This window comes from Cimex lectularius, unplaced genomic scaffold (assembly GCF_000648675.2).
Source record: "Cimex lectularius strain Harlan isolate CLEC.00 unplaced genomic scaffold, Clec_2.1 scaffold11, whole genome shotgun sequence".
NCBI classification, from domain to species: Eukaryota; Metazoa; Arthropoda; class Insecta; order Hemiptera; family Cimicidae; genus Cimex; species Cimex lectularius.
The window spans coordinates 1660547-1943128 of NW_019392673.1; the positions used below are offsets into that span (position 1 = coordinate 1660547).

Consider the following 282582-nt stretch of genomic DNA (forward strand, 5'->3'; position numbering starts at 1 on the left):
TCTCTCTATTTCCGAATAATCATCGTCTAACGGTCACTAATCACCGCACATTATTATTATTATTTTTACGTTTGAAATAAACCTTTCGTTTATTTACATGATGGTCTGTGAAAAGAGGAGGCAATAAATAAACACAATTTCAAAAACAGATTTTAATGTTAAAATCTGACGTCCTAATACTTTAATAATAATACGATTTTTGCCTTCACGGACTAGTGGAAGGGTCGAAAGTAGGGTTCGTATTTCGGAAGGAGTCGGCTAAATCACTAGGTGTGGTATATGGACAAGCGGGGACAACGGCAGCCGAGGATCCCGGTGACTATGTGGGGCAGAGAACGGCATTCCGATTCCCGACACCCGCACCTCGCCCTTTCCCGGGTAATCGAGAATGAGAGAGATGAGAAAGAGACGGAGAGAGGCTGTGAAGCGAGAGGCGCATTAGCGATCGTGGGAACCGCCTATCTTTCGTACACCTCTCGTCTTCCTTTTCCCCGACGTTCGAGCCTCTCGTGATCCGCCTGTAAAACCGGCGATAAATACGGGCTGAATGTCCATCGATGAAGGTGATTTGATTCAAAACCGTTTACAGACGCGATGACTGGCTGGACAGTTTGATACGATAATCTTCGTGTACAAAGGCCGACTGTTTCAATAAATTCGACGAGGAAATGGACAAGTTACCTCAGCCACTCTCTCCCAAATTAATCTCACAATTAGATTAAATTTTATAAAAATGAAAAATCAACTGAATCCTTTGACCAAAATAAGGTAAAAACATCGACCTTCTTTTCTAATTTATTTATTTTTTCCATAGTTTAATCAAAAGAAGAGAATTGTTTAATATTTTAAAATAACAATTTTTCTCTGAATGAAACTTGACCCACGAACCTTTGAAATTACTTCAAAGTTTTTGAAAGTTACGAATCACTCTTGAGTAACCTGCAACTCGTCACCCCTTATGCAATTTTTAAGCATTTTATGTATATCCTTTGACAAAAACTAATTTTCCCCCTACGATGAGTATTTAAAAGGGGTTTATGGTATAAATGAGATGCGGCAGCGGAAGAAATTTCAAGCTCGAACAAAAAATGGCTACTACTGAAAAGTTTAATTTTTTAAACTTTTCCGTACACACACACACACACACACATCAACAACAACAACAAATCTAGTAGTCAAACAATTGTAGTGAAAACTTTTATTTTAAAAACCGCCAAGGAACAGAAATATATTTGATTTGTATAAAAAAGGCTGTAAAATTTTGTCTCAATTTCTAATCGATGCTAAAAATTAACGATTCACTATTTTTATAAACCTGCAGTTCAGAATTCGTGTTATGTTAAGAAAACGAAAACAAAAGAAAGATTGGTTGTATTAGACCTAATAGATTTTGAGAAATTAGTACCGAAAAATTGTTGGTCAAAAACCTTTTTGACTTTCTCTTCGGACGACTAATGATCTTGAACTTGCATGAAAATACTTAATACGGTAAGATTTGTATGATTTTTAAAAAAGAACGGACAATTGAAAACGGAAGACAAATTCTAGTTTGACATGAAAATGGCTTCTCCGATTTTTTTCACCTTTCGGTACACTTTTCTTCAAACCCCTTAAAGATATTAAAAGGATTTTTTTTTTTCATTTTGTATAATTACAATAGTGAGACAGTCACAGCGAGCAGTACATAAGAAAATACACCAGAAGCGTATAATTACTTTTTTGTCTAAAATAGGGGTAAAGTTGTCACGTTTGTTGCCAAAAACTTACGATTTGTTATTTTTGTAAAAATCCTAGCTACGCGTTCATATATCCTAGGAAAATATCCCAAAGAAAGATTGGATGTAATAGACCTTACAAACTTTGAGAAATTTGTACCAAAAAATGGCACTTGTTGATTTTTCTTTGAACAACTAAATGATCTTGAGCGTAAATGAAATTACTTAAACACGATGTGATGTAAAAAATAAATAAACGTACAATTAAAAACAAAGGAAAATTTCAGTTTGACCGGAAAATTGCATTTCCAATTTTTTCCAAATTTCTGACTAATTTCTCCAAATCTCTTCATCACATTAAAAGAATTCCATTTTTTAATTTTATTTTGCAGAACTACGATAGAAAAACAGTCGTAGAGAGCAATGTTTAAAAAGCACCCTGCGAATAAATATATTTTACTTTTTGTAAATTTGTTGATTATTTTATTGGTTTATTACTTCTATAAAGACTTTTTTTGTTGTAAAAACTACTGTAAATTTTTCCAATGATGTTGCAAGTTTTTTTTTACAAATTTTAAATTAAGCATTTGTTGAAAGAGTTAGTGTTTCTTTTAAATTAAATTGGATGTCTTTTCAATGTTTATTTTGGATTTCCCAAAAAAGGAATAGTTCAAGAGCTACGAATAGATTTATGACGACAATTGTAGATAGTTGAAAAAAAAGTTGAATATCTGCGAAAGGGCTCTGGGGAATAGGACGATGGTTTATACGAACTATTTTGATGGATTTGTGGTTAGAAGCACCTGACGAACTTTGTCGTTCGAATCAGCCTGTATATCGCCTGAACATCACGGGCGAAAACAATCTTTGAAAATCCCTTTGCGATTTTGTCGTTTTTTGTTAATTTCTGACTTTAATCGCACCGAATTTGTGCTTAATACACTAGAATTTACGGTTTATCTGTTGTTTAAATATATATGAGTACTTGGTAGTTTTGACATATTTGATTCCATCACAAAACGAGGTCTACTCTATTGAATGGATATAAAATGTTAAAATTTGATATCGGTTCCATTCAATTTTTCTGCATAGAAAAGGCGTTTGGTTATTTATAGGTAATGGGCAATTTGTGTGTTTTCCCCACAAGTCAAACCTTGTGTCCGTTTACAAAGATCCCTACAACTGGGGGGTCTTCAACAATGTCGGCTCCATTTCAAAACCACCTTGTTTGCATTGTTGTCGAATGATTGTTGTCTCTTTGAAAGCGGAAAAAGCGCCGCCGAGGCCTTTTGACAGTCGCCGTGAAAAGCCACAAAGCCAAAGAGGGATAGGTAGAAGAAGAGTTTGTGCGGCCCATTCTTCAAAACCACTTAGACCCATGTCCTCCACCATCCCCCTATGAGGAATGGTAACAATGAACGCGGGGTTTCGAGGTAGGGAGAAATGCGAGGCGGGAGTTTTGTTAAGTTAACAAGGAATCTCATCCACAATGGAAGCAAATTGCCGTGATACCGTCCTCTTTCGCCCATTTTACCCTGGCCATCCATCCGTTCATACACGAACACAAACACGCTGAAACACAATGGACGTCCCATCCATTTCGCCATATCTTCGACCGTTGTAAATACAAATGCAATAACCTCCTTTCCAGCATCTTCTAATCCCCTTAGAGGCGCTGAAAACTGATCAAGGGATTTGTTCCAAGTTTTTCTAGGAAGAGGGATTCCAAGCTAAAAAGAATCCATAGAAATTATCGTAGGCACCATGTTAAACGATAAGAAAAACCTGCATTTTTTAAATTTTTATTTATAATTACTGTGGTTGGTGATAATATAATATACATAAAGTATAAAATAGGGGCTCCATGCAACAGCAAATAAATTCAAATAAAGTCAAACTTGCTCGTTTTGGAAAAAATGCAAACAATTCGATAAAATTGACGGACTGTAGTCTGCGGACTTCAGCAAATGCTAAAATATCAGATTTTAAAAAGGATGGGAATAAAAATACTCCCTTGTGGGACGCCGTCTTGTATTGATCCGATATCCCAGTACTCGTTACTGCTCATTACTCTGAAGCAACGGTTAGTTAAATAAGATTCCAGGGCAAGGTAATAAGGGGTGGGCAGAAAGCGTTTAAGTTTATAAATGATACCTGGGTACCTTACCAATCTAACACTGTTTGCATTGACCTGTAAACCTTGATCGACTATTCGTTTTTTGCCATATAGTGCATGAGTTGTAGGCCACGGAAGCAATATTGATAATTTTGTCCTGCAGACTACACGTATTTAACCATTCCTGTATGCGTTTTCGACAAAAGTTTTGGTTGTAACGTGGGAGTATTGCGAACATCTGTTACGCATTGTGTGTGTCATGACCAAGTCCTGTTTTATGTGTCATTGATTGTGTTAGGCATCATTGCGTTACTCTACAATGTAGGTCTACGACATCTTCTGTTCCGACACGTTTATTACATATAAATAAATAATAATAATAATAATAATTATTATTATTATTACAAAGGACCCAATGTGCTGTCTTTTTATATCCCAGGTATCAGTTTTTGTCAGATGTGTGGAGAGTAAAAGGCTTGATATTGAAATAAAATCACCTTTGAAAATAATAGGAGATGGTTCAGATAAAATTAAAAAAGCTAATGACAAATCTTAAATCTAAGAAGAAACGGAAGTGTAGGAGGGTGTGATAAAATGAAACACCTGTGTCCACAGTCAACTAGACGCCTCGCCTATCTACCCATGTATGTTTGTCCAACAAAGGGAATATATAATCAAGTCAACACTCGGAACAGTTAAGTGGTTTTCCGACGTTTGTGTTTGCCCCGGGCTTTAGGGGTGAAAGGCTTCTTTTTTTTCTCTCCATCGGTTTTGTTTTTGACCGAAAGAGAGAGGCCCTATTGTCCCTCGGCCTGCGATTCATGAGGGCTGTCGAAAGCCTGGGAAAAGTCACAGTGTCCGTGGCATCTCGCTGCACTACGGCTAATTTATGAGCCAACAAACGTTAAATAACGATATTGCCTCGACGAATTTACAGAACCGAATCAATTCATATGGCCCTTTCTCTTACATTCTATATTTATTATATATATAAAATATAATGTAATTAAATAGCCACTTAATTTTATTATATATATAATAGCAACTTACAATTTGTCACTTAGGTTTTTGGGTTCCGTGGGGTGGCTACAAACAAAAAACAGAGAAGACATGTATACCAAAAATGATGAAAAACAACCAAACTGCACGTTCATCACCCCATGACCCCAAGAGAAGGTCCCATTAATTTAATAAATAATAATAATAATAATGATACTTTATTTATTCAATATGAGCACCGTACATGGTATATCCCTCGCATGCTTCATTTAATACAACCACAAAACGATAGTAGAAAGAAAATTACATAAAGAACAAAAAAATATTTTTGGGTTTATTTTCTTTACTGGTTCCTATGCATGAACATTGGTATTTTATTGAAGAACTGCTGTATTTTAATACCTTTTCCTTTATTAAATAAATGTATCCGCCAACCTATCTCGAGGTAAAGATTTTTAGACCTGGATTCATTAATTAGTCCGGATGTAAGGTTTTGGGCGAGGGTTTTATGGAAGCGTCTGTATTGACAAATTGAATTTGTGAAAGGTTGGATATCAAGTAATGAGTAATGGCTTGAAGGATTTTGAACTGGAGTGGCTGGATTTTTTTTTTTAAGTTTGGTTGAACTCCGATTTGACTCCGTCCCAATTGGTTGTAGTACTTTTTATGTAGAAGAGGAGTTTGCTTTGCCGTGAGCTCTACAAGTAACCGTTTGAGTATTCATATGTTCAGTTCTCATCTTTCCAGTGTACTGGTTCCAAATAATCATTAACTAACCGTCACTAAACACCGCATATTTCTATTGTCAATGTGAAGTCCCCAATCGCGGATGGTATTGGTTTCTGGGAGAAGAACAGTAGTAGATTGGAGGAGAGGTGATAGGGGAGAAGCGTTAAGGTTATTTGGTTGAGTTTCATGCTCTAGAGGCTTGTCTCTGAAAACTCTTTGCCTCATACTTAGATGCGAACTCCCTGGTGCCAGACCCGGTCAAAAGCATACTATCGCGTATGGTACCAGGGTCTATTGTTGAAACTCAAATCCTCCCTTTAAACAACTAGTGAAGCTTTAAATCTGTTTACTCTGGTTTAAAATAGGCGGCATATAGACTCATCGCCGGTTCGAACTCGAGTGTCCACGGAAAAATCAACTGACTTACTCTTCTTCGTAGTTTATACTCCTGGCCTTCTGACCTTCTATAGACCTGTCCTCTATAGACGTCCAAAAGCGGCTACAGTGATGACAGTGACGTAGTCATATGTGCGTCGCCGTTAACACTATCTCATCCTAAAAACTATTTGATCGTTTCTACCATGATACCCTCAACCTGTTCGATCCATTCTATCCCCCTTTGGTGTTTGTCAAGGGAGGGTCCTAGCTTTTCCGCAAATATACGGCAGACTCCAGTCCCTCAGCCAGAACTTTATTAAACTTTTATTATCACAGGGGTATATTTGGAAGATAGGGAGCTTTAGGACTTTAAGAACATATTTAAAGTGGAGCTTCAATGGAACCTGTCTGGCATTTACTTTGGACAGGATAGACAAGCATAGCGATATCCTTTATCTATACTGGTCCCCAAGGGAGCGTTCTTAGACCTCTCCTTTGCATGATAATATGTACTGCTGGATTTCTATCCTTCCAGAAACAATTCTCTCCACTTTTTCTAATCTGCCAATCCTTTACCCGAATAAAGATCCAGTCACCCTATACAAAAACCTTCAAAAACATTTGCAATGTCTCGACGTATGGACGAATAAATGGAGAATTAAAACAAATACTACGAAGAGCAATACATTAACTTCACACTCAGACGTATTAGAGTACGACCTATTTACTTTAACGGGATTTCACCACCCCTGTAGAACAAGTACGTTACTTGGGACACCTTGTCAAATGACTTACTTAGAACTGGCTCACAAGATTAAAACGAAACAAATTAAACATACGTTACAAAATTTTAATTACCACTACTCGACAGAAGATCCAAACTTCTACTTAACTACAAAAGGTTGATGTACACCACAACGTATTGTATCGGACTCAGGGATTCAACCAAGCATTACAACGCCCAATACATCCGAAGATTCCAATCAAAAGTACTAAGAAAAATTGTTAACCCTACTTTTATATCAACCTCACCCTATCTTCAACCCCTTTCGACACATCCCATCGCTTTGGTCCATCGGTTCCACTACCATAGCAGATCCCCTTTTAATGAAACGGCAATGGCCACGTTTAATTGATTCCCTACATAATGAAGAAAATTGAGAAAGCGAAGTCATTATTTATTCCTGCTGTAGGAGGCTCACCAGGTTCACCACAGGGTGAGTTCTCTTTACATGTTTTTCATGTCAATGGTTTTGGTCTTACAGCAATTTTATTGTTGTAATTGTTTTACAGATGTAAAGATCCTCTGAAACATACATTAATAACTAATAAATTTTAAAACGGTTTTATTTATTTTTCGCGGAGATGTCTTTCTTCCTTGTCATTTCATTATTGGATGTATAAAAATTAAACATATTACGGTGACGGTGCAGTAGGAATGAAAATCCTGGATGTGCATTGCTGACGACGTTAGTCATAAATCGTGCTTGTTCTTGCATCAGCACGTTTCCGTTGGGCAGGAAGTTTTATAAACCAATCCCGCCTGAGGTTGCTGCGCCACTGGATTGTAGAATGATCCTTCTTCAATAATCCATCCAATTTTTATGAAAACTTTCAAACGGTTTAGTAAATTTCAACGATCGGTGGAATATGTAGGTCCTGGAGACCCAAGGGTAAACAAACACCTAAGGCCAGTTTACAAAGAACAAGGGGATGCGAACTTTGCCGCAGTTTACCTTTCTCATAGTACAGTCCCCGACCTGTTATCTAGGCGGCGGGTACCGAACACATCATGAAAGATTCTCAGCTATCCGTTGCCAGGAAATCACCGTAAAACAATCATCCCTCAGGTTTCTTGCGTTTGTTTTTCTAAGTCGGCGTTTGACCTCTCACGGCTAGTATGATCTCTCGTATTTATCTACCCTATATGAAAATATTATTTCTACTTTATTCATGCATATGGACTGTGTTTGAAGCCTGAGTTCTGCGAAATAATGACATAATTTTGTCCATACGGTGATATAGATAATTAGACATGTATAAATTACAATCACCACTCAAGAAGTTCCGTTTTTAAAAATCAACTTTTTTCTAAATAGTACAAATTTAATAATATATAAAATAATACGGCTGAGATGTTGACAGTGTTTGTCATTGTCAGAATAAAAAGTGTGTGGGTATAGGATTCTTTCTCAGAGCTCAGCTCCGCTTTATCTGTCTTTTTGATTTAATCTTATTGACATAAAAAATTGTAGGCTCAGCTAAACTGAGTCTTTACAACGTTATCTTATTATGATTAAAAATATTTATAACATATTATTACTAATTTAACATATAGAACTTATATGCCTCAACATTCTGCACCCATTATAAAAATAAGCATTAAAAATTGGGCCAGTATAAAACACTAATTGTAATAAAGATTTCAGAATGTACAGTATATGTGTCATTGCAAGATAATTTTGTATGTGTGTGTATGTCAACTATGGGTAAATCTTAAGGTCTAGTTACTGCCAGAAAAAGCCTGGTTTCAAACCGGTGACGCTCTCTATCGGCGTGGATGTCTCATGTTCATCAGTTCTTAAACCTCGTGTACATACATATTTTTTCGAACACCTTGGCTCAATTGCAAACAAACAACAATTATTAAACCTGATAAAAAAAAGAATGGTGAAAATCCATTTCAGGTTATATGCAGAGTATGCACATCACGTTTTTTGCGCTTGTAGTTACCTCTAACAGAATTGTACCTTTTGTAGTTCTATTTACTAAACTGCTCAATAGAATTATGAGATATCAGTCTTTATTAGAATTAAACTGTCACAAGAACATGGTAAATCATGAGAACCACCAATTTCAGGGGTGTTGATAGTACAGGCTGTTGTCTGGCCTGCTCATTGAATTAGATACCCAATTGTTCATTTTAGTTGATATGGCATGCTATACACTAAATATATAGTGCGCTGATGTCTCTTATCATATCTGCCATATATAGCCAAAATAAATCTATTCTTATGATATTAGATGGGTTCTAATATTCTTCCATCAATAACAAGGGGCGACCAAGTTGGTGTGTCACGAATTTAGACCTAACTTTTTTTGGTGAGTCTACCGTCCAAAATATTGGTACCTATCCGCCACATCTTGTGAACAGGCCTTGGTTTCGCCAAAAAATTTAAAGTAGAAATTTTCCATTTTTTAATCTTTTTATTTCACCGTTCTACTCGCTCAAATCAGCTATGTAAATATATCATTTTATAGCATTTTTTATGTAGATCACATTAAAAATATAGTAAAAACAATCAAAGTTTATCAATAACCAAAAAAACACAGTTAAAAACCATACATTTTTCAAGTAAACTAGGTCATATTTTTTTTGTGAAACTAATATGAAATTTTGTTTTGGCACCCCTAAATATAAATTTTTCATTGAATTTAAATTTATAGATTTTTTACCCCTAAAATATTCCCGATTTTTAAGAAGTCGTTTTCGGACTATTTGATTGAAACGGCTATTATTCAAAAACCGCTAAAAAGCGCTAAAATTTTAATGTAAAACAGACCATTTGAAGAAGAGGAACGCAGCTTTTCGGCGACGTATGTACTGTTAAAATATAAAAATAGCAAAATTATTTGTCAGAAATTAACCTCGTTTTTAGAAGAAAATAATAGTCCATTTTTGATGTTGATACAGTTATAAAATGCACTTGAAAAGTTCTTTAAAACATTACCAACCATGAAAACGTTCGGATGTAACGCATGACGTTGAAATTATCAGTCAAAAAAATTAATTTACACCGATTTCCGCAGAAGTCGGTATCTAAAGGTTTTATAACGTTACAATCACGACAAAGAGGTCAAACCCAAGTTTTGACCTTTTTCTAAACTACTTTGCTTCCAGAATGTTTGTGAAAATATGCAAAAAAACAATATTTTGTAGATTTATCTTTTTAAATCATACCAAATTAGACTAAATAACGATTTCGTTCATTTAATTATGTTTACTTTATATTTGTAGTATTTATTGATATTTTGATTTTATTTAGGATGAAATTTCGTCTATAGCAGGAAAAAGCAATATCTAAGGGTTTAATAACGCTTAAATCATGAGTATTGTCCATTTTCTGAAGAATTCCGCTTAAATATTTTTTCACTATTGGATATATGCAATATTACTGAATTGCACTAATCATCGTCAAACTAACTTCTAGCCTTTGCTAGCTGACACACCTAACGAGTCTTTGGTGATAAGTGAAAATAGGTAATTCCACAAATAGCACCACTTTTACATTAACGTGTTCATTGTAAATGGACTGAAGAAAATACAAGAAGTAACCATAAATTTTCAGTCCGTTTTTCATTTACATATCTTCTCCTAATTAACCTATTCCTAAGATTCTTTTACTGTATTGACCTGATTAGTTATTTATTTACTTTTAATTTTTTAACATTCTTAATTTTATATTTTTAATTTTAATTATAACATTTTACATTTTGTTCATTTGCTTTTTACCCTTATTAATTCATTATTTTAAATTTTCTAAATTTATTTTAAATTTCAAAATTAATGAATGTGAATGTTGTTGAGAATGTGGAGTTTTGCTGATTAACATCCATTAACATCAGTTTAGAATAATGAATATATGGAATAATAAATATTAATAAAAATCATAAGTATAAAGTAAATTTTATTAAATGAGCATAAATTAGAAAGCAGAGATTTAAAAAAATATTATTTTTGTTGTTAATTAGAATAATCTCATTTGGTATGATTTAAAAAGATAAATCAAGAAAAATACTGCTTTTTTTCATATTTTAACAAAGATTCTGTAAGCAAAGTAGGTCAGAAAATGGTTAAAACTTGGATTTGACCTCATTGTCGTGATTCTAGTATTATAAAACCATTAGATACGGACCAGAAATCGGTGTAAGTTAATTTGTTGACTTGATAACTTCGACGATCTAGAAGAAGCGTAAGTGACATTCCTAGTGCAAACTCTAACATCATTTTTCTCAAAAGCTAGTGGGCCAACAATTCATTTTAAAGAAATTGTCAAGTGCATTGTATAACTGTATCAAACATTAAAATCGGACTATTATTTATTTTTCTGTTTAAAAAAAAGGTTAATTTATGACAAATAATTTTCCTATTTTGTGGATTTCTTATAGAAATATTTGATATATTTTATTGGTACATACGTCCTTACAAAGCTATGTTCCTTTTCTTTCAAATGGTCTATCGCGCGTGAAAATCATTTTAGCCCTTTTTGAATTATAGCCGTTTCAATTAGATATTCCAACAACGACTTATTCAAAATCGGAAAAATTTATGGGTAAAAAATCGATAACTTTAAATGCCAAGAAAATTTTATATTTAGGGATCTCTTGAGGTTCTAAAACGAAATTTCACATTAGTTTCACGAATTTTTTTTGGTTTTTATACATTTTTTGGTTATTGATTAACTTTGATAGATTTTACTATATTTTTGTTGCAATCTACATAAAAAATGCTGTAAAATGATATATTCACATAGTTGATTTGAGTAAGTAGAACGGCGAAATAAAAATATTAAAAAACGGAACATTTCAACTTGCAATTTATTTTTTGCGAAACCAGGGCATATTCACAAGAAGTGGCGGTTACATGTCCGATATTTTGGCGTGTAGAATCACCAAAAAATTGGGGTCCAAATCCGTGGCATATCAACGCCCCTTGTTAGATTTTTTAAAACTTGAAATACATGCACAATGAAGGCAGAACAACATATTTTTAAAAGTACTTAAAACACTTGGACCCAGAGGTAATTGGCAAAAATGTCAGACACGTGTCTAACAGTTTTCAATATATCACGAAAAAGGTCATCTCATGTCCTTATTGAGGGAGGATTATGATCGGATCAGGTGATGATGAAATGACCAACCAACAGTATTTCCAGTTTGGTCGTTCCTGATCATTTTAGTCTGCCTATCCTTTCGCGTTTCGGCTTCGAGCCATGCTAAGTTTTTAGAAACAATTTGTCGTCAAAACCTACATCTGAAAATGGAGTGAAGCTCAAACCCGTCTGATAGACCAAAAAATTCATAAATTGCCAAACTGCAGGTTCGTCACCAGGTAGGTTTCAAAAGAAAATCTCACAATACAACGGTGAATGTGCGATGAAATCACTAGTACAGTTTTTATTGGGCAAGGCAATTCACCAACTATTTAAATTTATTTGTATTTTTTGGAGAATTTTTTTTCTGACAACCGAAACTGTTCGGATTAGCAGGACTCGACTGGAAGGTGAACATCAATATTTTTAGTTGCTTAAAATATTGAGCTTGTATTATAACAGGTCATTTTAAAATTTGATGCGTTTTACTTTTCCCTGGCTATCGTCTCCATACTCATCAGTCTAAAAATTAAATTATCAATTGTAATATTTATTTAAGGATGAATTTTTTTATTTTGTACTTTTTCTCTGTGTGGACCAAAAATTTAATCGACCTCCGGCAGTCGGACCCTCCATGCCGTAATTTTCCTTTAAATTATATATTATGTAATGTTTCTAACTTTTCTTTTCTTGCAATAAAGTATTATTATTATTATTATTCAAAAATCGTGAGATGCGTCTGATGTGATGTAGATTTCATTAAAACATTTTCTTTATCGTGCCAACGTTTCAATCTTTATTGAGATCATCTTCAGGGCTCAAAGAGTTCTGTGTAATTGTGCCATTCTTGCATGTCGTGTTGAGAGTGTGTGAAGTTGATTATTATTATTACTCATCAGTCGCAAGCCGAAAGACAAGAAGGTCTTTCGATCAAATCAAAACCGAGGGGTGGAAAAAACGCTTTTCACCCCCAAAGCCCGGGGCAAATACAAACGTCTGAAAACCACTTAACTGTTCCAAGTATTGACTCGATTATGTATTCCCTATTGGATGGACAAACATATGTGGGAAGATAAACGAGGTCTAGTTGACTGTGGACACAGGTGTTTCGTTTTATCACACCGTGTCTCACATTCGTTTCTTCTTAGATATAAGATGTAAACATTATTACTTTTAAGTCACATACTACTTTTATGTACTATAATTTATTCAGCACCTGAATTGATTCTACTTCAAACTCTGTATTACCTTGACACGAGCTTGATTATGTGTTATCCGTTTAAAAAAAAAATACGAAAACTGATCCAGACAGATAGATATACAATACTTTATTTACAATTCTCCTTCTCATTCTTTCAAACCAGAATATAACAACATGGAAGAGATTCCGTTTGTCGGTGAGCGTTGCAAGGATAATAAAAATCACATAGGAAAGAAAACTAAACAAAAATTACTTTCTGACCTTAGAAAATTAACCGTTTTAACTATATCTAAATATACATCCATTGTGAAAAATTATAAATTTAATCAACCTACATAAATTAAAAGCGAGTCTCTAGGAAACAGGGCCTATTTTCAAGTAAATATATATGTCCAACAAATGTATACTTAGCAGCTTTTATATGCAATAATGAGGCTTATTCAATAAGCTAGGCCCTGTACAGTCATACCTATAGTTGCAGGCGTGTCGGGCGTACCATATAAGCGTCCTAACATCAGAACCATCGAAAAATTGTATTAACCTTTCCTTCTTTAGAGTGAAACTTCTGAAATATAACTTCCTGATTTCTTCCAGAATAGTACATTCGGCCATAAAATGGAATATATCCTTTATCGCTCGCCAGTTGCCTAGTCGACTTGAACCATCTCCATCCCTTCCCCTTATAACAGTTTAAATATAAAATATTACATCTACTATTAAAGAACGGCCTAAGTTCTTTTAATGATAAGCATTCAAAATTATCCTTTTTCAAATTGAATAGGCTTGAGTTGTGAGAGAGAAGCCTACATGACTAGAGCAGTGGGCCGGGTTTAGTATTCTATGTATTGCTGCTGGGAAATTTTGGATGGATGGACTGAAAACTATTCTGACCATCTAGAAATACCATGACCGCCGTGTAGGAAAGGTCGTACTTTTCGAAAATTCTACGCCATTGTTCGAACCAGGACGTAATGGCTTTTATAATCTCGTGAGGTGTAATTCTAGTCACCAAACTCCTCCAAACAAATGAGGAATGGTTCTGCCGAAATTTCTTAGTAGGCATATAGTTAGGCGTATAATTCGGCAACGAAAATAGTTTGCATATAAAAAAAAATCTTTGCAATTTTTCTATGATGTCATAATGATGGAAACCCCATATTTGACCAGCATGGAAGAGGATGGATTAAAATCCGCAAATTGGGATTTGAGTGGGACAACATTTTGAGCAATCAAAGGCACCCATGTCCTTCAAAGGGCTAATTTCACTCCTGATACGCTCTACTTCAATGTATAGACATTGCGAGCTAAAGCGTGAGTACGACACCTAAGTGTTTGTATTCGTTAACCACTTCAGACCTCTCTCCTATGACAAACCACCTGTCAGAAGATTTCAGACGTCCTCCCTTTACGAATTTAGATACCATTATTTTGGGCCTTTGAACGTTTAACGTTAGATTCCATTCCTGGCTGTAAGCTTCCAACAGTTTTATATTATTTTTCCACCAGAAGCATTCTCAGCCATAATAACAATATCTACCGCGTATAATATTCTCTATTTTGAAAAACAAAACTAGTACACATTCTATACAACAACGTAGTGTAACGAAACGCCATCCCCTCCGGGATGGACAAAGCCTTTTGGGTTGGGGCTTTTAATTTAACTAGTTTGAATGAATTTTGTAGTGACCAATTTTGTAAATGGATAAAACTATGCTGGACACTTTACCCCTGGTAGTGGTGCGGTTACGAATGAGGTGATAAAACTAATCAAAGAACCATTAAAATAATTATGAGCTAAATTATTCAAATCCTGTAGTATTTGAAGAACAGGTGCATCTTTGAAACGTGCCGACACAATTTTGCAGCAAAAGTACAGGATTGCAAGTGATATAAGAAATCATAAATCTTTTTTCCTTCTCCATATGAAGTCGTAGGGATTTCTCTTTCTAGCACATAAATTCGTCTATTGTGCCGCTCTCTTCTGATGAAGTTTCTGGAAGACTTTCGATTTTTGTAAGAATTTTATTCAGAGGTATAGTATCATAGTCTTTATAGCTCAAGATCGGTTTGCTCGGGTACATCTTTTCCTAGTTGTCGCAGGCCAGCTGTTGCGTAGGATATATACAGTTATCACTGTCTTATCAGGTATAATGATTCTCTTTTAATGTGACTGTAGTTTATGCTTAGTTTTTGTAGAACTTCTAGTTTGACCCACATTAGTATTAGGCTATTTGATGATCCCAGCTTTAAAAGTTATTTAGGCAGTTCTAGACAGGTTTGGAGGTGAACCCAAAGGCTCCAAAAGCCGGTCTCAAGCTTTGCCACTACTGGGTACGTAGTGGTGGTGGACAGTTTCAAGGGCTGCAGAAACAAACCATTGTCGATGTTTCCTTTTGATTCGTTCTGAGTAGTGTATATATTTTGTATTCTGAACTTGTACATGCTTTTGCAAACCGTTCTGGTCCTTGCACATCTACAATACTGGAAGTTGTACAGTTCCACATTTTGTCACTAATGAGGATCAGTCCAAGTAGTCAGGATTAGTCAGTTCCAAGTAGCTGCTGATACAAACATATTATTATCGTTGTTTCCTTTTGATTCGTTCTGAGTAGTGCATATAATCCGAGTTCTGAATTAGTTCAGGCTATCCTGGAACTCCAAAATGTTTGCAACTTTCCCTCAGACTCACAAGAGCTAAGTGACGTGTTCTATTGAAGTTTGGCTTCGGTTTTTATCCTTACTATATTATCGTAGTTCCCTTTTAATTGTTTCGTTTTGAGCGGTACAGATATTTGTACAAACTTGTACTAGTGCTGCAGTAACTCCATATTGTTCTGGTTCTGCGCTGTTGGAACGCCAGTTCTATACTTTGTCACTACTGACCCTGTGGGGGTCAGTACCAAGTAGCTGTCGAAACCATTACCGTTGTTTACTTTTGGTTCGTTCTGAACAGTGCATATATTTATATATTATTAGTGGTATAAGTCTGAGACGCCGGTTTCACACTTTGTCACTAGTTAGGAAATGAGGGTCAATTCTAAGTAGCTGTTGAAACAAACCTACTATTATCGTTGTATCGTTTGATTTGATTAGTTATGAGCAGTGCATAAATTTCGTGTTCTGAACTTGTACAGAACCTGCTGTTACCCCAAACTGTATACACCCTGTCTTGATCCCTGCACTGATTGAAGTGAGTCGCCGGTTGCACACTTTGCCTACGAAGGAGGCAGTGAGGAAGTGAGGGTCAGCTCTAAGTAACTGTTGAAACAAACCTACTATCGTTTCCTTTTATTTGATTCGTTTTTCCTTTTGATAAAGGGCGTGATAATAAAATTCACCATGTGGGGAAACTGTTGGGCCGGAGGGATATTTCGTCGGCTGTTGGCCAGCTAGTTGGATAACAGTGGCAATGGTCTGAAATTTCCATCCTGTTCCATTTATCAAAACTGAACGGACGGTGTTTGTTTACGACCGGCGTTTGGCAGCGAAATGGAAGACTACGAGTCGGAAGAGGTTGACGCCGTCGGCCTCGGCTGCTCCCTCGACAGGTTCATCGAATGGAAAGAAATCCTCGACATGGTCTCCGTACTCAAACGGGTCAAGGAGGTCGATATCCGTGAGGCCGAGCGCACCTACGAGCGGTTCAGGTTCGTCATCAACCAGTACAAAGAGCAGCCTCATCTTCTGGATTCGCACATAGCTGAAATCCTGGACGAGATCGTATCCGTGGCCATGGACGAGGCCGTCTCGCTCGACTCGAAGCACAGGGCTTTCAAATACATGCACCTCGTCGTCAACGTGAGGGGGTTCAAGGCGGTTTTGCAACACCTTCCACATGCGGTATTTTATTAAAACCATCTTTTATTGAGTAATCAATTAAAGTTTAAACCCTTTCCTTCTTAAATTTAAACATGGACATCCCATTTCGATAGTTTAATGACAGGTGGTCTCCATGAGTAACTGAAACTGCAGACCATACTCATAATTTTGCAACCTCTGCCTCCGATCAGGGTTGCCACTATTCACAAGCATATCAACAATATTTTCTTAATCCATATATGTTTAGAAGTCATAATTGACCTATTACTTATTTCAATTAATTTTACTTATTATCTATCATGATCTTCGGCTTTCGTCGGTTCGAATCCCACTCATGACACTAACTTTTTCATCTCGACCAAGACCATAGATAAAAAGTATATTTATTCGAAATCTTTATTTATTTTAATTTCGGTATTAAACTTTTATTTTATTAACGCATTTTAACCCTTATAATCATCATTGCTAAATTGCCCACAAATTGTTCTCTCTAAGATATCCATATATCCATTGGCAGTCAATCAGGAATTCAGAGCGGAAGTGGCTGGTTTCTTACCAAGTAATGCATATTGGCAGCATATGGATGGCTCGAAAATTGAGGGTAGTTCGGAATGTGCCTATTATGACCCACAGGTCAAATCCGGTCTAATGTTTAAGCTTCCGAATGAGGCATCAATTTTCACTTGCAAATTAGTCTCCAAAAGAGAAACAGAGAAATGATACCTTCTAGACTCTTCAAAGCCAAAACTGGTATGTGCTATTTTGTCAGATAGCAGAAGTGCACTGGATGCTTTTGTAACCCACACAAGAGAGTGGAATTTATGTGGATTCCGGCACACTGCGAATCTTAGGTAATGAGAAGGTGGACCTGCTTACGAAGGAGGCTACATCAAGCAGAGGAAGTTTATATAATAGGCTCCCATATTCAGATTTGTACTGTGTATTGAAAAAAGGAATGGCCATGTTGGTATGAGGAAATATGAAACGGTTTGGTCTACAAAGGGATGTTCCCCAGCGTATTATTGCAAGCTTGGTTTTCAGAATGTAGAGTTAATAAAAAAAATGTACAGGATAGCCAGTAGGTTAAAATCTAACCAAGGAATATGTAAAGCATATCTAAAGAAAATTAATTTGGAGGAAGACAAGTGGTGTGAATATGGCGAGGAGGAAACTTTGGAACACATCATAATGGCATGTCCAAAGTATACTCAACAACGGGAGGATATATATGTTTCAGGAAGTAAAGTCAAATATTAATAATAAGCCGGTAGATTATGTCAGTACATTGAAGTCTCATTCATTGGAGGTGTATGGCACAATCATACAATTTTTAGAAAAATTAAATAAAAGGATATAAAAATTATTTAAAAAAAAAATTGAATTGAATGTGGCTGGGATATAAAACTGATGGAAAAAAAACTATTGCTATTGCTAAATTTTCTATGGTAAGTATATAAGTACAATAGATATTTATAGTAGTGGATGCACTATTGTGCCTTATTTTTATACTGGCTACACTGAGGTTAACATTATTGAAGATGGTTTATGTAATGATTTTTATGCATACCTGTCAATTACTGCGCTCACATTTGATGTTAATGATAGTCCATTTTCTTCATAACCTTAAACACAAAAAACTAGTATTAAAAATAAAATTGATAGGTGGTTTTTGCTGAAAGTGCAGATGATACTTTCAGTTTTGCAACCTCTGCCTTCAATCAGGGTTGCCACCTCTTACAAGCATATCAGCAATCTTTACTTATTTTAATTTGTGTTTTAACTTTTCTTTTATTAACCGAAATTTTCTTCGATAAGTAATGTAATAATAATAAAAGTCTTTATTAGAAGAGAAAAATAAAATAAAATACATTCTTAATTATAAAATAATTTGACCAACATACTCATCGCCCTCAGGCCGTCGGAAGGGTTAATAACTCAACATTCAAATATGTACAAATATATATGCATGTATATATAAAACTGAATGATTTATGTAAATACTGGGACACATAAGAATTATGATATAGTGTGAATTAAAAAAGAAAATTTTTTACAAGTTGTGTAATAGGATTAACATAAATAATTTCATCTTAAAAATTTAATTCCATAATCATATTACATCTATAATTCCTCGCTACTTGCAATATTTCCCTAAAGAGTCAATAACATTTCCGTTCTAACAAAATTCTTGAAACGTTTATATAACCCTATTAAAATACAATAAATGATATTCTAGCAGTGGAGGGCATAAAGCGAGTAAATCATACCACTCCTTGTCCACACCGCTTCTACGATAAGTACACAAGTACAATAGACATTTTTGGTGGTTGGTACACCATTGTGTCTTACTTTTAACCATCTACCCTCAAAGTTGTCATATTTGAAAAGGATTTATCTAATGATATTTATAAATACCAACCTAATCACTACACTCCTATTTGATGTTATTTATTCAGCAATGACACTTTTCTTCATAAACTTAAAAAACATGCTAAACCCATTTTAAAAGTAAAACAGGCTGTTTGCCTTTGATATTATCTATTTGTAACCTCTACTCAGGGTTACCAACACTGACAAGCATATCAACATTGTTCTATTTATTTTTTTGGTCTTTAATTTGACCATTATGTACTCAGCAATGACTTTTCTTCATAAATTTAACATGAGAAACCAATTTTAAAAATAAAACCTAGGGTTTTTATTGATATTTACAATTTTGCTTCTTCTCCCTCTAATCAGGGATTCCACTACTGACAAGCATTTATTTATTTCAATTAATCTAAGGTCTTGGTTGAGATGAAAAAGCATGAGCGAGATTTGAACCCACGACCTTCGGCTCAATACACCTATGCTCTAACCACTTGAGCTATTGTAACTTCGATCCTCCTGGACACCAAACCTTCGAATTTTTCCCACTTTTTGTCTTATTTTAAAATATTGTATTTTGTTTTATTATTTGTCACTTTTTTGTAAATTGTAATTACCACTGCTGCAATTGATAATCTTTTAGAATAAGTACAATATGTTCATATTTCTAGTGGCTTATTTTTACTCAGTACACTCAAGATTGTCATAGTTGAGAAAATGGTTTATCTAATGAATTTATGCATACCTGCTAATTATTGAACTCGCTATTTACAGCAATAACTCTTTTCTTGATAAACTTAAATATGAGTAATCAACTTTAAAAGCTAAATTGACAGGTGGTTTTTAATGATAGTCACTCTCACAATTTGTAACCTCTACCCCTAATCAAGATTGCCACCACGGATAAAAATATCAACAATTTTTACTTATTTTAATTTTGATTTTTAATTAATTATCGCTACTACTTATCACCATTTGCATTAATAAGCATGATCAAAATATTTTCATGTAAATATAAATATGGTTTGTGATTAAGGTTTCTAATTTGATTTTCCATGCTAGAAGTTCTAGGTTTTAATTGTGGCATAGCCCTTGGGCTTGTATTCCAGATTAAATTGGAAAAATGTGTTCTAATGTGGTTCTAACTCCTCATCCGGACGGGTAGTTAAATTATAACTGTTGTAAAATTGAAATCTTAATTAGTTCAACATTAAATTTTGCTAATGCTCTATAATGCATTTTCCAACCCACATACAGGTTTACTAACCATGATGATATGTATATAAACGTTGATTCATAAAAACACAATTTATTATAATATTAATTAATATTAAAAATTTTACATGTACAAATCTAAGCAATTAATTATACCTAAATATTGTATAAACTGTAGGTTTAATAGCCGAAGGTTGTGGGTTCGAATCCTGCTCATGACACTAACTTTTTCATCTCAGCCAAGACCTTACATAAAAAGAATAATTAATTAAAATAATTAATATGGTCAATTAGACCACTAACCATAAATGGATTAATATATGTAATTTTAATGTTAGGTCACAGATTTAGAACCAGTATTGTTGATGTTGGAAGCGCAAGACGAAAAAGATATAGACACGTGGCAGACGAGATATTGCCTTCTTTTATGGCTGTCAATTATAATCAAAATTCCATTCCACATGTCACGTCTAGACCCACCTGACACCGAGGAAAGTTTCACTGTCATGAGCAGGTATTTCATGGTTATAAAAATCCACCTTTTTTGTACTCCAATAATATCTTTGTTAGGCTTGTGAAGATCTGCAAGAAATACATATTAGTTCCTGATTCATCGAAGGACGCATGTGCGTATCTGACAGCACAGTATTTAACAAGGTTGGACACTAAAGACAAATACTTACCTGAGTATTTGGAATGGGCTTATGAAGTATGGAGTTTGTGAAATACAAACATTTCAAGTTTATTAGTACTCATTTATTTATTTATTTTAGTGGATTACACAGAAGGAAATGAGCTGGAATCGGCTAGGACCATTAGCAGCGATAGCTGCCATCCTTAAATATGGGAAACGCCAGGATCTTCTACCTCATGTTGGACCTCTTTTAAAAACCATTGCAGCTATGGAATGGAGAAATGAAAAGTACAGGCTCTGCAGAAAATATGCAATAAAAATAATTCAAAGGATAGGTACATAATCGTGTTTTTCCTGTAAAATTCAATTGTTATAACTTTAATTTCAGGTCTGACATACTTGAAGGCTCGTGCGGTATCTTGGAGATATCAAAGAGGATCAAGGATTCTTCCTGACTTGAGGAGCATGATAAGCAGAATGGGAGATGGCACGAAAGAAAAGCCCAAAGAGAAGAAGGTGGAGAGTGAAGAGGGTGGACTCATTGGAAAAGAAGGTGATGATGAGGATGATCAAGAGGTGCCTCAGGAAATTGATGAAGTGATAGATGAACTGATGCAAGGGCTTAGAGATGAAGACATAACTGTAAGGTAGTGTAACCAGTATTTATTTTGCTGTAATATAAAACTATTGGGAGGTGCTAGTAATTTTTAAAGGATTTACAAGAGAGGGTGTTACTAGTATTAAAGCTCAACGGACTATAGCCTAACCACTTTCGTGTTAAAGCATCATCATTAGGCTTTAGTTTACTTACATCTCTTTTTGTTGAAGTAAAAACAACATAGTTTTTTTTTAAATCCAAATATGTCAACTTTTGTGCCCACAAAACATAATTTGCATTAAGCTTTACCTTTCTGCTTCCATTTGAAGAAAAAAGTAGCTGAAAGTGAGAACCATGCTCCATTAATTTCAAGTTTACTGGTTCAGATGGTTCAAAAGAGGGGATTTAGACACGGAAAATAAGGAATGTGAAGGAAGGCCGGAATCGCAAGAAGAATTTGCAGAATGTGAAGTATTAAATGATATTAATTAATGATTATTTAGAGATCGTGAGATGCACTTTGATGTGATGTAGGTTTAGAAAAACATTTTCTTTGTTGTGCCAGTTGAATCTTTATTGAGATTATCTTCAGGGCTTGGATGTATAAACATTGTTTAAATTATACAAATGAATTTGTACAATGTTGTACACAATATAGAAATTTTAGGTTTAATCAAAGTATTTGTACTCACTCAAAGTGTGTGTTTTCTGTTTAGTTGTGTCAGGTTGAGAGTGTTAGTGAGACTTTAATGTTTTTTGTTTACATGTTTGATTTGAAGGAGTGGGGAAGGAAGTAGAGATAGAAATTTATTTTTCTAGGAGGGGTCTTCTTGTCAGCTCCTTTCACCTCAAAGAAGTTGCCTCCCTCAATTGGAGAAATTTTAGATTTGTGGTACCACCCCAAACTAAGATCCTGTATGATATCAACGATTGTGCTAATGCAAAATACACAGACCTCATTAAATCCAGCTGAAGAATATTTCTTAAAATTTTAAATTTATAAAATAATTTTTTAAACTTTTCTACGAAGGCATCAATTTGAAATTAAAGTTTAATTTACTATCAAAACTTATCCCCTAATATTTAACTTGTTTAGAAAAAATTTGCGTAAACAAATAAAAACATTAGTATCTTTCTAACACTCAACACGACACACAACAGTGACACATCTGCATTTGAATAAGTAAAAATACTTTGATTAAACTTAAAATTTGTGTTCTATTTTGTAAATATTGGGTACATCATCGTATAAATTCATTTGTATAATTTAAACAGTGTTTATAAATCCCAGGCCCTGAGGATGAACTCAATAAAGATCGAAAGGTTGGACGATAAAGAAAATGTTTTTCTAAACCTAGGTCACACCAAACTGCATCTCACTATCTCTAAATAATAATATGCAGAATCTTTGGATTGACTCAATTTCATTACACCTCAAAGTCATGGAATGGTCGAAAAGCAAGGAATTGGATGTACAAATTTAAGTCATGAGACATGGAAACGAGATTTTTCACCTGCGAATAACTGCTCCAAATGCCAAAACAGAAGGGTTGTTAGCATCAAATCGTAACTCATGGTGAAAAGTGGATTCATTATGACAATCCAAAGCATAAGAAATCATGGGGTAAGCCCAGCCTCAATATTCACGCTCTGTATTTGGTGGGACCAGCTAGGTTAGTATATTATGACCTACCATAAACATATAAAGCCAACTATGACAATGTGTTTGAGCCGAGCAAGAAAAAAATGGCTGGAATTTGAGCAGAGGCGTGATTTTTTAGCACAACAGTACCCACCATATGTTGCAGTACAAGTCAAAAACAACTTGAAAACACTCAAATCAAATTTCCTACCCTACCCGCTTTCTCCAGACATTGCTCCTTTTGACTACTATTGTTTCGTTCAATCAATTATGAATCTTGATATTACAGAACACTGTAAATTATCTTTCAATTAATTAAGGTTTTTAGTTGTAATAAAAAAGTCAGTGTCATGAGAAGGATTCGAACCCTCGATCTTCGGCTAGATACGCCGCTGCTCTACCACTTGAGCTATCGTGACCTCGATCCACTCGGACACTAACTTCCCATCTCGGCTAAAAACCTTAATTAATTGAAAGATATTAATTGGTCAAGCAGACCACGAAAACTAGTGAATGGACTGTAAATTATGTTTAAGTTATTGAGATGGGCTCGTAAATTACATGTATTATTATTTTGATATTGATGTAACATTTCTTTTAACAACCTTTTTTAACTTTTTTATATATTATTTACTTATTTATTATTATTAGTGAATATTTTAATACGAGGATATTTCAATTATGATGTTATATAAACCCTCGGGTGCTGACGTTTTTGTAAAAAAAAAACACATTTGTATGTTAGGTTCAAATGCAGGCCCGCTGGATTTGATCCTGGGACTGGACTTGAAACCAACACCCCTCTAACCTAAACCCTAACGACGAATGTTTGCTTGTCTGAGCAGCATTTCTGTTCTTTATGAGAAATGAAAATGGGTCAATTCTTTCATTGCCTCTAAAAACTGACCTTTCAATGTGGAATTCAAATAATAGTGGCTAGTGATGGTCAGTACTTTGAGAAATAAATTTATGTACCATTTTTACACTTTTTTGGCATATGTTAGGAGCCTTTCCGTCTTCACCGACGTATCTCGAACCACAAACCAACGTTTGTCCATCCTGGAGCCCTGTATATGAGATCCTTAAGGCTTCCTTTGGCGTTGTATGGTATGACAAGTACTATGTAAAGCGGCCCATAGACGGTCAATATTATTGTACAATATAGATTACACAGTAATTTGACAGTTGCCCCTTAACATTCAGTAATATTGTACAAAATTTTGTTTGTGCAATGAACTTGAATAGTTTGAAGGCGATATTGAAGTTTGTGCAATATTTTGTGCACTTGTTGATACTACACAAACTGACTGATATCGCGCAATAATGCCAACAGACAGTGCAATATTTTCCAGGTTGTACAATATTTTACAATTAATTAAGGTTTTTAGTTGAGATGAAAAAAAGCCAATGGCACGAGAAGGATTCGAACCCACGACCTTCGGCTAGATACACCGCTGCTCTACCACCTGTGCTATTGTGACTTCGATCCACTTGGACATCAACTCCCCATCTCAACCCCACCTTATGAGTTTTTGAGATGGGGAGTTGATGTCCGAGTGGATCGAGGTCACGATAGCTCAGGTGGGAGAGCAGCGGCGTATCTAGCCGAAGGTCGTGGTTCGAATCCCTCTCATGCCATTGGCTTTTTTTCATCTCAACTAAAAACCTTAATTAATTGTAAAGTATTAATTGGTCAAGCGGACAACGAATTTAGTGAATTTAAGTTGTACAATATATTTTCAACTTTTCGTCAATCATGCAACGTATTGCACAAACTTTCAATATCGTCTACACACGATCAATTAAATTGCACAACCCAAAATATTGTGCAATAATATTGATCGTCTATGGGCCGCTTAAGTCTCTTGGGTTGACGGTGAACCTAGGAATTCCAGGTCAAGAACCGGGTAAATGTAAGGGTGTTGTAGGTGTAGAAAGAGGTCCAGCACTGTCGCTCTGGTCGAGGAGTCGCATTTGAGAATGCACCCCGGCCCTTTTCATTTTTACACAGAAAAGTCCCAATTTTCACAACAAAAAAAAATCCTTTAAAACTTACTAGTACCCCTAATACCAAAACATATTACAATTTCAGATGGTCTGCAGCTAAAGGAATCGGACGAGTAATGGGAAGAATGAACAAACAGTTTGGTGATGAAGTTATAGGATGTGTTCTTGAATTGCTAAGTCCTAGAGAGAATGATAGTGCTTGGCACGGAGGATGCTTAGCATTGGCAGAATTCAGTAAATTGATTTAATTTCTCTCCCTCCCATTTTTCAAAATATTCTATACAATGAAATTTTAGGTAAACGGGGATTATTGTTGCCTTCTAGACTCCCAGAAGTTATACCGTTGGTTCAAAAAGCACTAGTTTATGATGAGCCGCTTGGACACTGCTCAGTCGGAACACACATAAGGGATGCTGCGTGCTATGTAGCTTGGACTTTCGCAAGAGCATACGAAGCGTCTGTTTTCAAGATGTATGTATCAGATATCGCCACTTCTTTGGTGGTCGCATTCTGCTTAGATAGGGAAGTGAATATAAGGAGGGCAGCATCAGCTGCATTTCAGGAGCATATCGGCAGGCAAGGCCAGTTCCCTCATGGTATCGACATACTAACAGCCGCTGACTATTATGCTGTTGGCGTAAGGACCAATTCTTATCTGAACATAAGGTATTTTTGTTTGTTCAAAATCTTCACCAAGAACGCTATATGTTTGGTTTATTGCAGTGTGTATATCGCACAATTTGAAGAGTACACAACATCTATTATTGACCACCTGGTAGAAAGAAAACTGGAGCATTGGGACATCGCAATACGAGATCTTTCAGCCAAAGTAAAACATTCATAATAATATGTTTTTAACTGGTTTTAATGTAATGTTTTTCAGGCTTTGCATAATTTGACAAAATATGCATCTGATTACATGTTGGAAATAGTTTTACCCACTTTGGTGCTCAAGACTAGATCTTTAGATTCTAACATTCGCCACGGTGCTATCATTGCGATAGGAGAAGTAGTTCATGCCTTGTCTCTTCTAGACAATTTAGCTCCAAGTAAGTATTATTAATTTAAAAATTGAAACTTATTATTTATTTTTATTTATATCTACATATTTCTTTTTAAAGATGAGGACATCACAAAAGCAATAGGGGATTTGGTCAGAGATTTAAGGGAGAAGCACATGTTCAAAGGCATCAGTGGTGAACTGATGAAGATCGCATGCTGCCAGTTTATAAACAAGTGTTCACTGGCTAAAATGCCATTTAAAAACACCAAAACCATAGGTACAAATTTATCTTTAATACAAAATATCTATATACTGGCTTTTTTGCTGGCAAAAAAGATTTCTACACATTTTAAACCATTCTGTAAAGGAACCCCTCTATACTAGTAGCAGATACTGCCGTCACTCCCCATCAGAGTAATTCACCCTTATTACTTATTATTACTTTATTACCATTCACATAAACATAAAAATATATTAAATGTCCATATCAAAAATTTTGATAACGATCATTTTAATTTTTTTTTTAATGTCAAAAACATTTCTGGAAGGGTAGGCTAGGCATCAGGTATGGCATCCTTTACTTAGAAATACTAAAAATTGTTTTGTTTAAATATTAATGTTTGATACTGCTGTAGGAAATTCTGCGTTTCTTCGTCCTTTTCTAAGTACTTCTGTTTTTGTTGAAGTTCCCTTCCTCCATTTAAACATGTTTTGGTATTCCATTTTTGGGGTTTAAAAGCTTGTCTTTCACGGATGAATTCGACAATTCCTTTTTTTTTTTTAATTAATTTTTCTAGAATTTATTTTGTCATTTTTACATTATGTTTCTTCTTCAGAAGTTTCTCTTTTGGAGAAACTAAAAATTCTTCCCTCTCGACTGTGTTTGAGTGTACAATGGAAACCCAGCTTTAAACTAATTATTTCATTGTTCTGTTTCCTTGTTTTAATTTATTAATTAATTTATTTGTTATGTGACATGTGTTACCGGTTCCTTGCCGGACCATTGGCAATTCACCCGGTCGCCGGGTACCTGGGGCTCAATAGAGATTTTTTTCCGTGGCTGCTTCGTCTCCAAAAGTGAAACTGTTTTTATTTTTTTCCGCTTCTTTTAGGAAAACAGTGAAACCCTCGGGGTGAAATAACAAGATAACAAATAAAAAAAATTAAAAACACAACAAGAAAGTAAAATATCAATGTCCTCTGTATTCCGAATGAAATGTAAAACAAACAAACAAAAAATAAAACAAGTCTCTTCAAAATTAAAACAAAAAACTGACCAGAAACCAATCTTATAATATAACTTAAAAGATTCTTCCAATTAATTTAAGGTTTTAAGGTGAGATAAAAAAGTCAGTGTCACGAGCGGGATTCAAACCCACAAACTTCGGCTTGATACGCTGCTGCTCTACCACTTGAGCTATCGTGACTTCGATCCGCTCAGATATTAACTTCCCATCTCAACCCCACCTTTTTGAATTTTCCCTCCTTTTTGCCATTTTTCAAATGTGTAATCTATTTGATTCTCGGCGACAAATGAAATGGCCACGGAGAGCTTTAATGAAGGTATACTTCATTTTTACTTATTAAATTCACTAGTTTTCGTGGTCTGCTTGACCAAGTAATATCTTTCAATTAATTTAAGGTTTTAAGTTGAGATAAAAAAGTCAGTGTCACGAGCGGGATTCGAACCCACGACCTTCGGCTTGTTACGCCGCTACTCTACCACTTGAGCTATCGTGACCCTTGTCTTGTAAATTAAAAGTTTATTGTCTAGCCGAAGGTCGTGGGCTCAAATCCCGCTCATGTCACTGACTTTTTTATCTTAACTAAAAACCTTAATTATTTGAAAATTATTTTAATGTCTAAACTGAAAATATATTTATTTTGGGCGAAAAATTCCTGAAAGATTGACAAAGAAGCAGTTGTTGTTCTTAAAAAGACCCTCCCCCCACAGATGATTCATTAAACATAAATAATGTAACCTAAAATTAATTAAATATAGCGTAATAAATTCAGATCCATAAGCTCAGCTTTGTACAATATGAATTTTAGTATATTTTACTTTCTTTTTTTTACTTTAAATTTTATAGTTTTATTTATTTTTATGCCATTTTTTCATGACAGTGCAAAAATTTGTCAACAAATTTACTTTGTTAACAAACTTTGAACTCTGGAGGAACAAATTGGTAGATCAAGAAAATAAAATTATCTGTTAAACATTGAAATGTTTTATCAATTGTGTTAGAGAACTTTACTTACAATAGAGGTTTAATCGAAATTTTATCTTGAGCTATCGTGACTTCGAAAGCTCTCCGTTGCCATTTCACTTGTCGCCGAGAATTAAATAGATTACATGACATTTGAAAAATGGCAAAAAGGAGGGAAAATTCAAAAGGTGCGGTTGAGATGGGAAGTTAGTGCCCGATGGGATCGAAGTCACGATAGCTCAAGTGGTACAGTGTATAAGGTCGTGGGTTCGAATCCCGCTCATGACACTGACTTTTTTATCTCAACTTAAAACCTTAATTAACTGAATTATATTTAATAGTATTAACCATTATTGAATTAAAATTGAATAATCAAAATGAAGAACGCTTTTTACAGAGCTTACTTAATTCTTAAGAAAGAAGTTTGAAAAAATTAAATAGAAAGTAACCTTTACAATTCATTTTACATCTGACTGAAAAGCACATGAATAATTTTAAAACTTGTTTTGTATGCATACCTTGTTGATTTTTATTTATTTTTTTAAATATCATATCTGTTAAACGTGTTGATTATTATGTTAAATATTTTAAAAAGTCACGGTAAGACTTTTTGTTTAAAATTATATTGGACGGACTGTGAGTAATGTCTGGTTGTCCGTAGATGACTGGCAAGAGGTGGTGAACGAATGCCTCTGTCATGAAGTTGGCAACATCAGAGCCTATGCGGCTTCTGCCTTGCCATCTCTATGCCTGGAGTATTACAGCTGCAACGGAGAGGGCGACGTCGGCAAGTGTGCAGAGATTGTCAGGTCCTACACGGAAAAGTTAGAGGCCAACGATGAAATTCTGAGAGTCGGCCACGCCCTGGCTCTAGGTGATTATGACAATAATAACTATGTTTTTATTGTGCTATTAACAAAATTTATTCTAAAGGTTCACTTCCGAAGTTCATGCTGCATGGACTTGTTGACTATGTCGTCAACAAACTTATGAAATGTTCGCTGATCACTCCCAATACTGAAAAGTGGGTCGAAAGCAGGAAGTTTGCAATAAAAGCTATGACTTCAGTTTGTTCGACTGTCGGGATTGAAGACCCAGGTTTGACATTGATTTTTTAATTAATACTACACATAATTTATTTATTTTTTTCCTATAGATCCCAAAAGGTCTTGCCGTGCCCATGTTCTTGATCTTTTAGAGTGTATGACAGAAGGAATGACTGATTATACTAAAGATGATAGAGGTGATACTGGTGCTTGGGTCAGAGAATCTTCAATGTCTGGAATACAAGTAAAAACTTTCATTACTTATTCCCCCCTAATATTTTTATCACAATACATTTTGGTTTTAGTCTATATTACAACTAGTCTCCAAATGCGCACCAGATTTGTTGACACCAGCAATTATCACAAAATGCATGCAAAGGATAGGACAGCAAGCAGTAGAGAGGATCGACAGGACAAGGGCGCTGGCTGGGACGGTTTTCTCTGCACTACTTCATAAGTTAGACAACATCCTTCATCTTAAAACAAAGACGATTGAATAAATTTACCCTTTACAGTTCAAACCAAGTGCCTCATATACCCGAAAGAGAAAGATTGAAAGAGATTTTCCCAGAGGTGGCCTGTAAAGAAGAGATCAACTGGCTGAGCCATAGTGACACATTTCCCAGGTTCATACGTATGCTGCGATTGCAGACGTACTCTTATCACATTCTTTTAGGTCTTGTCGCGTCAGTAGGTGGAATCGCTGAAAGTCTAGTAAGTTTTTAATTAATATAAATGCAAGCATACTAATAAATTCACTAATTTCGTGGTCTGCTTGACCAATTAATACATTACAATTAATTAAGGTTTTTAGTTGAGATGAAAAAAAGTCAATGGCACAAGCGGGATTCGAACCCACGATCTTCGGCTAGATACGCCGCTGCTCTACCACTTGTGAGCTATCGTGACCTCGATCCACTCGGACATCAACTTCCTATCTCAACCCCACCTTATGAGTTTTCACTTGACGTCGAGAATCCAATCCGATTACACGGCATTTGAAAAATGGCAAAAAGGAGGAAAACTCAAAAGGTGGGGTTGAGATAGGAAGTTGATGTCCGAGTGGATCGAGGTCACGATAGCTCAAGTGGTAGAGCAGCGGCGTATCTAGCCAAAGATCGTGGGTTCGAATCCCGCTCGTGCCATTGACTTTTTTTCATCTCAACTAAAAACCATAATTAATTGTAACATACTAATAAAAAAAATGAATCCTTAGGTAAAAATTTCAAGCGGTTGCCTTTTCGAATATTTGAAAGATGAAGATAGAAAGGAAATCGATAGAATTTGTGACTTAGTGTTGCAAATATTCGAAGAACATTTAAAAGTTGATAGAGTCGTACTTTCGATGTTGAATTTCCTTGAAAAGCTATTGTCATCTGCATTTATGAGGCAGGTGCTCGAAGACTCAAATTCCAAATTTCCCCTTGGCGTATTTAATCTGACAAAGAACGCTGTCGCTGGCAGCACCGACAAGTATAAACTTCTCGGCTCTATCGATATTTACTGTTTATTAATACAGGTATGGTAACGTATTAGTGGTATTTAAAAATATCGAACAAACTTGATAATATTAAACTTTTATTTCAGGTTAAAGGAGAAGTTGGACGGAAAGCAATGGGAAGACTCTTAATTCTTCTATGCCACAGGTTCGGCTGGTTGAGAAAAGCGGCTGCGACCAAATTATATGAATGTCTTGTTGTCTACGGCGATGAGGTTTTTAATAATTCCGAAAGACTGGATTCCGCACTGGCATTGCTTTCGGACACGGAATGGGCAATACAATGTGTTGAAGAGGTTCGGGAAGCGAGAAACTCCCTTGCGGTTGTTCTCGGTTTGCCAAAACCACAGCTGGTCAAACCTAATTTAAGTTAAACTTCTCTTCTTAATCAATTATAATCTTACCGCACAATCTCGTATTCTAAAGTACCTAGAGTGCTAACCGATAATAGCTTTCATAGACAAAAGCATTTTTTATGTTTGTTCATTTTTACTTTAAATTAACCTAGCTGTGGAGATTTTTGATCCAGTCTTAATCTTTATGGTAATTATTACATAGTCGAATGACAAAGAAAATTAGTTTTATTGATATTTGATAAACTGATGGAAAAAGACTGATTATCAAAAGAAAAAAAAACCCTCAAAATAACTGTCACTTCTTTTTTATTTATTTAATATTTAATTTTAAAAGTTTTATTGTGTATGATTTTCGTTATAATGCGAAACAAAAGTTCATGTTTTAATGAAAAATTCATTCGCGTTTCATTTACTTACTGTTTACAGTTTAAAAAGTATACTAATAGCAAAAAGTTAAAGCTATGTGTACAAATAGGAGAGACTTTGCGCCCAAATTGATTAAATGCCTTAATATATTTGTTAATAATTGCTTGTTATATAAGTAAATATCTTTTATTAATACAAATTGTTACAATTTTTTAATAATTTAATGATTTAAAAATACTCTTCGGTTTCTTTTCTTTTTTGTTTATATTGTTTAAGCATTTCGAACAAATATTTTTATAGAGAAGAAGAGTAATTTCTTAACAATTGTGATTCTAAAACTCAGTGTTGTTTATTTTTATATTTCATTTATTGAAGGAAAATAATACATACGACATTCCCATTAAGTTGTCTTAGCCTTTTTAAATTACCTCTTCCTAGCTTATCGACCCAAAAACTAAAATTAGATTACAAATGTAAATAAATTTAGTGTGTGGTCGGTATCCTGAACTTTTTATATATTATTATGTCATAACATTTTTGAGACTGCACTTATCTCATCCTCAGAGAATTTTCACGCAGAGTGCTGATTGGAAAATGATGCTGTACCCAAGTACATAATAAATAAATTACAATTAATTAAGGTTTTTAGTTGAGATAAAAATGTCAATGGCACGAGCAGGATTCGAACCCACGATCTTCGGCTAAATACGCCGCCGCTCTACCACTTGAGCTATAATGACCTCGATCCACTCAGACACTAACTTCCCATCTCAACCCCAGCTTTTGAATTTTCCCTCCTTTTTGCCATTTTTCAAATGTCGTGTAATCGGATTGGATTCTAGACGACAAGTGAAATGGCCACGGAGAGCTTTAGTGAAGTATTCTTCATTTTAAATCATTAAATTCACTAATTTCGTGGTCCGCTTGACCAATTAATATATTTCAATTAATTAAGGTTTTTAGTTGAGATATAAAAAGTCAGTGACACGAGTGGGATTCGAACCCACGATCTTCGGCTAAATATGCAGCTGCCCTACCACTTGAGCTATCATGACCTCGATCCACTCGGACATTTTTTTTTAATCTCAACTAAATACCTTAATTAATTGTAATATATTAATTGGTCAAGCGGACCACGAAATTAGTAAATTTAATAATAAATAAAACAATAGTCTAGTTAGGGTTCACTATCCCAGAATATTCAATATTCCTTGGGGTAATTAGGGATTCACGCTAGTAAATTATTATTCAGAAATCGTGAGATGCGGTCTGGTGTGATGTAGGTTTCGGAAAAACATTTTCTTTATCGTGCCAACATTTCGATCTTTATTCAGATCATCTTCAGGGCCTGGGATTCAACACAATATGCAAGAATGGCACAATTACACAGAAGACAAACACTTTGAGTGAGTAGAAATACTTTGATTGAATATAAAAAATATATTTTGCATTGTATAAATTCACTTTTTTCCATATCCTACATGCATTTGTTAAATGTAAACAATGTTTGTAAATCCCAGGCCCTGAAGATGATCTCAATAAAGATCGAAACGTTGGCACGATAAAGAAAATGTTTTTCTGAAACCTACATCACACCAGACCGCATCTCACGATTTCTAAATAATTATCGATTAACGGTCACTAATCACCACACACTAGTAAATTATGCTCACACATTCATTCACATTACCCCAGATTACTCGATATTCTCGAGGTGATTAAGAATAAGCCCTGCCTTTCATGCTAATAAATTACATTACTCTGCAATTCATTCACACTATCCGAGAGTATTCTATTGTCTTCAGGGTAATTGTCTATAAGCCCCTTTTTCATGTTAATAAATTGCATTCATATTTACCCAGAGTATTTAATATTCCTCAAGGTAATTGGCAGTTGATAAACCCATCCATTCATGTTAATAAATTGCACTCTCATTCATTCACATTACCCCCCCAAAGTTTTCAGTATTTTTGAGGTGTTGGGGATAAGCCGTCATTCTAGCTAATAAATTACATCCACACACCACAATTCATTGATACTATCCCCTAGAGCTCGATATTCCTCGGGGTAATTGACGATAAGCTCCTCCATTCATGCTAATAAATTATGATTATTCAGAGATCGTGAGATGCGGTCTGGTGTGACGTAGTTTTTAGTAAAACATTTTCTTTATCGTGCCAACGTTTCGATCTTTATTGAGATCATCTTCGGGGCTCAAAGTGTTTGTTTGATTATGATCGCAATAAAGATTGAGCGTTGGCACGATAAAGAAAACATTTTTCTAAAACCAACGTCACACCAGTATGTCTTGGTATGATGTCTTTTTTACACGATTTGGATGGTTTCTTTCTTACCAGCAGATTCTCCATTCAAGTTACATTGCATTAGCAATAGTTTTTTTCTATTGTTAAGTTGAAAAATTCCAAGATCTCCGTGGTTGAAAACGTTTATTCAATTTAGTAAATTACAAGGCGTTTCAGGGCTCCTGGCCCATCATCAGCAACTAAACATAGAGAAATCTCATGGTATAAGGGGGGGAATGTCGTCGTAATTGTTTTAAAACTGTAATAGAAACATATATTTTATTTTTGTCACTTCATTGGTATACCACATGGTAATGATATTCTTTATATATATATGTATATACCTTCAGTCGCTATCTGCCCTTCTCCGAGTGGTATACAGGGTGAGTAATTTTTTGACGCACCATTGGAAAATTAACGTGGGTATGTTTAAATCTGACTCGAGGCTTATTTCCTTTGATTAATACATTAATAAAAGAAAGTGAGTCAATTTTCGGTGCACCATAGGAAAATCAATGTTGGTGCGTCTAATTATGACTCGGCACATTTTATTTTGTTAGTCTCGTACCAAAAAATAGGCGAGTCACATTTCGACGCCCATTCGTTACAAATTAGTTTTAGTAGGTTGGAAGGAAAATAAACAAAACCAATATTATTAAAACATTATACAAACACAATGTAAAAATTTGAAAAAAATTCTTCACAAATTAATTTGATTAAGGTTTAAGAGTTTTTTTTTTTTCGTCCAATCGTCGTTTTACGATAGACTAGGCTACTATATTACAGCAAATGGAGGTCTGTTCGAACAATTATTATAATGATTTTGAACCTTTTTGATTTGCTAACAAAGGAGATTGTTACATTTATTTAACTTTTTAATTTACCAGAAAAAAATACTCTTAAACCTTAATCAAATTAATTTGTGAAGAATTTTTTTTTTTAATTTTTACATTGTGTATGAATAATGTTTTAATAATATTGGTTTTGTTTATTTTCCTTCCAACCTACTAAAACTAATTTGTAACGAATGGTGCGTCAAAAAGTGACTAGCCTGTTTTTTGGTATGAGACTAACAAAACAAACTGTGCTGAGTCATAATTAGACGCACCAACGTTGATTTTCCTATGGTGCACCGAAAATTTACTCACTTCCTTTTTTTTAATGTTAAAATCAAAAGAAATATGCCTTAAGTTAGATTTAAACACACCCACGTTGATTTTCCAATGGTGCACTGAAAATTGACTCACTTTCTTTTATTAATCAAAGGAAATAACCCTCGAGTCAGACTTAAACACGTTGATTTTCCAATGGTGCGTCAAAAAATGGCTCACCCTGTATAAGTGTAATATCATTACCATGTGGTATACCAATGAGTAGACTAAAATAAAATGTATGTTTCTATTACAGTTTTAAAACAATTTTGACGACATTCCCCCTCAACAAATAAAGGGGGGGTGGAAAAATAATATATATGTATCATTGGCATAGTCCAGGTATAAATACTTTTATTTAAAAAATTGGAAATTACTGATGGGTGTGCCTTCAAATTGTGAATTATACCATGAGATTTCTCTGTTTAGTTGCTGATGATGGGCCAGGAGCCTGAACGTCCTTGTAATTTACTAAATTGAATAAAAGTTTTCAACCACAGAGATCTTGGAATTTTTCACCCTAACAGTAGAGAATATAGATCCACAGACCAACCATGGAGTTGGTAATATAAAACATGAAATAGTTATTTTGTAAATTTGTTGGACGTAAAAAGTGTTTCAAGCTACATAGCACATATTTAATGCAAAACAATCAAGAAAAAAAGGATAATTAAAGAAAAAAAATTTAATCTTTAGCTAATATTCATATGTGCAGAAGAAAACAAACATAATTAAAAGGGATTAAAAATGAACTCAACAATGTTAACGTCAGTAGGAAATGATGTGTTTTATTATATTAAAAACATACGTGGCATTTTGATATTTCTCTCTAGCTGCATCTAGTTTTTCTTATTTAAAGGAATAACAAAACAAAGTGCTGAAATGCCTGTAAAACAGAAATGATTAAAATTATTACGTTATATTACAAAAATAAGACTAATATAAGTAAACATTTAAAAACATTGACACAATTTGTAAAGCTGAGACTAATTAAATATTATTTTAAATATTAAGGCATTTCCATATGTGCGTTATATTGGATTATGTTTGTTCCTTCCCTAAATTTCTTTTTTTTGTTTGATAGATACTTTGTTATTTTGATAAAATCAATAGTGGTGAACTATTTATTAACTATTATTTAATAAATACATTGAAATTTTCATTTTGTTGTATTATTATGATTATAGATATAGATGAAAGCTATTAAAAAATACAAGATATCCATATTGTTTTTATTTTTTGAACGTTTTGGTCTGTTGGCACATTTACAGCAGCCTAGGCTAATTCCTGCCCAAAGTTTCAAAGTAATTCCAAAGAAACATCGGTTGACTTGTGGAGTACTTTGCAGGAATTAACCCATTTGATATGGTGACGATAGGCCTATAGCGGTCCGAAACACCGACACTAAGCACTCCTCGCAGGAAGTGTGTAAAAGGAAAAATAAAAAAGACCATCCCTAAGAAAGGGTAGTCACTGCAGTGTAGGACAGTTTGTCCTGTTTGGTTGAGTATTAAGAAGCTCATCTACACCCCGTTGTTTGTATTCTAATGGTTTGTTGATGCGTGCATTCTCGGAGTTGGAATTAACTTTTATCATAGGTCCTCGTACGGTTGGTTTCCAGGATTTTTTACCAACTCTGCTACCTGCCTTAAAACCTCATACTCTAGACGTGAAATTGCGTCTTGGAACTTGCATTTTGAAGTGGTAATTCTCCCTTAAGCAAATATGGCATTGCATTGTAAAAACCATAACTCCGGGTCCTGTTTCCAGAAACTTGGGAGACGGTCTGCCACACCAGATCCCTGGTTGATTAGTTTTTGTTCTTCTTCTCTCATTTCCAATTAAGTAAAATTTGTGCAGATGTTACAAAAAATTTTAGAAATAATCAAGAAAAATATACAAACATAATTACATACAGAAAAACAAAAAAAAAATTAAGAAAAATGAAAGAAATATTCTTATACAAAAATTACGAAATAAAAAAATGTTATTAAAGAAAGAAAGGATATGTTTATTAAAATATGAATCAATATGAAAATTAAACAGAAATCACATCGGGGTCACCAATTATTGCGTCTTTATTAAGTCGTTCTAGATTCAAGATCACGATGATTAAGATTAAAAAACTAAATACGCAGTGACATCCTTTATTACATAGTATTTACAAAATTTTATTCAAAAATGATCATGAGGACAATTAATATTAATTTTGGAATGGATGTTGCAACATCGGTACCTTGGGGTGTAGACGAGCTTCTTAATACTCAACCAAACAGGACAAATGACTGTACTACACTGCAGTGACTACCTAGGTCCTATGTAGGGATGGTCTTTTTTATTTGTATTTTTTTTCGTTTCCACCGGACCACTGTAGGCCAATACGTCCAAATGTCCAAAAAATAAAAACATTTCGAATTTTTTTTATTTTTGAACACCCTTTGAAATTTTCAACTATTAACGAAATGTATTTTTAATACTAAATTTTATCAGCTTCTATTAAATATATAAATACTCAATTAATTATACATAATTTTTTCGAAATGAAAACTTTGTGTCACAGGCGGGATTCGAACCCACGAATTTCGGCTAAATACGCCGCTGCTCTACCACTTGAGCTACCGTGACTTCGATCGCCCATGCCACAAACTTCTCATTTCGACTACCCGATTTTATTCTAATTATAAGCAAATCGCGGCTTCATATAGAAACACTTTTTATTAACGATTATACTAGATTAGCATGGGTTCGAATCCCGCCTGTGATACAATTTTTTCGAAATGAAAAATTTGTGTATAGTTAATTGAGGAAATATATTTTGTATATTTAAAATATATTTATTTATGTACTTGTTACCTAGTAAGATTAGAGAAAGACCATAATATGAATATTCGCAGTAGTTTTCTTGTAAAATGCCAAAAAGCTGTCCTCCGAATGAAGAGCCTAACCTTCCAAATATCATACAAATGCATGTTGCCATCGCCCTGAAATTTGAGCGTTAAATATTTAAGCAGCTTTTTTATTGTAGACTGGAAAAAAGCCTGAAGCTGAGGAGGAAGTATTGTCATCTCACACAAATACTACACACCTGAGATGAGTTGGGAAAAAGTCTACGATGATGCTGAGTGCTAAAGGAAGGGCAGCTCCTAGAAGAATCACACCAAGTGCAAGCCCTGCCGTCGTCAAAGCCATGGCATGCATTAACGTTACGACTGTGTAACTTGCAGCTCCAATAATTAGACAGCTGACTAAAATTTTTATCCTTGTAATAAAAAAAATTAGAAAATTAAAAAAAAATTACCTATCAGGCCTCTTCTAGAGAAATGGTTTGACAGGATACTCATCAATCCAAAGAATACAAATTGGCAAACTCCGATTCCCATTGTTGTAAGATAAATTATTTCATCTACTACCATTTTGCAAGGTTCGCCTACTTCATAAGCTGTGTTTGATGTCATAGTTTTATTCACAACTACAATAATTTCATCTTTATAATTAAAAACCTGGCAAATAGTTGCATTGTAAACTTCGTGGTCTGTGGAATAGATTGACATTCTGCTTATTAACTCAGGAAGCCACAGCATAATTACATTATATCTATCAAATATTGAAAATAAATTATTAAACTAAATTTCACTTTTAAAAGCTAATATATTAACTTACGACCCGATAAGTCCTAAATTGAGAAAACAGGATAAAATTGTACTTGATAGCAAAGGTGGCGAGAACAATGTAACGGTTTGCCTCCACATATCTTTAATAAATCCAACTTGTGAGGCTTCGTGCACCATGTCCCCATCATCCAATGAAATATCAACAACCTGTCAAGATTCATCGATGATTATAAATAGTCCTAGAAAAAGTTTTATTAAGACGCACAGGATAGGTGTGCGGTGGGACCCTGAAGTTCACAGAATACATCTTTCTCAGAACATGCAGCGTCTCCTGCTTCTGTCCTCTTGTAAGTAAATATTTCGGAGATTCCAGTAGAAAATGCATGAGAATGTTGCAAAGCAACGACGGTATCGCTAGCAGGGCGATATAGATTCTCCAAGGGGTCAGTTCCACACCATAAAAGGTCTGAATTCGGAAATTCAGAGGCATCACAACCCAAGCCATACCTGAAACATTTAAAGTATTTAATTTTTTGTTTGGGAAATTTTACGATTATTTGTGTTTTGGTTACCTGGTAGGAAAGTAGTGATGAGTGAAGCGATAGCAGAGGCAATAAGAAGGGAAGTGGCTCGTTTATCAAAGGCGCAGAATTCACTTATATACACATAAGCCGGTGTAAGGAGGCCTCCTGCACTGAAAATACAAAAGATCTTTCATGTGACTCTCATTCACCTGGTAATTTCAAACGTTTGAATTGTACATAAATCCGTTGGTAAACCATAGTACTGTCAGGAAGTAAGGGTTGGGCGAGAACATGGCCAGAAACGAAAGCAGGGCACAGCTATAATTGCTGTATATTACTATTTTCCGCCTTCCGTAAGTGTCAGACAGGTAACCATATAAATGCGATGAAAATAGCATTCCTAATACGTAAAACAGAAAATTGACAACTTAGAATGAGGTTTTATAGAATAGTTAGCGATACCTGTATAAGCTATTGACGTCAAAACACCCTTATCTTTAGGTGTTAAATGCATATCACAGTCAGTTGCAGGCAATGTGTAGGACAATATTAAAACTACTCCCAAACCTCCAAAAAGGGACAGACCACCTCCCAATATCGCCAGGTAATTATACAGTCCATATCCTAAACATTTCAAAACAAACTTTATGTTCATCGATATATTTACATTTCATTGATACATTTACACTAACCTATTTACAGATAATATATTTATATTGAATAGGTTAAATTAAATATATTTTTTACCCATAAATATAGGTGTTTTTCTGAAAATCCAACTTACTACAAATGTACTTCTAAAAAATTGTGGACTAGAAATTAATTATTTTATATTACCTGACAAAATCAGAGCTTCTTCAAGTTTCACAGCTTTATCATTTGAATTCCTTTGGTTTGACATATCATTCTCTAAAAAAAATAAGTTATGTGTTACAAAAAATTAAATTAAACCCATGACAAATCTGACAAGTTATAAATACTATAAATTCGAGAAGTGTAATAACTTATTTTGGTGTGGTAAATAAAATTACCAATTTTATTTATTTTTATTTTATTTACAATAATTAATGGCTTAAGCTTTTCACATAAATTAAAACAAAAAAAACAGTCAACTTTCTAATATAAATTCATATATAAAACTAAACATAAGTTAAATACAAATAATAATTGAACAACAGTATAATGAACAAATGTGCAAACAAATTGAATGAGATGGACAACATTGTAAACAAGTTTCAATTATGAAGTTTTTCAGAGAATCTACGGAAGAGGTCAACACAGAGAAAAAAACTTCCTTTCAGTTTTCGCCGAGCTTTCGACAGTTTTTATACTGTCATCGTCATCTTCAGGGCTTTAACCTTAGTGGGGAAATAAAAAGGAACATGGTGTCATGGGCACCGAAGTACATTATGTTTTTTGGTGCTCAGCATCTCATAAAAGTCTAAAAAACTAGTAAACTTCCTTTTGTTTTCAGGTACATGCGATCACAGTGTGTTTCTTTATATATATATNATATATTATTAACTTTTCTTACATTTAAAATATTCTACATTAAGATCACAGATTAAAAACAAACCCTCTTCGACGAGAGGACAAAGGCTCCGAGAAACGACCCCAACAAAATGATCATCATTTGGCTAACCGCAATGGCTAACCTCACCAAATGCTTTCTACCAGTCAAACATATTATTTTATGAAAACTCCTATGGTGTAAAATTAAACAAAAAGTGCAACAAAACTTATTATTAAAATATTTATTATTATTAAACAATGTTTAGAGTGTATTTCTATCATGTTCTGACTAAACCATACATCATCAACAGCATCATAGCAAGAATCTAAGGTTATGTGAGAACACTTTATGATAACTGTCCCATAAGTGGTCATGCCAGCCTAAATTACAATTTCAGACTCTCAGGATCACATTTAAGCATATATTTTTACTTGGTCCTAGTTAACCAAAGTAAATTATTTGAATTGACTCATATTTTTCATCTCAACCGCACTTTATATAAAAATTAATCATTTTTAAGTTTGATCCCGTTAAAAGTTAATCCTTCATCCACCATTGATTGGTACATTGGTGTTACGCATAAAATGACTTGTAGTTGAAATTTTTAGCAAGTAGGTGCACAGATAAACAGTGTAAACAACACAATGAACACAACCTATACAACAACAATGAAAGTATTTAAACTAACGACAACATTTTAAATTATAATAATATTTTAAATATACTGTGTATAAATTATACAAGAAAAACTAAACTTAAAGACACTTGATCAAATACTCAATGAGAAATTAACCAGTTTAGCATTAATTTAATTACATTTTTGACGAGCATGCTCAAATAGCACACAGGGGCACATGAAAAATTATATTAGTATATGTGTGGTGACTAGTGACCGTTAATCGATATTTATTTAGAAATTGTGAGATGCGGTCTGGTGTGATGTAGGTTCAGAAAAACATTTTCTTTATCGTTCCAACGTTTCAATCTTTACTGAGATCATCATCGTCAGGGCTCAATAAAGATCAAAACGTTGGCACAATAAAGAAAATGTTTTTCTGAAACCTACATCAAACCAGACCCCATCTCACGATTTCTAAATATATATTAGTATATTAAAACGGTTTAGAAGTTTAACAATAAGACATATTAGTGCTTTGATTCCTTTGCAATTTATTGATTTATAATTGGCAAAGTTCCTTTAGAAGCAATTCCTATTGAGAAAAGGTTTAAAACCTGACCAAAATACTTTACCACTTTGAAATGATTTAAAGCTTGTGGCCAATTTTACCACCTCTGAAGATGGTGAAATGCCAAGACACAACAGGAATAAACCAAAGCAGTCAGAAGACCAAGATGACCAACATGTTTGTGTTCTGCCTTTGTTTTCAACATATTGATTTCATAACTTGATAATAATTAAATTACAATGATGTTTCCTTTAGATTTTTTTTAATTAATAAAAATAAATTAAAACTAACCTTTGGCTGTGAGCTCCATTTCAAAGTAGTCTGCGCATATGACGAGTTAAAATTCAAAAGGAATTTACTACATTAAGAGCTAGCTATCCTCGTGTATTATGTAATACAAACAAACTACTTGGCACGTTGTACAAAAGGTTGTAAATTAGATAAATAGAACTTATATTTATTCTATGATTATTGTTTTAGAAAAACAATGTGTCATTTCTGAAAAAAAGGTGCAAGGCAATTTTTCTGCATATCACTTTTATAGGGAATTATTCTTTTTATTTCCAAGATAAATACAACTGGTTCAGTCAGCATGATTAATTTTGTTTTCAATTTTTCAAAAGCTTTAATACGGTCTCAAAATGAGGCCAGCGTATTTGCGAATACGTCTGGGTTCTGTTATCACCTCTGCAAATGCTTAGAGCAAAACAATGACAAATATAAATGTATGTTAGATACATAAATGTTCTATATTTGACATGAAATGAAAAACAAACATTCTCGAATAATTATGTACTAAATAATCTTGGATAATTTTATATACCATGACATATTTACAAAAGATTCAAGCATGACAAGGCTATACAAACATGTATATTTAAAAAATATGTATATATACAAAATGTAAATATGTAGGGAGTGGAATGGGATCATCAGATAAATTTGAGCATGAAAGCATGGAAATTATAAAATGGGAGAAAGGAATTATTGTCAAGTTAGTGCACAGGTCAGTCACATGGACTTTATTAGAAACCAAAAAAAATTCATTAGACATAATCATAGTTGGGGAGAATAAGGGAGGAAACGAGGATTTATGCATACTAAAGAGTGGAAGGTGGCTTGCATGACAAATATGATGGAGAAATCTGGAAGATATTGGGCTTCCGGGCAAGGTCTGAGCAACACAAGATTCTTGATGGAGAGACAGAAGGAAATAGGGTTAATCAAAAATTGTTAACGGTTATAACAAAGTCATTTCATAAAGGCTGCCAAAGCGACATAAACAATCAATAAGGCAGAGTTCCAACGATTGAGGAGGCAGATGAGAGGACGGCGGAGGCCTAAGGAGAGCCATGCTGGATTTGGAGTTACTCGGTCGCTTGCAACTTTAGAAAGAAGATAAAGTAAAAATAAAAGTGTGTGATATCAAGACAAAAAAACTGCTAGTGAAAAATTTTTGTGGAGTGGTGTTCATTCATAAAGGTTTGTTACACTATACTATACAACTTGTCCAGAGAAAAGGAAACCAAAAAATAACTTTACACTTAATTATATTCTATCATAAGAAAATATACCCTTTTCCTTACTTAATTAGTTGTAACCATTTATAAGATATATTCGATTCATTAATTTGTTATTAATATAAGGATCTTTCATGTTTAACAGGTACAAACTTATTATTTTATTTTATTTTTTATAACCATCATATTAATCCCACAATGTTATATGGTAAACGGAGAAATGGGAGAAGATGTAGATGTAATATTTCAGGGTATGGTAAACTGCGCCCTTTAAGAGTTATTGTATCCCCTGTGCTCTGCCTAAAGCACATCGGTGAGTCCTATTTCATCAAGAAACTTGATTAATAGGCCCAGTTTCAGTGGTTGTAGTTCTTCTATGGGCACATTGTACATCCCAAAACACTTCCTCCTGCGGGCTAATGTAGCTCCGCAGTTTGTTAGTAAGTGTGTTGGTGTCTCTTCTGCTCCCTTGCAGAATCTACATGTGCCATCTTGGATTATTCCAATTTTCTTTAGATGTTCATTTAATCTACAGTGTCCTGTCAGGAATCCTGTTAGGATTCGCAGTCTATTCCTGCTTCCTTTGACATATTCTGTGATTTCTTTCTTGCCAAATTTGGTTAGATTCTTGGATTGTCTATGTCCAATAAGTGAATTCCAAAGTTCGCTCATTTTCTTTTTGTCCTTCTGTCTGAGATATTCGTTAATAGTGTGGATTCCTATGCTACAGAAGGGTTCGGGTCCTATCAGCGGTGTGGCAGCCCCTTTCCTTGCAAGGGTGTCCGCTTTCTCGTTGCCTTCTACTCCCATATGTCCGGGGACCCAGCAGAGGCTGACTTTATTCTGCATACCTAATATGTTTAATTTGGTTTTGCAGTTCTGCACCATCCTTGAACTAATGGTATTTGAGCTTAGTGCTTTGATGGCTGCTTGGCTATCTGACATGATAGCTATATTCTTGTTTTTGTACCCTCTATTTAGATTGAATTGGATACATCTTTCAATTGCGTGAATCTCAGCTTGGAAGATACTGGTGTGCTTTCCCATGGGTTCTGAGTATTTGGTTCCGGGTCCAAACACTCCTGCCCCCGAACCTACCTGTATTCTAGATCCATCTGTGTACCAAAGGATGATGCCATTTTTGAGGGAGGTATTTCCCTTTCTTTCCCATTCCTTTTTGGTGCCCAGATGTATTCAGAATTTTTGGTTAAATTCAAACCTCCTGTTCATGTCATCTCTTGGAGCCATGAGATGGTTTTTTCACAGTTTGTTTCTGTCTCTCCATTTCAGTTTTATTCCTGTTGGAGGTTTCTCTCTAATAAAGTTGATTATGGTTTTCTGTGCTGTCCTTTCTACCATGTGATGTAGGGGGATTAGTCCCAATATCTTTTCCATGCTAATTGTAGGACATGTTCTCATTGCTCCCGTTATGCAGATGCATGCAAGTCTCTGTATTTTTGTGAGTTCTTTCCTTTTGGTTACTTGTTCCACTTTATCAGCCCAGGCTATAGCTCCATATGTAAGTAAAGGTCTTACTTTTATGGTGTACATCCATAACAGGGTTTCTGGCCTACATCCCCAGTTTCTCCCTGCTATTCTTCTGCACACCATCAAAGCTCGTGTCGCCTTTGTGATAATGGAGCTGAAGTGTTTCTTGAATGTTAGTGTTTTATATAGTGTGATGCCCAGACATTTGACTTCATTTTTGATTTCTATCACAGTGTTGTTGAGTTTGATTTCTTTCATTTGATTTCTTTCATTTGATTTCTTTCATTTGATTTCTTTTCCGTGTAAAAGTGACTATAGTAGTTTTGTTTGGATTAATCCCCAAGCCTGCACTTTTACACCATTCTTCTGTGATTTTCAGTCCCTCTTGGATTATATCGCAGAGGGTTTCCTCCAATTTTCCCCTGGCTGTCAGGACTATGTCATCTGCATATCCCTGACATTTTATTCCTGAGCGGTTCAGGGTTTCAAGCAGTTCATCAACTGTTAGGCTCCATAAGAGAGGTGATAATATCCCTCCTTGAGGACATCCGATGGGAGAAGCTGAATCAGAACACAACATCCTGAGACTTTTACGTTCTGGTTGTCTGTTCTAAGTCCTCTTCTTAGTTTCATACAGTTGCAGCTTGCAAAATGATGGGAAAGAAAAGTGAATTTGAGAGTCATCGACATAAAAGTTATAGAGGCAACTTTATGGATTTAGCAAATTATTAATGAACCAATAACAAACAAAGATGAGTTGCTCGAGCGTAGTTATTTACAAATTTGTATAATTAATGTTTAAGTCGCCAGTTCATCAAGATTGTTATTATTATGTTTAATTTCGTAACTTTATCCAAGTGCATTCTATCATCATATGATTTTTAGTTTTTTAATAAAATTTTTAAAATTGAGAATCTTGCCTAATGGCTTTATTCTTTATTTCATAAATTATTCATAACCAATGGGTCACAAGGGATACCTACTTTCTTCTGAAAAGTGGCCTTTGTAATCAAGCTATACTAGACAAAATAAATTTCCTTTTATGACACGTGTATTATCAAATTTCAATACATAATTGGGTTGAAATTTTAAACTTTTGAAAGAGAAATGTTTATTTTCAATCTAACTAAACTTTGCCCCCATGTTATAATATCAAATAAGGAAGCTATTCAGATTATATTGAACCAAACTGTTTAAGATAAATGGCCAGTTAAAAGAAAAAATTGCAAGAGTTTATTTATTTTTTACATTTTGCTGATATCAAATAAATTTAAAAAAGCTATAACTAAAAGTGTCATTAATTACTATTTTTAATTAAAATAGTAACTGAAATTGTACATTATTTGACACTTTTCTGTTATAATAACATAAAACCCAAGTTCTGTTGCAGTGATACTCGGAACAGAAGCATATTAAAACGGTGATGGTTGTGCCATGAAGGGTCACAAAAAAGGTGGGCTAAAGCCACCATCGTGATACAATCCTCTGAAATTACAAATTCAATAAAAAGTACGATTAAAAGGAAATGTCGGCATCAGTGGGCCAGATCGACAGAGAAATTCCTTTGCATCAAGAGCAACGTCCATAGAAGGCCCTCGGAGGATCTAAATCCAGCCATGTGAGATTGAAACACAAGCTTGTTTATGTAGAAAAAAGCTGTTCAATTACTTAATTAAAGAGGGTCAATCTTTGGTTCCATAGGAAGGAATGCCACCTGACATGAGAATTCCTGAGCATGGCTAAGAGAATTTGGGGCAATGTTCCAATTTTTGGACAAATACGACTGTTTTATTACTTGATAGACATTTTGTTGTTTCTTTTTTGTCAATATTGAGATTGAATGTATTTATTAGAGTGAATGTGTCGTGCAAGAGGGCCAATGGTGGAACAATGAGTACCCCCATAACCCTCAATTAGATTAGGTTTGAATTGCACTATAAAAAAAAATCAAATATTCCACCACCCCACTTAAGTGATCAGTTTAACAGAAAAGAATGAGTGAGAATGTGAGTGTTTAATAATTGCATGCATTGGTGCTGAAATTTCCTAGCTGTTGACAGCCTCAGGAGCCTAACTTCGTTGGTAGGACAGAGAAGGACAAGATCTAAACCCAGATGCTGAAATGACAAATTGGGTGATTGATAAATGTGCAGAATAAGCTTATATAAATCCATGGTAAAGCCAATTTTACCATTTTTTTAGCCCCAACCCATATACATATTTAGAAGTCTTAATAGTGTGTAATTTATGTATATATTTGTGAAAGGAGTGGTGCTATATCAAGTATATATTTTTTCAAATAAATTATAGTTGATATATATTGTAATCATTTGTGGTTAGTTGGAAGTATAAGTGTTTTCTTATGCTGCTTGTGCATCATACATAGATGAATTATAAAGTATCTTACATCTTGCTTTTTTAAATCTTTTAAAAGTTTATTTAATTAAAAATCATATAAACTGTAAATCGACTGGCTGGCAATGTTTATTGGAAAATCACCAAGCTTGGCTTACCTTGAAACGTCCCATAGCGGTCACTGAAATCGGAAAGGCGTCTCATTCCAAAGATAAATAATTTCAACTATTTTCACCCAAGACTGTTGTTTTCTTTCCCATTAAGCTATTTTTTATTATTAAACTACTGCCTGATAATTTTCTCATATCCAGATGTTTTCCCTCTTCGAACGCATTTCCAGGACTGTACAAGCTGCGAAGACAGGAAAAGGTTTTTATTTTATAAAATTGAAAACGTTCAGATAGTCAATCTTCGGGGCAAGATAAAATTTCGATTAAACCTCTATTGTAAGTAAAGTTCTCTAACACAATTGATAAAACATTTCAAAGTTTAACAGATAATTTTATTTTCTTGATCTACCAATTTGTTCCTCCAGAGTTCAAAGTTTGTTAACAAAATAAATTTGTTGACAAATTTTTGCACTGTCATGAAAAAATGGCATAAAAATAAATAAAACTATAAAATTTAAAGTAAAAAAAAGAAAGGAAAATATAGTAAAATTCATATTGTACAAAGCTGTGCTTATGGATCTGAATTTATTACGCTATATTTAATTAATTTTAGGTTAAATTATTTGTTTAATGAATCATCTGTGGGGGGGGGCTTTTTAAGAACAACAACTGCTTCTTTGTCAATCTTTCAGGAATTTTTCGCCCAAAATACAATATACTTTCAGTTTAGATGTTAAAATAATTTTCAATTAATTAAGGTTTTTAGTTGAGATAAAAAAGACAGTGTCACGAGCGGGATTTGAGCCCATGACCTTCGGCTAGACAACAAACTTTTAATTTACAAGACAAGGGTCACAATAGCTCAAGTGGTAGAGCAGCAGCATATCTAGCCGAAGATCGTGGGTTCAAATCCCGTTCGTGACACTGACTTTTTTATCTCAACTAAAAACCTTAATTAATTGAAACCTTAATTAATTGGTCAAGCGGACCACGAAAACTACAGAATTAAATTAACATACAGTTGTATTAGCAATAAAAAGTGCTGACAACTTGGCTAAGTAGCAGTTGATGTTTTTAAAAAGACCCCCCCCCCCAGCTAAAAAAACTCAGCTTAAATACTGAGTTATAAAATGTTGAAGGTTGATCACAAAACACATTTATTTAAGTTTTTAAGTACTTCTCAGTACAATATTCCTGACTCATCTTTATATACATTTTCATAAATCTAATGTTATTTTTTGCATAATTCACATTGAATTGCTGCTTTAACTTGTTTTATTAAGTTTAAATTGACTTAATATTTGTGATTGTATTTTTATAATGAACCGTGGATGGAGTTAACAGAATGGGGCGAAACGTTAACTTGTACAGAATTATTAGAAATTGCAAGTAGTATTGTCCGCTATTTTAATAGACGTTAGATGGCTCTATTTACAACACAGGGCAACAAGCCAAACGGGAAGGATTTGATCGAAAGTCAACTTGATTTCATACATGAGGTAGTTCTATTTGGTCAGATATACAACTAAAAAAAAGCTGGTAGACAGTATGAATGTCAGATTTGGCCAGTTAATTCAGACAGAAAACAACTAAAAAATGAGGTGTTTTGGCCAAGTGTAAGCAAAAAAGAAAAACGGGGGCTAATACAAACAATGTATAAAGTGCAATCCTATTTTTTTTATCTAATTTTTTTGGAAAAATTTCACACTACAAAACAGTTTTTGTTACAATCTAGTTTCAGATTATGATTACTGGTAACCTTTTAAGTAAACTTTATATAATTAATTTTTATATTGTTTTACTTTTATTTGTTTAAATAACTAATTGTTTTTAAGTTTAACAATTGTTTTGTTTTTGTATTTTTTATTTTTTTATTTTTACTATTTTCAGTATTGTGTTAATGTTGCACAGTGTAATTACATTGCATTATAATAAATTGTGTTCCTTGGCATTTTTTATTTAGAGTTAATTTATGCCTGGGAAGCCACTGAATGCTTAGTATGTCTATGTATTACAGCGCAACTCTTTTCTGACTTAATCTCTTAAAGTCCACCTTCACATCATCTAGACACCTCAGTCTTTTTTCAGTTGAGAACTGTCTGGCCCTCCCACTATATCTTCTTCAGTAGTCTTGTTTCTGGCATCCTCTGAACATGGCCTAGCTATCTCAGTCTGCCTTTTTTTTTTTAATATGGGCTACATCTGGCTCACAAAACAGCTCTCTGAATTTTTACCAATTCTCCAAATTTCACAGACTGCGCTGAATATCTTTCTGAGTACCTTATTTTTCCATACACCTAGAGTCATTTCACTTCTCTTTGTTACCTAGCTCTCACATCTATAGGCATATAACAGGACAAGTATTTATGGTATGGTGAAAAAGGATACTAGGAAGGGGGTTTGCACTCCCCAGGCACTGCAGCCTTCTGGCTTACTGTACCTTCCTCGTTCCTTAGTTCAGTGCAATGGACTTGATCCTTCTCCTTGGAAGTAACAGGTCATAGACTGTCGCTGCTGCAATTTGATTCCCTAAGCGTTTTCCGTACGTTAGGTTAAATCTCCATTGAGCTGTTGCTTCGCATTCGAAGATGATACGAGTTGCTTTCCTCCTCCTCATTACATAATCTGCAAATGGGATCATCGATGTATATACCCATGTTGTGCAGATGTTTTCTCAGATACCAGTGACCGGTTAGTAGTCCTACCACTCCTCTGAGTTTGGCCCTCTCCAATTGCAGCAGTGCTTTTGCCAGTCTCGGTGAGGGTTGTTTCATCATAAGTTTACTATGTCTACCACCGGTAGAGTTTATCCACTTATCCTTTTGTTTTGTTTGGATCCATCCTATGATGGAGGATTCTATATTTGTTTTTGTATCCCAAGTATAGGTTCAGGGCCTATGTATGGTCTTGCAGATCCTCCTCTGGCCAGACTGTCTGTTTTCTCGTTACCCAAAATTCCCCTGTGCCTTGGCACCCAAGATATCATCAGGTAGTTATTTGTCCCCAGGTTTTGGAGATTTTGGATGCATTCACTGACTAATTTTGATATGATTCTTATACACGCTAATGCTTTAATGGCTGCTTGGCTAGCAGATCTTATGAGGATTTTTTGCCAGTGTAATCTCTTTTAAGATTTTCCAGGGCACAAGCATTGATGGCATCCATTTCCGCTTGAAAGACCAAAGTGTACTTCCTTAAAGAGTTTGATTGCTCATGTTTTGGGCTTGTACAAAAAACGTCTGATCCGGTTCCTTCGTTTGTTTTGCGGCCATCTGTGTACCATATCATTGTATCTGATGCTCTCCTGTGTTCTTCCTCTCCTTTATAGTCCATTGAGATTTTATAGGAAGTCAAGTATATAACTCTTTGGTAGATTTTTGCTGCCTAACAATTCTTTAAATTTCAGGTATTTAAAACCTTTGCAGCATCCGAATATATTTATCAGTATTCTACTTCCCCGCTTCCTTATATCTTTGTTGTTTTCATATCTTTGTTTTATTCACGTTGATACTTAAGCTGGCATTTGCTGCTGCTATTTCAAACTCCTCCAGGAGGCTTGATAAGGTAGTAAAGTTCATGCTGTTATGACCCCACTGTAGATTGTTCCTCTAGGTTTCATCCGGATCTCTTGTATTGCAGTTTTGAGGGCCAGATTAAATAGAATGGGTGACAATAGGCACCCTTGTCTCAACCCGTCAGTGAGCCACTTGAACTGAATATAATAGATAATACAATTTTTTTAATGTTAAACTGACTTATTTTTATTACATCTCCTTTTTAGGGGTTAGACAAAAATTGTAATTATTTTTATAGCATAGTATAAAATAATATGTAAGGTGAACACAAAATAAGATAATAGAAAAACATTTGTTTTTTTAATCTTTTAATTAGTAGCCAGGTACATCTTAGTATTCTGAAATGTACCAGAACGTAAACACATAAAAATTAAAAATTAATATTTAAATTTTAAATTTTATGTATAAAATTAATTTTACACATCAAAATATACTTTTTGACAATAAAATAAAAAAGTAATTATAAAAATTCACATATTTTTACACATTGTAATACAAAAGTAAAAAAAAAAAAAAAGCTTGTACAATAGACAATTATTGAAACAAAATACATACCTATAGTCAATTAATAAAAAATTAACCAACTTTTGAACAATTTTGTTCTTTTACTTTTTGAGTTGGAGCGTTATTGTCAATTGGGGTTGTCGAAAGTAATGTGGAGGTAACTCCAATCACTGAAGAAAAGAAAAATAAAAGAAAAGTGAGTCATAAAATTCAAATTGACAATTTTCTTAAAAACTCACCCATCAGAGTCGCAAAAATTATGTAAAATATCAAATCGCACTGTGTGTACATAATGCTGGCGATTCCCAGGTTGGCCGACAGGACGCCAATTCTTCCGAACATCATTGTAAGACTTACGCTAGTCGCTCGTATTTTTGTTGGAAAAGTCGCAACGACTAAGCCAATGACAGAGAAGAATGTTATGTTAAGGACAGCGACAAACGTTGATGAAAGTGGTACAACGAATTTGGTCGAGAAAAATGGTATCATGATTACACAAGTCGCACCCAGGATTGTCGTTGCAGCTTAAAATCCAAATTATTATTATTTTAATTTCAACCTTTATTTATAATTTAAACAGGGGAAATAACTTACTGATTATCATTTTCTTTCCAACGTATTTGACGGAAATTATAAAAACTACGTGCGCTAACAATGTGCCAGCGTTGATCCACATCATGTTGAGAAAAACTTCCGGCTTCATGACCAGCTAAAAAAAGGAATTTAATTTAATTTTTAGTTTTCAAAATTGTTCAAAATTGTCCATACATCATTGCAGCTTGTTTCCGGCTTGTTAGCATTTTCTACAAATACTTCACAGAACCCTAGATCTCGCCTTCCATCGGACAATGTGGCATTCGGTTCACTTTGCATTTCCACCAATGTGAACATCTGGGGTAGCCAAAGTCTTAGTACATTCAAACTATTAAAATATATATACATATATACATGGCAATGTAACAGGAAAAATATATTTTATAATAGTTTTTGTCTATTTGTTAACAATGTACAATATAATTTTATACTTAAAATCAAATATTGGAATAGGCAAATACGATATACTTTTAAACAGCTTATAAATATATCTATAAAACTTAGGAAATCTCAGGACAAATTGCATATAGAATAAAATATTTTGTACAAAAGGAAGCTGTGTAAGTCAACTGCAGAAAAAAAAACCCTGCAAACTTCAGCCTGAATCTGAACCACTTTTGAGATATTTGATATTTTATTATGTATATCAATATTTCAAAACCATTCCTTATAAAATTTTAATAATTCCTAAAATATTTTAACAATTCAATTTTCCTAAGGAATTATTTTTTATTAATGAGCAGTACAATAATTTCCTGAAGTATGGTTAGCAAATTTTGATACAACCTGTTTAATGTGTTCTGAATTGATTGGTTTAAAAAGTTAAAAATAAAGTGATTTCTTTACTTTGCTAAAATGTGAATTGTATGTAAAAATAATATGCTAATATGAGCATATAATCAGATAGATTCAGCCTTTGCCTGTACAATAGCAATAAATTACTAGATGTCTCAGTATTCCACCATCTTTAAATTCATTTATTTTTGTCAATATTAGCTTTTAAATTATTAAAGCTGATGGTAAGCTTTCTAATTTAATCATGAGCAAATATAAATTACTGGCATGCAGTTGAAAACGTTTTTCAGAGTTTTTAGTTTTGAGATTTCTTCCTGTCGCCTACAGGGAGATAAACTTGTAATTTGGTCTTTAGACGCATTTCAGCGTTTCACAATCTTCAGTGTGTCTAAAATGTCAAAAATATCTGAAAGACCAACCCGGCGAGGTCATACAGACCAAAATGATCAGTAATGACCAAATTACCTGCACACAATGACAAAATTCATTTAATAAATTGCTGACGTTGCTGGTATAGCTTCAACATCCTTCGTATTGACTTTCTTGGGAAATCGAAAGGATTAAAAAAATATTAAAATTAAAATGGGATATTTTTCTATCACCTAAAATGGCCAGTTTCAAAAATTGCATGTAATCTTTTATATATGTAGGGTTAATACATTTGGTTTTAAAATATATATAAAAGTTGAGCTTTTCACTCGTTTCATTTTTAATCCAGCATCTTTAATTAAAGAGCTTTGCCTAAATTTATAGCTTAATGTTGGGTTTTAAAGATATTTGAACTATTAGAATAGCTTCCAGGGCTGGCTATAAATTAACACGTTTGATTGCACAGCATGAAACCTTGAGTACATTCATGTTTAAAGTACATCAGATTATTTTTTTTTAGATCAAAGAATATTTTATAACTTTTGGTATACTTGTTGAAAGTGTTGGTCTACAATCGGTTAACACTTTAAGATCTAGCACTGAGCCAACTAGTCTTGTTCCTCACTGAAAATGGCCGAAGCTGAATGGCGAGTCAAAAACAAGCTAGGCGGATCCAGTGTTAATTCAACATGTGTCTTAGTTTACTTTAAAATTAAAAAAAAAAAAAAAAAAACAGTTGCTTACCATGCCATGCTGCCAAATTGGATGAAAAAGAAGAAACATACTCTACGTACATATGGTGGTTTTAAAAGCACAAGAGCCTGGTTTACACCATCTTTCAGCAAGGTTAGAAAGTCTTTCTCTTCTTTGCTCCTTTCAATAGCCGACAGCCTTCTTGCATCGTGCAGCTTATGGATCTGAAAATTATTTATTTAGATGATGTCCACGAGGAGAGAAAAAAACGACTTACGGGATACGTATGCTGGGGTAGGCCAGTGTTGATAGTGTAGATTTTCTGAAAAACGTTAAGCGCTTCCTCTTTCCTTCCATGCTCCATTAAGAATTTCGGGCTTTCAACGAAACAGATCGAACAAACTCCACAAATCAGAGAAGGCAGGCCACAGGCCATGAGGAAAATCCGCCAAGATTTTACTTCGAAACCCCCGAATAATTGGATGTGGATGTCAAGAGGGATCAGAACCATTGCCATTACTGTTAAAACAAAATATTTTAATATAATAGGTAAATCGTTTTTAATCGAAATCTTACAAGTGGAACTGCTTACTTGGTTGAAAAATACTTCCTACTGCGCAAAACATCCCTGCCAAGAGGACAGCCATGTCACGTCTTTTGTCCAGAAACACTTCTGACAAGTATGCCATGAATATTGAATAAGGACCACAAACCCTATATATTTTTGAATCATGTTTTCAATACTGTATAATAAAAACAATTACAATTTATCCCTATTTTTTTTATGTACAGGTACCAGAAAAGAAAGTAAAAAAATATATAATACCATTTGGTTTTGTTAAACTTACATGACACCACTAAAAAACTTAAATAAAAACATAATGGCAAAATTAGGGGCCAGGCTTGATAATAGGTTCATGACCGCATCCAGGAGAAACCCGTAGCAAAGCAAGTGTTTTCGTCCGAATGCATCGGAAAGAAAACCCCAAAAAAATGCGGATAAAACCATACCTGAAAATTGTAATTACAATTAAGTCTTAAGCAATAAAACTTAAATTTGATGTCATACCGGCGTAAGGGGCACAGTTGATCAGGCCTTTTTCAAATGAAGACAAACCCAGCTCACATCCGGCAACGGGTAGAATAAACGAAACAGCACCGGTGACATAGGCAGATGAGCACGAAGCAGGAACAGCGATCAATAGCAGAAAATAATTAAACTTTCCATACCCTGAATTTTTTTTCAAATTACAACCATTATCAGTTTTAGTTTTAAGCTAAAGTAAAATGTAATCATGTAAAATGTAAATTTCTACACACCTGCCTTTGATATTGCTGTTTCAAAATCAACCGATTCTTGTCCAATGCTAGAACTTTCTGCAGATATACCAAAAAAACTATTCATTTTTTAAATAAACAATAAATAGACAATATTATCATTTTATTTATTCTTATTTGCTAGAGAATGAAGCCAAGAATTCAGAACCAATCAGTATTTAAGCATATTAAGGTAAATTTTATAGATTTTTTTTTTTTTTGGTAGCTATATACCCCACATTTTTTTGTAACTTTGATCTGTTACTGAATATTAACATTTACGTTCCGTACATAAATATCAGAAAAAATGTATTGGAACATTAACTATAATTTAAATTCAATTGTAAATTTAAAAACTAGTGCGATGTGAAAAATTAAAACAGTTGTTTTATTGGATAAATTGTGTGACGGAGAAGACTGAGGTGGCTCATGGGTTAGGTGCCACGTTAGTGGTTCTGGGTTTAAATCATAGCCCATGGCTTTTTAATTGAAAATATATATTATATTTTTTTAAATGTAAAATGATCCACACCCAATGGACAAGTTGGAAGCCGTTGTTAAAATGTGTGATATAATAGACTGAAGATTTTTAAATTAACGCATGAAACAAACAAGTCAAAAAGTAAATATTTCAAATTAAAATAAAATTGGCAATTTAATAATCAAAATTTTTCATTAAAATGGTTTAACAATTAATGTATTTGATTTTGAATAATTAGAACCCCCTGAATAAATACAAAATTATTTAACTATTACTAAAACAAAAAGGAACTTTTAATTTAATGCTAAATCAGGTAGATTTGTATGTGCTGTATGTTTGATTATTTTTGATGATTGGTAATGAAAAACCATTACGTTTTATTGGCAAGCGTTTATGAAAAATTTTAGAGTAATTATATTAACTAATCAAAGTTTAAACTAATAAAATAATTTTTATTTAGAAATCGTGAGATGCGGTCTGGTGTGATGTAGGTTTCAGAAAAACATTTTCTTTATCGTGCCAATGTTTCGATCTTTATTGAGATCATCTTCAGGGCTCAAAGTGTTTGTCTTCTGTGTAATTGTGTCATTCTTGCGTGTCGTGTCGAGAGTGCCACACACAGAGTGACACGACACGAAAGAATGACACAATTACACAGAGGACAAACACTTTGAGCTCTGAAGATGATCTCAATAAAGATCGAAACGTTGGCACATAAAGAAAATGTTTTTCTGGAACCTACATCACACCAGACCGCATCTCACGATTTCTAAATAAATATCGATTAACGGTCACTAATCACCACATATAATAAAATAATCATGCTATCCAAAAAAAAATTCATGTTGACCAATCAAAGTGTTAAAAAGAAATAGTGTACAATTAAAAATATAAACTCAAAAGTTGATTTATTTTTGAAGAAATTCTCTTGAATATTGCTTGGCATTTGATTGGCTTTTAGTCTGCATTCAAAATATACTTTTTTAATTATTTAGCAACCTTTAGACATTATTTTACACCTTTCACCTTTGCTGCAATGATTTATTTGTTACCGGGATGATTATTTACATGTGAATGTATCAAGTTTGTTCAATCACAAATAGCCATTATTAGAAAGACTCAAAAAGTATTATAATTTGTTAATATAATATAATCAGACTAATTTGATTTTTTTAAATACACTTTTATTGATGTGTTTTATTACAAAATATTGCATAATTGCAAAGGTATAAGCTTGTTTTTTATTGTAATGGTTCTGTACATCGTATGGCTGAAAATCCCTTCTGTCCTTAAAAGACCTGCCATCAATGCAATTTGTCAATTAACGATCAATCAATTGACTGACCTTCTTTCATGCATCTTCTTATATCTTCCACTGCTTTGTTGTAGGCCAGGGCGTTGCCGCTCTTGGCCTCGGGGAGTTCGATATGCGAAATTTCCACCTTTTCCCTCATCGTCCTTTTCACTCATACCCCACCACACTTCTTCCTCGCACTCTACTGAAGGCAGATGCAAATGATTTTTGAGACTTTATAAGTTAAGCGGAGCTATAAAAAAAAAAAAAAGAAAGGAATTAATAGAAAAGAAAATAGTGGCTGAAGGAATCAGGTGAGATAGTAGAATAAAAAGAGAAACAATTGTTTTTACCGTGATTAGATAATTTCAACATTCGCACAAGGACATCGAAAAATGTAATTTTTCCTCGATAATTTAATCTTTTTTAATTCAGGAAATTTCAATATAATCATAGAAATCTCTGAAATAAAAGACACAATTTATTCCTATTATTTACTTAAGTTTTATAAACATTTTCTGTAAAAACCAGACTAATATGTATTTCATTATATATACTTATTATATACTCAATGTCTTATTCCTTAAGGTACGGTTGGGTTAGCCAAGAAACATTTATGATCAAAATTATTTTAAAAAATCATTCTCTTAATGTGTCGTAATGTTACTACATACATTTTATTTATTATAATTCATTTTGTTTGTATATTCGTGTCAATTAGGCTGTGGGTTTTAAGGTAACTGACAATTTCATTTTTTTATCCTGTTGCCAGCCTCTCTATCTCAGAGTCTTGTCAGTCAAGGATAAAAATCTTCATATAATAAACACTAAATCTTCATTTATATGAAAATTATACATAGTTAGCCAAATTGTGGAAGAAGCCCTTCCGTTTATACTAATAAATTTACATTCACAATTTCACTCACTCTACCCCAGAGTACTCGATAACCCTCGGACTCTTTAATTTCACACTAATAAATTATATTCATTTGTTACAATAATAAAAAATAAGAACTGTTTCTCATTCAACGTTATCATTCAAGCCAATAAATGTATAAATGAATCTCTTTCTCAATATTCCTTGTGATCTATCCCCCCTCCATTCTTGCTAATAAATACATTCATTCCAATAAATAAGTTATAGATAAACATAAGCACACAAAGAAGTTAAAAACATGACTGAAGTATTAAAACAGTGATCTGGGCCCCACGATCTGGGTGTGACCCAAACGCAAATAAATACGACCTACCCCTGAACACCTCCACAATCCTGGGATTGATGTCTTTTTTTAACATTAAATTATTATGATATACTTCTTTTGGACAAGCGGATTCTCCATAGATTTTTTATTGTACTGGCAACTGTCCTTTTTATACCCGCAGGACGACAGTGTGATAAGGGTCGTGTGGTATAATCATGCTAAAGTAACTAAAACACCGATTTAATTTAGTTTCAGAAGTCTTGTCTTTTAAAAATTCAACTGTAATAACTATTGTTTTTTTAAATCTTCAATTGTTATGTTAAATAATTTGTCAAATCAACATAAAATGTAGACATTAGATAAAATACGTTTTTTAAACTGATATTTACTAGATTACTAAAGAAATATAAACAACGCTGTTGGCATTAGGATTGAAAATCCTTTTGAAAGAAATGTAAATTTGTCTCTTGTATTTCTATTTGTACACTCTTGTACAACCAGACAGACCTCTCTTAAATTAATAATTCTTTCCTTAAATATGTCACATGTATGGAATAAAAACCCTTTCAGAAAATATTGGACTTCTTTATCTAGTATATACTGGACAGATATGAACAACAATGGAAACAACTCTTATTTAAACATAAGCGTTATATCACTGTTTTAATATTTTATCTAGTAATACAAGCACTTTTTATTAGGATACGGTAAAACTTCGGAAATACAGGTTTGTTGACTAGTATTTTTTCCAAAATGTTTTAAATGCATTAATATTTTTAATATTTCTGCGCTGATTTACATCAGTTTATCATATTTTTCCGTAGAAGCTAAGAATACAATGGAAAAAAAAGAAAGTTGAAAAATTTAAAGAAACAACATATCAACATAGCAGGGCAGAATATTCCTCCATGATCCTTTACTCATACAGTCTACATCAAACTAATCAAATTGAGTAACTAAAGGCTCCCTCACAGTACATATTCCGTCTAATATATACATTCACTCTCAATTTATAAAAAAAAAAAAAAAAGTCCAGGGTAAGACCTTAGTTCTATCCATCCTGCCGCTAGAGTTAGGCTCCATGAACAGCCCAACATTCAGCCCCTCTGACTTACTCTTAATAACAATATTTTCTTTCCTATTTACATTCTCAATTAGTATGGAGTACTTGGTCGTCCATCACTCTTTCATACACTATTTACCCTAATCTAATTAAAGGTCTATTAGATACTAATGCATACATTCACACTAATAAATACACTTACTCTCAATATACTAAGAAAAAACACACAAGGACTGCTTACAATAAAACCCTGTTTTCAGAATATTCCTTCATCAACCCTCTCACACTACACATTATCACTAATATATACATTCACTCGCACCAAAGAAACCCAATACAAGATAATTGTGTATCTCGAGTTTTGGTAGCTAGGTCATTCCGCCCCTCTGCAACTTTACTGAGGAAAAATACGTAGGAAATCGTTTATTACAGAGCTGCTTAGATTGTTTATGATCAGGTTTATACACTGGGATAAATATAAAATTAAAGCAGTAGTAGTTCAAATAAAAATTTCTTATCACTATTTAATAAGTCTTGAAAATAATAGTGATGAATTGACTTTTTTTCTTTTTTTTTTAAACCCACCGATTCTGCCAGGAAAAGGTAGAAACATTAGAACATGTACAATGCGACTGCAAAGCATTAGCCTAAAAACGTTAAGCCTCTTTTGAATGGTGATCATAGAAGGAAATTAGCTAAGAGAAACCCTGGAAAGTGCTCAACTAACTTTAATGTATGAAAAAAAAAAAAAGGCTCAATTCTGAATTATATAGGTATCACCGTTGGATCTTGTACATTGCAGAGAAAGGGAGCCTAAAGTCACCAGTGATCCCAGAAATAATGGGAAAACAAACCAAATTATTTTTTGCTGTTGGACTACTGTTTTGTTCAAACAAATGGATTTGAAGGGAGGTCCTTTGAGATTCAGTACTTGCTTTCTAAGGGACAGCTTTTTATTTAATTTTATAATTTTCTTAATTAATTTTGTTTGATTTTTAAATGAAGTTAAATGAAAATAAATGCAAGACATTTCAAAACATGATTTTTAATTAATTGTATATATAAATCAATAAATAAATAAATATTATTAAAAAATAATCATTTAGGGATCAAATTTAAAATATACTAGGATCAGTGGAAAGAGAAATTTCTGCTGAAGAAATTGTATTGCAGAGTTTCATATTTATTACTTTATTAACATAATGATTTCCCATTTCATTTTATTAATATAATCAGTTAACGAAAAATAGATAAAAAATAATTTTTTATTCGTAAATGAGAACTTTTTTGCCTAACCTTTCGGAATTACCATATATGTACTTTTGAAGAGAGCTTGATTTCTTTTCAGGGTCATGATATGTACCTCATGTACACTCTTACTTCAGCAAAAGCGACCGGGTCAAGATTTCCCATACAATTTGACATGCCTGATGAAGTTCTGGAAAGAATCATCTGGAGAAAGAAGTTACCAAATGGAAATGATGGTTTTTTAAAAATATTTTTTAATTTGTTTTTCTATATAAATGTCCATCAAACAACCCATATTACCGTGAACCTCCTTTTCCCAAACCTATTCCTCCTTTCCCGCGACCGGTCATGTTATAGTTTCACAGTCTATAGTTGATTGACGTCGGTCACGGCCAAAGGGGAAACAGAGAATTTATATTTAATTGAAAGATATTAATTGGTCAAGTGGACAACGAAACTAGTGAAATTATAATATAATGCTGAACTGTCATTGGTCTAACTCTCCTCCCTTCTACGGAGGATTCGCTCACTTCCAACTACTGATCGCTTTGCGCAAAAACATTGAATTAAGCATACAATTTTTGTATACATTGGTTCTATTCACAGATTTAAATTAATATTTTATTAATAATTAATAAAATAATTTAATGAATTTTTAATTTGGCAACAGAATTGCTTAAAAATTTAATGGTTGCACATCATACCTATTCCAGTAACATCAACATGGTTGTAGCATTGTGCAGGTTTGTCGCAAACCTTAGAAAATTGTTCTGTACAACTGCTTCCTGGCGACATTAGTCCCCAGGAGGGGTACGCACACCCTGCAAGAAAATTGACACAACTCAACAATAGAAAATTTTACAGGAGAGGCAGATGGAAGTTTACTTTTTTTATTTATGTTTAAGTCCACGCCATTGTTGGCAATAAAAACTGTCATGATACATCCATACTATCTTTCGTTTCTCCAAGACTAAAGCGAAAACACAAAACTTTAAAATTCCAGCAGTTCTACCACTAAAAAACTACCCCTTTTTGACTTGTGACACTTTTCTTCCATGATATAGGCTCTCAGTACTTTAAGTTTGTTCACTCTAATGATAATTGGGGTCAATGAATGACTTTGAGTATTAATTCCTTTGTGATAATAACAGACAACATACAAACCTAACAAACAAGCATAAGAAAATTATTTGTACAAATGATTTAACAATTGTTTTTCATAATGTGAAATTATTATAGGGCCTGATGATGACCTTTAAATGGCAATTGGCAGTAACAACTGAATTTGCTTTCTTCTTCAAAACCATACCTTGATCCAGAGTGTTCGCAAGTAAAAAAATGGTCAATACTTCTAGCATTGAAAACTAAAATGATTCTAAAATTTGCATTACTTTGCTCTTACAATGAAAAGAAAAATGCAGCATAAGAACTACGAATGCTTTTATATTCAGTTAAGGACATGCAATCTTTTTTTTTCTCATATAATGTAATTGTCGTTATTCAGTATTTACAATATTTTGATTTTCTGTAACATTTTTGACCTGCAACTTTGAAGCTGAACCTTCATGCTTCTGAGATTTGTTAGTGAAATCTGAAGAGTCAGAGCTATCATCATTGTAGGTCATACTTTTCTTCTCATTGCCTGTTATCAAAGTGCAACAAGAAGATCCAATATCCATAACACACTGCTCTAAAGCCAAGAGGTGGAATTTTAAAACTGATAGACTTCATTACCATTATTGATGGGAGTTTCCTTCTTGTTCATTGTCAATGAATTTAGTATCAGTTTGACCAGTCAAAGTCATTTTTACAAACATTTTATATAGATATTGATGTGTGTGTGTGTGTGTGTGTGTGTGTGTGTGTGTGTGTGTGTGTGTGTGTGCGCGCGCGCGCGCGCGCGCGTATGTGTGACCCTGCACTGCTTACATAAACTATTTAGGCTAGACTGTTATGGAAGTTTGCTGTATTTCTTGTGAAGAAACCGTAGAATTTGATTTGGCTTTTTTTTTCTTTTTTTTTAAATTAAAATTGTATTTAGTTGTGGGAACTCAGATCTTAACTAAATTTAACTAAACAGAATTCCAAGACACAACAATTTCAAATAACACCAACATGACACCACAAGAATAGCACCACACTTTACGCCCTGAAGATGACGCGACTAAAGGTCGAAACATCGGCAAAAAAATGAAATAGGTGTTTTTCTAAACTACATCATTCTTGACCACTCCTCCTCACGAATCCAATAAATTAATAAACAGTAGAGTTCCTAGATAATTTTAAGATCATCCAGAGTTCACTAATTTCGTGGTCCGCTTGACTAATTAATAATTTACAATTAATTAAGGTTTTTAGTTGAGATGAAAAAAAGTTAATGGCACGAGAGGGATTCGAACCCACGACCTTCGGCTAGATACGCTGCTGCTCTACCACCTGAGCTATCGTGACCTCGATCCATTCGGACATCAACTCCCCATCTCAATCCCACCTTATGAGTTTTCCCTCCTTTTGCCATTTTTCAAATGTCGTGTAATCGGTTTGGATTCTCGACGACAATTGAAAAATGGCAAAAGGAGGGAAAACTCATAAGGTGGGGTTGAGATGGGGTGTTGATGTCCGAGTGGATCGAGGTCACGATAGCTCAGGTGGTAGAGCAGCGGCGTATCTAGCCGAAGGTCATGGGTTCGAATCTCTCTCGTGCCCTTAACTTTTTTTCATCTCAACTAAAAACCTTAATTAACTGTAAATCATCCAGAGTGCTGAACTTTTTAACAACTTGGCAGTTAAATCCAAAAGGACTTACCATGTTATATAACGAGAAGAATAAATGCTTGAAAACACAATAAAGAATTTGCTTTTCATGAAGTAAATATTATATGCTCAAGTTTAAAAAATATAGTGAATATGTCTTGCCTATAAATTACTAAAAAGAAAAATACTAAAAAATAATGTCTAAAATTTATTTAGAAAATAATCATTTACAACTGTTATAGTTCTTGGAGTTCCAAATCGATAATTTTTCTTATGATATGATCCACATTAATCTCTTTAACAACATCTTTAATTATTTCGTCTGTCAGCCGTGTTGTAATACTATAATTTTTGTTATCATTATTTGTGCCGACAATTATAAGCGTTTGTCTCACCTGTTAACCATATTATTCACATTTTCATCATACCACACACTTTGAGACTTGAAACTCTTGAATGCCGTACGGTAATCACACACCACATCTCTGTTCTCCAATTGGAAAAGTTTGTTTGACTCTGAAATAGGAGAGGAAGGTCTAGAAAGTTTGAACTGCCTCGATGGCTTTATGTCCTCATTCTCACACTTGATGTAGACCAATTTGACATTGGAGGGAAACTCGCTCTTTTGCTCTACTATCTCTTCTTTTCTGAAACAAGTTTGCTCTATAATTAATAATTATGACGGATTTAATTACTACCAGCTGTACTTCTGCTCTTCGGTTTTAGCCGCCAGCATTACAGCATTCCGGCAGTCTATCAACTCTTGGAGCTTGGCTTTAGCAGGCTCAGTATCCTTCCAAAGTGAGATCAGGTATATAATTTTTTGTTAAATAAATTTAAAATTAATACATAGAAACATAAATTGGCAAAAGTCTCTATCAAAAGTTTTTTTTTTCTTGTAATTGGTGTTATTTCTGGGCTCAAAATTATTTTTTTAACATTGAAAACATACTTGTTTCATAGATTCTTCTGTAATCAAATCACACTTCACATTTTTTTTAATTTCCACGTCACTCTAAAAAAAAAATTAAAAATTTCAATGTATTGTTAACATTGTAAAAATATGGAATACCTCTGATTCTTCTGGAATGATTTCCATCATTGTTCGCACTTGTTCCTCTCTCACTGACCTGCTGTGTCTTCTTAGCTCAGACCCTTCCCTCTGCTTGACCTCCATCTTGAGCAGTTTGAGTTCTGACGGTTCTGCCTGGAAACTCAGTCATCAAATAATAACCGAGATGGGCCAAACATTAAAGCTCACAGTTTTCTCACAGAGGAGCTCGTCCCTGGCACCTTTCTTCCTCTTCCGCCTTGCTATTTGAAATTTGGCCAAATCTGCGGCTTTCTCTTTCCAGGTCAGCCTATGGGTTCGGTACATCCAGAGGTTATCCTGCGGCGCATTGCCCGACTTGATCTTCCTGGATGCCCTTTTCTTTAACATCTTCGCCTCCGCCTCTCTTCTATCATTTAGACGGTCTATCTTATCCATCAACTGATGACAAGCTAGATTGACATTCTAAAATATAAATTAAATGAAATTTATTTACCTAGTTTTTAACTTTTATGTTATTACACTGTGGTTATCCATTGTGTCAATATTGATTCCATCGTAGTTCGGTAACATGGAGGTTAACTCAGAAATGGATTCGATAAATTCTTTCAACCAACGGAAAGACTCTTCACTAGAACAAGAAGCAAGTAAATGCTTCTCCAGTGCCTATAGCAAAAATAAAATACGTTTTAATAATGTATTAAATTACTTTAAATATTTTTGGTTATTCACACGCTAATTAGTGCATAATTATACACAATTACAAATGAAGACATTTTGTTATCTCTGTTATAATTAAGGACAAGTATATTTGCCCTCATTTCTGATCGCCTTTTAATATGAAATTTTGTTATATCTGGCTTGACAATTAAATAAAAATCTAAATATATTCAAAAAGATTTTACTTGAAGAGCTTGAAGGACGTTTTGGTGTGCGGACACAAATTTTTGCATGATTATAATAGGTCTTGTCTTCAAGATTGTCTCATTTGACAGTATTTTCTTAATGTCGTTAATCTATAAAATACAATAAAAAATTATAAAAAAATAATAACAATAATGATTCATGATGAAATTAATAAATTTTAACCTGGCAAACCAACTGATAGTGATAATTGCCTTTGAACCTTGATGTGAAAGCTGAGTTTCTCTTTTTGCTTCTCAAAATGTCAACTTCCTCCCGACTGATGTCCAAGGGTTCATCGTTCAAGGCCTGTTCAATTCCGTTAACAGTGAGGACTATCTTCCTTCTCAGGTCGTCAAACTTTTTGATCAAATTCTTCAATTCGGCGTTAGCAAGGGCTTTCTCATCTCTTTCCTGGAAGTACGAATTGAAATGTACTATTGAAGATACGATTTGAACTTTGGACTTTACCTTTTGAATTGGGGAGGATTTGGTTCTCCTCAGAATAACTACTTCTTTTTCTTTAATATCTAGAATATCGTTACTTATAGGCTGTTCCATTCCACTTATTGGCACACTCATTTTCCCATGCAGGCCTTCAGGCTTTTTATGTATATTATGGGATTTCCTTTCAAAGTTTGCAAGTACGTTCTTATCTTTCATCTGAGAATAAGAATTAAAAGAAGTTCACAATTTCATTGTCAATGTTTTTATGTATATGTCTGTGTATGTGTGTGTTAATGCTTGTTTGTATTTATTTATCACACCTGATTATATTCTGTTTGAGTTGATATTTCCAACTTTTCGTCTTGAATCAACACAAGTGATTGACAACACTTGTCATTTTTCAGCTGTGCCTGTTGTTTTTTTGTTAGGAACTTCTCCCAATCCTTAGCCTCCTGCTTGCGCTGCCGCTCACGCTTGACTTGCTTGTAAATCTCATTGAACTCATTGTCAGATATACACTTAAATAAAATTGAAATTAAGATTTGTAGGTAAAAATTAAGACGGTTAAACTTACATCTCTAAAAGTATAACTTTTCAAACCAATACGTACTCAAATGATCGTATACTTTTATAAACTCTGGTTAAATATATTTCTTATATACGACCTTATAGCTAGCTATTCAAATTATTAACACAAAATGAAATGTAAAACCATATGGTTAAGAGTTAACAAAAAAACATTACATTTATTCAATCTGTAAATATTTATTTTTAGTGTGTCTATTCTTTAAAGAGTGACAAAAGCATGAATAGTGTTTTCTAATTTTATGTTAATAAATTTCAAAATTATTTTTCTGTCAGATATGAATGAGAATATGATGAAAAAAATTAAAATCCTTTTTGAACTATATTTGTAAATCCAGTGAAACACGAAGTTCTAAACGAAGCTTCTCTAAAGCTAGAAAAAGATAGTGTTTTATAGTTGTTTTGTATGTATACAATAAAAGTTTTATATAAAAATTGTTTGCTATCTTGAAAGTTAAACAATGAACTGAAAAAATTGAATGGTTGAATGGTTCAAAATTGAAGGAGCACCCCAGCTGTTGATCAATTGAATGAACTGCAACAGGTAATATTAATGCTCTGTCATCTTTTCCCATTTCTTACATTTCTTTACACGGCCAACTTATGAAACCCATTACGGCCAAAAGGCTTATTGTTGCAAATATGATTTAAATAATGTACAGTTTATTAAGAAAGCAGAACATAATTTCCAGGGGAGTTGAAACATTATCTTGGGAATTACTTACTGAAAATCTGAAGTCCTCACCGGAACTGTTTACAGTTGACATGGGGCCCAGAAAGAGAAAAATGGTATATACTCAATATAAAACAAATAGAAACTATATTTATCCATAAAAAAAAACTCAACAAAATAACCTAATAATTATTAAACTCTTGCATGTGTTTTTATTCTAATGTTTCAAATGTCCAGTTGTAAATTAATAGGAAAAATTGTATTTCAAATGATTTTCCCCAAAATTAGTTAGAAAAGTTAAGGTCTTTAGAGTTTAATTGGCTATAAAAGCCAACCCTTATTTATAAATTTAAATTAATGCACCAGAAATTATATTTTTTTGTTGAAGCTACATTTTGACATCTGGAACTAAATTAACATTAACATTCCTTACTTTAAACAGGAAATTCATAAAAATAATGTTCTTTCAATTTTATTGTTTTTCATTTTTAACTAAACATTAATTGTAATTAGTAGTGCCTAAATATGGTTTGCACCGTATGACACCGCTACTGTTTTGTTGTTATTCACTTACTGACAGTTAAATTTGGATGTAAGGCGTGAAATGACCTGAGCCATTAAAACGCCCTTAAAAATTAATAATAATAATGTTTATGTAACAACAAAAAGAAATATATACAAAACAAAGTAAATTAATTATACACTATGATAAATACCGTCTGGCGACTAATTTAATCTTTAGGTATCATTAAAAATGAAAAACTACAATTTGAACAAATAAAAAAATTATTAGTTATAAATTATTGTAATTTACAATATTTTTACAAAAAGATTTAACTTTGAGACAGAAGTTTCGGCTCATTCGAATGAGTGAGTGTTTTCACGCGCTCAGTACCTGGTCTGGTATTGTCTTTTTAACGGTCTGTTAAATTTTTCAAATAATTCTAATTCAGCCATCCGGTCGTTAAAATTATCAATTATATAGATGAGCTCTTGACATGCATTTTTCATTTCCTGAAAATATAATTTTGTGAAAAATGGCGACAAAGTACATTTGAATTATAGTACATTATAATTTTTGAATGTTTTTTCGTAATATGATGGTAGGTTGTATAAATTGCTAATCAACTCGGTGAAATCCCTCAGCCAGCAGAACGTTTCATTAACTGGGTATGTTCCAATCAAATGTTTTTCTACAACCTTAAACAATAACAAAAAATAATTATTATGCAAACTAACACCTTCTAAATGATGGAAACCAATTTTTAAGAAATGAGATTTACAACTCAAAATAATCGTTCCATAAAAAATAAAAAGAATTCAAATGCAGCAATTTACATATAAAATAAAAAAAACAAATCCTTGATACATGTAATAATATTGGATTCTATCATTTTGTCACACTTCTTAGGAAAATATCTAAATTATTACTTGCAATGCCTGGAATATGACTTGGTGAGAAGACAATAATTTTTCAATTACTTTTAAATTTGGTTTTGCTTTCTGTAGAGTTTTGTTTTTGAGAAGTTTTTCAATGCTTTTAATCTACAACAGTTAGACATTATTTTTCAGGCATTTTTATATTTTTTGAATTTGTTACTTGGCAAACAAGATGGTAATGGTAGTTGCTCTTGAACCGTTTTGAGAAGGCAACATTCCTGACTTGGTTTCTCTTGATGTCTATTCCATTTTTTAGGAAACTATCATAAGGATATTTGGAAAGAACATCTCCAATGACTTTTAATGTTGTGATGATCCGGGCCTGGAATCTCTCAATTTTGTCAACTATAAATTTTCCTCCCAATTGTTCTCTAAACTTATATGATTCCTGAGCTTGCTCAATTGTATAGTTTTCATGCATATCTGAAGACACATGTACAAATTGAATAATGTTTTGGCTTGGATTCTTAAGGGCCACCTGTAAGGTTTTTGGTTTTTGTTTTGGTTTAAAGCAATGCACATTTCATACTTACTTCTGCTGTATAAATTTCTTTAACATTGGGATCATAATGTGGGCGAATTAGTTCCACCTGTTCATCATTCTAGGCAAAAATGAATTTATAAAACTGCTGCCTTATTTCAAATAGTGTTAAACAGTTCGTACAAACAAAATTGAATCTCCTTGTGTTGTTGTCTCTGGTTCAGACTTGGGATCATTATGATCAATAACAGTAACATTAGTTATTGTTGAAGCATCTCTCCCCTCAACTTTGTACTCTTGAGCCTGCTGCTTCTGCATAAATATCTCCCATTCCTTTTCTTCACGCTTCCTCTGCCTCTCCCTTTTCACTTGTTTGTGTATAGCATTAAACTCACTATTTGATATATACTGAAAATAATGAAATGTAAAAAATACAGAATTATTCTAAAGGAGTTCATTATATTGAAAATTCTGTGGATGAAAATCCCTTTCTTACTGTAAATTTGAATGATGATTCACTGTTTGTCTTCTTTGGGCAGACAGTGACGTCTTCAAGCATATCATAATCACTGTCAAGCATCAACTCAGTCATTAACTCACTCATATCATTAAATTTTCCCATTCTTCATTTGTTAAATTAATGAGCCGAAATTCTTCATTTGTGTCTTATATCTACCAAAAATAAAATAAATAAATAAAAATTTCTAACCAAATTAAAATGAAATAGCAAGTGTTTTTTTGTCTTTTTAAAAGATTGTCTTTAAAAAAATAAATAAAAAAACACATGCTTTGGAACCAGTTAAATGCAAAAATAATGTTCTGAACAAACTTGTGAGTATAAGTCTTCTTCATATTGGAATGTACACCATTATGTACATTTGAAAAAGTCTAACAAGTTAGGAATTTGAGTAACATTTTGGATTGATAATTTACTTGTTAATTCAATACACATGTTGTTAAACATGTGGTAGAATAAATACACATACTGGTAATAAATATCCGTACATTTTGCTATGGTTTACTACAAAGTTATGTATCTAGTCTCTAGAGAAAAGATTGCAGAACAAGCAGAAGTCATAGTTTTAGGAAAAGAACAGCTAAAACCTAGGTGCAAAAAAATCAACAACTTAGCAATCAATTCTGTTGAGAAAACAAAGCAGCTAAGGCCTAAGAACAAGGCTAAGGCCCCAACTTCCAGGCATGACCACGTGATCCAGCCCTCTGAGGTTAAAAATGTAATAAATAGCATGATTAAAAGAAGCTGGCAGTATTGATGAGCCAGATCGGCAGAGAAGCACTCATGTAACAAGATCCTTGACAACTATCAGCGTGCACACAATAGTAATAAGCTTATCTAAATTAGGGTTGTTAAAGTATTTTCATAAATATTCCATCATCGGCCCTAAACACGCACTGCAGGAGGGGTGATGGTGATGCTATATTATATATTAAATATATCATCCTCTTGCCTCACCACTCACACTAATAAAAGAAAATTGCTACTGTGCCTGAGAACCGGTGGCATGCCTACACACAACCTGTAAGGATCCGCCAAACTTCTATTATACACATTGAGCAATCTTTCTCTGCACAAGGAGCATCTGCTTTTGCTAAAAATTTTAAAAACATTCCATAAAAACAACACTATAACAAAAATTCCATAATAAATAATTACCTGAGCGAGTGCATAATAAATGCAGTTTAATGCTGGCACATTCAAAATATTAAGTATTCTAAATTAAAATGAATTTTACTCTTATAATATTACTATCCGCTCTAATGTTTTAAAATTCAATTAAATATGTATTCACTTTCTTTATAGTCAGGGCAGTGGAAGAATATATATCTGGTCAGGATTAAGATTCTCACATTTGCATAAAGAAGTACAATGCATTGGAGATAATGTAGAGAATGAAAGTTTGTCAATGACATAAACCAAAATAAATTTGTGATATGTTCAAAAATGTGTTAATTTGTCTTTTCTTTTCACGTTCCCCCTAAAAATTTCTGATTGCTATTGGTTGCTAACAGCAACGAGGTGTAAAACGACGTGTAAACAACTTTTACTCTACTTGAAAGTAGAAACTAGTATATTTCAAAGTAGTATCATTTTTTCGGGTTGATTTTGCATCAGTTGAAAAAGACAATACAATCTCTCAACTCCGTTTAAAAAAATACAGTTATAAATACAGAAATTAAGAAAATGACGTCGTGTCTTGTAAGGAAAGTTATAAAGACGCAAGCATAAAATTTGAGCAGGAAAAGGCAGTTTTGCATGTAATATAAGAACTACAAACAAATTTCGAAGACACCGTATTTTTTTGTTCACGGTTGCTGAGCTGAGACGGAAAACTAGGCCCTTCAATGACCCGATCGATTTTCTAAATGAATCTCCCTCTATTGTTGATCCACTCTACTGTCATGTGTACAACTATTCAAATTGTTTTATGATAAAAAAAAACTTCTGGCGCAATATACTGCTATTCTGTCAACGATGGCCACGAGGCCGGTGTGACGGGCATGTGACTTGAGATGATGGTGATGAGCATTCATCAATAACAGCCGACTTCGCTAGAAACTTCAAGTGAGTATTACACAGAACAAAATCCCTTTACATAATATTCAAAAGAAGTATTTTTGCATGTAATCCGCATGAAAGTTTGCGAGAAATTTCGATTAAAACCACAAATAATAAAATAACGCTAATTATTTCATAATATTGTGTTCTTCAATGAAGTGTTTGTCCTTGTCCTCTTGTTACCAGAATTGAAAAATAAACTTAAATATATCTTTCTAACTAAACTTCCAAATCAAACTGATTTTAGACTTTGATATGAAGTTTTTCTAATTTTTAATTGTTTAATTCTGGTCCATATTAACATTAGTTTATGGCATTTTGAGCAATGAACAACGTTAAAAAAACATGCAGACAACAAATAAAAATTCCCTGTAGCTTGATGTGGGGACATAAAGCAAAAAATAAATAAATAAAAACCATAATTCTTAATTTATTGTCATTTTAATTTGCAATTTATTTCCACAAGAAATTTCCATAAATAAGTAAATTTTAAATATAAATTTTATTCAATAAAAAAAATCTTGTCTAAAAAAGAAAAATTGAAAATAAAATGCGCAAAGTTCCAAAGACATATTTTATTCATTCTGTACTGAATAGAATTTTTGGCCTTGTTTGATGTGAATCTATTTTTTTTTTACATCTTCATATTCCTCGGAGGAATTGGAGGTGGCCCCCTTCATTCACGTTAATTAATTACATTCATCCACCAGACTTTGTTCACACTGTGCCAGAGTACTCAATATTACTCAGGGGATTTGGGAATAAACACCTTCATTCAAGCTAATAAATTATATTCACACCTTCAATCACATTGCCCTAGAGTACTCAGTATTCCTAATATATTTCAAATATTCTTTCTATCTATAGTCATGGTTGAGACGAAAAAGTTAGTGTCACGAGCAGGATTCGAACCCATGAATTTCGGCTGGGCTAGCACAGTCAAAGGAAATAATTAACATGGTCAATTATGGTCACTACAGTGACTAATACTAATAACTAATAACTACAGTTTCATAGTAAGTATAAGCTTGACAGGGGAACTTAGTGTTTTCTTTCTAATTGGCCTCATCTCTGGTTGTTTTTAATATAAAATCATAATGTTGACAACTGATCATCATTTATACCAGATATCAAAAATTTCGAAAAGCATAAAACTTTTCTCATCAAAATAGACTAATACATTGACAAGAAATGCATCTAAATCATATATTTTATAATAATAAATAACTTGATTATAATACGTTGTTTTATTGTCAAGAATAATTAATGTTGTAAAATTTAAATGTCCCAAGCAACCTCTAGCATCCAAAAACACCTTGAATTTATCAAAGTTAGTTGCAAAAAGTTAACAAACTAGAAAAAATGTACCCAGCATGCATTTACATTGAAAAACAGCGATGCCCTGAACTGTACATGGACAGCAAGGAGCTTCAAGTCAGAAACTTAGTACTAAACCAAGAAAGCAAACTGATGTTGCAACTTCAAACAAGACTTAAGAAACAACAGCATAACAGAAGACACGGACAACTGTGAGGACTATTAAACTCATCCGATCCTGCTTCCAAAAGTTCAACATCAAGCTCTTGATCCATCTTTTCCAATCCTGAGCCTTAAAGGACAATGGTGTCGAGACCTCATTGCCCCTTAATCCCTCATATTGAGTAACAGCATTGGCTGGTTTCTCTTAACACATGTCTGCCAGGGGAAAAAAATTATAGTAATGTGTATTTTGATATATATAGGCTACAAATAAATTATTTAAAGATTTTAAAAAATTAAAGTAAAAACAACTAACACTTTTAGATTTATGTAAGCATTATGGATGAATAAAAAATTAGATTGTTAAAACTCTTGGTAAATAATGCACAACTATTGGTTCTAGTAAAACATAGCCACTAGTAAAAAATAATAACAAAACTTTAAAAAATATGTTGCCCCTTCCAACTGAACATAATCATTAAAATAGTGGAATAAAAAATTATCTTGTCTATCATTTATTTCACAAAATTAATTTTGTAATACGTTATATTTTGTGTATAAAATTGTGTAATTTTTTTTTACACAATGAACTACATGGCTTTCAGAGATGAGGATAAAGTCAGATATTTTCAAGCAACTGCTTTTGGCTATTAGAGTATGCATGAGACAATTGGATCGACAGCCAGTAAATGTCAAGACAATGTTTCCATGACACGAGAAATGCCATCGCGAAAGCCGGCTGTCATCACGCCTAACAAACCGGTTCTTCCACCTATACCGCACTACACTAAGAGTTCATTCATATCACGAAGCCAAGCATCGCCGGACATAATCGAAAAGCATTTCTTCCTAACTAGACCTCCGTCCAGTCCACGTCTTCAAAAACTTGTGAGTGGTAATGAAATAATTTAATCATAAATTTTTTGTTATATATTTTCCAGTGGATTATTTTCCATAACTGGATACTACTACTATTTAATAAAATAATCATTTTTTAATTTTATTTTAAACCGAACTACATAGTATTAATAGATATTTAATTCATAATATTGTATATGGTATGAATTAAAATGGATCTTCAGTTGGATGAGATTTTAATGTGTTTTACATACAATAAATTAGCTACTTTGATTTTTTCTTCTTTCCTTTTTATTTTCTCACTATTTCCAGAAAATAAAAAGGAAAAAATTGGCTATTTATTTGAAACAAATCAAAGTTGACATTTGGTGAGTCATGAATAACAAATAGGAAATAATCATTGAATCATTGGGAAAAACTGTGGCACAGACACTTTGGAAGACGTCATTCACTTGTGTAACAAGTATTTACACAATTATTACAATAGTTGAAATTTTTCGTTTTAGATTTAAAATGACAGACGATGTAATTAAAAATATGGAATATAAATATATAGAATATAGCAACCAGGTTACCATTATGCCCAGATGTTATAAAAGAGGCTTGTGCAGTTAAAATCAATACTTGTATGCCCTAGTACACCTCAAACTAACTGGAGTCAGCCATAACCACATGTACTCCTATATTGAGTGGCCTTGTTTTCAGTGAAACTGTGCTTTTTAAACGTGGAAAAACGTACTATTTTCTTTTTGTGAATGCCAATAATACCATTGACGGACTTTTGATAATGCACTGTAATGCATTAAAAAATTATTTAACTTAAAAGGGTCAGCTTTCATGTGAAACTGTGATGATAACGTGCTTTTAAATAATGTTTTATGTAAAAATGCCTTTTGTCAGTTAGTTTTTGGAGAAAAAATTAATTTTTTTCATTGTTTGTAAGCAATAAGTTGTAAATTTACAATTAGAAAAATGGCATCTCAAGTTTTGCTTAAAATGCCTGTTACTTACAATTCTGTTACGGTAAATAAAATAATTTAAATGACTAAATTGTCTTCAATAATGAAATATTGTTAAACTATAATTAATTCTTATTATCAGATTGGTAAAAAAGGAGCAGAACCCACAGTCAGAGCAGAGCCGGTTCATCTGTCTTGCATGTCTTCTGAGCCCCTTATGCGAATCAATCAACTTGAACAAAATATAAACTTTTTGCAAGAACAACACCAGTTAATGTTGGCAAGTTTACACCAGGAAATTGAAGCGCTTAGGCTAAGAAACAGAGGTAAATGTATACTTATTTATTTAGTTTTATCTATGTAATTTTTTGTAATTATTATTATATGTATCTGTCCTTGCAGATCTTCAGTTTCAATTGATATTTGGGTCTGCTGGTGTTAAGGTGGTTCAGAGCAGTTCTGAATCTTCACCTGATGATGCAAAGCCTAAAGTAGATTCTCATTGACATTCTGTTGTAAATATTGTATATACAATTTAATCAATGTGCACATTTCTAGATTATTTTGTCCCCTAAAGAAGTAAACAACAGATCACTCCAAGTTGAAATGCTGGAGAAGGAAGTGTCTGAATTGAAAGCGTCTTTGGCCGAAGCAAACAGTAAAAATACCAGACTATTGCAGCTTGTCGACCACCAAAAAAAGTAAGCTATTCTTCAAAACAAGACAAAAATATAATTGTAATGAATGTACTTTAATTTTGTTATGTTTTTTAAAGACAGTTAGAAGCACCAGTAAAAGAAGGCAATGAACAAGAAAGTGTCAACCGGCTAGAAGATGCAGAGAATTTAATCAAAAAATTAGTAAAGGAAAATGAGGAGCAACGCAAAGAAGTAAGTATACCTTGTTTTTCACTTTTGGCAACTTTTTTAAACCATTGGCTTTTAGATTCACTCGATCCGAAGCCAGCTAAATAAAGGAGGTGGAAATGGAAGGTACAGTGGAGGAAGAAGAGGAGGTGGTGGAGGCGGTGAACACCATCGCTTTCCTCCCCTACAAACCCAGAACTTCTGGGGAAATGGCTCACAAAAACATAAAACTAGGTAGGTAACTTTTAGACATTTTGACAGTTTCGGAAAAACTAATATGATCAATACACATTTCAGCCCAGAATATCATGGAGGAAGGAGGCCATTAGACCACGAAGTAGTTGGTCAAGCAGCACCGACTCTCCCTCATTTAAATAGATCGTATAGTCAGTCATCCTCAAATCAAAGGCATAAATACTATAGGTAATTACTTTTTTAATACTGCATATTAATTAATTAAAGAGATTAATATGTGTAACATACTTAACATTATTCTATAAGCTGTATTAAATTATTATAGAAATGTCTAAACTATATTGTACTAGCTTTATAAGCCAGTGTTGCCCAGGGAGATAAAACTCTGTGTTGCCTAGGGAGATAATAAAAAGTGTTATTTCTCTTTTTTGTAAATCCTGACCCTCATTATTTGTTATACACCCATTTTATAGTCTCTAACCCCCCCCCCAGCACTAATAAAAACAAAGTGTGAAAGTTTCACCGAAATCAGTTCAGTAGTTTTTGTTTTTACAATTAACCCAAATTCACTTTTATATATAAGTTCGTTTTGCCTAATGTACTGGACTTTAGAAAACAACTGAAATGTACCAATAGATGCGACACACTAATACTTCGGACCTTCTAACACTTTCTATATATAGAATATTAAGTTTTGTTTCCTTGTCTAATAACTTTTTTTTCATATTTGTTGTAGTAATGGGAACCACTTCTACCGAGGCAACAGCAGTGAAGAGGGCGATGGTAGAAGGCGTTACCGAGGAAGAGGAGGAGGAGGTAGCGGTGGAGGACATCACAAAGAAGAGAATTAATTTGATGATGCTTTGTTGACCTGATTGATTTTGATTCTCAACTTACAGATCCTGATAATCAATTAAGAATAAATATTTAAAATCTAATATTTTCATAGTATTCAATTTGGAGCAAAGATTTCTTTATTATTACATTGATGGCTAGATGTAAATGTTACCACTAAAATTTTAAAAATGACCAATTGGAGTTATAATTTGTTTTCATTCTAAACAAATATTATCGATTTTAGGTTTGCATTAATTTTAAGAAATTTTATTCAAAAGCAGATCCATTCTCTAATATTTTTTTAATAAATTCTAGTGTTCTTGGGCAAAATTTCTCTGGGACAATTTATGGCATATGTAAGAGTTTTAATTGCATTTAACATTTTATATCTTGTTTTTGTTTGATATAAAGAAATTAGTAATATATATTGTAGCCCAATATACTTGCTTTAGCTGTGTCTTCTTACTTATTCTAAGTGGTTAAACTGTTACGAAAATAGTGTTTCATATGTATAACATTTTTCAGATTTTGATGCTGTGCAGACCAAATTGAAATTCACACAAAATTTTTTAATAACTAAAAAATGTGCTTTTGTTTTATGGGGTTTTCCTTTTTAGATAATAAATATTGTCTTGTGGCATTGGTTTTAAAAGTAGTTTTACATTGTTGAGATTAATTAAGGGCTTTAATTATTTGTAAGTCAGCAAATTGAATCGTTGTAAAATTAGTTTATATTGTACAGTTGAGTTAAAGTTAATAGATATCATTTCTCCGCACACGAATATTTTCTAACACATTATAGAAAGTTATTGATATTATTCGTTATGTTAAAATCATTGAAGATGTAGTTATTTCTAATGAGAAATGTTGTTTTGTTTGTATATTATCCAAAGTGTTTTACTCTTGACTAAACGATGCCCTAATATGATGAAAATTAGTAACATTACTCTTGATATGCTATGTACATCAATGTAAGCATTTTGTGATTGAGAAATATAAGAAAACTAGTTCTATTCTATTTCTTTCCTTCAATACCGCATTAATAAAATATATATATTTAAAAAAAATACTAAAAATAGAAAACTTCTTAGCAGTTGCATTTACTCATAGGAGTAGTCACCGGGGATTTTGTATTACCCTAGTGCCCATCTGTACCTTCATACTACAAACATGTATTAACCTAGACTACTTTGGTATGTCTATGAGGTACTTGATATTCCATCTCAGACTCACTCACATTCAACTGATTTCGCCAATAAATACAGTCGCATCCTAATGAAAGCCACATATAAATGGGTTCCTATTGTATTGACTTCATGTATTCAAATAATTTTTGTCTACCTTTACTGTTAGGGCCTAATAATTTTTTGTTGTAGGATATGTTGTACTTTGTAGTAGTTCACAGTCATGAATTACACGTTTTGTGTAATAATTCTAGTCTTTTACCGATAAGGAGGTGCCCATGGGTTAACCGTGTATGGCCAATCCTCAGGCAGGTCAACACTATACTATCCCAAATAATTACACTTTTTAAATAAGGTTTTGTCTGAGATGAACATGACACTAACTGTTTCATCTTAAACAAGACTTTAGATAAAAATATAATTAATTGAAATAATTAATATGGTCAATTATGACTGCTAAACACATATGGACTATTCTTTTTTTTTTCTTTTATTTCTCCATGACCAAAGTTTCACTAAGCATTTTATATCCCTTAATTTTTTAGTCTTATACATCCAGAAAGTTCAAATAATCCCAACGATTCTTTTCATCTCTTTCATCCGTTGGGCAATAATTTCTTAATCTGTACAAATTTTCAAGGCTTAATTATAATATATATTTAATTCATTTTGGATAACGTTCCCACCCGTGACACATATTTCGCCTCAAATTTTAATTTTTAATTAATTGTAATATATTTTACTTACTCTTATATATAGGTATAATTATTGGAGTTATTCCTATATTTTTTATGACAAATATGGTTATTTTTTGTATGAAATGACGAAAATTTACGTAGGGAACCGATTGCGTTGATTCGTTACAACTAAGCCTTCAAGATTTCATCTCAATAAAATAATTTTATTTAAAAGTGGTTCTATTAAAAAACCTAGAATTGATTAATAGGTTCATTTTTCATAAAAAAATATTTTACAATCTCAGATTTAAACGAAAATAGAGAAAAAAATTAAAAATCTTTAAACACTTCATTCCTTTCCCTTTCTGGATCATGTCAGCGATGCCACCATTGAAGTTTGTAACCTAGAGATTTGCGAGCAATTGGCATTTGGGCCAAAATCGACTGGAAAATCTAGAAAGGTCGTTTACATTTTACCTGGAGAACTTTCACGGAGGAGAAAGAAAACACGAAAATACAATTGAAATAAAACTAGTGTTTTTAGATTTGAGTTCGTGATTGTACCCCTAACATAAACAAGTTGGTGTTTGGTCATGGTTCTTCCGTGTTAAACGGACCAGCTTGTAATTTCGCATTCGTTTTAAACAGCTTAAAAGCCCGTTTTTCGACATTTCAAGGCTTAAAAGTACTTTGTATTCCTGAAGAGGACGAGCAACTTTTAGAACAATGGCAGACTTCATTGATTCCGAGGCCGAGGAGAGCGAGGTACTGAAATTGTATTTCTTTTGAAGAACGGGCTCTTCTTTAAAGTGCTAAAATGATGATAAAACTGCGCAAGTTTGAAATCCGGACCCCTTGAGGGTCTCGTACATGTGAAGATGATGCCCTGAACAATATATCTCAGTACCTTTAATTTGCCTTTTCCAAGATTGATTTTTACACATTGACATTGTTTTCAGGATGAGGAGGAATTAGACACTCGTGAGAAGAAGAAGCTCAAAAGACTGAAAGCGATTGACAGTGATGAGGAAGAAGAAGAAGGTAAATAAAACCGAAAAACTCTACGTCTACTTTCACCAACACCTGAGCCTAAACACTTTCCATTTGTAATGAGATTTCTTCTTGTGGACTATGGGGTGATGAATGAGTAGTTTTTCCCATCATTCTGGTCTGCCTATCCTCGTTTTGATTTGTCAGACGAGGCTTCATGCAACCATCACCGTGTCATTTCTGTTTAGTTGAGTTTTTATCATAAGTTCTTGAAAGGTAAGAGTAGGTTGGTGGAACAGCAAGGTTGAGAGATCAAAATGATAAGAAACAACCAAAATTCAGACTTACTTTTTTTACGATTTTCTTCATAGGGGATTTTATAGTGTGCTAGGGTGTCAATCAATGGTTCTTCACAGATCATGGGTTCAATTTTCACTGCTGTCCTTAGAATTTCAATGATCCTAGTGGTTTCCACTGTTGTAAACTAGTTTTTATTTAAAAATTATGTAAGAGGAGAATTAAGTGATACTTTTGCAATGTGTGATGTGCAGATTGTGATTGCTTTTCGCTATAAAAGGATGAGATTTTTAATAAAAACAATTTGCATCAGGGATTGCGCTGGAGGGCTAGTTTGGTTTGGGATACTGGATAAAGTGGTCACTTGATCACATCATTCCTGGACTGTGGCAAATGTGAGCTTTTCCATAGGTCAATATACCGTGTAAATGGTTTTTACCTGCATCACCTAAAGGCAGCCTTCAGAAAGTAAAAGAAGGAACAGACTGTCTGTTTGGGTCCCTGTTATGTTAAGTATAATATACTCTTATATATATCGGTCATCCCTAGTGTATGACTGTGTGTAAAGTCATAAAAATAAAGTTTCCTTTAAATTAATCAACTAAAGGTGGATCCATCAAACGTGTGAGCCAGTTTTTCAGGGTCACATAAAAGCAACCATGTCTGATAGGAAAACTAACAGGCTGAATGTTGCAGAGTTGAGTACATATTCTGTTATTTCTGTTGTTGACACAGTTGAGCCAATGGCCAATTGACATTGCATCAATGTTTTGTTAAGCTACGTTGTTGCATCTAGACCCACTTTCAGATACACGAATGAAATCTGTACAGTTACAGAGAACAAGTATGAAAATTATGATGTGATTATTATTCTTGTAAAAGACGGGTAAAACTGTCTTAAAGCATCTATACACTGTCAGTTTACTTGAATCCAGGTCAGAAAAAAGATAAACAAGCTAGCTGGTTTTCTACCTACTTTCACCATTTTGTCCTTCACTTGTGCCAATTTTCTTTTCTACATGGGTGGCAGAATACTGCCAACAAAAATTTGTTAGAATTTTTCCTTTTGGTTGCACCTTTTGGTAGACTCCATCCAGTCCTGTAACTATCACCTATATGCTGATGACTCCCAAATATACATATCCTTCCGATCTTCACTCAGCCATTCTCAAGATCCAAAACGACCTAAACTTCATCAACGAATTCACATAAAAATTCCCTAGTCCTTAATCCTCTGCCATAATTATCAGGTCCAGGCAACTCCTCAATTCCCTCCCCAGCATCCCACCTCCCATGCTCAATAACCATCCCATTCCTTCTGCTCCTTGGTTAAAAACCTAGGAGTAGTCTTTGACCTGGCATTCTCACATTTCCCAAATTTCCCGCCATTGCATTGCCTCCCTCAGCCTGTTTGTCGGTCCTGGCTTCTCTTACCTTTCTCCACCCGCATACTCCTTGTATCTTCCCTTATACTTCCCTTCTTCGATTATAGCTGGTTGGCATACGGTGGTCTCGGGTGTCAGGGTTGTATTCCCAACTTTCCTGGCTCTTCCCCTCCTTCCGAGCACAGTAGTTCCTAGGTTGCTTTCTTTTCCAGTCCATCCACACTCGTCGTCCTCCTTACATTATCCAATCCCTCCAATTCAATTCCTCACACTCGTAACACCCGCTCATCCCCAATCGACCTTATCCTTCCGGAACATACCTTCGAAAGATCCTTTCTGATCTGAGCCCCTAAACTCTAGAACTCCCTTCTCCTTTCTATTCATCACGCTGCCTCCTTTTCCTCCTTTAAATCCCACCTGTATAATCACCTCCTCTCCCTCCAAGCAGAGACCTCACGTAAACATTTGTTATTTTTGTTTAATATTTTTGTAAATTTCTCTTCTCGCCTGCCTTACTGGTATACATTGTATCAAGATTTCTATCTTTTTTTACTTTTAATTTCATAGAAGGAACTTCCCTTATTTATATAATGTCTTAAGACAAATAAATACAGGGTGTCCTTGTTAGATGGCCCAGTTGAATTTCTCTTGAACCAATGACACTATGAAAAAAACAAAAAATACTTGTTTAATTTTTTTTTAGTATAGTTTAAAATTATCTTTTTTGTAAAAAAATTCCAGCCCCAGTTCAACGTCAAAATTTCAAATATGACCCTGTACATCCTGACACATTGTTTGAAAGGATTTTTTACGCTGAAAACATTGGTGCAGTTGAATTTCAAATTGACCAAAAAATGACAGTTAGAGCAAAAAGTTTGAAAAAACGCATTTTGCATTCATTTGTTTTGTTATTAATTCCAATAATTTGCTTCTTCACTAAAGTAAATAATAATTGCCTTTATTGTTTATATTCTGTCCTTGTTTGTTAAACTCACATTATGAGATCAAATCTTAATTCCTGGAAGTAAATAAATTTTACACTAGTACCTATTTGTTACATTCAGAATGAACATAAGAACACCTTTTTCCGATCAACTGCGAGTTGATATGTAAAACTGCTTTATTGATAGTTGTGGTATTGCATGTCGTGCAGTCGAGTTGTACTCCCAGAAATTTCCTGATTACCCTAGAGTAAACCAAGAAATGTTAATTCGTGTTTTGCAAATTGAGGAGATAGGAATCTGTTGCTGTTCCGTCACCAAGAAACAGGCAGCATAATTTCATTATGGGAGGTTGAAGACTGTGACAAAGTATAGAAAATGCTTGTCGATCCATCTCCCCTGACTCCTTCCTCTGAGTACTGGTGAAAAGTGGTTAAAAAGATCAAATCTTTGTATCTTTACACAAAGAAGGCAGATCGAACATGAAATGTGATCAATAAATAACAAACAGAATAACTTTTTTTGTTTTACTTTTTGCCATAACTTTGCCATTTTTTGATAATTTAAAATCCAATTGCACCATTGTTCTCAGTGTAGAAAATGCTTTAAAATGATATGTCAGGATGTATAGGGTCGGATTTGAAATTTTGAAATTGAACTAGGTGCCTTGTATAATTTTTCTCCAAAAAAAAAGTAAACATTTGAAACTAGACTAAAAAATATTACAAACATATTTTTTGTTTTTTAATAGTCTCATTGGTTCAAGTGAAATACAGCCTGGCCATCTAAAAAGGATACCCTGTACATATAATTTACCAAGTTAATAGTGTGAATGATACATTGTTTCTCTTCATAAGTAAACAAAATTAACTAATTTTTTTCAGATGATGAAGAAAAGATAAGGGAGGAACTGAAAGACTTAATTGATGACAACCCAACAGAAGAAAGTGAGAGTGAGGGTGAGGATTCAGAAGGGAGTGAGGGAGGTGGGGGTGAAAAGCGGAAAAAACATGAGGACTATGACGATCGGCTTGAAGATGAGGATTACGATTTGCTTGAGGAAAATCTGGGGCATAAAATCGAGCGAAGAGTAAGGGTTTTAGGTTTAAATTAATATTAAGGCTTTAACGTGATGGAAAATTTTAATTTGTAGAAAAGATTCAAACGTCTCAGAAGAATCGAAGATGAAGAATCGGAGGATGAGGGTGGGGAAGATGATGGTGAGGAAAGAGATGCTATTGCCAACGAATTATTTGAAGGTTCTGATCATGTAAGTTGAAATACTAAATATTTTCTATTAATACTGAAAAATTTGATTTAATGATTATTCGGAGATCGTGAGATCTGGTCTGGTGTGACGTAGGTTCTAGAAAAACATTTTCTTTATCGTGCCAACATTTCAATCTTTATTGAGATCATCTTCAGGGCCAGGGATTTATAATTAATTGTTTGAATTTTACAAATACATGTAGAATGTGTAAAAAAAATTATGAATTTATACAATGCTAGAAAATTTTAGATTTAAACAAAGTATTCATACTCACTTAAAGTGTTTGCGTTTGTGTCTGTCGGTTTCACCTACTTCTTTATTACCTTTCATACTAAATTCTTGTTTGATATCTGAAATCAATTCTTTCGTTATATCATTATCCTGTGTTATTTGCAATTTATTTAACATAACTTCTATCAAATTATCTATAATTTTTGGCGTCCATTTTTTCTTTTTCTTCTTGTATAATTTTTGTTTGCGACCAAGTATTTATCGGTGATTTTTGTGTAGAACTTTTTTTATTTTTTCCCATTGTTACTTAATTATTTTATAATCAGCAGTAAATCGTAACACTCTGACTAATTGAATGGCCAGACGCTCTGTTACCAATATTTGTTATGTTAGGGCAGTGGTTCCTAAACTTTTTTGACCCATGGACCCTTTTTATAGTCAAAAATTGCCCACGGACCCCCAAGTGAAAAAGCCACATACATGCATAATATAAAAATTACAAATTTAAAAAAACGTTTTGTTGAAGAAGTATTTTTGAAATTATAAATTATAAATATATATACATTATAATATTAATTACTTTTGTTTAAAATAAAATATAAAAAATTAATGACTTGGATTGGACTTGGACTAAAAAGATGAACGCGATGAGATTCTTTGGTGATGAGGTTCATAACGGCACTGAATCCATGATCTACCAAATAGGAAGACGGGAAAGCAGTCAGCAATGTCTGTACAATAACCCATAATGCAGGATATAAAATTTGGACCTGTTTTTGTAACCAGATTTGTGGTATCCTTGTTCAAACATTGGTTTAAGTTCCTCATTTGTGGATATTTCAATTAGCTGCTCCTGTATTAGTATGGATTCATCGATGTTTGGGATCTGTGTTTGTCCACATGCAAAAGGGTTCAACACCCAGTCGGGAATATCTAAGTGAAGAATGTCTTTGGTTCAGGTCTGTATGAAGAGCCGTTAAGTGTTGACAGTAAGCAAGCAAATCTTCATCTCTAATTTGCAATTTCGAAAGATTTGGAAACAGAGCATTCTCCTCTTCCCAAGTTTTGTTTGTAAAGAAAAAGTCTTGCAATAAACGCAGATATTACACTTTTGGTTTTGATTAAATTTAATTGGTCACCTTCTAGTTTCAAATTAGTTTCATTAAATTTGGCAAATAAATCAGACATATAGGCTATGTCATTTTTTGAGTTAATTAAATTGTGTCGCAAATCAGTGTCTTTGGTTTCCAGGCATTCCAACACTGAATCAAAGAGCGCATAAAATCGATTTAAGCATGCACTTTTAGATAACCAACTTACTTCTGTTTTATATTATATTATTTTATATTAAACCTTGTGCGGACCCCCTTATGTTGTTCAGAGACCCCCAAATCAATTTTAATTTTCCACGGACCCTCTCAATGATACTGGGGACCCCTAGGGGTCCATAGGGACCACTTTGGGAACCACTGGGTTAGGGTAAAATTAAATAAAATAAATTCCACTAATAACCCTTTTTCAAACAAATCTTTGTATAATTAAAAAAATTAATATTAACAAAACATTTTCAATCATATAAGTATAATACATAGCTTCTGTATATATAAAGTCAAATAACTTAATTAATATATGTGGTGATTAATGACCGTTAATCGATATTTATTTAAAAATCGTGAGATGCTGTCTGGTGTGATGTAGGTTTCAGAAAAACATTTTCTTTATCGTGCAAACGTTTCAATCTATTGAGATCATCTTCAGGGCCTGGGATTTACAAACATTGTTTACATATTACAATTACATTTTGGATGTGGAAAAGTGAATTTATACAATGCAAAATATATTTTATATATTCAATCAAAGTATTTCTACTCACTCAAAGTGTTTGTCTTCTGTGTAATTGTGCTATTCTTGCGTGTCGCGTCGAGCGTGTCAGTGAGATTTTGCTATTTTGTGTTTAAATATATTGGATTGTGAAGGGGTGAGGAAGGATGTTGGTATAGAAAAAACATTTTTGTATAAGGCGTTGGCTTCTTTGAAGTGAAAGGAGCCGACGAAGGGAAAAAATGTGTCGGCAATGGTTCGGCCAGATTATCCTTTCAGGAATATGTAGAAAGGGATTAATTAATATAAAAATAACAAAAAAGTTTACTTTTGTTTATATATAAAATAAAAATAAAAAAAGAAACAAATGAATAAGGTACCTCTGGCCAAAAGTCTGAGCTCATAAAATATTATTAGAAAGAATTAGACTATGTAGAAATGTTTTATGTGCAGAAGGTGATGATTGTTTTATATGTTATATTGTATGTTTTGTGTGATGTGATGATCATATATGTATGTTATCGATATTGAATTTGATTAATGATATTGACGTTGGCAGATAAAGAAAATCTTTTTCTAAAACCTATGTCACACCAGACTGCATCTTACAATCTCTAAATAATCATTGACTAACGGTCACTAAACAACACACATATTTGATTTAAGTTTAATCTTTCTGTTGTCTTTCTTTTTATATTATTCAAAATTGTTTTTTTTTGCTGCATTACAGGAAATTGAGGAAAGAGTGAGTACTAAATTGAATTGAATGCTCACATGGGATTAAATTGCTTGCTTAAATAAATATAGACATTGTTAAAATACTTTAAATGTTTTAGGATGATGACCGTGCCTCGTCAAGAGGTGCTGCTCAAGACCACTATGGTGATGAGGAGGATGAAGGAGAATATTCAGATGCAGACGACTTTATCGTGGATGACGAAGGCAGGCCCATTGCTGACAAAAGAAAAAAACGAAAACCAATATTCACAGATGCGTAAGTCAGAAATGTATCTTTATAATTTCTTGAGAATATTGTGAGAACTATTTTTTGAGTTCGCATGCTCAAAAAGTTTCAACTTTTTAAGTGGTAATTTCACCAAATATTCTACATTCTTTTGAGCACTCCACAAATATTTTTCTGTAGTAAAGGTGAAAATGCCAGTACTGTGATGTTTGTTTAAGGATGATCATGCTATTATATTATTGTTATTTTATTTATTTTTTTAACAATTTATTATTTTAGGGCTTTACAAGAGGCTCAAGATATTTTTGGTGTAGACTTCGATTATGAATATTTTGAGAAGTATGGTGAGGATGAATATGATGAAGATGAGGAGGATGAAGATGAATATGTTGATGAAGAAAGAGTTGAAGATTCTGGAAGGAGGTAACTGACATATACTGTTTTATCGTTGTACATACTATAACATACTGTTTTTATTTAACAGACGAAAACAAAAAAAAGCAGCTAGGAAAAAGACAACTAAAAAGTCTATATTTGAAATTTATGAGCCTAGCGAGTTGAAGAGGGGTCATTTCACAGACTTTGATAACACAGTGAGAAATACCGACATTCCTGAGAGAATGCAACTTCGAGAAGTCCCGGTCACTCCTGTTCCAGAAGGCTCGGACGAACTGGACGAAGAGGCCGAATGGATTTATAAACAGGCGTTCTGCAAACCAACAACTTCAAACCAAGTAAGCGTTAAAAGTTTGAAATGCTTAATGTTTATGACTAAATAATTCCTTTAATCAGGAATGGGGCTCAACAGTAGACACACAAGGAGGGCCGAAAAAAGACCCCCAGACAATTGGGAAAATAAAGAAAGCTTTAGATTTCATGCGTAACCAAAATTTTGAAGTTCCTTTTATTGCATTCTACAGGAAAGAATATGTCTTTCCAGAACTGAACATCCATGATCTCTGGAGAGTTTTTAAATACGATGCTAAGGTATTTTTTTTATAAGTATGTCATCACACTTGCTAATAAATTTTCAAAGACACAATATTTAAAAGAAATTGTTTTTAAATAGATTTATAATAAGCTCTATTATTTGTCTAGTGGTGCAGAATGAGATCGAGAAAATTAAATTTACTTAGTCTTATGGAGAAAGTTAGAGAGCATCAATCTGAAGTGTTGATGAAAGACATTAATGCCCAAATCCCAGATCATGTCAGGGTGATTACTGACGAAGATATCGACAGGTTTGTTTTAAAATATGACTTTGTATTGTTATTTTTGTTTAATTCATTTGCCCCCAAAGGTTGAAGGCTGTCCAGACACCGGAAGAACTAAAAGACGTACATGCACAATTTCTTATGTATTACGCTGATGACATCAAGGTCATGTTAGAAAAGAAGAGAGCTCAAGAGAGAGAAGCTGCTCGAGCAAAAGCCAAACAGATACAAGTGAGTCAAAATACCAATTTTTGTTCATAGTCCCAAATTCAAATTTGAATACAAATTGAAATGTAATTGTTTATTTTTCAGATAGATGAAAATGGAGAAAAAATTGAAAATGAAGATGCTGTTGCCGAAGAAGAACCACTTCCTGCCGAGCCGATAAAACACAGTATACACTCCGGACCTTACGCCATTTGTCGAAGAGCTAAAATTGGTAAGTTTTAAAATGTTTCTTTAAAAGGGTCTTAAGTGTAATACATAATATCTAAATTTCAGGTGGTATGGCCAAGAGGTTTGGTCTGAAGCCGGAAGAATTCGGCGAGAACCTACGAGATAACTACCAGAGACATGACGTCGAGCAAGAGCCAGAGTTGCCGCTCGTGGTTGCAAAGGAGTACACATCTGCCAAGTTCTCCACTCCTGAAGATGTGCTGAAGGCAGCTAAATTCATGGTCGCCACACAGCTAAGTCGAGACCCACTTGTTAGGAGCTGCATGAGAACTACATTCTTTGAGAGGGCGACCATTAACGTTAAGCCAACCAAAAAAGGCAGCAAGGAAATAGACGAAAACCATCCTTGCTACAGGTATTTCATAAAACAATAAAATCCCCTTTTAAAAATTTTGTATTTATAAAATATTTTCAGCTTGAAATACATCAAAGGGAAACCAGTAAGAGATTTGACCGGTGATCAGTACTTAAAGTTACATCTAGCCCACCAAGACAAGCTCATCAACTTGACGATTAGTGATCATATTGACGGACATTCTACGACTTCTTACATTGAAGAATTGAAACAACTATATTACAGGGTATTGTGTTTTCTAATTATTTTCCTTTATGCAAATTTAAAAAAAATGATTCACAGGATGAATTTATGCAACATGTCCAAGAGTGGAATAATATCCGGACTGAATGTGTTGAGGTTGCTATGAAAAAAATGTTGATACCAGAGTTGATCAAAGATCTCCATGCAAAACTCTTGGAAGAAGCAAAGGAGTTTGTGCTTAGGTCCTGTGCTGGAAAACTTTACAATTGGCTTAAAGTAAGGTTTTAACAAAATATATTCATTTTATACTTCAGAAATTACTTAAACTGTGAAAAACTGTGGTTACAGTAAAACCTCCATTATCCAGACCCCAGGTCATACATAAACTATATATACATGTATAGATTTTGCAACAAGCCACTTCTGATTCAAAGGACACAATCTTTTGTCTTGTTCCTATGAGACTCCCACTGGTCTGTTTAATTGAACATTTACACCAAACCCTTCCCCAATTACGGGCATCGTTCCAGAACGATGCACTTCTAGAAAAACCCCGCTTTCAAAGCTTGTAGGGTGGGAACATTTTTAGAATCAAATCGGGGTCACAGGCCTTCAGTATTGCTATTCGCTTTGTCAACGGTGAAGACCGTTTTTTGATTTCACCTTGTGGAAATTTTTTATTATTTTTGGTTTAAAAAAAATTTAATCAACTTTTTTTCGGACAGTAATACACAGACTAAAAACATTTTCACTCAACCTGAAAACTATAACAAAGAATTGCAATAAAAAAGAATACAAAACAAACACCATCCAGAAACTTCTAAAACACACACACACAGATGGACAACATTCACATACACAAGAAAAGAAACATACAGATTAACGAATTTTTTCAACAAACCTCGGGCCAAAAACGGCACTAAGGATCACCAATAACAGGTAAACTGCTTAAAGGAAACATAGACATAACTGACCCACTAGACAATAATGGTGTTTATAGAATCACATGTTAATGCGGAGACAAATAATAAATCAGACAGGCTGAAAGGAAATTAAGAGATCAATTTAAAGAACATCTCAGACAGACAACAAAGGGAAATAAAATTACGCTGCACTCTTAATACATCACAACCACAAACCAAACACAATAGAAACAAACATGACTTTAATACACAACGGATAAAAAGGACGAAAACTCAACGTACGGAGAATCTTGAGATATACAAACAAATAATACTTAAATACAGGAAACATATAAATGTATGAACAAACATTCACTCACTACGTCACACCATAAAACACTACATAACAAAAAATGAACTCATTCAGAAGAATACAACATCAAAACCGACACAAGAAACAGACAAAAACAAACAACGCACAGATAATAACTGACGACGGAAATAATCGTCATTACAGCTGACCACCAATGATATAAACCCTACTCAAAGTGTCAGACAGTTCCTCACTGAAGATGGCGCAATGCCGAAACGTGTTTGAATAATTCAAAAACACATGAGTGGAGACACACCTAGTGACTCTATTAATTAACACATTAAAACAAATGCCATTATCCAGGGGTTTTTGATTTTTAGTGGACTTTCCTCCCTGTCATTACCATGGATAATGAAGGCTTTTTACTGTATTTGGTATTAAAATATTCAGATTTTATAATAAAAATAAATTACAATTAATTAAGGTTTTTAGTTGAAATAAAAAAGTCCTCCTTTTTGCCATTTTTCAAATGTCGTGTAATCGGATTGGATTCTCGACGACAAATGAAATGGCCTCGGAGAGCTTTAGTGAAGTGTACTTCATTTAATTCATTAAATTCACTAATTCCTTGGTCCGCTTGACCAATTAATATATTACAATTAATTAAGGTTTTTAGTTGAAATAAAAAATGAGGGAAAACTCAAAAGGTGGAGTTGAGATAGGAAGTTGGTGTCCGAGTGGATCGAGGTCACAATAGCTCAAGTGGTAGGGCAGCGGCGTATCTAGCCGAAGATTGTGGGTTCGAATCACGCTTGTGCCATTGACTTTTTTATCTCAACTAAAAACCTTAATTAATTGTAATATATTAATTGGTCAAGCGGACCACGAAAATAGTGGAATTAAATAGTAATAAAGAAGTAAATTTATTGAACTTTATACATTTTCATTTTTACATTTAAATGTACAAAAGACAATGGGCATTAGTCCGTCTGCCAGTATTCAGGTTTTATGTTTTGTAAAATTTATATTTATTATTTATTTTAGATTGCTCCCTATTCAGTTGATTTTGGTGATGATGACGATGAGGATTGGGATACAAGTAAAGGGATTAGAGTGATGGCGATTGCTTTTGTCCCAGATCTCAGTCAAGCTTCATTTGCTTGCTTGATAGCTCCAGATGGTGAATGCACCGACTATTTGCGTTTGCCTCATTTACTGAAGAAAAAGAACTCTTTTCGCGAGGACGAGAGGCTGGTAAAAGAGCACGATTTGAAAGCTTTAAGGAATTTCATCTCAAGCAAGCGCCCCCATGCAATAGTCATTGGAGGCGAGTCGAGGGACGCTCTCATGGTGGCAGCCGACTGCAAGGATATAATCGGCAATCTCGTCGAAGACGACCAGTTTCCTTTGATCCCAGTTGAAATTATGGATAATGAGCTGGCAAAGATCTATGCAAACTCTCTAAAAGGGGAAAGCGACTTTAGGGACTATCCTCTATTGCTTCGTCAGGCAATATCACTCGGAAGGAGGCTTCAAGACCCTCTTGTAGAATTCTCACAGCTTTGCACAGCAGATGATGAAATCTTGTGCCTACGATTTCACCCTTTGCAAGAGCAAATTTCCAGGGATGAACTTTTAGAAACAATAACATTGGAGTTTGTGAATCGAACAAATGAAGTCGGTGTGGATATTAATGAAGTTGTTTCCACTCCTTACTGTGGAAATTTAGTTCAATTTATTTGTGGTCTGGGGCCCAGGAAAGGAGCGACTCTAATCAAGATATTGAAACAGACCAATCAAAGATTAGAGAACAGAACCCAGCTAGTTACAATTTGCCACATGGGCCCGAAAGTTTTTATAAATTGCGCTGGTTTTATTAAAATTGATACAAATGCTTTAGGCGACAGCACAGAAGCTTATGTCGAAGTTTTAGACGGGTCCCGGGTCCATCCAGAAACATATGAATGGGCACGGAAAATGGCAGTGGATGCTCTTGAGTACGACGACGAGGATGCCAACCCAGCCGGTGCTTTAGAAGAAATTTTAGAAAAGCCTGAAAAGTTGAAAGATCTTGATTTAGACGCTTTTGCTGAAGAATTAGAAAGACAGAGTTTCGGCAATAAAAGTATTACTCTGTACGATATTAGGTCTGAGCTCAACCATAGGTACAAAGATTTAAGGGCACCTTACAAATCACCTAGCCCAGAATTATTATTTGGCATGTTAACTAAAGAAACACCAGAAACTTTTTACATAGGAAAATTAGTTACGGCAACAGTTACTGGTATCTCTCAGCGTAAACCGACTAAGGAACAGTTGGATCGTGCCCAGCCTGTGAAGGATGACGAAACCGGCCTTTGGCAGTGTCCATTTTGTTTACAAAATCATTTCCCCGAACTGTCTGAGGTGTGGAGTCATTTTGACACTGGTCCTTGCACCGGTCAAGCTAAAGGTGTCAGGGTCCGGCTAGACAATGGAGTCACAGGATATATTCATATTAAAAATCTTTCTGATAAACACGTAACCGACCCCACACAGAGGGTCACCAAAGGGCAGCTGATACACTGTCGTATTATCAAAGTCGACGTTGAAAGATTTTCCATAGAAGCGTCATGCAAAAGTTCTGTTTTGGCTGACAAAAATCATGAATGGAGACCACAGAAAGATCCATTTTATGACTTGGAAGCCGAGGCAAAAGACATGGAAGCCGAGGACAACCAAAAAAAGAACAAACAGAAGCTCACGTACATAAGGAGGGTTATAGTCCATCCTTCATTTCATAATATTTCCTATGTTGAAGCCGAGAAACTTATGGCCACAATGGAACAAGGTGAGGTTATCGTTCGGCCCTCAAGTAAAGGTGCAGACCATCTTACAGTCACGTGGAAGGTGGCTGACAACATTTATCAACATATTGATGTAAGAGAAGAAGGAAAAGAGAATGCATTTTCTCTAGGGCAGTCTCTCTGGATTGGCAATGAAGAGTTTGAAGATTTAGATGAAATAATAGCAAGACATGTAAATCCAATGGCTTCCTGTGTTAGGGACATATTTAATTTTAAATACTATAAAGACACAGAAGGCGGCTTGAGGGACAAAGCTGAGGCCTATTTGAAGGAAGAAAAACGAAAAAACCCAACGAAGATCCATTACATTATATCTGTAGCGAAGGTATGTTATGACAATAGTATGCATTAGAATTTTAAGTTAAAAAAAAATTATTTATTATTTTTGTATTGAAAGCTCAGTTTATTTTTTTCCTCACAAGGGAGCATTCTTGGTCTAACTTGCCAGTACATCCCAACACCATCCTTAAGGTGGCCATTCACGACCGCTCCTAGCAGTCTACATGGAGCAACACTGTTCCAAAAACCACGTCAGTGGCAAAACTGAACTGGCCTGCTGGGCTGTGTCGAATATTCGACCAGTCCAAACTCCCATCGCGCCACTCCAAAAATCTATTGGGCTACGATGGCATGGCGTGTGTGTGAATGGGTATACATAACGGGTGTGAACAGTGGAATATTGGAGCACTGGCTTGGTCATGAATGGGAAAACCCGCGTTTTTTTTTTTTTTTTTTTTTCGTTTTTTTTTTTTTTTGCGCAGTCTCCGATTTTCTGTCACTGAGCGAACATCTCCGTCGTACATTCTCAAAAGTCAAAAATGTTTATTCTTTATTGGCAATGACATCCAATAGAGATTTTATTGTTGAGGTGATTGAATTGTATGAAAGTGTTTATGGAAAGTGGTGGACAATGATTACCACGATAGAAATAAAAGAAATTTGGTCGACGTTTTCAAAACAAAGGATACAAATGCAACAAGAGATGCGGTATTGATAACCCCTAACGCTGAGCAGAAATCATAGTAGAGAACTTAAGTTCTTCGTAGTTCAACCCTGTAGCTAGAAATCGTAATGTGGCTGCCAATCTTTCATGTAGAGAGATGATTTCTCTCATGACTGTCTTTTGTTTTCTAATCAAGGGGGTAACAAGCTGGAGTAAATATAAATAAGGCGTTAATAATTTTTTTTTTGTAAGGTTTTGGTTGAAATGAAAAAATAATGTCATGAGGGGATTCGAATCCACGACATTCAGCTAAATACGCCACTACTCTAACCACTTGAGCGATCGTGACTTCGATAGTTCGATCCACTCGGACACCAACTTATTTATCTTAATCAATCTCAACCTACAACCTTTCAAATTTTCTCTCTTTTTGCTATTTTTTGGTGTCCGAGAGGATCGAAGTCCACGATAGCTCAAGTGGTAGAGCAGCAGCGTATTTATCCGAAGGTCATGGATTCAGATCCTGCTCGTGGCACTTACTTTTTCATTTCAACCAAAACCTTACAAAAAAAAGATTAATTAATTGAAAGAAGTAATTTGGTCAATAGAACACTGAATATAATGAATAAATAAGACGTTTCATCCATCCTTAAATAGTACCTCCAATCAGCAGGTTCAAGGGAAAGATCTTTCATCAAATTGATATGGGTATTACGGCTTCTGTTCAGGAGCCACTTCTTACACCATTTCCTCTTCGATTTTTCCTTTTAATATATAAATAAACAGAACCTTAGCAAGAGAAGAGATCGTCATCCATTTTGAGAAGGTAATTCACTAGATGACATTCGGAGCGACTGGCTGTGGAGCGGTCGTAAATGCCCCCTCAAATTTCAGTCCCTCCAAATGGAGCTATACAGCTTGGTGCGGTTCCATTTGGAGCGATCGTGAATGGTCACCTTTACAACCAACTACCTATGGTACTGCAATTTTATCACCAACTCCAATCCTACCCAAACCTCCTCTAGTATCCAAACACATCTTGAACTCATTGAAGAATGATGTAAAATGTGGAAATGAAATTGAAAGAGGACAAATGCACCCAAATTACATTCATGCATGTACAAACAGCCTTGCCCATACATTATCAGTAAAAAACTGAAAAGGAAAATACTTTGGGCTATACTTAGACCTTATACTGACATGGAATCCTCACCCATGACGCAAGTGATAACTGGACAACTACGAAGACGTATAAGACTGAAATCAGACATGATAGTGAAGAACAAACTGTCAAAACAAAACATTTATTTGACCTATTTAGTCATACGGAGCGGAACTTGGAAAGCCATTTAACATCCAACAAGCATTCCAGTCAAAAGTCATCAAAAGAATTCTCCAAACTTATTATCTCCAACTTGACTAACACTCCCTTCTTCAAAAAATTGATCCTTTCCTGCTTCGTCGTGTTTCATTCCAATCTTTCAACCCGTCCTAACCCTACAATTCAAGCCCCCTCCATTTCTTCTTATCCCAAGAACCCTGCATATCGCCTCGAACACAACACATTGGCCTTGAGACCTCCTCGCCTAATAACAAACTAAGTGCCATTTTATTGCCTGGCTTATCATAACACGTCTTATGGGTGCAGGACTGGTAATATTAGTGTTTTGCCTGGGATTTTCAGAACCATTTGTAATGTGTATATCAGGATAGAATAAATATTAGTTTTTTTCCATCATGCGTCCAAACTGGCGGGCACAAGCGCAATTCAGTTTTGATGTTTCATTATTCTTCAAACCTAAACTATCAGTTGACAGTTCCATCATGTTTTTAGACCAGGTTTTGGACCATCAAAACAGTCCGAGAATTTTACTAGGGACTGGTGCTTTTGCTCTTGAATCTTACTCTTACAAGGGACCGTACTTAAATGTGAAATAAAATACAAATATGTATTTATTTTTTTGAACAAATACCCTTGTAAAAATGTAAAATAAAAGTATTTAGTTACTCATAAAAAATAATAGATTCTATGCACAAATGTACATTAAGAAAAAGTCCGATGTTTCCCGCTTAAACTGTAGGAGTATGAGATTGAAAATAGCTCCAAGATTCCATCAGAGTTGATGTGTTCAACAATCAATCAGGCATGCACAGTCATAAACCGCAGATTAGTTGGCAATTGTTTTTTGATTGGCTAATGGAAAAAACCTATTATATAAAAAAAATAAAAATTTCTCTAGCTACATACTGTTTTTCTTAGGAATTTGATCTTTAATTTTTAACTTGTAGAAATTTGTCTATCAGAATAAGTTAATAAATTTCCTTTTAAATTTTAAACAAACAATTAAAACTTATAAATTTAAATAAACAGAAATTTCCTACAAAGCGTTTGCCAGACCATTTAGAACAAGGGTGGATATGTACTCACTATTTCTAGTCAATTCGCAGTGGACCGAAGCACTCTATTTTATGGAATACAACACTTTTGAGGATCGCACACTTCTCTTGTCTCTCATCTACATGGAATCTTGTTCACTTATCCGACTCGACTGTCTCTTCCCTATTCTCTTTTATTTTTTTTTACTCTAAGCCTAATCAAGGCATCTAAATCAGAACATTGTCACTTCGAAATGAATTGAAATGTCACTTATATATATTTAAACTTAAATGCATATTTTTGTTTTTTGACTGTATTGGATTTTTTTTCCAGAATTATCCGGGTAAATTTTTACTGTCATATTTGCCACGAGAGAGGTGTAAGCATGAATATATCACAGTGACACCAAATGGGTTCAGGTTCAGGAGCCAAGTATTCGACTCGGTTAACTCACTTTTCAGGTGGTTCAAAGAACATTTCCAGGATCCAGTGCCAGGCACACCAAGCACACCACGGTCCAATGCTTCCATCCGTACTTCATTTTCAAATACACCAGGCAACATAAATATGGGTGATTATTTTTGACTTATTCTTCTAAATATATTGTTATATTTTTAATTAACCGTGATTGATTTATATAGGTATGAATGCTGAAGCGATTCAAAGAGTTGCTCAAAATATGCCGAGCCACATGCTCCACAGTCTTTCACAAGTTGCAAGCCATACGCCTTATGCTCACACCCCTGCTGCGTACTCAATCCACCAATACCCAACGACAGTATGCGAAAAATTATTAAATGTTTTTAGATGCAATATTATTTTTATCTGTGTTATTAGCCGTACACGCCGTCTGGCCAGACGCCTTTTATGACACCGTACACGACCCCAAGATACGGGCAAATGACTCCTGGCCACCATAGTACAATATCGAGTCATTCGTTGGCAAGCCCACAATCGACGTCGAGTTCAAATCAGGTACAGTCCCAGGGCGTTTTTCTGCATCCTGGCTCCGTAACACCCTCGTACAGGACGCCATCGCAAAACATACCGAACAACTACCAAAGGGGACAACCACAACTTGGAGCGGACGATTGGAGGAAAGCTGCTCAAGAATGGATTCAGCAAAAACGGGGAGAAAATACGCCGACCAACCGTACTCCCAGGATGGACAATAGGGGCCCTTCTAGACAAGGGTAATTTTCTTATGATTGAAACAAATTTACTGGTTAAATTATTTGAACTTATGGCTATTATAACCATTTTTTTTTTTCATGTAAAAGTTATATAGGATTATTTACTTAATTTTTACAGAATGAGTAGAGATGATAAAAGGACTACACCACGTTACAATGACACAGATTCTCCTAGGCACATGAACTCTCCTAGGTTTCACCAAAATCCTTGGGGAAAACATGCCATGCAGAATCAAGGTAATGTCTTCTTCAAATCTGTCTTCTTTTTTTCTTTCTTTTTTTTTTCTTTTTTTTTAATTTTACACTGTTTTTAGGCGGTTATGAAGATAGATATGAACGGACTGGGAAATCTCCTAGGCTGCCTCCAAGTCATGGAAAGTATGATCCATTCGATCTTGGCACTAAATCGCCGCGATTTCCTTCCGGCACGCCAAGATCCGGTCGATCTACCCCAAGGACGATAAACAGTCCTCATTCCATGTCACTGGGAGATTCAACTCCTCTTTACGATGAGAACTGACTTTAATTTATCAATATTTTTTAATTTACTTCCTTTTAGATGTTTATAAGAGAGTAATAAAATTATATATATTTTTCTTTCTTAGACGCTTGAGGTTATCTCTATTTAATATTAAAAATATATATATTTATATATATAAGTTTATTTTTTATCATTTATATATTTTACTTTGTTGTTTTCCCTCTCGCAATATTATTTTTTTTTAATGGTGACCTCAGCTCAATATTAATGTAATGGTTTTTATGAACTTTAGTTGTGAATCTATTTATAGTTATTTATAAGAAAAATAAATCTTCCTACATAAAAATAACAATTTTTGTTTTATATCATTTGAACTACCCTGCAATTCATGCTGAGAGAAAAGAAATCTTTCAAATAAACAAGGTCATTTCAAAAATAATTTAATTGTATCAAAATGTAAATAAAAACTGTTAAATACACTGAATATTAAAATATCACATCTGTATTATTATCTAAAATTAAAATAAATAATCAAAAATAGTTAAAATACATCTTAAATCTACTTGTTATGTGAATCGACATAACTACCCCACTGTCATAATTTCAACTCAAATCTTTTGTATAGAGCACAAGTTGGTAAAATTACAATGTTCAATACTGTCAACCAGTATTTCCTTCATGAGCCGAAGTGGGCAAAGACCTTTCGGGCAACCAGGAACTTGCACAATCCTCTCTTGGTGCATCGTCAAGACTTTTAGCTCATCCCCGCACCTGAAAAACCGCTTAGAATTAGAATGCGAAATTCAATCGAATGAACATCGGAGGTGTAAAGTTTAAAACAATCCCTGAAAGAAACAGTACATATAGTGAGTTCTGCTCGTCAGGAAAACTATTTATGTAGCCCATTAGAAAATTTATGAAGCAACCGACCTCTCAAATATATATTTGAAATTGAAATAAAAACACTAGTCCTGAAAAGGAAAAAATTTATTTGTTCTATTTCTTAGAGACCTGTTGTTTCCTATTTGTTGGTCAGGAGTGGTCAAGAACTAATATATTTTTAATTTACTCCTGAGTTGCAAGTTAATGAGACTCAACAATACAAACATCCTTAAAGACAATCTTACTTATTTAAATGCAATTCACTCAAGCTGGTGGAGTACTGGATAAGCGGGGAACACACCCAACGCCACCCGACACAAATCCAATGTCCAATTTTCCATAAGATTGTATTACCCCTGTGCACATCTGCCCGATGCCACACAATGCTACCCTACTCTATGCTACGCAATGCAACTTTCCTCACTGTATAGATTTTCATCGTGTACGTCAAAGACAAAAGAACTGGACACTTGTTTAATTTAACATAAATGAAATTAAGCGAGATCAAAGTTCATGAGTTTTTATTTAAAAAAAAAAAAATAATAATTTTAATGGTTTGGCAGAAAATTGATCAGAACTCCGGAATACGATTTACTGATAGAAAGAATTTAACTAACAATTTATTACATAGTTTTGCTCATAAAATGTAATTGAAATTTATAACACGGTTTTGCTCATAAAATTTAACTAAACAAAATGTATTACACGGTTTTGCTCATAAAATTTAACTAAACAAAATGTATTACACGGTTTTACTCATATAATTTAACTAACAATTTATTTCATAGATTTGGTCATAAAATTACACAATTTTCGTTGATTAGCATCAGAACCAGTCACTTATATTTTTAAAAAGGATTGAACCCGCACTCAATTTATCATTCATCATTTCTAATTATATTTTTTGTAGTTTATTTCGAACTATGAATATGTAATTTTGTTGTTATATTAATTACATGTTTATTTTAATGTAAACCAAATGGCAGAAAATGTATCAAAACTTTATTTATATCTAAAATATATCATAACTTTATTTAAAACAATTTATTTCATGGTTTCGCTCATAAAATAACACCATTTTTGTCAAGTAGCGTCAGAACCAGACACATATTTTTATTTCAAATTATATGGATTGTTGTCGTTATATTAATTACAACATCCTTTTAATTCCTCATTTTAACATAAATTAAGTGAGATCAAACAAAAATTCATGAGTTTTTATTTAAAAAAATTTTTTTTAATGGTTTGGTAGATATTGATCAAAACACCAGAATACCATTTATTGATAGAATGAATTTAACTAATTTATTACAGTTTTCCTCATAAAATTTAATTAAAATTTATTACACAGTTTTGCTCATAAAATGTAATTAAAATTGATTAATTTAGGGTCAATCGGGTATTCTGCTATAACCCTCGCACACTACATTCATAATAAATACATTCACTCTTAAAATACGCTAAAGATACAAAATGATCATTACTAAATATAATAAAACAACAGTTTCTCCATGAAATTAGAAGAAGAGACCCAAGAAAGGACTTACTGTCAAGCACAATACCTGCATGCTCTCTATATGGAGGCAAGGAGTGGCAACCTCATTTATATGGGACACATTTAACAACTTTTCTCAGCATGCAGGACATATATGCCTCAAGTAAGTGTCTGTATGTCAACCTCGCCTTTCTTAATCAGGTGAGGATGACCCTATACGAGTCAAGTAAGCCACCTATCGACAGTGCCTTTGATATGCAAAAGCTTCTCCGCTGATCCAGCCCACTGATGCTGCCACTTTATTTTAATTGTGTTTTTTTATTGCATTTTTAGCATTACGATCATGGTGTTTAAGACTGGAGGTCAGTTTTTGTTACCCTCCTGACATAATATGTGTCTTTCTGTATTCTTAAATTGGAAATTAGGAATATCGGTTCGGTGTAATGTAAACATTATTTTTTAACATACTTACCATTTAATTTCATGATTAATTACAATTATAATCTTACCTATAAAGAACGAAGACAACATTTGCCCCAAAAGTGTCTATAAAAGAAACCCTCCATTTGCGATTGGACCTAATTTTCGATGCAGTGTCATGCATCAACTGGAACTCGTCCTTGTACAGGCCTAAGTGCGACAGAAGTTTCAGTACTGTCCCAGAATGGGTGAAGTAGAAAGTTGCATTGAATCTGTCACTGCTAAAACAAGTCCAAAAATTTAATACTTGTCAAAAATCTGAATTTCAATGACAAACCTTAATTTTGAAAATATATCATGTATCAGCGGGCAGGCCTGTTTGTGGTTGATATCAAAACCGTAACCGTCTTTCCAGTAATATTTCAACTCTTCCCCATACTCAATGACCTAGATAAAGAGAATAAACTATTAACGTAGTTATGCTTAATTGAAGTTAAACTCCCATTTTGTCCAAAATTACTGACTAAACTGTTTTGATCAAATCAAAAATCTCACATATTACAAAGAGTTAAATACCTTGAAATCTTTTTTGTTAAAAACAGAACACCACGGTGATCTTTTGTACTTATTCCACGCTGTCTCGAAGGAACAAGCAAGGTATATATGATATACATCATCTGAAAACCAATTAACCTGTTAATAAATAATTTTGTGGCAATATTTACCATATACCAACTGTACGGGAGGGTGTAGTTGAGCCCTAGCCTCTTTGAAATCCTTTGGCAGCTTTCCAGCGATTCAACGCTGTTTTTTAATTTTTCCATTTCTTCTTTTGAAGCTGGATTCTTTTTAACTGCTGTTCTCCATTTGCTGCACAGCTTATAAAACTACAAAAAGTGTTTATAAGATGTCTTATATAATATATAAATATAAATAGATATAAATTACACATATTGAGGAGGGGATCAATATGGCCGAGTGGGTCCAACTCGTATTTACCATGACAAAGGCTTGGGTTTCAATCCCGACACAGCCCATGGAATTTTAATTGAGAATAACATGAAAAAAAATATATATATATTGAAAAGTGGTTTGACCCCTTGTACGCAAGTTGTCTGCGACAGGGTAGTTGGTTGTTAAGCTGTACTTTTTTTTATACATATTCAGGGTAGATTTACATAGCACACTTTGATTATTTTAAATCCATTACATTAATAAACAATATGTTAATTAATTTAGGAATTGAATAATATATATTACCCTCAGCACAGGGTCAGCATAGATTGGATCTGGATACCAAACACGCTTACTCTCCTTTCTCCCGAATAAGCCCATCGTGAAGTACTTGGCACTCTCCCGAGTCCTTTGCGTGTCAGTAAACCTAAACTACCATTTAGACATATAAAAACATTAATATTAGTATATGTTTTAAAGTGGCAATTACAACTGTACTCACATAAAAAGTGTCATTGTCATAGTGTCTGTCCAAAAGTGATGGAAATCGATTTGAAATTCGCTCGGCCAGTTCGATCATCTCATCTTCGCCCTCATGTGTTAAAAATTTCTCTCCTTCACTCTCAAGGACGAAATTCCATCTTTGAATGTTTTTCAAATCCTCTTCACATAGTATTTCTACAAATGAAGTCGTGTTAGGATCAGGCAATTGTAATTTTATATCAATAAGACTACAAACTTGACGATTTGTTAGATTCCTTGCTGGATGAGTTATCTTGTGTAAAATCATTTCTCAGATGATTTTTAATGTTGTTCAACCTTTCCGTTATTTCATCAGTAGCCTTCTTCCCTGGTGTTCTTGTCCCATGTCTAATAACTCCAAGAATTTTAATTGGTGTGCAACCTTAGAGAACAAATTTAAAATCAAAAAGATGACTAAATATTTATGAGTGAGAAACAACCAAGCTACAGGTTTCAAATCTCTACATTTAATTCAAAAGTGGATAATTAAGAAGAGCCAACTATTCAAGATTGTGATTTTAAGATCATCCATCTTCAACCACCATCCCTAACCATCCCCAAAGTTTAAACATTTGGAACTTACTATACTACTTTACAACAGCAGAGGTCATATCAACCCTCAGAGTATCAGTGTTAATGCAAGGCCACTAGATACGAACCCGGGACCTTTATCTTACAGTGATGAGCACCATGTCGACGCCTTAACCATTGCACCACCGACACCCCTCTATAACTTAGTGTAAGCAAGATAATTCAAATTGAAATAACAAAGTGCGCAGACAGGACAAATTAGTGAAGAAGTCAGGACAGATACTTCTAGATCCTCAAAGAATAAGCAGAGACATTAGAAAATGTCCTATGCATCATGCTATAAACATACGCACTACCTGAACAGGTATGAACAGAAAAAAAATCGAAAATAACAGTAACAGCCACTGAGTTGTTGGAAGGTTTAGCGGTTCCCCACAGTTCTCTTCCGTACGTCCAAATCGGTTGTAGTAGTATTTTGTAAATTGTAAGTTTGTTTTTTGTCGATAGTTTAGACTGTCGTCCTATAAGTCTGTGCAGTAGACCATACCGTCTGTTTAGGTTTTGTCGTGTCAGTCGTGCATGTTCATTCCACGTTAGTCATGAATCTAGGTGGAACCCAAGGTAACAAACGCAGTAGGATTTGGGGATAGGAACGTTGTTGTAGTAATCGTGAGAGGAGGCTTGCTTCGGAGTGTACATGTGACATGATCGCTCTTGCTTTCGTTTATCTTCATTTTCCATTGTCTACACCAATCTGCTATACATGAGATATGTTCCTGCAGATCTTCCGAAGCAACCGCAGGATCGGAATTGGAGGATAGTACAGCTGTATCATCGGCGAAGGATGCAAGTAGGGTGGTAGGTTTAGTGGAAATATCTGCAGTATAAAGGATGTGGAGGATTGGTCCGAGCACACTGCCCTGCAGTACTCCCGTGGCCAGAGAGCAGTATTCGAAGTAATCTGATCCTTGTCGGACCCTAAAGAACCGCTCTGTTAGATAAGAGTGGAGAATTAGGTAAAGAATATTTGGAAGGACACGCTTTAATTTGTACAGGAGTCCCCTGGGCCACACGCGGTCAAACGCTTATGCCGCATCAAGGAAAGCTCCCTTACAATATTCTTTGCGCTCAAGGATGTCAAAATTAAAGCTGTGTAATTCCACGTACTTTGAGTACGTGTACTGTTGTAAAATTGGCTACTTGCCGTTGATTTAATAATAATAATAATAATAATACCAAAGAAAGAAGAGTAATAAAGGAAGCCAAACAAAACTCGCTAAAATATTTAATTTCCAATTTAACACCACGTATGGAATCCTCGGATATATGGAGGAAGATCAGGGCAATTTCGGGCAAAAGAAAGCCCCAATTATGCCAATACTTTGCAGAAGAATGGTCATAACAGAACCATTTCAAATTGCTGAGCGTATAGCTCATCATGTTGAATCCGTTTCTAATTCCAGCTGGTATTCAGAGCGTTTCAGGCAGATAAAGGAGGAGGAAGAAAGAAACAATTTAAATTTTGCAACTGATGAAGAAGAAGTTTGGAACACTCCCTTCACTCTGGCTGAACTGGATCTTGTTCTGAATTCGGTGAAAGAATCTTCTCCGGGAAGTGATGAAATCACGTACTCCATGATTAAAAATCTATCTCCAGAAGGAAAAGTAAAGCTTTTGGAGTTATTTAACGAAATATGGGGTGCGGGATATTATCCTGAAAACTGGAGGGAGTCGGTCGTGATACCCATTGCTAAGCCGGGTAAAGATCCTAGCCTCCTAGAAAATTACAGTGTCACTGCAGCCAACATTCGTCAGCCAGAAATAAATTCTACCAGGATCTGGAGAAAGAAGGAGTAGAACACCCAATTACGGAAAGTAGAGCTCTATTCAAAAATCCCAGTGTGTATAACTTGATAATAAAATTTTTAAATGTGTCTGTGAAAATATAATTTGAACTGTTTAAAAAGTATTCTTTGTAACATGGCTGCTTAATTGTTTGATGAAAAAAAAAACCAAAAAAAACCATCACACGGTCTCTAAATAATCATAATATTAAATAATAAAATCAACCCACTACAATTTTAAAAAAAAAGAGATGGATGCAGACGAGGATCTCATCTAGATCCATTTCTTCTTTATGTAGGTTTAACACCCAATGGATTTCTAAAAAATATCTAACAAACTAAAATATTTGTAGTGTCTTGAATTTATTAAAATTTAAGGTATGACCTTGTAAATCTGTAATAATATTGTCATGCCAATTTTAGTCTTTAATAAATACAAAAAATGCACATCCTAAGATATTGAGAACTGATAGTTCCTAGTGCTTATTATTTATTTTTTTTACCCTTGAATTCCACAGGAGAGTCTTTTTTGTTTGCGATGATCCTGTAAGGGGTCTTGGTCGACAGGTGCCGGAGGCCTTCGTTTTCCAACTTAAGGCAAGTTTCTGGGTCGCCACCGACGCATATTGCGACGAAGAGGACGAGACCGAGAACCGCCCGCGTCATCTGAGAAACTGAAGGCCGGCCAAATTCTCCGAGCGAGAATATGGAATTCGTTCGGCCAAAACCCAAAAAGTCACGATAACCTCCCTGCCAGGTATTACTGGAAGCAGAGGAGCCGTGTACTTTCTAAGTTATATTTGTTTAAATAGAAAAACTTAAATTTTAAACGTTTTCTTTATTAAAAAAAATCAATTTTGTTTAGGTCGGCTTTTTATTCCAACATGTCAGGTAAGAGAATTTTAACGGTCCGCCAACATGCCACAACCCAATTATAACAGAAACAACCTCCTCTATTTTCTGTCAAAATTTAGAAATACAATGATAACGGTACAGGTTACTCCAGGGATTTACCTTCCTCTCTCAGGTACATAAAAAGGAAAGCGATATTTCTTCAGAGTTGGATTGGGCGTTAAGTTGTCGCTTTTGATCCTCGAGGAAATGAGCTTCTAGTGGAAAAAGCTCTTGGTGAAATGGCCAACCAGATTGATATTATAACTACAAGCCTGGAAGCGTTGATACGTGAGTAATTAAATTATCCATTTTGACTCTTTAATTTGGATTTTTATTTCTCGATTGTAGTTTGTAGCGTTGTTCTATTCCCTTTCAAAGTTTCAAATTTGAAAGTAGTGTTTGTCAGTTTCTAAGTAATTTCATCGGCCTTTTTTTTTTTTTATTGACTACAAGCTTCACCTTCCCGCAGGCCTTCAAAAATTGTTAGTATGGAAACAAAAGAATTAGTCGTTTAATTTCTCCATTTATTAAGCCTATTGTCTCAGTCATTACTTAAAAGACTACATAGTTTCTCACTAAAATTGCTTACCAAGAAATTAAAGATAAAAGCTTTGTTTAGTTGTTTATTTATTTTCTTACTATCTCAGCTTAATTGTTTTCCTTTCGGTCTTTTCAACTGAACTGTCTTCATTTCAGTCCACTTAGCTTAATTGTCTTCATCTCTGCTTTCCTCTGGTCAACTGTTTTTTTTTTTATTGTCTTCTTAACTGAAGACAGCTTAACTGTCTTCATTTCAGTCTTCCAAGCTCAGTTGTCATCAGCTCTATCTTAACTATCTGTCTTCATTTCTGTCATTTCAGCCTTCCCAACTCATTTGTCTTCATCTCAGTCCACTTAGCTTAATTGTCTTCAGTTCAACTCACCTCTGGTCAGCTACCTTTGTCAATGTTTTCAGCTCAACTATCTTCATCTCACTGTTCCCAACTCATCCGTCTTTTTCTCAGTCCATTTAGCTTGTCTTCAGCTCTACTTTCCTATGGTCAACTGCTTTTTCATTGTCTTCTCAGCATAACTGTTTTCATCTCAGTCTTCTCAGCTCAATTGTCATCAGCTCAATTCTATTTTAGTAAACTGCCTTCGTAATTCTTTTCAGCTTAACTATCTTCATCTCAGCCTTCCCAACTCATTTGTCTTCATCTCAGTCCACTTAGCTTAATTGTCTTCAGTTCAATTCACCTCTGTTCAGCTACCTTTGTCAATGTTTTCAGCTCAACTATCTTCATCTCACTGTTCCTAACTCATCCGTCTTTTTCTCAGTCCATTTAGCTTAATTGTCTTCAGCTGTACTTTCCTATGGTCAACTGCTTTTTCATTGCCTTCTCAGCATAACTGTTTTCATCTCAGTCTAACTGTCATCTCAGCTCAATTGTCATCAGCTCAATTCTATTTTATTAAGCTGCCTTTATCTGCCATCTCAGCTCAGCTGTCTTCAACTCAGTTTTCCAACCCTGCTGTCTTCATCTCAGTCCACTTAGCTTATTGTCAACAGCTCAACTAACCTCTGGTCAATTGCCTTTGTCAGTCTTTTCATCCAACTGTCTTCACCTCAGCCTTCTTAGCTCAATTTTCCTTATATTAGTATTCATCTATTTATCACCTAAACTACTTTCAAGTTGCTTCTCTTTTCTTTCTCTTAGACTTGACAGTCCTTTTTTGTTCTTGCTTCTAGACTCTCTTAACTTAATTGACTTTTCATCTTTTTTTGCTTACCCCCATTTTGAATTAATCTTGAGGGAGGAGTGCCAAATGCTGAGAGAACCATTCCCATTGCTGTGGGATCGTGATGTCACATTTTTCTTCATTATCATTTCATATTAGTGGCATTTAGACCCAACGATTCTGGACCCTTATTATTTAATTGCTAATATGTATTTATTTAAGGTGTTAAATGTATTGACCACTTTCTTACTCATGAATAATTTGGATTTCCAGATTATTGGATCTCCATAAGATCCAGATTATTCATGAATATGTATTTAGCTGACTTTTTGATTTAATGATTGTTCATTCAATTGAAATGTTGTATATAACAATTTATAAAAATTATAGATGTGATAAAAGTACAAATAGTATTAAAGAGCATATGAAAATAAGACTTCTTCCAAAATTAAAATTCAATCGATCACTTTGTATTTAGTAGGGTGATGAATCATAAAACAGATTTATTGCAGAAAAGGATGATTTAATTTTTTTAATGTTCTTTCATTTTAAATTCAATATTTTCAGTGGAAATAATATTGTACTGTTAAACTAATTCAAATTGAATGGTTAAATTATAATTAATTATAAAATTTGTTTTTTGTTGAAATCATAATGTATTGATTTTTAGAAAGGGCCACTAACGCTGGAAACCAAGGCCCTGACACTGCTGCAATTGACGCTTTCTGCGGCCTAATAAACAAGGAGCCAGAGTGCATCCAGGTAGCAGCCAAGTTCATAACGGCCAAAGTTCATTCACTTCAAGAATGGGAGGCCTTGCAAGCGTTGCTGGTAAGCCTCCAGTTACAGATCAGAAAATTAAGTTACTGCTTACCAACCTCAATAGTCTTGCTTATTGCTTATGTTACCTAGTTGTTTCTAAAGTTAGAACTTCTTGATATTTCCTCTTAAACTGTTAATGATAATTACTATTTTTTAAACTGTGATAAGCAATGAGATGTTTATTCTGTATGCTGAACAAACATTCCTTCATCAAAACTTCTTGTTGTGATAATTTAATTGTAATGTTTTAAGTGTTGTTTAGTGACCAGTTCAATAAGTCGTTTTAATAGTGAGAAACCACCTTTCACTTATAATTGTTGGGGAACCCTCACCTGCAACATACAATAGCAAAAAGTAAAATATCGCTAATGACAACAAGAAGAACCCAAGGCAAATCTTGGGGATTAAAACTGAAAATGGCCATTGGCTATACTCGGCAATAATAAGAATAGCCTATGGATCACTAATCTGGTGGAACAAAGCTCAACAAAATGTAGTTATCGAAACATTAGGCACCATACAAAAACTATCAAACCTATGTATCACAGGGGCAATGAGAACAACCCCTACAAATGCATTAGAAACTCTGCTAAACCTACCTCCACTGGAAATATTTATACAAGGAGAGGCTAGGAAAAGCTCATTTAGGCTCCAGAAACAATTAAATTGGAAAGGAACTAAACAATTCGGGCATACAACCATAATCAACAAAATCAGACACCATTATTAGAAATGGGGACTGACTGATCCCAAAAACATTCTTTACGACTTCCTACAAAGTCACAACGGACTATAAGGAGAGGAAGAACACAGGAGAGCATCAGATACAATGATATGGTATGCAGATGGCTCCAAAACGAAGGAACCGGATCAGGCTTTTTCTGTACAAGCCCAAAACATGAGCAACCAAATTCATTAGGGATCTCTCTCTCTCTCTCTCTCTCTCTCTCTCTCTCTCTCTCTCTCTCTCACTCNCTTCCCCCCCTCTCTCTCTCTCTCTCACTCTCACTCATCTTTTATCTTAATTATCATCAGCTCAACTCTCCTCTAGTCAAGCTTTTTTTCAACATCTTCTTGACTCAACAGCTCAACTCACTCTCTTCATCACAGTACTGTCAGCTCAATTGTTTTTTGGTGGAACTCCACTTCCGCCAAAAAACGTTTAATCAGTCTTCTCAGTTCAACTGTCTTTAACTCAGTACACTTAGCTAAACTTGCCTCTGGTCAACTGCCTCTTCTCAGTTCAATGGTCCTCATCTAAGTCATCTCAAATCTACTGTCTTCATCTCAGTCCTCATAGCTTTCCATCAGCTCGACTCTCCTCTGGTCAAGCCATTTTTACAATATTCTTAACTATCTTCTGTTATCATAGCTTAATTTTCATCAGCTCAACTTTCCTCTGGTCAACTGCCTTTTTCACAACTTCTCAACTCAACTGGCTTCACCTCAGTCTTTTCAGTTCAACGTCTTCATCTCACTCTTCTCAACTCAACTCTCTTCGTCCCAGTCTTCTCAATTCAACTGTCTTCATCTCAGTACATGTAACTTTATTCAACTCTTCTCAGCTGAACTGCCTTCATTTTAGTGCTCTTATTCAGCCCATCTCTGTTTAGTCTTTTCACGTCAATTTCTCTCAAGGCCTGAATGTAATATTTTTATTAAATTAAAATTCATCATTATGTTAACATTTTCATCTATATTTTTCTTGTATGATTTTTGGCAATTCTCAGCCTTGTCAATGGCCCGAATAAAGGTTCATTCATCGGCAATTAAATAAAAAATGTGTTTTTCTGACATACATCTAACCTACCTTTTGTTGTTAACAACCACTTTTTTAATGTTTTATGTTTAAAATAGTAACATAGTTAAGTAGTACTATTTTATGTAAAAATAGTAAAATAGTACGTAGTAATAGTGGTAATTTTAGTAGTTCAGAAAAAAAACATTATGTTAATTTGTAATTACAGTTATTGGAAAATTGCATGAAACGCTGTGGTAGCGCATTTCATGCTGAGATAGGCAAATTCCGTTTTTTGAACGAACTTATAAAACTAGTTTCTCCGAAATATCTTGGTGCTCATACACCAGAACCCGTGAGACGGAGAGTTCTTGAGCTTATGTACACTTGGACGATCCAGTACCCAAAGGAAAGTAAGATCAAAGAAGCTTATGACATGCTTAAGAAACAAGGCGTTATCCAGGTTCGTTTATAAATCAGATAATATATTTATTTTGTTATCGTAAATTACAGAATATTTTTTTATAATGGTGAACTTTCAGGAGGAACCGCCGCCTTGTCAGGTGCTTAAAGAAGTGAGTACACCTAGGCAACAAGCTTCCATTTTGCAGGATAAGCAGTCACAACAACTCTTACAGAAATTACTTCAAAGTAAAAATCCTCAAGACTTACAGGCTGCAAACAAGCTTATAAAATCAATGGTCAAAGAGGTATTATTATTAATAACAATTAAAAAATTGGTTTCTGATTGATTTAAGTAATTTTATTAGGAGGAGAGGAGAGTTGAGGAGAAATGGAGGGATAAACTGGAACTTGAGAAAGTAGGCAATAACTGCAACCTGTTGAATGAAATGTTAGACAGTTACCAAGTAGGGGTGAGCAGTGAGCAAGAACTGGAGCTGATTAAGGAGCTCTACACTTCATGTCAAAATTTAAAAATTGGACTCTTTAAACTCGCAACTACTACAACTGACCCTGCTTTTTGCAGTAAGTTATCCAATTTATTAGCTTTTAACTCTATAAATTAATTAAAACTTTCAGCTGAGGTGTTGACTGTAAATGATGAACTCGATGAGGTTTTTGTCAAGTACAACTCATTAATCGTGGATCAAGGCCCAAGCAGGAAGGTTCAAACACCTGCTAAAAAGCAAGAGAATATTCCTTCACTTCTTGACCTGACTCCAAGCCCAACACAGGAAGCGATTTCTACTGTCCCTGTTGACAATTTTGCCAGCCTTTGTATGTTTTTTTTTTTTTTTGCACAGTTTTGTGTAGCAATTATTTATGTGTATTTGTTGCTTTAGGTTTAAGTTCACCTGCGCCTGCATGCCAGACGAGTCAGCCATCTATCAGTCTAGATGCGTTACGTGATGTGTTTAGTGAGATCGTAGAAAAACCTGCCCCACTTTTGAACAATCAGCCAATGTGTGAGTTCAATTTTTTAATTCAATGGCGTAGACTGTTTTTAAATTGGAGCAGCCATTTTCAAATTATTCGTAAAAAATTATTTCCGAACATTGGTTTTCGGAAAAATGAAGTCTTGTCCAAATTTGTCAACCAAGAACCAATTTATCTATTTATCATTTTAATTGATAGATGATTAATTGCTCATAATACAAAATGGTAAAGAAAATTTTGTCAACGATTTCTTCAAATAACTATTCAGAAATCATGAGATGCGGTCTGGTGTGATGCAAGTTTCAGAAAAACATTTTCTTTATCATGGCAACGTTTCGATCTTTATTGAGATCATCTTCAGGGCCTGGGATTTACAAACATTGTTTACATTTAACAAACACATGTAGGATGTGAAAAAAGAGAATTTATACAATTTTTTATATTCAATCAAAGTATTTCTACTCGCTCAAAGTTTGTCTTCTGTGTAATTGTGCCATTCTTGCATGTCGTGTTGAGAGTGCCAATGAGATATTGCTGTTTTATGTTTAAATACGTTGGATTTTGAAGGGGTGGGGAAGGATGTCGGTATTGAAAAGACATTTTTGTATAAGGCGTTGGCTTCTTAGAGGTGAAAAGAGCCGACAAAGGGAAAAAAATGTGTTGGTAATGGTTCGGTCAGATTATCCTTTCAGGATTATATAGAAAGGGATAAATAGGAAAAGGAAAACTAAATTGTTGAAAAATTAGACTATGTGAAAAATATTTGATGTGTGGAATGTGATGATATATGTATGTTATCTATATTGAGTTTGATTAATGATATTGGCGTAGCTGCGACTGAGTTTATATGTATCCGTTCTGCAATTGATGCTGTGTTTATCTCTGTTGATATAAACCATTTCTAAGAAATTACGTTTAGGTTTGTTTTGTTCTGTAATTAATGCTGTGTTTATCTCTGTTGATATAAACCATTTCTAAGAAATTACATTTATGTTTGTTTTGTTCTGTGTGTAATATTTTTGGATTTTTGAAGTCGAAATTATGTTGGTATTCAAAATGGTGGGTAGCGAGTGCTGTAGGATTTTGCTTGGGTTTTTGCAATCATAGATATGTTGCTTTACTCCCTTGTCCAAATATTGGGTTGTAAGTTGCCAGACAGTTTAAACAGTTGATTTTGTAGATTATGTCAGATTTGTTTGTTATTGGTGAGGGATCTTTAATTTTGGAAAAAAGTGTTTGAATTGTTTTACAATTTTTGAAAGCTATTTTGAAGTTATCGGACGAGAGAAATGTGTTTAATTTATGTTATAGGCCGTGAATAAATAGCATGGAAATTTATGCTGGTTTGTTTGTATTTGATAGACTTAATGTAGTATTATTAGTAATAGTGGATGGTGTTAGTGTTGAGTTGTAGTTGATGATTATGTGCTTAGTGTAGAGATTGTTATGGAGGTCTGTTTGTATATCTTTATGTTCTTGTGGTGAAATGATTCATGGCTCAGGGTAATCATTCTGTGAAGTAACCCTTTAGCCGTGTTTATTATTGTATGAAGAGGATGGTGAGATGTAAAGTTGAGGAAGCGATCTGTGTTTCTTGGTTTTTGATACCAATCTGTGATTAATGTGCCATCTGGTTGTGATGAGTGTATCAAAAAATGGATTTGTTTTGTTGTTTTCGATTTCATGTGTAAATTGTAGGCGTGGGTGATACATATACATATTAAATGTATCTAATGTAGTTTGAATTTGATCTGTGGGAACTGCTGTCAATACATCATCTAGTGTGTAGAGGTGTGTAGAGGCTAATGACCGTTAATCGATAATTATTCAGATATCGTGAGATGAGGTCGGGTGTGATGTAGGTTTCAGAAAAACATTTTCTTCATCGTGCCAACGTTTCGATCTTTTATTGAGATCATCTTCAGGGCTCAAAGTGTTTGTCTTCTGTGTAATTGTGCCATCCTTGCGTGTCGTGTTTGAGAATAAATATCATCTAGTATTTTAGTGAGGAAGGGTAATGTGAAAGGAAGTTGTGGTATGACTGTATTTAATAGACCGCATTTCTGAATAATTACCGATTAACGGTCACTAACCACCACACATTTCTTCAAATAACATTGACCAACAGAATGCTCTAGAGTGGCTCATTACAGTACGATTAAGTCTTGTGCAAATTTTGGTCCACTTTTCCCAACATCAGAATCAGATCTACTTTTTCCTGTAATGTAGACAATAAGTCAGTCAGCATAAAAATCATGGTTTAAGGATTGGTCAGCGAGTCAGACTCTCGAGTTTATAGATCCTGTGGTCATGGGTTTCATTCCCACAATCGCTCCATTCATCCACCCATTTACCCAAAAATACAATGATACAAGCCCATAAAAAAATTGTAATTAAAAACCACTGGAATTGTTGGATTCAGCATAACAAACCTTTAAAAACTGTACATTAATGAGTATGTTGCCATTTGAAATAGTGAAATTAGAGAATAGAAAATAGTGCTCATGAGAAACTAGAGAAAAATAAAAGTTTACGTGTCTCATGGTTTTTCCTAAAATATCCCCAATATACAATAATTAAATAATTTTTTTAAAAAAAAGGACAAACAGAAATTAACTCACCTTATATATAAAATAGATGTTATATAATAATGTGAAATTGTTGGTTTTAGGTACTGTCACAAATTTTATGCCATCGATGAATGACAGTTTAATGTATGTACAAAGTGCAATACAACCAAATAATGCTCAAGGTAGACAAAATAAAATAATTATCTAATGACTCAAATTAAAAGGAAATTTAATTTTTAGTAAATGACATACTACCACCGAAAGAGTCGGTGAAATCAAAAGGTTTCGAAGAGCTGGACGTTTTAAGCGAGGCATTGCTTAAGCAAAGCTTAGCTAACATGAAAAAGTACGTTTATTGCCTTTTTTTTATTTTCATATATATTCACAGGTGGTTATTTTATAGACCGTTGGATGAAGAGGTGAAGGAAAATGGTGAGCGCAACGGCCAGAGCCCGTTGAACTCATATCTGGCAGACGATATGATGCTTATTCTTGGTGATAATCACATTAATCCTAGTGAACCCGTAAAAGTTGAAACAAAAGCCCAGACAGAAAGTGAGATTATTAAAGGAAAGACAAAAGAAGAAAATGGAGTTGTTTTACAGCCATTAGGAGATCTTAAAATAACTTTAGAATCTATTAAACACAGTATGTTCTTTTTCTTAACTTATTTTTTTTTAAATATAGTTGTTAATAATGTTTTGTTCTCTTAAAAGGTAGTGTGCCACCATTCCAAGTGTTGGATCAAAAAAATGGAATCAGCGTGGCACTATATCTAGCAAAAGATTGTCCAAGAGCAGATGTTTCAGTTTTTGTGGTTACAACAAGTAGCAAAAATGAAAGTCCTTTAGAAAACTTCTTATTTCAACCAGTGGTACCAAAGGTATTGAGATATATTTTATTTAACTGTTCAATTTTGATAGAGATGATAAAATAGGAATGCCACTAAAAGGTTGGAAATTTACAGCTCATTTTTACATTAGTTGTGATGCAATTTTAATATTAGCAAAAAAGTAAATGAAATTTGTTGCTTTTGAAATTGGTGGAATTTCAAACATAGATATAGTGTGAAGGATGAATGCTGAGTTGTATATTTTAAATGAATCAACCAGTGTGGGTGAAAATGTGAGAGGCACTTGTGCCTTTAGCCACTTGCCTGGACGAATGAGTTGTCTGTGTGTGAAGGGGTTCAGGTGGTTGATTCCTCCTTCCTCCATGGTTGAACATTGAATCAACTTGCCTGAGGAAGACCTTAAGTGTTTAAATTCCATAAAAATTACAGACTATTGTGTAGATATACTTTCCTAAAGGTAGATTGGGGATGAGGCCAGGAAGACAGAAACAACATTTATTTTCTTGTCGAGCTTTCGGCAGAATATATCGCCTTCATCAGGACCGGCTATCCGTTATCTACACACATGTACCTGTTCATATAATATAACGATTTTTTTCGAAGTCCTGATGAAGACGATATATTCTGCCGAAAGCTCGACAAGAAAATAAATGTTGTTTCTGTCTTCCTGGCCTCATCCCCAATTTATCTTTAGGAAAGTATATTTAAACTGAGAAGGCTGATCAAACACCAAAAAAACTATTGTGTAGACTATTTCAGCCAAAATTTGATTTTATGTTTCTGTATTATTTTAGTTATAATTTTTAAAACTTTATTATTATTATTTTATGTTTTAGTGCTGCCGACTGAGGCTACTGCCACCTTCAAGCACTACCCTACCGGCATATAAACCGTTTCTACCACCATCTGCAATCACACAACTCATGCTTATCGCATCACCAACCAAGGTAATTTTTTCATTGCTTATCCCCCCCCCCCACCTCAATCTATAAATATTTTTTAATTTTTATTTTCCCGATAGGAACCCATAAAACTGAAATATGTCGTTAGCTACACAATGGACGAGGAAACTATTACAGAAATGGGGGAGGTCGAAGAACTTCTTATGAAGGAAAATTAGGTCTGAGTTCTGCTTGTATTCAATCTAATAGTTATTTTTAGAAGAAAACTTTAAAGAAAAGCCGTCAAGAGTTGAGGATTCAACCAACCAGGCGGCAAAACCATGGCTATGTAAATATTTACAAACAAGTGTCATAATAAAGTGGACAGATCATAAATTAGGGATTATGAAAATTGTGTGATGTGATAATTGTTACTGTTATATTTTGAAAATATATTTATTTCAATTTTAATTCACATAACAATTGATGGATACCATAAACTAATGGTAATTATCTATTGAAATTTATCAACAGCACCCGCAGAAAGTAATTATGATTCACATTAAACACTCGATGTAAACTATTTCACCAATGCTTCTTGTGATAGTGCAATGATATTTAAAAAAATATATCAATGCGGAAATAGTGTTAGAACCAATCATAACAGTCGCTTCATTTAGATATTCTATGTAAATTAATAATAAAAATAAAAGCAATAAGACCCAGTAACATACAACTTTACAACTAAAATCTAAATATTATTTTTCAAAAGCCCAAGAAAATATATATACTTATACTTGAAGAATATATGTAAGGGTATTTTAGATTATGTAAACTTTGATATCATAAATTTAAATTAACTAAAGAGTCAATTTGATATATCATTTTTTGTTATAATGAGGCTTGTGGTGTGATTTGTGGTCCCAATCATTCAAACTGTAATTTAAAACTCTTTCTGCATTGGTACTGCGCTTACTTTTCATGATACTTAATACTGTTTATGTTTAAATATTTATTTTTTGTAACCATTCAACAATGATTAAAGTAACAAACTTTTTATTTATTTTTAAAATAATAATGGAAAAATTGGATTTTAAATACAATTTCAACAATAAGTGTCTTTGTGCATTCCTTCCCAAAAGCAGTGGTGAGGGTTGAACCCCCCCCCAAAAAAAAAATACGCAGTGTAACTGAAAATCTTTTCCCAAAAATTTTTTTTTATCTGTTCAACTTTTATACTAGTGCAGGTGGTTAACAGAAGAAGAGCCATCTGCTTGGACAGCCGGGCAGCATTGGGGGCAATTTAGGGATGGTTAGGGGTAAACATATGTAAAAGAAGTGAAAATAAATGATAAAAAAATAATTAAAGAAGAGAAATAATAAACAAATATAAAAGAAGAGCGAAGGAATGATAAAAATTTAATTAAAGTATCAAACAAGACAACAACAACAACAAATGAACTCATCAAAGAAACAAATGTAAAAGAAAGAATGATAAAAATTTAATTAAACCGTCTAGCTGAAGGTCGTGGGTTTGAATCCCGCTTGTGACACTAATTTTTTGATCTCAACCAAGTCCTTAGATAAAAAGATTAATTAATTGTAATAATTAATATGATCAATTATGACAGCTAAACATATATGATTTAATTAAACAATATAAATATATTACTAAATATAAACGAAGTGAGAGGGAATAATAAAATCTAATTAAACAACAAAAATATATAAACAAACAAAGGAAATGAAAAGGAATGACAAAAAATTAATTAAAGAGCAGAAATATATAATCAAATGTAAAAGAAGTGAGAAGGAATGATAAAAAGTTAATTAAAGAAGAGAAATATATAAACAAATATAAAATAAGTGCGAAGGAATGATAAAAATTTAATTAAACAATCAAACAAGAGAATTATATAAACAAATGTAAAAGAAATGAGAAAGAATGGCAAAAATTTAATTAAACAACAGAAATATATAAACAAATATAAAGGAAGTGACAGGAAAAGATAACAATTTAATTAAACAACAGAAACATATGAATAATATAAACAAAGTGAAAAGGAATTATAAAAATTTAATTAAACAAGAGAAATATATAAACAAATATAAAACAAGTGAGAAGAGATCATAAGAATTTAATTAAACAATTAAATTAAATTTTTTTCTTAATTTTTTAAAATATTTTTTCTATCTCCCTCTATCTAGAATTATACATATAATCAATGCTAAATATTTTTTACATAAACTCAGTGCGAGAATTCTTATGTTTATATATGCTTTTATGTTATGTTGCTCAACTATCACCAATATTTATCTATTGTATTCAATAAATATAATAAGTGTTCCTTTTAAATTTTAACTTTACTGCCAATTTTAAAATGTTTGTAGTAAAACTATATACTTTTTGCCGACTCCTGACAAATAAAGTATTTCTTTCTGTCAATAAATAAAAATAATATTAAAAAAAGTGAAAAGGGATGATAAAAATTTAATTAAACAACAGAGATATATAAAAAACATACAGGAAAGTGCAAGGTATGAAACGAATTTAAAGAAAACAACAGAAATATATAAACAAATCAAATGCAATTGCTGTGATCAATATTTAAAAAAATATAATATTTAATTATAATAATTTAATAAAAATATTTAATTAAATTGACTGAAGAAAAGGTAAAAAGTAAGTTTTAAATAATTGTATTATAATTAGTTTTTGCAAATAATATTTGAAATTTGGCGGATTTGACACGGAGCAAGTTACAAGGCGGCCAACTCGGACCCTTGACGAAGGGCCGCTATTGGACGAGGCGGGCGCCATTTTCCCATCGATCCATTCGGCCCTTGCCGTCAAACAAACCCCAGTACGAGTTCGTCTCACGTGGCCTTTTTCATATTTCACCGGAATTAAGTTTTAACGGCGACCCAGGGTCACCGTTGATAAATCGGCTTTTATCCATTCCAACTCTCATACCAAGCAGTCCACGGACGGGACAGAATTTACAGTGAGTTTATTTTCACATTACACTTTCGATTATGGCCGATGCGCAATTAGAATTCGCCTTTTTATTATTATTATGTATTCAATTTTTTCAAGACAGATAAGGGTTGGATTATCTTCTGACGAATAAAATCTAGCTCCACCATTAGAGAAGGTGTCGATTGTTAATTTCATTTTATTTATATTGAAAAATCGTTTCGCCGAACTTTGTTTACGTCCGGGTGGAGTCTCCGCCATGCATGTTTTTTATTGACCACATTCTCTTTTCGACAGGATTGCCTTTCTCTGAGCGGTAAATCAATTTTCGACGTTTTCCACTTTTGAAGAACCTTATTTTGCGATGTCGACGGTTATTTATATGTTTGAAAAATCAGCCGGAAAAACTGAATAACCTTACCCGCCGGTCCGTGTTTATTGCTGTGATATGCGACGTATTTTCTTGTTTTTCATTTGTTTCACTCATATTTTGCTAAAACGTGTTGAAAAAACTTGTTCGGTACAAAAACGTTCATACCACGTTGTCGACTTTTACATTGCATCGGTTCTATTTTCATAATATACTCGTGTGCCAATTTAAATTGAATGGACTATAACTCATGGTTGTTTGAAATTAATTTGGTTAAAAAAAAGTTTAAAAAAATCCATTTTTTTCGGGGGTACGCAGTTGTAAAACCATTGCGCAATAGTTCAATTATCTCCATTTTTTACATCTCCCTCTGTTATAACAGAAAATGTTTCAATAACTTAATATAATCATTGTCTATGCAGTCAGATAATTTATGTACAATATATATTAACATTCTTTAGTGTTACAGTGTTTCTCATGTCTGGAAAACTGATAAAAATCGCTCCAAGACTTGTCGAAGGTTGTACAAGGAAAATTTAATAAATCAAAATTGCAAATTGATGTTGATATTGGTTTTAAGTGGGTTGTATTTGAAGATAGCGATGAAGGTTGAAAACCACGTGGTCGCCTTCCAACAGTCATACACGCTTTAAAAAAACTAAACCAACGAGTTATTTATAATATAAAAAAAAAATCATTTTTTGAAGATTCAAATCGTTTTGGAAAAATAGATTTTTATTATTTTTAAAATCAATTATCCAAGGATCCAATAAGATTTCAATGCGTTCCTGGTCAGTATGGCTATTTGTTGCGATTTGCGGATTGACCTTAAACCAGTTCACTTCCCAGGAATTCATTCTTCTGGGATTTAAAGTTTTTTTCTCCTCTCTAATGACTATACCTGATTTATATATATACCTAATAGGTATAGTTATTACCTAATTTATATATGTACCTAATACGTATATTATTATTATTATATTATTAGTTATATTGTGTGTCTGTTGTGGCTGCGTGGTGATGAACCTGCAGTTTAGTAGCCTCCCGTCTTTGTTGTTTTGGCGTCTTTCAGACTCGTTTTGGCACATCGGTCGGTTTCTTGTCAGTTTTATAAATTACACAAACTCTCACCAATGAAGATGTCAAAATAATGAAAATACCAAAAACACCTTGGAAAGGTAGTCGAGTCTACTTTTCCTAGATACCATTTCGCTGAATTTCTTCTTTAAACCGAACTAGACTTTTGAATGAACTTTTTCATGTTTTATGAGATAGTGTATTACTATGTACAATGGCCAGTGAAGATCCGTACGACTTTTCTTTAAGACCTGTATTCTGGGTGTGAGATAAACTTTCCTGCTACCTATGAAGAATGATACAATTACGCAGAAAACAAACACTGAGCCCTGAAGATGATCTCAATAAAGATCGAAACGTTGGCACGACAAAGAAAATGGTTTTCTAAAACCTACGTCAGACCAGACCGCATCTCACGATCTCCGAATAATCATTGACCAACGGTTACTAAACACCACACATTTCGTGCTACCGTTTTAGACTATTAGTCATAGGTTGTTTCAGTTCAGAGTGAGGTTATGTATTTCTATTCGTCACTTCCACTATCATTTCACTTGTGCTCTATCTTTTTTATAAGTTTATAGGGCTGGTTCATTTCCTGTCGCCCACATTACAGTAGCCTAATAGTGTATTTTCCAAGCTTTTCATATGTGTTTGATCCCAAACCAACTTGTCGAACGCTCCCATAAATTTGCTCTCTAAGTTATCTATGTACTTTCATAATTAAATCGCGTAGACTAGGCTTAACAGACATAAAAACTGTGTTGACCTTCGCTTCTTCCTGGCAGATTCAACAAGTGTCTGAATGCTTTATCCATGCTTTTGAAATGGTATTACAATGATCTCAGTTCCACTATCATCTTACTTGTGATCTACCTTCTTTATTAAGTTTATAAGACTGGTTCGTTTCCTGGCATCCACATTACAGTAGCCTAAAGGCCTGATTTACAGGTTGCAGCTGTTGAAACGTCATGTTGAGGTACTTACTGGCATCGTCAGGGGCGGGCAATAGCTGTTTACACGGTGCTAGTAACTAGCATGCGAATTGACACTTTTTACTAGTGTCGAGCTACTGGCGATTAACTGGTAGTATTTCTTTACATTGTTAATGTAATAGACAAAACGTTGACATCTGTCCTCTTCTCTTGTTGCTTTTTTGCGTTTGCTTTTTATCACAAAAATGTTCTATGCCCATAGACAAGTGCTTCAAAAATCTATACATTTCGTTTCTTTGGTTGTGTGTGAGGAGCTTTTACAGGAATTACTGCGAGAGAAGAGGATGTGGGTACTAGGTTGAATGCACAGTAAAGAGGTGGGAGCATCAGAAAATATTTAAGAGAGCTTCATTCAACAGATCCTCAGAATTTAAACCAGTTATAAAACTTTTACCTTTTACTAGAAAAAGTTACTGTGCTTTAATAAGTCCACAAGATACTGTGATGCGTAATGTACTGCCTGCAAAACTAAAATTATAAACTATTCTGTCTTTTCTACCATCTGGAACCAATTTCTCGATACTATCAGCTTTTCGTATATCATAAGCAACAACAATAAAACAATTCTGTAATTTACAGAATAAAACGGTCGGTTTTTTTGTTAAATGAGGCAATCATCAAACTTCAACAAGGCTGAACCTGTAAATCACACATTAACTGGTGATGTTAGTGACTGGCACACTGGCATTTCCAGCATTGGCAACAAGGTGTTTACACCTCCAGTCGCTACTGGCCAGTGGCTAGCAAGATCAACTGGCACACTTACTAACAATGTGTAAATCAGGCTGTTTTTCCCATCCTTTTCATATGTTTTTGGTATTTCCAGCTTGTAGCAAAAGTTCCATGAATATACTTAACTCGATCTTGCTCTCTTGAGAGTGGATGTACCTTCATAGTTAACAGCTTGGAATAGGCTTAACAAGCACATAAAACTGTTTTGACATCCATTTCTTCCTGGCAGATTGAACATGTATCTGAATGAGTTTCCCCTTGTTGAGGTAGGATTAAAATGAATTTGTTCACATCTGTTATCATCTTACTTCTATCTGTTTCATCAAGTTTATTAGGCTAGACAATTAATTTCCTGGCACCCACACAACAGTATAATTCTATTTTTTCTCACTCCAGACGCGTTTGTTACTCCCAAACCAGTTCGTTCCATGGAACATACTTAACCAAGGCTGGCAATCTTGAGAGCAGCATCTATGCACATTAATAGTTCAGTGGCATGGTCCTTACCTTGGATTAAGTCCATGTGTCTCAGAGTTATGTAGAAGATACCCTTGTTAGTGAATAAAGAGTCTTAAATTGGCAAAAAAAGCAGTAGTTAACTTTAAAAACGGTGAATTAATCACTAATTGGTAACTGGTTATTTCAGCTTTTATAATGTTATTTTGAATTAATGTACAAGCCAAACTGCCTCCATTTAGTGCAGTTTCTGATCCGGTTTGGTGGGTTCTTTTTTGTAAAGATTAAAAAATGTCATAAAACAAAAATCCTTAATAAAAATAGTATTTAATTTATGTAGTAAAAAATTATTCTATAAAGAAAGAAGCATTGTTCAAATTTTTCTCTGTATGGTCTGCATTGGAACCTAACGACTGATCATTTGGAAAGCGATGAAAAGAAATGCTCTATTTGGCACCTTCAACCTTAAATTCTTCAAGGTGAGTGCATTTTCCATGGGGATAAAGTTGGGTCAAGCCCCACAATGTAGATTAGGTCAGATCGCAAGGCAGGAGGGTTTTCAAATCTCTCCGAGAATTATAATTACATGTGTAAAAAAACTTAAAACATATTAACAGTTACTTATAATTTGTACTGCGTATGTCAGAGGTTGGTTGTTGGCCAAAGCATAGCGGCTTAATAGGTTTGTCGTGGCCTTTCAGTCCCTCTTGGTCCATTTTACCAATTTGAGTTCAAATTTTTGAACCCAGTCCAAAAAGTTGTCAACTGGGAATAACGCTTGTATACTATTGGTTAATTCGTGTCTCGATTTAGTGGGTGCTTGGGATAAATAGTGTAAACAGCAGTTCGTAATTAAAACATCGCATTGGTGTTTATATGTCATTTTTGTATTCAGTAAGACCTCAATAAAACCACTAATTTAACTTTTTACCGATCTAGCAAGATTGCTGGAAGATTCCTTTCTGCCATCCCTCGTGCACGACATATGTCATTAATTCCAAGCTCTACCTGCGAATTTAGATTAAATTTGGTTTAAGTTCCAAGGTATAAATGCTGGATGAGGTTTTTCTCGTTACGAATTAATATCCCTCGGACATTTAATAACGTGTATTTCGCCTTGAAAGAGAACGGCCACTTTCCAAGACCTTCCATTGAGAACTAGATTCTAACGGTCTTCGTTACAGTTTGAAAAGCTGTCGGTGTTCATCGTTAATTGGGAAGTCTTTTTAAAAAAATTAACATTTTACAATGATCGATTGTGTACTTTTGAATTATTTCGCTTAATGGAAGACTAACCGTTTTCAGTAACCAAAAATTTATTTTTAAATTCAAATAAAAAAATATATGTAATTATATTGTTGCTAATGATTGTCCACAATGTCATTTAATATCGCACGCCAAGTCATATTGGGAGAAGCTGGATGAGAGTTTTCTTGAATAAGCTGGTGATGGATCTGGACCGATCGATAAAATTACTTGCACAACGGTTGGTCGATACCCTTCTGAGCAATGGGGGACCAAATTTAAGCATATAATTTTCTTTTACGTACGCAAAATCCATTGCAAAAGTTTGAATAGCTATAAAGCGGAGTAAAAGTCAACAAATTGAGATTCTAGAGTCAAAAAGTTATACATACTTCAATATCACCCAGAAAGTTGACTTAAGCACATATTTCAACGCTAAAATTAGTACAGAAATTGGATTTTAAAAGGTTAAAATCGAACTTTTCAACTGTTCACACAGAAAATACATTTTTGTTGAATTCAATATAATTTTTTTAAATCAAAAACTATAGGAGACATCAAAATAAAAATTATTTACGGTCATAACAGCAAAGTCTTACAAATTAATATTTTGATAGTAATGATTGTTCTGAAAATTTCTGCATACTCGAAGGGGAGAGATTCTAACGTGCTGCTCCAATCGGTCAAATTTTGTTGTTTTGTAAAAAATCACTTTTTAAATCCTTGAAAATCTTTAAATAGAATCTGTTTCGCTCAAGTTCTAGTGTACAAATTCTTGGTGTACGAGTTATTCCATGGAATAGACATGAAGAAGGGCTATCCACAATAGATCTGGGGTCGTAGTCCATGTTCATAATATGAAAGCTATATTTTCCAGGAAATTAACATGTGATTTTATTGGTAATTTTATCATTTATGGAGAGCTTTTGTTTAGGACTGTGGAGTGATAAACCTACAGTTTGGCAATTTCCGATCTTCATATCCTGGGTGTTTTTGGGTCTTTCAGACTCGTCTCGACATTTCTCCAATTTACTCCACTTCCTTTCACTTTTCACCCGAAATTACAACCGAATATACCAAAACGTTCCTGAAATAAAGTAAATGTATATCTGTGTCCGACGAAACTATTTTTCTTGGTTTTTCCTTAGAGAGCTGTTACCTTTCCAGCCAGTACTTGTCTCGGTTAATCTTCAGAGGCACCTACGACGTGATCCGATGTCTCTGCTTCGTCTTAACCGATTTGCCTAGCATATGAATGAGCCTTGGTCTGTCAGACGCGGCATTTCACGTTCTTCCGTGTTGGATTTCTAGAAAGTCGACTAAGTACTAACACACAGACATGCCACTTAAGGCTATGTTCAAAAACTTGATAGCCCAAATCAGCGAGGTTTGGCGGACCAGGATGATCGAGGCAGACCAAATTTCAGGTTCTTAATACCTGCTATCGTCTTAATTCACAAAATCCATTGTAATGCTTACCTGTACTTAATAGTTAAATATTAATACCCAACAATTATGTAGAACCTGTTACTTGGTTGTATTCGATAATTTGCCATTATACAGATTTAATATGCGGTAATTTCCAAGGAATTTCATTAAGCAAGATAACAAAATAGTCTTTTATTATGGATGTTTTTCCTTTGAGTTTGTTTTGAGATAGCTAAGGACGATTAATTCAACATTTCTTTTAAAGTATGCCTATCTTTGCGATTGAACCTCTAAAAAGCTTTTAGTTTCAGCAAATTTTCTTTATTTATGGATGACGCCTTTCACTCACCTTGTGAGCCTGTTTTGTTTTAACCAAGGCTGACGATGCTCACAAGGTGAGTGAAAGGCGTCTTCCGTAAATAAAGAAAATTTGCTGGAACTAAATGTTTTTTGAATTTACTTAAACAATATATACAGATTAATTATTCATTATAGATTATTTTGTAAAGGTTGTATGATTATTTAATGCAAATAGTGAATGGATTTGCACTTAAAATCGTCGGTATAATATTTTTATGTTGGTCTACGTTTACTCTAGTGGGAGGCGGCAACGCGTTCTCGGAAATTAGACAATACAAGGCGATACAAGTCGGCGTCCACAAGGGAGCATTCTTGGTCCCATCCTTTGTATCATCTATGCTGCTGACCTACTTACACACCCCTATACGATCATCACCACCTACGCGGACGATACCGCAATTTTGTACTTTAACTCGTATTCCATCCAAGCTATCTCCAACATTCAAGAACACCTTGAGCTGGTGTAAAAAGTGGAGGAAAGACTGACTGAAGACAGTTGTACAAAGAGTACCTTATGTATAGGCTACAAATAAAAACCGAAAATTTCTTTTCACCACCTTTAGTGGTGAACGTGAAGTAGGGACAAAAAGGACAAACACGAGAGAAAAAACGCGCAGACCAGTCCCTGTATTCACTACCTACTGAAGACTCGCAGACGGACTTCATCAAGGGGGAAGTCACAATTTTAGGCAGAAAGCCAACCAATCAATGATGACTTATTACTGTGATTAAATTTCAAATTTATTCACCTTTACGAACAAGAAAATATTTGAAGTTCGTTTTGGTCTATTAGACATGTTTGGCTTTTCGCTGGTCGGAAAACAGCAATAGGCAGTCACTGAACTGACGATGAAGAAGGACCAAGATGTCCAATATCTGTTCACAGTTTTTATCATCGTTCCCTTTTATTCCGCTCGCGCTAAAAAAATTCACTTTTAAGAAAACATAATTGGAGGACAGGTGGAAAGTGATTGTTGACAACTACGCAGAAAGAGGAAACGGCTCTTCCCCAGCACGCAAACTATGCAATGTAGTGACTCCATAATTTTGTTATGGGCGTGCTCAATATCCGAATCCCGTCCGGCCGGCCGGCGTATTTGCTCAAATCCCTTGTCAGGCTGGTTAAAAGTCGACAATTCATCCGGTGGTTCTAAATGGAATTGGGATCACCGTTGCGACAGGAAACCCCTGGTTATAATCTTACACGAGGGCTGGTGCAGGGCGATGAAAAGTTGCGTAACCAATCTGGAAATTCAAAACGACGATACCCTTTGTGTTCTATCACTTTCACTGGCTTCGACCTCAGCTGAGGGATTAACTTAATGTTTAAAAAAAAATCCGTAATTTCACATATTTGGAAACGTACAAGATCTCCGAATTTCCACCACTTGATCATTTTATGAAGGTTAAACTTCATTTGTTGATGTGAAAAAATGAAATTGCATTACTTTCTAAATATTTTTTGCGTAATCGATATAAAAAATTATAATCATAACATTTGCCAACGTTTGCCTTTTTTATCCTTATCATATCTCTAAGACAAATTGATAAAATACGAAAATGTCAGAAAATTGTCAATGAATGTGTACATTTATCACGTCTATTTTTATTTTAATTATGTAATACATTTTTTTTTAGACAAGGACAGCGATTTTTCTTTTTGGATGTTCTATTTAATTTTCCACATGGAACAATTTTATTAACGAGTGGTTTTCCCTTGACTTGATAACGTAATATGTGTACCCTTATCGCGAGATTATCCATTTAATTAATTTAATTGATGTTTGTTTGTTTCTTGCCCAGGGATTTCGCATTTTATTGGTGTTTTTGTTTGCGCTGGTTGACATTGTAGGTATTTAGTTGTAATTTTTTTCACGAAACGTCACTGAACGAAGGTACATCACCAATTAACTCGGGTGACAATAGTTATAGACCTGATCCTGATACCTATCGGTGGGACGTTCATAAATAACCAAACAAACATAATTATTATTATATGTTCGATTATAATTAATCACAATAAAAAGACAGGATATCATATTTATTATTTAATACAGGATTTTATTTTAATCGATCACCTCATCTGCTAAGTTGAGTTATTTATGTTTCAACCTTCCTTATTATTTCTTCAAAAAGTAGGTTGGTATATGTTGGCATGTGTATGATGAAAGTAGAACTTATCTAAGGAATCCCTAACCATCCCTAAATGCAGGGTGTTTTTGTAACGTACCATGGAGCATATCAGTCTAAGAAAACTAACAGTTTGGTTAGAAGCGGATATTCAAATGACAATGTCGTATTACAAGACCCGGATCAGTTGAAGATACTTACCTGCTTTTTAGCAAGAATGATCACTAGGTACTGACTTTCTTTCGTGTACTATCAAGGGATACAGAGGCATTTGACATTATTGTTAGAAATGTGTGGTGATTAGTCACCGTTAATCGATATTTATTTAGAAATCGTGAGATGTAGGTTTCAGAAAAACATTTTCTTTATCGTGCCAACGTTTCGATCTTTATTGAGATCATCTTCAGGGCCTGGGATTTACAAACATTGTTTACATATAACAATTACATTTTGGATGTGGAAAAGTGAATTTATACAATGCAAAATATATTTTTTATATATTCAATCAAAGTATTTCTACTCACTCAAAGTGTTTGTCTTCTGTGTAATTGTGCCATTCTTGCGTGTCGTGTCGAGAGTGCCAGTGAGATTTTGCTATTTTGTGTTTATATACGTTGGATTTTGAAGGGGTGGGGAAGGATGTCGGTATAGAAAAGACATTTTTGTATAAGGCGTCGGCTTCTTTGAGGTGAAAAGAGCCGACGAAGGGAAAAAATGTGTTGGTAATGGTTCGGCCAGATTATCCTTTCAGGATTATATAGAAAGGGATAAATAGGAAAAGGAAAGCTAAATTGTTGGGAAATTAGACTATGTGAAAAATATTTGATGTGTGGAATGTAATGTGATGATATAGGTATGTTATCTGTATTGAATTTGATTAATGATATTGGCGTAGCTGCGACTGAGTTTACATGTATCTGTTCTGTAATTGATGCTGTGTTTATCTCTGTTGATATAAACCATTTCTAAGAAATTACGTTTATGTTTGTTTTGTTCTGTATGTAATATTTTTGGATTTTTGAAGTCGAAATTGTGTTGGTGTTCAAAATGGTGGGTAGCGAGTGCTGTAGGATTTTGCTTGGGTTTTTTGCAATCATAGATATGTTGCTTTACTCTCTTGTCCAGATATTGGGATGTAAGACCGATGTAAGTTGCCGGACAGTTTAAACAGTTGATCTTGTAGATTACGTCAGATTTATTTGTTATTGGTGTGGGATCTTTAATTTTGGAAAAAAGTGTTTGAATTGTTTTATAATTTTTGAAAGCTATTTTGAAGTTATCGGACAAGAGAAATGTGTTTAATTTATGTGATAGGCCTTGGATAAATGGTATGGAAATGTATGCTGGTTTGTTTGTATTCGATAGACTTAATGTAGTATTATTAGTAATAATGGACGGTGTTAGTGTTGAGTTCACATCTTTCACATTACCCTTGTATTGTATAAATTCACTTTTCCACATCCTAAATGTAATTGTAATATGTAAACAATGTTTGTAAATCCCAGGCCCTGAAGATGATCTCAATAAAGATCGAAAAGATCGAAACGTTGGTACGATAAAGAAAATGTTTTTCTGAAACCTACATCACACCAGACCGCATCTCACGATTTCTAAATAAAAATTATTGTTAGATAAGTACAATTGTTAGGTTTTCCGTTGAGATCTGTGGGGGCGATGAACCTGTAGTTTGGTCGTTTCCGACTGTTTTTATCTGCTTATCCTCGATGTTTTGGTTGTCGGATCCTTTTTGCCTACAACAATGGTTAGTATAACAAATCTATAAAATGCGCTTAGCAAACCCACCGCTGAAGCGTAAATATGTCTGGAAAACCAAAAGCGATGAACAAATTAGGACGAGTACGATCGGAAGTGACCAAACTGTAAAAAATCTCAGAGAAGAAATTGCACAATCTGTCATTTACGTACTAAAGGTGGCGAAGTGCGGAAAAGCCCCCAAAGCAAAGATAAGCCGATTAAAACGATAGAAAACTGCCAAGCTACTTGAACTTTATAAGTTGAGACTGATATGGCCTACCATGCATTCACCAACTAGTGCACCCGTTCTTAATTTTAATAGCGAAGTTCTTTCATTTTCTTCTGTTTGCTCATTTATTCTTTTGCTGCTTAATCGTCATCCCAACATGTGTATGCTATTGTGAGATCTGTAGATGTTTACGTTTTGCGTAGGTCCATTTGACATGGAGTGCGAATATAAAAAGTGCTGTTGGGGACAGTTTTACCATGCGGATTGACGTGATCTACGTGAGGTCTCTCTTCTTTAATTTTTTAAGACGAAACATCGTAATGCAAATTAAAAATCTATTGAGGAAATAACCGCTGGATTCCAAGTTCGTCAGTCATAGTGATAGTGCTACTACTATATTATTCAAAATATTCAGTTTAAGATAAAGGCAGTTTGTAAATTAAGCGCAGAGTGAATGGGAAATAAGACCTGGGTTGCATCACCGAAATCCACTGATATAATTGATATAATATTGGGTTGTCCGGAAAATAATGCAGGATTTTAAGTTTTCATTAAAAAAAATCTATATAAAATATTCTGTTTACGTTTACAGGATTACTCATTTGTATGAATGTCAACACTTATTAATCCTCTTCCAAATGATATTGTTTGTTTACCTCTGTAGCATTCCGCTACTTGGAAATAATTCAGTCATCCTTATAATGTCAAAGCGAGAATTTCGTACGATTTTCTTTTACGAGTTTAAACTCGGCCGAAGCGGAGCCCAAACGGCTAGAAACATTAACCAAGTCTGGGGCGAGGGTTGTGTTAATGAGTGCACTGTGCAAAGGTGGTTTAAAAAATTTCGGGAGGGAGATTTCAGCCTTGAAGATGAAGAAGGTCGTGGAAGGCCTTCCTCTCTTAATGATGATGTTCTGCGATCAGTGGTGGGTGCAGAGCAACTCAAAGTCAGTAAAACGACCGTCGCTGACCACCTCAAGGCGATTGGAAAAGTGAAAAAACTCGAAAATTGGGTTCCACACTCATTAAACGATCGCCAAAAAAATCAGCGCTTTGATGTTTGTGCATCACTTCTTTGTCGAAACAAAAATGACCCATTTCTGGCCAGAATTGTTACATGTGACGAAAAGTGGATTCTCTACGATAACACTAGACGTTCTGGACAGTGGCTCGACAAAGGAGAAGCTCCAATACATTTTCCAAAGCCCCCAACTCATCAAAAAAAGGTAATGGTTACGGTATGGTGGGCTTCATTTGGTTTAATACACTACAGCTTCTTAAATCCTGGCGAAACCATCAATGCTGAATCATACTGTAACCAAATTAATACCATGCATCAGAAATTGGCAGTAATGAAGCCCTCTTTGGTCAATCGGAAAGGGCCCATTTTGTTGCATGACAACGCTCGACCACATGTGTCACGTGTAACGTCACAAAAATTATTGGAGCTTGGCTATGAAACTTTGCCTCACCCACCCTACTCTCCGGACCTCTCGCCTACTGACTACCATTTTTTTAGACACCTGGACCACTACTTAGAACACATAATATTCAAAAATCAAACGGAACTGGAAAATGCATTTATTGACTTTATCAATTCTAAAAATTCTGAATTCTACTCAGACGGAATTAATAAGTTACCAACACGTTGGGATTATTTTGATTAAAGAACATTGCTTTAAAGTAACTAGTTTCTTTTTTTTTGTTTAATACCAAAATCCTGCATTATTTTCCGGACAACCCAATATAAGAGGGTGTGGAGGACTTGCACAACTGGTCTCGCGGGGTTGTTCTCTGGAAGCAAAGGGGTTATGCAACGTGGTCCCCTCCATATTCGTGGATAGGGCAACCGAATCGGTGAACCAGAACTCGATGTTTTTACTAGACGAGTTGGAAATTATTATTTATCAAAAGTGCTTATTAAAATAAGGTTAAAATAGTTTTGTACTATTTGTAAGGTTTAAAAACTAGGAGGACTTGGGAGTTGGATAAATATTGGTTTCATGTCACGTTTTCAATTTTACTGATGGATCAATTCTAGTTTTACATTGTCTGCATTTTACACCAAGTTCAGTATTTTAAGATAAAATTTGCGGTTCTAGTTAATGCTAATTTAATGTAGTTACGAACAGTATCGAAATTAGTTGCATTATTGACAAAGCAGTAATATGATCGTAGGCATATAATTAAGTTACTTTGGATGTTCAGTTTTCAATATACAAGCAAAGGATTATTTTCATCAAAATGAGTAAAAGTATACATGAAAGTGATAGATTTCCCCTCGAAGTGCCAAGCAGAAAGCAGGTCTGATGTGCATTGGATCGTTAGTGTTGGTGGGGTGGTAATTATTGGTTTCCCAGGCTAGATTAAATCTTTGTAAATTATCTCACAATTATTAGCCCCATTTTTGACATATCCTCTATCAATTAGGCACCTAATTCAGGTTAAGACTTTAAATGAGTTTTTTGTAAATTGTGGTTAAAGGGGGGGGACTGATTGATTCGAATCAAATCTGATCAAAGGTGAACAGTCGAAAAAACAAAAGTTACTAATGATAAGATCTACTTTCATTTACCTTTTTATAAATCGGTTCCACGTCTTCGATTCGGCCTGGTCGAGGATCAGAGTGTTAAAGTAGACCCGTGTTTTTTTCGTTCCAGATCGCGAAAAAGATTGCCAATGAGAGAGTTCTACTTATAGGCGTTATTTATGCCCCCGGTTCTAAACTCAACGATCTTATCACAGATTTTCTGGGCGAAGGAAATAATTAAAAATCATGTCCTGCGGCCTGACAAGAATTCATTATAGCAACAACTGATTAAAATAATCAGACAATGCTGGCCAAGTCCAAAAATCCAGCCTGCCGTGAACTTATTTTCCTTCTATCCAGTCACACTCTTCTTTTCAGAACAAAAGTTTAACATTACTGGTTAAAGTTTAATCATTAAAGTCCTTAAATAACAATTGGATGCAATTATCAATTCTGACATTTTAAATTCTACATGTCTGGTAACAAAACTTTGGAATTTTTAAATGATTAAATATGTAAAAAGATAATTGAGGATGTTGATCAAGAGCTGTTCGTGAAATACTACAGGAATACGGGGATGGAAAAACCATTTGCTTAATGTACTTTCAATTCTTTTACTGTTTCTCCAGCCAAGTTAAGTTTTATGATAGAACGGTAACCGATACTATTTTCTTTATCCCATAAGTAGCCTCTCTGTACCTCAAGGCCGCGTCAATGATTGATAAAATAACACGGTAACAAATACAAATACACGGTAACATAGAGACAAGAGAAAAACTCGATAGTGTAGTTATCAGTCATGCTACGTCAGAGTACTCGACATTCCTCGGAGTAATTGGAGATAGTCCTTCCATTCACGCTAATAAATTACGTGCACTACGAGTGACTTCACACTTCGATATTCCTCGGGGTAATAATTAAATTTACATTCACTAATTCCGTGGTCCGCTTGACCAATTAATATATTAAAATTAATTAAAGTTTTTAGTTGCGATAAAAAAACCTTAATTAATTGTAATATATTAAATTTACACTTCACAATTTATACATTTTACCCTAGAGTTTTATATCTAAAGTCAATAAGCTAATGTTTTATTTTGCTCTCTCTTCGATTGAATCTGTCGAATTGGTAAATATTTCTCTGTCTTTTATCATTATGTAAATTTTTGCATTAATTATTGAATTATGTATATACAAACACCTGTAATACTTGGGGAACAGGTAGAAAATTATAATGCCTAATGGCAGGGATACTGTTGATTACTGTGGGGGGGGAGTACCCTTCAATACTAGATATTCCTTAGGGGATAAGTCCCTTCATACGCGCTAATAATTTCGAGCGAATCCCGCTCGTGACTCTTAAGTTTTTCGTTTCAACCAAGACCTTACATTAAAAGACTAATAATTACATTGACATTCGCTGAAACGTCAGGTGTTATAAAGAACAAAGATGTCTTAACTTTAAATAATTTCCAAAATAAACGAGGAAACATCAGACAATAGGGAAAACGTTATAACAAAAACAAAATTAAATTAAATAAAACAAGGAAACAATCTCTTCCACAAAATTTAATTTTTGCCATGTAATTGAATACAGAAGAGTTTTATATTTAAACGGTCATTTCAAAAAAGTCCCGTTTTATAAACCACTTGTTGAATATGCTCCTGAAGCATGAACTGTACGAGAATCCTTAAACAAAATCTTATATACCAATAAACACGGCAATTATTTATAAAAAGCTCTTAAAATGTTTTAGGTTTTAATAAAATTTTCAATCTCCTGAAATGGAACGGTAAAAGGTAGAAAGGCACACCCTCAATAAGCTATGCAGAGCACAATGACACTCATGGAGTATTGATTAAACGTTAAGCTTGTATTTAAAACTAATTGACTTTAAGGAAGATAGATAACACTCTATTTTTCGCCATTCATGGTTTGCTTCTCTCAAATCATTAAATCTTACTAGGCTAGCATGTTTCCGTGGTGGCTATTGTTGTTGTTTGCCGGCTTGAAGCATTATAGTGTCGTCAATTTTGCTTTTCTTAAAAAAAAATATTTTTTTTTAATTTCAAACGACTGGGTTAATACGTTAAAAAAATTACTGCGTAGTTCAATAAAATGGGAAAACTGAAATTAGAGCTGAATGGAGACGGTGGGGCGTTTTGCAAACAATATTTGTGAAGTATTAAGGTTTTAAAATTTTTTAAATAAGGTGTTGGCCCAGTTTTAATCCTCCTTGGCCGGATTGAGTGTAAATGCAAAATTTAATTGAAGACAATATCATGTGAAAGGTGCTAGGAGATCGCCAGGTCCGGTTTGCCCGAAAGGTCGTTGACCCGTTCACTCGGGACCTAGCCGAGGGGGCGGATCCAGGACGGGGTGGCTAGGTCAGGCGAAGCTGGGGTGAAACGCCAGGACCTAGGTCACCTCAGGCATCCTTGCTCCTTTAACATCAACTCGACAAGAAACCCCCTTCCCATACCATGCACCAATACACTGGAGGCAATGCAGCTGTTTTTTGTTTTCCTAATAAAAGGGGTTATTTTTATCGGAAATGCTTAACTGTAACCGGACTAGATCAAACTGTAACACACTACGTTTTACAACTATCAGTAAAATTTGTCTAGTCATTTATCATTAAACATTCTTGTTTGATATGATAATAATACAGTCTTAGTTCAATCACTCACAACCTAAAGAAAGGAAAATTAAACAAATCCCTGGAGAATGAGTATTCCATAGAATGGACATGAAGAGGGACAAACCACAGTATATCTCTTAGGTCGATGGTTATGTCCACAAGGTTGGATACTTCAGGAATTCGAAATATTTTCTTTTTGTAATTGTACGAATTTATTTTTATTTATAACTGTAATTATAATATACAGAGAGCTTTTTTTTTAGGTTTGTGGGGGTGATAAACCCATAGTTTGATATATACCGTCCTCATATCGTGGTCGTTTTGTGTATTTCGGACTCATTTCGACCTTTCGTTAATTTCCTTGAGTTCGTTTTATTTTTTTACCCAAAATCTCCACTGAAGAGGGTGAAATGCTTTTCTTCCTTTGAGATCTGTTGCCTTCCCAGCACTTGTCCGGACTAGTTAGACTTGTTTCGCAATCATCACTGATGGATTTGTTGGTTTTTTGTAATTCCCTTTATTATCTTCACAAATTCGTGCCTGATAAACTGAAACGATGAAGATAGACATCTGGGATCAACTAAATTACTTTTCTTTGTTTGCTTAGTGCCACTTTTGCTAATGCTTTTTGCTAAATTCCTTTGCAAATTGTTCCTGTGTCACTCTTTATACATCCGGATCTGATGTCTGTTTCGTTTAAGCCAATTTGGCAAGCAATGAGCACTGCAGCTCCTCTCAGGTTTTGGTCTGTCAGACGCATTGAGGCATTTCACGTTACTCCGGGTGGATTTCAGTTATTTCACAACTAGAAACTCGACTAAGTAAACTAACACACAGATAAATGTTCAAAAACTTGTGTGATAGGCTAAATAAGCGCGGTTAGGCGGACCAGGAGGATCGGAGAAGACGAATTTCAAGTTTTTTCTTTATACCTGTTATCTTAGTCAATTCCAGATCCATAGTGCCTAACGGCAACTTAAATAGCAATATACTTAGCAATTATGTCTGGTTGCGTGCTTGTTTCGATAATTTTGGTCTGCCTATCACTTTCTATGATGGTTTTGGCTTTTGACCATCTTCAGTGGAGTGTTTATTGAGATCCTTTTATACGATTTATTACACAGTTGAGCGACTAAGTGATCTCAAAACTAACGTGCTAAAGGTTCAAATTCATCACTTCACACACTCTCAAACTGACATGATAAAGGTTCAGATTCATCACTTTATAGACCCCAAAGTGGAATCTCACAGTTACATTAAACCCAACATAATCTAATGAACTAATACATGTTGAATTAGAATCCACCGGTCTTTCTTTGGGAATTCCAGTTGCTAGTCTTTATGTTAAAAAATTATAAAAAGTCAAAACATTGATTATTTCTTGACTTTTTTCATACGAACTTCCTACCCATTTCGTTAGTTCAAGTTGATCAATTTTACTGAACTGGTTATGTATAATTTAACATTTAAAAAAATTGGATCATCTACCTGCGTCCGATAACTATTAATAGTTCTTAATAAATTATTGCTTTATACTCACTATACTTGTCAACCGTGTCTCATAAAAATGCTAAAGACAATGCGAATATGTAATCACACGTTTCGGCTGAGATTTATTTTAATTTCATAAATTACGCGTGGTATTAGTTTAAAAGGTTTAAGAAATTGCAGATGGCCCATTAGAACCTAGTCGAAGGTTACTAGTTAATAATACACCATTTCGCATTTTTTTCAACTTTAAACGTTTGTAATTATTATGTAGTGTAAATTAAGTATATAATTCTTATGTAATAATATAAATATAAATAGAATACGTATATAACATCATAAAATGAGAATAAATAACTTTTATATACTTTTTGTTAATTGTCTAAATTTGATTCCGCCAACGGACTTGACTCTGCGTGTGAAGTTCAAACCAAGTTTACTGCGTCTGTTATGTCGAGGAACCTAATTTTGATTTAAATGTATAATTTACGCTTTTCGGTGATAAAATTTATCAACTTACAATTAAACCATTTTTCGGTTTTTCCATTTCTTTTTTCGCTCGTTTGTAAAAAAAGTGACTTTCATGAACGACCTATATAGGTCGTCACCTTTTATATATTTTATTAATTTTTTTGTGTGCTTTTAAGGGAAATTTTCCATAGACCGCCACAGTCTCGAGGTCGTGAAATTGTGTCAGTGCAATTATTTAGCCCTGAGACAATTTTTTAAAGCACTTCGGGCAAATTGTCGTATTCAGTGTGCCAATCCAATTACCCTATGTTATTAATTTGAAAGGGGGCATGATATTAAATTTGAATTATACACGTTTCCCCCTGAAATCTGGGCTAAAGTATAATTTAACAGCGTATCACTATTTTCTAAAACGAAAAAAAACATGATCGGAATATTAATAAGGCTATAATAAGTTCATAGTTAATAATCCCCAGTCGTAGTACAAATTTATTCATTATAGAATTTGTAACTATTATGGAAATTTCTGTCGCTTTTGCGTGATACAAACGTACGATGTAGAATTCAGTTATTTTTTAAACCTTTTTCCCTCATATGGGAGGTCCAGACGGAAAGTTGGAATTGTGCGATCAAACATTAACGGGAATGGAACTTCTCCTTTTACCTCTCGTAAGATCCAGTAATCGTGTTCCTTCGTGACGAGTTGCGGACCGGGTTCATTGACTGGTCAGAATATTGGCCGATCGGCACTCCTTGAAACTTAAAGGAATTAAAAAAGAAAAAAAATTGGCTTTACAGTCTGTTCTTCTTGTACAAAAATTTCCGATTCTCCTTACGTCAAATAACAAACAACTTGTTTAATCCTTCTACTGATTGTTAAACACTTTATGTACGAAAGATAATAAATTTACTAGTATGTTAAGAAATCAATGACTTATAAAGTTTACAGAGTGAAGTAATACTTGCGGCACATCATTTACAATCCGGCCCCCTGCTTTGTCTTACTTTAGATATACTGCGTGGTGTACCTCTTGTTCAGATATACTGCGTGGTGTACCTTTTGTACCACGATGCTCTAGCTGTCGTCTAATTCATCTAGTTTTATGTTAGAATAATAAGTTTCCAATACGTTTTCACTTCATTTTGTATATTATTTTTCTATATACTTCTTACTCTTATGCTATATCTTTTATTTCGCTCTTTGCCCATTTGTTGATTTCGTTTCGTTTCTGTTGCTGTCAGTAATATCAAATATCTTGAGGATATCATGGATTCATATTCTGCAATTGCAAATGCTGTCCTAGGATTGATACAATATAAGTGGGATTGGCTTTATTGCCTTTATACAGTTGGTTTTCGATACAAGGTTGGGAAAGGCTTTTTTTCGCTCAATTTGAAGACTGAGAACGGGTGATACCATCTGCAACTCTTACGCCGCTTTGGGTTGATAGATTCACGATTATGCGAGAGATGCCAAACTGCGGAACCTTGGAAATGAGAAATAAACTAAGATTTGAGAAAAGAAACCTTAGACCAGCTTGTCCCGTTAATCTCGATTCCATTTTGAGCTCTAGGGATTATAAAGATTATAAATGTTTATACAAAACATTTATTCAATAATCGGGAGTGCGCTTTTGACTGGGAGGTCTAGGTCTTGATCAAGCTGCTGTCATGGCGTCTGGAATGGATATGTCTTGTCCTGTGTGAGGTACTCTAGGCCACGGACCCCATTGTAGACTTTGCCACAAAATAGGATACATCCCAAAATGGATCCTAACGAGTCGAAAACTTGGTGGAACAATACTCCAGACAGAGGTCGAAGAGTTGGACTCCTGACACGGCATTGCTGCTTAAGAAGGCGCATGTACCGAACAGGAGTACTGATAGAAGAGACTGCCAGGAAGGAGAGAATACAGGAGGACACGTTTTAAGGTTTTTTGAGGGTCTATTCTTGCAACTAGGATAGGTAAGCCACAAGCAAGATCCTTTGCTAAGGAGCCGTTGGCAAGGCTATGGAGGTTGATTTACAACCTGAAGCTAGACTGCGATTTAAAGAAGCCTAATAGATCTATTCAAGTCGAGGTCCTGAAGCCCTGTAGCAATCTCTTTTATCACTATCCTTTACCCTGTGTAAGGAGTGAGCTTGAATAATGAAAATATAAATATAGAGCTTATTTAAGTTTCTTCTTACTTTTTAACCTCTATCAATTACTTTGTCCAATTCATCCAGTTATTTGTTGGATGACCATTACATCTTATGATACTTGACTAGGGTATTTCATTGTCTTCTATATTTTAATTTCCTACTCCTTTTATTAGGTTCCTTCGTCTTAATTGCTCTGCTATTTTCTTCGTATTATTGTTCGTCGTACAAAAATATCATTTTTATTGCTTTCGCTATTTCATTTTCCTGCTTATCGGTGTCGATTAAAATATTTATTTGATCACGGCTTAGTTAATTGAGGTGACAGACCTCCGATTTGCCAGTCATTTGATAACAGAGGCTTTTTTTATTATTCGAGCTCATCTGTAACTTGAATGAAACTTTGTTATTAGCATTTTTTCTTGACGGTTTATGTCAATATTGATGACGGGTTGATCACGAAACATTATGACATTGTACAAACAGCGGGATAAATTATTATTTGCGTTGCCTTTTTCACATTCCCTTCTAACCGCCTTTCACTAATGGTTTCTTAATTTCCACGTCGTTCATATGATCTGACAGCCTTGATTTTTTATATAAGAGGAACATTTTTAAAAGCTAGCCCTCTATTTAATATAAATTATAGAAATGAGATGGGAGGTAATGAGGCAAAGATAGTCGGGCGTACGTCGCATTTGTCACGTAGCGGTCCTGAATTGGATCATTTTTTTCTTTATTTGTGGATCAGATGAGTTGACTAGTTTCATGTTGTCTATTATCAAACATTCAAAGGTACTAGTCGAAACCTGGAATATTAACCTTTTCAGGCAATAAGATCAACACGATATTCACTAGATACCACGAATTTTTCGTGTTTTTTTTTTTTTTTTTTTTTGTAAAATATTGTTCGACTTGCCGATTTAGACAAAGATTAAGCTTCTTGAAGCTGATACAGAGGATAAAGTTCACTCTGACATTACTCCTTTAGGGGGGTCAGTTTGTAAAATGCACGCCTGGCCTATCTGACATTTCCAAGGGGTGGGTGTGTTAGTTAATCGTGTCGGCGACTGTCACTTCACGCCCCTCCTTCGATAATGGACCTGGCGATCAACCTTGATATTTAAATATCTCCTGGAATGCGTTATCATAAAAAATTGGAATGGTTAAGTAAGAATAATGTCAATTTATCCACGACCCGTTATTCCCGACTCGCGGCTTGACAAGAACTAACGGAAAATTGAGTCATTGTCGCTTTGAAAATTTGATATCTAGTAAAACGTGCAAAGATTAATCCTTTATCAACACTTTTTATGAACTATTTTTAAGTCGATTTCATTCTATAAAAAGTTTTGTTGTTTTGCGTTCTTTTGTAGTCCAATGACTTTACTTTAAATTAAAATTCAGATAATTATGGTTTTTAGTTGAGATAAAAAAGTCAGTGGTCAGCGGGATTCGAACCCACGATCTTCGGCCAGATACGCCGCTGCTATACCACCTGAGCTATTGCGATCTCGATCCACTCCGACACTAACTTCCCATCTCAACCCCCTCAAACTATTCGCCAAGCGGACCACGCAAACTAGTGAATTTAAAATTCAGAGTTGGAATTTGGTCCAGTCATCATTTCTGACATCTCTTCGCAACTGGAATTCTTAAACACGTTCTTTTCTATTTACATACCTTTCACTCACGTAGGGTGAAAGAGTATTCGATATTCCTCCACCCTTTACATTTACTAACATAATTGAGGGGCGTTGGTGTATTCAATATTACACCATCAGCCCTCTCACTCTACATATTCACGCTCAAAAATACATTTTCTATCAACACATGCTAGGGACATAAAACCATACACAATAAAACAACCCTTATGCTCAAGCACGATGCTTATATCGGGTAGGAACCATTCTCTACGTAGAGCCAAGTAGTTGCACCCTTCAAATTAGTTGGGGCACGGCACAGCGAGCAATATTTTTCTACAAGCAGGGCACATATGTGGGCTTTGTACTAAAATAAGTGTCGTATGTCAACCTCGTACTAGGAACACAAACTATCAGTATTACATACTAAAACAACTATACAATACAATAAAACAACTCTGTTTCCTCCAAGAATCTTATCAGGGGTCCCAGATACTCGCAGATTGGAGAGTGCTCAAGCACTTTATCGGGTGGCATTCCAGCCAACCTTTCTCAACATGCACGGTTCCTTAATCCGATGAGGATGACCGCCATATTTCACACCAATAAATACATTCACTGTCAACACACGTCGTGTGCATAAAACTGTCGGTACTATATATAATAAACTTTCCAAAAAATCAGATCAGGAGTCCACAAAGATTCACTGACATGCTCGAGCACAATGTTTATATTGAGCAGCATTCCTTCTTGCTCCTTATATGGAACCAACTTAAATTGAAAACAGTCGTGAAATAATAATTTCGTATTGGATGCGTTCAATTTAGTTTAAAAATTGCACGTGAGTTTCGGATTATAGCCACATCCCCCGTGTCACAAGCAATTATTCGTGAGCCGCTTTCGTCTCAAATCTAAATCAATATAAAAAATATAATCTCCTATTAAAAATAGATTATGTTACGAAATACGATGAATTAATGGACGGGTATGCAAATAAATGCCTAAGAAGCTGGTAATAAACTTAACAACGTTAACGGTTTTAAATAAGCACAGCCTGAGGTGTTGGACACCACAAACAAAAATATGTAGAACAAAAATTGTGCTAAAAATAATTCGTTGACGTCTTGCCGAATCTGTTTTGCGTCGACACAACAGGCAACTACACCTGTCTTCGCTTAATTACCATTGATTAGTATTGTTATTTTAAATTAGGATTGATTTATTTTGGATGGAGTGTACGGCTTTTAAAATAAATTCGAAATATGCGGTTGAGTTAGTTATGTCAATAGGTTTGTATTTTCATATATATTGATCTAAGATATGAAATAATTCACCATTATGTTGAATAAAACAATAAATAAGTAAAGAATCGAGTAGTAAATCGATAAAATGTTTTGCTATTTTAATCTTATTGATACATGTTTATTAAAAAATTAACTATTTTAAATGGTATCAAATTTATTTTGTCGCATAGTCGTGCAACTTTGTTAGATTATGCTAATGAGTCCGTTATTACAATTCCAATATGAGTTTTGAAAGAAAACGGCATCGAGTCGGGAAAACATGTCAACAAAATAACCAATTTTATATAATATTTCTGTTAAGGACTTGACTTGAATCAAGTAGAAATTATTTTTGTTTTTTTATTACAATATTTATGCTGCAGTATTTGTTGCAAATTGTTTTACGAATTTAATTTGAAGTGTTATATTTCAAATCCACTTGTATGTACATCGACTCAGATAGTCCTCCAAGGTCTTCAGTGTTTGTAACAAAGTTAATTATGACGGATTGGGGGAAAATCCATTTTTTGTAGTTCGGTTTTAAATAGACATTTCAGCATTGAAATGCGATGTTATCTTTTTTTCAAAACATTTTTCATTGTAATCACCAGTAGGTCCGTTTGAACAACATGGCAGATCAAATTTTTGACATGTGCCTTCTGTAGATACAATATGACCAGAGATTGATTTTTGAAAACGTCATTTTTTAAGTAATTTTCAATGGTTTAATTTTTTGGTATAAACGGACGCGTCTGCGGAGTTGAACTTAAAAACATACTTGTGAAATTTCCTGTTGCGGTACGCGTGAAACCGTTTCGGCTTCTCGCAGTCTTCAGTGGTTGCTCACAACTGAATAGTGCGAAAAAAATCCACAACAGGGTGGCCAGGGGGACCAGGAAACGGGCACAACTACTTCTCTTACCACTTTTTTAAATGTTTTATTGCTTTCCTTGAGTAGCCGTGATACTTAATTCAGACTAGACTTCACAGACAGTTAGGACGTGTTTTAATTTGGCTTTGTTGTATCTTTGCAGATTCAGCAAGTATATTAGTAAGATTTGCTGAGTGCGTGCGAGTATTCAGTTTCTTTGAATGTAGTTTTGTGTCTTATTCAAGCAAAATTATAAAAATATTATACAATATTACTTATAATATATTTACAGGGTCTAATCAAATTAGCACACAGAAGATTTGGCCGACAGCCGAAAACATTGAGTATAGGCAAGCGAATATGATCGGAACTACTAATCAAAGTAACACACTAAATATTTAAATGAAAAAACACGTCTAACAGTCCAAAACATCGAACATGGGAAAACCAAACTGATCGGAACTACTAATCAAAATTACACACTCAAGATTGAAATACCCGGACATGTCTAACTGTCAAAACAGGCCAAAATGATTAGAACTGCTAATCAAAATATTACACTAAAGATACTCAAACACGTGTAACAGTCCAAAACATTGTGTATAGACAGATCAAAATGATCGTACGTACTAATCGAAAAAACACACTCAAGATGTAAATATCCAAACCAGTCTAACAGTCCAAAACAGCGAGGATAGGTAGACCAAATTAATCGAAACTATGTGCTAATCAAAATAATACATTGAAAGTAGCTAGAAGTCCATTCAAGTCTAATAGTCCAAACCGGCTAGGACGGGCAGATCAAAATGATCGGAAACGACCAAATAGATTTAATGTGCGGCTAAGCTTCTGTGTCAAACGTACAACAATAAAATCTTATAATTAGTTGATACAAACTCACCGGTGGTCCGTCCCACACTTCTGTCCTAATTTTAGTTGATACCCAAAATTTTTACAATTTGGTCGACAAGTTGGTTATTTTACCTCGTAACTTAAAAAGTTACACGTTTGTTCGAAATCCCAGTGTAGTTTATTGCGAAAGAAATTGCGAAGAATGTCTTTCACCTTGGAGGTCATGATTCTGCCGCCTCGGGTGCCCTTTCTTCGGCTTCACGTCTCTTCTTGCATCAGAGGCCCGATCACTGAATACAATCTTCAACCCCAAGGACAAAACGCCGTCTCTACAAAAAAAATTATGTTTTTATTGGGTCAGATTTGTATTTATAAGTTGTAATGTTTATTGTATGAAATCATCTATAGGATTGCCATTATACGAAGAACATTATTCGGCATTGTCGTCAAATGAGACTCTTTTAAATATATAACTCTTTTAGACTACTTTTAAGAAAATAAAATGTTCTAACATAAAAAAGTAATGGAATTCCTATCATTCACATAGTTCAAAAACACAGTAGAAAATTTGCTGAATTTAAGTTTTATGAAGCAAGAGTGTAAAGTAGCATTGGAAATTTCCTCTCAACATTGAAAATTAAATAAGATTTGTTCTCGCACGTGTGTATGAGGCCAGTTTTTGTCTCTCTTTTTAAAAATAATCACATCCCATTTCTCAGGACTTAATCTCCCTTTGATTTTGTTTATTTACACAAAACACTGGTAAAGGGGTACGTAATGGGCACTTTTCTAAAATAGAACCCAGACGGATAGACCACTGAGTGAGACACCTCTTTACAAATTAAATATACCTTTTGTTTCTCATGGAGGGGGTTTCAGAAGTAGGCTAGCTCCAGAAATAATTCCCACTGGCACGGTTTGGGAACGTTCTACCCCCTGGTCGTATTGGTGATATTACCAATGCTAAAAAAGGCTACAATAGTAAACAAAACTCCCAAGGTGGTCGTGGGCTAGGTCAGATTCATTTCCATCCCCCTGGTGTTATACACGGGATGTTTTTATACCACAGATCATTAGGCAAAGAAGCTGAGAGAGGCATGGTAAAAGATAAATAAAAAAAAGACTGTTTCAACAACTCGCGAAGAAGTCTTCGTATAAAAAAAAAAAAAAAAAAAAAAAAAAAAAAAAAAAAAAAAAAAAAACAATGCAAGGGTAGAAAACAAGAAGCGTCGAAAAACAGACCCGATTTCAAGTTGGTTGGATGAGAAAAAAGCTGGAAAAAAAATAATATTCAAGATAGTAAAGCAAGTAAAGGAAATCATAGGAAGTGGGCACAATCATCTTCTAACTAACAATTAACTGTTGAGGATGAAATAAAGGGAGAAGAGGACTTCAGTTGCCACTGAGAAGATTCAAAATTTAAAATAGACAGGTTTTAAGAGGAGCATTACCCTTACCAACTTAATTACCAACCAAATAACAAATGATTTTAAAAAAATCTATGATTTAGGTTTCCAAAAATAGTGTAACGCTGAATTTAATTATAAAATTCCTTTGGTACTAAGATAACCTAACGGGCAGGGCTGGTAGGTATTGTTTTATTTATTAAAGGCAAGTACTCCACCACCACGTCTTGGTGGTCTTGGTAGATACTTCGTTTTGTTTATATAGAGAGTGAATGTATTTATTAGAGTGAATCTGTAGTCTGAGACGGTTGTGGGAAATTGACACACACCCCATCAGGGTTTAATTGTTATGGTTTAACACCTAAATTAAATTAGTATAGATGATTTGGATACTCAGTTGGAGGTAATAAATGTTTCAAATTAATGACTTTTTTACCTAGATAGAAAATTCGAAAGAATTAGGCTTAAGTTAGACTTAGAACATTAAGACAATTCATATAGCAAAAATTAAAGCTTGTACTATTTTTACTTTATTTAATTTTAATATCTGGTTTTTGGTGTAGCTAAAGTAGGTTTGTTGTTTTTTTTTTTACAATTTTTACTGCTTCTCTACAATTTTTCTCTTTGTTATTTTCATTTTTTATCTTTTTGTAATTTTTAATTATGATAGTATCGTTGATTGAATATATGATTTAGCCAACAAGATAAAGAAAAAATGGCGAAAAGGAGGGAAAATTTAAAAGGTGGGGTTGAGATGGGAAGTTAATGTCCGAGTGGATCGAGGTCACGATAGCTCAAGTGGTAGAGCAGCGACGTATCAAGCCGAAGATCGTGTGTTCGAATCCCGCTCGTGCCATTGACTTTTTTATCACAACCAAAAACCTTAATTAATTGTAATATATTAATTGGTCAAGCGGACCACGAAATTAGTGAATGTAAAGAAAAAATCTGAATACAGATAATAGTAAATAAAATAAGATTTCTGTGACAATAAAACAAAATGGAGTAAAAGAATTATGTCCCTCCGTTCAAAAATAATTTTTTTTATAAATAATGGAACTACGCTGTTTGATTTATTTAGAGAGGGACTTCAGAAATTTATATGCGACTTCGTTTGCGTAAGAAAACCAATTTTAGTATTAAAAAAAAAAGATTGTAAATTAAAACCTTCAACGCCGGAAATTATATCAAGGAAACTGGTTTGAAATGTTTAAAAAATCAAAACCAAAAGGGCAGTGGTGGAGGTAAAAAGTCTCCCGTTTTACATTTTTCTTCGTTACCCCTTCCTCCTCGTCTCGGAAATTTGAGAAAGGAGCTAACTGTAAACACTTTTTCTTTTTTCTTTTCGAAATTTCATTTTGAACCGGTTCGCTTAATGGTATGGAGATTGTTATATGTGGAAACACTGTGCACGCACTTACGTAACTTCGACCGCAGGGGGAATGCAAAAGATAAAACCAGACTTCAAGGTTGGTTTTCACTCAAATTTCAACCAGTTTCCAAATGTCAATATTTAATTCGTTTTATTCGAGCAAACAAGTCTGGCTGGTCGATCGAACTTATGGAGTTGGAGTAACTGTCAAATACAGGAGTGATAAATAATAATTGTTTAGGGACATGAATCGTTAGAATTTCTACATTAATCTCTTCGGGCCGCCGTTTCTTTGGCAAACTGCATTCCGTAGATAGAAAATGTAAACCTAGTAGAACCGCTTTAGCAATCGTAATATAAAATTATTACTGTCACTCGTGTTAGATGTAGGATTTCATTGCAAAAGTTGGCAGACATCTGTTGGCATTACAAATATTTCAGTTATAACGTGATTTAATGAGAGACATAATTTTAACCAATACATATAACAGTTGATGATGGGTGTTGGTCTACGAGTCGATGAACCTATGCTGAACCAGCATAGGATGGTCACTTATTGGGTCCGTCCACCTGCGAGTTCAGCATGACAATTACAAGCAAAATAACTGTAAAAACATTTAACCGTATACTCCAGAAAAAACATAATATAATAAAAAATATAATTAAAATCTGAAAGCGCAACATGGTATTTTTTTACGAGGGTTCGCAACAGCAGAGGTTATATGAACCCTAGGGGTGGCGGTGTTTTTGAAAAAAACCCATTTGTAATGCGGGGCCGCTGGATTCGAACCCGGGACCTTTACCTTACAGTGATGAGCGCCGTGTCAACGCCTAAACCGTTGCGGCCACCGAAGCCCCCCAACATGGTATTAACATGTGAGGAAACAGTTTACCAGTTCTGTGAAGACTCAGGGCAACTCTTAATTGACCTTTGTGGAACAGGTTCTATTCTAATAACTGCAAGTTCATACAACTCTTTGATCAACGCTCACATCTTTATTCCGGACATAATCGCTGATTCTAATTTCTATTCGTAATATGCCAAGGGATGTCTATATAATAAAATATCGCAACTTGGTTGCTCCTTCGGAAACGAACGATTCGGCCACAAGCGTTTTACGACCCGATCGATGTCGTTATCAAAGTTGATAACTTTGGCAGAACTTGACGGCTACGAAAGAGAAACCCGTATTAAAACCAATGAAAGCGACTTGGTTCGATTTGCAAAAATTTTCACCTCGTGAAAGCAATCAATTGCGCAAGTGCAAAATCCCTCAGGTAGTTGGCGGAATTCTCGAGTTGTAGGTCGTTGTAGCTTGACACTTGCCAAACATCGCACTCAAAATAAATTATATAACCGGGATCATACTAGCCAATCCTAGCCGGTCTTTAACCCTTTTTCTTTTATATTTTCAATTGTTGTCAGTAGATAATCGGACGTTGCTAATGTCTTAAGCTGCAGATGAAAGAGAACTATCACAATATGACTTCGTGTGATTTTCAGCGATCAAAGTAAATAAGGAAAATATAAAATATCAATAATAAATGTCAATAGCAAACACAATCTTTGGTCAGAAAAGTAATGGCGTAGATGAAATTAGAACTGTAATATTTGTTTTTTCCAATAGCATACATATACAACATAAATTATTCAGATATCGTTAGATGCAGTCGGGTGTGATGTAGGTTTCAGAAAAACATTTTCTTTATCGTGCCAACGTTTCGATCTTTTATTGAGATCATCTTCAGGGCTCAAAGTGTTTGTCTTCTGTGTAATTGTGCCATCCTTGCGTGTCGTGTTGAGAGTGCCCTCACTCAGTGGGGCACGCAAGGAGGGCACAATTACACGGAAGACAAATACTTTGAGCCCTGAAGATGATCTCAATAAAAGATCGAAACGTTGGCACGATAAAGAAAAGTTTTTCTGAAACCTACATCACACCAGACCGCTCTCACGATTTCTGAATAATCCTAGATTAAAAGTTGAGGGCAAGTTATTTTGATTGACCAAAGATCTCGGTCCGTCCCGACCGCATCTCACGATATCTGAATAACTATCGATAAACGGTCACTAATCTCTACGCATTTATACAACATAAATTTGACGTTGATATATTTGAATGTTGATTCCTTCGTTGGGACTTGATCCGGAAATAAATCACTTAGCCGCTTCAAGATTCCTTTGCGTAGTCCCGTTAAGTCCAGATGCGAGTTTTGTAGGACATGTGGGTGAAGTTGTTCCAGTGCTAAATGCTAAATTATGTTCCAGAGACAGGAGAAAGTTCGGAAGGATAGACGATATTTATAATTGCGAGGGAAAATTTACAAGAGAACAAAAGCGCAGGCCTGATGACCTCGAGATGATATTTCTTGATTTTGAAATTCTAGTCGAATAATTCCTAGGTTGAAAATAAAACAATACTGATTATTTCCGGTGAACGTTTACACCGAGTTGTTCACAAAGGGTTAAACTACTTTATTCAACTTTCGTCAGTCTTGTTTGAGTAATGTGCTTCTTTAGCAGAGGTGTGCTAAGTGTTTTTGAGCACTAATAAATTAATTCTATGAATTGAGAGACGGAATAGACAATCGCTTTAAATGGATGCACATGCAATCTGTTTTTACCACAACATTTTACCACATGAATCAATCATGAATCCTGTGAAACCCTTTTCCATCATCTCGCTTATGATTAATTCGTCTCGAGCCGGCAATTCAAAGATTATTTTGATCTGAGACTTGAACTTCAGTTAAGACCGTCTCGGAAAAAATTCAAGCGCAGAAAAAAAAACTTTCCCTGTGGGAGGCGTGGTGAAAGGTCTGGCTGAGCGGTAATTTTGGAATAATTACGGATTTAGCCAACACCGTAAATACTCCGACGCGGAAATGACTGACCTCATATAATATATGCCACTGGTGTCTATTTCGGACCTCCACGGCGGTGTTCAAGAATAAAAAAAAAATATTTACGCATTCTGCTGAACTGAAAGTACAACCGTTTTCCCACTAAATCGCCTCGTTTTATCTTCTTTTTTTCAAGTCGATATTTGTGTATCCTCGCTGGACAATATTTCAAAATTTTTAGTTCAATAATCTACATTTATACAGTAAACGATTCGCTGTTTTTTAATTAACCTATTAGTCTGAAAGTTCGTGACATCGGTCTGTCTGCATGCCTATTCTCGATTTAAAGACAAGAATCCGTCGTATCTCTAAAATGACTAGCCTCCAAAGAATTTACTACTATTAATAAAAACTATCCAACATAGATCCGCCTATAAAGATCGTGTGGGACCCCCAGCGCCCGTCTCTAAACCAGCAGAGGAAATAGATTTGTAAGAATTTGGAAAATGTTACTGAACTCTCTCTCTCTGGTTAGTTTTGCGGAGTAAATTGTGCGTTAATCAGCAACAACCTCGTCAAAATTACATTTTCCCTAATTATTTTGATTTTTTTAAATTGAATTTATACCTTTTCTTGATCAAATTGAATCTTTTTTTAACCCAGATCAAACAAAATGAACTATCCCAAACTAGACCAAATAAAAAATGAACCACCCTCAAGCGAGATCAAACAAAATGAACTATCCCCAAACCAGATCATCAAACGAAATGAACTATACCCAAACCAAATTATTTTTATTATATATTTTTACATACCAAAGTCTTATATCCCCAAACCCAATTCAACCTCTTTTATAAATCAACTTGAGCTTTTTGTTTTAATATAATTCAGCTTTTCATATTTCTAATAAATTTTCTGTTCGAATAAAAAATAGTTAAACAAAAATATTCTTAATGTATAATATCTGCAGCCACGAGTCAAAACTGGATATGTCAAAATTTGGCCAAATGAGATGTCAATTATTGCAACACGTTTTTAGGCCTGTCAGACTGTGTATACTTAAGTCGAGAAGGAAACCATTTTCTTTTAAGCGCAATGTGCCTTTTTAGTCTTCCTGAAAAGTGACGTCAAAATTCTATAATTTGTTTCGTTGGTAAAAAGTGAATTAGTGCAGTTGTCTCACCTGTAAAATAAAATGTTTTCTACACAATTTGTCTTATACGGTTTTACCCACCGCAAATCAAAACACAAAAAATGCTATTTGTGGGATGATAAAACCCTAAATAAGTGATAAGAGCTGAATAATTGTCGGTTCATAATGGAATAAATACGAGAAAATGAAGAAATAATTATACAAATTAAAAAAAAAAAAATACGTGGACAACCACATTGAATTTAATAAAATATGAGCACGATAAACTTTACGCATACAAAAATTAAATGTATACTTTACAGTAGCAATCCTGAAAAGTTTTGGTTTTTACTTAGCCAGTTTTGCCCCGAGGGCCTTTATAATATACTTGGTTAAAGTCAAAATACAACTTTTTAACAAATTGAAATTACAGTAGACTTGTTATCCGCGGGGGATACATACCAAGCCTCGCCGCGGATAATAGGAAATACCTTGAATTTCTGTATCGCGTGTACCTATCGTTAATGCTTTGTATGAACTTATGCGCACATATTTCAGTCCCTCTTCCCTATTAAGAAAAATACAATGTATGGTAACACACATAAAGTTTATTCCACGCAGGAAAACAATATATACATACATACTTCAACAGGTATGCACTTATGCACGACATTGAACCAAATGAAAAAAAATTATTAGGGGCTAAAAAAAAGATAAATTCCACAGTTAGAAGTGAGGTGATGAATCAGCGAAGTTTGCTCTTTCAGCTTTCTCAAAGAACATTGTTATATGAGGCTGCATTGTCTGGGTTTTCAGCTGCTTGAAATTTGGTTCGAGAGGGTCCATTGCTAGAGGTTAATGCTCGTGTTATGTTGATGCTGCGTTCCACTATTGGAACATAATCTATGAATTTGTCTTTCAACTTTTCAGCTAATAGAAAGATTTTTCCAAATTTTTCTTTTGTTCATTATATTTTTTTTCGCAATAGGCACAGGTCATATCTACCCTCGGCCGTCGGTGTTACATGTTGACAAAAAAAAGCCCATTTGTGAGTGATGAGCCCCGTGTCAACGCATCAACCGTTGCGGCCACCACGCCTCTATTTTATCTTCTTCTTCTTCATCCTTTTTTTGCCGATATGATGAGTTCTTCCAGTTCTTCATTAGTGAGTTCTCAGACGCGGATTAGTTCGCGGATAACGAGAGTCTACTGTAAATATAAAAAACCTCTCATACATAAAAAAATGCTCAGGTTGATCCGGGAAAATTTCAAATTTTGTTTGGAAAAAGTTCGATTTACATAGTTCGAAAAAGGTTTGATTTTATCAAATAAAAGCACAATTTGATTAGCAAAATGAAAAAATGTTCAATACCATTTGGAAAAAATTACGCTTGGAAAGTAGCTTTGAAAAAAGCATATTTTACGTGTATTGAAGTAAAAAGATATCTCATTGCGATAAAAATTTAATAGGTCGTGACATTTTTGCTTTTGAACTTCGTTATGTTCATAAATTTTTTCCCTTAATTTACATTCATTTGATTTATGACAAACGTGAGAATAAATAAATTTATTATTTTTGCAGGTGGTGTTTCTGAGTAGGTGTGACAACCATTGCTCCACTCGCCAAAGCTTCCACCATTTTCACTCCAAGGTAAGAAAGCTTTTAACAAACTTAGTGTTTATGTTTAAAAAAAAAAAAAACGAGCACACTTTAACAAATTAAATTATATTATGTAAAAATTTAAGAAAGATGAATACTTCTTGTCGTATAATACACTGTAAAAATCTACGACTTTACAATGGCACTGTCCACTCCAACTTTCGTTAATTTTAGGACTGAGTCGGTCTTCATGGAAAGTTGAGATCGCCAGTAAAAAACATAAAATTTATCTGTTGTTCAAGATTGTTTTGTCCTGATGATGACTTTTAAAATAGGTCGAAAGCTTGTCAGTAACAACTGAATTTTCATTCAAGTCTATACGCTGATACAGTATCCATGATTGTGTTTATGTTAGACTCGGTTTCTCTTCTATCATTTCCACCGTTATGATTTACCACGTTTATGAAACGTTTTTAATTTCTTTTCTCCCGCATTTCTATAAATGTAATCCGACTTTTTTACCGGTTGTGCGTCCACGATGCGACGTTGCCAAATACGAACCGGATATAAAATGGAGCCGATTTTTTTTTTAAGTTCAATTGCCGTTATATTAAGCAAATTATTGGCATTTTATCAGAGCATTAAAGAAACAATAAATAAAATAAAATTAATTGTTTACATGATCGAAAGTAAAAAAGCACAAATCTTTTCTATTATGTACCGACTCGCCCAATGCTATCCAGAAGAGCCTCCGTGGACCATCTAACAGATAAGTTTTAAAAGGCAGTGAAAAGGGATCGACACAGTTGGGAAGGAGGTCGTGTTGGTTCCCGGCACATAGGGGTGGGTTAGCCCGAAATGAACACTCAGACGACGCTTCCCAACCTGTACATACCCCAGCACATTAGCACATTTATAACTATTACTTTCAAATACAGTAAAAGGAGAATGGAACTGCTGGGGTGGTAAAAATAGAACTACCCCTGCCAACCTGCGGCAGGTTAGGAAAGAAACGGGTCGAAAAGGGAAAAGGTCATACTGACTAGACTGCGCATAGATCATACAATATTGACAAATGTGTAAGACACACTGGCCCTTTTTGGCCAGAATGCGACCGCGTAGTGCTTGTAATGTAATGATAAAATATTGGTTTGCTTTTCAGTTATAGAAGGCTTGACATATTTTGACATTCATCTTGGGCCAGGTCTGATCGCTTTTCGGTTATCTCAGAGTGATAGAGATTTTTTAAAAATTTATTTTGTTGTGTTTATGTTAATTTATTAGAAAGAATATACATAAAGTTCAGTGGTTATCCCCGACCCTAGAAATGTCGACTATCTGGGGGAGATGTGACCAGACTATGTAGTGATAATATGTATTGTATGTTATCTATTCTTTAGTTGACAACCTGAGGTACAAATCAAAGGCTAGCATTTTAGAAAATCGACTTAGTTTTCATATAAAAGGAGAGACAATGACATATGAAAAGCTCAAATGGCTGCAGATTGAAAGACTTGAAAAAGAAGTAAAAAACACGCATGTGTATTTCGGCTCCTAAACTTCCCACATTGTTGTTACTTAATTGTTGATTTAGAATGGTAAGTTGTTACAGCATGTTCTACTTCAACAGGAAGGGGGAAACCTTTTGAACGAACTCGATTGGCACGTCGACAAACAATCAAGTACGTTAAGTAACAGCACTGGTACAGCCTGAAAGTATATAGTACGAAAGATGTATACAAATGATTCCGCTTAAGTCTGAACTATTGAAACGAATAATTTATTTAAATGTATTTTTCGGATTGAAATAATTCCAATAATAGCACACCGTTGAAAATTTGTTCTATTGTTTAATTTTTACTTCACAACAAGGATGTACGAAGTAAGTATTAAAAAAGGACATGATTGGAATTTGAATGCTAGTCATTATTGTATGAAATTCCTTTAATAGTCGGGGTCTCAACACCATATTTTTCCATAAAAGATTATATCTTTTTAAAACCAAGGTTTTTACTGTATTATTTAAATTGAATTATAATGAATTATGTCTTCAAGGAGTTTCGGAAGTGATAGTAAAGTCTTTTGAAGGATATATCACACATGATTTTTGTAACACGTTTGGATTTTTATATTTGATTCAGACCCAATGAAAGTAAAATTATTATCTGACAAAAATATCTTTAGGGTTTAATGATTTTTCGTGCGTGCCGTTTCGAGGTAAGGTAATGAAAGTAGTTCAGAAATTATGGAACTCGTATCCGTGATATATCAACAATTTGTCAAAATTCCCACATATAAATGAAATATTAACCACTGATTTTTTCAGTTTTTTCCCACCAAATTTCTTGACAGTTTTTCACATAAAAGCCTGAAATTGTTTTTATCGTTAAAATTCAAAATTAAATTGTAATGTATTGATTATGTTAAAAAAAAAAGGATAACAGTTGGGAAACATGCTTCCGATTAAAAAGAAATCATTGTCTCCAACCCTTAATTTTTTATGACATTAAATGATCAATTAACAATCTGCGGTTGTTCACTTCCCTTCAGGCCAGAACCGAGGTTTGTCAATTATTATATTTTGGCCATTATGTAACGATGTTGTGACACAGGATTTGTACTTAGAATCAAAAAGAAAACAGTTTCACAATTCATTAACACTGGTGTCACGTTCTTAATTATCAGTTTTTGCATAATTAATTAATTATTGAATCTAATAATTATGACTAATAGTGTATTATGGATCAATTTGTAAATATTTTCGTGAAAAAAAAACTGAATAAGTTTATAACAACTACTAGCTAATCAGAAAAGTTTGTATTTTCACTCCCTTATAATGGTAAATTTTAGAACATAATTTATGAAGGTTGGTTTTCAAGTTTGTTGTTCATTAAATTCATTAACTCATCATTTCTTTTTGCCTTTTCACAGTTTGTAAATTCATAACTCAGCATTTCCTTTTGTATATGACAAAAAATGATAATTGTATTAATTACAAATCAGTATTTTCTTGTTGGAACACCTTGTATGTTTGAAAATTAAGAATCTGCACCGGCATAGGGTCACTTATTGGGTCCGTCTTCACTCGCAAGTTTAACCCGCGACTAAACCCCCAAAAAAGTGACGTATGCCGGTAAACCACGAGTTCACCAACTCGTCAACCATGGTTCGTCAACTTGAATTGAGATTAATATTTATTTGTATACAGCCTTTGTGTTAAATGCTTAAAATTATTTCCTTCAAAAATACAATATTTACAAGCAATCTGTATAAAATAGACAGCTATTCATACTAGTGAAAAGACCAAAGCAAAGAGATTTTTTTTTATCACTTCACCAATATTTGTAGTTGTACATGAGGCGTTGTCGGTTTTTTTAAAGGGAAAACTGTAGTATCGCTGCCCCGCCAATCCTCTCAGACAGCGAGGGTAGGCAGGCTCCCTTCAGAAACGACCCGTACCAGTTTGGAAATCGTAGAAAGTTTAAGCGTTAATTATCGCCAAATTAGAAACTCTTATGGCTTTTGATTATTCTTTGGTCGATATTGTTTATTGATTGAAGAAAACATACCTTTGCTAAACCAATTCTCCTTTGAAGGCTGAGCTTTCACAATGGGGGAAAAATGTCAGGAGGCGTTGTAAATCAAGGAGTTTTCAAGAGGCGAGTTTCTCTTCAGACAAGAGTCGAAGGAAATTAATGGGAACGAGGTATCGGAACACGGCTTAAGCACGCCGCTAAAGAGCAAGGCCGGCACGACGGTCGGACAAAACGCTTGAACAAAATGAACTTTAGATGAAAGCCCCCGGATCGTTGGGACGTTCCGGCTCGTTGCGTCGGATCTCGTTTGTTTTCAGCATTTTCAATTTAATCTGGGCTGATTAGAATTGACGATTTGTAAGGTTTCACAGAACGCCTTCGCACGGGCATTTAAACGATTTCTAAATCGTTCTCAAACAATGAAGAAAGCTAATTTGCTTCGGTTATGCTACAAATTTCCTTTTTTTTCCTGACTCGGTTTCTGCAGGGGCGATCCTTCACGGATTACGATTTTGCATCAGATTGAATGGGATGTTTAAACTTAAAGAACAATGACGGACGGACGGCGAGAGAGAGAGAGAGAGAGAGTGAGAGAGAGAGAGAGAGAGAGAGAGAGAGGGAGAGAGAGAGAGAGAGAGAGAGAGAGAGAGTTGGCATAATTCTGTCAATAAGTAATGGTTCCGGTATGGGAGTCCGGAGAAGTGGTCCAAGCCTTTCACATCCCAGCCTCCCCCAATTACGAGAGGCTCCTACATTTTCTGTTCGATGCGATCTGCCGTTCTCATATCTCCTTTATTGCCCGTTTTTATTCTCTGGTTTTTGGCTAATGCCGATGGTTTTTGACCAACAGCCGGAAAACTTTCACGCATCGAGTATTTTTCGTTAGAAATCTTCTGAAAATACCTAACTCCCTTTTATCACAGACAATAGAGCGAAAATTCCTTGACGTTAAAAATGTAAATAATTCTCCATACCATAAATAATAGTTAAATTTTTAATCAAAACAAACCTTTTGTCTTAATTTAGAGAAGAATGAGAACTACTGCAATCTAATTTTGTGTTTACAGCAATAAAAGTAAGGTTCAAAATATTAAAACGTTTGTTCGGAGTCTGAAAGACTTAAATATGTACCACACTGGCTCTTTTTTAAAATAAACTGTTATAAAATATTAATGAATGACGACCAGTGTTTTAACTATTGCATTAACTCCCCTGAGGAAGGATTACAATAAATCCGAAACGTGTGGATAAAAACTGGTGGTTTTTTTGAGATGAACCCACCTTCAAGAAGGAAAAATCATAAGTTAAACTGTTGAGGTCGAAATACAAGAAAACATCGGAATTATTATTATTATAAAATTATTAATTTTTATAAAAATTTTAAAAACTATTTACTTAATCAGGATTCGATTAAGTAAAAACGAAGTATATCTTCACTAAATCTCTCCGTGGCTATTTCATTTGTCGCCGAGAATCGAATCCTGATTACACGACATTCGAAAAATGGCAAAAAGGAGGGAAAATTCAATAGCTCAAGTGGTAGAGTAGCGGTGATTTAGCCGAAGGTCGTGGGTTCGAATCCCGCTTGTGACACTAGCTTTTTTACTTCATCCAATACCTTACATTAATTAATTAATTAATTGAGAGAAGTACGAAATATATTTCTAATATTGTTTTTTTGTTTAAAAAAGCTATCTTTCGCAGATTCCTCTTAAAGCGCTTAATATACACCCTCTATACTCATAGAAACGTTCCTTCTCACCAATTCGGCTTCCGTCATCATTCCACGATCCAACAAGTTTTCAGAGTTGTCGATAACTATCTCTTTTCTAGAGTATTGCTTGGGTGCGTTCCTAGATGTAGCACATGGTTTTGATAGGGTCTGGCACCCGGGCATACTTTATAAACTTACCTGAAAATCCTATCTAACCGGCCGCTGCTTCAGAGTGAGGTGCGGTAACGAGATCTCGGAAGTCGGATAAAAACCGGGGTCTGCCAAGGGAGCATTTTTCCATATCTGAAATAATAGTTAAATTTTTCATATTTAATCAAAGCAAAACCGATAAACGGCAAGGAATTAAATTAACGGACAAGATTTTACTTCGTTCATTTATTTTATTGTCAGCATTATTTGTTCACTCTTTACCGTCGTAAAAATTTTCATTACGTTTTGTATATTTATTGTGCGTTTGCATTATTTGGCAAGTCATAGATGTCGTCGTCATTAAAAAATTGTACCGAGGTGCTCCAAATAAAGACGATGAAACCACGGCGTTTAAAATTTTAAACATTGCGTTGTTAATTGTGTGAAAGGTGTTGGTGACTTTTCGCTTACAATGAACGGGAAGAAAAAAAATCTTTGCAATAAGGGGTCCTGGAGGACATGGGATTTCACCTTTCACCGCTGTTCAGAAATTCGTGACAGCCTTTATTGATGGCCGGCCAATAAGCGTGATGTAATTGATACTGCGGATACCTCAAAATTCGATGTTGAGAAACAAGATTTTCGAGGCGCTAGTTTGAACTATAATATTTTTATTTATGTGGTGATTAGTGACTTGATTTTCATTCAAAGACAAACACTTTGAGCCCTGAAGATGATATCAATAAAGATCGATAAAGAAAATGTTTTTCTGAAACCTACATCACACCAGACCGCATCTCACGATTTCTAAATAATTATTTTTATTTATTTATTGTACCGCAATTTTGACGTCTACCCAAAGCTTACCCATGTTTCTTCCAACATCCAAGATCCCTAGAGTTTATCGAAGACTGGTGCGAAAGGTGGATGACAATGAGGAAAAATGAACTTAGTGTACATTCCCATGGAAAAAACAGTCGGTTCCATTCAAGTCAAATAGGGCAAAGAACCGTACCTAGTATCTATTCCTAGAAAGAGGCAACAACTCAACAGTAGACTTGACGAATACTTCTAGGACCAAAATGTATCTTTACAGACAACATTAAACTAACCTTATACAAGACTTTACTGCGACCGCTTTGGACATGGAACTGTGGAGTTTGCCAAGCTATCCAAAACCCAGCGCATCCAATCCTTTCAATCAAACGTCATTAGAAAAATCGTCAAAGCTCCTTACTTCGCCAGTAACCTGTCAATCCACAACGGCCTTTTGTCGACGAACTGATCCGAACTCGATTCCAAACGTTTCACACCAATTGTCCTATTGTCTGTCTACACAATTCCTATCTCGAGAACCCACCTAGTCGCCTTAATTAGACGTTGGTCTCGAGACTTCCTTGCCCCTTGATCCCTCACACTGTGTGGCAACATCGACTTCTTTATCATGGCGTTTTTTCCGGGTTCAGCGCTTCCGAAAAAAATGTTCTGTGGTCATATTTCTACTCGATATTCTTCCATCACACTTTACTATTATACTAACCTTATTGAGGGTCGTTGGGATACTCAATATTGTGCGACTATCCTTCTTACACTACACATTTACGTCAATAAAATCATTCTTTACACACACTAGGTACACAAACTATCAGTATTATATATTACAACAACTATACAATACATAATAAAGCAACTCTGTTTCCTCCAAAAATCTGAACAGGGGACCCAGAGACTCGCTGTCGTGCTCAAGCACGATTCTAATATCGGGTGGCATCCCTACACGTTCTCTGTATAAAACCATCCTTTTCTCTATATGCACGAGATTCCTTAATCGGCTGAGGATGACTTCTACGTGTCAGATCCATCGAGGGGGCCTTCTATCGACAGTGCTCTTGATAGGACAGCACGGGAGAGCTCTACCGTCCAGCCCACCGGCGCTGCCACCTTCTCTCACCGAGCGTGAAAAAGTGAAATAAATTTGATTGTGAAAAATCGATGGACATTTCAAGCTGAAGCTAATCAAACCAAGGGAAACCTCAACTTATATTAAAATTTTTTAAAAAATTCGTATTTTTGGGGCTTTTTAAAATTCTGTTTATTTAGATTATAAAGATTCAGATCCAACAAAAAGAGAAGCAAAAATTCGTTATATTTAGGTATATTAGGAAAATGTCCCGGGACGCGTTCGTGTTAATAGTTTGGTACTCATATGGGGCACTAATACCATGTTGAGATGGTCGAGTATGTGACGATTTTGACTTATATGATATTGCTTCACTTCTAATTCATGCTTTCAATTTTCAAATACAGTCATTTTATCAGTTGCCAAAGACGATTTTTATTGAAAGGTTACGTATTAAGCCAATGACTGTCGTTCCTTGACAGGTATGTGCACTTATGAAATGTCGAACCCTTACGTTCCAAACGTTGTTCAAGACGGATTAATCGAGGTTTTTTGCGAGTCCAAAAGCGTTTTTGAAAACGCCGGACGAATTTTAAAAAGGTCCGATTCTGTGAAACCCCAGCCCAGGAGCGATCGGCCGCGACTACAAATTGGTGGAAAACGATATCAATTACTGCCCGATTTACGCTTTCGCCGACCGCAAAGCATTTCTCCATTTTTTTATTGTATTTTATTTTTTGGTTGTTGGTTTAAAGAAAACACAACATCATTAAAAAGCGTTAATGTTAAATAAAAAATATTTGAACGCTGTTATGAAATCTAATCAAGGGAGGAAATACAATTGTTGTTGAAGGTTGGAAATAAACCTTGCTCAAGTCCTTTTGTCGTAATTGTATCGTTCAACAAACAAACAAAAATTACAAACACATTAATATTTTGAAACTCGTATTTTAAAGAATTTGACCGAAAAGTTTGAATTTCATAATTTCTTAAATAACCGGTACCTACAATAACGTTAGTTACTTTTTGTCGATAGCAAGGATTTTCAGTTAATAAAAACAATATCAAATGTAAACACCCGAGTAGTGTTTTAACGTTTAAACGTCCCTGTGAACAAATAAACAAAAGGTATTTACATTGTTAAATTATTCTAGTCGTTTTGCTAGTTAATAGCGAAGTGTCGGAAGGTGTTTGTTGATTATTAATTGCTTGTCGCCCCTGGTTCGTTTAGCCCGGGTTAAATATGTTTATTGGCCAATTCATCGAATTTTCTTAATTGGTCGGAGTAATAAAACGGATTAATTTAAAATACACATTGTTGGGAAGTCCAGTGCGTATACAAATGTAATTATCACTGAAAGAGGTTTCACGTCATGATGTCGATGTTCTTTTATTACGGAAAATTCCATGTTGCAGTAAACTATATTGCAGTATATTCCATGTTGCAGTATATATTGTTCAACATCCCTTAACACACATCATTATATAAATTGATCATGGTTTGCTTGAAATTAAATATTGATTGTCGATTTTTTATTCTTAAATAAGCTTTCAAGACAGAATTATTATCATTTCGATTGCCTTAGGTTTTTTGTTTTTCCTCTATAAGATTTGGTTTGAATTAATGTAAGATCAAATCCGCACACGTATATACATACATAACATGCACACATGTTCAGAGTTGAGTTCACTTCTTGCAGTTCACCGGCAGTTCCAGCTTTTGTAATTTACAATAAATTACCGGCAGGCCTCGAGAATTACCTACGTCGGGTGATTACTTCAGTCAAACCTCGGTCTTGTCGGTCCAGTCTTCGATCCAAACTCATTCGCACTGTTATTGATTCTTAAATACGTTCTTTCATATTTACTACCATTCACTCAATGGGTAGTGTAGTATTCAATATGACCTCATAGTCCCTCTTACACTACCCATTTACGCTAATAAATACATTCACTCTCAACAAATGCTGGAGACAACTAAATACAACAAATCATCCCAGTTTCTTCCAAGAATCGAAACAAGGGCTCCTTATGAGTGGTGAGTATTTGTACCTTCAGCAATTAAACAGTCTATAAAGTTCAGTTGCCTAAAGATTTCCTGGAAGATATTCGTTTCTTTTATGAAGTATTATAATCTTTTTCTAGCTATTTCGAGGCAGTTGCATGCCATATGTTCTGAATTTTCTGTCTATTCTAGATATAACCGACATAGTTAGTTAATTTTTTTAGTGTTTGTTTAACTGGAGCATGTCCTAGTAAATATGCCAGTTTTTAATTCCTTCCTCCTTCCCCCCGTTGGGTCGTTTTTTGTTAGTAGTCTCATTGCCTGCCTCTTGCCTGGTCTTCGCTCCAATTCGCTGTCCCTCATTGCCTGGGTGGTGGAGTATTCAATATGACGCCATCGGCCCTCTTACACTACCCATTTACGCTAATAAATACATTCACTCTCCACAAATGCTGGAGGCAAAACTAAATACAATAAATCGTCCCAGTTTCTTCGAAGAATCAAAACAGGGGCTCCTTATGGTGAGTATTTGTACCTTCAGCAATTAATCAGTCTATATTGCCTAAGGATTTCCTGGAAGATATTCCTTTCTTTTATGAAGTATTATAGTCTTTTCCTAGCTATTTCGAGGCAGTTGCATGTCATATGTTCTGCATTTTCTCTCTATTCTAGATACATTGTTAGTTAATTTTTTTAGAGTTTGTTTAACTGGAGTATGTTAGTTTTCATGTAACGGTTCATTTTCATAATGGTGAGCTTTTGTCGAATTTACATATCTAAAGTTATGTTTGTACAACTGTTGGGCCTTGGAGGATGTTTGATTAAACGAAAGAAAGCCCATGAAGTGTTTACTTTACCTTTTACCTGGTTAAAAACACAAACAACTAACTCAATCAAAAATAAACTGATAAAATAGACGATAAATTCTCCGAAAGACAAATTCGTCACATTTATCCTTCTTAAAATTTATCGTATTATGAGGTTATAACAATGTTTATGTATTTCGGTTTAAATTGCCTTCGCGGTATTTAACAAGATTTAATGCCATTTTTCCGTATCAAATGGATTCAATTGTGTAAAACCATTTTTCTTAATAGAGGTTCGCTACCACACAGATCATATCAAATCTCGATGTGCCGGTATATTTGAAAACAAAAAAAGTTTGCACGTATGTTGCTTTGAATTCAGGGCTGTTGGATTCGAACCTGGGACCTTTACTGTATAGCGATGAGCGCCGTGCCAACGCCTTAACCGTCGCGGCGACCGACGCACTATACTCTTAAAACACGAATATTTAAACTGTTATAATTTATAATCTGCACTTCCGCACCATCTAGCAAAAATATCCCTCATAGAAAACGCAAATTGCGGCTGTGACGGAGAAACATATGCCGACCCGGAACATGTCATATTAACATGCCCCAGCAGAAACAAAGGTAGAGAGGAATTATATGAGAATTTAAGCAAGCACGGAGTAGCGTTCCCAACAAATATAGCAACTATATTGAGCGACACTAAAAATATTCCAGTATTTGACATTTTAATGACCTTTATAAAAAAAGAATGACATCAAAATATAAAAGACAACAACATGTAGTGAAAGAAACATAGTAAATTCTATAGACTGCGGCGACGCCGAAGGAAAAAGCTTGGCCGATGCATTGATGCAAAGCCAAGGGAAAAAAATTAATAATTGAAAATTAATATTATGTGTTATTCCAAGAGATTACCGATTATCTTAAATATAATTTTTAATAATTAATTTAATATGGTGATTTTCAGCCATATTTACGGTCCAACACCTTGGATCTATATAGAGAGCGTGTAGGGTTGCCTCTCGATACGAGAATTGTGCTTGAGCACGGCAGCACCGAGTCCCCTCTTCCGATTGGAGGAAACAGGTTTTATTGTGTATAGTGTTGATAATTTTGTTTTCATAGCGGGTGTAAAGAGTTAATGCATTTATTGGTGTGTGAGAGCTGATGGCGGAATATTGAGAATTCCACTATCAATTGAATAATGAGTCGTAAATTGGAAATAATTTTTGTAGTTAAGAATCCAGTGGGAATGGGTTTGAATCTAGGAACTGGATGTAAATTACAAAAGTTGGAATTGGCGGTGAACTGCTAGAAGTGGTAGGCTCAACTCTTCACTTGTGAACATACGTGCATACATGTGCATATTTGAGCATATAAATCCAAACCACCGATTTTTACCCCGTATTGAAGCGTACGCAGAATTTTGGCAATCTTTGTGATTGTTTTATATTTCGGATGATCTATTTGTATAAAAATGGCAACTTTTTGTGTGAGAGTAACCAAGTGTCAAGTCAAGTACCTTTATAATAACCTTTATCACAAACTAGCTACTATCCCTGGAGAGGTAAATTAGCATCTACATTAAATTTTGGGTTTTTTAAAGTTATTTTTTGCATGCTAGGTTCTCTAGGTCACACAGAGAATGTTTTCTTGTTTGAACATGAACTTTTATCGTTTTGTTATTGTGGATCTTTTTGGAATGTGATAAAACTGTAACTCGGCATTGGTCTGTTTTTCGAAGAAGAATTTCTCGGCTTTCACAGGTAAATAAGCTGGTCGGAAAGGCACCAAGAAAAACAAGGAGAAGAAAGCGTGCCTGTCCTTGGAATATTTTCCATTTCGCCTTGTTTACCGGGGAAGCTCCTGCCGGCACGTCCCGGAGACCAATTGGCCGATTTTCTTGGCGAATCTGCGGCCTATTGACACGCACCGGCCACCGACGTACTAACACGAACTTATCTGCCGTGACTACGACCTTCTAGATGTCACAACTGAATATATATTCGTGCTATCCGTACGAAAAATTATTAAATAAACTAGAAAAAACCTGATGTCTATGGGGTGATGAACATCAGCTTGGTCGTTTTCGATAGTTTTGATCTGTGTATCCTGGCTGTTTTGGTATGAACAAGAACATTATCACCTGGCCGAATTGCTGATTGATGCTACTCCAAGTCATATCATGGAATGTGCATTCTCTAGGCATTTGAACACTTTTCATTACGTTGTGAGTCTATTGATGAGGCCTGCAGAGAGAAGGATCTGTTGTTTGGTCGGCGTCTTATATTTTTTTTTTTTTTTTTTTTTTTTTTTTTATTTGTTTTTCACCACTACACTCTTCGTCGCACCAAGTCAAACAGAAAGTAATTTCTTAATACTTTACAGTTTTGTAAATATGAGAGTTGAGTAATTTTGCGTTTTTTTTTTTTTTTTTTTTTTTGGTATCTTACTGGCTCATATTGATTTTTCACGATTTTCAGTGGTAATTGCTACATTCTCCACTTAGGATAGAGAATTACCGAAAAGACAAAAACAACGAGGATGGGCAAATCAGGAAACAGCGAACGATTTGTCTAAATATCACTTTGCAAATTTTTTTGGGTGTTGTTACGAGCTTCCCAGAGTGGCGGTACTATATTCGGACTAAGCGACATGGGAAATCTTCTGAGGTCTCTACTTCTTTTTGGCAGATTCAGCAATTGTTTGAATGAGCTTTGCCTAGCCTAATCTGTCAAGTTTGGCTTGTAAGGCGAGTTTTTGCATTTCACTTCCATCCAAATTTGGTTTGTCTGTGAATTACCAAACCCGCTTGACAGACCAAAATGATCTGAAAAGACCAGCTTACACTTACTTTTTTTTTGCTCAGTTCATTTATGTCAACGATTGTTTAAAAAATCATTGATTTTAGGGGATTTTGCGTGTGTAAATATCAATAAATAGTTCATACCTTTCTCTGGTTTGAAGCAATTGGGTTGCACACATTCAAAATTGTTCGTGCCCTGTAGATCAAACTAAAAGGTGCAAATCTATTGTGTAAGTAAGATAAGTTCATAGAACAAGCTGGATTCACCACAATCAACAGAAGGCTTTGAAAAGTGATTGAGGTGGGTTTTTCTATTAAAAATGTTTTGATGCTGTAAATAATTAAAACTTAGTTGAAAGAATCAACATTGAATAATAATAATGTGGGAAGTTGGGGGCGACAAACAGCTGAGGTCATCGCCGCCCCTCTAGGTGTTGTTACTTCTTTTTCTGGCCTTTCACGATGGCTCAAGTGGAAGAGTAGCGGCGTATCTAGCAGAAGGTCGTGGGTTCGAATCCCGCTCGTGACACTGACTTTTTTATCTCAACTAAAAACCTTAATTAATTGAAATATATTAATTGGTCAAGTGGATCACGAAACTAGTAAACATTTTCTTAAATGTAGATTTTCAATGCGCTAGCTTTTTTGTCGTCTTAAGTTGATTTTTAAAATTTCGTACATTCAGATTAAAGAAAGAGTAGTTTTCACCCTCTCAGTATAAAGTATATTGTTTTTAAATATATTTTCTTAAACGGCCTGATGAAAAATCTCATCTCGGCAAGACTACACCACTAATGGGATTTAGCAAGGTGTATCACGCTGCTGTAACAAACAAACATTTTCCATTAGTCCGCAACGGCGTGGAAAAATGTGCACATGACAGGCGCCAGTGGCATATATGTGGAAAATAAATAAAGCTTTAGTAATAAATTTCCCTTGTAGTTTTGTGATAACGTATTTTACAAGTAAAATAGTGATAACTTAGCTTTACACGTTATTTATTGTGTGCTGTTAATCTTCCAACCTAATGACTTAACTGTGATGAGCTCGCAATTCGAAGAGACACTAAGCCGCGTAATCGAAGAACAATCGACAATTTAACATTCGTGTATAGCACATCGACTATCGGACACGAACACGAAATTGATCATTTTCTAAAAGAAAATGAGAAAAATCCAGCCACGGGAATGGCATATTTCAAAATCGGTCGAGATGCTCACTCAACTAATAAGTGTTCAGTTCATTGCATAAAACAGAAACTAGTTGGTTTCTATTATCGGTTTCGTTTTGCATTCTGCCTTCCGAGGACTAATTTTCACTTTTCTCGTTTTATAATCCATCGGTAATTACAAGTTTTGAAAGTAAAATTTATACTGAATTTAAATCAATAAAAACCAAAGGAATTTTATTGAGCTTTATTTCCATTTTTATCATTGAGCATTCTGATACAAAACATTTTTTTTTCGTGTTCCACTTTCGCTAAGTAAATAATTAATTCTCGTTAGCGCAAATAGAAGGAAGAAAATTTTTAAATAAAAACTAAATGGCGTTGTCCATCTAATTATAATCCAGGAGTAACATTGGTTATCGACACTGATTGTTTAATTGGGTCTGTTTATTCTCGCTGATTTGCGTTTCAGAATCATGCAGTTTTCAGTGAGTGAGCAATTTCTTGATACGTTAAAAGCAAAATTCAAAATACATATACAGAAAAAACATAAACATAACGGCAAAATATTTTAAATAACGATATTTTTTTTGACAACTATGCTAAGAAAATTCAATAAAAGTATCAAGAGCCCCTTGGCAGATCTGTCTCGTTTAAGGTCATCCTCACCGGATTATGGATAGGCTATACGAGGTTGACAGCGATAAAGCCCACGTATGTGCCCAGCATGTAGAAAAATGTTGCTCGATGTGACCCACCTAATTGAAGGATGCAACTCCTCTTGGCTCTATAGCAGTAACGTATAGTAATGCCTCCCGATATGAAAATCGTGCTGAAGCATGAGGTGCAAAGTCAACAGGGTTGTTTTATTGTGTATAGTTTTGCGTTTTGAGCGTGAATGTATAAAGAGGGCAGATGGCGGAATGTTGAGTACCCCACTGACCCTCAATTAGATCAGTTATACATAATAGGTGTAAAAAGTGATGGTGGTATATACCGTATCCAACACTAGTGAATAGTATGGAAATGGGAAAGTGTGTATTTCAGAATGAGTGAGACCTGTTGGCAGCACCAGCCCAACCTCAATGATGAACAAGACCGAGGTCTCATATCAGAATGCCAAAAAGTGGACGATTCTCAAGGCCTGCTGGTAATTTATTAGGAAAGCTGGAATTGGCCTTCGATATGTAATAGTATCAACTCTCATATGTACATACATGTGAGGATCTGAGCTTATATAAATCCAAATCCAATATCCAAATTAAGTAGTAGTTTGATAAAGAAAGTGGGAAAAACGTAATGAACCTAAATGTTTTTTAATTAGTAGATCTAGTATAAATGTATTGATACTTGGCCTGGATAAATTTAATGGGAGTCTGCCAAAATAAACATACACAAGCACAGACAGTAAAATTCTTTTTCTTATAATTAATAATGAAATATATTAAATACTTCCAAATAGAAACATTATTACATAATCTATTAGGTGAAAATACACATATTACGAGCTTTAATGTGTTGATCCTGTGTTGTTAGAATTCGTGACGTCCTGGCCCGCTGAAGGCCTACCAGTCACTTTTTGGTAGCTTCATCCGGATGGTGAAAGTAGAATCTCTTTATGTTTGCCGAATTCGCTCCCCTGGGGGTAGTCATGCAAGTGTTTCATTTGCTTATGAAATATGCTCGGGATTTGCACTTTTGATAGGCGTAAATTAACCAGTTGGAAAGCTGTATTTCTAAAGCTGGTTTATTTCATCAACCGTGTGTTTTATATGGGAACGCATAACTGTGCGGTCGTAGTCTACAATTATTCACATTCAAGCACTGTAAAAAAGAATTTTATTTTGCACAAGGTCAGCCGACTTACTGAAACGGATCATAACGCGTTTTAGTCCTTCAGTCAGAAGCCTTTGCGGTTTCTACCAATCTAGGAAGTCACGTAGGTGCTTTATTAAATACCGGTTTCTTCTGAGAAAAACCAATGATTTTTTTTTTCTTTTATAAATATTAATTTCCTCGTAATTATTAATTATTCTTATAATACCTATACTTATACATAATGAATAACAAAAGAATTAGTCGTCATTTGCAACATATTTCCCTTTATATTTCTTTTTGAAAATCCAGTGTGTTCTCATGTGTTGACTTTTTCACCACTTTTAAATTATTTTTAACGAACTTTTGTTTGTTTGTTTCTTTATTCAAGACAAGAATAGAGAAAGTGTTTGATTTAAATATTTTTACACCGTTAAATAACAAATTTACCATTACCATAATAGTTCACTCTTCAAAAGGTCAGGTCAGGCTTAATACGTTCAATGAATTTAAATTGAAACGGATTTGTTGTAAAGGATTTGTTTGAATGTATTAAGAAGACTTAGCTGTATTTTTTGATTTTAGATTTATATAAGCTCAAATCCTTACATGTATGTACATACATATACCATATACAAAGTGGTACCTACAGTATCACTTCTCGCAATCCACCGGCAATTTCAGCTAAGGTAATTTACAATATATTACCAGTACGTCTCGAGAATCGCCCACCTCGGGTGGTAGCAGTCCGGGGTGCTGTCAACAGCTGGGTCAATTCACCACTCAACGCATGCAGTTCGTATATCCAACGTCATTCATTCTTAAATACATTCTTTCCTATTTCACCAATCATTCACTCTGTTAGGGTGGTAGAGTACTTGGTATTCCTCACACATATCACCCTCCTTACATATTAGCTAATTGGTAGTCAATGGGGTACTCAGTCTTACACTACCCATTCACGCTAATAAATACATTCAATCGTATGTAATTAAAAAGCCCTGTTTCCTTTAAGAATTGGGCTCCAGGGGTTGTCTTCAGCTAGGTCAATTCAGCACCCAACGCGTGCAGCTCCTAGTTCAAAAGCCATTCACACTCACTCATTCTTAAATACATTCTCTCTTATTTACATACACTCTATTAGAGTGATGGACGACTCTAAATTCTTTCATTACCTTCCATGGGGGTACTGATATTCCCGACCCTGCCGTCTCACAGTATACATGACTCTAATAAACATTCACTCACAACACATGCAGGTTTCACTTGCAAAACCCTGTTTCCTCAAAGAATCGGAAAAGGGGACCGAGATAGCTACCCAAATTCTCAGATGGTGTGACTTGTCTACCAGTTCTACACGGAGTCAAGGGATGAAGCCTCAATCTGGTGAAACACGGCATTTCTAATGTAGACATTTTTACTTTTGTACTGTTAACTAACACGTGAGGAAAAATTTTGGGCGAAGTTTTAGTTATTAATCATGGAACTGTAGATATCCAATTTACTATTGAAGTAGCATACTATGAAATATGATAAATTATAATTATCGTAAACTAATCTTCACTTGAAAATTAATTATATTTCCAGTTCATCGTTACCAATAACTATTTAACCTACAAGTCAATTGCAACATTTCGTCATAATTATTATTATGGACTTCGTCCGACTAACAAGTTTGGTAGCAAATTTCGCAATAATATTTCTATAAACTACAGTCCAACTTACAGGTCAATTACCATACTTCGCCAATCATTGCCGCAAACTACTTTTGCAGTGTAAACAGTTCAAATTTATTACAGCAACAAAATAAAAGTTGAGGTTGCCACATGATTTAATACGTTACGTGCTTGCCGGTTTGTTTTGAAGGGGAAATAATAAAAATACGTGATTTTCCCAGTACGCGAAATAAAAAGTTGAGAAGGTATTTTTGCAATATTTAAAAATGCAGCCTGTTGTTTCGTTTGAAGTTATCTTTTATCTATTGTAGACTATTTCTGTTTTCCCCTCTTAATTTAATTTCAAGTATAATGAATTTTCTTACGTACTATTAATTAATTAATTACTAAAATTCCAAAACCCATCTTTTTTAGAAGGTATGATGACTATTAAGGAAAAGACACCTTATTAAGGGCATGACATTAGAGTAATATCGTTTCTTGAGGAAAGTTTGCCTTGATCGCCGTTTTTGATACGATTGTGTTGATGATGATTCCGTGCTTGAATCGAACCCCTCACGTAGGAGATTATAACAATTTTGGCGCAGTCTCTGCTCTATTTGTCACACTTTCAATGACCTTCCGATCAGGCCACGTTCCATTGCAGGTCTAATTGGCTAATCGACTTCTAATTTGCTGTTTTTAATAACAGGGGACGCCGTCAAATATTAAGTAAGATTGCTAATACAAGAGCCCTGACATTTACTGGTATTAAGGAGAGATTGAGGAAACTACCTTTTAAAACAGTCCTAGATCCAAGACAAGACTCTCCCCGTTTGACGTTTCAGATTGTGAAACTATAACAATCATTGCCTGAAAATCTAATTTATCTGGTTTATTGAAAATTTCTAAAAATTTATATTCGGGAAAGATTTCCGTTCTTGTCTACTTGCGAAGGTGTTTTGAAGAAGTTGAGTAAGACTAGTTATTAGTTAATAATAAATGAACTAACGTGACAAATGTGATTTCGTTAAAATTTTCTGTGTTTAAATTTAATACCCTTAATTACAGAAAAATTACATAAGGCACATTTAATCGTAAGTAAATATTTAATAAAAAGTTCAAAGGATGTTAGGTGTACCGTTTGACGAAAGTAACAGATCATGGGAATTGTTTTTCATGCATTGCAGCACATTCCAATCCTTTCACTTGGATTGGCAAACAACTATTAAATCAAAATTTACTTAAGGGGCCAGTCTCAAAACTTTCTACAATTGTGTTAACCCCTAGGTGTTTTTGTTGTTCAACATAGGTTTGCGTTTGATTTTAGAAATTTATCGTACTATATTTTAATTTACTTTGTTATTGAAGATAAACTGTGTTTTGTTTGTTTTTCTGGTTTCATCTTCATGCTAATTGACCTCAAACCTCACAGGGAAATCTCATACTATAAAATAATTATTTATGTTGTTTAAGTGTATTTCTTTATTTTATATACTTGCTGAAATTTTTTGCTCACTTTCCATTTGTGCGTTTTACTTATGAATGGGTTTAAATTTATTGAAGCGCTTAGCTGCTAAGAAACTCTCGTTCGATAAAGTGGTCTCATCCTTTTTAATTTTTCAGTCTATATAGGATTTTGAGGATTATGTTACATATTCTTGGATTTTTTTATGTATAAACTTTTAATTGCTTTATTCTTTAAATTTGAAAGTCGAAGGGTGGCGGTCCGAATCCAGCAATGCTCATTAGAGGAAAGTTCCTGAAGAGCTCCCCTTCTTTCTTAAGTAATGAATCTGCCAAGACTGGGTTGAGATTAGATGTCAGGCAGTTCGATCTTCCGAATTTACCTCCTTTGGTGTTGCTATTTTAATTTTGACCATTGTAAACTTGAATTTAAACATTTTATTTCTGCTGGAAAAATGTCGAAACTGGCACACCATACGATTTATATAAGCTCAAATCCGCTTACATACATGTGCAGAGTTGAGCTTCGTTCATTTTTAAATATATTCTTTCCTATTTTCAAACCGTTCACTCTGTTAGGGTGGTAGAGTATTTGATATTTCTCCAATCACCCCCCACACGTGTTATTAGCTAATTGATAATCAATCAATCAATAGCTAATAAATACTTTCAATCTCATATAATAACACAGCCGTTTCCTCTAAAAATCGGACCCAAATACTGGCTGCAGTGCTCAAGCACAATTCTCATGTCGGTGGCATTACCACAAGGTCTCTATACGGAGCCCAAAAATGGCACCCTTCAATTGAGTTGGGGGCTCACCGAGTAACTTTTTTCTACATGCCAGACACATGTGAGCTTCGGTTCAAAAATAAGTCTCTTCGTGAGACCTCGCAATGCCTATTCTTAATCAGGTGAGGATGGCGCTCTTCTACGGGGTTATACCATTTCTGACCCCGGCCCTATGGTTGCAGAGCCATATTACAAGTATGTGCACCACAGCTACCCCAGTTAACTGGCGTACTCAGTGGAAAATGATGCTATATGAAAGCGAGTGCGTAGTTGAGACGTCTCTACCGTATATAAAGTATATAAGAATTAGTCCAAATACATTGCCCTGCGGTACACCCGCTATTCGGAAAATTTGATACTTGTTGGTCCTGAAAGAACTTAAGGATTAAATAGGAGGTATTTGGAAGAGAAGAGTTTTAATTTGTACAGGAGACCTTTAAGCCACATGCGGTCGAACGCTTGTCACATCAAGAAAGGCTGCCATATTCTTCGCGCTCAAAGGTTCGCATCTGCGGTATATAGCGCGAAACTCCTAGTTCTCTCCCTTATCCTCCTCCACTTTCATTACCGATTTGTTTGAGGACATTTTGTTTTGGCTCGAAATTTTCCCTTTAATTTAATTTCCATAGAGAGAATTTGTTTATATAAAATTATCAGGCTAGAATCTCTTTGTTGTATTCATGGTGTATTCATAAGTATTCAAGGGGACTTCAAAGGGACGAGCCTCAGAATAAAGTTTGCTTGCTTGACTACGGAATGGTGGAAGCAAAAGCCAAACGGGTGAAATGGAAAAAAGGTTACGTGAGTTTAATATTGTCAGTAATATTTTAAAAATAATTTAAGAGACAAGAGCGACATTGAGGTCGTCGGTATGGATGGTGTGATTGGAAAGATAGAAAGGGGTATTGACTATTGTTCTGAGGATTTTATATTAAAAAGATTAAATTCGATTAAGGTTGAAACACGTAGCAGACCCGTAAAGTCTGTCCGCTGATCGTTTGTTTTAATGAAGGCCAGGAGGGCAATGTAAAGTTTTCCTTTTTCAGTGAGAGATCGTCTGTCGAGTCGTCATTTTAGCACGATAAACCGAACGCTACAGTGTGCGCTTAAGTCGCACGTCAGTCGTGGGTACCGTAGAGTCCTAAATATCATGCATCAAGGTTGGAACACGAAGCAGTCCCGTAAAGTTTCTCCGCTGTCCATATGTCCTGATGCGAGCCAGGAGGACAATGTAAAGTTTTCCTTTGTCAGTGAGAGATCGTCTGTCGAGACGTCGTTTTATCATGATAAACCGAAAGTTACAGTCTGTGCGCTTAAGTTGCACGTCTATCGTTGGTTCCGTAGAGTCCGATATATCGTGAATGATTTCAAACAGGGATGGGAACATAGTAGAGATATACTTTGTGTGCATTTTCTTGTTTAGTGTGAATATTATTTTTATTGATTTGGTTTCATTTACCTTGATTCTCCACTATCGGAGCCAGGATTCGAGATTATGCAAGCGATTTGGAAATTACAAGAAGCTGTGACTACAATGGTGAGGGGGATAGTATTAAGTTGTGTATTTGGATCGGGGGTATAAATTGAGTAAAGCACAGGAGGGAGTACGCTGTCCTGTGGGACACCTGCCAGAATAGGATAGATAGTGAAGTTTTGTGGGATACTTGGAAGTAACGACCATTATGATAGGATCTTAGGATAAGATAATAGGTTGCTGGTAGGATGTTATTAAGCTCCCACAATATTCCAGAGTGCCGTACTCGGTCAAAGGCTTGGTGTATATCCATGAAACACTTCTGGGGGTGGCGGTGGCAGCACCGTTGACACGACGCTCATCACTAAGGCAAAGATCCCGGGTTCGACCCGGCATACTTACAAATGTTTTTTTCCTCCCAATACCCCGGGTGTAACGACCATTATGATAGGATCTTAGGAAAAAATAATAGGTTGTTGGTAGGATGTTATTAAGCTTCCACAATATTCCAGAGTGCCGTACTCGGTCAGAGGCTTGGTGTATATCCAAGAAACATTTCTGAGGGGTGGCAGTGGCAACAGCTTGACACGGCGCCTATCACAGTAGGAAAAGGTCCCGGGTTGGAACCGACATACTTATAAATTTTTTTTCCTCCAAAAATCCCGGGGTGTAACGACCATTATGATAGGATCTTAAGATAAGATAATAGGTTGCTGGTAGGATGTTATTAAGCTCCCACAATATTCCAGAGTGCCGTACTCGGTCAAAGGCTTGGTGTATATCAAAGAAACACTTCTGGGGGTAGCGGTGGCAGCACCGTTGACACGGCGCTCATCACTGTAAGGCAAAAGTCCGGGGTTCACCCGACATACTTATAAATGTTTTTTTTTCTTCAAAAACCCCAGCAGCCCGAGGGTTCATATAACCTCGTAGTTGAAATACCCTCGTGGAGGGGGACACTGGGGCAATGCTTAGCTCGAGGGATGTGGAAATAATTTTCAAGTATAATTATTTTTTGCATTTTTGTGTAAATTTCTCTGTGGTGTAGTATTATCGTTTTAAAATAGTTTAATTAATCTTAATATCAGCTTCTGTGTTCATACCTCCCATGGGCGGACCATGCACTTGAGTGTAAGGCAGAAGAGCTTTCTCCGAGACACGTTACAAGGGTCGCTCGTTACCAAGATGTTCGGAATTAACATGTTACAAAATAGATAATAAACTCGGAAAAAGATTTCTCAAGGTAGGCGATCATCGTCCCGTTGTATAATTTAAAAAAAAAAAAAAAATCCCTGGGGGGAAAAAGGAGAAAAAGCGAGCCGGGGTCTCGTGCCCGTAGTGGGGAGGCGGAGGCATGCGCACTAGGCGAGCTAGGTGTGTTTGTCACACGTGGTGGCGTTCTCCTCCCTGGCCGGCTCTTTCATCCCAGTCTCGAGACGTCTTCCGTCGAGTACAGTGTTTCTGTTGTCCTAAAGGAAAAGGCTCAAGATAAGCAGATCGTTGAATTTATATTGGATTAATATAGCGACCATGGACAGGGTAAGTCGAGAAAAGAAGCCAAACACATTTGCAGTCAGAAAATTTTTTTTTTTTTTTATAAAAACCCCCCACATGGCCACACAAGAATATTATACGTAGTTATAAATACATTTAAATGGCCGCTTGAAACTTTTTATTATTCAAACAATCAAATTCAACCATTGCAGTATATTATAAAAGTTAATTAAAAGATGGGATTTTTTGGTCGCTTCGTTTTTAAACTCTTATCTCCTGTCAACATCTGAACAGTTAAGATACGGCGAGGAATAATACAAAAACGACAAGGCAAAAAAATTGATCGGCCACTTAAAAAAACATCGTGTTTGTTCTCTCTGGGGCCCGTATTGCGCATTAGTTCCCGGCCCTGGTCTTGGTACTTTTCCTTAGAGGGCCAGGTGCACAGGTCCTTTTGTCGGGCCACAGGTGGTTGGTCGGCCGGGATTCCGAACCGGGCTGAAAATCTACTCGGGACGATCGGTTTTGCGCCCCGTGTGCCTTTAATTCGATTCTCGGCATGTTTTTCCGCTGATGCGTCACTTTTTTCAAATTTCTTAACACGTTACATTTTCGGTCGTGTTCTCCGAACCACCGGAGTCTTTTTGACTCCTTCGTCCAGGCAATGTGAGGTGATCAAGTCTCATTGTATCTGATCTTTTGTGCCCGCCCGATAATGGATCGGTCCCTATGCTGATCTTTTAAACGCGTCAATATGTTTAACAATGGTACAGTGCCCACGGCGATTTTCTACTTTTATTAATTTATCCTGTTTGTAGTTTTAGAGATTTTTTTTGCAATCACACCGTTCAAAATCGTGCCTCGTGGAATTTCGAAAAGTCACAGTATTGATGGGTTGGTTCGTAGACATCCTGTAGACGCCGGTCTCTTTCCTATTCAATTAGTCGCTTCTACCATCTCGCCTGTACACAAAGCTAATAGAATTTAGCTTCTTGGAACAACCAGGGTATTCTCCACTCCAGACTGAAAATATTCCGTGGATTGGCCAGTTTCTGGCGGTGGAACAGCGAACCTTCAAGCATTTATATAAAAGAAAGTCCTTATCAACAAGGAAATCCTTCATTAAAGAATTTATTAACAACGTTGTTAATATTTACAGATTTTGTTAGTTCTGCGGAATAAACATGTAGTTTGGTCGTTTCTGATCATTTTTGGCTTACCGTTCTCGGCTGTGTTCGGCTAGTGCCCATCCCTCTCATTTGAGAAGCCGTAACCCAAAACATCATCAAAATATTCCATTTATGGTATAGTTGAAGTTTCATTACGACTGGGAAAAGAAGTTCACGCTGATGTTCTAAGCAAGTTTCTTCACCTTTAAATGTATATTATTAAGGACATTTTTCTGTACGAACTAACTTGAACTAAGCACAGATTTCGTTTTGGTAACAGTATGTTAATCTAAGTCCTTTAAGACGAAACCCTTAAAAAATCCATTTCTGGTCATTTTGGTTTACCCGTTCAAGCTGTTTCGTCTGTCTGTCCATTCCACAATATGGAAGCCAAAGGTCGCCTGACAACCCAAAATAGTAAAGATGCTCAGAAACTACTAAATTACATATAAATATGGATCGTCTTACTTATGCAGGTGACGATTAAATCAAGCATTTTTACCCTAGATATTCTTCTGGGCAATTATTTAATGTATACTATAAATAGGTTTTTTATTTCGATTATATTATATTAATTTGCACATTGATTTACATCTATTTATGTTCATGTCCGAAAACATATGTTTCTTAAAAGTATATTATTATCTTATATTCTTAAAAGTATTGATTCGCAGTCGTTATTGTTGCTAAGCATCATCCCTGTCAGTAATATTGTACAAATAGTGAAAAATAATAACAATAATAATTATTCAGATATCGGTCACTAATCTCTACACAAGCAATAATAATCTTTATTTTTATTAGATGGGGAAGATCGTTTGTACATTTTATTTTGCAAAAAGATGATTTGTATTGAAGGTTTCGTAGTTGGAATGGAATGGCCTTGCTACTCGGGTCCTAAATTTTCGCACGGTGACATAATCATTACATTAAATTTGCATTGACATTTACGATTAATATTCAAAAAGCCAACAAAGTACCGTTAACCGAACAAGATAAATTTAGGTGTTTTTCAAAGACTATGTTGAAATGATACTGAGGAATTAAAAAAAAAAATTGTATCTGAGTTCCACGTTGTCAAAGAAATAAGTATTTCGCCGCACCTTATTGTATTGCGTTCTTCATTTATGGACTATTGTTTTGTTTTTTCGCCACACACAAAAAAAATAACCGGTACTCTTGAGGTTATCAAATTTCCGGCGGCCCTCGCTTGATAATATATTCTCCGTTTTTATTTTTCCTTAAGAACCATTGTCTATGTTTTACTATTTTGACTGTAAGTTAGAAATGAAGTGCACTAAAGGCTCAGATGAAAATTATCCTCAACAAAACAAACTGGAAATTTAACGCTTTTTATAGTCGAATCAAATTTCATTCGGGAAAATATTACGTTGTATCACGTTTCCGCCGGTTTTTCCATATTTTCCGGCGGTTATAATTATGCGACGGTTTTCGCCGGGTCGACCCAGTTTTCGACTTCCGCCGGCCACGTGGTCCTCCGTTTTCGAAATCCGTGTCGTTTTGTATGCCGACGAGGGGTTGCTCTGAAGGGTGGTGCTGCACTTTCCCCCTTGCTCCAGTTACCACATCCGTGTATCACCTACTTTCGAATTTGTGTCGTGCTGGGTCGTCAAATCCGACAGAAATACGAACTCGTTTAGTAAGTTTACTACTAGTTAACTGGATCCGTTATTATCATTGGCTTCTTACCAGTTTCGCTTTCCTGTAAGTCCCTCACTGAATGCAACTTTAGAAACAAGCCAGAATAGACGGACCCAGTAATGTGATCATCAATGACTCTTTTTCACAACTGCGAAATCAACTAATGGAATGTAACAGTTAAACTGAATGTAGTTCCTATAACCTTTGTACTTGTTCAGTTTTATAGATTTTTTCGATATTCTGAGTATCATAAGATTGTTAATTAGTGGTTTATTTTTAGTCCACACTGACCGAGTAACAGCACGTAAACCTTTTTGTAATACCATGTGGAATCCGTTGATCACTTAAAATCCCAAATCAAATCAAACTGTTGAAGCTAAGAACCTTTATGTAATATATGTAGCATCCTTTTGGCACATTAAATCCCAAATCAAGTCAAACTGTTGACGCTATAGTTCCATGTGTTATACAGTTATTTTTAAATCTCCTAGTGTTTTGATTTAAAAGGAGTAAACCTGCGTGACTACACCTCGGAGGATTATGATTCGGCCGGTCATAGTTATAAATTTGTCACGGTCCACGGACCCACGCTAATGAATAGACAAACGAAAAGCTGCGTTGCTCCTCCACTTGGATGGCCCGGCGATTTTCCTGTATTTGTTCAACCCGGTGTTATTTTTAAATTAAAACGTACGAATTGGCTGGAATCGTTCCAGCAGAGAATCACCGGCGCACCATCACAACGATTACGTTTTCATCGTGTCCTGTCCTCTGACTTAATGATCTGCGTGTGCTGTTCTTTACAGAAAGTGATCCATTCATTGGTTTCCAAAGTCCACTGAGGAGTTTCTTCTTTTTTTCTCGTAGAGCATTAAAAATGTATAAACATAATTATGCCCCCTTTCGGCCGAGTAAATTGTATTTTGTTGGTGTTAGAGCGGATAAAGTCATCAAATCACGGCAGTCATGATGGAAATATTACGTTTAATCAGTAAGACAAATTTGAAATATTAGTGTTTTAATACTTAGCATATTAACAACAAACTTGGTATCGATTGGGCGAAAACGATCAAGGGGGCGTCGGTGGCCACAACGGTTTAGGCGTTGACACGGCGCTCATCACTGTAAAGCGGCCCATAGATGGTCAATATTACTGTAGAATGTAGATTGCACAATAATTTATAATTTATATTAATATTTTGTTACTACTTGTACTTCACAAACTGACTGATATTGCACAATAATGCCAACAGACAGTGCAATATTTTCCAGGTTGTACAATATATTTTCAACTTTTCGTCAATCATGCAATGTATTGCACAACCCGAAATATTGTGCAATAATATTGATCGTCTATGGACCGCTTAAGGTAAAAGTCCGGGGTTCGAATCCAGCGGCCCTGCATTCGAACCCGACATACTTACAAATGGGCTTTTTTTCAAAAACACCGGCACCCCGAGGGTTGATATAACCTCTGCTGTTGCGAACCCTAGTAAAAAAAAAAAGAAAAAAAAAGGTTTTGTGTTCGCAACTAGTCAGTAGTCTTGTTCTAACAGGGTGTTGCTTTGTTAATCAGGCCAGCTGTGATACTTGTAAACAGCCCCGGGATACAATTCTGAGAACTAACTGCTTTTTTTGTAAAGTCGGAAGTTGGAGAATTTTGAGGTTAGAGGGTTTGAGTCAAGTTTCATTTTCTAATTGCGAATTCGTCTTGCTCACTCGAGTCTCCTGCGGTCCTTCCATGCCATAACAAGGGACGGCTTATTTTCGAAAATAACCCTAGAACGTGGAATACACGCCGTACGAGTTATTGTATCGGAAAAGGACAATGTTTTCAAAGGGGCGTTCCAGATTTCCAGTCGACCGGGGCTGTGAAAAGCAAGCAGGTAGTCCGGGGGCTCATCCGTTTTTGAAGCTCGGTTCCGATAACCTTCCTTAATTTCTTTTTCTGGTGTCTGTCGGAGGTAGGTGGATTTTTCCCATCTCTTCGACCTCGCTGAAAATTTCCTCCACCCCAGTCCTATTTTAAACCTGGCCTCCAATTAATTCGTATACATTTAGGGATGAGAATTCTACCTGACTATTTCGTCAATTTTGGTTAGAATCGAAGAATTTTATTAAATAATATAACTTAGTTAAACATCAGTCATTTGGTACACAAAACATAGCCTTTTAAAGAATCATGTAAGGATACTTGAACAACATCACCGCAAAACCGACGTGAATAAATAATCCGGATATGTCATAGTTTAAAAGTTTCATTGCGTCTAGGAAAATACGTTGTCACTGAAGTTTTTAAACAAAAGTATTAAAAACTTATTTTATGTTGTGGAATGACGCCTTCTAACTCTTGAATATTTGCCAAATACCAATCACCTTCTTCCCTCACGTGATTCACACTGATGTTCTTAATAAGTTTATTCATTTTCTTGAAATTCATATTATTAAGAACACTTGTGTTGCACTAACTTGAACTAAGCACAGACTTCGACTTTAAGGCGAAATTCATTTTAAAAAACACATCAAGATCTGGTTATTTAAATTGCCAGCAGAAGAAAAAATAAATAAGAGAATCAGTGCTAAATAATAAAAAGATCGTGGTATTCAGATCTGTAGAGATTTTCATATCCTAAACTAGATAAATAAATCCAGGGAATTTTATTCGCGGGTTTTCGGAGTGTGTTGTGAATCCTTCATGATTTCTGTAGAAAAATTTTTGCTCGCGCTCTGTCGGTAATCGTTTGATGAAAATGAAATTTATCTTGTTTTGAACAATTTAAAAAAAAATCCTTTCTGATTGTTTTTGTAAACAATTCGATTATAAGCGACCAAACCTGGTAAGACTAACCTCAAGAAGAGAGTCGAAAAAGCACACTTGTGCAAGCGATTAACCGCAGACCCGGGGGGAAGGAAACTTGCCGGCTTTAACAAGATTAGCACGATTTGTGTGAATCCCCGTGTTTTCTTCGTCACGAACGTTGATCATGTAAGTCGTAAGAAGATAAAGATAAATAAGCATCGTAAATAGCAAAAAAAAAAAATCAGATAGTCAGTTGATCATGTCCTAAATTTATATTTGAATATGTAGAAAAATGTTATTTCGTTAAGGGTTTCGTTATTTTATTTATTAATTTTGTTTCATGCAGATCATGATTGTTTTTATAGATCGGCTTTGTATAATGAATTATAAGATGACATTAATTTTTTTTTAAATCGGACTTTTCTTGGAAAATGCGTTTATAATTTTTCTTATGTGATAACATATCAAGACCTTGTCTTAAACTTATAATTTATTTTTTACATCAAACCCTCGGGTACAATTGTAGATATTTTTGGCGAAAATATCCTTGATGATTTGAAAATTATTTATTTTATGTACAAAAGATTCATACGAGCTTAGGCGTTGAAGTCTCTCCCATCGCAGTACTCATATTTTTATGTTCGCAAGTTGAAATTTACGGCTTGTTACTAACCGTTTTTTCACCGTTTGATTAAGGTTTTGGTGGATCAATTGTGAATTTATCCATTCGTCCTGTTTCTATTCAATTCTTTTCGAACAGTCAACAATTTACATCGATTGTTCTTGTACTTTTGCATAGAAATAATGAAGAAAATACACTAATGAGATTTTATATAGTTTACTAACATTTCAAAGTGAACTTTTCTTTTGAATAATATGCGAGAACATAAATTAAAAATTTATTTAAGTTTTGAGATTCACAGCCTCCGCTGAATTGCGTTTTACTTTGTCTCCACCGACAACGTAAAAAGATTTGTTTTGTTTACACATTTGTGTTGGTTCGGTCATGGTTACGCTTTACGAGCTCTTTTTATGCCGAAGAAAGATTGAAGGGATTAGGAAGTTATCTTGTAGATAAGTTATTCCTTGTTGGGTGGGTTAAATAAGCATTAAAAAAATTATTTTTTCTTTAGATTTTATTATCGAGCTTATATTGTAGACTCTATGTCGATCCATCGCGAAAGAATTTAGATCTAAATGTTACGTAAAGGAAACTTCAAAATATGCATCGAACACGTTAAGTAGGTGTTTCCTGCCGGTCCCTCATCTTAACTTCCGAAAGCACTGGCCTTCTTCTGGTCAATGTGGGATACACAAAAATGTTTAAACTTAAAAAAAGAAGCTGGCGGGACGGCGTGCCAAGCGGACCCCCTAAGCCAAAAGATGCCAAAAATAAAGAATAAAATTTCTATTCTAAGCCAAACAAAAGTAAATGCGCCATAAAGCAGGATCAACGGCCTGAAAAATAAGTTCACTAATTGCCGTTTCTAATTGGAGCCGCGACCTCTCAACATCCGCCGGCTTAACTAAATCATCATATCGGGTAGTTCTGCAGTTTTATAAACAGAACCCCTTAAAGAAGAGGATGTCTCACGTTCCAGATTGTTGACAATGGGCCGGGCGTGAGGAAGGTTGGCATCGTTGATTCTTGAAAGAAGACCAATTTTCTTCCTATTCACCGAATTCTACTGGGATATCAAAGTGTCGGAAATCAAAAGCGCAGCCAGGCTAACTCTCAAATACATAGTTTATTTATAATACATTCGAATCCCACACTTTTGTTTCTATTTAAAATAACGATTCAGGTCTGTTTTAACCAACCTTAGCGTCCTCCATTAAACGTAATAAAAAGACCTCTGTGGAAAAATAACAAATGAAAGTTTTTCCATTCTATTTGAGATGGGTTAACGTCCAAATTGCTCACGATTTACCTCCACCAGCAAGTTTGTACCTGTTCGGCAAAACATATCGGGAGTTTCTAAAAAAAAAAAGCCCTGGTATATCAAACAGGTTCTCTGAAGTAAAGCAAAGCAGCCTTCTCAGTTAACCGTTATCTAGCAATAACATATGAATTCAAAATAAAGATGGTTAATAAAAATAAATCCTGTCAAGATGTTCGCCACAAAGAGGGGACTTAACCAGTTGCCTTGAAATCTGTCCACGTCCTGTATTTAAAGCACCTTTTTTTCCAATACCTGTATCGATTATTGGTATTACTAGACCTATTTAGGACTAGGGATGAATTTTGAAACCGTTCTAATGTATGATTTTACTTTGAAATATTGTGAGATTAAAATACTTTAAATAAGTAGGTTTGTAAAGCGTGTCCACATAAAATGTTAAGGGTTTTCAACTAAAAAAGAAAAAAAAAAGAGGCAAAAATGAATTTATTTGTTGTACATTGAATACATTATTGCTAGAAAAAACATTAAATTATAATCCACTATTTTTCGTGGCCCGCTTGACCAATTAATATCATTTAATTTATTAAGGTTTTAAGTTGAGATAAAAAAAACTCAGTGTCACGAGCGGGATTCGAACCCATGACCTTTGTCTTGATATGCCGCTACTCTACCACTTGAGCTATCGTGACTTCGATCCCCTCGGCTTTTGAAATGATTTTGAAAAATGGCCAAAAGGAGGGAAAATTCAAAAAGGTGCGGTTGAGATATGGGAGGTTATTGCCCGAGGGGATCGAAGTCACTGTAGCTCAAGTGGTAGAGTAGCGGCGTATCAAGCCGAAGGTCGTGAGTTCGAATCCCGCTCGTGATACTGACTTTTTTATCTCAACTTAAAACCGTAATTAATTGAATGATATTAATTGGTCGAGCGGACCACGAAAACTAGTGAATAGACCAAAATAATGTAAAATGAACAACGTGCTGTATGTAAGTTTAACTTGTGCTTGAGAGCTTGTGAGCTCACAAATAGATTTATACATAACAGAAATACACAAAAAACAGATTTAAAGAAATTAGAGCCAGCAGTGTACATTAATTTATTTGACTATTGATTTTTATGACATGTTTTGAAATAATTATTTTATAGTGTATTACTTTAAAAAAAATTCTCTTCTTTAATTATATATGTTAAAAAAAATTAAATTGATCATAAGAGGGAAAGGAATATATATTATTTTTTTATATATGGATCTTAATCCTTCATTATATGCATTGTTATTATGCATGGAAATGTTTACTTTAGGAAAATAAATTTTATTAACGAGTTTGTTCTTCTAGTGTAATTGAATTCCATAATGGGTAAATGTTTATACTTAACAGTATGAAGATATGAATACGTCAAAAATAATTGTTTGACTTTTAACACTTTAAAATCAACGTAGAGTTGTTCTATGTTTATTTAGAATTTTTTTTAAAGAATAATAATATCAATTTATTGTTATATTGGAGAAATTGTAGATTTTGTCGTACCACCCCAAACTAAGATCCCATATGATATCAACGATTCTGCTAGTGCAAAATAAACAGAACTCTTTAAATCTGGCTGAAGAATATTTCTTAAAATTTTAAATTTATTAAAAAATTTTAGAAACTTTTTTAGGAAGGTATCAATATGAAACTTAAAGTTAAATTTGCTACCAAAAATTATTCCCAAATATTTAACTTTTTGAAACAAAAATAATATAGACAAATACTTTAAAAAAATAGTAAATATAGTTGCTTAAAAAAACAAAAACAACCATTTCCATGTTCAAATGCTCATTTGTCGCCTGTTTCAACAGCATATTGCACGACTTACGACAAGATTTCAAGTCGTAAACGTCGGATTTCTCAAGTACACATATTTTTTATTATCTTCAATCTGTGGGTGTAGTAGAAATTTTCTTGCAGTGACATATGCAAGGCCCCGTTTCCGTGCGTTTTTAATGATATTATTACCGCTTTTATCTTAATTTTTCCTGGGCTTCTCAGTACGCCTAAATCTTCAGTTTTTGTTTGTTTAAATGGTAGATCATTCGTAAGAATCAAGGAAACCCTATTAATTTAGAACATTGCTGGATAACAGCTGTTTTAAAATCTTCTCTGCTCTGTAACTAAAATAAAAAAAGATCAGAAATGCACTACTTATTTTCTCCAATGATCTCAGCCCCACATCTCATAAGAACACATCAAAATCTTGAGTTTTTGTTTGTTTTAATGATAGACCTTTCTCTATAATAGAAAAAAAACCTACGAATGTCAACCATTTCTGGAAATTATACAGAATAACCAGTTCTTCTCTACAACCAATAAAAATAAATAAAAATCGCCTGTCAAGTGGGTGGGTAATAAAACTTCCTCACATTTTGTGCATGCGTACGGCGCATATGTCAATCGGCTTGGTATTTTTATTTATTTATTTATTTATTTATTTATTTTTTTTTTTTACGAGGGTTCGCAACAGCAGAGGTTATGTCAACCCTCGGGGTGCCGGTGTTTTTGAAAAAAAAGCCCATTTGTCAGTATGTAGGGTTCGAATGCAGAGCCGCTGGATTCGAACCCGGGACCTTCACCTTACAGTGATTAGCGCCGTGTCAGCGCCTAAACGTTGCGGCCACCGACGTCCCCCGCTTGGTATAAAATTCATAGGGTATAATTTAGAAAGTAGTCCACATGTTCCCTGAAAATTGCTTAAGATTCTTATAACTCGTTTCAGAGATATAGCGATATCGTTGATCCCATTGCGATGAAATTCACAGGAGACTATCTAGAAACCAATTCTGAAAATTTCATAAAAACTAGTCTCATGGTTTCGGAGTTTTCCCGGTTACAAAGAATTGCCCACAGACAGCCCCGGAACCACATTTGTTGAGAAAGGTCAGTAGCGAAATGCTAGTGGAAATTTTGTTTTTGGAGGCAAAAGTTTTTTCGATTTGCCATTTGAATAGTCTACCTTACCATCAGTAGCTAGGAGGCAAAAATGAAGATTCGCATGGTCCCTAAACACCTTGACCGATATCCCGTAAATTATAACAACTGTTTATTAACAGTACAATAAATTAATAATATACGAAAATTTATTTACTGTTAAATAACAAGATTATGTGCCAAGCATATGACAAATCCTTTATGATAAATTTCCTTTCTTTCGAAGCTATATTATGCAATGTTTCTCAGGCAGTGAGGTCGCATAGGATTTAGGTCTGCATTAGCCGAATCGATTGAGTTGCAAATCGGAGCGAGGGCGAGATTCGCCTCATTTTCATTCAATCGCTCATTTCCAACTGGAGGTGTGGTGATAATGGATTTCAAGACTTCGTGGATGGGTTTATTGACACCGTGGTTTCTCGTAAACACGGAAACACGGGACGGTTGTGAATTGAAGTAAAAAAGTTTTTCTGTTGTTTGTTAACCCCGCCCATATAAATGAAATTGCGCAACAGGTGATTTTCCAGTAGCAATCACGTGGAACGTCTGCTCCTAGGCAGGCGACTGTCACGAGTGTTGAGTGGGTCGGGGGAAAAGGTCGATAAATCCACCTCGGATTTGTGGAGCCGCTGGGATTCGCCGATTACACCGGAGGCCGTGATTTCTTAGAGTAGAAATCCCAAATTGAATAATAGCTCTGGCCTTTGGGCCCTTGACGAAGCCGTGTATCGCGGCGCGAATTTGATACAAGGACTTCAAGAGTGTCCTTAGACAAAACTCGGGGGCTCGGGTAAAAGAAACTTGAGCATTGACGATCCATCTTCAAAAAAGGAGAAATGTTGGATTTCTCCTTTGGTCTCATTTTAAAGGTGAACCTGTACTTTTCGTCTATTATCTGCGTACACAGGGTAAAAAGGGGGTGTGCAGGTAAAGATTTTTTTTAAGTTACAAGTCTTCCTTTTACAAACCGACCAGCAGCACACCTATCTCACCTTTTCCCTTACTTGATTTTCCGTTGTACAAACATTTGTTTCTTTTATTTGCAGGAGCAAACTTTAACGTCGTTCTGATCCAAGGTTATCATATTTTACAAAATAATTATTCTTTTCGTCTAAGGTCTTAGTAGACATGAAAAAGTTAGTGTCACGAGCGGGATTCGAACCCATGATTTTCGGCTCAATACGCCTCTGCTCTAACCACTGGAGCTATCGTGACTTTGTTCCACTCGGACACCAACTCCTCATCTCTTACAACCGTCCGAATTTTCCTTCTTTTTACTATTTTTCAAATGGCGTGGGTTCGTATCGCGCTCTTGACACTAACTTTTTCATCTCAACCAAGACCTTAGATTAATAAAATAATTAATACGGTCAATTATAACTGCTAAACATATTTGGATTAATTTTGCAAAATGATCTAAACAATACATGGAACAAAACGCACTTTTTTTTTATTAGCTGTGTCCATTTGGGATTAGGTTATATGGAGTAGTCTGCCAAAGTAGTGTCGTAGATTGAGCGGGGGCGGATGAGAGTCAAAGAAAAATATCTAGGAGAGTCGATTGGCATTGGCCGTTCTCCCAATCCGACTTGGGGCGATAGAAAAAGTAATCCAGGTCTTCATCAATCACATTTCAAAAGTCCACAAAAGAGGTATCTAAGCCAAAACACCCACTTCACTGCTAATTCATCACCGGGCACTGAGTCTAAACTGTAACTGAGTCATGGGCCAACTATCAAGTGCCAACTCCATTCGGTACCCGTGTTACACATTGATTGGTGTGGTTTGTGTCTACACTACCATTTTGGTAGTACCGATCTTTTGCAAACCCCCCCAGAGGTGGGCTAGCCTGGGACTTTCTTCCCCGTGGTAGCTACTTCTAGGTTTCACTATTTTGCATTTCTTGTGCTTTACTTTACTTTGTTTGGATTCTCGAAGACAGGAAATTATTGCTTCGATCTTGACATACCTACTTTCTAATCGTTCAATAATCTTTAAACAATTAATTATTAATATAAATTACTGATTAGCTATGGAAAAAATAATTTTCTCATGACATATATATGTCCTGGAACATTCATTTTTGGACATTTTATAAGTATAAAAGTTAACTTTGATCAGTTTCCTTAACCCTCTGGTGCATAGTTGCCCATTTAATTTCCCAAAGTTTATCCGATCGATCGGATAGTTTGTTATTTATGGGGAAAAAAACATTTGTATGTCTCTTAGAGACATTACCCAGGTAGTTAGTCAGAACGAATCGTCTAAGGTTGTTGTCTTCCCCGGTTGGGACTAGTTTTCGAATGGTAATGAGCCATTTTAAAAGGCCGGCCTTGATACGGTTTCGCCCCTTGGCACAATTATTTTTGCACGAGGTACAAATTCGATCACGGCCGGGCGTGGCTGCTGTACCGAAACGCGGCAAATGTCAAAAGTTTGCCGGAACGGGCCCCGGCGAAAGGATCGGGACTTGTGTAACGATCGTTGTATAACTCGGTGGGTCGGCCGGCTTCATGGCAGGAGAGATAACGGTCCAGGATCCCTTTAACCAGCCAGCAAGGTCACATCCTCTCACCAGACGTCTCGGCGAATATCTCCTATCCGTGAAACGCCCCCTTTCGCCATCCCCTCTCACTTACGGACTATGAATAACCTCTTGAGAAAAATATTCTCCTTGAGGAAGAAAGAGGATCAAACTAAATGAAAGCGTTGGAAGGTCTTCGAGTCATCAAGACGGCTATTACTTTGGGTCATAATCCCGATTCAGCATATATTTAAATAATACGCTCCTACTTTTAGAAACGCATTGATTTTAAAAATTGTTTCGTCATTACCGAAGATATTCCATAATGAGCCACTGTAAGGTTCAACGCTGAGGTCCTCAACATTGGCGAACAATGGGATTCTCTGAAGTTAAACCGAGCCGGTTTTTACATAACAATATATACGAATTATGTGTATAGGGGATGAATTGAGTATTTGGATTTGTATAGGGACTAATCCGCAGGCGTACATATTTCTATATATATAAAAACATGTGCCAAGTTGAGCCTATTGGCTTCTCGCAGTCCCCCGGCAATTCCGGCGTTTGCTATTTACAGTAAAATGCCGGCAGACTCGAGAATCACCCACCCCCGGTGTTGGCAGTCCGGGGCAGCCCTCAGTCTTACACGTCCAGCCAGCCACGTCAATTCAGCACTCAACGCATGTTCCAAACCCATTCGTACTCACGTTCATTCTTAACTGCGTTCTCTCCTATGTACCATCATTCAATTAGGCGTTGGAGTACTCGATATTCTACCATAGGCCCTCTCACATTACATTCACGCTAATAAATACATTCACTTTCACCACAAACTAATATTATATTAATATGCAATAAAGCGACTCAGTCTTCTCCAATGATCGGAACTGGGGACCAAATACTCGCTACCGTGCACAAACACAATTTTCAAATGGGGTGGCTTCCTAAGTGCGCTCGATATGGAGTCAACGAATTGCACCCTTCAATTAGTGGACACTTCAACACATCGAGCACCTTACACCTCTGCTCGAGCTTTGGCCCAAAAGTAAGTGTCCGTGTGTTAACCTCGCATGGCCTATTCTTAATCGGGTTACCTATGAGTCAGATACTCCAAGGGCCACCCATCGACAGTGCTCTTTATACACCAGAGCCTCTATCGATCCGGCCCTAGTAATTATGAGGATAGTATTTTGAAATACCGACAGTAATGGCCCCAAGTGTCGACACGAAGAGCATGTTTGATTTTAAAAAAAATTCTAAGTAACAGAAAAGAATGAGGAAATAGGAAAAGCCCCACCGTTGAGACGGCACCATCAAACGTTAACTTAAATTTGTTGGTACATGGATGGATCGAGAACGCAGGAAACGCGGGCTGCATTTGGCCCTGGAACCAAATACTCAGTACTCCATGGGAAAATACACAGTACCCTGCAGGCTGAAGTACACTCATTTGGAAGATGTACCAAGTTCAATCTGAACAAAGGGTGTTAAAACAAAAATCTAGCTGTCAAGTCAGTTAGTCAAGCAGCCATCAAAGAACTATTTTCCAACATCTTTACTAAGGATGGTGCTGAATTACAAAACTAAACTAAATAGATTAGGTTTGAAAAATAAAGTCACCCTCTGCTAGGTCCTAGGACATGCGGAAGTAGAGGGCAAAGAAAGCGGTCATCGTTGCAAGGAAAGGGCGCTATTCTACTGATAGGTCCTGAGCCCTTCTGTGGCATAGGGGTTCACATTATCAATCTTATACAAAATGACAATGAGGAAGAATGGGTTTCACTCATTGGACATAAACAAGCCAAGAACCTAGCAAATTTCAAGAAAACAAACAACAGAACGCATCAAAGGAAGCAGGAAAAACTAAGAATCCTGACAGACTTAACATGACCCGACACCCAACTAAAAAAACTGTGGTGCCACATTTGCACGCAGGATTGAAACCGGGCCTCTACTAATCAAGTTCCTTGATGAAGCAGGAGTGAGTTTGTTGTAAGCCCAGAACGGGGATACAATAGCTCTCAAAGGGATCAATATATTACACACTCTAGTTTTACGTCTTACATTATGAATTACGGTTCGAGCACATAAGGGCATCTGTCAGAGGCCCATTTACATCATTCTAAGAAATGGGCAATTTATGCGGCATTCCAGGCCTCGGTGTCGATATGTAGCCGAATATATATGCATATCTGAGGATCCTCGATTTCGAAGGACGTGAGACACCGGTTGCAAAAGAAAACTGTCGTTTCCTCTCAATAAACCCCGGATGTGCTGCAAGCTCCGGGGCGGCTCTTTTCCAAATTGCCATAATGAGCCGGCGCTTTCTCACCAGAGCAGAACTTTTTTTTATGGTTTTGCATTGCATGGCAACCAGTTTACAATTTTGTTTGTCTTTTTCCAAACTGGTCGAAATTCGCTGAACGAAATTTAACGATGTTTTCAATGTACTGTATAAATTACTGTTCAAAACTAAGATTGAGTGTCATTAAGTTATCTGCTGATATTTAAGGTGAAGAACGTTGGACGTTGTTTTTCGTTGCTTGGAATTTTGAGATTTCCTCATTCGAGATCACACATTCTCGAATAGCTCGTGGAAAATATTCAACTGCTCAATGAGATTCAACTTTTAAAATTTGAATATGATCCATATTCTTTAAACTGGGCATTGAAGCATAGTCATTGCCATGCTGTAATAAAAGAACATTTCATTAAAAATATTATGGTCGATTCTATAATAAATAGAATCAGTTAACTAGTATATTAATAATTATACAAATACACAAATAATATATTATTGGCGAAAAAAGATTCCTGAACGTCTCCTACAGTGTAACATTAATGTTATGTAGTTATTCAGAAATCGTGAGATGCGGTCTGGTGTGATGTAAGTTTCAGAAAAACATTTTCTTTGCCGTTGTAACGTTTCGATCTTTATTGAGATCATCTTCAGGGCCGATAAAGAAAATGTTTTTCTGAAACCTACATCACACCAGACCGCATCTCACGATTTCTGAATAATTATCGATTAACGGTCACTAATCACCACACGTTTTTATGTAGTTTCATCTTATAATCTGTTTCGTAAGTTAATTTATTGCTTCTACGATTTGGCAATCGGTTATAATTCAAAAACAAACCCTTTCTCCTCTCAAATGTTATGGCAATGAAACCAAGTTTTATTCCAATAGGTTTTGGAAGCGTGTACAGTGTAACAGACGTCCCATTTTTTCTTTTTTTTTTTAAATTTTGTTAGTTAATGTTATTGGGCAATACTGATGAATGTAAACAAAAAAGGAAAGTGTTTGAAATGGTATTTTGATGTTTAATTATTAACAGTTGCGACAAGCGACCCAAATACGTTTTATGCCATCTGCAGTGTGTAATTTTATTTTTCTTTGTACAAGAATTTCATTGAAAGAAACTGTAATTTATTTGCGAATGTTTTATTTAAAAACACCTAGACTAAAAATGTGTTGTGGTTAGTGACGTTAATCGATAATTATTCAGAAATCGTGAGATGCCGTCTGGTGTAATGTAGGTTTCAGAAAACATTTTCTTTATCGTGCCAACGTTTCGATCTTTATTGAGATCATCTTCAGGGCTCAATAAAGATCGAAACGTTGGCACGATAAAGAAAATGTTGTTCTGAAACCTACATCACAGCAGACCGCATCTCACGATTTCGGAATAATCCTAGATTAAAAGTTGAGGGAAAGCCAATTTGATTGACCAGAGATCTCGGTCCGTCTATTCTCGCTGAGTCTGGGAATCGGAAGCGCCTGGCCCGACGCCATCTTCAGTAAAAGTTCATCGACGCCAAACACCCTCTTTTTTTTTTTTTTTTTTTTTTTTTTTTTTTTGACAAAAGTATTTAGTTTTTTCTAAAACACGTATTTAATTGTTATTTCTGTACGTTTATTGTCATTCCTTCTTTGTTAAAAACGATGATAAAAATTAAGGATTGATTTTGCAATCGAGCGTATCCCACGTGCAAAGGGGCTTTGTTTTATTAATATGTTCAGTATTCATAATTTCATGATAACCGTTTGTCTTATACGATTGTTCCATACGCGTAAATTTCGATGACGACGTGCGTAAACAAAAAAAGCCCGCGTTACAAACTGCGATGGGGGGACACGTGTTGTGACCGTTGTCGATGCCGATAGCTGAAGAACCTTGAAGCCTAGAATCGTACTGCAAGGTCTCTAGTTTTTTCCACCCGCCTCGTCTTTCTTCCGCTAGCAGACAGTTTCACGCTGGTATTAAAGATAAAAAGACATGTTGCGGAACGTTTGACGGCATGTCCCTCCGACCGTGGAAAAAGCGGTCGGGTTTTAATTTTGACATATCGAATATTATATTATACTGATCGCCAGACGCGCAAATTTCAGAAAAATCATAACCGGGACCTCGGTCGTGTATTTTCGTCAAATCTGACAAAACTGAATATAAAATCGTCCCGGTTTTAATTCATTTTCAAATTGGCCATGCTTATCACTTCCAACCCTACCCGAAAATTACAATTATCAAATGATCAAGACAGCTCTGTAGTAAGTATAACTTCTATACGTACAGATGACATAAAAACACAATTATTTAAATGAAAAAGGGACAAATTGCGGTTGTTATCAGCTCTGGGTTTAAAGTTCAGCCTCCAGAAAAATGTTACAGTCCATCAATGATAACAGTGATTTCTTCAGAACTTTAACGGACAAATTTAAATGTCGAAATTGTTGGACATCAGAAATCATTTCATTGAACTGTTTAAGTGATGAATTTTAAAGTTAACTTAAAATACTGATCACTCCTGGTTAACACATTTGAAGTGGGGATTAATTTTTTGTAGCTGACTTACCTGATTTCTCTTAGACGCCATAACTCTTATACAGCGTCAATATGTATATACAATGTCAGAGGTTTATAAGCCGACAAACGGTTGAGATTAATTATTGCCGGCCCTTTTTCTGGTCTTTTAAACGTATTTGGTTTTAAACTGCAATCATTTGGGCATCTCCATCTGGTTACAGACTGCTTTGGTGTGTGTACATCTAAGTGTATCCTTCTCGTTTGTACCTCAGGTTATCAATTACAGAATAGACACAGACCTGCAATACATGTATAGATCACCACCCTACACAAACATGGATGTATGGTCACACTCCCGCCCAGAGTACTCGATTAGGGGTTAGACCTCCTCCTTTCTCGCTAATAAATTACATCCATTCCAATAAATTAACACATACAAGTCTGGTCACATTTACTCTCCCAGGATATTCCTCGGAGCGAGTTTTAATCCAATCCATTATCGCTAATAACACACCCTAGAGTATCGATAGTCCTCGGAAGGGGGTTAAACGACCTCTTCCGTTCACGCTAATAAATTACATTCACTCCCATGAATTAACATAAATCCAGATACAAATGTGTTTCACGCTAATAAATTGATTCTAATAAAACCTTAATTAACCTAAACAATACAAGCCTCATCATTGCTTTTTTTTTAAAATATGGCTTATACGTTTTTAATCCACATAAAACATATATGTATGGGTAAATTTTAATGTTTTCAAACTTGGTTGGGTTTTACACATGTTGACCTGTTGACCATATTTTTTTTAAATTATATCGTACTGATCGTAGTATAGCAAAGATGAGATAAAGTTCCCTAGAAACATAGTCGGCCAGTTTTTTCCTCGTATAAATCGTTATCGCCTTTTTTTCCTCTCAGGGTTCCCGATGTTTTTTCCTTATTAATTTCCAGCTGACGGCAGGATAATTTCTTATTTACGTCTTACAAGGATTGGTCAGCAAATATGGCAATTCTGCTATATGGCAAAACAACAAATGCCCCCCCCCCTCAGTTGATTGTCTTGTTAATTGTACAGTAACTAAATCGGCCGTATATAGAAAACCATCTCGACTGTCACATTTGAAACAAGGGACGTGAAGTTCTGGGAGAACGAAGTTTTCTTTACCCTCTCTGTGGGGGGGGGGAGTCAATGTCAAAATCGGGTAATAGTTGAGTAATGCGGCGTCGGTGAAGAAATGGTTTCACAATAAATAGTGCAGGCATGCTCGGATTCCTTGTTAACGAACCTGAAGCCTGCCTCGGAAATTAATTTACTTTCCTCTCGCCGGCCGCACCTTTTTCACAAAGGGGAGCGCGGTCTGTTTTATTTTCTGGTGTTGAATCAAAGTTCAAAAATCCGGTAAAAAACCGAATGATGAAATTAATCACAACCACTTCAAAAATCCAATTATAACAATCAAATATTAGACGGATAATAGCTTATTAATTAATCAACGTCTGTATAATAAGCGTTTAGATTTGGCTAACATTTGTTCGTGTCGTGCCAAATTGTGCCCGAGATTGCACTTCGTTGGTCTGTTAATTACTGTAAATGGCCTGAACTGAATTTCTGTACGAGAACATTTATTGCACACCTTGAGCTTTTGGTACATCCTTCCTTCCCTCTTCATAACTATACCATCGAGCTTCTACACTGCAAAATACATCTATATTGGATATTTGGAGAAATAAAGATGATGGATTGATAAATAGGTAGATGGAGAGATTGGGATATTGGGAGAGAGGTGAGAGGAGCGAACATTAAGGGTAAATGGGAAAAATAGAGAGGAGAGATTATTACATATTTAGTATATTATCATTTTGTAACTTAGATATACTTAAAATAAAAAATTATCTCATCGAGAGGGAGAGGGGGGAGAGAGAGTGAAAAAGCACAAGCTCTTTCTCTCTCTCTCACTCCCTCTATCTCTGTTTCTCTTGTTCTTTTTCACTCTCTTGTGTGTAAGAAAGAGAATGAAAAAAATAAGAGAAAGAGAGATAGAGGGAGTGAGAGAGAGAGTGTGTGTGTAAGAAAGAGAGTGAAAAAGAACAAAAGAAAGAGAGATAGAGGGAGTGAGAGAGAGAGAGTAAGAAAGAGAGTGAAAAAGAACAAGAGAAAGAGAGATAGAGGGAGTGAAAGAGAGAGAGTGGGTGTGTAAGAAAGAGAGAGAAAAAGAACAAGAGAAAGAGATATAGAGTTATATTACAATTTATTTCATAGTTTTGCTCCTAAATTACACCATTTTGTAATGCCGGGTAGCATCAGAACAGGACACTCATATTTTTGTAGCTTATTTCAAACTAAGTACATGTAATTTTGTCGTTATATTAATTACAACATGTTACTTCAATGTAAACCAAATTAAACGAGATAAAAAATGCATAAGTTTTTATAAACATTGTTTAATTGTGATGGTTAGGAGTAACTTTATTTAAAACAATTAAGTTTAACAAACAATTTATTAGATGGTTGTGCTCATAAAATTTACCTGACAATTTATTACAAGGTTTTGCTCAAAATAGTGCATTAAGAACAAAAGATGCGTTGCGATTGTGATAGTGATTATTGTGATAAACGCTGTGGACTGTACGCGACGTGTGCTTGCGTCGGATAGATGTGCACACCCCACCAAAACGTGGCAAGGCGTCGGGTAGCATCGGGTAGCGTCGCATGGCGTAGCATCGGGTAAGTGTGTTCCTGGCTTTAAGGGTAATGGGGGAAAATATAGAGGAGAGATTATTATATATTTTGCATATTATTATTTTGTAAACTCGATATACATAAAATGAACAAATTATCTGACTAGAGAGGAGGGAGAGAGAGAGAGAGAGAGAGAGTGAGAGAGAGAGAGAAAAAAAGGAAAGGAAGAAAGAGAGCGTATGAGTGAGTGAACATTAAAGGGAAGAGTGAAAAATAGAGAAGATAAAGAAAGAGAAAGAGCGAACATAAAGGATAGAAAGGAGAGGGAGAAAGATTGATGATTTAACTACTCGGTGAAATTTTAGCAATACCAGGATTAGCATACATATTTTGAAAGGAGGTAAAATGAACTAAAATGAAAAATAGCCATTATTTCCTACTCGAGTTCTTTATAAATATTTCGGACGACAATAGAAAGAAAGCATGCAAAACAGCGTGTGAGACGGTGGACACAGAAAGTCAGATATTGTTTGATCGTGAAATTTTTATTCGTGATCTTCCGCAGACTCCTATCGCAATACTGATAAATTTGTACTTTTTTTTAACGGGTTGTCTATTAACAAATAACTTTGTGCACTGTAATGACCTTAACATAAACGGTCCTGTTCATAAATCCAACGTCTCATTCAGTCCATTCCCCTCTCCCTGTTTAAGGTATCTCCTAATAAAATCTTTAATTGGCTATTATAATTTTTATTGGAATGTCCGGACTTGGATATATCTGTTTTTATTTGCACATTTGCAAGAGGTTAAATGTAATTCATATTGAATTCTACGGTTAGTTATGAGGAGGGTGTTTAGAAAAAAAATTCGATTACATAGCCTCATTTATGCAATAAACTTGCGAATTGTTGGAGCGAACTAAGGAATGGGAGCAAGAAAGGGCATAAAGTGAAAGTTTCGTTAAGGTGTGGACCGGGCTAGAAATTGATATAGATTTCTTTTTTCGATTATCCGGGATTGCATTGGCCCGACAGTACGATAATCTTTCAAATAAGACGGCTGTAATAATAATAAAAAGGCACGTCTAAAATGGATTATAGCATTCCTTCTTGATAGATGGCCGTAACAATCGTGTTCGGATCAGCCAACAGCCGGAAATAGCGGCGTTACTCACCGCCCGGTATTTCTGCAAGGGTGTTTAAAGTGTCGAGGGGTCGAATTCTTAAAATTAAACTTTCACCTCCGATGTTTAATTTCCCAAAAATGTTTTTGGAGGAGAGGAGAACGAATAGTAAAGATGAAATTTACACCAGGTCGGGTATTCCTGTGATTAACACCATTGATTTGTAGTTTCTGAAATCCTGCGTTATCCTATTGTACTGATATTGAAGGAAAAAATATATACAGTCTTTTCTTTGTTTAAAATATGCTGACTACGGCTTTTAAAAGCCAATTAAAATAATGCGATCCGGCCTCAAAAGATTTTTAACGATTTGATCTTTCGACCCGACCTTTACACAATCGTGTTATCTCGTTCGATTGGACATAGTTTGCTCTTTTCTGCTGTTTCTTAATGTCGTTTTCTTATTTTTCCTCCCTTTTTTAGATTATTTTTGTTTAAAGTTTTAACAGTTTCACTCCGGTCGTCTTCCTTTGAGTGGAAAAATTGACAACTCCCCTGGTGAAAATTTAACCTGTCGGGGATTTTCGGGCCAGAATCGGGTCTCCAGTTGATTTATTGCCTTCTGAACTAACTTGTTATAATTTAACGAAATTGCATGGTTGCTCAAATCTGCACACGTTTATACATACGTAAACGCGTGTATAGGAGTTGAGCTGTCACTCTCGCAGTACATCTGCAATTCCAGCAATTATTAAACAACAAACTTACTAATTAAAACCATAAATTACCGGCAGGCTCGAGAATCACCCATCCCGGGGTCAGACCTCGGTCTTATCCCGTCCAGCCTCTGAAGTTGTTCTCCAGCATCAACAGCTAGGTCATTTCAGCCCCCAATGCAATTAGTTCCTAAATCCAAACCCACTCACCCTCAAAATACATTCTTTCTTATTTATATATCATTCATTCAGTGAGGATACTGGAGTATATGACCTCCATCCCCCGTTTCACTTATTATATAACTAACAATTGATGGGCGATGGGGTACTTACTATTCCGCCATTGGCCTCACTAAACATTCACACTAATAAATGCATTCACTCTCAACTCAGACTAGGGATACAAAACCGTCAATATGATGTACAGTAGAACAACCTTTCCTGGGGAAAAAACAGAACAGGCCTCAGATACTCGCTGCCGTGCTCAAAGCCTCAAACACAATTCTCTATATAGCAAAGGAACTGAGTGAGATATAATGAACAAACTTTCTCTACATGCCGGTCACATTTGCCTGTTTTGGCCAAAAAGTTAAGCGTGGGAGTGACCTCGTACCTTATCTTGATCGGGTAAGGATGACGCCCGTTCTACGAGTCAGATCCTCCGATAGCCAACAGTGCTGTAGATACCTGAGCATTCTCTGCCTATACGGCCCACAGTCCCAGCCTCCTTCTTTTACCCATGTTTTTCATTCCATTTTTATCAAGGTTGGTGGTAAAGTCCCGGTATTAGCCTCGTCCGCCTTTCGTTACCCTTTAGCCTATGTGCCAAGGTACCCAGACGATCACCGTTCTGCCTGGACGCTCCAGTTCATGGTGTTTCTCCAACAAGAGCGCAGTGGATGGAGGAGCCATGTTTTTCATTGCATTTTTAGTGCCTGAGGTTGGTGGTAAAGTCCCGGTCTTAGCAGCCTGTCCGCCTTTCGTTACCCTCTAGGCCTATGTGCCCAGGTACCCAGACCACCTTTTTTCCCAGACGCTCCAGTTCATGGTGTTTCTTCAACAAGAGCACAATTATGAAGTCGATGGAGGAGCCATGTTTTTCATTGCATTTTTAGTGTCTGATGTTGGTGGTAAAGTCCCTGTCTTAGCAGCCTCGTCCGTCTTTCGTTACCCTCTAGGCCTATATGCCAAGGTACCCAGACAACCACCATTTATCCCAGACGCTCCAGTCCATGGTATTTCTTTCAACAAGAGCGCAATTATGAAGTGGATGGAGGAGCCATGTTTTTCATTGCATTTTTAGTGTCTGAGGTTGGTGGTAAAGTCCCTGTCTTAGCAGCCTTGACCTCCTTTCGTTACCCTCTAGACCTTTGTGCCCACGTACCAAGACAACCACCTTTTTTTCCCAGACCCTCCAGTTCATGGTGTTTCTTCAACAATAGCACAATTATGAAGTCGATGAAGGATGTCACGTACAGCAGTAACGGCCCGAGTAGTCGGTGTAGATGTGGTAGGCATCCGTCTCAAATCACCTCAAGCACGTGTACATTTATAAATATTTAGCAGTTATATACTATCTGTCTTTGGGAATATGTCATAAATCTGTGAGTTTGTTGAAAGTTATTTGAAAGATTGAAATTTAAAAATAAACCAACTCTTATGAAGTACAATATTTGGTTGATTAAGTTATTGTCAATATTGGATTATATTTTTTGTTAGTATCTACGTTGAGTAGTTGAAGTAATTGTTGACTTTCTTTTCGAAGTCAAATTGTCCGTGAAATAGGTCAATTTTCTCGTTAGGCCGATTTCATCGCCAGTTGCATTCATTCATCACAATTTTGCAAAAATAAATAGGTTCTTCGATTATAGGTTCAGGTAAATAAACCTATTTATTATTGAAATCTGACGATGAAGGGATTGAAGTAGTTATTTACCTGAATCGTCGATGAAAAGGCAATAAAAAAAGAGGTGTGGTAATAAATCGGTTCTTGTGTCGGGAAGCGTACTTTCTCATAATTGCCCTCTTACGCCTTTGAAGTCCACGTTCGAAGCAGTATTTTCAAATAATTTGTACATATAACATTTTAAATGAAAATCGACATACAAATTGAATCTGACATAATGAATAATTACACGCAACGCATTAACATATTCGCACATTTTTTGAAGTTAATAGCACGAACCATGAAAAAAGTATTATATGACACTATCAGACTATTACCACGGAAATGAATTGATCGTGTTTTTAAAATAAAAAAAATTGGACTGCAAGCCTTGTAAATTTTTTTCTTTTGTTGGGAAGAAAATCGTTCTCACAGGAAAACAGCATCCAATGGCTGCATATGTTTTTAATTAAGCTTTTTTCTTAGTTATGTTAGCCGAAAAGACTTCTGCTTTTGTTGTTGGAAGTTTTATTATCTCAAGCTTATCAAACAGACATCAGACTCAAGCTTTTTTTCTCTTTCTCGAACTTTGCTTTTTTTTTGTAATTGCTTATCGTCGCGATAAACCATGGATGGGGTTCAAATCGATTAGAAAATGAGAAGATCGATCTTTGATGCCTGTAGAAAAGTTAAAAGTTAAAAACCGTTCTAGAAAAACAGGCCGTAACAATTACTCGCGGGAAATTTTTTCGCGTTTTGGAAAAATTGAATCAGTTTAAGGTTCGAATTAAAAGCCCTTTCAACACCTTCCCAGGGCGGTTTTTCCTCGATGGGAAAAAGCTGATTTTTCTTTTTCCAGTCCTTTTTCCCGGGGGAACTCTTTAGCAAACAGTTGTTCAACGAGGAAACTTTTTCAGATGGTAGAAGTACATTTTGTTTTAATTTATAAAATTTAGTATTTGTAATTAACAAGTATAAAACTTAATAAACCAGTTGGTTCTTGGAGAAAATGGTCGAAATATCGGAGTTTAATCATTAACTGTTACAATTAAAACAATACTAGTACATTTTATAGAGTTATTTAAATTATGACGCCTATAAGCAACAGTATTTAATAGGATTAATCTAATATGAGTTGTTATGTAAATAAATTCTAATTTAATATTTAAAAAAATACAATCTGTAAGGAAAATAATTGTATCCTTGTACATTTTATCTTTGCTTGTCTTGCTTAGAACCATAAAAAGAAAAACACAATCGCGTTTATATTAGTACAATCTTTATCTAGATTTATTTTCACTTAATTGTATAGATAAAAAATCTTTAATCATGTTTAAAATGCAAGGCAATTTATATTATAATGGTTTATTAATTTATTTATTGGCCTTCTTCAGGTTTGATATATTTCTTATCATTTTTCGTCCAATTTATAGTATTTTTATTTATGAATACTACTATGTCAACATTGCTGATTCATTCATTTTATTTGGATTTTTTTGGGTTTGTATTTTTATGAGGTCAAACATTCGGTATATAATACACATGTACTGAGTTGTTAAACATATCACTTCTAGCAGTCCATAGGCAATTGTAGCTTTTGTAATTTAAAACGAAGTTTCGACGAGAATCACCCACCCCGGGTGTTGGTAGTCCGAGGCCGTATCCATCCAGTGGCCGAGGTCGTACTCCAGGGAACTGCCAACAGCTGGATCAATTCAGCACCCAACATTTCCTAAATCTAAACCCATTCCCACTCTACCTCATTCTTAAATTTCTTTCCTATTGACATACCATTCACTCAAAATATTGTGGTGTAGTACTCGATTATTCGTCCATCACCGTTTGCTGGGTTTCATGGGCTACCAACGGCTAGGTCTTATCAACACCCAACGTAATCAGTCTCCCATTCACACTCTCACACTTAAATATATTCTTACAGTTAGGGTGGGATTTATTATATAACTGACAATTGAGAGTCCATAGGGTACTCAATGTTCCGCCATCAGCACACCCCCCACTACACATTCACGCCAATAAATATATTCAGTCTCGACATACACTAAGCACACAAAACTGTCAGTACTATAAACAATAAAACAATCCTTATTCCTCCAAAAATCGTAACAGGGCAGCCACATACTGGCTAGTGCTTAAGCACGATTCTCATATTGGGTGGCATTCCATTTATACGCAAGGAGTTACACCCATGTTAGGTGGGACACATGAAGCAACCTTTCTCCTACATGCCGGACGCGCATAAGCGGGCTCATTCATTTTATTGCCAATTCGATTACTTTCTAATTATATCTTTCAATTAATTAAGGTTTTTTAGTTGAGATAAAAAAGTCAGTGTCACAAGCGGGATTCGAACCCGCGATGTTCGGCTGGATACGCCGCTGCTCTACCACTTGAGCTATCGTGACCTTGATCCACTCGAACAAAGTTCAAATGAAGTCCCGCTTATGACACTGACTTTTTTATCTCGACTAAAAACCTTAATTAATTGAATGATATTAATTGGTCAAGCGGACCACGAAAACTAGTGAATTTCTAATTATAGTTCGAAGTTAATAAAGTTTATCAATTTGTTACAATATTAATATAAAGTGCGTTCAGTATTCAGGAGGAACTCTCAGCTGTTTTAAATAAAAGTAGGTCTACATAATTACTTTGCAAAAAGACGTACAAAGCTAATTTATATTCAGAAGTATTCTCTGGACCAAACTGAACAAACTATGGATAGTGTGAAACCCGTTACACTAAGTTAATTGGTGGTGAATTTTTTTTATTATCCCTCAGGAGGAAAAGGAAGCCATGATCTTATCGCCGATCGGCTTTTAAACAAAAGGTCATTCGCGGCTCAAATCACAAATTGCGTGACTTTTTTTTCCAATTTAATCACTAGAGAGCATCAGTTACACACCTAACCTTGATGACCTGAATCTCCGTGGATGTAACGTCCAATCCGGAGAGAAAAAATAAAAGCGTAGAGTATAAATCACAACGGAGTATATGTAGTTATCTCTCCCGTATTTGCTTCCTTTCTTTTTCTGGTCGTAAATTATTGGGTTTTAATAATTTCCTTGAAGTTAAATATCCGCCTGAGGAAGGAAAACCAGGTGGAAATAAAAGTCCACCAACCCGTCCCGATTGTTAAACCGGTTATCTCATTAGCCGGCTTTTACCCACTTGAACCTTAGGTGCGAGGGCTAAAAATCAAGACCTGATGGACCACTCGCTAGGTGCTGTTCGCAAATAATTCCAATATAAAACGTTTTCCAGGGTTTTCCAGTTGAGTTCTTGATTCCGCCATTCATCGCTTTTGCCTATTTGATTTCCTCGTATGAGAAATCTTGATCAAGAAAGTTAAAATTGGAAAATAATTCTGACGTAAAGTAAAATAATTTGAAGAGGAAGTAACGGACCTCTCTCAATCCTTTCGATATGTAATTTTCGCTTCGTGGGACATGAGAACCAGTCCAATGTTAAACTTGAATCGTTTGTCTTTCATATAAACCCAATAGTTTCAAGTATTTTTTTTTTTTATAAACATGCGATACATGAGGATTGAATATGTAAACCAAACTTCTTTTCTCTCTCATATTTTACAAAGTCTATCCACATTGCTTCAGGCGACGGTTATTGACGCTCACCTGGCTTCTCTGGATACTGAAATTTAAACTTAATTTACACGCGCTTTTTGTACAGGAAATCTGTTAACCAACCATAAATCACATTGAATTACTGTTGCAAATGAGCGTACATTGCGAGATTTATTTTTGAGGTCTACGGCGGGTGACCGGTGGTCTGACTGCCTCGCTGCTTTGGCTCAACAAACCCCAATCTGCATTAGAGAAAAGCGTCTGAAACACCAAAATTGCGATGATGGGCGGTCCAGGATGATCTAAAACAGACACGAATTCAAGTTAGCAATAAGTCTCACATTCCATTTTTCCTTTAACCAAATCCATGTTTGCTTAGTGGTCATAATTGGCCATATTATTATTCTTTTTATCTAAGGTTTTTAGTTGAGATGAAAAGTTAGCATCACGAGCGGGATTCGAACACAAGACCTGCGATTGAGAGTAAATTCGGACGTTTGTAGGTTGAGATAGGGAGTTGGTGTCCGAGGGGATCGGAGTCACGATAGCTCAAGTGGTAGAGCAGCGACATATTGAGCCGAAGGTCGTGTGTTCGAATCCCGCTCGAGACACTATTTTTCATCCCAACCAAAAACCTTAGATAAAAGCAATAATTAATTGGTTTAACTAAATATTGTACACGTAAAAAACATGGTGTAGATTAAAACTGTGAACTTCTTGAATTCGCTGTATCTTTTTAAAGCCTGATGTGCAAAGTTAGAAAGTACTTTGTAAACTTTCTTCAGTTTAAATATCCTTATCCTTTCTTTTTTTTGCATTTGGTTTTTAAAGATCTTAATCAAAGTTTATGTGTAGGAAGGGTTGTAGATTTTTGTAAAATCTTCAAGTTAGGTAAGGAAGTAATAGATATGACAAGAAGATGTGGTGTCTTCAGATCTTCAGCGTTGACATGCCTCAGACCCTAATAAAACTGCTTCTGTTTTATCACCGACCGATCGGTAAGGAAGGTTTTTATATTACACCGGACCGGATTCAAAAAATGGGAAAATCGAACCGGCATCCTTGTTGCTAAGGGGAACCGGTTTCCTAGAGGAATGAGTGACCACTGACGAAAGGTTGCTCCCTCGGCATAGGCTGCTCCCACCCACGGGGCCCCTTTCATTAACATAGCTGGCCGTTCTCAATGGGCTCTCCTCGCGGATCGTTTCTCCTGCTTTCGCCCCGTGGGAATTCGGACGGATTTTTTTTTCACTTTTAACAGACTGTTTGTTTGCCGTTTATGCACGTTTTGAAGGCGGAGTGGCACCGTGAAGGGGGATGACTTGCGGAACCGCGTCCGCTAACGAGAAGCCAGCTCACGTTCTTCAGCTTATAGACTGTTGCGAAAAGATCCGCTGGACGGAAGAAACGTAAGGACAGTGTAACACATTAGGCAGAAAAGCATGGAACCTCGTCTACTCGTTACTTATTCAACGCTGTTAGGGTTGACTATTATCAGTGCTTGTACAGCCTAGCCCTCCAGCGAGATGGAAGCCAGTTCAGTCCCTCAAACTTATAAATATACAGGGCAAAGAGGAGTAGAACAACAATTCAGGACTATGCACCGTATATTGAACCAACATCTAAGCGTGCTGTTGGACTGGGTATTCTGCTGAAAAAGCCGCAGCCAAAGTAATCACTCATATACTCACAGTCACATAGTTTGGTTGTTTTGATAAATTTGTCAGATCTCTTCCTTTTCGGAATAGGTCCTAACTGACCAGACATGTTTGGACGTTCCATCTTTAGTAGTGGGTTAAAATTAACAAATCATATTGACAGTGACATTGCTTCCCGTATACTCGTTCGTCCTAAAAAGGACAACGAGAATCTTTAACGTCCGCACCTAGCCTATTCGGCCTTCTCGGACGTTTTGATTCTCAATCTGAGAGCCGACGCACCTCCGCATACGACAGAAGGGTGTTACTGCCGCAACGTGGTGTAGAGGCAGCACAGCCCGGAGGGGCCAAGACAACCTCGCTCCCCGCTTGCCCATTCCGAGTGGTCGGGTCCGCATTTAGCACCGACCGTATGCCGCGCGCAACGGGCAACCTAAGCAGAAATACATCAGTCTGGTTTCCCGCGCACATCCTAGGTAGAGAAGGCCACTCTACTACCCAGGGTAATGGGGCTTCCGCAGCGTAGAAACTACCGGGCTCATCTCGCCTAGATTTCAAGAAGAAACCGCATAGCCTTCGACCATGCCCAGGTTATTTAAGCGCTTTTTTTATGCATGGGGCAAGTAGATAGGATCAAACTGCACAATCATCCACGTTGATCATCATCCAAAAACGTCAGCAACAATTTTTTTTCATATCATTTTGGACATTTCGAGACAATTATGTAATACTCTTAGGTTATGAGATCGTTATGCATCGTGCGTTTTATTTTTTATTTTTCTACTTATACCTACTATAACTTGTCAGATCTTTGGTCATCGGATACAAAACAATAGACGGTTTGTCACCACTATGTATTTCAGATCTTCCTCAGGGCCTAACAAATTATTGATGTTATAGTGATACAATATACAACAATTTTTTAATTCCAATAACCTCTTCCCTGATCCATTAGTAATACATTCATGATTTGGGTTGTCAATACCCATACCAAAGTAATTTAATGTTTGGTATGGCTTTGAACAACTTGGCAGGTATCTTGTTTATCATTTCTTGCCCCTCGAGAACGATATTCATAATTTAATTGTCTATATGCATACCTAAGAGATGAGTGTTTGGTATGATTTTGATTAACTTGGCAGGTTTAGGTCTTTTTTTTATCATTTCTTCATCCTCTAAAACGATTTCATGATTTAGGTTGTCAATACCCTACCCAAGCAATTAAGTGTTTGGTATGTTGATAAAATTGGCAGTTTTAGGCTATTTTTTTATCGTTTCTAAACTCACCAGGAAGGATTTCATGATTTTAGGCTGTCATATACCCATACCCAGTGAGTGTTTGGTATGATTTTGATAAACCTGTCAGATCTCGGCTATTAAAAAAGCTTTCAGATTCTTATCAAAGATAATCGACTGTCTATATAACTTTTCAAATTTAGGTTTTGACTAACGCACAATTAACACCAGCAATCTAGACTACTCAAAAAAATCTATTGGAAAAATTAGCAGCCACGTCTTTTATAAACTTATACAAGCTTGAAAAACATGTTTGGCTGTTGGGTGACAGTTCTTTTAAACTCTGTCTAATTTTGCTCCAGAACTTCGAAAGCTCTGAGATTTGAATTGTTATTTTCTGCGTTGGCCGATTGATTCAGTTGGGTTTACACGTCTTTTAGCTTTGCTTTGTTTATAAGTGTTTCTTTTAAAGGCCTTCTTTATCATTTCTTCCCACTGGTTAACGATTTTTGTTTTGAATTGTCAATACCATTCCTGAGTAATGAGTGTTTGATACAATAGGCTGACCAGTATGATTCCGAACTGTGAGGTAGAATAGTGCCAGAAATTTTACATTTTTTCCTCTTTTTTTTCAAATTATATATTTCTACAAGCTTATTCCAAGGATAATTGCAAATTGTATTTTCACATCATATGGCTGTTATTTACGAACTTATCTTTTATAACAACTTAATCGTGTAGTAGTATATTATCGAATGCCAATTCCCTTGCCCATGTTTTGTTTCTTCCTATTGTATAACCACTTTATTGGATGTAATACTTAATTACCACTCGGAAATTCTTAACAAAAAAAAACGCAATATAGAAGTAGTTAACACATAGAAGAAAGTTAGTTTTCAAAAATTAAAAAAAATGTATGGTGTAGAACACGTATACCAACATAAACAAATAACAACCTCTCATCTTCGTAAATTATCTTTAAATTTCATTTTTTCATATAAATATACATATTAGTGATTTAATTATTACGTCTCTGTATAATAACGAAAAGGTGAAATAATTTCTGCTACAATGGCTTCATTAAAATCTCCATTCGCCTGTTTTTCTTAATTCTACACTTGCCGCAAAATGTAATTAGTTCAACATTTATAAATAATTTCTTTTCTTATTTTAGACTAATTAATACCCAGATTAGAGTGTTAAAAAAAATTGGAGGATTTCCTGTCAGTCTGGTTTCTTTCGACCCACTGCAATCCTACGGCCCGAGATCGCGAAATAGCGGTTCCAGTCGGCGGATTATCTTTTTCCAGTCATCAATCCCAACCAGTTTGCTCAGATTGGTGGATTCGGTGTCAAAACGAATTCGAGATATTTAATAAAAGAAGTAAAGATTCGAGCAGGTTTCGAATGCATCTGTCACTAGACGGAAATGTTAAGTTTTTACTCGGGAGATCTACAGAAAGGTGGTGTTTTTTCTATAAACTGTTTTTCCTCCAAACTTCGTTAATTCTAGACTAGACAGACTGTGTGATCTGAGTTATATATTAAGTTATTATATTAAATAATTGCAAGGTAATTAGCATATTGTAAGGCTTTCTGTCATCATACTGACCTGGATTATGCACCTTCCAATCAATGAAGCACCTACTCGTCGCCTACTTTGTGACTAATTCATTGTTTTTCCTTGGCAATACCGTTAGAAGCTTTAGAAGATAGCAATCCTCTGGGAGTGCTGAAAGTTAAACGAGAACGCCTAGATCAAGAACCTTTTTTTTCTCTTTTTTACGAGGGTTCGCAGCAGCGGTTATATCAACCCTCGGGGTGCCGGTGTTTTTGAAAAAAAGTCCATTTGTAAGCATGTCGGGTTCGAAGCAGGGACCTTTACCTTAAAGTGATGAACGCCGTGTCAAAGTCTAAACCGTTGCTGCCACCGACGCCCCCCTCAAGTAGTCCAAATATGCAGTTTTAATAAATTACACGCTAAATATTTGCTGTGTTAGAAAAATCACTTAATTGAACTAGCAAAAGGTCTAAAGTAAATCTGTTCCTAATTAATAGAAACGGCCTGTGTTAAAGGCAGGCCTTAGGTTCTGGAGGGCAGACTGTATGCTTTTTGAAAAACAGTTCCCTAGTTTTGATAATTTAAACTGAAAAATGTTAATAATCGTTGACATCGATAATCCACGTTTATTGGCTTGGGCCTCGTTTAAATTTTAAACTCTCTCTTGTTTGTTAGCGATGTTGTTGGAAAACGGGAATTCCAACGTTGCCCAGTTGCCTAATCATTCCTACTGTAACGTTACTGGAATAATAAACAGATGTCATAAGGACAATTGCAAAGCGACGCTCCGACACTCTTAGATTAATTAGGTTTTAATTTTACAAATATCTTAAGGTTTCTATACTGTTTTCGCTTATTTTGATGACTTTTTATTATTTTTTGACCTTTGCTATATAGTATTCTTGATATAGGTTCCTTAACCTGCTTGGTGTCAGGTATGATGATCAATTTGACAGATTTGGCCTTTTTAACATATCACTCACGGCAGACTGTAGTCGAGATAAGGAGGTTTGTCATGACCATGCCCAACTAGTTAGGTGTCAGTGATTATTTAGATAAGTTTGGCAGGCCTAGATCTTTTTTTTCACCCTCGGCAAACCATATTCGCGATATGACATACCAGACCAGTTTGTTGTCAGGTCTGATTTTGGCCCATCATATTCTTGATTGGGGTTGCCATACCAAACCAGCTAATCTATAAACTGCATAAATACCCCAATTGCAACTTATTTGATCCGTGATCACCTTTTATCACCTGTTTGTACCAACAACACAACAAAACTTTTAAACTAGCCGAATTTAAAATGGTTAAACGTTTGTATTTTTAATGGAATTATTTTATTGCCTTCTTGATGTAAGGCATAGTTCATGGTTATTTCATTTGCCGTGATATAGATTGGAAAACAAAGCCAGAAATGAAGTCTACGGTGTTGCGTGATAATTCGTTCATTCTTTTTATCTAATTTTTGTGCCGTGCTTGTGTTAAAAGTTTCTTGACCATTTCCAGTGTAATATCACAACATCGATAGTCGTTAATAGTAAAGATAAAATCTATTGGGTTTCCACAGGTACGTGAAACTTTCAATAGCTCAAGTGGTAGGGCAGCGGCGTATCTAGCCGAAGGTCGTGGGTTCAAATCCCGCTCGTGACATTGACTTTTTTATCTCAACTAAAAACCTTAATTAATTGAAAGATGTTAATTGGTCAAGCGGACCACGAAAACTAGTGAAGTTAATAATAATCTTAAATCCTAATCCACCTACTTGATTTCACAATAGAAAATAAAATAATCTGTAAAATCCATTAATTTCCTTGTCCGATTGACCAAATAACTTGTTTCAATTAATTAATCTTTATGTAAGATATTGGTTGAAATGAAAAAGTTCGTGTGTGAACCCACGGCCTTAGGCTCGATACGCCGCTGCTCTAACCACTTGTCACGATAGCTCAAGTGGTTAGAGCAGCGGCGTAATTACCCGAAGGTCGTGGGTTCGAAACCCGCTCGTGACACTTTTTCATTTCAACCATTACCTTATCTAAAGATTAGATTAATCAATTTAAATCTGTAAAATATTATCTACCAGGTTCGACTGTACACTTCAATCCACAAGTTGTTTTTTTATAACGTTTCGTTTCATTTTTATTAAAGGTTAATAGGAGTTGTATGATCTATTTTCTTCTTTTCGGGTAGATACAGAATTTGTACTTTCTTGTATAAATTTATTGATTTGAACTGGTTCAATTTTTTTTATACACATAAAACGCCATATAAAGAAAAATTGTTACGAATTCTTGTTCCGGGTGATCTTCAAGTGTTGCCCCAAAAACGATCACCGGTCCGGCGAGTCTCGCCGTTCCGAAAGGTCGGTTATTTTCCTCTGGTTTTGAGGACGCCCGGCCCGGGGTTGGTGCCGCGCGGAAGGGGACCCGGTAACGACCTCGCCGTACGACATTTGGGACCGGATTTCTGGGGATCGAAATGTCAGAAGGCCGTTTCTTGTTCTGTGCGGCATTGCTAAAAAATAAAATACTTTTTCACCCCAAAAAAAAGCACGAAGGGAATCGCGGCGAGAAAGGTCTGCCCTATATTTCAAAATGAACCGTTACACTCAAATTCTGATACGCTTCAAAAATACTTGTCGACGTAATTGTTCTTATATAGATTGTAAATTACGCACACTTATGGGATAACAGCAGTCGTATGCATCAGTAATCTAATCTACTCCAAATAAATAAATATGTCACTTTTTCACCCATGGCCATTCGTCATTGCCGTACCCGACCACTGTTGTCTCAGGTATGATTTTTGATAAACTCAGCAGATCTTGGCTTTATCATTTCTTCACCATCGGAAACGACATTCATGATTTTGGTTGTAAATATCCATACCCAAGTAATTGAGTGTTCGATATGATTTTGATCAACTTGGCAGGTTTAGGCTTTTTTTTATCCTTTCTTCACTCTAAGGAACGATATTGATAGTGTTAGTTGTAAATCCAGGTACCCAAGTAATTGAGTGTTTGATATGATTTTGATAGACTTGGCAGGTTTAGGTCTTTTTTTAATCTTTTCTTCACCTTCGAGAACGATATTTATGATTTGGGTTGTAAATATCCATACGCAAGAAATTGAATGTTTGATATGATTTTGATAGACTTGGCAGGTTTAGGTCTTTTTTTATCGTTTCTTCACCTTCTAAAACGATTTTATGGTTTAGGTTGTAAATATCCATACGCAAGAAATTGAATGTTTGATATGATATAGATAGTCTTGGCAGGTTTAGGTCTTTTTTTATCGTTTCTTCACCTTCGAGAACGATATTTATGATTTGGATTGTAAATATCCATACCCAAGCAATTAAGTGTTTGGTACGTTGGTAAAACTGGCAGTTTTACGTTTTGTTTATCGTTTCTACACTCTCCAGAACGATTTCATGATTTTAGGCTGTCGAATACCAACACCCAAGTATTTGAGTGTTTGGTGTGATTTTGATAAACCTGTCAGATCTCGGCCTTTAAAAAAGTATCCTTTATGCACGGCGAAAGCTATCAGATTCTTATCAAAGATAATCGACTGTCTATATAACTTTTCAAATTTAGGTTTTGAATCACGCAGGATTAACACCAGCAAACTAGACTACTCAATTGGGAAAATTGTTAGCCACGTCTTTTATAAACTTCTACAAGCTTGAAAAACATGTTTGGCTGTTGGGTGACAGTTCTTTTAAAATCTGTCTAATTTTGCTTCAGAACTTTGAGAGCTCCGAGATTTAAATTGTTATTTTCTGCGTTGGCTGATTGATTCAGTTGGGTTTACAGGTCTTTTAGCTTTGCTTTGTTCTTGAGTGTTTCTTCGGCCTTAACGACTGAAAAAGAAAGCCCGTCAACAACTCAACGTTCGAAACACCACTTTAGGAATTATATAAAACTAAATGATACTATGACATTAATAGTAGTTCGATAGTTTTATCATTCATATCAGACCGTGTCAATAATAAATTTTAAAACCGTGATGTTGGCTTCTCTCAATGACAAGGTTTAGAATTCTTTTATTATTTTGTTGCAAAAACATAAAGCATATAAAATTCACTAGTTTCGTGGTCCGACCAATTAATGTCTTTCAATTAATTAAGGTTTTTAGTTGAGATAAAAAAGTCAGTGTCACGAGCCGGTTTCGAACCCACGATCTTTGGCCAGATACGCCGCTGCTCAACCACTTGAGCTATCGTGAGCTCGATCCACTCGGACACTAACTTCCCATCTCAACCACACCTTTTGAATTTTCCCTCCTTTTTGCAATTTTTGAAATGTCTTGTAATCAATTTGATTCTCGGCGACAAAATTCAAAAGGTGGGGTTGAGATGGGAAGGTGTCCGAGTGGATCGAAGTCACGGTAGCTCAAGTGGTAGAGTAGCGGTGTAGTCGAAGATCGTGGGTTCGAATCCCGCTCGTGACACTGACTTTTTTATCTCAACGAAAAACCTTAATTAATTGAAAGAAATCCTTATTTTGCGTGTGGTGTCTAGTTTTCTCGCCAGGGTAGTTTCCATCTAGCGTCTAGCTGAAGAAAAAAAAATAGAATCCGTTCCGTTGTGTAATGATGTATATAAAAAGACATTTTGAGGGGCAAGTAGATATGAGCAGTAGTGGTTTTCACCGATGTCCGTGCCTCACCAGCCCCTCAATAGGTAAAGTACAACGTAAACTTCTCCCTTGCGTGGTTTATCGCTGCGTTAAAAAAAAAGTCCAATTGTCAATCGGTCGGGACAGGAAGGGCGTGGCGAATCGGCGTCCGTTATCAACATGTTAAGTTTTTTTAATGTAGAATACTACATTAAATGTAGGCTTCACTGGTTTCCGGACCCTTGCTGACACAATGTCTTAAGTTAATACAAATAAATCCACCGTTTTCACATTAGTATAAAACAAGATTCGATTGGCCCTATGCTAGGTTTGTTAATAACACGGTTTTCCCAGTGGATTTTCATTTATTTCTGCTTTTACTCCGGGGAGTCTCGGTTGCTCGGCTGACTTCAAAAATTAGGACAGACACGCTTTCAAGCTCCACTTTATTATTATTGAGTTTGCATGATTCAATTTGACTTCCATCTTTCAAATGCTCAAGTTGGACAATGAAGGATTGTATCATTTTTCGCGTTATTCGAAGATGGATTAGGTTTTTTTTTTTTAATAAGAATTGTATTCAGACGATGATTTTTTAATTTAAAAAAAATATATGTTTATTAACTGAAGTGAATATTGAAAGTATAACCGATTGAAACTTACAAGTTTAGACGTTTTGGTGATAGTGAATAGGCTGACCTTAAATTTATCCTAGGAACAAGGAAAAAGTTCAAAATTGGTTATGTCTGTAAGAAAACAACGTTCTTTGATCAATTAATTTAATCTTGACATCAGACATAACAACACTCTATTTCATCATTCAATATTAAATCTAGATGTGTACCTCTATTCTTAGAAAGTCGTCCAGGGCCAAGTGTACAAAGGCGTAATAAATTTTCATATACAGTTCGATCTATACACCCCTGGGTATTTAGCCAATGCAAATCGAACAGGTAAATCGTTGCCGTTTGTATTTTCGACTTTTCCGACCTTGCCCCTGCGCGGTTTCGAAGTTGGGGTAGATAGACGGTGAATGTTTCCACGATTTCTCAGTCTTGGACTCGTTCCAGAGGATCTAAAATAAAACCAGAATATTTACTTCTATCAAACAAAACACTCCGGTTCGGTGTTTTTGTTCGTTTTGCTATGGAGTACAGCAGCGAGCGGTTTTCCAAGGGCGAGGCATCACGGATCTATGTAGGCGGCGAACATAGCAATCACAAGTAAAGTAATCCCTGACATTGTCTCTGGGATAGGTTTTTATTGGTTTTTTATTTTAGTCTGTTTATTTGAGGTAATGTGTTGGCTAGTGATTGTTAGAACTAACAATAAGATTTTATTGCAAAACGAAAATTTTCATCGGCATCATGTTTTGTTAGCTATTTGTGATTGAAGTTGATGTTGGTTCGTCTACGATTTTGTGTTGCGCAGATCACACATTTATTATTTATATGGCTCGTCTATTCTCGCGGTATTCACCAGTTGAACTAGTATCAAATCATAACTGAACCAAACTAGTATGGTATGAAAGTCCATAACACAACTTTCAATAGAAGAAAGTGAAAATTTCGATTGAAAAACGCCTAGTCTTTGTGATTGAAGTTGGTCATGTTTTGATCTACCAATGGATTGATGGTTTCTATCTTGAACTTGATCATTTGAGGTGCCCGGTCTATTCTCGCTGTACTCCACTGGTTGGACGTTTATCAAATCTGACCTGTATCAATTGGTATGGTATGATAGTCCATATCATCAATTTCGATAAAAGAGGGGCCAAACAAAGCCGAGATCTAATAGCTTTTGAGTTCATACTGGATATTTGACCAATGAGATGACTGGTGGTTTAACTATTTGAGATTGGAGTTAGTGATGTTTCGATCTACCAATGGATTGATGGCTTCTTATTGAACTTGATCATTTGAGGTGCCCGGGCTATTCTCGCTGTACTCCACTGGTTGGACGTTTATCAAAATCTGACCTGTACCAACTGGTATGGTGTGACAGTCCATACCATTAATTTTGATAAAAGAGGGGCCAAAAAAAGCCGAGATCTAATAGCTTTTGAGTTCATACTGTTTATTTGAACAATGAGATGACTTGTGACTGGTGGTTTAACTATTTGAGATTGAAGTTGGTGATTTGGTTGGTCTGCCAGTGTAAGATTGTTGAACTAATCGTTTTATATGTCCTGTCTATTTTCGCTGTATTCCAGTGGTTGGACGTTTTTCAAAATCATACCTGAACCAAACAGGTATGGTATAACAGTCCAACAACTTTCAATATAGGAAGGTGAAAATCTGGATAGTAAAAAGCCTAGACCTAGTAGCTTTTGATTTCAAACTATTTATTTGAGCTAATGTGATAAATGACTGATGATTTAATTATTTGTGATTGAACTCGGAGGTGTTGGTTGATCTACCCAATGGATGATTTCACATTGAACTACTTAACAAGTGCCCAACGTGCCCAGTCTGTTCTCGCTCCACTGGTGGGACGTTATTGAAAACTTTACCTGAACCAACTGGGTATGGTATTGACATTCCATATCATAACTTTCAATATAAAAATGTGAAAATTTGAACAGAAAAAGCCTAGATCTAGTAGCTTTTGATTTCAAACTATTTATTTGAGCTAATGTGATAAATGACTGATGATTTAACTATTTGTGATTGAACTCGGTGGTGTTGGTTGATTTACCCAATGGATGATTTCACATTAAACTACTCAACACTGATCACTACGTGCCCAGTCTGTTCTCGCTCCACTGGTTGGACGTTTATGAAAACTTTACCTGAACCAACTGGGTATGGTATTGACATTCCATATCATAACTTTCAATATAAGAAGGTGCAAATGTGGAAAGTAAAAAGCCTAGATCTAGTAGCTTTTGATTTCATATTTTATTTCAGCTAATGTGATAACAAGTGACTGATGATTTAACCATTTATGATTGAACTTGTTGTTGGTGTCTGCCAGTGCATGATTTCATGTTGAACCAATCATGATCCCTTTATACTCGCTATATTCCATTGGTTGGTCATTTAACAAAATCATACCTGATCCAAACTGATTAGGTATGACAGTCCCTATCACAAACATCGATACCTGAGGGTAGAAAAAAAGCATAGGCCTAGTAGTTTGTTAATTTCCTCGATCAGTTAACATAACATAATTGATTATTAAAGCAAATTGGTATAGATTCATTTCTAGTCACTCCGCTCCTGCCTAAATATAAAATTCGCCAAAAGAATCCGAGAACAGTAGGGAACAGGAGTGACTTCCTGGATGAAATACGGCCGTCCCGATGTCTTTACAGAAGGCTATCTGTATGTGTTTTTTTTCCAAATCGAGATCTTTGGAATTTCACTTTCAAGGCGAAGAACATCTTCGGCGTTGCGTCAGACGGTTAATCCGTCCTGCCTAAAGCCACCTGTTCCAAGGTTCCGACTTCTCCAAATCAAGTCGTTTTTTAAGTTTGAATTTTTCTTCTTCTTCAAATGACGACTAGTCGGAAAGTGCAAGTTTCAATTTGCCACGTTTTTATGTTGTTTGATTATTACCAAAATTACCACCACCATCCAAAATAATTAATCTGACAGTTTTTTTTTCTTTCTTCAAAGGACGTTTTTTTAGAAATAACTTTTCTTCTTGTGCTTGTTGGAATTTATACAGAGGTTGAGCATGAAAAGTGAAGATTTTAATTGAAGTTCTGCGTTGACGCGTTCAATCCCCCCCCCAACACGCGTTGTTGGATTATGACCAAAATTACAATCACCACCACAATCCAAAATTATTAGTCTGACAGATATTTTTTTCCAAAGGAATTTTTTTTTAGAAATAACTTTTTTCGTGGGCTTGTTGGAATTTATATACAGAGAGCATAAAAAGTGAATACTTTAATTGAAGTTCTGCGTTGACGCGTTCAATCCCCCCCCCCAAAAAAAAAACGCGTTGTTTGATTATGACCTAAATTACAATCACCACCATCATCCAAAATTATTACTCTGACAATTTTTTTTTTTTCAAAGTAAGTTTTTTTTTTAGAAATAACTTCTTGTGCTTGATGGAATTTATAGACCGAGGTTGAGCATGAAAAGTGAAGATTTTAATTGAAGTTCTGCGTTGACGCGTTCAATCCCCCCCCCCCAACACGCGTTGTTTCTAAATCTTTATAAATAGGTAGACTTTGACGAAAATAGAAGACTTTCGTTTTAAAATCCAGCGTGATCCTTTGAGCCAGAACCGAAAGTTTGACAACTTTTTTAAAATAATATACGTAAGAGATAGTAATTTACATTTAATCAGTCAGAACTTCAAGGAAAGTCTGTTAATAGCAATGCAATTATTTATTTTCAGATTTTTCTTAATACATATCGAGCTTTTATCTTTTTAAAAAGATGCAAGCTGTTAGTAAATTTTATACGGTTTGAGTACATTGTTGACAAATCAAGATAATATTAGGGCCAAATCCTTTAATATTGTGCTCCGTTTATCATTGTTGGCGTTCAAAGTACAGTTAGAACAAGTTTCAACTTTTAAAAGGGAATAGTGTGTAAGACAGTGAAGCTGTGATAGAGGCTAAACGGTTTATGGAGGCATCTAAGGTTTATTATTATTTTATTTTTTGTACCTATTGATTGTTGTTTTGTTTTTAAGAAGTCTTCGTTTTGCGTTACCGCGCCGATTTATTTACCGTCTTTGTTGATTTTCTAAATGGAGATATCGGGTCATTCGACGTTGTGAAGGTCGCGTTGCGTGACTTTGAACCGCAAACATTCCTACGCGGTGTCCATACGATCGTTTTGCATTAAACAGCCAGTTGATGGAAGTTTAAAGGACGTTGTTGACGTATAGTTTCTTTTTGATTTCAATACCGGTAAATTCTTACTATTGGGTTGTTTAACATGAAATGTCCGTATCCAAGATAAAGCGTTTTTTTTAGTGAATTTACTATATAAAAACAAAATCATTTTATTCGAAGTATTTATATTCATTTTGTACACATTTTCCCCAACGCGTGGCCAAATTTTTTATGGCGGAACTGAAGAATACGTTATTCCCCTTGTTTGGTTCCAGAAAACTACCTTGAATGTTAAATCCGCAAATTTTGAGTCTATTTTCCGAAGCTATAAGGAGGGTTACGACGCCAAAAATTGAGATACAATTCAGAACTTTAAAAAAAAGTTTAAATTTAACAAATACATGTAGGATGTGGAAAAAAGTTAATTTATACAATGCAAAATTTTTTTTTTTGCATTGTATAAATGCACTTTTTTCCACATCCGACATGTATTTGTTAAATTTAAACAATGTTTGTAAATCCCAGGCCCTGAAGATGATCTGAATAAAGGTCGAAACGTTGGCACGATAAAGAAAATGTTTTTCTGAAACCTACATCACACCAGACCGCATCTCACGATTTCCGAATAATCATCAACTAACGGTCACTAATCACCAAACAAAAAACAAAATTTATTCAAAATGAACGTAATAGAAGACATAACTGTTGTTCAGTGTTTGTGCATGTTAACTGTTTTCATTGTTTATATTTTTTGATGCGGAAGGAAAGAAATAACTGGTAATTGTTCGCCGTTTCACCGAATAATTAATTTCACTTAAAAAATAATAATAATAATTAATTTCTTTAACCTTCGGTCAACACAGTGAAACGCCTGGATATGTACTTCAACCTCGGGTCATTTTGACCCAACTCTGTTTTTAAGTGCAATGAGTTTTCAACATGTTTGGGAAATATGAAGAACTTGTTTTAAAAGTTTATTTATTAACCTTGTAGGATACAAAACCGCATATTTTTTTTCAAAATAAATGCTTTAAAGCATATTGTAATCACAATAAAGTACAGTCTAGCAAGGAAAAACTCGAATCCCAAAATCTTTCTTAGTAAAAAATTAGCTTCGAGTTTTTGATATTATCTACAAAACTACAGTAAAACTTATTCGTAAAGTGCAAATTAAATTCTTATAGAATTAAAATGAAAAAGGTCACTTCACAAAAATGGAACACAGTATCACAAGGAACAAAAATGACATACATACACGGAAAAACGGAAAGCAAAGTCGGAAAAACAAATCTGTTTTTGGACATCACTGTTCGAAAAATCAATGGTCTAAATATACGACAAAATATATCTGAGACATTCAGGTTCAAATCCCTCATAACGCCGCTGAAAAATGAAAGGCCCAGCAAAGCTTTCACTTGGGGTCCGATATAGCGCTGACCAGACCTGTATTGAGTTCACTAGTTTTCGTGGTCCGCTTGACCAATTAATATCTTTCAATTAATTAATTGAAAAATGGCAAAAAGGGAAAATTCAAAGGTGGGGTTGAGAAGGGAAGTTAAGTGTCAGAGAGGATCGAAGTCACGATAGCTCAAGTGGTAGAGCAGCGGCGTATCTAACCGAAGATCGTGGGTTCGAATCCCGCTCGTGACACTGACTTTTTTATCTCAACTAAAAACCTGTATTGAGTTTTTTTTAATCCATCTCTTCATTGGTATATTTCACAATGACATCAATCATGGCTTGGTTGATGAATAAGGAATAAATCTACAAGGTTCCGAGCATTTCCTTTGGCACTAGGCAAATGGGTAATCATATTCTTTGAAACTACTCTGATGTTTCTGGACGGAAAAGAACGGTATCAGTCCAGATTCGCCAACTTTGCCCAACACAAAGTTTCTGCACTCTATCTTCTGAACCTAAATTTGAAAAATTTTCTGGGCTTTTCTTCAGGAAGAACGTCGAAAGCATCACGTTTTTCATTGTCGTTTGTTAACAAATCATTATCACTGATCTTTCTATTTCTCGTAGAATTTCTTCGTCAGTTACAAAATATGGACTATTTGTCATGGCTGAAACAATCCAGAAAGGTTACAAAGAAAAGCATCGAGAAAACTAATTAAATTTATAGAAAAGAAATTAAATTTGAACTAAAACTAAAAGAAAGTGGGGTCATATTGACCCGTACCATGATTTTTCTTACTTTATTCCAATATTACAAGGTCACTTACCTGTGAAAAGGGTTCCAGTCTAAAGGAAGACTAGAAGGAAAGCTACTCAAAGCCTCAACCCATTAAAGATCACTACCCTCTGACACCCACGCGTTTTTGATATTTTTGGATCAAATTGACCCGTACGTTGTAGAACAAAGGTAGCAAATAAATAAGATTTGAAGCGGCTACCACATCCCTTTTAAACTTAAAACTTTGATTTAATGGTGGGTCGAAATCCATTGCTTTTTGAATAAGTTGGTCCCTCGAAGTTAATATTTCCCTGGAGGTGTTTTGATCTCTTCGAAAAAAAATTAAATGAACACCTGCCAAAAGACCTACTCGTGTTTTCCCGGTTCTCGTCTTCGCATTCAACTTCCTCAGATTCTTCAGTTTCCCATTCTTTTTGTCGCAACAGGTCTTCATCCGAAAACACTTTTTCGTGGGAATTCAGCAATTTCGTTAATTTCGCCTTGTCTCTTATCGTCAAATCCTTCACATCCATCCTGATGCGCTAGTCGGACGATTTCGTCTTCCTCATCTTGAACCGGTGGAACGGTGTTCTTTTCGACCACCTGTGGCTGAATCTTTCTCCAGCAAGGGTTGATTGAGCTAGGCTTCATTTCATGCCAATACGCATCTACGTTTGCTTGTTGTTCATGCATCAATGTTAAATTTCTTCTACTTGTAACTGTTTCATCTGAATTGCACTCAATCGAATTTAAAATTCGCTTGCAATTGTGTTTATCTTAATAAGATTTAATAGCTTCGATACGAAAATAAAATAGTTTACGCGCTGTTTTTCCCCCCCGGGAATAAAGAAATCGGATCTCCAGCAAATGTCAAATCTGTCCTCATTTTTTCATACGTGTACAGTGAAAACCGCAAATTTTAAGGGATTACTTTACTGAGCTTTGAAATGAAACAAAATTGAAAACGCTTTTCGGACTTGAACATCATTTTCAAAAAATTTCCTTTTTACAAACTTGTCTAAATTCCCAACCAGGTGAAAATCTGTTACAGGAGACAAGGAGAGTAAGGTGGATGCTGAAAAACTACGTGGCCAAGCTTTTTCAATTTGTTTACAGTGGAGTATAGGACTTATCCGATTTATCAATAATGGTTGTATTTTGAGTAATTTTTTATGCATTTCGTCAATTCCTTGCAGTACGATGTAGATGTAATGGTCTCACCTCTAGGCAAAGGAGTAGTGAATAATTCCAACCACCATACTTCATCATCAATTTTTTTGTGTAAATTTGGTTTTGGCATGTGTCCTGGCCTTTCGTCGATGTTTAACCACTGCCCTGATCGACGCTGATTGTCGTATGCAATCAATTTTTAAGTTTTAACTGCTGCCGCTCAATGAGCTCATGAGGGACCAATAGATCAAGCTTTCTGACTTTCCTTATTTCCTTAATTGCCTTGACACGTTAGCTGCACGTGCGTTTGGTTGTGCTGCGAGTCCTCTGATCGTTTGGTAGTTGTTCTACCACCTGATGCTTAAGGACAGAGTTGTCTATTAAAGTTATTATTAAGTCGTTTTCCAACCAGAAAATTACGATGTAGATGTAATGGTCTCACCTCTAGGCAAAGGAGTAGTGAATAATTCCAACCATAGACCACCATACTTCACCATCAATTTTTTTTTGTAAATTTGGTTTTGGCATGTGTCCTGGCCTTTCGTCGATGTTTAACCACTGCCCTGATCGACGCTGATTGTTGTATGCAATCAATTTTTAAGTTTTAACTACTGCCGCTCAATGAGCTTATGAGGGACTCATAGATCAAGCCTTCAGACTTTTCTTATGTTCCTTAATTGCCTTGACACGTTAGCTGCACGTGCGTTTGGTTGTGCTGCGAGTCCTCTGATTGTTTGGTAGTTGTTTTCTACCACCTGAAGCTTAAGAAGGACATCGTTGTCAATTAAAGTTGGATGTCTTCATCGGGGCACGGTTTCCAATCCGAAAATTTAGCAACCCAACTGCGGTCCGTTCATTTACACTCCCTTCACCAAACGCCTTACAGATGATTTTGCAGCCTTGCAGAATATTACACGAAAATCGCTTGTTTCCATGTTCGTAGTTGGAGGTATTCTAAAAAGTCTGTAATGGATTGGGGAGCTCATAATTATAAACAAAAGTGGAGGGTTAATATTTGCTTAATTATAATATGTAAACAACAGAAAACCATACCCTCACTGAATTTCAGAAACATAAAATCGGACGTTTTATTTGAAACAACCCAATAAATTGATAAAAATAAATCATTATAAACATTGGTGAGAAGGGACATGTCAGTGTGGACATAGTGAGATAATCCGCGTGGAAAATATTTCATAAATGTTGTTTTTCAAGTTTGTTATATGGTTCTCTTCTTTTCGCTGATTCCACTGCGAAAAAAAAATTAGCGTACACCGGTTTATCAAACTCTGCCGGTTGAAGATGTTGATTTAGGCTTTGTCCGGAAAAAGTGAACGTCGACTTAACACTAGAGTCAACGGGTGTAAAAACCTCAGGGGTGGCAATTTCATGAGCGGAGGAGGTGCGAGACTAGACGGACTCCTGGAAGACGGGGTTCGTCGAACTTTCACTTAAGTTCCCCGCTTTCAGCGCCACGCCATCTCATACTGTGTTCAAGGCCTTGCATTCATATCACGGCCTGGCCCCCACACTTCAACTGTGTCAAACCGGCGATACGATCACTCCACAGATTTCGCACATTCAATTGACCACTTGGTCAATTCAAGAAGATATCGCTCGCATATGTCCCTGGGTTTTCTTCTCTGCAGAAGCTAAACGTCCTTTTTGCCCGTGAACAAATCTATCTAAATACTTTGTTTCTTGACAGATTCTTTGTCAAGGTTCATGGATCGTCCAGTGTGAAGTTTTTATTTCTTAATCTTCTGCTCAAAGATTTATCTCAGAGAGAATTCCTAGGTCTCAGGGAGGTCATGTCTTCACCGGAATAGGGCCTCCCCATGGACATTCCCGAAATTCCTGCGAATCCTAGAACACAGGACTGCTTCGCATTCCCTACTAGTTTTAATTGGTCTTGCAATTCAGAACGATCAAGTGTTCTCTTCTTTGGGAAAGAGGCTAGCCTTTGAAGGTCCTAGGTTCTATAAAATCTACTTTCCTTGAAGGACCTGAAAGTTGTAAATTTGTATGTCTCGCCCTTGCCCACGAGTATTTGGTATTCTCTCAACGGGTTGGTTTTATCCTTAAATTACCCCTTAGAGACTTTGCTATGTCGAATTTTTTTCTTTGCAGTCCTTACTCTTCTTTGTGTTTTGTACAGTTAGGATCAGTTTCTCAAAAACCAGTTGTACTAAGCTAATAGCCGCCTAAGCTTAGTCCTGAAAAGGAGGCAAAAAAAGATGCTTATTTAATAGAAAGTGTTTTAAATAATTATTCTTTTTATCTAAGTTTTCATCTCAAACGAGACCTTAGATAAAATGAATAATTAATTGAAATAATTCATATGGTCAATTATTTACGAACATTGGATCAAGGTATGTATGGTCTTGAAGAAGAATTGCTTCGGCCTATTTTAAGGTCATCATCAGAACAAAACAACCTCAATTACGACTACATATTGACATATTTAAGTTTTTATTAATTTTCTTGAAGACTGCTCACTCCCAAAATTGTCGATTCAAAATTGATACAAAGATTAGCATGCCCACTTCTCAACAAAAAATCGTTCTTCAAGGAAATTTGAGATCGCCTGTAAAAAGCCCATTCAATGTGGAACTACGGCGGCGAAGGGTGGTATAAAGTGGTTAAGGCTCGGGGCCCTGAAAAGGGAGTGGCACCTCGTGTCCTCATCCACCTCCTCCTCTCTCAATCCAGGTTCCTTCACTCTTTCCTGTGACCCCTCCCAACCCTTGGTTACAAGGGGGGTGTCCGGGCACAAAATAATGGTGCAGCCCTCTAAAGCACAAGCTGTACTCGGGTCGGCATGAGGCGGCAGGTGCCTTATCAGAGGCACACGAGGGTTAGGGCACCAGATCTTGTCTGCATAGACGGAGGAGGGTGCATAACTCTATCTGTACTACGGGGTAACAGAAATGTTCCAAAATCCAGCCCCTGCCACACTGGGAATGGATTTGTAGTGGTACGTGGTGATGCCCCTGCGGGAATTTAGAGTAGAAGCTGTCTTCTATCTGTGACCTTCGTATGAAACTTGCGTATGACCACCGTTACACACCCGGCCTCACGGGATTCGGCGGATCGGACGGCAGTGTATAAGCGTTGAGGACGCTATGATTATGCTGAAAAGTCCCTGGAATGCGTGAGTAGTGGCGGATGGGAATGGGTAGAGAATCGGTTGCTCCTACTCCAGTATGCTTTGCACGTAGGTGTAAGCTGAGCTCGATTGGAGGCTTTTACCGTAGGCGGTCTCTTCTAGGGGGTGGTTAGCAATCCACTCAAAACCAAACCTCGGCCGGAGCGGATCCGGTAGTTTCTACGCTGGGGAAGCCCCAATACTCTGGGTGGTAGAGTGACCTTCTCTACCTAGGGAGTGCGCGGGTGACCAGGCTGATGTATTTCGGCTTAGGTAGCTCTTTGCGCGCGGCATACGGTTCGATGCTTAAAGCGGACCCGACCACTCGGAATGGGCAAGCGGGGAGCGAGGTTGTCTTGGGCCTTCGGGGATGAGCTGCCTCTACACCAAACGCTGCGGCAGTAACACCTTCTGTCGTATGCGGAGGTGCGTCAGCTCTCATCCTTAGAATCAAAACGTCCGATAAGGCCGAATAGGCTAGGTGCGGACGTTAAAGATCCTCATTGTCCTTTTAAGGACGGCCGAGCATACGGGAAAGCATCGCCTGTAAAAACTAAAATATGTCAATATGTAGACATCTTTAAAGATCTTTTTGCCCTGTTGATGGCGTTAAAATAGGTCGAGGGCTTGGCAGTAGCAACTAAATTTGCTTTCTCCTTCAAGACCCATACCTTGATCCTAGAGTGTTCGTAAGTGGAAAAAGTGGTCGATACTTCTAGTATTGAAAACATGGCCAATTATGACCGCTAAACATATGAGGATTAATTTAATTACAATGCCGAGCTAATGGAAATTCGCCTCTCTAGTTGGTACTGTTCTTACGATTTGTTTGCTTTTAAACGACGTTAATGTTAACGATTGAAATAATGTAAATGAGGGGAAAAACTGAGATGGAAGGTTCAAATCATCGTAGTCTTAAGACGTGGGATGGTTTGCATCCTGTCGTTTGATAAAGAAGACGTGGAAGAAGGAGACCCATTCGTGACTATTCGTCTTCTCGAGTCAACCAAGTATCGGAATTTATTTGGATTTAATCCAGATTTCCTTTTCTCCAGGGGCTTTGGCGGATTTTCTCTGTTAAACGACCTGACATTTCGCCGAAGGCCGACTTCATTTTCGCTGAAAGTCGACCGCTTCGTCGGCTTTTGCTCACTTTTACTTTTGACCCTTTTGAAATATTAACGTGTCCCGGCAAGGCCCAACCCGTTTTTCAATTAATAGGCTAGATATTTTTGATTTTTTTCGTGTGTTAAACTTTTGACGTCGTCGGCCCCCAAAAGTCGTACTATCTATTTTTTTTCTTCAGTCATTGCTGTAATTTCTCGATACAAATCAACTGACTGAGCAGAACAGATAAGAAATTTTAAAGTTTATTTGAAAATTTTTCCTATTTTTACTTATTCTTGTAGATTTGATCCTTAAAGGTGTGGAGTTTAGATAAATTCATTGTGCCTTAGAAGATCTTTAAAGAGTAGCAAAAATCTCATAAGGTCGTATTTTAGCCATTAAAACCTGTAAAAATTAGACAGTGAATGCATCCAAAATCTTCAAAACCTGGGTAAACACAACCTGATGATGTCTTTACCAGGATTATGTCATACCAGGACACAGGTATTGAAAAAGCAGACACTAGCCAGAGGTGGGATCTGCATAACCAAATATAGGCCCTGAATGAACCTATTCTTGGGATAACTAAAACAAACCAAAACAAAAATATCACGGAATGGATCCAAAATAGACCAGACGTGAAACAACTCTGTCAATTGCACTAGAAACACTGGTAAATCTACCTCCATTGAAAATATTTATACAAGAAGTGAGGAAAGCTGATTTAGGCTCCAAGAAACAATCAAACGACCAGATGTGGACTAAACACTTTTGGTATACAACAATAATTAATAAAATCAGACATCCATCCTAATTTTTTTTTTAGTAAGCCCAGAGCATGAGCAATCAAATTCATTAGGGAAGTACATCTCGGTCTTTGAAGCTAACGTATGTACGATCAACGCTTGTGACTTAGAAGATCATTAAAAAAGTTAAACTGACAAAAAAATCCTCATCAGATTGGATAGCCAAGTAGCTAGTAAAGCATTAAGCATGTACAAAATCGCATGAAAATTAGTCACTGAATGCATCCAAAATCTACAAAACCAGGGGAGACAACTTGCTGGTATCTTGGGTACCAGGACATAAGGGAATTTGGGTAAGGAAAAAGCAGACACTGGCCAGAGAAGGATCTGCAAATCCATATGCCCTGAACCTTTCCTTGGGATAACAAAAACAAACATAGAATGGTCCATCGCAGAATGGATCCAAAGTAGGAAAAGGAGAAGTGGATAAACCTCTAGAGGTGCTAGGCACAGTAAACTTATAATAAAACAACCCTCACCAAGTCTGGCAAATTCTCCACTACAGTTACAGTGGGCTTAACTCAGAGGTGTGATAGGACCATTTACCGGTCACTGGTAAACATCTACTGTGCATATTTATTGATGACCCCATTTGTAGGCTATGCTATGAGGAGGAAAGGAACTAGGAAAGTAGAATAAGCCAGAAGGCTTCTGTGCTTGGGTAAAGATGGCTCCAGACTTGCAGTAATGTCAATTGCTGCTGAACATTTACCATGTCTCGAGATGCTTGTCTTGGCATTCACTAAATGGTGTGCCTAATGTATACACACATGCGTGTTCGTGTTGTTGTTCTTTCATTAATACATCTGTACTATTTAGGAATAATTTATTATTGAAAAATATATAGCAGTATTGATTGATTTCTGAAGGTATGGATGCTTTGAGTTCAGCTACTTCACGAATATTTGTGCACTTTGAAGCAGGCAAGGAAACACATAATTAATTATCTGAGCAAGGCGAGCACTATAACGAAATGCTGCAACTAAAAAGTGAGGTCAAATACCTAGGAATAATCTTTGATAAGAACAATTAATTAAAGTTTTTAGTTGAGATAAAAAGTCAATGGCACTAGTGGGATTCGAACCCACAATCTTCGGCTTGTTACGCCACTGCTCTACCACTTGAGCTATCGTGACCTCAATCCACTCGGACACCAACCTCCCACCATCTCAACTGCACCTTTTGAATTTTCCCTCCTTTTTGCCATTTTTCAAATGTCGTGTAATCGGGTTGGATTCTCGACGACAAATGAAATGGCCACGGAGAGCTTTAGTGAAGTACACTTCATTTTTAATCATTAAATTCACTAATTTCGTGGTCCGCTTGACCAATTAATATATTATAATTAATTAAGGTTTTTAGTTGAGATAAAAAAGTCAATGGCACGAAGAGAAAAATGGCAAAAAGTAGGGAAAATTCAAAAGGTGCGGTTAAGATGGGAGGGGTGTCCGAGTGGATCGAGGTCACGATAGCTCAAGTGGTAAAGCAACGGCGTATCAAGCCGAAGATGGTGGGTTCGAATCCCACTCGTGCCTTAATTGTAATATATTAATTGGTCAGGCGGACCATGACCCCTAAACATTCTTCACAACTTCCTACAATGATGTGGTATATAGATGGCTGCAAAACAAACCAAGGAACAGGTGTTTTCTGTACAAGCCTAAAACACGAGCAATCAAACTCATTAGGGAAGTACACTTCGGTCTTTCAAGCAGAAATACATGCCATCAATGCTTGTGCCCTGGAATATCTTAAAAGAGGTTACACTGGCAAAACAAATCCTCATAAAATCTGATAGCCAAGCAGCCATTCAAGCATTAGCGTGTAAAAGAATTACATCAAAATTAGTCAGTGAATGCATCCAAAATCTCCAAAACCTGCGGAAACACAACTACCTGATGATATCTTGGTGCATTCGCCAAATAGCATGCCTAATGTATACGCACGTGCAGAGTTAGTACAAACAGCCAGTTTGTACGGAAACAGCAGTAGTTTGTTAGTTTATGCTTTTAAGTACCGAAATCTGTCTGTGTTAGAGTTGATGGTGGGTTTTGGTCTGAGAGTCAGCGAACTCACATTGAGTGGCACTGGGTTACTTTGTGGCTCTCTACATCACGGGTGGAAACTGCATAATACAATTGGTAACATTTTGTTTAACAAACAATGCCTCACTAACAATTCAACTGACTCACACTAAACTTAAACCGGTGAGTGGAGACAGACCCAGTGACCTTGTGCCAGTTCATCATGAGTTCACCAACTCGCTGACCAAAACCCATCATCTCCAAGATTTTTAGGCCAATCCATTCCTAACCAACAGAAACAGTGCTATGATGTTCTTTCATTAATACATCTATACTAGTTAGGAATTGTTTATTATTGAATAGTAAATAGCAATGTTGATAGCACAGTTGATTCCCGAATAGAAATGGATGGTTTCAGTTCATCTACTTCACGATTATTTGTGCACTTAGAAACAGACAAATATTGTTGCACAGAGAATAACGGAGCACCCATCTGCACTTGCTGGGATTCAGCGAATCTTTGCTCTGCATTCGGCTAATACAAAAGGAGATTAATACAAAAGCCCGGCTTATAATCAATCTTTACCAATTTTGAAAAAATCAAATGAACATAGTTGGATTTGGTTTGTTTTGGTCAAATCATTTGCATCATATCAGGGCAATGTTTCCTATTTGATATTTGATCTGAGCCTAATATTAGTTATTATATTTTAGTTATTATAAATATAACATTGATCGACTAAAATAAAAATATAAATAAATTTTGTTTTTTCTCTGTTGCAGGGAACTGACGTTTTTTGTGGAGAATGCCACGTGGGTCCACACGCGAACTATTGATCCTGAGTTTACCTACGCTCGCTATATTGATAGGCGTATTCTGGTTAAAACGCCATCGAAGACGTCGCGACACTCACACAGACCCTGGTGGGACTACGGACAATACACCTAACAGTTGTAAGCCCGAAGAATTGGAAGTGAAACCAATTGAAAAAGACTCGTGTCAAAACTTGAAATTTGCCGTCCCTCCGAAAGAAACGTTGGACGTTTCAGTCGAGGAGAAGTTCCTGGAGGAAATCATCACAGCAGATCAAGCTAGACCAGATGACATCGTGAAATCTGGTGAATCGCCTGTCGAAGTTGAAGAATTTTGCGTCAAATCTCTCGCACTTCCATCAGTTGATTTATCACTTAAGTCCATCGAGGAAACATTTGATAAATCTGAAACTTTAATTAGTAGTGCAGAGACTTCAGCAATTTTATCTCTAGAAGAGAAGTCTTCTACTCTAGAAGACAGTGTGATCGCTGTACTCGATAAAAACGATAAGTGTGAAGTGCTGGAAACTTCTGAATTAGAAGAAGGTGAAATAGTTTCATCAGAGGAAGAAGAAAAAGAAGAAACGGAGATTGTAAATCCCTCAGCTGTTGATCAGCGTTCAGAACAGTCTGATTCGAACTTCGTCCAAACAAGACCGGATTTGGAAGAAGGTGAACTAGAATCATCTTCAACTGAGAACAGTTTCGTAAAGGAGAAAAGCGAGCCTTTAGGTAAAGAAGAAAACATGAAAAAGGTCGCACAAGGAGATCTAGCTGACAAGCTGGTGAACTTGGAGCTCGATTCCATGAAAATCCGCGATGAGAAACAGAAGGAAAACACCGAAAGGGACTCGGCTAATCACAGCCCGTCTGAGGTCATGTTGGCCAGTCCTTCAATAAGCAACTTCAGCGATGCTCACAGTGAAGGGTCGAGTGACAGCGGAAAAGGTCACAGCGATGTAGCCACATCCCCTTCAAGGACTCCAGCAGGTGGTAGCAGTCTTGCCGGAGACCTAGCTACTCTCTCTTTATACGAATTTGTCCTTCCACAGGTAAATTTTTAAATTTATTTTTTATTTAATTTTATTTAATTGTTAACTTTTTTCAAGGTAATTGTTGGAAGATTGATAGGAAGGCATGGAGCATTTCTCCATGAAATACGTACAAGTACACAAACAAATATATTTATCAAAAGACATCCTGATACGAATAAACTTAAAATTTGTGCCATTGAAGGTAATTTATTTTTTTATTGTCACATATTTATTATTCTTTTTAATTATTTTAATTTTTCTAGGGACACAGCAAGATATAGATAAGGCACTAGCGAAAATAAGACAAAAGTTCCCTCTCCGCCGTTTTCCACAGTTAACACTCGAGAAAGTCTCATTTGTAACTCTCAATAATTATCCACCATTAAAAATGGAAGATTTCCATGTGAGCAATCCCAAGAATCTCAGTCGAAAATCTATCGGCCATCTTGAATAATTGATTCAATCTCCATTTACAGTTGCAATTAGTCGAAGGTGTCAATAACGATGTGATTTTATCAAGTCTAATATCAGCTGCTCACTTCTTCCTGCAGCAGCCGTCGCACCCGACATACGGTTCGCTGTCAGCACTCAATCAAATTATGAACCAAGTTTACTCAACTGATGAAGCCCCAGTGCTTGAATCACCTGTTAAAGGTTGGTCACTTCAAGTACATTGATTTAAAAAAAAAAAAAAAAATGAACAAATACATGTATTAAAAGATAATGCTGACATTCTACATGTAACATAACGTTTTAAAATAAAGAAAATTGTTGTCGGGTTTTTAAATAGATGCTATTTGCGCTGCGCCAACATCAGGAGGATGGTACAGAGCACAGATAATCGACGTCGATGAAGAAAACTCCACGTCAACCGTTAGATTTCTCGATTACGGCGGTTATCTGCTCTTAGCCTCATCTAATCTGAGACAGATCAGAGGAGACCTCTTAAATTTCCCGTTCCAGGCTGTCGAGTGTTATTTAGCTAATGTTAAACCAATAGGTAAACTATTGATACATCCGACAAAATTTATTCGATTAACGTTGTTTTTTTGTATCATTCCAGATGAAGAAGGTTGGAGCGAAGAAGCGAAATTATTCGTACAGAGTTTAACTCTCGGGCAAATCCTTCAAGCGCAGATATACGATTATGCTGAAGATTGTACACCACTAGTCTATTTGTATACTTCAAATGGTCAAGAAGTAAGTTTATACATGAAACGTTCGTACGAAACTCATTGCCGTTGCTAATCACATTTCATTATCATAAAAGCAGTGAAGCAGAGAAGACAAAGAATAAGCATTGTGCCTTCGTAGACAAAACTAATTTTAAAATTGTTCTCGTGTTGTTGGCTGGTTATCACCACCACTAATATTTGAACAGTCGATTTACCATTTTGACATTCGCATTCTACTGTTTGTAAATAACTAAAAAAAATTATTCTTTTTTTTTTTAAAGTTTAATTCTCCTTAAACCATTCAGGACTTTACTACAACTTTACTTTGACTTTTCTCTGCTTCTTTCAATTCATTCTAACAGATAAGAAGCTAGAGAGCGATATCACGCTCATTATCCTGAATTGCACCGTGATAATAATAATATTTAAAATTGGATTATATTGTTAAATTAGTTTTAATTTCTCAATCCTTACCAATACAATTAACTTTGACTGACTTTTACTATATACTGTGTGAGTTTTTATCAAAGACTGTCTATTTTTACTGTAAAACTAATCGAAGGGCCCAGTGAAAAATGATGAGGTTCCATTTTTTCAACATTTGAGAAACACTAAATTTAAAGTTTCATGACTCCTAGTAAAATAGTTTCTTTTTTGATGTTTGATTCAATAATTGTAATAACATTTAGAGTTTTTTCTGAGTAATTCTCATGATACAAAAACCATTAAACCCTCATTTCAAACCAAGAAACGAATAAGAAAATACCATGATTACAAAATTTTATTATTAATTTCAAAGATGAACAGACAAGTGAAACAAAAATTCTGACATATCTATGGCAAAACTTTTAGATTAATTATTGTAAAAAATACAACTGAAAAAAGATAAAAAGCTCTAAGCTAAAAAGTTTTGCATTACTCATCGTCTACCTCATAATCAAAATAAACTTCATCCTGAGTTTCTGTGGCAGTTCTATCTGTGGTCAAATTATTGTAAAACCTCCTGGCCAACCTCCTTTGTGGCACCCACAACACATTGTGCTTATAATAATATACTGTGATGTGTAAGAGATACCTTCAAACATTGAATCATTCTTGTGGGGATGGGGCGTTTCGGTTTGTTACATCGGTACTAAGTAATTTGTACACGATTTGAAAAATTCCCTCTTAAAATCGTTAATGTTGAACGGTTAATACACTGAGATTCTTTGAATCGATTCATGTTGCTGGGCAGAGTCGGGGCTGCGAAGATTCATTGTTCCAATGCAGCTCTGACTCTGCTCCGCGACAAAGAACTGTGTCCAGACCAAGATTCGGTTCACATTTATCAGTGCCTGCAAAATGATGGGGGAACTAGCTCTCAGGAATTTCCCTTGCTCTTTTTTGTATTGTACGTAGTGTATTAAAAAACTGTCATTTTAAAGTGTGTATTTTTTTTTTTTTTTTTCAATTTCGGCGACGAAAACACTGAATTTTTGGGCTAAACCGTTCAATGTTTGACTTTTCAATTCCTGATTTCTGTATTCCGTGTACATCCCACAAACACGGAAGGTAATGCATGTCTTCAATAAACTCTAAAGTCAACTCGGTACTCCACAACATACCTTTATACAAGACACTACCAAAATCTTCAAGAAAACACTCACTAGAACGTCAACTAAATAAATGAAGCAAGAACGCTTGTTGGCAAATGTTGTGCAACGTTGAGTCAAAGAATCCCACATCGGATGGGATTCAAAAGAGCAAAATGCTAGCCCGCAACACACCAGATTCATCGCAACAAAGAGTCGGGGCAGCCCGGACTCAGGCTAGACGCAGCCGAGACTCTCCGGAGATTCAAAGAGTCTGTACGTGCGAAACGATGCATGTGTTGGTCGTCCGTTGCCGTTTTAGTGACCCATCGTTCAATAATTTATTGAAATCTCGAGGAGCAATCAAGAAGTATTTTAGAAAAACACCTTGTTTCTACCTTTATTTGTTTGGGTCATCTTCAGGTCCTGGGTGAATTTCGAAACATGTTAATTCTTTAAAAAAAATACAATAAGATATATATAAATTTTGAACCAAATAATTTCATAATCTCATAACGTCAGGGAAAAAATAAAAAACGTGTTATCCTAAAATACTTCTTCTTGACGACTTCAACAAATTATTCGTTCAAATTTTGTACCGGCAATATTGAGGAGCTGATGATTTTTCTGTAATTGAATTGATTACCTTTGCTGCTTTACCATGCATGCTTAAGACAGAAAATATAGACAAATAGTTTTGTTTAAAAAAAAAAAAAAACGCTTTTTAGTGTGCAAATTATGAAGAACCCCACTTAAATAGAAATTGTATGAGATGGGGTGAGTATGGCAATTCACTTTTTGGAAAAGACGAGAGTTCTACTCTAGTGTAATCAGCTTAAACTTCTGTGAGTAGAACTTCCTTTTCCAAAAAGTGGACCACCACCACCAAAAAAAAATTTAAGATTTGATTTTGCCTCAGGAATGGCTTAAATTTTATTTGTAAAGTAGTGTATCCATTTAAAAATAATTATCATGTATTTATTTTTTTAAACCATTTTTCAGTTCATGGGTAAAATAAAAGTTAAGAGTAAAATACACACATTATCTTAGTGCGTGTTTCCCGCTTCCATTCTTTTCAAAAAATAGGAGAAATAGGAATAAACTGTGAATGGCTCCTGGTTCAATAAACAGTATTTATGCCTAGATAATACAAAGAAATATATCCTTTCCTGGACAAGAAGGATTAATTTTTTTGTGGTCCACCGCTTGTAAGACTGTCCACACCAGTTCGCAGGAAAGATCCAAAACGATTTGAATCGTTTGCGTCTCTTTATTATGCAATATTGCCGATCAACGAGACTGTCAAAGTAAATTTATCGTTCTCCCATTTGCATGACTATTCTGACAAACTCGAATTTAGACCTTTTCGCAGGTTTCTGCTCCCAGTGGATATAATTGAGTACTGAAAGAAAACTTAAATATCTCCAGAAGAAATTGATGATTTTTTTAGTTTTTAAAATGTTAAAGATTATCTAAATGTGAGAAAAATTCGTCCTCAAAATTCAACGATTCATCAATGTTTTACTTCAGAATTCAATAATTCCGTTCTATCGTGGAACCACTGTTGTTTGATAGGTAAAAAGAAAAAAATTCACTGCAAATTTTCCATTTTCTCCTTTTTTTACCAGTTACATGATAAATTGAAATTACCATGTTCTGAAGGAAAGTTTTTCAATATCTCTAGAACAAATGGATGAATTTTTAAGTTTCTATTATCATTTTTTACAAGGGAAAGGACTAAAATTGTGAGAAAAATTCATACTCAAACACCAATAATTCCTTCCGGAGATGTTAGACGTTTTCCTTCAGAACTCGATAATTTCAATCTATTTTCTAACTGATTGTTTAATGTTAGGTTTAAAAAATAAATAAATAAATAAACAAATTCAATTTTATTTATTTATTTTTTAACCAGATAATCGATGAATTGAAATTAACATGTTCTGGGAAAAAAAACATATCCAGATTTTTTATGTTGTCGTTTTGGGGGAAAGGGTATCGTGAAAAAAAGGACAGAGGCGGCGGTGGGAATTGAACCCACGACCGCGGGGTCTACGAGCCGAGAGTCTCTCACGCTAACCACTCGGCTACCACGGCCCCAAGAAAAATTCACCACCATATACTAACCATTTCCAGAATAAATCAATGAATTTTTTTCCCACAGTTGTTTCCTTTTTCTTCCTTTCCATTCTAAAAAAAATGAAATGATGAAAAAATGATAATGAAATTTCAGAATGTGTCAAAAAAATAGGGCATTACAATTTAAAAACCAAAATTTTATCATCAGGTCCGGCCTTAACACCCCAATTTATTAAAATTTTAATCGCACCAGCAGATTCTACATGAGAAATTACCTTTGTAACCATGCTTAATTTAATGAGAAAACAAGCATTTTAAAAAATGTCACGGTATAAGTGAATCATCTTTGCTTTATTTTTATTTTATTTTTTATTAATCCGTTTTTTTGCATTTCAGGTTGTTCTTGTAAATGAAGAGCTTGTACTTCACGGCTACGGGACTTTAACAACCGTTCCCGAAGAATAGTTTGCTTCCCTTGGCAACTAAACACTGCCTGACGTCATTCCCTTATTTCTCTTTTTCTCTCTTATTGTATCATATTCATTAAGCGATTTTTTTCTCTCTTTCTGTCTCTCTCTTGTAAAACGTTAGCCATCAATTTTACAAAATAAAAGAAAAACAAAAATCTAAGACAGTTTTGAGTTTTATAGGTTTATGAAGTCTTATCGATGAATGTTATATGTAAGATAAAAGCAAATAAGTTTTTATTTCAAATTTACTTTTTAATTTCTAATAACTTACGTAATAAATTTACACGAGTTGTCTTTTATCTTTTTGTTTTAAAATGTGAATTTACAGTAATTAAAATATGATACCCATAGCTTTTAATTTTGAAAGTGATGTTTGTCGACTGGATTTTAGTGTAATAACAGTATATAAAAAAATAATTGAATAAAATGGTTTTCGAAAATAAAAACCATGATAAACAATATTTGCCGCATTACAATGGAGAAGTTTAAAATAATTTTTCCTATTTTTATTGTAAATATGAATTTCTATAAGTAGTCAGTATGTTATAATTCATTTAGAATAGTGATTAATTATTTTTATTGTGTATATAATGCTGTTTGTTTTGCTCATTGATTGTCATAAGTGACAAAATATGTATACAGTTTAAACTTAAGTCTGAGAATTCATTACTTATTGGGCTGTAGTATATTAATTTTGTTGAACTATATAAAGTGTTTTATTTTATTTTATTTATATTGAAGTATATTACTATTTCAAATAATTGCACGCAACTGTAAAAGGCAGTCTTCAAACAGTCGTTTTACTGTTATTACAGTAAATATATTAAAATAGATTTTTTTAAAAGATATGTTGCAGTTCATGATACAATTATGATTTCACAAGAATGTTTTTATTGTTTTGTTTGGTTTCAAGTCACGTCTGTTTTTCATTGTTGATTTGTTGTTATTTAACAAGCTCTGATATGAATTCGGACCCCTCATGTTTCAATTATGCTTGTAAATATGACTGCCTTAGTTAATGTTGAAAGTTTTATTTTTTTTCTACAGTTATTCATTTACAAATAAAAGGTTTATCTTCTTTTCAATAAAGTTTTATAAACAACAAATCTGTCTTTTTTTTAAAACCCTGAAACTTTTTCAACCTAAACACAGGACAACTGGTTTTGAACCCTAGCATCAAATCAGTTTCATATAGTCAGATCGAAGTCACGATAGCTTAAGTGGTAGAGCAGCAACGTATCAAGTGCCATTGACTTTTTATCTCAACTGAAAACCTTAATTAATTGTTCTTTCCATTCGCAAAACAGTTTCAACTGCATTGTCAGTATTTTTTCTTCGGCTCACCCATACTGTTATCTGCTAAACAGAAAACAAACACTGAGTGACTACAAAAGTTCGATTGAATTTAAAATTTCTAGCATTGTATACATTAATTTTTTTCACATTCTACATGTATTTGTATAATTTAAACAATGTTTATAAATCCCAGGCCCTGAAGATGATCTCAATGAAGATGGAAACGTTGGCACGTTAAAGAAAATGTTTTTCTAAAATCTACGTCACGCTAAACCGCATCTCACGATCTCCATTTATTTCTTATTCGTTACCAATATGATTACAGTTACAAGTTACGGCAGTTACTTAGTCGTACTGCCTATCTTATCAGTTCTCTTACTCGTTACCGAGTACTACAATACTGCTAATTTCCATAATAAAAATGGATCACTATTTTATATTAAACCTTACACAGACCCCCTGACGATATGTTCAGGGACCGCCAAATCAATTTTAATTTTCCATGGATCCCCTGAATGATACTGGGGGTCTGTAGGAGAAACACTTGTACTATACAATTACAATCTTTGTTATTCCAGAAAGTAAACAATGGAGAAAGCATGGTAAGAGCTGTTGCTACGAACAACCTGATATTTATATTTCTATGTAAATGCATCCAGACGCAGGTTTCGCCAAATGCCAAGCAAAGGTCGCCGGATCCCGACTTGTGGGGTCGGGTGCTCGGTTATTCGCCGAGCAACAATATTCGGTGCTCGCCTTGGTATGGTATGGTAAAAAAGGATACTAGGAAGCGGGGTTTGCGCTCCTCAGGCACTGCAGCCTTTTGGCTTATTGTACCTTCCTAGTTCTTTAGTTCAGTGCAATAAACTCAATCCTTCTTAGAAGTATCAGGTCATTGACTATCACTGCTGCAATTTGATTCCCTAAGTTTTTTCCGTGTGTTAGACTAAATATCCATTGCTCAATGGACATTTCCAATAGCTCTGTTGCTTCACATTCGAAGATGATATGAGTGGCTGTTTCTTCCTCCTCATTACATAATCTGCAAATGGGATCATCGTTGTTTAAACCCATGTTGTGTAGATGTTTTCTCAGATGCCAGTGACCGGTTAGTAGTCCTACCACTTCTCTGAATTTGGCCCTCTCCAATTGCAGCAGTGCTTTTGCCAGTCTCGGTGAGGGTTGTTTCATCATAAGTTTACTATGTCTAGCACCGCTAGAGTTTATCCACTTAAACTTTTGTTTTGTTTGGATCCATTCTGCGATGAGGGATTCTATATTTGTTTTTGCTATCCCAAGAATAGGTTCGGGGCCTATGTATGGCCTTGCAGATCCTCCTCTGGCCAGATTGTATGCTTTCTCGTTACTCAAAATTCCCCTGGGCCTGGCACCCAAGATATCATCAGGTTGTTGTGTTTCCTCAGGTTTTAGAGATTTTGGATGCATTCACTGACTAATTTAATGTGATTCTTTTACACCCTAATGCTTTAATGGCTGCTTTGCTATCAGATCTTATGAGGATTTTTTGCCAGTGTAACCTCTTTTAAGATTTTCTAGGGAACAAGCATTGACGGCATGTATTTCTGCTTGAAAGACCGAAGTGTACTTCCCTAATGAGTTTGATTGCTCATGTTTTTGGCTTGTACAGAAAGCTCCTGATCCGGTTCCTTCGTTTGTTTTGGAGCCATCTGTGTATCATAATATTGTATCTGATGCTCTCCTGTGTTCTTCCTCTCCTTTGTAGTCCGTTGAGACTTTGTAGGAAGTTGTGAAGATTGTTTCCAGGATCCCAAAATCAGTCCCCATTTCTAATAATGGGTGTCTGATTTTGTTGATTTTTTCCCCTCTTTTTTGCCATCAAATGTCGTGTAATCAGGATTCTCGGTGATTTATGAAGCGGCCGAGTGGATCGAAGGCGTATTTTTTCCTTTTTTTTTCTCACATTTTTCAACTAATAAGTGTAAATTATAAGTCTTTTCAAAAATTCGAAACAAAATGTTTTATTTTTACATTTATTTGGTATATAAATCCAGTCCCCCTAGTCACATAAGAACTTTGTGATTTGACGAGAGCGAAGGGAAAATTTGCGCATGTTTACAATTGCCAGTCCCTAATAAAATCTACGGACTGTTTTGACAGTCAACAACCAGTCACAAACCTGGATTAAAAACGTGACTGAACAGGCCGACTGACAGTTTGAAATTGCATTTATACTATGATGGAACGGCAAATCTCGACTGCGCACGCGCCCGCCAGTTTGGACATTTGATGGACCAAACTTAACACATTTACCAAGTTCAGTTTTTTGATAAGCCACCCTCCAATAACTGCTTACGAGTTAAATTACGCATTTGTCCATATGCTAAACAACTCGCTAATAAATACACGAATAATGCAGATGGCGGTAATTTTTAAATTTTATTTCTTTTACGTCATTTTCACTATAATATACTTTTCTTTCAATACTGAAATACACACGAAGAACTAATATTTGAATTATAGGATAAAAAATATTGACATTTAATAAAAAGAAATTTTTTTATATTGTTATATTGAGAACATAAAAATATATACAAAAACGAGATATTTATATGATCCCAATTTTATTTGCAACGTCCAACGCATCGAAGTCTCTTGCTAATCTCACATAGGCTTTTTTCTTTCCGTCAGGCCTAAAACAAAAATTAATAAAAAAATATTTTAAATATATTGTATAAATGAAAGCTTAATGTTTAATAATAAATAAATGAAATAGATTGAATAGTGATACATAAAATATCTTTTTTACCTAACGAGGGTGTTGACCTTTGCTACATCAATATCGTACAGTTTTTTGACAGCTGTGCGAATATGATGCTTATTAGCCCTGAGGTGGACGAGGAAGACGAGTGTGTTGTTGTCCTCTATCTTTTTCATGGCAGCCTCAGTCGTCAACGGCGATTTGATAATGTTGTACGCGTCCATACGGTTCCTCCTCGGAACAGACTTGCGAGGATATTTAGGCTTCCTCGGCGGCTCAAATGTCTTTGGCCTCCTGAAGTGGACAGACGTCCTAATTTTCCTCGTCCTCGTCCCATGGCTTCCTCTGATGACCTGTGATTAGAAAATATAAAATGAAAATCAATGAATAGAAAAAAAATATACGGAGATTTACCTTTAGTTTGACATTAAGGGCCTTCTGAACTGGTGTCTTTTTAACAACTTTCCCTCCCTTTTGAGACTTTGGCGCGACACCTCGTTTTGGCTTTTCTACAACTTTTTTAGTTGCAGGTTTTACCGGAGTCTTTTTAACCGCAGGCTTCGATCCTGGCTTGGCCGCTGCCTTGGCACCGGGCTTCGCTGCTCCCTGCAAATTTAAAGTTCTGAATTAATCAAAACCTACAGAAAACTGTTCACTTAGGAAAAAAAAGCATCTTATCTAGTTTTAAACAATTGATTTATAAACTAAAAAATAGATACCTTGGCAGGTGCCTTTGCCGGGGCTTTCTTGGCCTTGGTTGCAGCAGGTTTGGCCGCGCCGGCAGACTTGGCTGCTGGTTTGCTGCCACCCGCCTTTTGGCCCGCCTTTGCCGCTGGTTTGGCAGTGGCGGGTTTCGAGGCGCTCGCTGCAGCGGCCGCAGCAGCAGCTACTTTCGCTGTAGCTACCTTAGGCGCCGGAGCGGGAGTCTTTGAAGACTTAGCAGCTGCGGGCTTGGCACTCGAAGTGCTTGGAGCAGAAGCCGGAGCAGGTGCAGATGCCGCTGGCTTCTTCTCTACTTTTTTTTCAGGCTTCTTCTCAGCCTTCCCTGTTTATAATAAATTTCCATTAGGTTATGTCATATCAGCTCTAATAGCTAGAAATATTTAACCGTATTATAATAGAAATTTCAATTATTTGATCAATTATGGCTTCCATAAGCAATCAAATAGAATTACAATTTGTATTTTCTAATTTTATTATACAGGATAGAAATTGAAAACAAAAAAATGACTAAACGGTCTAAATCTCTCAGAATTTTTTTAGTTTTTTAATCACAATGCTCATAGAGATTCCCTTAAATATTATTACCATCATTGAGATTTAATTTATTTAGTTTTCACAAGAATAAAAATAGTTTTTAACCTGTTCAACTGATCGGCGCTTGACCACTTATTATCTCATTATCAACTTATTAGATGCCACTAGGGTGCGTTTCAGTTTATGCCATCTTCAATGACGAACTTTTTTTAAAAACTTGAATTTTGTATGGTGGGACACTAAGACGATCAATTATATTGCACAATATTACAAATTGCCCAATATTTTTGACAGTATAGGATTAGTATTGAAGTTTGAGTGAATTTAATTTTCATTGAACCATAACACTGCACAAAATTTTTTTGTCTATGCCTAGCATTTCGAAGGTGTTAACTTACACCAGTCTTCCTCATGCAAAAACATTGATGCTTATGTGTCAATATCGTGAGCGTAACTTAGTACAAAAACATTGATTGTAATTGAAATGTAAAAAGGAAAATGAGAATGTGAGATATGAGACAAAACCACAATTTTCAAATATTTGAGAAGAAAATTAAATTAAATAAATAATGATCAAAATTTTTAATTTGTATACTACAACCATAGATTGGAATAATTAAATAATCATCAAATGAAAACTACAGTTGGCTAAATCTCTCAGAATTTCTTAATTTTTATAATCACAAGGCTCATAGAGATTCCCTCTAATATGTTTTCATCATAGAGATTCAATTCAACTAGAATAACTAAACTAATAACTAGTAGTATAACTAAATACTTTAATTAACTAGAGTTTGCCTAACTTTGTTTCTAACCGAAATGTTAAAACAAAAAAAAATTGAGAATGTGAAATATGAGACAGGTAACAAAGACCCCATTCTCAAAAATTTGGATGAAAATTAGATTAAATAAAATCTAGATTAAATAATTTTTAAATATATATACTTTAACAATCAATTGGAATAATCAAGTAATCATCAAATGAAGATTAAACTTGGTTAAATCTCTCAGAATTTCTTAATTTTTATAATCACAAGGGTCATAGAGATTCCCTCTAATATGTTTTCATCATAGAGAATCAATTCAACTAGAATAACTAAACTAATAACTAGTAGGATAACTAAATACTTTAATTAACTAGAGTTCGCCTAACTTTGTTTCTAACCAAAATATTAAAAAAAGAAAGAAAGGAAAAAAATTGAAATATGAGACAGGTAATAACAGACCACCATTTTCAAAAATTTGGAAGAAAATTAGATTAAATAAATAATGATAATTTTTTTAAATAAATATACTTTAACAATCAATTGGAATAATCAGGTAAACATCAAATGAAGACTAAAGTTGGTTAAATCTCTCAGAATTTCTTAATTTTTATAATCACAAGGCTCATAGAGATTCCCTCTAATAAGTTTTCATCACAGAGATTTAATTCGTTTAGTTTTATCGAGAATCAACGTCCCCAAAACTGAACCATCACAAGAAATTGAAATTATAGTAAATACACTAAAATAAATATTGGTTACATTTGTTTAAAAAATATACATTCAAGAATACAATTAAATTAGTTAATCAAAGAAAAATGAATAGTCAGCAATCTCTGATTATTTATTCCAATTTTTATAATCATAATGCTCACCCAGATTCACTTAAATGCTATTTTCATCAGTGAGATTTCATTCTTTGATTTTCTGAAGATCTGCTTATAATTGGAGCAAGGGAAGAGAGAGAGAAAGAGATTCAACCCAAAACTGAATTTTTCTTTTGAAGTTGAGAACTTTGTCATTAGCCTTGAAAGTTGTGTTACACTTCCTCCCATGTAAGGAAAGATTAATCTCATTCATTTTAATGAAAATATACGATAAATACGACAGTATAAATTGTAATTTCTCATCATTGAAAACATTGGCCAATTTGCCAATAGAGATATACTTCAGAAACGTAATTCCTGTATTCGAGAGACAGCCACCTCATATCTGCATACAGAATCAGGGAATGATGAAGGCTTCCTGTATTCACATAATATTGTGAAAAGATTTGACTTCAATGGCCACAACTTCATATAATCAATAATTTGAACAGACTCATCAAAAACTGTCTTAAAAGAGGCTAGCATTTGTTTCATAGCTAAAGGATGTCTGTGAAATCATAAGACTACTGCTGCAAAATAAAAATAAAAAACTTTCGTTTTCAGTACTCATTGTCATGGTTTTTAATTTTATTTATTCATTCTACGTTTATTTTTGTAATTATTAATTTTTCTTGAAATTCGCCACACACCCACAAGGGGTTTGCAGACCGTGGTTTTGGAAGCTCCGTATTAATACAAAATCAAAACTTTACAATGACAAAATGGTCCAATGGCTCAGAATTTCTTTAGTTTTTACTGACACTGCTCAGAGATTCCATTAAATATTATTTTCATTCGAGAAATTTAATTAATTTACTTTTCTTGAGAATAAAGCCCCCCCCCCCAACTGAATACTAAATGATATATAAATAAACCAAAATAAATAAGAGTTACATTTGTTTAAAAATATACATTCAAGAATACAATTAAATAATTAGTTAATTAATGAAAAATGAAGTATGAATTTTTATAATCACAATGTTCATAGTGCAGAAATAATGATGGTGGGGTATGTAGAATCACTACATACTTTTTATAGATTTTTTTTATTACAGACTATTTTATTACAGATTCACTTTTTATTATTTCACTTTTTGTACATGAACCTGGTTCTACCATCATAAAAAATAAGTAAATTAAAAAAAAAGGCTTACATTTTTTAACAATACATATGAGTTACCAAAGCGAGTCAAATCTCTCAGAATTTAAACAAATTTTAATCACAATGTTCATCGAGATTCCCTCTAATATTATTTTCATCACCGAGATTTGAATCTTCACTTTTTGAATTAAATCTTCAAAACTTTTACATATAGACCTTACTGACAAATGACACCGACATCATTGAACAATTACTGATTTAATCCTTAGTGTGAAAACACAGTCTATATGCTTTAAGTAATGTAGTAAATACATACGATGCCAGTTCGTAGTTGAATTAATTATATCCTTTCTCACCTGTGACATTTGAGGAATCACAACTCCAATCAGAATTCTTACTGTTTGCTTATTCACTTTGCAAAAAATTGATTTAGTAATTTCTCTGTACGGCCTGCAAGGTAATAAGTTTGGTCATTACTGAACATTTTGGTCTGCCTAGCTGTTTTGGTCTTAAATCTGTTTCGGCTTCTTATCATCTTCTTTGGTTAGTTTGTGTACCTAAACTTAACCTGTAACAGACGATGGCAAGAAGATGAAATATATCTTACAAACCAAAATGGTGAGCATAGGGAAACCAAAATGTTCAGAAACAACAAAATCAAGGTTCATGACCTTGCAGAGACCTCAACAGAACATCTCAAAAATAAATTAATTAATTTAAAAAATAAATAAAATAGTTACAGAAATAATAAAAAAAAATTTTGTAGTTCCTGAAGGGGTATAAATCCCCCAAATGAGTTTATTTTATAAAAAATAGAACAAATATTTTGGAAAAAATACTGGATAAATCTCTCAGAAGTTTTCATTTTCTAATCACATCATTCATAGAGATTCCCTTTAAATGTTATCTTCATCACTGAGATTTACTGAGGGAAAAAGCACAACTTTTAGGGTGGTTGAATTAAATCTTCTCATAATCTATTTACACAGAAAACCTTATTCCATAAATATACAATATTAAATGACCTAATAAAAGAAAAGCACGCTTTCGAAACGCTAAAGGCAATAAGCCAAGCTATTTGTAAACTAGGCACCTATTTATTTATTTATTTGTTTATTTATAGCGATAAATTGTAAGATAGGTACACTTATTAAGTAAGGTAGGTCAATAGTGTTTTTTTTAATTTTTAAAATTCGGGTTGTTTATTCCTAATTTATTAAGGCTTTAATAAATTATATATAGTGTAGTCAATATGTTAATATTTAATTATCAAAGAAGTAACCAGCAAGGGGAGACCTTTTAGAATAGGAACAAATAATCAGCAAGAAATACAAGAATTTACCCTTACCTTCCTTGGGCCTCCTCCCCTCACAGAGTGAGACCGAAGAAAGGCGTAAAGTACCCCAGGACCCAAAATTAGAAGTAAAACTAGATTAGAGGCTGAGGTCCACCAGTATGGGGTCTCCCTAAGGTACGGCGGGGAGGTGGAGGGATAAAAAAAATAATAAAAAATATATACAATACGAACCAGCACTGTTCTAACAAAACAAGTAAAAAAGAAAAACCATTTATTTTTTATAATGGTAGCAAAACTGCCAAAATATTTTGTTATCAATTGTGTAATAATACATTTTTATTAAATATTGAAACTACAGCACAGACTAAATCACTCAGATATATTTTATTTAATCATCCACTTCATAGAGATTCCCTCTAATTGTGTATTAATCATCATCCTAGTCGTTTAGGCTGTTTCTTTATTAATTAAACAAAGCATGTGGGCTAAAATAATTAATTTAGTCAGTGTCTTTTGAACATCCAGGCCTACCTATTCTCACTGGGGTTTTATTTTGTTCAGCATTTTACCTTCTTCAGTGGAGGATTTAATGCTTCAAATGGTGAAATGATAAAGAAGAAAAATTCAATAAAAAAAGACAGACCAGGATGATCGGATATGATAAAACTACAGGTTCATTTGCCTTGACAACCCAAATTCAATATTTTCACAACTTTGCTCTGATGCTGTAGCATCTTGATTAATCACTTAAATTAAAATTTCAAGCGGCATACAAAATTAGGATGTTACGGGATAAATCTCTCAGATTTTTTTCCTAATCACAACATTCATAGAGATTCCCTAAAATGTTATTTCCTTCATCACTGAGATTTAACCCCACCTTAAATTAAACATTGTTATACACATCATGGGTTTTATTTAAGAAAAAATCGTTAAAACAATATTAAATTAAGTTAATTATTATTTGTAAGACATAGTTCCTAATTCAATAAACACATTCAATGCTGTGTTCCAACCAGCAACATGGCCGTACATAAAATATAATTTTTATTTCATTTACTATTCAGAAGGGTTGAAATTCGACTGAGTTGGCTGTTTGTTTGCCAGAAATGTTTTGCTTTTGCAAACCACATTGTTTAAGAATGAAAAAGGATTAAACAAAATAATTAAAAATTTTAAAACTACCTGGAATAAAAAAAAGGATGACCAATGAGGAGACAAGTGTTTTGTTCATAACATTTAATGTGTTGATAAAAATAGCAGGTAAAAGCTATTAAGATTTAAGGGTGAAAACTGCATCATCAAATGGCAGGAGCACAAAGAAAGAGAAAGAGAAAGAGAAAGAGAAAGAGAAAGAGAGAGAGAGAGAGAGAGAGAGAGAGAGAGAGAGAGAGAGAGAGAGAGAGAGAGAGAGAGAGAGAGAGAGAGAGAGAGAGAGAGAGAGAGAGAGTGAGAAACCTCATAGATTATTAATTTCTCAATTCATCAATTTTCTCAATTCTATAGCAAGTTTTGCATTAAATAAAGAAGAGAGGATCCAGATAAGGTCAAAAAAGAAGAAAAAACGTTTTATTTTTTCATTTTGAACTCCTTTTCCAATCTTAACTTTTATATTTTTGGGTTTCTTTTCAGAAACTAGGCAACCAACAAACTCATTTAACTCAATTTTCTTTTTATGGAATGAAAATGAGTTTGATGAATGTTAGTTTTTTCTTTCTTGCAAAGCTTTTGAAAGATATTATTTCTTCATCAAGACTCAGAAATGATGAATCATATTGTCATTACAATTAGTAATGAATAATTTATAAAACGTCATCAAACTTTTTTTAAGCATAAAAGTAAAATACCCTTAAAGAAACGAATAACTATTTTAACTATTACAAACAAACAATACAAAAGTATTGGGTTGTCCGGAAAATAATGCAGGATTTTGGTATTAAACAAAAAAAAAGAAACTAGTTACTTTAAAGCAATGTTCTTTAATCAAAATAATTTCCCATACTCTCAATACATTTCTCCCAACGTGTTGGTAACTTATTAATTCCGTCTGAGTAGAATTCAGAATTTTTAGAATTGATAAAGTCAATAAATGCATTTTCCAGTTCCGTTTGATTTTTGAATATTATGTGTTGTAAGTAGTGGTCCAGGTGTCTAAAAAAATGGTAGTCAGTAGGCGAGAGGTCCGGAGAGTAGGGTGGGTGAGGCAAAGTTTCATAGCCAAGCTCCAATAATTTTTGTGACGTTACACGTGACACATGTGGTCGAGCGTTGTCATGCAACAAAATGGGCCCTTTCCGATTGACCAAAGAGGGCTTCATTACTGCCAATTTCTGATGCATGGTATTAATTTGGTTACAGTATGATTCAGCATTGATGGTTTCGCCAGGATTTAAGAAGCTGTAGTGTATTAAACCAAATGAAGCCCACCATACCGTAACCATTACCTTTTTTTGATGAGTTGGGGGCTTTGGAAAATGTATTGGAGCTTCTCCTTTGTCGAGCCACTGTCCAGAACGTCTAGTGTTATCGTAGAGAATCCACTTTTCGTCACATGTAACAATTCTGGCCAGAAATGGGTCATTTTTGTTTCGACAAAGAAGTGATGCACAAACATCAAAGCGCTGATTTTTTTGGCGATCGTTTAATGAGTGTGGAACCCAATTTTCGAGTTTTTTCACTTTTCCAATCGCCTTGAGGTGGTCAGCGACGGTCGTTTTACTGACTTTGAGTTGCTCTGCAAGTTCTCGAACAGTTGTTTTGGGGTTTTCTTCCACCACTGATCGCAGAACATCATCATTAAGAGAGGAAGGCCTTCCACGACCTTCTTCATCTTCAAGGCTGAAATCTCCCTCCCGAAATTTTTTAAACCACCTTTGCACAGTGCACTCATTAACACAACCCTCGCCCCAGACTTGGTTAATGTTTCTAGCCGTTTGGGCTCCGCTTCGGCCGAGTTTAAACTCGTAAAAGAAAATCGTACGAAATTCTCGCTTTGACATTATAAGGATGACTGAATTATTTCCAAGTAGCGGAATGCTACAGAGGTAAACAAACAATATCATTTGGAAGAGGATTAATAAGTGTTGACATTCATACAAATGAGTAATCCTGTAAACGTAAACAGAATATTTTATATAGATTTTTTTTAATGAAAACTTAAAATCCTGCATTATTTTCCGGACAACCCAATATAATTGATTTTATTTTTGTTTTCTATTCTGATTATATTTTGTATCGTTTGTTTGTAATAGTTAAAATAGTTACTCCGTTTCTTTAAGGGTATTTTTCTTTTTCTTTACTTAAAAAAAATTGTTTGATGTAGTTTTTATAAATGATTAAATAGTAATAGTAATGACAATTTGATTAATAATTTCTGAGCCCAGATAATGAAAGAATATCTTTCGAAAGATTGGCAAGAAAGAAAAAACTAAACAAAAAATTTCTTCTCTTTTGACCTCATCCATCTTTTCTTTCTTTAAATCATAGTGGCTTTCTTTATCTTAAATCATGATATTATTTAATATTAAGTTTTGCATTGTAAGCAGATAGCTTATTTGTTTAGGTACATGATTTCCTGTACGGAAAATGTGACAAACTTTATTTGATACTTTGTGGTTTTCAATGTAAATTAAGCATGGTAGAACATAAGGGACTTAAACATGTAAATGTAAGTCATTCAGCAATCCTTTTCTAAAAATGTTAAATAATTGCCAAGTTTTCAATACATTTAAAGGGAGCACATCACTTTGAAGGGTTGCCTTTTATGTATTTAATTATAGTTTATCTTGAGTTGAGATGAAAAAATTAGTGTCACAAGGATTCGCACCCACAACCCTCTGGCTCAATATGCCACTGCTCTAACAAATTGAGCCATCGTGACTTCAATCCTTTCAGACATCAATGTCAACACATATTTTCAAATAGCATGTAATAAGGATTCAATCCTAGGCAACTTATGAAGTGGCCACTGGGAGCTGATAGGGAAGTAAGTAGTCCTTTAATTATTATATTTATCTATATAGATATTTAGTAGTCATAATTGACCATAATAATTATTTCAATTACAGTAGAAATTGTTTATAATGACACCAGTTATAAGGAACGACCGGTTATAACGTACAAAATCTCCCGTCTCATGAAATGTCATAATGAAAAAACAGTGATATAATGAACTATCAGTTATAGCGGACAGCACCCAAAAGTAACCCCAGCTGTCTAAATATTCTAGGTAAGATTATTTCCCCTTTTTTTAACTGGAAATGTCTATAAAAAATCTCTAATAAAAAATAAAAAACCACGATGTTAGTCTCTTCTTTGAGAAAAAATTGGCAATAATTTCTCGGACCGAATCAGGAAATTATGCGTGCAGTCTCACAAATGAAATGGGCTCCAAAATATCTCAATCAGTCTAAAAAAAGTTAACGGATTACATACTACAGTGATAGTGTAGTCTAATAACTCTATTCACATTTGTACATACATATGTGCATATATGTATTAATGTGTGGTGAGGTGAATAGTAACCGTTAATCATGATTATTCGGAGATCACACCAGACCGCATATCATGATCTCCGAATAATGTATTAATGTTTTAAAAACATTTATGTAAATAAATTACTTCAGCATGTTAGTATGGATTTTGTACTTTCTCATAAACATGGATCAATTATATAATTATTTACCTAATATAAAATTTAAATAATATAAAACTGCTCTGCTTTAAACATACAAGTTTATCAATTGGTTGGAATATTCAGATATAAAGAACTGTTCACTAGAATTGATACATTGCTTATAGTGAATGCCGCTTATAACGTACAAAATTTTATGGTCACCTGGAGTTCGTTGTACTGTAATTACATTAATTTTAATCTAAGGTCTTAGTTGAGATGAAAAGCTAGTATCACAAGCAGGATTCGAACCTATGACCTTCGGCTCAATACACTGCCGCTCAACTACTTGAACTATTGTGACTTTGAACCACTCGAACACCAATTCCTCATCTCAACCTACAACTAATCGAATTTTCCATCTTTTTGACATATTTTCAAATATCGTGTAATCAGGATTCGTAGAGAAGTAAGTACTTATATCATTATTATATTAATCCATATAGATATTTAGTAGTCTTGGTGGACCTTAATTATTTTAATAAATTATACTTTTTTAAATCTAAAGTCTCTATTGAGTTAAATCTAAAGTGGTTGAGGTGAGAAAGTTACTATCACGAGCGGGATCCTGGATGTTTACTGTGTTTTGGAAATGATTTTACTTTTTTGTGATTTTATTTGTTTGCTGTTACAATAAAATTACAAATAATGGTACTTATTAACCATAATACATAACCATAAGGATTCCTAGCACGGATACATACCAAAAATGTTTAAAAATGTCCTGGTTGTCAGAAATATGTGCTTCTGGGGTTAAAACGCCCAGGAATAGATTTAGATTTTTGTGAGATTAAAAACAAAAAATTAATTTATTTGACCGTTCAGTGGGGCTCCTCTTAAAGATTAAAAGGAAAAACTTGCAAATCTTAGTGCGCATTGTTTACAGAAATGAAGTAGAATTTAAACCAAACAGGAAAAAATAAAATAAAAATATTGTTTAATAAATGTTGGAAATAATTACGTCGACTATTCTTAAAGGCAATTTAGAAAGTTAAATTAGCAAGATAAAAGTTTTGTACCAATCCGATGCACTATCCACTTAGTGCACGCAGTATGTTCGACGCGATTTGAGGCTGAAAAACAAGTCTCAAATATATTTTTAGAGATCAAAAACGCAAGAAACACAATTTTTAAATGTTCGATTTGTGGTTAAATAATGGTAAAATGGAAATAGATGACCAAAAAAAAAAGTTGGAACGTTGTGTTGACTAGCGTAGAACCGCGTGGCCATCCGGATTGAGGTTAGACGACAGACTTTCAATGAAAATACGGCTCGAACGTCATAAAAACCGGCCAAATAAACCGATTTTTGAGGTAAAACGGCAAAATTTGGTTTTACGGGCGTTAAAGAAAGGTTGGAAATACCTGATTTTTCCGCCGGTTTGGGCTTCGGAGGCATGACTACAAAATTCCTATACCCACGGTGGAACTTACGACTGGAAAGGAGACTACAAAGCGGTTTCCACTTCCGACAATGTCCAATGCTTTTGCGATCGACTTTCTGACTTTCTAAACAACAATTATAATATTTTTCAATATTTTTGAAGTGGAGAATATTTTCTAAATAAAATCTAAACTGTAATTCAAATAAATCCGAATACATAAAATGGGAGAGAGGTTTAATTTATTATGAAGTTCAGTAAAGAAAAATCCCTTTAAAATCTTCAAGCTCACCTTTATTCCTATTTAAAAATTATACTTAATTTTGTAGATAAAATGTAAAAACTTTCTAAGAAAATTATCTAGTCTGTATTATTTATAAATTTACCTCTGTAATATACTAAAACTTCTCTGGAAAAAAATTCTTGGATATTACTCTTTTCCATGTTAAGCAATTGCATCCGAACCAGGATTCTGGTTGGACTCCTGACAGGGCACAGCTACCTAAGAAAGCACATGTACCGGATAGGAGTACAGACAGAAGAAACAGTGTACAAATATTGCCAGGAAGAAGAGGAGTCCTCAGAATACATTTTGTTTTTTGTGAAGATCTATGTATGTGCAGGTTCTTGCAAAAGATGATAAGCCGCACGCAAGATCTTACACTAAGGAGCCGCTGGCAAAGCTATGGAGGTTGATTAGCAACCTCAAGCTAGCCAGTGATTTATAGAAAAAAAGGGGAGCATAATGGATCAACACAGGTCAAGGTGCAGGCCTTGTGGCCGCCTCTTTTATCCCTATCCTAAATGCTCTTCCATTAGTTCTTAATTTCTCCCAATTCCATCTCCGCTGGGCATGTGACTCATAGACAACAGTTATGTTATCTAGTTGGCATGCCAAAACTGGAGTGTTTTCACCCTTTTCATAAGTCACTCGCTCAGTTCTCATTTCAGACGTACCGCGTTTGTCATTCAGCTCCGTGTTCACCTAGACCGACTTGTGTGAGCATTGCCAAACCTATGCTTGTCTTTCAAGTCTAATATTTAGATCAAATATCTTTTAAATTACTCCTTCCTGTTTTTGATCACATTGGTTGAATTTATACGTTACAAATTAAAAAGTAAAAATTGAAAATAAACAAAAACTAAAGAAACTATTTAGTGATAGAGATTATTTGTGCTTAGATTCATGATGCGAATTATTTTTTATAGAAGGAAATAAAGAACAAATTAAAAACAAAATTTGGTTTGTTTTTATTTAGTAATTGTACATACTACTAAAAGTTACACATAATTAAACAAGTTTTTCAAATAAAATAGTGTATGTTCTTTAGTAATTTTAAAAAAATGCATCTTAAATTTGTATATAAAATTTTAATTTTATTTAATAATTTATAAAATATTTTCATAGTCTTATTATTCGTATTGTAGATTGTTGAACATATATTGCATCATGGAATTTTTATTTATTAACAGAAAGTTTTCAAACTCATGACATGAATCCTCATGTGATAATTACATTTGTTTTTCCAGTGGATTTCCTATGATTTGCATACAGTATATGTCCTACAACCTACAATACAAATAATAAAAATTAATTATTATTTACAAAAAATATATTTTAATATTAATTTATATAAAAATATTATGTACATATAAAATATATACATTAACAAAACTGACGTTGTTCCTCATCGTGTTTATATTGTTAAAACAAAATAACAATTTTATAGAAGTAAAATGAATTTTAAATCACTTTACATCTTTATCCGGGTTGGTTCTAGATCTCAATCTCGCTTTGATCGGTGGAGTCGACCTAAAAATTGAAATTTTTTAAATTTAATATTAAACAAACTTTTCGCCAAATACTCACATCTTTTTATTTTCCACTTCTTTCACTTTTACTTTCTTTTTTCTTTCCAAACTTGGACTAAAAGTTTATATATGTTAAATGCCACTGTTAATTATTCAATTAACTTAAATGCAAACCAGAATGCAAAACAATCTAGTTTAAATTAATACCTAGCCCGATTATTTCAATAATGCATTAAAAAAAAGCCCAATAAAAAATAAGCAGTGCTGTTAAAAATGTCAAGCATTCTCATCCATCAATCACATTCCAAAAATCCCAATTAGACTTGTTCCAAATTCATGCATCACGACCAGAATAAGATGGTAAATAAGAAGATAATGTTGTTAAAAAGGGAAAGGTACAAATTAAACTACAAAAAAAGCAATATTGCAACAGTTTTTAATAACATCTTACAGCCCAGCAAAATAGATATAAACATTTATGTAACAAATAATTTGTTTAAAAGGAGTATTTTTAGTAAGAATAGCATAGTAATAAACAAGCATAAAATTATAAATTAAAAAAAAATGAGTTGCAAAAAAAACTAGCGAAAAGTACAATTGTGGATATTTTAAAAATACACAAACCTTAAATCAGAGACTGCAGTGTCAACTCTCGACCTGTGATCATCCCTGAAAAAATTTAAAAAGAAAATTAAGTTTTAATCTTGTGACTCTTTTGTTTCCTTGTATTTTTGTATTGTAAATAATTGTAAAAGCTAAAATAATTAGAAACACTTCTCCAAAACCTTTACAGAAAATCGAATGGCACCTAAAATGGAATAAAAGTTAAATAAAATATGAATAAAATCCTATTTCTGTTGTACTAAATGAAGAAAATTGACTATTTTATGCCGATTTTTTTTTTTTTTGACCAATTAGTGATTGCATTCCTCCCCACTATACTGACTTCTTAGTCTTCTTCTTTTTAGGAGACTTCTTTTCTTCGTGGTTATCATCCTCATCTTCTTGGTCTGTCTCGCTAATCACTCTGAAAAAAATTATGTACAAATAAAATTTTTAATATCAGTTGAAAAAATTAAATATACTAACTGAGCAGGTGAAAGTGTCTCTTCGATTACACAATTTTCTTCCTTGTCACTATCAGAATTTGCTGTTTCTATTACCAATTGTCTTAAAACAAGATTCAGAAATAAGTTAGTTAAATTAGTTGGATTAATTAATTTATTGATTTTTATGAAGGCATGCAAAAAAAATTATATGACATTCGCACAATTTTTCACGAGATCTGTAAACGTTGAAATAATGTTGATAATACCTTTTCCGTATTATGGAATCCTGTATGTCTTCACCACTTTCTATAGATTCTATTTCAAAGGTTGCCTCACTTGGTTTACTTCCTCTCTCCAATTCTGACGATTCAGGAATTATTTTGGGTTGGGTTTTCCCTTTTCGCGGTTTTTTGTTTGCAATTTCCTCTTCCGTGTTTTCACTACTTGACTATAAATTACCCTCATTAAACAATCATGATTTTAAAAGTTTCAAAACATTAGACAATTACAGCGTCTTGTATTTTTTCTTTATTGTTATCTTTTTTATAGTTGGCATTAAGCTCTTCGACCTTTGATTTAAACGTTTCTAGCATTCTGTAAATTCGTTTATCGGTAAGTTTCTTCATTTGCTAAACATTAAGAAATATCAATTATTATTGTATATTTTATATTTATATATTCTATGTTTCTTTTATTTCTTAAGAAACATACCTTTAGTACTGTTTTCAACTTAGATAACAGAGTTGGAGCAAAGTGACCATCTGAAAGATCTAAATCGAGATAAGACAGTGCTTTGACGAGCACCCAAATGCTTACATCACCAGAATTAAGCTCATCACATATAACCACAGCAAGCCGATAATGGTAACTTCCCAGCTGAAATTATGCAAACAGTTTGAAAAGCAAGGTATTTGATAAATTTCTAAAATTTCTAAGAAAGAAGAAATTCACCTCTTCAAAATTTGAACAGTTTGAAACTAGGTCAGAACGAACGAGGCTTATCAGAAGTTTTGATACAGAGACCTGATCGATTTCTGCAATTGGCTGTGTGTCGTCTGCTTCGTTGATCGCCCTTAGTGTCGGAATAAACGAGTCGATAACAATTTGCCCAGAGTTAAGTCTTTTGGTTGAAAATAGGCTGAAAAACATGCCAAGGCCCTGCCTCACTTCTGGGTCTTGTTCTAAAACCAGATAAAATCTATAATACTGAGCTTAGCATTTATATACAGACTGTCCCAGTTCCTTCTGACGAAACTCAGGGAATCGATTCTACTCTTTGTTTGGAGCAAAAAATGCCCAGGAGAAAATTTTCGGAAAGTTCTCTATTTGGAAGATATTCGTCAATTTAGGTTTTTTCAACTTTTCTCTACCTTACCACATAAAAACTCTTACAACTTCCAAAATGTTGAGACTACAACAAATCCAATTACACCATTTGAAAGAACGCTAAATTTGCTGAAAGATAGTTCTATTTGCAATAATCTGAATGATATAAAATGTTAGCCAATATCAGTTGGAACATGCCAAAATTACAAAATTTAAAATTTTGGTCATGATTGCACGTTCTACTGAGGTTATAAAAAATGCCTACAACTTGTCAAATTTCACAAAAACTTTTTCATCTAATATGCTTTACATTGATATATCCATCGCTTTGTAAAATAATATTTATATTAATATATCTTTCAGTAACACACCCTACCTGTTACATTCTGTGATGATATTGTTTAAACTTCGATGCCATCCAGCATTTTTCATTCAACCGGTCAAACAAGTGTCATTTTTATTTTACAAAGAGAGTTCTAATTGATTTATTTCTACCCCCTTCAAATTTACCTTAGCTCACATTTTCGAACATTCAATTGTTATTTTTCAACTCTACTAGAATGTTATTTAAAAACCTGGATATATCAATGTAAAGCGTATTAGATGAAAAAGTTTTTGTGAAATTTGATAAGTTGTAAGTAATTTTTTGTAACCTCAGTAGAACGTGCAATCATGACCAAAATTTTAAATTTTGTAATTTTGGCATGTTCCAACTGATATTGGCTAACATTTTATATCATTCAGATTATTGCAAATAGAAGTATCTTACAGCAAATTTAGTGTTCTTTCAAATGGTGTAATTGGATTTGTTGTAGTTTCAACATTTTGGAAGTTGTAAGAGTTTTTATGTGGTAAGGTAGAGAAAAGTTGAAAAAACCTAAATTGACGAGAATATCTTCAAAATAGAGAACTTTCCGAAAATTTTCTCCTGGGCATTTTTTGCTCCAAACAAAGAGTAGAATCGATTCCCTGAGTTTCGTCAGAAGGAACTGGGACAGCCTGTATAAGATATAAAAAAATACCTGTCTCGGGATTGAACCAAGCGAGCGTTAAGTGGGCGAGAACCAACGGCGAACTGATATGTCCAGAAAGCAGGAGCTTGGCCAAGCCAAGACATACCTTTGCCCTAACTTCTGGTACCTAACAATTAAATAAAAACCTCAATCAAACTGTAATAAAATTATTTAAAAAAATAAGTTTTTACAGAGGTGTCAAGCAGTGAAACAAAAATTCCTATGAGCTGTTTCATAGAATTAGTTGGTAGTGTGGCATCCTGAGAGAAATCCGCTAGAGAGAACTCCTTTTTCTTTACTAAAAATAAAACATAAGAAATCAATTAAACAGTTTATGTAGATTTTATTTCTTTTTTTACTTGTTGATGGTTGGTCTTTGTATGAATCCGTTCCGAAATTATAAAGATTTAGGCCATGTACCAAAAGTATGTCAAAAATTGCATCCAAAGCTGACAGGCACAAATCGTTATCATTAACCTTGAATATAAATATTAAATTTTAATAAACTAGTTATAAAACTATAATGTTAGTGTATAAGATACACTAAATTACTAATTAAATTTTGATAATTGAACTCATACAGGGTTGCCAGTATCAGTCTGAGACTCAGGCCATTTTTCGGACACAGCACATCCTATTGGCTAATATTTTTCCTCACCTTTTTGAATTTCCACAGTGAAACAGTTTTTGCTTGAAAACCAACTTCCAACGCTTGAGAAAATTGGCTAATTTCAAATTTCTTTTGCCCCAGCTTTTTGATTTTTAAAGGTAAGATTTGATTATTTTTACATTAAATATGAATGCAGAATTTATGGTTAAGCTGATAAATGTAGAAGATTGTGTAATTTTCATGGTTTCGCTAAAGAAAAAAATCCAAAAGTTTAACAATTTGGTGTTCTCTTAACTTAATCTGTAATAACGTCACCTAAGGTGGGACCCACCCAGGAATACTAATTTAGACAAAATATAGAACGGAGAAAAAACTATGCTTTATATTTAATATAACAGTTACATGTATTGGGCTGGTGCAAAAATAAGCAGGTTTTGCAAAGGCAGTCAAAACTATTTTTAATTTTTATAAATTTATTCGAAATATTTTCCATCTCAACCTACATAGCTTTGCCAACATGTAATAAGCACTTTTATTCCACTGACATAAAAATCTTAATTTCGACCCACATTAAAGTCTTGAAAGTCATTTTCGGCATCACGTTTTCTAAAAATTTTATCTATCAAGAATTTATCATATTGCCTAGAAAATTGGAAATCTGTAGGACAGACGTCGGGTGATATGGAGGATGTGGTAAGGTTTCATATCCAAAGTCCTTAAGTTTCCTCAGGGTTGGAATTGCTACATGTCACCTAGATTATCATGAAGAAGAATCAGCCCCTTACGGTTTACCAATGCTGTACAGAGACGTAGCAGTTTCCCGTGCATTTTGACAATTTCTTGGCAATATTCCTCTGCAGTTACAGTTTCACCATAATTCAGGAAATTATAGTGAACAACTCCAGCAGTACATCACCAAACAGTCACCATAACCTTTTTTTTGGATGCAGATTTAGTTTCAAGAAGTGTTTTGGCGCTTCATCCTTGTCCAACCACTGGCCTGTGTGCCTTGTGTTATCGTACAGATTCCATTTTTCATCTCATGTGATAATTTGATTGAGAAATGGATCATTTTGGTGGCACAACAAAAGAGACGTGCAAATTTCAATGCGCTGATTTCTTTGGGCTTCAGTTAGTTCTTGCGGTACCTTGTCGAGCTTCTTTACTTTACCAATTTGCTCCAGATGCCAAGCAACAGTTGAGTGGCCAACACTAAGCTCTTCCGCCGTGTTTTCTTATGCAAATTTTCTTCAATCGACTTCTTTTTTTTTTTTTTTTTGCCTTATGATCTATGCATATTAGCCAATCTTCTTCTTATATGTGAATTCTTATATGTGTGTTCAAATTTGGGGGGGGGGGGGTTATCGTGAAAAAAGGGCCAGAGGCGACGGTGGGAATCAAACCCACGACCGCGGCGTGAGTCTCTCATGCTAACCACTCGGCTAACGCGGTCCCCGACGTTTTGAGTTGGTCATTGTCCACAATAGAAGACCTACCACGACCTTCCCTGTCTTCGAGATAGAAGTCTCCAAAACAAAATCTTTAAAACCATTGCTGCACTGTGCATTTGCTATGCTTCCCCCCCCCCAAACTGCAATGATGTTAAACACAGTTCGGGCAGCACTTTGCACAAGTTTAAATTCGTATAAATAAATTTGACAAAAATCTGGTTTGGACATATTTAATTTCCTCACTCATACAAAAATTCAATGTAAACTAAAATGTTTTGTATAAAAGATAACAGTTAAAAGTATTTATAATTATTCAGAAATCGTGAGATGCAGTCTGGTGTGATGTAGGTTTCAGAAAAACATTTTCTTTATCGTGCCAACATTTCAATCTTTATTGAGATCATCTTCAGGGCTCAAAGTGTTTGTCTTCTGTGTAATTGTGCCATTCTTGCATGTCGTGTTGAGAGTGAATTTATTATAATCCATAAATTATATTTGAGGATTTGGCTGTTTATGTAGCAAGTAAAAATAAAACCAATGTTCAAAACATGCATTAAGCGAGGAACACACTAACCTAACACAACGCAACACGACGTAACCCAACACCTAGCTCGTTTTGGTAGGATGTGCACATCTGTTCGACATGCCATGTCGTGCATTATAAATCAGTATCCAAATCGCAATGCCTCTTTTGTTGTTAATCATTATTAAGAGCAAAATCATGTAATAAATTGTTAGTTAAATTGTAATTATTATTAATCAGAAATCGTGAGATGCGGTCTACCACCTTCACGATTTCTGAACAATCATCGACTAACGGTCACTAATCACCACACAAGTCTTTAATTTATCCTTTTAAAATGCTTAATTTGGAAGGCCAAATGTATGCAAAAATCCCATTTTAAATAACATGTAAAATGTATTCGTTTTTTAATTAGAATTTCGAATTTTGGTTCCATAATTTAAACATTTCCCATAGGCTTGTATGGTCAATAATAATAACAATAATGGAGTCAGACTAGCAACAGTCTCAGAATGATCGTTATCTTTTTATTCTTCCCTTCAAATATGAACTAATGCTACATAAGAAACAAAAACACAATAACTTTTTTTTTGAGGGAGCTATCTTTTTATTTAAATTGCGATTTTGGGCATTGCAGTTTATTACCCCGCAATTTGTATTTTCTTCTATTTCATTTTTCCGCTCTGGCAGCCTAAAAAATTCCTGAAAAAAGAAAGAAATCTTGCACGCACAACTCTCATTCAAACTTTAGCACTTTAGCACATTCAACAGTTAACAATTTGGGAAAAGGCTTAAATATCATTATGTTAAATTTGTTTTAAATAAATATTTGCTTTGGTGATTGATCAGCCTTCTCAGTTTAAACATTTTTTTCCCCAAAAGGTAGATTGGGGATGAGGCCAGGAAGGCAGAATCAACATTTATTTTCTTGTTGAGCTTTCGGCAAAATATGTCGCCTTCATCAGGACTTTGAAAAAATAGTTTTACTGTATGAACAGGTACATGTGTGGATAATGGAGAGCTGGTAGAACCCACCTTCAAATATAAACCACTTATAATATAGAACGTGGGTTCTACCGGCTCTCCACACATGTTATCCACACATGTACCTGTTCATACAGTAAAACGATTTTTTCTAAGTCCTGATGAAGGCGATATATTTTGCCGAAAGATCGAAGAAAATAAACGTTCCTGTCTTCCTGGCCTCATCCCCAATCTACGTTTTGGAAAGAAAAATGTTTTAAATAAAGATATTCTGGTGTTTTGATAAATTTCTGAAAAAAACCATCATAAGAAGTCATAAATTTTTGATCTTGTTTAATTTGGTTTACATTAAAATATGCATGTTGTAATTAATATAACAACAAAATTACAAATACATAGTTTGAAATAAACTACAAAAAAATATGAGTGACTGCTTCTGACACTACTTGATGAAAATGGTGTAATTTTATGAGCCAAATCATGTAATCAATTGTTAGTTAAATTTTATGAGCCAAACCATGTAATAAATTGTTACTGAAATTTATTTTATCAATAAATGGTATTCCGGTGTTTTTAAAAATTGTCTGTCAAACCATTAAAATTAAATTCACTAATTTCGTGGTCCGCTTGACCAATTAATACATTACAATTAAAGAATTTTTATAAAAACTTATGAAATTTTGATCTATTTTAAATTGGTTTACATTAAAATAAGCATGTTGTAATTAATATAACGACAATACATGTAGTTTGAATAAAAATATGAGTGTCCAGTTCTTTTATCTTTGACTGTATTTGATGCTATCCTACGAAAATCTCGACAATGGGGATCGCAGAGTCTAGAGTAGGGTAGCATTCGACGGCATCGAGCAGATGTGCACAGGAGTAATACAATCTCATGGGAAATTGGACATAGGATTTGTGTCGGGTGGCTTCGGATCACGTCGCGTTGCGTTGGGTGTGTTCCCGTCTTTGATTTTGCACTAACCCAATATATGTTAAAAAAAGATCCTAGAGGGCTGACATACTTTCAGGCTCCCACATTCAACATATTGAACTTTCTATACCACTCACTTGTATAAAGAAGTATAGGAATTGCTGATTCGCAAGCTCTGAATTCCAGATGCACATGATTGCCATAACCTGCTGGGCCAGATTCAAGACATGGCTGTTGTGATCACCCTGGAAAAGTCCAGCACTTATACTTTTGCTACTTTATTACACCTTAGCTGGGCTTACCGATAGACAACCCACGATGAAATGATCCTTTAATGTCAGCAATGTCGGATCGAGTTTCTGCACATCAGGAGCTTTTATGAACTCGAGGATTATTGTAAGGCACCTAATCAGTGTTTCGGGGTCTTTTCTGAGCTCCCTTTCCTAAAAAATTTCTTATTGGCAAAACAGAACGTGAAAAATAAAAATATATCTGCTTACACATTCAAGCATCTGTGTTCCACATTGCAAGTTGGCCATTTGTTGTTCTATTGTTGCGCTTTCATTCAATTCAACCTGGGAAATTTTTAATTGTAATTTTTTTTTTGCCTTTATTCAAATCTGTTTCATTTATTTACCATGGTCTTATCAAAAAGTGGTTCCCTAATATCTGAAATTATTTCAGCCATGACAGTGAGCCGTTCTTTTACAATAGGCATGGTCTTTTGTATGTGCGAGACCAATATTGGAATGAAACTAAGTTCATTTTCATAAGTTAGAAGGTTTATACATAACTGCTTCAATCTCATTCTAAACAATGCAACAACCATGTCAATCACGCTTTATTTTAATTTCAAGAAAATATAAGATCCTGATACTTCATTTTAATAACAAAAGGTTAAATATGGAACAGCATACCTTCCCATTTCATCAGATAAAGAATAAGATGAAGCCATTTTTAATAAGAGCTTCATAATATATTTATTCTCAATTTTTCCAAGTTTAAGATTTTCTAAAAATCTAAAGCAAAACATATTAGATTTTAAAAAAAAAAATACATTCACATTTTCACATTACTCTTTTATATAGTCCGTGTATGCTGTCAGCTCTGGTAAAATCTGAAATATACTATCCTCATCAATATCGTTTCCGTGGATCTCAGTGGACGAGAAATACTGAACGGCATAGTACCACAGGGCGGCTACTTCTGGTGTTAAATTCTTGAAAGTTATCAATTTTTCCAAATTCTGCATTCCTTTTATCAACTCTTTGAGAGTCGATGTGGGCTGTTTCCTACGATTTCAAACATTGAGAAACATTTGTAATTTTTTTATGGGATTGAACGGATTTACTTGAATAGCTCAAATGCTATGGCTTTCAATATGTCTTCATTCATTGTCTCGACATCAAGAGCCTTAAAGAGTTGGAGCACATCACAGTTACACTGCTTGAACCATGTCATGATTAATTGCTCAATTACGAATTCCCTGACAATTTCTGAAAAATTAGAAGTATATATATATATTTTAAATAGCAATTGATATGTTTTTACCTTTTCGGTTTTTTAGTCCCGTTGTAAGGATGCTCTGTCGTTGGTTTATGGTAAACCTCTGTATTTTAAGCCTGGATAGGGTTTTATAAGCGGCTTTTTTCACTTGAACCTGAACATCTTTGATCTTTTCTATGATGTGAGGAAGTGTCTGCGAAGTCACGGCAATGTGCGATATCACCTTTTCACGGACAATAGCACTTGGGTCAGACACCATGTGGAATACAAAAGCTGACAAATATAAAAAAAGTTAAGGTATATTTAACAAATTTAAAACAAGGTTCACCAGGATTAGATGGAAAATCACACCTTTAACAATGGCACAATCATTATCATAAGGATCTTGAAGTCGTTGTAACGCCATTACCGCTTGTGCCCTTATAGTGTGAGATTTATCCTAAATAAACAAATATTACATTAATTTTTATTAATGTGGCTGCAAACATGAGGAATTGCCGAATGCCGACTAGTGGGAATGGGTGCTCGGTTATTCACCAAGCAAAAATATTCAGTGCTCGCCTTTCTCGGCTAATTGTCAGTTTCCTTGTCAGCTTCAAAGTGCACAAATATTCGTTTAGTACAGATATCAACTGTAATCATCAATCAACATTGCTATTTATTTTTCAATAATAAACGATTCCTAACTAGTATGAATGAAAGAACATCATAACATTGTTTCTATCTGTTAGGAATGGATAGGTCCAGCATAACAGTCTTGGCATTCCTCAATCTGTACCAAGCTGAACCAATAATATGGAACGCTTCTCCTTCATATCACAAAAAAAATGGAAAGGGGCGGCGGTGGCCGCAACAGTTTAGGCACTGACACGGCGCTCATCACTATAAGGGGAAGGTCCCGGGTTCGAATCCAGCGGCCCTGCATTCGAACCCGACATACTTACAAACGGGCTTTTTTTTCAAAAACACCAGCACCCTGAGGGTTGATATGACCTTGCTGTTACAAACCCTTGTTTAAAAAAAGAAAAAAATGGAAAGAGGTTTTTCTCTCTATGCAGCTCAACGGCTTCAAACTATGTAAAAGCGAACAATAACACTACTCTTGAATATAGTAGAGATCGTCCCTCTATCTTGTCTGAAAATTAATGAATAAAAGCTTTATTTACACAAAAGTATTTACATTAACTTTACATTTCGAAAAAGCTAAATTGACAATGGCCTTAGCTGTCTGTCGAGTTGCTTTATAGATTTATATCCCTATTTTTGTATCTTGAGAATGACCTTTGATTTTAAAAATTGAAGTGGTCAACCAGGTATTTTCGGTACCGCAGGGCGTTAATGAGGTACACCACAAGCTTCCTCCAGTTATCCCTTCCGTTAAGGATTGCAATGACTTCTTCTACATCCAGCTTCAGTTTCCCAAAGTACCTTTGGCGGAATTCTCTCAGAACGGGGCACACTCCTATGAAGTGGAGAGTGTCCTCCGGGACGTTGAGGTTACATAAGGAGCAAATGATGGCGTGGTCCTGTCTCCACGGTTGGCAGTTCAGTTGAAGCAATTCACCCCTCGCCCTCAAGACCAGAGACACCTCATAGGCTGTCATATTTGAGCACTCCATGTAGTTTCGCCCTAAGTCAAAATCCAGTCTTGCGTACAGTAAGCTGTTTCTCACACGGGTTACCAGGTCTTTCCTTTTGCTCGCCTCCATTTTTTAATCAGGTCAGTGGCATTAGAGGACTTCATTTCCTTCCTACTCACTCCTACACCGTACAGCCTACCTAACTCTGACAGCTGCTTGTGCCATAATATGCTTTTATTTATTACCACATCGGCCAAAAACTGCGTCAGTCTGTCAGGTGTGTGATTCAGTACTTTCCTTATATATTTCAAATGCAGGCACAAAGTGTGACTGTAGAGTGGCGTGACCGAGCACTCAATTAACTTAACACTGTAAGGTAAAGGTCCCGGGTTCGAATCCAGCGGCCCCTGCATTTGAACTCGACATACTTACAAGTGTTTTTTTTTTTTTTCAAAAACACCGGCACCCCGAGGGTTTATATGACCTCTGCTGTTGCAAACCCACGTAAAATTAAAAAATTTTTTTGGAAAAGTATTGGGCCTGGAATATGATTGGTGCGTTAAGGAATGTGGGGAAAAAGTTGACTGTTATTGAGGACATTTTGTTTATGCGTATGTTTATATATTTGGTGATGTTTGACACCGAAAAATTTATTTGAGAGGTCCAGTTGCCTCCACCTATTTATGCAATTAGTTTGTAGGAAAATTTGAATAGAGTAGTAAAGGTAAAAATTTCTTTCTCCCAAGTTGATTCAACAATAAAATTCCCGTAACATATCCTACATGAAGAGGGTTCATTTTGAAACTAACTACACTGGAACGTGCTGTTCTTACACATGTGTAGAGTAGTCTCGTATTTCCTAGCATGCATTTCAAATGCTCTGTATAGAAACCTTTAAAAGAGGTGTGAAAAAAAAAAGTGACAGGAGTCGTTCCAAATGCTGTGTTTTGAGCGCTCATGTAGAATAGGGCTTAATAATATTATCTGTTTAGGGAAATCGGCTTTTAATTTGATTAGTCACGTTGTGTTACAAATTTTCATTCAATTGTGTCAAGTTTAGGGAAATGCAGTAAATTTAAAAGACTTACCTGTAGACGCTCCAGCATGATATTTCCGATATTTTCAAATATGTTCTGATCGAGTGAAGCCTGGTCGCCCTTTTCATTCAGGAGCCTGTTTATAAACTCGCAAGTCCTGAATCGGATGTTGGGGTTTTTTATGTTGTGGTTCTGTAAAATTAAACGTTAGAAGGAAATATTCTGAGCCTATTAATAATTTCAGCCTATGACATACTTCGAAAATAAAATTGAAAATTGACTCAGGAAACGGATCTTCCTCGCCAAAAGTGTTTTCGTGGAAAATGCAATACTTGGCCGCAAAGTCAAGCACTGATTCGAGCCCTGGCGTCTTGTCTGGGCACATGAACAGCACAGCCAGACATTGTTTGAACTCCACTTCAAATGCCTCTTGATTCTGTAAAATATATTGTAGCTGTTTTTAAAAATGTTTCTCATAAATTATTTAAAGCGTTTTAAAACCAGAAAAAATTGAACTCAGTAGGCTATGTGGGTCCATCTCTGACTTATGTGTAGTAGTGTTTTATTGTACTTGGTGGCAAGAATAATTAATAACAATAATATTAATTATTTAATGGTTATTCTTGAGATTCCACACAACTTTTGTAATTATTCATTAATTTTTCTATTATTAATTTTAATATGATCATTACCCTTACAATAGAAGAAGAGAAGGATATCAAAAACAAATTGAAGAACTGCACTTTGAAGTGAAAACAAACACACATCTTTTTTTTGGTATTAAGTTGATGAAGAAGGATCCGTTTGTAATAAAAAATTAATTGAAGAAAAATAGGTTATGAAATGGAATGAAGTGGAAAAACCAAAAGGCAATTGCTAGTGAAATTAGGAAGAAAATCAAGACGAAAATTTTACATGGAAAACTCCTCCACAGTGGAAAAAACTGCAAAATAAAGTTTGGTAACAGGCTTCTTACAGCGATTGGGTCTATTTCAGTAATGTTCAGGGGGTAAGTAATCAGTAATTATTGCATGAATTTGAAAAGGCATCTCAGAGACAACAAACAACTACATTTGTGTCATAGAGTCAAAAAGACTAATGCAGAGTTAAAAAGTATTCCGTTGATTTTTTTTTTTTTTTTAATTGCTACTTCTTCAGATAAATTTGACATACTGAAAGACACAATTTAGACTGGCAATATCGCAGAAATTGGAGATGGTGTTCATTCCCTCGATGGGCCTATTTGTTGTTATCATTTGTCTTAAAAAACACATTATTCAATGAAAATAACCAACATCCTTTTCAGATATTAATCGACACCCAATATTACTAGAAATAGTATGGCGAACAAGAAAACTTTTGTGTGCATGACTGGGGAATGATGTCGGTATTTTTCGACTGTTACTACGTCATCATTTAATGAACAGGCACTATTCCTCATACCAGCCAACTGTTCATAAATAATTTTGTCAACATACTGTCAAGGGTTTTACATGATGTTTACATTATAAAAACATTATACAACTGTCAAGGGTGCTGCTTGTACACACTGAGAGGCAAAAAAAAGTGGCCAGCATTGTTTTGTTTTAGTAAATACTTGGTATTGTTATAATTTTTATTTTTTATTATTTACTGTATATTTAAAAGAAAAATATAAAATAGCTAAATAAAAAATTAAACTGAGTAGAACAATTTTACCAAAAATGTTGCTATGAAATAACGAAGAAAATATTCAATTCAGTATGAAGTATGTATTTCCTCCAGTTGCGTTGATCACCACTTGCATTCGTCGTGGCATTGATTTTAGGAGGTTTTGAATGTAGAAATATTTTCATACTCCTCCAACACCATTCTCTATCATCACTGGGCAATTTTTTAATCTCTTTGACAACTCCTCCCATAGGTTTGATATGGTTAAGTACGGACTGCCTGCTGGACACACCAAACATTCAATTGAAGCCCGTTCCAAGTAGTCACCAACGATTCTACCTGTGAGCCTTGCATTGTCATGCATAAAAATAATTTGTCGCCAATTATTGGCATATAAGGAACAACTTCTGATAACACATCTTCAATGTATCGTACAGCTGTTAGGGAACCCTCGATGAAGATCAAGTTTGTACGACCTTCTGTAGAAATGCCTGTCCAAAGCATGACAAGATCTCCTCTATAGATTCTATGGAGTGAAACTATTATGGTGATATATTTCTCCAAACCCTCTCTCAGCCATCAGAAGACCTCAAACAAAACCATGACTCATCCGAAAAAAAGATTTTAGTCGTCTTGCTCAGACCAACCGATGTATTTCTTGCAAAACTTAACCAAACTGTCCTTTTCAGAAGTTCTGGATCAATGGCAGGCCTTCTCACACATGATCCAACTTCTGCAAGTCTTTGTCTTAAGGTGGCTCCAGGACATACAGTATTCACTGAATGCCGACTATCACCAAACGTTTGCCAAGTTTCGAGATGCTCATCTTGACATTTGCCAATGTACCCACATGCGGGATTTGTAAAACCACCCAGTTTGTGTGAAAGCAGCGAATATTGCCATATGCAATAGTGCTGTGCGAGTACTCAACTTACTACCAATCGTGATGGTAACAATGATACCGTCATTGTTGCAGCTGCGGTACTGTTTTGTGTAGTGGCTACAATCTCATTCCCAAATCAGTTGCCCTATCTTACTTTCGAACTATTTCCACACAGCAAAAATCTCATTCCATTTTTGCGATTCAGAAGAGAAGCGTACTTATAGTGTTATTGTTTGCTTTTACATAGTTTGAAGTCACTGAGCTGCAGTGTGAAAAACTTCTTTCTGTTTATTGTGATTCGGAAGAGAAGCGTTCCACATTATTGGTTCAGCTTGGTACAGATCGAGGAACTCCACGACTGCTATGGTGGGCCAATCCATTCCTCCAACAGACAACGCTATGTTGTTCTTTCATTAATACATCTATACTAGTTAGGAATCATTTATTATTGAAAAAAAAAAATAAATAAATAAATAAAGCATATTGGGCATTTCTAATAAGCGGACAAAATCTAATGCCTAAGTTTGACTGTACTTTTTGCTAGTCTTAAGGTTGTTTTGTTAAAGCTCCAAACATGAGGTATTCACTGAATGCTGATTACTGCCGAATATTTGCGAAGTCTTGGCATGCTCGTCTTGGCATTCGCCAAATAGTATGCTAAGTATAGACACATATGTGATGTAGGGTTCATACAACCAGCCATTTTGTGCAAAAACAGTGAACATTCGCCAAGTGCTGTGCGAGTCAACATTCTACCAATCATGATGGACAACAGTGAAACTGTCATTGCTGCAGCTGCGGTTACTGTTTTGTGTAGTGGGTACAAATTCAGTCACAAATCAGTCACACAGTACTGTTGCCCCATCTCACATTTTAACCATTTCTACACATCGAAAACCTTGTTCCGTTTTTTTGTGATTCAAAAGGAAACTTTACAAATTATTAGTTCAACTTGGTACAGATCGAGGAACGCCGAGACTTATATTGAGCCAATCCATTCCTAACCAGACAGTGCTATGATGTTCTTACATTAATACATCTATACTAGTCAGGAATCATTTATTATTGAAAAATAAATAGCAGTGTTGATTGTTGATTGCAGTTGATATTCGTACAGTACAACTAATTCCCGAATGTGTGGATGCTTTAAGTTTGGCTACTTCACGAATATTTATGGACTTTGAAGCAGACAAGGAAACCGACAATTAGCCGAGCAAGGTGAGCACCGAATATTGTTGCTCCATGAACAACCGAGCACCCATCCATACTAGTCAGCATCTGAGAATACCGCTTGTATGCAGCCATTTTTACAGTCTGTAAACTGACATTAACATTTCTAACTTGTTGAAGTCGTTGCTTGATCTCAACAGCGGTATGATGCTGATTACGAAGTACATTCAAAATAAGACGATTATCACTCTGAGATGTGAAACGATAGCGACCTGATCCATGCCTTCTTGAGTAACCTCCAGTATCTTGGTAGCGATGGAAGGACCACCGGACTGTTGTTCTGGGGATGTTAAGCACCCTGGCCACGCTTAACTTCTTCCATCTTCCAGCAATGCTATGATTCTAGCCAAATCTATCACTCAAACAAATTGGCAACTCAAAAATGGTACTTATTAAAAAAAAAATCTAACCACTGGAACATTAGAAAGAAGCTGTTCAGAAAAACCTACAAAGAAGAGATTGACTATTCAAAGATTTATTTATAAAAACCAATTGTGACCAACCGATCAAACATAAGTGGGAGATTATTTACCTCTAATCCTTTAAAACGGACCAAATATAATCAATGGAGGATTGTCTAACTGATAAATAAAAATATTAAGGGTGGTTAATTTTTTTTTGCCTCTCAGTGCATGATTGGAGGAAAGTGGCCCGTTAAAGACATGAATTTTAAAATTAATAAACTTATCGTGGATTGTTTTATTACTGTCACCTTGTTGTAATCGGAGGCGAGCTCTTTCAGGAGCCTCGGGTGAGCGTTGCGCTTCTTCATCGCCGTCTCGAACGTCTTGTTCAACCCGAGGATCGGCTTTGTGTTCATCAGCTCTTCCACGCCCATGATGATTTCCCGAACAAGACTGGTAAAATCAAAGGGCGATCTTTCACCGGGCGGAACTTAAAATGTATTCATATTGAACTTAAAATCTATTTCAAGGCATCGGAGGGAAAACGACTAAGTAGAAATGGTAACCGATTTTATAACCTTCTGCAATGAATGGAGGGAAAGGGCATTACTTATCACGAATTACTTTCGTAAATCTTAGTAAAATTAATTCTCAAATTACCTTTTTTTAATATTCAAAGTATGTTTTATGATAGTTTGTTAAAACTTATCCCCGAACAAAATAACACACATATACAAAAATCGTTCTGTGTTTTCACTTAATTTCAGGTACGCATTGGTGACGCCTTGATGATATTCCGATGATACAAAATTTATGTTTAACGGTCCTATCTCATTGTAGAGATTCCTCGGTTAAAAAGCGAGAATAAACGGACCAAGGTGTTATGAAAATAGATGGTCAATAATTTGTCAAGTGTTACGCCGGCCTGTTGGCACAATTTGGATTTTTTTGGTCGAACTACTGCCTGAACTGTGCATTTCGCCGGCCACCGAGGTGTACCCCAAAAACGCAAGTCATTGATTCTAAATTTTATTTATTTATTTTTTTATATTTTGTCAGGTCTGATTTTTAGTTGTAATTTTGGCGAATGTTCTTTAATTTATTATTGCCTTTTTCTATAAAACCTGTTTTTTGCACACAAAAAAGCGAGTAATAAAGGTTTAACTTCAACCTTAACCTCTAACTTTTAGCTTCTTAAGGAGTGTCTGATACAACTTGAAGGAAAGAATAATAATTAAAGAAAGCAGAACCAAATGGCTTACTGGTTATACACTGCAGCGGTTAGACCCTTGGTCACTTAAGGAGCATGGTGGTCAAAAACACTAAATAAGGAGACATAGACTTAAACAGCAAAAAAAGTCCTTTACTGGTGCGTGTAGGCTGAGATTTGTACTCCAGGTAGAGGACAAGTCCAGGCTTGAAGGATACACACGGGAATCTTTAACAAGATAACAACGAAGAGTTATAGATGATAATGGAGATAGCACAATAGGGCAATATTGGTCGCATTTTATAAAAGGAGTAAAAAAACCTTTAACTTCAACCTTAACCTCTAACTCTTAGCTTCTTAACGAGTTTCTGATACAACTTGAAGGAAAGAAAAATAATTAAAGAAAGCAGAACGAAATGGCGTATTGGTTATACACTGCAGCGGTTAGACCCTTGGTCACTTAAGGAGCATGGTGGCCAAAAACACTAAATAAGGAGACATAGACTAAAACAGCAAAAAAAGTCCTTTATTGGTGCATGTAGGCTGAGATTTGTACTCCAGGTAGAGAACAAGTCCAGGCTTGAAGGATACACATGGGAATCTTTAACAAGATAACAACGAAGAGTTATAGATGATAATGGAGATAGCACAATAGGCCAATATTGGTCGGAGTTTATAAAAGGAGTAACGAGTTTAACCTCAACCTTAACCTCTAACTCTTAGCTTTTTATGGGGTTTCTATTACAACTTGAAGGAAAAAATAATAATTAAAGAAAGCTGAACGATGCAATTGCTACTGGCATGTTATTAACGACTATGTAAATATTATAATTATCTAAACAAACAAATTTTCGAGGGTTTAAAACTGTTTTTAGGGTAGCTTGAGAGTGTTGTATGACCTTGGACTCATGTCCACTCTACAAGAATCGTTGCGAACTTGACCTTTCGTACGTCTTCCTCTAAACAATGAACATTTCCAAAGAGGAGGGTCTTTAATTAGCATCGTTCTCAAGGATACAAAGTCAAGACCCTCTGTTTTCACAATTTCACCAATTCGACCGTGAATTGGCATTGGAGTTGCGCCGTTTCACCCACAACCGGTGGAGGTGGTCGGCAGACGTGACTCACATTTATTCCTAGTCTCGACGGTCGTCATAGCAACATCCAGTTTACATAGCTATTCACGTTTTTCACCAGCTTGGGTTTAGTTAGAGGGCGGAGAAGGATGACAATCTGAGCAGGGATGTCGACGTCGGTTGAACCGACGGCCAAGAAGATCTCGATTTTCGGACAGCCTTTCAACATATTCGAAAGCCCCTATGAGACCGAGTTCGACAAAGAAGTCGTCAACTACTGCAACACTCTGCACCTGGAGGAGCTCAAATGCGGCAAAGTGGTCTTCATCGGCGATGTGGGCGTGGGCAAGACGTCCATCATCCAAAGGTATCTCTGCTGATGTTCCATCAGCAACCTCTGGCAAAACAAAAATCCATATTTTTACTTTATTTATTTTAAATATAATTATTAAACATGTGTGGCCTGACGGTTATAAAATGTTAACACAAGGGCCAAATTATTATTTATTTTACTGTACGCAATGCATTTCAACTCATGCAAATGTACAAACCTTTGTCTATAGCACAGTCTATTTATTTTTTTACAAACGTCTATAAAATCTCAATAACGTCGATTTTTAGGGTACAGAACTGTTTAAAATACCATAAAAAATACAAAACAGTCCGGTGGGTCGACTATCTATTAGTCGTTTCTTTCACATGCTTAAGTCTGTGGATTTCGCCATCACATGCTTGTAAAACATAAAAAAAATTATTTATTCGACTCTGGAGTGAAAAAGATTGTAAAACTACTCTAATTACGTTTCTAATTTATACAGGCACACGTGGGAAGAAAATTTAAAAAAAGTTCCTTCTTGATTAACACTAATTTTTTGTGTTTCACCCATCGGAAACTACACGTACTTTATGTGCATAGAAACAGTCATCATAAACTTGTCAATTTGAGAACAGAAAACAAATATAAAAAAGGACTGTCGAGAACAACCTTAGTTGCAATATTCTTTAGTTTACATTGAATATCACTTTAAATTATTGAGTAAGAAAATTTTTCACAAAAAATAACCTATTTTCTAAAATTTAACGAACACATTTTTCGTTGGAATATGCATATTTTTTTAAACCTATGCTAAGTTTGTTTTGATATTTCTGGTTGATCCCAAAGAGTTAAAAATCCTTTACGCTCTACACTAAAATTTTGGATTGCCTTCTCTATTTTTTAATGTCCTTGTGCGTTTTTGGACGTCACACTCAATTTATAAATTTTATCTGATAAACATTTTTCATATCATTTTACGTTATCTCGGAGTAAAATGAAATCCCAGTGCGATAAAACAGGGCTGTAAAGCAATAAAACTGTTATGTAATAATTGCGTTTAAATTGTGCATTAATTATTTATATTGTGTAGCTGCAACGTGGCAAACCATGTTAGTCTAGTTGGCCAGACACGTTTAAGTTTCGCCATTTTCAGTAGTTGTGTGTTTTATGTTGGCCTTGTACCTTCCTATTCTTGAGAAAACATCTTACAAGTCAGGCCAAGATAATCAATCTGCAGTTTCTTTTAGACTACATATTCCACAGTTTAAAAATCGTTTTTTGAAAAAAGAAAAAAGTACCACCTTTTAATGCTCCAACGAAAGAAAAATAAACTGAAGTTAACTAAAGACATTCACGGAAAGCTTTGCTCGGTTGGTTGAACGTAGCTGTATGGCTTTAATTTTTTGGGAGTTTTGGTAAAACGTCTTGGAACTTTTTATACAAGTTTAATGCCTTTTTGAAAGTATGGGCTCCAAATACTACGTAAGGGACGAACATAAGTAACACAATTTAAATAAATTTAGTATTTCGGGAGAAGGTGACGAAAATGTTGGTAAAGAAAGCTTCTTTGTTTTGACCATGTCCAGGTCATGTTTATGCCACTTTAACTCTTGTGGTATTGATATTCTTTTGGAAATTATGTAAAGGCCAAAGAACTGCTATCAAGTTTGTAGATTAAACAATGGTTTTTTGCGTCCAGATAGAGAACAAAGCACTTGTCAGTGTTAAGATTGAGACCTCAAAGTAGCGATCAGTCAGATCATATTATCAAAAGTACTGATTTCACAGTGAATTATGTCATTTATATAACTGTATAAAGGATGAATAGAATTGGACCCATGACCGATCCTTGCGGAAGTCCGCTAACCACTAGAAAGGAATTAGAATACGCTTGATCAACTTCCTGTCACAGAGATGTGATTTAAGAAATTACCATTCACAAGCCCCTCCAGTTTATAAATTAAGAGTGTGAGACACACGATCAAACGCCTGGAGAATTCAAGGTAGATGATAGCAGTCGGAATTTTTGAGTCTATGTTTTTTGGTCAAAAGTTGAATGCTTTACTTTTGAAACGAGTTTAAGATGTTAAGAAAATATAGCAGTTTAATCGACTATCATCGTTCAATAATCAATTTCAAGTTATTGTAATTGAAGAAAAGGTTCCATGTTTTATGTTTGTTAGGTTTTAGTTTATTTTAGACAGCACGTGGCCCATTGAGGAAATGGGGGAAAATTCGAAAGGGCACGGCAGGATATAAGGCTTTGACCCCTTTATGAAGTTGATCAATTTTTTTTACGAGGAACTTCATTTAAGCTAATGGAATTTATCAACTGCGTTCTCGAGGCTGCCTAAATATACACATCTCCCGGATCCACGCTTTTAGAGCAAAAGGTCACCGTTTCGATTTTCTAAATACAAAGCTCTTGTCTGTTCGCAGTTAAACATGTTTCGAGGCCGTTCATCATAACTAGTATTTTCGAATGTTAATACATTTAAAACTTTAGGATTATCTTTGATGTTTCGAAAAAAATAAAATAAGGAGCTGTAATTTGCCGAGACGCGAATTGATAAGGGGGTTTTGAGATGTTGCTAATACCGCCAATTTTTGTAATTGAAGGAAGTATAGGAACAATGAATCTCGTTGTTCTTTCCCAGATAATTATTGTTTGCTTTTTTTCAGAAAATTACCATTATTATTTAACAAAAAGAGTCCTTTCTTACATATTTTCCCAAAAACAATGGACTTGGATACACCTTTGACACTTTATTTTTCATTATTGATGTAAGGATTCGAGTCGTGATCTTTTTAAACCAAATATTTTATGGCCTTAAATAAGCGATAGCGGTTTGAAGATGTTAAATGCTTGTTTGCAGTGAACAATGTCTAACCCATCTTTTTATCACGTCCCATGATACATGTCAGGAGAACACAAAGTTGTTCTCAATAAATGGAGCGAATGGGACCACAGTTTTCTGAAGAATTACTTGTACTTTATTGCAGTCGAAGATCCATTCTCTATGATAGTTAGTCAATACAGATATGGACGTATATTCTACCCTCTACCATAACTGGCTATTTTTGAAAATGCTGTCGTACCTGGCACATGAAGCAAAGCATTCTCTACGCACATTTCCAGTCATCTGTTGCCACAAACCAAACCAACACTCATCTGAGAACAACCCCCAATGTTCAAGTGTCCAAGTTTTTATTTTTCCCAGATGCAGTAAACCGTGCCCCTGGGGAGTTTATTTCCACCTGCTCCCATAACAATAATACACGGTGTAATTTTTTATTTTTTGTCGATGTTTCAACTTTTATTTGAGTCATCTTTAGGGCATAAAGTGTGGTGCTATTCTTTTGGTGTCATATTGGTTTTGTGTGAAATTGTTGTGTACTAACTAAACTACCTCATTATTGACTGCTGCTCACAATTCCAACAAATTATTTTCTGGTTACCTGGTAGTTTCATTGGATGACACATTCCCTGGTGTCATGTGTAATGTTATTGAATATGGTGAATAATCTGGGCTTGCTAGGATCTCCGATAATGGTCCTGTTATGGCTGTTATACTATCATAGAATTACAGTTATTCCAAGGTACCTGTTTGATTAGAACTGGAAATATGTATGTACAATGAAGGTATGTTGTTTGGTCATCTCCAACCATTCTGGTCTGTCTTTTTTTGTGGGTTTGTCAAACCCACTACTAAGGTTGGAAAGGGTAGGAGATCAAACCTTAAGAAGAAATTTTGTATTCCTACAATTTGCTTGATTAGTTTTTACTAACCAAAATACAAAATGATTCTTGAAAATATATTTTCGCATTATATTGTTTACAATTTTTTCCAATAGCAAACATTTGACATTCAAAAAACTGAATTTTTCGTATTTACCTTTGATCCTATTGTAATGAACTGTAATCAGAAAGAAAAGAAGAAAGCAAAAAAAAGGTGTTCATTAAGGTCATACATTATGTTTGAATTTATTTATTTAAATTCTTGAATGATTATTTGTTTAGCTTATGCTTAGTATGTATCAAACCTAAATTTAACCGTTTTTTTAAAGGTTCATTCAGAGCATTTACCTCACAGAGTACAAACCGACTATAGGTGTTGACTTTGAAGTCGCAAAATTTGAAATCCTTGGAATTCCTTTTAACCTACAAATGTGAGTATGTACCCTGCAAAATTTTATTTTGACTTTTGACATTTATTTTGTCACAGTTGGGACACAGCGGGACAAGAAAAGTTCAAATGCCTCGCACCCTCCTACTATCGTTCGGCTCATGGTATGCTTTACGTTTTTTTAAATTTCTTAACAAAATATATATTTCAATACAAAGAAATAGCAAATTATAGCACAATATTGACAAAGCATACCTGCACAAAAATAATTTCTACTACAACAAAAGAGTTAAAATGTTTAGAATAAACTGTTTTTATTGCTAAATAAAAGTTTATAAAGGTAATGATAAAATATTCCAATTTAATAATAATTCTTCTGTTAATTTTCGTTTGTTTTTTAAGTGATCGTTATTGTATTTGATGTTACAAAAATGACAACCTTAGCCAACTGTGTCAATTGGTATAAGTCTGCGATGAAGGAATATAACAACGATCGCCTTCCATATATAATAGTCCTAGGAAATAAAATAGACGCTATTGTAAGTAATAGTTCTGTAATTAAGCTCACTCACATCTATATTTAATAATCACAGTAATTTCAGGGTCCGTTGGCATTTGACAAATTAGAAACATACGCTACGCAGATGTCTACCCACCTTGTCAGCGAATTCTGGCCTGTTTCATCCAAAACGGGTGCCAATATTACAAGGCTGTTTCAAAGGATTGCGAGCTTGTCTTTCCAAGCGTACATACTGAACGAGATACAAAATGTTAAAAAGATGCCCATAGCGACTATAAGTGAGTCATTAAATTGTAAAAATAATTAAAATATAAAAAAATACAATTTCCTTTCCAGCTCTGCAGAAGAAAAAGAATCAAAAAAAGAAGAAGCACCAGTCCTGCAAATCAAACAGCTGTAACTAGTGTACTTGCCAAACAGTATTACACATTTTAATTAAGCCTTACATTTTCAACTCTAGTCAGTTTTTATGTTTATGATTTTTATTGTTTTTTATTGATTTCTTTTTAATCAATGCCAATAAGTTCAATTTAATTAGTATTTTTTATAGATACATTTAAATTAACTTTTTTTACAACCAAATACGAACAAGTGTAGTCTATTTTTACATCTATTAAAAAATAAATAAAACAATTAAATTAATTAAAATGTATAAATATACTCAATACTATGATGTTCTATATAGATTTTTTTAAATTATAAATAAAAAGTTAATATTTTTTTATGTTACTAATGAAATATTAATTTTTGAAAGGATAAGTAATTAATTAGTTGCCTTAAAACGTCACTTTTAAGACTGAATATTGTAAATATAATATGTAATAACATACGAGATACATTTTTGGATTTTTTTTAACAAGAGCATCCATTTTTATAATTTTTTAAATAGAAATATTGCAATTTCGCTATCTAAGGTGCAGCATTTCATTCAAATTTTGATTTGTATCTGTCTTGACTAGTCTAATAAATTCATCTTTTAAGTTAAAGAGGCAAAATTACTTAAAAGCTAAATAATTTCTTTTTAACACTCACCTGTTTTATTGTTGTGAAAAATGTATCAAAATGAATAATTGACATTTATTTGGGAAAATATGATGAATTGTTATAGAAAAATCTGAACAATATCGCGTCATATTAGATCAGATGGTCTGTTATTCATGTTTATGTGTTATGTTTTTCCACAATACAGGCATACATACAAAAAATCACATATAAGTAACATTTTTCATGTTCTGGCTCTCGATTCTTGTGCTGAACACTTAATTGCATCCAGTCCAACTGCCATTAAATATTTAAATTTTATCATTAAAGTTGTTTAATTATGAAATTTAAGATGCAGTATTGTCTTCATTTGTATATCTAGAGTTGTGGGATATTTGCTTGAGGACTGCAAGTTTTGAACCCTTCTGAATACCCTCGCTGGTTTGGTTTTTCAGCATTTCACCATTTTCAGTGTTGAGTTCGACAAATCTATGACAAAGATTAGGTTTAAAAAAGTCAAATGATGTAGTATTTCACCTCATCAATGTATAGCAGATTATATTACCATCATCAGGGCTTTACAAACTTAAATTAAATACAACAAATTTGTCATTTAGTTTATATTGGAAAAAAAAAATTTATTTTTATTTTAACAGTTTATAGTTGATGGTGGGTTAGAAGTGGATTTTAGGAGCCAACTTCATCTGATGCTATGAAGCATAAAGTTTGATCTGTTTGAACTGATATTGAGCCATGGTCTTTTTTTCGCCGATAATCTGACTATGAATGTTGCTGAAGCTGCAATATGACCAGGAGCAGTTTTCATTATTTATTTATTGTATTGCTTTAATGAGAAAATCTCAGTCAAGGGTTTTTTCTTGGATCTCTCATTGCACGATAAGAAACATGTTTAAACAAATATAAAATAAAAAGCTTATTAGAAACAAAAAATACTAATGAGGAAGAGAAAAAAGAAGAAGAGATAACATCAAAGACAGATGAATGAAAAACGAAAGTTTTAAAATGTTTAGATCTAAGGAAGAAGGAAGGAAAGACCTTCAAAAGTTGTAAATAAACAAATATTTATCAGACAATGTTGCTGGATCCTCCGACATGCCAACAATCAAAACTTAAGCTACATTGATGACACTGAGGCAGAGTCACAGACTATTCATCTTAGCCTGTACTCATGTTCAATTAAAAATTAAATGTTTTAAAATGCATGAAGTATAATAGATACATTTTGTTTATTCAAAGTTAAAATTTAAAAAAATCCTTGCTGAAGAATTATTTCACTAAGTTGGATGCTGAAGTTGCACCATGGAAAGGTGTTACATCTTTCATTTATTCATTTTACATCTTTAATGGGAATATCTCAATACAGAACAGATGAGACACAACATATGAAACATATAATGCATACTATGTTTAACATCCAAAAACAATAACAAATGCATGTATTCTTCAAGATTCAAAACAGACTTAGGCTAAGTTAATGACTGAGGCAAAGAGCCACAGAATCTTCATCATAGTTGTATTCACATTAAATTTAAAAAAATGTTTAAACTTTTGTGAACTTTAATAGAGCCATTTCGTTTAAGGGGAAAAAATATTTTTGCTGAAGAAATATTGGGAAAAACGAGAAATGGTGTCAGGCTACTAAGCTCATGTTCTTTTATTAAGCATACAACTGTTTTGAATAGTTAGTAGACAATAAAAATATTTAATTGGGCTAATATGCATTAGGACTGAGGTTTAAAAGAAATGAAAATTAGAAAAAATATATATTAAGGATAATTGTTGGGAAATTTTGTCGTGAGCTGTTGGTACCCCTGTCTAACGTGTCTCGTCTGGGAGGGGGTCTCGGGAGGAGAAATTTTGTTTCTAGTCCCGTCTCGTGCTTCAACGCACGTCGAAACTTCGCAGACGACGCATGAAGATTTTCGCCGTGCTTATTTCGAACAGTGAAGCAAGTTTGATTTTCGGACCGCTCTCGGATGAGCAAACCGCTCACAACACGCCCTCATCCAAGTTGAACTTTCATACCATTTAATATAAGAGGTGAGTGCAATTACATAAGTTCGAAATCCGTGCCAACGTTTTGTTGTTTCGTGTGTCCAGTCCCGCGAGTTTATTTACGCGTACAAACCGAATTTAATAAAGTAAAAGCTTAATGACCAGCCTCGGATTCAGACGTTGGATGTTTTTATTCATAAGACGGCAGGACGATACATTATTAATGCTGAATAATGCAACGCCCTGCCCGAGAGATATATTGGAATCGTAGATTAGAAGAAGAAGAACTCTTCCTTTTCTCGGGGTTTTCCTTTCCTTTTTTTGTCTTTTCTTTTTTTTATACGTCTACACAGGAAGCAGCCAAAAGCGCGCTATAAATTAGTAGGAAACTTCCACGGCCAACTAGAACAGACAAAATTGGCTTTAAATCTTCTATTATACAAAAATATTACAATTAATACATATAAGAACCAGTTTATTTGTTAAATACTAAGCAGACAAAACTGAACAATAAAACACTGAACAGTAAAACGCTGAACACTTTTTAATGCCCTGTGTATTTTTAAATTTATTGCACCGCCAATTAGAAACTTAACTATTCCAAAAAAAATTGTCATACAACTGAAACATATTATAAATAGCGTTGCAGTTGTAAATGCTTTCATAATGAAATGAAGGTAAAAGTTTGGAAATGGGTTTTCTTTACTTTTAATTACAACAAAATCTACACAGGAAGAAGTCAAAAGCACTTATGAATTAGTAGGAAACCTCCACCGCCAACTAAATTAGACAAAATTAGCTTCAAATGCTACATATAATATAAACATAGTATAATAACCAAATTTTTCATTGAAAAACTAAAAAGACAGCTATATTCTTTAAAAGTGAAGGGAAAAATGCTGAACATTTTTAATACCGTTTATTTTTAAATTTTATTTTGCCAATTAGAAACTTCACTATTAAAAAAAATTGTTGAAATGAAATTGAAACATAATATAAAAGCACTGCAATTGTAAATGCTTTCAGAATGAATCTTGCAAGATAAAATTTGGAAATTGGATTGTCCTTTACTTTTAATTAAGACAAATCTACATAGGAAGCAGCCAAAAGCACGCTGGGTATTGGTAGGAAACCGCCAAGGCCAACTAGATTAGACAAAATTTGCTTTAAATATTCCAGCTATATATAATATAAGCATATTATAATTAATACTTATGTACAATAACCAAATTTTTCATTCAAAAACTAACAAGACAGCTATGTTCTTTAAAACCGAAAAGAAAAGTACTGAACATTTATAATGCCCTGTGTATTTTTAAATTCATTGCTCCACCAATTAGAGAAACTTGACTATTAAAAAAAAAAAAAATTGTCAGAATTGAAACATAATATAATTTCTTTGCGTTTGTAAATGCTTTCATAATGAAACTTGCAAGATAAAAGTTTGGAAATTGACTTTTCTTTACTTTTAATTAAGATAAAATCTACATAGGAAACAGCCAAAAGTGCTGTGAATTAGTAGGAAACCACGGCCATCTAGATTAGGCAAAATTGGTTTTATATGCTACATATAATATATACATATTACTCAGCTAATACATATAAGAACCGAATTTCGTGTTAAAAACAGCACGATTCTTTAAAACCAAATAATATAATACTTAATACAATGTAATACGCAGTATGTCAACTTGGTCAAGGCTTGCCAGGCCCTGGTCACTTATAGGGATAGTGTAGGCATGGCCACGATTTAAAGACAGCCCTTGAGCATTAGAGTGGGTTGTTGGTTTTTAATGGAACGGGGGTGTGGAAGTACAGTTTGTATGAGTAGTTGTGTGTATGTGTGAATAAGTAAGTGAGAGGGTAAAAAAAATTGCAATATAAAAGTTTGGAAATAGGTCTTTTCTTTCTTTAATTAACAAAGACAAAAACACGCTGTATATTAGAAGGAAATCTGCACGGGCAAACTAGAACAAACTTAGTTTTTATATACATTTTAGATACATTTATATTTTAAATATAATACTATTAATACATATGGTAACCAAATTTTTCGTTAAAGACTAACAAGTCTATCGCATTACTTAAATCCGAGAAGTAAATAATGAAAGGATAAGCAATAATTATTCAGAAATCGTGAGATGCGGTCTGGATAAGCATTACAACTTTTTTATATATTTTAATTTGTTGCTCCGCCAATTCGAAACATTCAGTAAAAAAAATTTCAATTATTTACTTGTTACTTTTACTTTTGATACCTTTACTTAACATTGATTTGGGAAAAATATGCTTTTGTATAATGCATTGAAATATAAAGAAAATAAATTAAAGCTACATTTGCATCTTAGCAATAGATAGTTTATCTTGCTTTCAAAATGAAAACAAAATTAAATTGTTCTTTTTTTCTAATGTTGATGAAAAAGTTTGTGTCACAAGCGAATCATTTTTCGAACCACCATCTCAACCAAGACCTTAGATAAAAACAATAATTAATTACAACATTAAATAATTAATATGGTCAATTATGACTGATAAACATATGTAGAAAACAAAATATTTAGGGATGCTTAGGGACGGTTTAAAATGTTTGATTGTGACTGAATATGTCTGGGTCCATGTAAACCACACTGCCAGCAAAATAGTAATTGGTGAAGATCGCAGTTGAGTTCCGACCTTCGAACCGGTAACACCGTCTAAGTAGCGAGATCTCCGCTGTGAAACATCAACAAATTCACAATCCAGTTTTTTATTTTCTTTCCTCGTAATTAACATTTTGTTAATAAGAGAATCTCTGATTATTATTAACTAATTATTAAATAGTTTCCAATTATCATTGACCTAAATGCAGTCGGCGATTACGTCCGCGAATAGCGGAGGGAAACCTCCTGAGGATAAAATTGATGATGTTTTTATGGAAACGGAATTAGTAAGAGAATTTTTCGCTAATATGCAAATGAGTGTATCGTGTTATCAGAGAATTAAAGTAAAATGAAACTGAAAAAATAAATGACCACGAAAGCAACACGTGCTCAAGCTCCCGATTTTTAAAAGATCACTGACTCCTTTACGATCCTACTTCAATGGAATGCAAGATCGTTGGTAGCAAATAATGGGAACCTAGAAATATATTTACATAATGAAAACGTGAATGTAATTGCTGTATCTGAAACTTGGTTCCACCCTCTCCGGAACTAATAAACAAGTAACGTATCTGACAAAATCCCCCTAATTAACACAACGAGTGTATTCGGCAGTAGATATAACATTATGTAACCCCTGAACATCTACTAATCTACACTAGGGGATGACCCACTTGGTTCAAATCATCTCCCAATATTAATAAAATTCCGCAATCCCAATCCTTATCATTACCCAAATCAAATCCTCAGTAGAAAGTGAAGGCTAACTGGGAAAAATTTCAAGAATTTCTTATTTCCTCATTAAACCAGTCGAACAATAGCAAAAATTACAATGACTTTATGACAGACATAAATACAGCAGCCAATAATGCTATCCCACAGATAAAAAACACCTCTGAAGGCCGAAATAGGTGCGTATGGTGGAATGAGATCACGGTCACTAAAATCTCAAAACGAAAGACTAAATTCATAACTATTTACGGCTCCCCGTTTATGAAAACGTTCTAGCTTATAAACTTTGTTGAGCTGAAATAAAAAGAAATATAAAACTTGCTAAAAGGTATTCATGGATGAAATTCTACGAAAACATTAATGCCCAAACACCGATTAATAAAGTCTGGACTCAAATTAATACACTTAAAAACCTACACATAAAAAATAAGCCTCCTCTACACCATGTCTCTTGGGTTGAACCATTTACACGATCACTAACCCCAGTCTACCTACCAAATAACGTACAAGTTACTGATAATGACACAACTAACGACAGACAAATGTTGCTAAAATTTTTTATATTACAAGAACTAAATTTGGCCAATAATAATACTAATAGCCCTGCAGGTATAGACATAATCCCATATACCATATGGAAACAGATGACGAAAATTAAAAAAGACGCCTTATTAAATTTATTTAATGACTTGTGGAGTTCTGGCAGCTTCCCTTCACAATGGGAGGAACATACGATTGTACCTTTTCTCAAACCTAACAAAAACCCAGATGATCTGTCTTCATACAGAAGAATATATTTATCCTCCTGCGTCATGAGGACGATGGAAAAATGATAAAAAAAATAGATTAGAATGGTGGTTGGAATCAGAAAGGACACTCCCTAAATTCCAGTTTGGATTTAGAAAAGGGAAATCCACTTTACAAAGTTTAACACAACTAGTATTGGACATTCAATTAGGCTCTACTATTAACGAAACAAATGTCGTAGTATATTTAGACCTAGTAGGAGCATAAGACAAAGTTGATCTTAGCCAGCTCATAAAATGAAAGGAGTTGGCATAACTGCCAAAACTGTTAATAACATCGTTAATTTAATATCTCACAGAAAGATATATTTAAAAATCGGAGACTCTATAGTAGGTCCACGTGTAGCCCAAGTAGGACTTCCACAAGGGGACATATTACGCCCCATTTTATTTGCAATTTATACGATGGACATTAATCATTAATATCACAAGAGAAATAAACATCTTATTATATGCAAACGATATATGTTTCTATGCCAAATACAAAGATTTCATCATAAGTAAAGTCATACGAATTGCCATTTTAATCGTTAAAGAATACAAGTTTCAGGTATGCATTTAGATAAAACACTAAGCCGGACCAGATATATTGAACACCTGTGTAAGAAAGCCGGAAGGCTCATGAACGTCTTAAAAATGATTACCTTTAACCGGTGGGGAGCAGATCCGTCAATTTCATTACTGTTTTATAGAGCTACCATAAGGAATTTATTTGATTATGGGTGTTTTCTACACGGCAATGCGTCAAATACAAAACTTAAAATACTAGATATGATTGTAAATAAAAGTATCCGTTTATGTTCGGGATATTTATCATCATCCCCAATGTAGTACAAGCAGAAGCACTAAAGTTGTCGTTAAACCTTAGGAGGCGATTTCTTTGTGATAGATTTATTTTAAACATTTTGGCACGAGGATCGAACATATATTCTATATTGAGCCTGCTTTTTCACAAACACTAACATACAAATATTGATACAAGAAAGCAGGAACGTTGCTCGTGGATAGTTATTTGAATTTAAACAAATATAATAAATTTTTTCAATTAATTAATATTTATGAATGGTATTGGTTGAGATAAAAAAGTCAGTGTCACGAGCGGGATTCGAACCCACGACCTTCGGCTATATACGCCGCTACTCTACCACTTGAGATATCGTGACTTCGATCTCGCTCGTGACACTGACTTTTTTATCTCAACCAATACCTTTCATAAATATTAATTGAAAAATGTTAATTGGTCAATCGGACCACGAACTGTAATGGATTTAATAATTAAACTGAAGTATATCTTCACGAAAGCTCTCCGTGGCCATTCCATTTGTCGCCGAGAATCAAATAGATTACAC

At 35.0% G+C, this 282582-nt stretch overlaps 12 protein-coding genes, 2 long non-coding RNA genes and 1 other non-coding gene across 32 annotated transcripts; 7 read left to right on the top strand and 8 right to left on the bottom strand.

Moving 5' to 3' along the window:
* The first annotated feature begins 16423 nt into the window (after positions 1 to 16423).
* On the top strand, positions 16424 to 31458 carry LOC106668304 (tubulin-specific chaperone D). Its single transcript, XM_014396918.2, has 17 exons — positions 16424 to 16851; positions 20751 to 20926; positions 20983 to 21121; positions 21186 to 21381; positions 21435 to 21693; positions 25379 to 25527; positions 25590 to 25959; positions 26017 to 26122; positions 26177 to 26342; positions 26415 to 26573; positions 29165 to 29377; positions 29437 to 29601; positions 29660 to 29793; positions 29855 to 30006; positions 30065 to 30263; positions 30766 to 31068; positions 31137 to 31458. Exons 1-17 carry the CDS (start codon positions 16501 to 16503, stop codon positions 31419 to 31421), a joined length of 3522 nt encoding a protein of 1173 aa, XP_014252404.1. The 5' UTR covers positions 16424 to 16500; the 3' UTR covers positions 31422 to 31458.
* On the bottom strand, positions 27965 to 28037 carry Trnav-aac. The gene has a single exon. It is a non-coding gene; the product is annotated as a tRNA-Val (tRNA).
* A 4527-nt stretch (positions 31459 to 35985) lies between the features above and the next one.
* On the bottom strand, positions 35986 to 57403 carry LOC106668294. Its single transcript, XM_024225412.1, has 22 exons — positions 57205 to 57403; positions 55382 to 55438; positions 55131 to 55292; positions 54910 to 55072; positions 54654 to 54775; positions 54339 to 54580; positions 54113 to 54285; positions 52379 to 52532; positions 52205 to 52319; positions 51850 to 52134; positions 51686 to 51780; positions 47580 to 47646; positions 40196 to 40267; positions 39821 to 39982; positions 39596 to 39758; positions 39407 to 39528; positions 39100 to 39341; positions 38884 to 39041; positions 38522 to 38817; positions 38309 to 38468; positions 38077 to 38204; positions 35986 to 36109 (listed from the first exon to the last, which is right to left on the bottom strand). The coding sequence occupies exons 1-22, from the start codon at positions 57311 to 57313 to the stop codon at positions 36063 to 36065; spliced, it is 3294 nt and encodes a 1097-aa protein (XP_024081180.1). The 5' UTR covers positions 57314 to 57403; the 3' UTR covers positions 35986 to 36062.
* Positions 57404 to 58780: 1377 nt separating this feature from the next.
* LOC112126383 lies at positions 58781 to 60960 on the top strand. Its single transcript, XR_002909942.1, has 2 exons — positions 58781 to 59082; positions 60767 to 60960. It is a non-coding gene; the product is annotated as an uncharacterized LOC112126383 (long non-coding RNA).
* Positions 60961 to 63615: 2655 nt separating this feature from the next.
* Positions 63616 to 67748, bottom strand: LOC106668305. 7 transcript variants are annotated; one of them, XR_001340737.2, is made up of 13 exons: positions 67132 to 67748; positions 66142 to 66339; positions 65846 to 66037; positions 65561 to 65788; positions 65377 to 65487; positions 64994 to 65137; positions 64682 to 64936; positions 64493 to 64627; positions 64373 to 64435; positions 64128 to 64213; positions 64003 to 64083; positions 63816 to 63936; positions 63617 to 63762 (listed from the first exon to the last, which is right to left on the bottom strand). XR_001340737.2 is itself a non-coding variant. In XM_014396919.2 (12 exons), the coding sequence occupies exons 1-12, from the start codon at positions 67171 to 67173 to the stop codon at positions 63657 to 63659; spliced, it is 1812 nt and encodes a 603-aa protein (XP_014252405.1). In that variant the 5' UTR covers positions 67174 to 67747; the 3' UTR covers positions 63616 to 63656. The 7 variants fall into 7 exon arrangements, 6 of the variants coding, with proteins under 6 accessions (XP_014252405.1, XP_014252406.1, XP_014252407.1 ...); XM_014396919.2 differs by having other exon boundaries at positions 63616 to 63762; positions 63816 to 64067; positions 67132 to 67747; XM_014396920.1 differs by lacking the exon at positions 67132 to 67748 and adding an exon at positions 66396 to 66672 and having other exon boundaries at positions 63616 to 63762; positions 63816 to 64067.
* LOC106668307 (keratin, type II cytoskeletal 1-like) lies at positions 66784 to 77786 on the top strand. Of its 6 annotated transcripts, XM_024225388.1 has the most exons (10): positions 70987 to 71584; positions 72446 to 72594; positions 73663 to 73945; positions 75017 to 75200; positions 75277 to 75365; positions 75433 to 75575; positions 75650 to 75764; positions 75820 to 75974; positions 76038 to 76163; positions 76672 to 77786. In XM_024225388.1, exons 3-10 carry the CDS (start codon positions 73715 to 73717, stop codon positions 76784 to 76786), a joined length of 1158 nt encoding a protein of 385 aa, XP_024081156.1. In that variant the 5' UTR covers positions 70987 to 71584; positions 72446 to 72594; positions 73663 to 73714; the 3' UTR covers positions 76787 to 77786. The 6 variants fall into 6 exon arrangements, with proteins under 6 accessions (XP_014252413.1, XP_024081156.1, XP_024081158.1 ...); XM_014396927.1 differs by lacking the exons at positions 70987 to 71584; positions 72446 to 72594 and adding an exon at positions 66784 to 66950; XM_024225390.1 differs by lacking the exon at positions 72446 to 72594 and having other exon boundaries at positions 73712 to 73945.
* LOC106668308 lies at positions 67866 to 69971 on the bottom strand. The gene is made up of 8 exons (XM_014396930.2): positions 69830 to 69971; positions 69497 to 69672; positions 69184 to 69408; positions 69053 to 69121; positions 68680 to 68997; positions 68511 to 68624; positions 68148 to 68279; positions 67866 to 68093 (listed from the first exon to the last, which is right to left on the bottom strand). Exons 2-8 carry the CDS (start codon positions 69620 to 69622, stop codon positions 67968 to 67970), a joined length of 1110 nt encoding a protein of 369 aa, XP_014252416.1. The 5' UTR covers positions 69623 to 69672; positions 69830 to 69971; the 3' UTR covers positions 67866 to 67967.
* A 1231-nt stretch (positions 77787 to 79017) lies between the features above and the next one.
* On the top strand, positions 79018 to 97936 carry LOC106668316 (transcription elongation factor SPT6). Of its 2 annotated transcripts, XM_014396957.2 has the most exons (21): positions 79018 to 79094; positions 79178 to 79398; positions 79593 to 79674; positions 83131 to 83336; positions 83400 to 83516; positions 86405 to 86562; positions 86812 to 86955; positions 87017 to 87266; positions 87325 to 87519; positions 87631 to 87773; positions 87833 to 87977; positions 88059 to 88185; positions 88248 to 88557; positions 88618 to 88783; positions 88840 to 89016; positions 91000 to 93126; positions 96455 to 96692; positions 96763 to 96899; positions 96959 to 97314; positions 97433 to 97551; positions 97629 to 97936. In XM_014396957.2, exons 2-21 carry the CDS (start codon positions 79360 to 79362, stop codon positions 97832 to 97834), a joined length of 5442 nt encoding a protein of 1813 aa, XP_014252443.1. In that variant the 5' UTR covers positions 79018 to 79094; positions 79178 to 79359; the 3' UTR covers positions 97835 to 97936. The 2 variants fall into 2 exon arrangements, with proteins under 2 accessions (XP_014252443.1, XP_014252442.1); XM_014396956.2 differs by having other exon boundaries at positions 79024 to 79398.
* Positions 97937 to 98171: 235 nt separating this feature from the next.
* On the bottom strand, positions 98172 to 105201 carry LOC106668318 (multiple inositol polyphosphate phosphatase 1-like). 2 transcript variants are annotated; one of them, XM_014396961.2, is made up of 9 exons: positions 104947 to 105201; positions 102286 to 102450; positions 102049 to 102224; positions 101853 to 101978; positions 101329 to 101479; positions 101169 to 101269; positions 100930 to 101039; positions 100682 to 100870; positions 98172 to 98566 (listed from the first exon to the last, which is right to left on the bottom strand). In XM_014396961.2, exons 1-9 carry the CDS (start codon positions 105107 to 105109, stop codon positions 98404 to 98406), a joined length of 1344 nt encoding a protein of 447 aa, XP_014252447.1. In that variant the 5' UTR covers positions 105110 to 105201; the 3' UTR covers positions 98172 to 98403. The 2 variants fall into 2 exon arrangements, with proteins under 2 accessions (XP_014252447.1, XP_014252446.1); XM_014396960.2 differs by having other exon boundaries at positions 100682 to 100873; positions 104947 to 105198.
* Positions 105202 to 105407: 206 nt separating this feature from the next.
* Positions 105408 to 115789, top strand: LOC106668317 (ADP-ribosylation factor-binding protein GGA3). Its single transcript, XM_014396958.2, has 13 exons — positions 105408 to 105625; positions 107727 to 107887; positions 109846 to 110079; positions 110159 to 110326; positions 110387 to 110603; positions 110658 to 110855; positions 110921 to 111043; positions 113686 to 113766; positions 113825 to 113930; positions 113988 to 114232; positions 114301 to 114467; positions 115274 to 115384; positions 115459 to 115789. The coding sequence occupies exons 1-13, from the start codon at positions 105577 to 105579 to the stop codon at positions 115555 to 115557; spliced, it is 1959 nt and encodes a 652-aa protein (XP_014252444.1). The 5' UTR covers positions 105408 to 105576; the 3' UTR covers positions 115558 to 115789.
* Positions 115790 to 118147: 2358 nt separating this feature from the next.
* Positions 118148 to 233520, top strand: LOC106668319 (KH domain-containing protein akap-1). Of its 4 annotated transcripts, none has more exons than XM_014396962.2 (9): positions 118148 to 118323; positions 151332 to 151400; positions 227081 to 228162; positions 228220 to 228346; positions 228408 to 228547; positions 228621 to 228798; positions 228935 to 229144; positions 229208 to 229344; positions 233366 to 233520. In XM_014396962.2, exons 3-9 carry the CDS (start codon positions 227104 to 227106, stop codon positions 233432 to 233434), a joined length of 1920 nt encoding a protein of 639 aa, XP_014252448.1. In that variant the 5' UTR covers positions 118148 to 118323; positions 151332 to 151400; positions 227081 to 227103; the 3' UTR covers positions 233435 to 233520. The 4 variants fall into 4 exon arrangements, with proteins under 4 accessions (XP_014252448.1, XP_024081183.1, XP_014252449.1 ...); XM_024225415.1 differs by lacking the exons at positions 118148 to 118323; positions 151332 to 151400 and adding exons at positions 174050 to 174185; positions 219094 to 219192; XM_014396963.2 differs by lacking the exons at positions 118148 to 118323; positions 151332 to 151400 and adding an exon at positions 174051 to 174185.
* Positions 201274 to 202308, bottom strand: LOC112126386. Its single transcript, XR_002909943.1, has 2 exons — positions 202105 to 202308; positions 201274 to 201997 (listed from the first exon to the last, which is right to left on the bottom strand). It is a non-coding gene; the product is annotated as an uncharacterized LOC112126386 (long non-coding RNA).
* A 3739-nt stretch (positions 233521 to 237259) lies between the features above and the next one.
* LOC106668373 (transcriptional regulatory protein AlgP) lies at positions 237260 to 248960 on the bottom strand. The gene is made up of 5 exons (XM_014397061.2): positions 248799 to 248960; positions 238195 to 238520; positions 237890 to 238081; positions 237524 to 237828; positions 237260 to 237407 (listed from the first exon to the last, which is right to left on the bottom strand). The coding sequence occupies exons 1-5, from the start codon at positions 248830 to 248832 to the stop codon at positions 237323 to 237325; spliced, it is 942 nt and encodes a 313-aa protein (XP_014252547.1). The 5' UTR covers positions 248833 to 248960; the 3' UTR covers positions 237260 to 237322.
* A 1536-nt stretch (positions 248961 to 250496) lies between these two features.
* LOC106668334 (condensin complex subunit 3) lies at positions 250497 to 267404 on the bottom strand. 2 transcript variants are annotated; one of them, XM_014396990.2, is made up of 24 exons: positions 267119 to 267404; positions 262900 to 263079; positions 262695 to 262835; positions 260378 to 260465; positions 260072 to 260299; positions 259872 to 260016; positions 259597 to 259812; positions 259438 to 259539; positions 259158 to 259329; positions 259021 to 259095; positions 258823 to 258963; positions 258658 to 258765; positions 254375 to 254492; positions 254207 to 254313; positions 254025 to 254142; positions 252628 to 252857; positions 252388 to 252552; positions 252186 to 252305; positions 251943 to 252124; positions 251717 to 251797; positions 251574 to 251654; positions 251252 to 251296; positions 250686 to 250742; positions 250497 to 250628 (listed from the first exon to the last, which is right to left on the bottom strand). In XM_014396990.2, the coding sequence occupies exons 1-24, from the start codon at positions 267242 to 267244 to the stop codon at positions 250565 to 250567; spliced, it is 3090 nt and encodes a 1029-aa protein (XP_014252476.1). In that variant the 5' UTR covers positions 267245 to 267404; the 3' UTR covers positions 250497 to 250564. The 2 variants fall into 2 exon arrangements, with proteins under 2 accessions (XP_014252476.1, XP_014252477.1); XM_014396991.2 differs by lacking the exon at positions 250686 to 250742.
* A 448-nt stretch (positions 267405 to 267852) lies between these two features.
* LOC106668335 (ras-related protein Rab-36-like) lies at positions 267853 to 274897 on the top strand. Its single transcript, XM_014396993.2, has 6 exons — positions 267853 to 269463; positions 273481 to 273582; positions 273639 to 273703; positions 273942 to 274078; positions 274142 to 274337; positions 274396 to 274897. Exons 1-6 carry the CDS (start codon positions 269264 to 269266, stop codon positions 274461 to 274463), a joined length of 768 nt encoding a protein of 255 aa, XP_014252479.1. The 5' UTR covers positions 267853 to 269263; the 3' UTR covers positions 274464 to 274897.
* Positions 274898 to 282582: the final 7685 nt, after the last annotated feature.

What these genes read in the sequence shown, in the direction of transcription:
- LOC106668318 (XM_014396960.2), bottom strand. Translation starts at nt 105,109, where the DNA reads ATGACGCGGGCGGTTCTCGGTCTCGTCCTCTTCGTCGCAATATGCGTC. An exon ending in ATGACAATGACACTTTTTAT is followed by an intron (nt 101,979 to 102,048) that starts GTGAGTACAGTT and finishes TCTAAATGGTAG; the next exon opens with TTTAGGTTTACTGACACGCA. An exon ending in GTTGTCTTCGTTCTTTATAG is followed by an intron (nt 98,567 to 100,681) that starts GTAAGATTATAA and finishes GCGGTTTTTCAG; the next exon opens with GTGCGGGGATGAGCTAAAAG.
- LOC106668294 (XM_024225412.1), bottom strand. Translation starts at nt 57,313, where the DNA reads ATGAGGGAAAAGGTGGAAATTTCGCATATCGAACTCCCCGAGGCCAAG. An exon ending in AACAGCAATATCAAAGGCAG is followed by an intron (nt 55,293 to 55,381) that starts GTGTGTAGAAAT and finishes AAAAAAATTCAG; the next exon opens with GGTATGGAAAGTTTAATTAT. An exon ending in AGAAGCTCTGATTTTGTCAG is followed by an intron (nt 39,983 to 40,195) that starts GTAATATAAAAT and finishes TGAAATGTTTAG; the next exon opens with GATATGGACTGTATAATTAC.
- LOC106668308 (XM_014396930.2), bottom strand. Translation starts at nt 69,622, where the DNA reads ATGGGAAAATTTAATGATATGAGTGAGTTAATGACTGAGTTGATGCTT. An exon ending in TCATATTCCAGGCATTGCAA is followed by an intron (nt 68,280 to 68,510) that starts GTAATAATTTAG and finishes TTATTGTTTAAG; the next exon opens with GTTGTAGAAAAACATTTGAT. An exon ending in AAACATTCAAAAATTATAAT is followed by an intron (nt 68,094 to 68,147) that starts GTACTATAATTC and finishes TTATATTTTCAG; the next exon opens with GAAATGAAAAATGCATGTCA.
- LOC106668319 (XM_014396962.2), top strand. Translation starts at nt 227,104, where the DNA reads ATGCCACGTGGGTCCACACGCGAACTATTGATCCTGAGTTTACCTACG. An exon ending in AGCTAATGTTAAACCAATAG is followed by an intron (nt 229,145 to 229,207) that starts GTAAACTATTGA and finishes GTATCATTCCAG; the next exon opens with ATGAAGAAGGTTGGAGCGAA. An exon ending in ATACTTCAAATGGTCAAGAA is followed by an intron (nt 229,345 to 233,365) that starts GTAAGTTTATAC and finishes TTTGCATTTCAG; the next exon opens with GTTGTTCTTGTAAATGAAGA.
- LOC106668304 (XM_014396918.2), top strand. Translation starts at nt 16,501, where the DNA reads ATGGAAGACTACGAGTCGGAAGAGGTTGACGCCGTCGGCCTCGGCTGC. An exon ending in AGTTTCACTGTCATGAGCAG is followed by an intron (nt 20,927 to 20,982) that starts GTATTTCATGGT and finishes TATCTTTGTTAG; the next exon opens with GCTTGTGAAGATCTGCAAGA. An exon ending in TTCTCTGCACTACTTCATAA is followed by an intron (nt 30,007 to 30,064) that starts GTTAGACAACAT and finishes TACCCTTTACAG; the next exon opens with TTCAAACCAAGTGCCTCATA.
- LOC106668335 (XM_014396993.2), top strand. Translation starts at nt 269,264, where the DNA reads ATGTCGACGTCGGTTGAACCGACGGCCAAGAAGATCTCGATTTTCGGA. An exon ending in CTACTATCGTTCGGCTCATG is followed by an intron (nt 273,704 to 273,941) that starts GTATGCTTTACG and finishes TTGTTTTTTAAG; the next exon opens with TGATCGTTATTGTATTTGAT. An exon ending in GAAATAAAATAGACGCTATT is followed by an intron (nt 274,079 to 274,141) that starts GTAAGTAATAGT and finishes CAGTAATTTCAG; the next exon opens with GGTCCGTTGGCATTTGACAA.
- LOC106668334 (XM_014396990.2), bottom strand. Translation starts at nt 267,244, where the DNA reads ATGGGCGTGGAAGAGCTGATGAACACAAAGCCGATCCTCGGGTTGAAC. An exon ending in GGGACTAAAAAACCGAAAAG is followed by an intron (nt 260,017 to 260,071) that starts GTAAAAACATAT and finishes CTAATTTTTCAG; the next exon opens with AAATTGTCAGGGAATTCGTA. An exon ending in GAACACAGATGCTTGAATGT is followed by an intron (nt 258,964 to 259,020) that starts GTAAGCAGATAT and finishes GAAATTTTTTAG; the next exon opens with GAAAGGGAGCTCAGAAAAGA.
- LOC106668373 (XM_014397061.2), bottom strand. Translation starts at nt 248,832, where the DNA reads ATGCCTCCGAAGCCCAAACCGGCGGAAAAATCAG. An exon ending in CAAACCGGCGGAAAAATCAG is followed by an intron (nt 238,521 to 248,798) that starts GTATTTCCAACC and finishes TATTATAAACAG; the next exon opens with GGAAGGCTGAGAAGAAGCCT. An exon ending in CCCTTAATGTCAAACTAAAG is followed by an intron (nt 237,829 to 237,889) that starts GTAAATCTCCGT and finishes TTCTAATCACAG; the next exon opens with GTCATCAGAGGAAGCCATGG.
- LOC106668305 (XM_014396919.2), bottom strand. Translation starts at nt 67,173, where the DNA reads ATGTCAACTGTAAACAGTTCCGGTGAGGACTTCAGATTTTCA. An exon ending in CTCAAACAGAATATAATCAG is followed by an intron (nt 66,038 to 66,141) that starts GTGTGATAAATA and finishes TCTTATTCTCAG; the next exon opens with ATGAAAGATAAGAACGTACT. An exon ending in GCTAAAACCGAAGAGCAGAA is followed by an intron (nt 64,068 to 64,127) that starts GTACAGCTGGTA and finishes AACTTGTTTCAG; the next exon opens with AAAAGAAGAGATAGTAGAGC.
- LOC106668307 (XM_014396927.1), top strand. Translation starts at nt 73,715, where the DNA reads ATGCATGAGACAATTGGATCGACAGCCAGTAAATGTCAAGACAATGTT. An exon ending in CTTGTCGACCACCAAAAAAA is followed by an intron (nt 75,576 to 75,649) that starts GTAAGCTATTCT and finishes TGTTTTTTAAAG; the next exon opens with ACAGTTAGAAGCACCAGTAA. An exon ending in TCACAAAAACATAAAACTAG is followed by an intron (nt 75,975 to 76,037) that starts GTAGGTAACTTT and finishes TACACATTTCAG; the next exon opens with CCCAGAATATCATGGAGGAA.
- LOC106668317 (XM_014396958.2), top strand. Translation starts at nt 105,577, where the DNA reads ATGGCCAACCAGATTGATATTATAACTACAAGCCTGGAAGCGTTGATA. An exon ending in AAGCCTGGAAGCGTTGATAC is followed by an intron (nt 105,626 to 107,726) that starts GTGAGTAATTAA and finishes ATTGATTTTTAG; the next exon opens with AAAGGGCCACTAACGCTGGA. An exon ending in TTCAACCAGTGGTACCAAAG is followed by an intron (nt 114,468 to 115,273) that starts GTATTGAGATAT and finishes TTTATGTTTTAG; the next exon opens with TGCTGCCGACTGAGGCTACT.
- LOC106668316 (XM_014396957.2), top strand. Translation starts at nt 79,360, where the DNA reads ATGGCAGACTTCATTGATTCCGAGGCCGAGGAGAGCGAG. An exon ending in AAACCAATATTCACAGATGC is followed by an intron (nt 86,563 to 86,811) that starts GTAAGTCAGAAA and finishes TTATTATTTTAG; the next exon opens with GGCTTTACAAGAGGCTCAAG. An exon ending in ACATGCCATGCAGAATCAAG is followed by an intron (nt 97,552 to 97,628) that starts GTAATGTCTTCT and finishes CACTGTTTTTAG; the next exon opens with GCGGTTATGAAGATAGATAT.